Below are 247,548 nucleotides of genomic sequence, written 5' to 3'. Positions count from 1 at the left end.
TCACAGAAAAGACCCTTCACATCAACAAGTTGGAATTCAAGGCCGTCATTCTAGCCATTCAACATGCGGGTGGCAGAACTCCAGTCATCCCATCTACTGATTCAATCGGACAACTCAACAGTATTATGGTACATCAACCATCAAGGCTCGACAGAGTCAGAAGCTCTGCTTCAGTGGACGTTTCAGTTCTACCATCTAATCGATTCTCTCCACATTGTTGCCAGAGCACAACACATTCCCAGGGCGTGGAATGTCATTTCCGATGATTTCTTCATCCCAAATGTCATTTCCAACGCTCTGTCTCATCCTGAATGGCCGTCACCAACAGAGTGGAAGTTAATGCCCCTGATATTCCAGTCGATGGTCTACCCGGCATCTCGACCAGACGTAGATCTGTTCGCCACACAGTACAGCCATCAGCTCCCAGGGTTTGTGTCCCCGATTCCGGATCCTCAAGCCTGGGACCATGATGCGTTAGCCATATCATGGAAGGAACCGAACGCTTATGCGTTTCCTACCCCGACTCTTCTTCCCAAGATAATTCAGAAGTTACTTACAACCAGCAAGATTCGTCTGCTTTTGGTGGGGCTTTTTTGCTAGCAAGAAGTTGGTTTGTCAACCAGGAACAGCTAGCAGAACTGAATCCAGTACTGTTACCCGCCTGCAACGACTTACTTCGTCATGTAGACGTGTACCAGGGATCATCACATCGTTTACAAAATTCTTTGATAGCCAAGGGTTACTCTCACAGGGAAGCTACAGCTATAACTTCTGCCCACAGGACTTCAACTCATTCAGTGTATGACGATAAATGGAAGAAATTTGAGCATTACTGTGGTATTAGGAGAATAAATTCTCCAACCACTGCGTCAGGTTGTGGTGGAATTTCTACATCATTTACTGACTACAAAAAAAACTTTTTGGCTGCCATTAATTTGGTTCTTCCTACAACTACTGGAACCAAGGTGTCTACTACTTCCTACCTCAAGTAGCTGCTTCTTTCGTTCAGGCTTGCTGACCAGACTATAAACTTCAGACCTCCTGCATGGGATTTGTCACTCATCCTCCGTCACTTGTAGTGGCTCATAGTCACAAGACACCATGATAAGGAGTTTGAACAGGTAACATTCAAAACTTTCTTTCTAGTAGCATTTGCCTTGTCAGAGCTCTTCGGATGTTCTTAACTGCCTCCCAAGAGCACTGTCGTCTTCATAAGAGACTATTCAGGTTTCACATACTTTTCTTATCATTTTGGATACATGCTATCATACTGGGGGCATATGCCTTTGCTGGTCTGCCACCCCCGGCAGCTTCCAATCCTCAAGAGACCCGTGTGTTTGCTTCTACTATGGGTTTACACCGCAACCGTTCCTTCACGGCCATTATCGAGGGTTGCTTTTGGTGCTCAGATACATTGCCTTCTTCCCATTATCTGAGAGACTTGTTGGTCCCTGACGTCCAAGGTCTCCACCAGTTTTGACACCTTGTTTTGGCCCAGCAGTTGTCATAGGCCCGTCAACGCAGATGAGTACAGAATGCATTATACTTTTGCACTCATGTACATACTGAATAAAATTCTGAAATTTACTTCTGAGTTTTGTTCTTGATTCTTATGGCATTAGAACTCTTCACCCAATTATATTGGGTGATTGCTATAGGTGTCTATATGGATCTACATTTTTGCGATATAGAAGAATTCGACAATCTTGCATGCTGACCTCTACTCCATGGAGCAATCTCATTGGTGTAGCGAGTCCTGTCCGAATTCCTTTGTGGATTTCGTAGCATCTTAGCTCCTTAGTACCTTAGCACACTGTTGTGGTCTTACTGTGGTAAGTAGTGGAAGCCATGTGGTGTTGTTTTGCTAATGAACGTTTCCTTTTCCTTTCCTTTTCCCCTCTTCTTGATGGGGTCTGTGGTGTTGTCTCGAAGCAGGTGCGGGGCACGATTATTAGTCGTAAGAATTTAATTACGCCTAGTTGTGTCCTCTTGCATATGCAAGGTATGCGGCTGAACAACACATTGCTCAGGAGCACCCACTCCTTGGGAGTCATGGTGCCTAGTAAGCCAAGGGATTCAGGAGAATCCATCTCTGGTAACTATGATAGTCGGATCCAGCCTCTCTTGTTCCTTTGTGTCTAAGGTTGTCGTAAGCCAATACAGTGTATACTGCCATTGTTTTGAGACACAGGGTAATCTGCGACCCGCCATCCAACCATGGGATAAGTGCAAATCGTGAGATAGAATAAGTTTAAAAATTTGGAAATTTTAACTATGAATTGTATATTTATATTCATATCCTATCTTACGCGATGTATGCCCACCCAGCCTCCCCACTCCTTTGATTAAGTTAGTGGTTCCAAGAAGAGAATGATCGCTCTGACATAGTCACTTGGGTAGACAGCTTAGCATGGGATTATGGACCTGTTATATATGGAGAGCAGTCTGTGGGACAAGGGCGTATGGACAAGAGAGGTCTACATGGAAAGTTCTAATTCGTTCCTTTCAGCATCGAAGCAAGATGTAGAAGTGCAAATCGTGAGATAGGATAAGTATATAAATATACAATTTATAGTTAAAATTTCCAATTCTCATATATCCTTCAACAGTGCTATTCCAAACTGGTGATGAAAACTTGAAAATATTAAAGGAACACGTTATCTTTCCTGTGTTCCTTTAATTGTTTCTCCCAGTATAGTTTTATTGACCTTTGTATCATTTTGGTAGACCTAATACCTAGTCAAGCAAAAACATGGTGCTATGAGATGTGAGTGAGGTAGCGCCACTTCTAGCAGTATTTCAGTTACATCACATGTCATCTTAATGTGGGAGGATCATTGGTTCAAATACCAGTGCACTTTCATTATGTATTAACGGCAAAATGTAACACTTTTTTTACAGTAATTTGGTCTATTTCCCATGATGCAATAAAAAAACCTTCTTATCCCTTAATGATAACTGCCTGAAATGGATAATTGAAACTTTCGAGGCAAACAGATCCCAAATAGTTAACACTTACCATAAGGAATATAAACGATTGCTCAGTACTTTAAAAAACTGTCATACACTGTGTTGTCAGTGTTTGTTGAATTGGCCTCAATCACAAGTTACATTAGAGGACATTCGTAAGTTACATTAGAGGACATTTGTAAAGAGCGTTCCAAGGGACATAATTCTGTGTAGTTCGCTTGAAATAAATCTTGGTGTCGGTAGAGGGTGCGAGAGACTATTTAATGTAATGTTGCATAATTCACTTCAACCTTTTTGATTAATGTCATGCAGTAGTATCAATGCATATTTCTTGGAATAAATTACATGGTTTGGGGCTGATAGTATTATTGAGAGAAATGCAATATTGGTGCCTAGACCCATGTAGCTTCTGAATTCTCACCTCCATTGAACAGGTTGCTGTGATATAACTTGAATTTTGTACCATTAAAGTTTGTGTCAGTAAGATATTGTTTGAAAGTACAAGTTGTTCACAGGTCACGAGGAGGACATGTACCCTTGACGTTTGTTTATGTTCCCCTCACCCTTGAGGGTACATCAGCCCATGGGCCCCAATGGGACCATTGAACAATATTTATGTCATTGAACACCTCAATGTTTTTTTAATTGTTTGAAGCAGGGATACAAATATGTTTGTATTTTTTTCCATCGATTTGAATATGCAAAACATTTCTGTCCATCATTCACGATTCAATGTTATTCAAGATGAAGAATTACTACCGTGAAGTACCAAGTGAGTTCGCCATTCCAGTTGCTTAAAAGCAGGGTGCATTGAAAAGAATAGAAGTGCACTCAGCCAATCAGAAAGCATTATTTATGTGTGAGGGAAGATAGTGTGTGAATCCCACTTCTGTGATGTTGGTGATTTTGGTACATTGGTAAAAGCTGCATTACCAACTCACTCACTCACTCACTCAGGTAGTAGATAACAAGGTTAATCTTAATTGATTACATGCCAGGTAAGGAATGATTTAGGAATTCAAGATATCTCAGGGTTTGTCTGTTTTCAGAGGTCTGTATTTTAGAAATATATCTTCATGTATATTTTTGGATTTCTTTCAGAGTGAAATGTTTATTTAGAAATTTAAATGCTTCTTTTCAACTAAAATGTTTAACTCATTCGAAACAAAAGATGAAGTCTGTTTTTCTTTGAGGTTTCATGTCCTTTTACATTTATTACTTTACATAAAACCACAGGATGTCTGTACTTCATTACACCACTGTAATGACTGACCCAGTTTGATGGCTGAAATATTGCCCATAGAATGCTCACCATCTTTTAGCTAATTTCTCATGCATCCTAAGGGGTGGGGTAGCCCAGTGATTAACGGGTTGGCTCATCACACCAGAGACCTGGGTTCAGATCCCCACACGTGTATAGTGTGTAAAACACATTTATAGTGCCTTCCTCTCGGATGTTGCTGGAATATTGCCAAAAGCGGCACAAAACTAAACTCACTCATATATTTGCATATGTGGATTCTGGTGAGTGAGTTTTTTCCTACTTTGATTTTGCGGTTGTTTTGCTACCTATATGAACCCTAGCTAGATTTGCAGCACCCCAGTGATGATAGTTGATGAGCATAGCAAAGAGTAAAAATAGCGAACAGTCTTGCCTGCTTGTAAATACTTCAGATGATGTGGAAGTTATCACCATGTTAGATGGATTGTGGATTTAGGATGAAAACTGGCCATATCATTGCTGAAATATTGCTGAGTGTGACATTAAACAGTGACTAACAAAATGTTAGATTTTTTTAACAAGATAGCAAATGTTAGCTGGGTCTGCATGAAACCACATTTATTGTTGGAGAGACAGCTACCATGATTTATCTTACAAATATGATTCTATCTGCCACTGTTACAAATATTGATAGAAAAAAATTATACTGTGTTGTGTGACTTTAACACAACTTGCAAGCTTTTTGCGGGGCACTGTGGAATAATACTCCAGCATAGAAAACTTTACTTGAAACCTTCATGGCAGGATATGAGACAATGATTGTCCTCTGGGAAATCCACAGACAACCTGTTTCCATCATGGCAGGGCATAAGGCAATTATTGTCCTGCGCAGAAATCCACAGTCACCCTGTTTCTGTCATAGCAGGGTATGAGACAATTATTGTCCAAGTAGGAAATCCTCAGACAACCTGTTTCCACCATGGCAGGGTATAAAACAATTATTGTCCTGCTCAGAAATCCACAGGCAACCTGTTTCCGTCATGGCAGGATATGAGACACTTATTGTCCTCCTAAGAAATCGACAGACAACCTGTTTCCGTCATGGCATCATTTAAGACAATTATTGTCCTCGTAGGAAATCCACAGACAACCTGTTTCCATCATGGCTGGGTATAATTATAAGACAATCATTGTCCTGCTCAGAAATCCACAGGCAGTTTTTCATGGGTGAAGAGAAATGAGCTTTGTCTGCAAAATGTAACCTTTGTTATCACAGAATCATTGAGTCTGCTTAATTTTTGAAAATCTAACTGAACATCTGAGGTGAGCTCTGAAGTTTTGCACTGATATTTATTTACAGGGTGATACTCTAACTTGTAGAGATGACTCTTTTACAGCTGTATCAATCATGACTGATGGTTTAGTATTGATTTCATTGTAATTGTTGCAATATTCAGTATTTGAACAAATGATGTTAAGTGCTATTTGCATGATTGTTACAAAGGCATTTTCTACTTGACTATGGAAATAAATAGTTTTAGTTTTTGTGTTTTTGTTACCAGGCATTGGATAAGGAAGTATGTGAATATTTTTCTTTTATTTTTCAAGCAGTTTGGAAAAATGATTGCTTTTGAAAAAACTGATCTCTGGCACCAGGGATGTGGAGTCAGCACCTTTCATGTCATTGATGAGAGAAGGCTGTGACATGTCACTCATGTTGGCATAATTGAGTGGTCTAGTAAACAGTTTGTCTGCCCAGAGATGTTCAGTCCCAGGCTGCATCATACCAAATGACGTTACCAGATGTTACTTGTTGTTGCTGCATCTGGCACTCAGGACTGCTTGAAGTCAGCTTGAACACAGTAAACTGTGAGGGGCTATCCTTGTAGAATGAGTGAGTGTGTGAATATAGTTTTACACTGCTTTTAGCAGTATAATGGCAGGGGACACCAGAAATGGGCTTCACACATTGTTTCCATGTGAGGAATCGAACCCAGGTCTTCAGCATGACGAGTGAATGCTTTAATGGGGTGAATGCCACCCCACTCCCCCCCCCAATGATATCTTGGTGGATATCTTCATGTACTCATGGATGCAGACACACTGGCATAGGTGCTTACAAAAGAAACATAAGACCGTGAATGACATTCACAACATGGTCATCTGTTCCTGGTGATGCTGAGGGAGACAACTCTTCACAAGAAAATGTTAGTAAAACCTCTGTGCCCTTGTTGATGCATGAGCATGTGGCATCTTATACAACTTTGGATCAGTTGGGTTTTGGGGTATTTTCTTACTTGAACCACCATTTGGTCTTGAAAGTATGTGTTTTGGTTTGGGTTTTTTTGTGTGTTTGGGTTTTTTTTGTTGTTGTTGTTTTGGGGGTTTTGGGGTTTTTTTGTTTGTTTTAATACAGATGGCACAGGTTGCCCAGCAAGCTAAGGCACTGCAATTTGATGTGCAGAGATGTATCCCACAGATTCCATCAGAAACTTCTGACCGCTGCTTAGGATCATAGTTCCTCCAAGCTTTAGGTTTCTCTGTAACATATAAGCATTCACCAACTCACCAAGATGGTAAATGTCACAATTCTGCACCCCTAGCCATTCTTTTGGACAAAATAATTAAGTGAGTAATTTGTTTTTTCCACCATTCTAAGCAATGTTTGACCACAATGACGGATTCCAAGAATGGGGATGCACATACTGATGTGTAGAATCAAGCCTGGATCGCTGAACTCTTTAACCACAAGACTACCACATGCAATTCCACCCCACCCCTACCCCTTAAGCTAACATATGAGAGGTCCTGTTTAACTCCAACCCAAACATAATTTTATCATTCACTTACTTTTTATATATATAGGCTCCCCAGTATTATTGAACTCATTATGTTCTATTACACGAGTCATTTCATCTTTTTGATGGAGAATCAAATTATTTGATGTCTCAAGGAGTAGATGGGCGTGTAATACACACGGTCACCAACACGCTCGTCTCAGGCTAGGCAAGCAAGTGTCTATTTTCGGATCGCATGGTCCCGGGTGACTTACGTAACATGTACAAGGATTTACACTGGACGGAATGCGTACAACTCGCATGTTAGTTTGGATTGCCTCGCCCACACACACTTAGCGCCTGAAACTGTTCGTAGTGACTAGTAACGCTTACACAATTTAGAATCAGTGAACAGATGAGCATGGAAGGGACTTTAATTTCGGACTAATGACTATTTGAACGTGACGACACTGACACGACTGACATATCCGACATTTCGTTGAGCGTCGCATTGACACTATAATTTCGGATCCTTTTTCATCTTTGCTCGGTCTGGTAGAGCGTTAGTTTGCATGGTCGTATGTACGTTGAATATTACACTACATGCCGTTAAGCTCAAAGCACGCCATTCTCAGCCACACTGTGCGCGTAGAGGCGAAGCTGACGTGCACGATACAAACTGAGCCAGCCAGATGTTGTATTTTCGGATCCTGCATCCATTGTCAGATTCGATGGTTTAGTGGACATGCCACGCAGCGATTTATGTTTAATTCGGATTTTCTTATGGTATCCGAATCAAAAGCCGGTAAGGCACACACAGCGTCGCAGGGTAACTACGATCCGAAATTAAAAATTTTGACACTCTGAAAGCACTAAGATCCGATCGATGACAACTTTCCACCCGTCATGCTGATGGATCCGATCTTAAGGGTATGTCGTGTTCCGTTTCAAAAAACGTTTCAAACCGATCAATGAGGCCTTGAGTTTTCTTTGGAAATTGCTCTTAAACAGTACGTTTTATTAGGGAGAATATATGTGACGCTACGTACTAAATAAATACTACGTAGGTACGGCAAACAAACTTTTTTGTTTTGTGTTAAACTGTTTGTGTCGCTTCCTTGCTTTCAAATTGATTTCTTACACACATGTACCTTTTCTTTGAAATAGTTACATCAACGGGATTCGTACATGTCCACTGTGAGGCTATCTATAACTTCATCTTGGTTTGTCTACTAGTTTTTCATAGTTTCTTTATTTTTAGTTGCGAAGTAACCCACTGCATTCACAAACTATATTTGAAAAATTCATCATTACATATAATAATCTTCGATTTGTTTTTACATACAATGATGGAAAAAATAATTCGGAGAATTATGGAAATACGTTTATATAAGGTATTAGCCTATTCAAAATATTCTGACAAAGTTCATTTACTCGAGAAAATATTAAAAAGGATACCTGCAGTATGTTTGTAGTCAGAAACAACCGATCGCAGTAAACGAAATTGTCACATGACCGCGCTGACGAGAGACATGTCGTTTAAATGACAGGAAAGTTTGACAACATGTATTTAAAGTGTGAAAACGCGATTTTGGCTGCTTTTAAAATTTTAACAATACGTGCTTTCTAACTTTAATAAGATTGCTTACGACACAATTTCTCGACAACAGTTTTACAACTCTGAAACTGGTGTTGGTGGCAAGTTGTTGGAACGTTCACACTCTCAAACGTGTTGTCTCTTGCCGTGTGCTCCTCTGACGTATCCATTTTCACCAAATTCGATGACGTCATGTCGACGTCAGCATGCTTGCGAGTCCTCCTGTGACGTCATAATCAGGACCCCTTCAGTACGTGGTGATCAAGTATCACGGAGCCATGGCGGAAGAAGAAGAGGATCAGTCGAAGCCGGAATCGGCGATTATGAAGACAATTCGCCTTCTCCGGTTCAGTGCTATGAAGGCTCCTGCAACCCCCGAAGCCACTAAGAGCGCCAAGATCCCAACCACCCCTTCTGCCCAACTAGAAGAGGAGCTCTACTACTCTCCCGAACTTCCCCTGCCTCCTCCAAAACGTGGGTAAAATATGATCCTAATTGCGCTAATGTCAATCATAAACAGGCGGATGGTAGGGTAGCCTAGCTTTCAGAGAATTCGCTCGTTCAGGCCGAAGACTCGTGTTCTATTCGCCACCTGGACTCAAATATGTGAAGTCCTTTTGTGGTTTCCCTGCCACGATACTGCTTGAACATTGCTAAACGTGGAATAAACGTAAACTCATTCACTCACTCATAAAGCGGCAAATTCTCTTAAATTACGTCCTTTAAACTCTTAAAACTGGCCGAAAAAGGTTTCCTTTGACTTTTCAGTGACGTTCGTATTTCATATAGACTGTACATTCATTTGGGAATGACTTCTAAAAAGACAATTCAAGTAGAAAGAACTATTGCAATAAATAATAAGTGCTGTACGCAATTTGGATCCAATGATAGGTGCAAACTAAGTCAGCACGCCTAAACACTCGATGCCGTTTGTCGCCTCTTACAAGCGGTAAGTGGTTAGTTAATCACACACTGAGGAGGTCGTACTTGATGTACAGCGGGTATAGAGCCCAGTGGTTAAAGCATTCAATCGTCATACCGAAAACGGGGTTCGATTCCCCGCATGGGTGCAATGTGTGATGTCCATTTCTGGTATTCCCCGCCGTGATATTGCTGGAATATTGCTAATAGCGGCCTAACTCCCATCTCACCCACTCACTCACTCACTAACTCACTCACTCACTCACTCACTCACTCACTCTGAGGTTCCTGGAAATTGTGACGTCTTCTGATAATTATTTCTAATAGTGGCACTGATCGAAATGGTTGTTGTGGTCGCAGTAGTTGGAGATTCATTTTTTGACTGTGGTGTCATGAAACAGAGACGCTTCTGTGATCCTAGCGAGAGAAGGTATTAGATGTCATTCCACGTGTAGGCCTGTCTTTCATTGACAAACAAGTTATATGTTTTGTATTATTGTGTGATTTCAGCCACTCGGACGCCGATGGGGGACTACATCGTGCCACAGGGGGGCAAACCGCTCACAAGTCTTGGTAATACACTTGAAAAGATTGTATGTGTAAGATAATCGGGTGTAAGATAATCGAGTGTAAGATAATCGGGTGTAAGATAATCGGGTGCATTCATTTCCTATGAGCCTGCTACAGGTTATATTTGCGAAGTTACTGAGACTGCGTCATATAGATGGGTTGAGATGATGAAAATGATGAAAATGATGAATTGTCAATGTACGAAATAACCGCTGGTTCGCTGGCCCGTGGCTGATAAAAATCCAGTCGGGCCAGAAAATCTCCACAACTAGTGAATTTTTAGGGTGCCGTTTTGTAAATAATATCACTCTCTCCGACTTGTCAAGTTATAATACACTTTTAAGCCATGCTGCATTCTGGTCCGATAAAAATGTTCATCGTATTATCATTTTGATAATGACTTATTTGAGCATGAAAATATTCAGACATGTGTTTTCATGTTTGTCTCTGATGGTGCACATGTATTTTACCTCTTTGTAACGTGGATTATTTTGTGAGCTAATAGCATTCAGACATATCTAGCCCAACTGACTTTTCGTACACTGAATATCATTATCATTATTTATATGATTCATTGTTGCGGTGTTACTGATACAGCATCATATAGATGGGTTAAGATACTGACGTACCACTGTCGACGATGATGACGATGACGACGACGACGATGATGATGATGATGATGATGGTGTTTGTGATGATTGTGATGCAAATGTGATCACAAATAGGTTCAGAGTCTATTTTTGAAAAATGGATGATCGTGGCAGTCAGGCTGATAAGGCTCATTTTAAGGGCTCTTGTCTGGACAGCTAATGGGATCATCATCATCATCATCATCATCATCATCATCATCATCATCACCACCACCACCACCTCCTCCACCACCATCACCACCATCACCACCACCAGCATCGTCATTACTTGGGGCGTTACCATAATATTTCCTGGAGGTGATGATAACATTCAGTGATCACCGAGATGAATGTAAATAGTCAGTCACAATACTAAGAAAGTATTTTGTTGTGTTGCTTCAGGGGACCTGTCTACAGACAGAGAATATAGACATGACGTAGTAAATTATGCCTATACAGTAACATAAAATGTCAATTTGGATGTGCCAAATGTTTTGTCCAGTCTCCTTTTGTAAATATTACATATATGCATATTTCAATGGATAACCATATTCTATTGTGTATACAGTGTAAAATGATGACGACGGGCATGCAGCTCATGTCTTTACTAAATAAAGAATCGAATCGAATCGAAATGGACATTGCTTGAGAGTGCCTTTGCACAGGCCCTCGTGTCATTGCGAGGATTAAAGATTTTTTTTAAAACATAAAAAATTTGAGATGACCATCAACTTGAAACGCTTCACAGTACAATATGTCTACACTAGATATACATGTATTGTACTGTGAAGCGTTTCAAGTCGGGGATCATCTCAAGATTTTCTTTAATCGTCGCAATGACACTAGGGCCTGTGTGCCTTTGTTCCTGCTACAGGTGACCACGTGCCCGGGCCAGCGGACTACATGCCGAAGATCGACCTAACCAGGAAGTCGGCGCCTCAGTACTCACTGGTGGGAAAGACCAGGAGAGATCCACGTAAATATGTTATACCTTCCGACACTAATACGAAAAATAACAATCCACAAAAATAAAACCAATAATTACGCAAATATAAGTGATTGATTTCTTATTATATATTGGTCTCATTAGTAATATTTGATTATAAATCAGAGCTATCGGAATACTAAATGCTTTGTCTGTAGGCGTGTCTTTCATTATCATACATCACATATCATTATGTATATTGCTATTCGCGTGGGCTCGAATCTCAGACGGCGCTCTAACCAACAAAAGTGCGAGAATTTGTACTTTACTGAGAAAGTGTAATCCCAAATATATAATAATGATCGTGCATTTTTTCATTCAATGCAACAATTCCAAGATTTCATCACATTAAATAGTTTCAGCTTTTAAAAGTGTGTTTTATTATCATTTATTTCAAATTTCGTTTAGTTGTTTAAGTGTACCAGACGGCCTCTGGCCCGTGGCTAGTATAAATACAATCGGATCAGTAAATCTCCACACAAGTCCACTATCACTGGCCCAACTCGCTAGTGAATTTTGATAGGATATTTTTTAATAAGTATCAGTCTCTTCGACTTGTTAAGTCATTATACACTTTTGAAATCATGGAAAGTTATGGCCTGATACATGATGGTGTTTTATCTTTTTGTAATTTTAATAATTTAGCAGAATTTATATCATAACAACATAATTGCGAGGGTCATGTGAGCAGCAGGTATACGACATGTACACGGTGCGTCAGTGTGATACGTTGTCAATAATTTAAACGTCTACATCCTCCCAGCCAACCTGCATCCTGGTCCAGCTGATTACACGTGTGGAAGGAACCTTATCTGGAATCAAAGGACTGTCACCCTCAAGAGCAGAGTTGGCAGAAGTTACTTCGAACAGAAAGGTGAGGTACCATTATAAACAGCAGACTTATTACAGGGTCACAGCTAACTGCGTTAAAAGAGTGTTGTATCAATACTTTGATCTTTGATGTACCAAAAATAATCTTTGAGGAGACTAGGGGTCTGTGTTGACATTTATGGTGTCATCGTGCCCCATTTGGGCGTGGGAACTTTGCAAGCCACTTCGCGACACGACTGGCCACTGGTATAAGTAAGTTATTTACTCCGAAATGAGCAATCTGACAGCTTTATTCATTCGAAACACCACATCCTTGAACGTTTGCTTTGATTGTCGACCGTTCGGTTGCAAGATGAAACAAACCCGTTAAAGAAAAATCAAAAACCGGACGTGGGATCGTCATTAACGGAAACGAGAAGCTCTAGACTTCCACTTGAAGTGTGACAGGTGGGAAACACGACTAACAGCTGGAGGGGCGCATGCGCAGTAAATGTGGTACTTAGATCTGGGTCATTCTTGAATGAATGAATGAATGAACGAACGAACGAACGAACGAAATAACGAACGAACGAAAATGAATGAATGAAGTACAAGCTATAGTGACAGTCTGTCTATAAAACAGTCTTGTGCAGGCAAAACAGTGGTTGAGACAAGGAGCATACCCAAGCCATCAACTCCGACCACCTGATCGTCTTTAGTCAGTTCTTGGGGGCGGCGAGGTAGCCAAGTAGTTAAAGTGTTCGCTCGTCACACTGACGGTACGATTCACCTCACATGTACAATGCCTGAAGCCCATTTCTGGTGTCCCCCGCCGAGATATTGTTGAGATATTGATAAAAGCGGCGCAAAACTAAACTCTTTTACTAGTCGGTTCCTGCAAAAGTTACGGGGTGCCTGTGAGACTGGAAACGTGGTCACTCGAGAACATTACGGACTTGACGTCATGAGTGAGTGAGTTTGGTTTTACGCCGCCTTTAGCAATATTCCAGCAATATCACGGCGAGGGACACCAGAAATGGACTTCACACATTGTACTCATGTGAGGAATCGAATCCGGTCTTCAGCGTGACGAACAGAAGCATTACCCACTAGGCTACCTCATCACAAAAATATACGTATTCCATCTCACTGTGCTGTCTCTGAAGTTTGTTTGTGTCATACACAGATCCTGGAGTGTCCGACATTGGGCCCGCCATGTACGACACGGAGAAACCCCTAGGAAGCTGCGGGCCCTGTTTCAGCATGGCTTCCAAACACACCTACATCGACGTCATGGCCGGGCCCCCCAACGGCCTCGTGCAGCCGGTAGACACGCACGGTAAGCTTTCTCTGTCTCACATTCTATTTTCCCTTAGCTCTTAACGTACTGTTATGGTCCATAATGAATCAAGTCGAGATTTTCCAGAGATTCTGAATCTCCCATGTAAAGAAAGTTCCTTTCCAAATGTATCAAAACTATATTTTCAGAGACTAATTTGTCGTGGTAAGTCACGCAGAGATACCTATAAACAAAGTTTCGGTTGGTTGGATGTTGTTCAATGCCGCGCTCAACAATATTCCAGCTATAAGGCGGCGGTCTTGTAAATGTTCGAGTCGGAATCAGACAATGCAATGGTCAACAGCATGAGCATCGATCTACGCTACAATGACATGTGTCAACCAAGTCAGCGAGCCTGACCACCCGATCCCGTTAGTCGCTTCATACGACAAGCATGTGTTACTGAAGACCAGTTCTAACCCAGAATTTCATGGGTAAAGAAAGGTTCGGCATAGCGCAGGAATTTGTAGAATTACTATTATGTCACATAATAACGTTTGATACAGAAATGCTCTTCACGGAATTCAGAGTGCCAATTTGCTTTTGATTCCTAACATTGAAACTGTTCGAGCTTGACCTTCAGGGTTTGAGTCGCCCGGCCCCGACTTCCGGCCTAACTCAGGTTACTGGGGAAGAGGCCCCAAAAAGTCCTTTGGGACCAAGCGGAAAGTCGTTTTCCAGGAAAATCCAGGTTTGTGTGTCTTTTCGAACATTCCCACTTGTGTAATTGTGTTTCATTGCCTACTGAAGCCACATAAAAGTCATGACCTATGGGCTGTCTGTTGTCAAGGAATTCTGTCAGTAACATATCTGAGGGGTGAGTGAGTATACTTTTACGCCGCCTACAGCAGGATCACGGGATAAATGGACGTCACACATTGTACCAATAAGGGGAATCGAACCCGAACCTGTACTGAACAACAAAAGAAACGCAAAAGTAAGCGTTAGTGTGTATGTCTTCTGTTTGTGAACAAAAGTTGCGTTTCTTTTGCTGTTCAGTATATGCACGTTGAAATACGTATTGGATATAAGTTGTGATTATTGACAGATTTATAATTATAAGTGAAATTCTTTATAACGCTACATAATTGTTATGACGTGTCCAGCAAACACGTTGTGCATTGAATGTAGCACAGCAGTGGGGTGAACTAAAGCACGTACGTTTTTAACGCTTAATGAGGATAGTGAGTGAGTTTAGTTTTACACCACACTCAGCAATATTCCAGCTATATGGGGGCGGTGTGTGAATAATCGAGTCTGGACCAGACAATCCAGTGACCAACAACATGAGCATCGATCTGCGCAATTGGGAACCGTTGACATGTGTCAACCAAGTCAGCGAGCCTGACCACCCGATCTTGTTAGTCGCCTCTTACAACAAGCATAGTCGCTTTTCATGGCAAGCATGGGTTGCTGAAGGCCTATTCTACCCCGGGACTTTCACGGATCTTAATGAGGATAGACCTTAGAATGGGCTTTATAGTGTTTATTGTCACGACGAAGCCCCAGTACGATTTCCAGATGAGTATAATGCGTGAAGCATATTTTGTACTGCCCATACCGGGATTTGTCGGACATGTTGATAAGAGCAACGTAAAAAATCTCTCTCAGAGCCCACTCGCACACACACTGCATTGATTGTGTTAGGATTGTAAGACACACGTACGAATTATTGGAACACGACCGCAGACAAAATATACTATAGGACCAGCTGGTCAATAAAAGTTATGGAGGCGATAGGATAGCCTTGTGGTGAGAGAGTTCACTCGTCATGCTGAAGGCCGGGTTCGGCGCCCCACATGGGTCAATGTGTGAGGTGCATTTCGGATTTTCCAAGCCATGTTTTGCTGGAATACTGCTAAAAGCGGCATAAAACCGTACTTACTCACTCACATTGAGTACGAGTTCAGCAATAATACATATCGAGTACATTTTCTCCTTGGCAACTTCTACCCGTCCGATCATACCAGTCGTAGCTGCGCCTATTATTTTGGACCAGCGGTTCTACATCTGGAGTACTGCCCGCGGCAATCTGTAATTTGTCAACCAGCAGATTAACACAGTTCTCGTTATCCTGTCAGCCCCCATCCCATCTATAATGAAGCTAACACGTATACTTTTGCCATGTGTTGCTCCACGCCTCTGTGCATGATGTATTTCTTCACTCAGACCAGCAACATGTGCATTACGGGAATCGTGTATCCATCGTCAGGCGATATAACTTTGGTGCCACAATATCTCCATCCACCTTTACCAATTACACACATGTACAGTCACATATGCTAAAACGAACCTGGTTAATGGTGATAGGGTGTCCATAATCTTGACGCCCAGGATATGGTAGAAATCATTTATTTATCCACGTCCACGTTATCTCCTCCTCGGTGAGTGAATTTATGCGTGTTTTAGCTGATATAGGTGCATCTATATTGCAGTTACGACTGCCTCGTATTAAACAGTACGGGGTTACTGAAGATGGATAAGTGGCAAGTGTTGTATGGGTTGGTTTAGAGCTGCTGTCAACAGTAAATTTCGGGTAATGTGAAGTAGACTTGGGTTAACTTCTATAATTACACGAGTGAGTGAGTGAGTTTTACGCAGCACTCAGTAATATTCCAGCTATATGGCGGTGGTCTGTAAATAATCGAGTCTGGACCAGACAATCCAGTGATCAACAGCATGAGCATCGATCTGCGCAATCGGGAACCGATGACATTTGCCAACCAAGTCAGTGAGCCTGACCACCCGATCCCGTTTGTCGCCTCTTACGACAAGCATAGTCACCTTTTATGGCAAGCATGGGTTCACGAGTCTACACACCGATGCCCATATGTGGGTGAGTGAGTATGGTTTTACGCCGCATTTAGCAATATTCCAGCAACGTCACGGCGGGTAACACCTTCACCCCTTACGCGTGTGTGGGGAATCAAACACGGGCCTTCGGCGTGACGAGCGAACCCTTTAACCACTTGACTGAACATCCGCCCCAGTCCCAATATGAATAATTTGTTGTACTAGTCTGAGTATTTGCAATTTTAACGGTAATCCATCGACTTTAGACAAGACAAAACAGTGACTGACATCATGAGTATGGGTGTACGTAGTTGTGATACGATGACACGTGTCAACCAAATCAGTGTGCCTGACCGTGCCATCCTGTCAGTAGCTTTTTACGACAAGCACGGGCAGCTAACCCGGATCTTCACAATACGGGGCGTCAGGCTGGGAAACAACAAGTACCATGAGTTTACGGCTTATGGAACGACGCGACCATTGATTGTACAACGAACTTTCGCTCTCCTGGTAGAGAAAGATTTTATACAATAGAACTGTATTTGATTAAACTACAGTGACCAACATGCAATCCTGGAAATACATGTACAATGACAACTATTAGGGAACCCTCGCGTATCATAATGATACCTGCTGGGTGCTGTTCGAGTTGAGAAGGGATGAACAAATTGGGGTGATATTACAAATAGACACAGATCGTTGAAATTTATCATTTCCGATCACCAGCAGATGTGTTGGATTCAAACTCATGCAGATATTGTCATCAAAGGAACACAACTCTGCAAGGTACATGTTGACGCCGGAGACCAGCAACCACGAGCGGCGGACTTCGTCCCAATGTCCGCGACGATCTCATGACGTAATCATTTCCAATAGCTGTTTCGTGATTCCATATTGGGATAATCTTTTATGAATTTTATAGATCATTTAATCACTTTGATTTATTGAAGTGATTAAAGGACCAAATTAAAACGATAGCATTCGCGTAAGTCTTCAACAGTGTTTTCTGTCACGATATATCTTTGTCCAGAAAACACATCTTTATTTTGTTGTGGTGTTTTGTTAGTGTTTAAATTAATTAATTCGTTCATTCATTCATCTATTCTATTATGTAATTCAATATTTATTTTCTGTGGAGGGGCAAACGTTTTGTTCCTTTTAGGGGTAGGTTTTTTAAGTTGTTTGAGATTGTGTTCATAGAACACATTATTCTTTTGCCAATAATTTCGGAATGTCACTGTGGTCATTTTGTGTTGCAGGTCCCGGGGACTATGACATCCCCGACCCCAACAAGGGCCCTTCCTACTCACTGGCCAAGCGGCTGTCCAATTCGGATGAGACAACCAGGCGTAAGTGCAATCACTACACTACTGGTCCAAACTAAGTCCCCTCAGTCGCGACCGAAACGCGTAAGATTCGCGATCTTGAACACGTTTGTTATGGTTTAGTACTCGAACAAGGAAATCTAACCTTCCCACACAGGCGTAGCCAGCTGTTCCCACAGATTGTGTCGAATACATTATTTCACTCTCGACACTCCCCGAAACTCCTTCTGTACCTTTGTTGAACCTGAACTTTAATTCAAAATGTTTCTTGTTTTTAACGAAAAAGGAAATTGTCTGAGAATATGCTTGCAAAGAATATTTCAGGATGTTGAGAAAATATTGTCATATTTTAGGTTATATAAAATCACATTTTCGCTCATAATTTAAGTCGTGGTTATCAAGGCATACATACATCTACCCCCTTGCACCACATACCAAACTCACCCCGCCCCGACCCTAACATTTGAAATGGTCGGTACCATCAGTATGATTTAGTTTGGCTTCTTAACCCTTCTTTAAATGCATTATTAGATGCAACATTAAAACAGTTTCACTGCAAAACAAATAAAGGCAGCTGCATTTCAAAGTCGATCGTTTTGTGCGTGAATGTAGTTTTAGACCGCTTTAAGCCATATTACAGCGGGGGACACCAGAAATGGGCTTTATGTATCCATGGGGATTAGAAACCGAGCCTTCGACGCGACAAGCGAACGCTGTAGGCGCTAGGCTACCCCACCCCGATGAAGTAGTTCATAGCAATCATATTTATAAACTGTGCCAATCTCAGCAAAATTCACCTACCTCTCTGACGGCGATGGTGCATCTCCTAGCTGCAAGTCTCTAACTCATTGACACAGTGTAACAGGTTGTTATTAAGTCTAAAGACCATGTGTGGATACCGTCCCGTCTTAAACAGTGATCACGATGAGAGCCAAAGACGCTGCACCTACCTCGGCCACCGAAACAGGCATATGGAATCAGGGCTGAGCAGCGCTGACGATCTAATTGCTGATTAAAGGTGCGCGCCTGGCGCGACAACAACAGATAAACAACCACAAACACGCAAGCATGTCGCCTAGAATATTTCCTGTGCATGCTAAAATTACTAGAATCGGGAAAAAACGTGTGAATTAATCAATACCTGATCTGCTTAACAGCAATGTAAGTGCATGCAGAATAGCTCCAAATATTTGAATGAGGTATGGGCGTTATCTAATCCTGCTGTGGAATATGGGTGAATGGTTTAGCTTGGTGATAATTCCTGGAAACGTTCACGTAATGGTCGGTGCGTGTGCTGATTTAACATCCCCGTCATAGTAACAGGGAGTATTGAGTTTTCAAAAAACATGCCCATTATCAGTATCAGGTTTCTTCCTGTTTGTTAGAATCATGTATATCATTATACATTCCCCGACAAGTGTGGACGTCATTCAACCACAGATGTGACATATATAACCAGTGGTTTATCATCTGATGATTAAAAAAGGTTTAATGCCGCACCCAGCTATATTCCAGCTATATGGTGAGTAAATATGGTTTCACGACGACTTTATCGATATCACAGCAGTATCAAGACAGGGGGCACCAGAGATGGGCTTCACACTTTGTGCGGAATCGATCCCGCGTCTTCACTATGACGAGCGAACGCTGTAACCACCAGGCTACCCCACCGCCGCCTTGTTAAGAAGGAAACATATTACAGTTGTGCGATTTCATTCGTTAGGTTACCATACAAACTGTCAATCTGAGACGTTGACTTTAACGACTTAGATACAGTCCACGGAATGACCCATGCTGTTTCAGCTTTGTTGGCCACATGGCCCAGAAGGAAATAGCAAAACATCTCTCATTTCTTTTCCCACATTGAAAACGCGTGGGTGGCACATCAAACACCCGGGTAAAACCAGTCGTTTTAACCGTGGGGACAAGGGTAGACAAATTACAGTTCGTCAAAGAGAGTCTGACTGCTTTTGAAGGCCAATGTCTCCATGAAGGTCAAAACCGACGGCAGTTGAGCGTGAGGACACTGAAAGAAGCGTTCGTATCATATGAGAGTGAGTTGGGTTTTTCGCGGCTGTTAGCAATATTCCAGCAAAATGACGGCGGGAGACACCAGACATGGGTTTCACACACTGTACCAATGATGGGAATCGATCCCGGGTCTTCAGCGTGACGTGCGAACGCTTTAAAATTAGGCTATCCCACCGCCCACGTATATTTGAACTACGCACACTCACATCCCCATTCGCTACGTCCTCATTGACGCTATAATAAACGCAGTTTTCTGTATCGGAAATATGAAATCATTTGAAAACAACGATTCCTCGTGACTGAACACCGTAAGTGATGGAGTTGTACAACAACATGGATAAAAACTGATTCGCTAAATTTTCTCAAACGTGATTTACCGATGCACTGAACTGCATTGGGCATGATATATATTCCATCAAAATGTCCCTATTTCTCCCTCTGCAGACTTCACGCATGCAGGCTGTTCACTCTGGGACTCCTCATGGACGTTGGGGTAGCCTAATGGATAAAATGTCCATTCGTCACGCTTCGATTCCCAATGGGTATATTGTGTGAAGCCCATTTCTGATATAACCCTCCGTGATAGTGCTGGGATATTGCTAAAAGCGGCGTAAAACTATACTCACTCACTCACTCTCCGCCGAGATCACGGGGGATACCAAGGACGTTCTGCCCAACTACGACCTCAACAGAACCAGTACTGACCATTTTAACAGCTGATTGAAGCTTGTTGAATCAGCTTCAACCAATAGCTATAAACATGTCGAATTTCACATTTTCGATGCCTGCTTTAATTGATCTTCACTAACCAATGTTTGTTGTAAGATCCGACGAATGGGATAATCCCTGGATTGTCTGGTCCAGACTAGATTACTTACAGGCCGCTGATATTTAACTGGAATACTGCCGAGTGTGGCATAAAACTAAATTCACTCACATACGACCTTAAGTGCTTACGAAATAGCGACAAATTCGGACTAAGATATGATCGAGATACAATCCTGTTGTTCAACGAGGGTGAGTGGTCGGGGTAATAGCTTCAGAAAATGAGGTCTAATTAGTCATTGTATTGTGTTGACTTTAAATCAGTCGATTATCCCGCGTGTTTGATGAACGCTATATGTAAAACCGTTTCCGGAGTAGAATTTCACTGTCGGCAAAACTTCGGCGGGTATCTAATAAAACTTAATTACCGTGTCGACGTGTATTGGGTACAGAGTTAATGAACTGTATTTGCTTATGTTAAAAATCAACATATTTGGAAAATACATTTAAACCACACAAAATGAAACAAACACGTTATCGATTTTCTGGACAATTACTAAAATCTGTTTGGTGTTTAGTTCTAATGCGAGCTTGCAGTATATATATTTTGAAAGGAACTCCGTCTAAACATTTGGCTATATTTTTATACAGAGAAGTTGCGAATGTGAATGAGCACAATGTTAGCCGCGTCATGTAGGTTTAGTTCAACGTGAGTAAACTAGGGAACAATGCATGAGGAATTCCATTCATTTTTGGCAGACAAATATTTATCGAATGGAATGCTAAAAGGCCCAATAGGATGAAAACTCGGGTTTAATTGACACAGATGTGTTTTGTAATGAAAAAAACTTAGAACGTAATGACTATTGACAGGAGCATGTGAAAACGCGGGTGGCATACTGCTAGACACATATTAGATGATCCTGTGCTCTAACCGCATTTGTGACAAGAGAGGCGGTACAACGAATTGGGCGAGTACACTCGGCTGCTACAGGTAGCTTGACGATTATGCACGTGCAATACATGCTAACCGTCACATGAAATCAACACCGCATATTCCTTCGAATGATAAGACTGCAATTTCAGGCATAAGATACTGATATTCCACGCTAACCTTTAGTTAAGACGAAGACAAATAGATGATTGGGGCATTGACAAGCATTTTAGATATTCAACAATTTTGTTTAAAAAAACCCTGGAAAATGTCATTTGCTTCGTGAAATGGATCGGTGGTCCTAAACATATTTGCTCAGTATATTGTGTTGATTCAATTCGTTGGGATTGTACCTGTTCCCAAATTGAGTGTGCTATAACAATTCATGCGTGAAACGCACGGGGAAAATGAACTTCTCGATATTTATCAGACAACCTGTCTCCCTCTTGTTTCAAGTGGATCGTTCTGTGGAGCGTTCCCAAGTATGCAAATTGGGGTCATTTGTCAGGTCGTGGATCATCTTATATGTGTTTACCAGTAATTGTTGTTATATTGCGAGCACTATTCAAGCAGCAATGTATAATTTGTGACTGGCATGAAACCTAGTGGTTGATAACATGAACAGCAGCCGTCCTAAACTTTCCGTGCATGACACACTGCCAACCACGTTACCTGTCAGGGTCCAGCTTCACAGAGCCACCTCAGCTCTAACGATCCTAACTCTTATACCTGTACATGTACTTAGCGCTAAACTTGCCTCATTGAACATCACTTAACAGTGTACTTTATCTGCTTATCATGATCAAGTACCCTTCCGCAAACCGTTCAAAATTAACGTTGAGGTGTTCGGTAAGGCAAATACTGGTTCGGGGAACATTAAAACATCGACCATCAACCCATTCAACACTCGTGACCAGTGAACAAATGTACAGTGTACAACCATGTGTAATTGTGCACTGTCACTGCGAGCTACCAGTTCCAGTGGGTTATCATTCCATGAATGTCGAGGATAGTTGAGCAGTACATGTTTTGTTACAGGCAAGAAGAAGAAGGATCCGGCACCAAATACATACGACGTCGGCAGCACCATCGGCAAAGCGGTTGCAATCTCCATCACCGGCAGAAGGAAAGAACACCCAAAAAGTAAGCCATGCTGATAAACAGATGACATTTTATAACAATGCCAAAAACAGGAGAGAGAGAGAGAAAGAGAGAGAGAGAGAGAGAGAGAGAGAGAGAGTATGAAATATCACCATATCACCAAAAACGTCCGCTGATAACGGACATCCTTACAACGACCTGATAAATGAGGTTCTTGTGGGGGATTTAGAAATTGGTATTCAAGTAAAAGGCAAATGAATTGAAAGGATGGATGACAACTTCTTTATTGTATGTTACAACGTTTCTGGACCATTCCTTGCCACTTCGTCTGGTAATTTGTGACAAAGAATAATTTGCAATCCATAACATTTGACTTTTACTTGAACTGATAGATAATACGAACTGTTTCTTTGGTCCCGTTCACTCGATGTGTAAATACGTCGAACATCGTATAACGGACAACGGTTCTCACAAATTAACCTTTGAGTTTGTTAGCACGGCATTAACTGTAATAACTAGAGGACGGTACAATCTATCGGTGCACTTAAAACTAAACTGATAAATATCAGGAGTAATTTGTGCTGTGCTGATATTGAGGTGCATTTAAAACACAATCCTAGCTCACCACGCATTACTAAGAGATTAAAACCCTTCACATCCTTCACGTCTAGGCATCCAAAAGGCCGGGCCATCAGCCAACGCCTACACCCTCAAGACGTCGTTTGACCCGAGCTTCAAGGCCGCTACAATGGCCTACCGCTGGTTTGACGTCAGTGGTAAGTCTGGCATCGGATTTCGAAATCTTCATTTGTATGGAAAGCCGCCCTTTATACAATGAGCTAGGACTGCACCAGGGCGACCCTAGCCATCACCCTTTCTTTCCATATAATTAACGTGTTTCATCATCTCCATTATTTCCGCTATAAGATACTAATATCTTTATGCGGTACTACAGTCATGCCCCGTTTGTCCGACCACTTGTGTTTTTATTGAAATTGTCCGGATAAGCGAATTTTCGGATATCTGAACCACAGGCCATACGTACAAAGAAACGAACATAGTAGGCATCAGACATAATCCTAATTGATTAGACATAAACAAATATCAGTGCATACATAAAATGTCTCATACCTGTTCATGCAGTTATGCTCGCTTGAAGAAATCAATCGTAGACTTTTGCGCTGGTTGTGTAGAAAAGCGACAGGACATTCGTCGGATACACGGGGCATGGCTGTATATATTTATAATTATACATTTTAAACCCCGGTAAAACGTAATTCTACCTTTCTGCACGTGTAGTATGTGTGCGCGTGTGTGCATGCGTGTATCTGAGTGCGTACCTGTGACAGGTCAGATATAAAATTAGCATTTTAGGCTACCGGCCCATATCTTTGTCAAACTGTACGCAATATGACACTTATTTTGGCCCTCTCTTTGCAGCGCGATTCCTGTAGATATTAAAACCTGTTTAAATCGAGTTTTTTGTCATTATTTAGGCGACTTGAAGCTAGTTTTTAGGGCCTGAGAACAAAATCCCAACCCTGAAGTTACCATTAACGGAAGTCATCATAAAAGGGAGAAATTAAACAAACGTTTGAAGTGCATGAGGACTCGTTCATGACAAAAACATAACCTCGTATAGACCGATATTCGTGAAGCTGAACAGTATTAATGAGAGCGGATTCAATAAAACTGAATGAGTAAAGCTTAATGCCGCTTTATAGCAATATTCCGGGAATATCACGGCGTGGGACACCAGAAATGGGCTTCACACACTGTACCCATATGGGCATCGAACCCGGACCTTTGGCGCGATGAACGAACGCTTTATGAAGAAGGCTCAAGAAGGCGGTTTCTATCAGCATTTTCTACGCGCCTGTTAATTTCGTCCAAAGCAGTATATGTAATTCGGACTCCAACGCTCAGATACCATGCCCTGAATTAACTGAAATACTGCGCAAAGGGGGCACTGCACGCCTCTAACTACAGGGAAAAGATGGTTGTCTTTTTAGGATGTGTGTACGTGGGCAACGAAAACGTAAAATCCATAGCATCTGGTGACTGATCGGCGTCTATCCACGCCCTGTTTCCACATTTCCTGATAAAATATTGAACATTGATGCCTGTTACGTTAATATGTCCCATCGATCTCTCATAAAAGAGATAGCCAAAACGCTTGAGATCAATTCAGTCAAAAGTTCACATGTCTGAAGTGGTAAACAGATGCCATGGTAGACACAGAGATAAGACTCCTCTGAGGTCAGGTAACCTGTTGCTTCGTTACATGTCGCTGCTGCGTCGTGACGAACAATGTATTTCCCTGATCTCCAGACAATTACTTTTGTTCCCAAAACAGATGTATTTCAATTGTATTTTGGTAAAACCTTAGAATAGTGTTTTTGGGGGGTTTTTTTTCTCTTTTTTTTCTTTTTTTCTTTTTTTTTCTTTTTGCTGTTAATAATGATATTGGGTTTTTTTATAATAAAAAACTTTACTTTACTAATGCTATACTTATAACGTATAATATATAATAATTATCTACTTGCATCACAAGCGCAGTTTCGATTTATTTGTTGTCAACGCCGCGCTTTGTTGTTAACGTCAACTATATAGAATGACCATCATCCGCCCGTGCATATACTTGTCGCTTGGCGACTAACGGAATCGGGTGGTCAGTCTCGCTGACTTGTTTGACACGTGTCATCGTATCCCTGTTTCATAGATCGATGTCATGATCACAAGATTGTATTGTCCAGGCTCGAGTATTTACTGACCACCAACATATAGCTGGAAATATGCATCGCTAACGTGACCACACAAACACGCAGACACTGTTTTCCGGTGATTCGTACAAATAATTTTCGCTGTTATATGCCTTTCACGCCGAATGACGACACCTGCTCCCGACAATTTATGTTGACAATTTATATTTACCAAACACAAGTTGAAACATAGTTACAACAAGATTCAACAAACACTGAATCTTTGACGCCAGTATAATTTACCCGGTGAAGGTCACGTTACAGCTGGTGGTGACAATCGACATTGACCCCACAAGTGTCACAGTGAGTCAGATATATCATGTTAAAAACGACTGGCCTCACAGCGCACTACAAACATGTCAGTTCTTCAACAGATGGTCTGTTATCAGAATGTTGTTTTAAAATTGATCGGATAAGGACGATTTGATTCATATCTAGTCCAGTGTTATCACCTAGGAAGCTGCCACTCACTATCGCGGCGTCACTACTGACACATTCGACACACCTGGCGTTCATTGGGGGCCTAAGATAGCAGCTCTAAAAACTGCTGATGCTATCCTAAATGATATATGTCTGAAGATACCAAAATAAAATAACACGCCTCACACCTCTGTCGTATTTGCAATACGAAATCATCAAGGTGACGCAAAGGGAAAGTGCTCGGTGATGACTGTTCTTGAGACGGCGTTTAATCAGGGGTGGTAATAACCCATTACCCGGCGTCCCAGTCCAGTGTTTTCTTCTGTCGAGCATGCAAATTTCTATATCAAGTTATGCCTGCGTCCACTTGACTTCCCAATGATATGCTGTTTATTTTTTTTTTTAAAAAAACCCAAGAAAATCGGCCTGTATCGTAGAAACATCATCAGGGAAAGTGATTTTACATGTGCCACTATACCTGAGTACACAAGCAATTTTAAAGTATTTTCCACCCCTTGTATATACACACATGCATGGTGATTTTACTATAAAACAATCCGACACTGCTTGCTATGCAGACCCTAAACTGATCCAAGACAAACTGTATGATCTAAACATTATACAACGTGTACTAACATGTCCTTTCAGCTCCCAGGGAGCCCGGCCCTACCGACTATAACGTGCATCATGTGACCCTGAAGAGCCCAGAATTCACCTGTAGACGGCGCTGCAAGGCATCGTATCCAGACTCGCTGAACTACGTCACGAAATGTAAGTTACTTGCAACAAGGGTCGGTTCCTTCAGGACACCCATCACTCCTGGTTTTCAATATTCAGAACAATAACAGTTGTCACGGATGCCCCGGGCCATGGTGCTATTGGAACGATGACTAATAGCACGTTCTGCCTCTGCAAGGGTTGTTGGCACAATTCTAGCTCACATAAATACAAATTATCCAGACTAGTTGCCCTAAACATAGTAATGATTTACTGAAAAGCGGAAGCAAGTATTTGGCGAGAGAAGTAATACACATGATGCCTCGTCTGAATACATGGTGAATTATGGCATGCTGCAAACACGATAACAACTGACTCTTAAATATGGAGGACTGGGCATGTGTTATAGGAGAGTGGGTGAGTGAGTTTAGTTTTACGCCACTTTGGACAATATTCCAGCACTGTCACGGCGGGGACACCAAAAATGGACTTCACGTATCATACCCATGAGGAGAATCAAACACGGGACTTCAGCATGACGAGCGAACACTTACATCACGAACTACGCCACCTCCCCCTGGCCTTAAGTTAAGGTCTCTGAAGAAACTGTGTTGTATTTGGATGAAATTTATAATGATTTTCCATTAAGTAACATTATCGAAAGCGGATTGTAATTATTCACAATTTGTGTGAATCAACAAATTATTGAGGAAACAATTAAGTCTTTAAATAAATTGATGAATGCAGTTATTGTTTAATTATCACGCCTATCATGATTCCCAGATATGACAAAGGGATTTATTTGTTTTGTTGAAAACGCTGTCAGTCTAAGTTGATTGATGATGTCAGATGTCCTGATCGATACACGTATTTCTCCCTCTCGTAGGAAACATAAAGCATATTTGTATGGTAATCTTAAACGCGCTCACACAGTGGAACATACCCCATTCTGTAAACACTGACGGAGTGATCACATACGATTGGCTGAAAACAATGTCGACTGGACGCAGTTTAATTGCACCAATAGTGAATGTATCTGGACACTGCCCATCCCCGTTACTCAGGGGTTTATTTTTGCATCTGATCCTTGTTTTTCATAACAGGTGGAGAGGGCAGTGATACATCTTGTCTCATTTGTCCATACTTTACGAAACATTCAAGAAGGTGCTGGTTTTGCTGTTGTTTCACACCACACTCAGAAATATTCCAGCTATATGGCGGCGTCTGTAAATAATCAATTGTGGACCAGACAACCCAGTGGCCAACAGCATGAACATCGGTCTACGCAATGTGGTGTTCGGTTTGTCTTGAAATTACACGAATACTAGAGTCACAGAGTATGAGAACTTGCCCAATGTGTAGACAACCCACCTCCATTAGTAAGACTTACCCTGTCATCTCCGAAATGATCTAATTCAGCACTTTGATATATTGTGAGAAAAATTCGAGGTAGAACAGTGCAATTATTATAGCAGTTATAGCAGTAATTATATTGTCGATATTGGCTTCTGTACAAATTTAAAATTGCTTAGTTTAGGTTTAAACGGACTAATCACAACCTTGAATCTCTACATTTGGCACTGGAATTTATATTCGAAATAACACAACGGTGATCAAATATTGAGCGGTTAAAAGAGGATCCACGTCGTGTTCGAGAATATTGCAGTCATGAGACGAAGTATGTGAACGTTGTGATGTTTTTTTCGATTTGTGATGGTTTTATAGTGCTAGCACACTGATATCCCATAACATATTACACGGAACGAAGACGCAGATCGGCTTAGAAGTAGCAGTCTGTGTTATATCCTCTTATGTCGACACCAGGCAAGGCAACAACAAATACCATCTAACGTTTTGGCTCTAAGGCTGCCAGAGCATCGCGCCACAATCATTCTAACGCTATCTTTCACTATACCCTGTAGATGTAGATCTATCTAATGCATGTAAATATTTTCAGAGTTATTAAATGATTACAAATAAAACTATAATATGTTGTCACATAACGAAATGTAACCACTGCCGTACTTGTCGAAAAGGTTTGGTTGTAAGAGGGATGGCGAAAATATCAATCTTAGTCGGTAACAGCTGTTTTGGGTTTGTTTGTTTTTTCATTTTTTCAAAGAAATGAAAATTGATGCGAAAAAACATAATCCGCCTAACGTCAACCGGAAGGCACAGATGGTCACGCGTTGTCTCGCGAGATCGATCCCTTTAAATGCTGTTTGATCTTTCGTAGGATTAACCATGACGTTATGCAGATTCCAGTTGTTTAAACAAATCTTATCCTCCTCAAGATTACTCTCCAGAGATCAGCTTGTGTGGATAAATCGGTAACATCATTGGACACGCAGTAAAGGATTGTCCAACGTGATTTGTAATTTCTTCCTTCTTGTGTCGGCGCAGTTATTTACGTAGTGAACTTGATTGGTTTGTCCTAGATTTAACAAGGATGTGATTCAGTTGGGTACTTCCTGGAAAATATTTTTAACACGACATAAATCGTTTAAACGTTACAAAATTGTGAGTAGTTGGCAGTTTCATGTTCGTGTGACCAATAGGTATTTAACGTTGAAAGGAAAGGGAGGTAATGCAGGTTGTAGATGCACACACACTACTCTAGGATGAAATCCACGAGCAAGGGTATTGTACGTGTACTTTCAATTATCGTAAGTTGGGTCAGCAGATCCTGACACGACTATGGGATGCAATTATGTACAGCGAGTTATTGCTCCCAAGACCATTGGACCTCTGGTATTTGAAATCTGTTCACCTACAATTAAAACCATTCGACTAATTATCACGTTCCTTTCCACAAAAGTATGGTAGCGTTTAGGTGATCGTAACTCTATCCGTTACTTTAATATTACGATTGTCAAGACGTTACGATCGCTCTTTGGGCACGAGGACTCGAGAACTGGGCTTAGATTGTTAGCGCTAACTGAACTGCGACATAGTCGTAAGTGCCATACATTAACACTAACTTACGACTATCTTAGCCCTAAGATAGCCATAAGTCAATGTTAATATATGGCATGTACGACTATCTTAGCGCTGAGAGCTTCGAAAATAAAGGCCCATTTTCTCAAAGCGGTCGTAACATTACGACGGTCGTAAGTCTTTGCGATAGCACAGGAGTCACGATAGTCGTAACGGTACGATCGCTTCATGCAACGGACCCTAGGGAGGTTAATCAGAGGTTTCTACAAATCCCGGGCCCCGTTTCACAAAGCAATCGTAAAGCTACGACCCTCTGAAGTACCACTATGTAACTTAGACTTACGACAGTATTAGTGAGGCCTTTGCTTAAGAGTAATCTAAATGCACAATGTCACACATTTTCTGCAATATTTTGGCGCATATTATAAATATCGGCGCACCCCACTCACTTTACCTCCATACTGATGCAATAAAAGACATTACATTTTAATTTAACATTGTAGTCTAAATACATAATTTCTTGTGGGACTAAATCATTTGCTTGCTTCTCCATGGGCCAAGTGTTTATGGTTAATATTTCTGTCATGTCATGTCATGTCATGTCATGTCATATATCTCCTCATCTACTCGTGACTTAACTTGGTACACATATCAAGCATGATCCCTAGATGTGCCTTTTGGGGATTACATCCAGATATGAATATTCTTTTTTGCGTTTTTCATGTAAACATGACTTAGGCTGTGACTATGACTGATGATGACGAGGATGTCATGTTGTCCGTAGCAGATCTTCCAAACTATACATGCTAGCGTCATCAAACTTGGTACAAGTGTAAAGCATGATTCCTAGATGTGCCTATTGTGTATTAGACCCAGATATGAATTTTAGTTTTGGCGGTTTCCATGGTAAACAATACTTAGGCTGTGGCATTGAGCATGTGATCCTGTCCAGTGGAGATCTCCCAAACCTTAGCTTTGTACATATGTTCGCCATGTTCACCATGATCCCTAGATGTGCCATTTAAGGGTTACACCAGTGCGTGAATTTTATGTTTTGTTGTTTCCAAGACAAGTTTGACTTTCACTGAATTGGTGTTTGTGCTCATTTCCAACGTCCTCTACTTCTTCACCAAATTTGGAAAATAGATAGGTCTGGCAGTATAATGGTGCCTTTTGGTAGGTTTGGATATCTGAATAAAACATTGTTTGCGTTTCCATGCCAATAAGTTCAACCTCGAGTGAATTAGCCGAACTGTATAACTTGACAATACTCTCCTCCTCGCTTATGCCATGCTGTAATCAAGACTAATAGGCATATTCATGATGAGTATTTTGCCGTTGATGAGTTTGTCTTCTTGCTTATTTTGATAGCAGTGTGTTGAGAAATAGTGCCTTTAACATGATTCTAACATGGTGACCCGTGTAAACGTAGGACCATAATGCCAGCTTTGGCTTCGATAAGCAGTAAAGCCTCTTGAATAAAGCTGGTTTTCCCATATCCTGTTCACCCGATATGGAACCCGTCTCGGTCTCTGTGAAAGTATATCCGGACACACAGATCCATCCTGGTCGGTCTTAGGATGACGTGCTGTGGCATTAATATCGCCATTTACTCTCAGTCGTATAATTCTTGTTTATTAATGTCACAAATGATACCAGCTCGTGTTCCATGGCGCTTTTCACCTGCTGCACTCCCGGATGACGGCAAAGGTACATAACTCTTGATCAGGAGTGAGTGATTATGGTTTTACGCCACTTTTAGCACTATTCCAGCTATACCATGGGGACCAGAAATGGGCTTCACACATTGTACCCATGTGGGGTATCGAACCCGGGTCTTCGAAGTGACCCCTAGGCTACCCCCACCGTCTCCCTGGTCACGAATGTGTGTAAGGTGTCCTTAATCAGGACCCAAATTCAGGACATGAAATCATCAAATACAGAACGTCAGTTTCCGAAAATACGGGGTTCTGACAATCCTCAGAAAGCAATTCTGTCTTGTGTAAGGGAAAACTTTTTTGTGAAAATTATCAGAAAGGGTCTCCGAAAATCAGAGGTGACACCAAGTGTTTGCAACTAAAACAATAGTAACATAATAGTTTGATGTAGACTTGATGAGGTCTTTTGTAAATAACACCTTAGTTTGAAAATGTAGCCAAGTAGCCAAGTCTGTGTAGTAGGTCAATTTTGCGAACTTCTTACGAGGCAATGTGAGAGCATATGGTGGCAGAAATGGCAACAAAGACGCCCCTTCCTCTCCCACACCCACCACTGCCACCGGCATCAACAACTGCGACAACCACGTCACTGCCGTGTGTCGTTCTGTTCGATGCGTGGTGGGATAGTCTGGTGGTTAAAGCGTTCACTCGTCACGCCTGTGTCCCCGGTTCGATTCCGGACATGGGTACAATGTGTGAGGCCCATTTCCGGTGTCCCCCGCCGTGATAATGATGGACTATCGCTAAAAGCGACCTGGAACAAAATCACAAACTCATTCTGTCACCCTTCGTTTGACAGATGTAAACACACGTTAACTGACTGAGTCCAAGTTTCCACTGACTAATGTTAAGGCCTATTAACTGACTGACGTCCTACTTTCATTGAACAATGTTAGCACATGCTGAGTAACATCACGCCTGCATTCACTAGTGTTAGCACGCGTTCACAAACTGACGTCATACTTCCGTTCACTAATGTTAGCACGCGTTCACTGACCGACGTCACACTTCCGTTCACTAATGTTAGCACGCGTTCACAAACTGACGTCATACTTCCGTTCACTAATGTCAGCACGCGTTCACAAACTGACGTCATACTTCCGTTCACTAATGTTAGCACGCGTTCACAAACTGACGTCATACTTCCGTTCACTAGTGTTAGCACGCGTTCACAAACTGACGTCATACTTCCGTTCACTAATGTCAGCACGCGTTCACAAACTGACGTCATACTTCCGTTCACTAATGTCAGCACGCGTTCACTGACCGACGTCACACTTCCGTTCACTAATGTTAGCACGCGTTCACAAACTGACGTCATACTTCCGTTCACTAATGTTAGCACGCGTTCACTGACCGACGTCATACTTCCGTTCACTAATGTTAGCACGCGTTCACAAACTGACGTCATACTTCCGTTCACTAGTGTTAGCACGCGTTCACAAACTGACGTCATACTTCCGTTCACTAATGTTAGCACGCGTTCACAAACTGACGTCATACTTCCGTTCACTAATGTCAGCACGCGTTTACTGACCGACGTCACACTTCCGTTCACTAATGTTAGCACGCGTTCACAAACTGACGTCATACTTCCGTTCACTAATGTTAGCACGCGTTCACTGACCGACGTCATACTTCCGTTCACTAATGTTAGCACGCGTTCACAAACTGACGTCATACTTCCGTTCACTAATGTTAGCACGCGTTCACAAACTGACGTCATACTTCCGTTCACTAATGTTAGCACGCGTTCACTGACCGACGTCATACTTCCGTTCACTAATGTTAGCACGCGTTCACAAACTGACGTCATACTTCCGTTCACTAATGTTAGCACGCGTTCACTGACCGACGTCATACTTCCGTTCACTAATGTTAGCACGCGTTCACAAACTGACGTCATACTTCCGTTCACTAATGTTAGCACGCGTTCACAAACTGACGTCATACTTCCGTTCACTAATGTTAGCACGCGTTCACTGACCGACGTCATACTTCCGTTCACTAATGTTAGCACGCGTTCACAAACTGACGTCATACTTCCGTTCACTAATGTTAGCACGCGTTCACTGACCGACGTCATACTTCCGTTCACTAATGTTAGCACGCGTTCACAAACTGACGTCATACTTCCGTTCACTAATGTTAGCACGCGTTCACAAACTGACGTCATACTTCCGTTCACTAATGTTAGCACGCGTTCACTGACCGACGTCATACTTCCATTCACTAATGTTAGCACGCGTTCACTGACCGACGTCATACTTCCGTTCACTAGTGTTAGCACGCGTTCACTGACCGACGTCATACTTCCATTCACTAATGTTAGCACGCGTTCACTGACCGACGTCATACTTCCGTTCACTAGTGTTAGCACGCGTTCACTGACCGACGTCATACTTCCATTCACTAATGTTAGCACGCGTTCACTGACCGACGTCATACTTCCGTTCACTAATGTTAGCACGCGTTCACTGACTGGCATCATACTTCCACTTGGCAGTGCGAGCGCGTGTTAATTATAATAATATTTTATCTTCAACTGTGCATTTCATCATTTAAACTCCCTATATGTGTATTTTACTTTTTTCAAAATGTATAATTATAATAATATGTGAAATGTTATTTCTCCTTACATAGTTATCGTACACTAATTCTGTAAAATATAGTCTCTCATAACCCGTTAGGATGGCATTTGTACATTTACCTTTATAATATACAATATGCTGCATTTGAACTCTTGCTGTACAAATGGTAAACGATATTGTACTGTATTATATTGTATTGCAATGTATTGTATTGTATTGTTCACCATCTGACGTCATGATTCCACTAACGGAAGGTAGGCGCATGTGAACTGCTTGACGTCATAGTTCGATTGACCACAGTTTCCCATACCCACTAAACCCCTTGAGAGTTGCCCGATGGTGCTGTCGTTACAGCTGAATAGCGTTATTGATTGAGACCATCAAGAATACACACATTGTAATGAAAATAACAAACAAGGCATTTATAGCACATAGTGCTAGGGAAAATATACTACCCATTGTCTATCTGATTACGTTAAAAATAATATAGAAACTTGAATTTTGCTTCTAAAGTTTATGTTCAACGTGATATCTTGAAATTTCTTGTCGGCTGAACATGCATAACATGGTATAGGCATTCAAAAGAAGAGAAAGAAAACCACTTGTTTGTTCAAAGATTTGATTTAGCGTAATAATCCATAACGATACAGCGTCCCCTGGCGGTCATTACGGTCGGGACATAGGTTTTCTGACGTCACGTTTTCGGCAGTGTTTATCCCCACTATATCGAGGCGGGCTACATCACACGGATATTTTGACTACACGGATTATGGCTTGTGTTTAAAGATAAAGTACTCTTTATTGACGTGTTTTACAATATTTCATTTGATAACCGAGGCGTCAAGAGATGTTCTAGACTAACAACTATAGTGTCTGAAATGAACATACTTTACAAACAAGATAACAGCACCAGTTCACAATAAAAAAGATAAAATATTATGAAAAGGTGACCTGAGACTTTCTCAATTTTCAGAGAGCCTGAAGCTGTGGAAATTTAGACTTGCGACATATTCTGTACTTGACTTTCTTGGATATGTTTGTTTCAGGGTCTGTATCATGACAGATTAGGGGTGTTCGTCCGAAAACACCCAACAAGCGGGCGTGTATCATAGTCTAAATATAAGTTGTCTATTTCGGGTTTGGCCTAACACTTGTTACATCGTGCCGAACCTAATTAACCCTCCTTGCCAGAAATGCCAGTAATCTCAGTTGACCCAGGTCGCACAAATTTCAATACTAACGCACCGTCGACAGAGAGGAAGGACACGGGATTTCCTGATAGAACTCTTTATTAAGCAATATATTTTCGTTATTTTAAGTGTCCGCTATAAACAGAAACAGCTGAATGGACATGTTCTAAATCCACAAAAGAGCTCCTGAATCTTTGGTCATATGACGTGAATTAGACGCTGTAATTGTGGCCTCAAACCCTGACACACTTGAAGTGCGGCTATCGTAATACGGATTGTGTAACACCGCAGTCAGTAAATCTCGCGTGGTATCGCGGAAACACGCCCGCCACGTTAAGACGGGATCGGCTCCCGTTTTATCAGAGCTGTTGAGGTGTCGTATAATTCAATAGCGCAACATGCTGTGGACTCAGCTCGTAATCTGTAATAACCGAAAACATAAATTGCAGAGATACAGAAACATGGAAAAAAAATGTTAGTAAAAATGCGCACAAATGCTATGGAGGAAAAGTCAAACGGTGCGTAAAGATTCCATTGTAGCAAGGAAACAGTAAATGTCAAGACCAGCACTGAGAATTTAAGTCGCAATGACATTTGTGTTCAAAACTCTATTTATCCCTTGTCATATATGGCCATTAACGGGTGATTGTAAGTGGTTTTCTGTGGGTGGTCTACAGGTATTGCACTGGGGCTCTCTTAGCTTAAAGAGTTTACATCGTCGCATTATTTAAGCTTGTAATTACACGATAAACAAAACATGAAAAAGGGGAATGGTTGGAGGGTTCTTGTTTTGTTTAAGAAATGTGAATGACAGGATAAATCATACAATGTATCATTAGACATGATTTAAGTGAAAGGTTGCCTGAACTTTAATTACACACAAAGGCATTAGCACAACGTTTACGTCATCAGATGCATGTTAATGTACATGTGTGCGATATGCAGTCAATAGAAAAGTATTCTATTGTGAGGTTAGTGAGTTTTTTAGTTTTTAGCACTAGCTGTCTTATCAAACGTGCCGCGAGCAAACACTTGGTGTTTGGACAGTGTGCACTATGAAATATTTATTTATTCCACAAATATCACACGGGGTTCATCAGAAATGGGCTTCATACATTGTACCCACGTAGGGAATCGAACTCAGGTCTCCGGCGTGACGAGCAAACGCTTTAACCACAAGACTACCCTAGCATTTGTAATGAGGTTAGACAGTAAGTAATGATTTTGCACATTTTTGATAACTTTGGAAGATGGACAACGCTGCACTACAATCTCCTTCCTTCACCCCATGAGCTCTTATTCATCCGCATGTCTAGATTCTGTTCTCATTTTACTGAGAAGTATACTTTTCAGACCACCTTTTAAGAGTTCTTTGAAAGCAAACTGAAAAAAAATCAAATGTCTCAGGTTTGCAGCCTACGATTGCAGAACATGTTCGATGGCATGAACGAATTGTTTGACTCATGTTAAAGTATCCTGTCTCTGACCTGAAAAATGTCATCCAACTTTGCAGGCTGACACCATGGAAACGGGAACTCACGAATACACGTTATATTCCAGTTCATCAAAGGATAGACTATTATTAGTGTAGCTGAAGGTACATCTACCAGTCAGTTAAGAAATAGTTTGCTTCGCGTCTATATATTGATGACTTGGGAAGATGCCGTGGAAAAAGCCGAAATGAGAAACGTAAACAGAACGTATCTGTTTGGTGTGTTTGCAACGCCGAACTCCAGCTAGATGGCAGCGGTCTGTAAATAATCGATTCTGTACCAGACAATCCAGACCAACATCATGAGCATCGATCTACACAACTGGGATACGATGACATGTGTCAACCAAGTCAGCGAGTATGACCACCCAGCCCTGTTAGCCGCGTCTTTCAACAATCATGGGTTGCTGAAGACCACTTCTATTCCAGATCGTCACGGGCAAAGGATAGTGTAGCATATGGAAGACTCCGTGTTTCTTAAGAATACCTTCATTCGTCTTAATTATAGATGACTTGGGGAGAATCGGAAATTACAAACATAATAACAGCTTATCACTAACTGTCATGGTCATATTTTTGCAGCATCCCCGACGGCGAGCCCCGGACCTGGAAAGTACAACGTGCGCAAGGAGATCCGAAACAACGACGACCCTGCTTTCTCGATGGGGTCAAGAACACATGTCAAGAAAGGTAACTCTGCAAGGCTCTAAAATGTCTGCTTGTTTGTTGTTTAACACCGCAATAATAGAGACTGGACCAGACAATCCAGTGATCAACAACATGAGCATCGATCTAAGCAACTGGCATACGATGACATATATCAACCACGTTAGCGGGCCTGACCACCCGATCCTGTTGTAGCTGCCTCTTACGACAAACCAGTTCTGACACGGACCTTCACAAGCGACTTATGTACAATGAAATTCAGTGTCAGGTGCTACTTATGCGGTTTAATCTTGGTTATGCATAATATCTATAAAATTCAACGATAACGTTGTAGCGGAACTGATGGGGTCGTAGTCGTGACGGGAATTCTAAATCCATACATACAAGTACCCTGTCACAATCATTATACAGAAACATAATCTAGGACAAGCCTATTTCGCAGTGTACCGTATCTACTGCATACGTGTCGACAAGGTCCCTTCAGCAGTTACTGTAGCTTGTGATTGTTTGCCTGTTACTTCTTCATTGATGTTGTTTGATGTTTCCGCACCTGCGTGGTTTAACATCGATGTCAGGACACAATGCTTCCACGTTGTTATATCAAAATGCTTTAGAACTTCTCAAAGCTTGTTGACTTAAATGGGCATCTGTGACGTCATACGTAAGTGAAAACTGAGCACGCCCTCGTTATGTCTACCGCAGGCCACATGTCCGTTTTGTGAGAATCCGTCGGACGCAAAATCACGAGGTAAATTGTTAAATCGACAAGTAACCAACTGAATGACATTCCTTCCTATACATAATGTATGGCCATATTATTATCCCTATGCCCTAGTCCCCCATGCAATGCTAAGCTCTAAATGAAGCGAGTCTAGATTTCCTATGAAGCTCTGGTTCCTCTTGGGCTACTTTCCAAATTATTTGGTTTTATTTGTTACAATCTAGCCCATACACTGAATGAATACTTATCGCTCATACCAAAGTCGGAAATGTAACGAAAACGGCCGAATAGGTTCGGACAGTCACGAACATTAACACTTACGAATGAATCCATGGATACACTTCAAGCATGAAAGCAAGCATGTCACCGAGTCCATTACTTTCAACATTAGAACAAATGTCACTTAAAAAGTTATATGTGTCGACAATATTGCCTAAACAACAAACAGGTTATTGTAATCGACTGGTGCACAAATCAACCCATGGTCTATAATGAATTCAAACTTTTCATACCTACGTATGAACATATACTTACGTCAACCACAGATTCGAACCCTGTACTGACGCATTAGTGTACGGTTGTATTACGCAGAAAAAGAGCCAGTGCTACAAAAACCCGCACTTATTGCCCCGCGGTTCCTAACGAATTTAACCTGTCTATGTTTAAGAATCCAAATTTACCTACACGTTCAGGTCACAAACTCTTGAGAAATACCATGTGACCCCTCCCTTAGACTTTTAGTATAACCAGGTCGGCCTGCCCAGAGATTCCACCGTTCCCAGAACGGTTAACGCAGGAGGGGCGAAATTGGTTCGTTCATTTCACCAACTGAACTACCGGTTCCATTGATTACTGCTGCTCCACTTGTCTCATATAATCACAGTGCCAATGCATTGAAAGCAGGTTTGTCGTGGAACGCTGGGAGTTTTCATTGAATTCCACCCACGTGGCCTAGGTCATGTTGATAATATATACTTGATGACCCTTCATTGCTCTGTTGGTGCTCTTTGTGCGTGCGTGTTTAGATATGGTTCTAGTATACTTTAGTGTGTGGTTTGAGAAATAGTTCAATAAGTCAACCAGGCGCAGATAGGTGAGATGATGGGAAATACGATCATGAATTTCATTAGCTCGGTTGGGTGGGATGAGACACTGGCAAAACGGTTCAAATGAGCGCTTGTTCAGGTGACCACATGTCTCCGCGGACCAACTGTCACTCATGGTGCTTTGGTCTGCCTCAAAGTCCCTGAACCACTGTCCCTACTGCCCAGCCCTCCCTGCAATGCTAAAGCCCTAAATGAAACAGTCTAGGTTTCCCCAGGTTCTGAATTTCCCATCGCACTAGTACTGGGGCTTGTTTTCAATAGCGGGCGGTGGGGTAGCCTCGTGGTTTAAAGCGTTCGCTCGTCACGCCGAAGACCCGGGCCGGGTTATTTTCCCCACGTGGGTAGAATGAAGGGTCGAGAAGGTTCTGCATGGTCTGACCGGGAAGAACCTGTGAAGGCCCGGGTAAGATCACTGGACTGCCTGGTCCACACGATTATTTACAGAACGCCGCCATATAGCTGGAATATTGCTGAGTGCGGCGCAAAACTAGATTCACTCACTGACCTTGACCGAGCAGCGTCTCTCGGAAATATTTTTTCTGTTTTAATAGTTTTTTATTGCAATGTGTATCAATAGAAAACACACAATTTGACGTAATGACGTAATAGTTAATATGAAAAGCTTTAATGTCACTTTGATCGACACAGTGTAGAACAATGAGTATTGTCTGTCCTCTATGTGTGGCCTGTGACTATAGAATACAACCCGTACGGTTTATTATATGGTGCATTATACACGGGTTATCTAGCAGTGCATTATATGCTAGTTATGATCGGTACATATCATACGGGTTATCATACGGTACATGACGCACGGGTTAATCACTTGCTGCAAGGTTATCTAGGAGTGCGCTATATATGTAGTGTATCACACAGATTATATCAAATGGGTTACCCAAGGGTTCATGGTTTATACGGTTCGTGGATTACAGATTATCACATGGTCCATGATATCCGAGTTACCATCTACTGCATGATATCAAGACAGATAACCGAGTACCATCTCCTAAGATAATCACAGTTAAAAGTTAAAAGGAGACAAATGCCTATTATCAATGTTACGTTGAGTTTAACCAGAACCCATTTAATGTCCATAACGGCACTATTGTTGACGTCATACTTGATACCGCTTTCTCTCGTTGCTATAGGAACAATTTTTACAGCCATCTAACATTTTGTAGAAGTAAATGCTGAAGGTTTTCTCCACCTTTGCTTGACCTTGATGTAATTGTTGACTATTATCAGCGCACCGATCGACCACAACAACAATAAACATACAATCCATTATTGAGTGCAAGCAGGTATTTAAGAAACAGTGTGGGTGTGGCTTATAAAGCGTTCGTTTGATAACTGATTGAAATAAGTTGTGAAACAGAGGTAAAGAGGACATTTCTTGATCAGTAGGAGACATTTAGATGGGTGGATAATTAAAATGGAGAAGCGGACACATTTAAATGTGTATTAATCTCCCAAACGTCCCATTTTAAGTCTTTGTTCCCCAGTGATTCATTCTTAGATCAAAATAATTGATCATCTGGCGTTGCTAAAGTGCAGCTTTAAAGTACAAGAATTTAGTCTGAACAAGCCTTGGAATTCTCAGCCATGTTTCACGAACGGTTGAAACAAAAAGTAAATCAGTCCATGAGATTCCAAACGAGAATCAATTCTGACATAGTGCGCGTATCCCGATCGATATCATTTATCGATCTATCGACTGACGTAAAGCATCTAAAAGCTCGTGCGTTACTCTTAACCTTTACACGGCGTAATATATTATGTGTGGATGATATATGTGATTAAATATTACGAATATAGAGTCAGTATATTGTTATAAAGTTTCACACTTTTAACGCCAATCAAGATGTCAATACATTACATTTCCATGTGTCAATATCATCGTCATCACTCTTCCCAGATGGTTGCACAAAATGAAAGACGACATTAAGCTCGCGACAGTGTATCGTAAACCATTCTGAGGTTTTAACCGGAAACACAACCGTTCCGTGACGTCATTTCCATTCGTGCACTCAGAAAGATGTCGATATTAATTATATGTCTGGTAGTGCAACATGAAAGCGTACAGCCAGCCGACATTGCTTCCAGCACGTCGGATGACGTTAAATTAATAACGCTATATTTTCTCTCATTTGCCCTTCCGCTTGTCAAATATTTGCTTACGTTTATTCAACCTTTCCAATAATTGTTTTGTGCAATTAGTTATACGGACGATGCTGTGAAATAACAATGTGAAAGCTCAGACTAAACTATATCATCAAACCTAAGCAGTTCTAACGGCGGTATTTCTCTTTACTAATGTGTCAACCGTTGTATTAAATGATAATGGACTCTAACGACTTGTCCCAACAAAGGACACATAACTATATCAACTGTATTCCAATTGCTGTGTTAATGGCGCAGTTTCGATTCATCATTGATATATCACACGAACTCACGTTCACGAAGCGCAGTTCTATTGCCATTTTTTATCATTTGTTTTAATTGATGAATGCTACTGAGTTGAGATTGTGTCTGACGTCGCGTGTTGAGGATTATTGTACCTATATGGCGACGTGCACGCACGTGTGTGAGCGTGAATGTAGAGCAGTGTGTACAGTCACATTCAAAATAAAGTACTCCCTCGATCGATGTCCGACATGGTTGAGCTCTACGAACGTCTCCTGATCTAGACCATCACAAGATTTGTTTAGTGCCCCATGTTTGATAGTTTGGATATTTATTTTGATCAGTAGTGTACCAGTTATGCGTCTGTAACCACCTTGATTCTTATCGAAGAACTCTTTTCAATAATCAGGCCTTATTGCCACGAAATATATATCGCCTTAAGTCTTCACACATAGTGCTCGAAAAATCTCGAAGTCTTCGGGAACTACAGAACAGTGCTATATTTCGGTACAAGCAGAGTTTCAAGTACCAATAGCACCGTGCAAGAGTCAAGAAGGGTGCCCCTTGACGCGGAAAACCTGCGTATATGATGTAGTGTAAAGTGAAAATAGGCAAAAATGCCATATATAATAAATGTAACTAAATTGGTTTTCTGATTTCGAACAGATTAGAAAGTATTCCACACTTTAGAATTCAGATTTGGAGGCATGTACGTGAAAAAAGACATTATTAGTTGAAAAACTATTTATCTTTGCAAATTTAGATGTTGACACAAAAAAAATTGAAGAGTCAACTTGACCCCCAAATATAAATGTCAAGGGAGACCCGGGCCTAGAAGAGATCTTACAATTGACTCCAACTCAAATGAACTCAAACGCAAATAAGGGAACAAAAGAAAGTACAAGGTTTGTTCAGAAGTTATGTATGAGTGAAATTCCGGAAATAAATATAGGAACACTTGTACTTTCATACGGTCCCTCATTTGCTTGAATGGTAACAAGACTATACTGATTGAATTTCAGTTCTACGAAATTAATCAGTGATCTTAATTACGCATTTATATTTTACTTTGCAGATAAATATTACTCCTTATTTCACTCGACGTTAGTTTATAACGAAGGGAATTCTGCCTTAGCAGGCTGTTCACGGGTGGTTGCACTTTACAACCATTTTGTTTATTTGTTTGATTGTCTGTTTGACTCAGCTATATTCAAACCAAATTCAAATATGTATGTAATCGAATGTGGACCACACAATCCAGTGACTTGCATCATGAGGATAGATCTACGCATCTCACTAAGTGAGTTTGTTGTTACGCCGCTTTCAGCAATATTCCAGCAACATCACGGCGGGGGACACCAGAAATGGGCTTCACATATTGTACCCATGTGGAAGTTGGAATCAGGGTCTTCGGCGTGACGAGAGAACGTTTTAACGACAGGGCTTCCCCACCGCCCTTTCTGTGCAACCGCACCGCCCCTTCTTCGCTACTGGGCTACGATGACATGTGTCAAACATGTCACTGAGCCTGACTAATCACCTCTTACGACAAGTAGGGGTTATTGGAGACCAGTTCTAAGACGGATCTCTGTGAACATCAAACTTGGAACAGACTTATCGGTTACAGACAGAAATGGTACCATGATGTGGCTATTAAATGCTCCGCAAGTAAAACTAGCACAGTGCTGTGCAGAATATTTATTACCTTGCGCGAACCCAGTGTCATGGAAACGTTAAGAATGAGCTAAATCTGCCGACAGCTTTTCATTAATGGCACAGCCAAATGTGCAACAGGTTTTAATGTACTATTTATCTACTTCCGGTTCCGGTGCCATCACCCAGACGTTGTCACTTGAACTCGAGCATGAATATCAAGGCAAGGGTTACACGTGTGTTGCTCACGACAACGTGGGAGACAACATCCTCCGTGGAAGGCAGCTTCGTAACAGCAGCTACAAGATTAACCAATTACCTTCATCGGAAGCTTCATTGTCGAGAACTGTAGGAACCTTCTTTTCGCTTAATGCGTAGAAGCGTTTTGAATATACCCGGTCGGGGCTGGTTACCTGTTTATCGATTCTCATAATGATAATATCTATCTCAACACACCTTGCTTGTTCTCCAATCAGATTATCATGGAAATGTGATGAACTTACAAAGACTCGAATCGGGCTGATACTGTAAAAGTGATGGGCCCAAATCAGGCGTTACTGGTATGGAGGTTACATTGTAGTAAATGTCAAGCGCTTTTTAAGTATCGAACAAAATGTACATAGCATAGCTTATTGAACTCAAAGGTGTTAATAAAAGACTGCCATGTGAAAGATAATTAAGGAACATTATTAATATTTACCGTTATGTTGAAGGGGGTCCATTGGGCCCACAACACAAATAATTACTCGACAATAGAGTTTCTGCAAGTTTAGATTGATTACTGAATGTCGTTATGGCAACATTTAAACTGATTTAAACTGACCCGATCTTCCAACTATTTATCATAGCAGTGTGTAAGTAGTCCAGCCTCGGTCTGGAAAACCTGTTAGTGAGTAATACAGTTATATTATAAGTTGCTCAGTTGTCAGGAGGACAACGTGGGCCTAACTTCGGGCTCAGGGAACATTAAAAACATCCAAGGTACATCAACCCATAAGTTAATTTTGAATTGTTTGGAGCATGGGTATAAACCATTTGTACCATCACTAGATTTTGCAGACAAGAAAAACAGATTTTTCATCTCCCTTCCATGGATTTGCATTAATTTTGCAAATCATCGGTAATTTCAGTACATCATAGTGATTCAGTGTTATTCAAAATGAAGCATTGGATTGAATGAGTTCGGCTCTTCAGGCGAGGTACATAGAAACGTTACTCGCTCGCAAGCGGGGTACGTTGAAAATATTAGAAGAGCGCTCAGCCAATCAGAAACCAACATTTATGTGTGAGGTAAAATAACACAATGTGTCGGCTTGATCTTTGAGGACAGTTCTAAGCGACTAAGTGACGTAGGCCTCAGTCGTTTACCACTTTGATGAAACCACGCTCAGAAGTTTGGTGCTGACAGAAACGAGAAACGGGACTCGAACTCACAATCAAGGCAAATTGCGACATGTGTACTTGGAGATATCGAGGATGGACTATCACAATCAATACAGTCTGACTGATTTATTCCATTGCACTACGTCTTATAAAAGTCGACTATGCTTGCCGTAAGAGGCAACCAACGGGATCGGGTGGTCAGGCTCGCTGACATGGTTAACACATGTCATCGGTTCCCAACTGCGCAGATCGATGCTCATGTTGTTGATCACTGGATTGTCTGGTCAGGACACGAATATTTATAGACCGCCGCCATATAGCTGGAATATTGTTGAGTGCGGCGTAAAAATAAGCTCAACAACATGAGCATCGATCTGCGCAGTTGGGAACCGATGACATGTGTCAACCAAGTCATCGAGCCTGACCACCCGATCCCGTTAGTTGCCTCTTACGACAAGCAGAGTCGCACAAGTCTATACAGCTGATATCAAAAGCGAGTGTTGATATATCACGACTGAGTTCTTAACACGTTGACGTCAAACATGCAATCCTGATACAGGTGCTCACGTCCTGCTAATGACGATCTCTTTGATGTCCAAGAGATATCAGCTTCCTTAAGCTTGTCACAACAAATGGCCGTGTATGTTGTAATCAATAAGCCATACACTACCCTTTCATCCTGTATGGCATAATCAACATGGAGCTATTCTTAATTGTCATCTGCATGAAATAGGGCAGTTGTTCGTTATATTTGGCGTAGGAGTGCACCCAAGTCATTGATTAACGTAAGTGCTTTCTTCCTTTAGTCAGTAATACCCAAATAATCGTGTTGCATTTCTTTAAGTGAGTAGGTGAGCGAAGTGAGTGAGTGAGTAAGTGAGTTTAGTTTTACGTCGCACTCAGCTATATTCCAGCCATATGGCGGCGGTCTGTAAATAGTCTAGTCTGGATCAGACAATCCAGTGATCAACAACATGAACATCAATCTGCGCAATTGGGAACCGATGACATGTGTCAACCAAGTCAGGGAGCCTGACCACCCGATGCCGTTAGTCGCCTCTTACGACAAGCATAGTCGCCTTTTATGGCAAACATGGGTTGCTGAAGGCCTATTCTACTCCGGACCTTCACGGGTCCATGGGTTGCTGAAGGCCTGTTCTACCCCGGGACCTTCACGGGTCCATGGGTTGCTGAAGGTTTATTCTACCCCGGGATCTTCACGGGTCAATGCATCATGCAACGTGAAGTCGATGATGTCATCCTATCGTAAGAGTGTACAATGTATACTGATGCTCATTGTGTCAATCACTGGATTGTCTGGTCCGAACTCGGTTAGCTAAAGTATGTTGTCATACAGACTCAATATATATGCAGCTATACAACAACATGTACTCCATGCAAAATCCACACATGTATCCGAACCAACGCGTAACTGTCTTGTCCATTTATCCATGAAGCCGTTGAACAAAACTGCCTAAGCGGTACGACAGTCGCGAGTCAAAGTTATCGTATGAAGTCATCATAATCTTAGCTGTTGCTGTAAAACGGCACCCTTGTTGAGGGGAATGACGCGACCGAACCACTAACCTCAGGGTCTCCGGACAAATATATTGTCCACTATACCACAGCGATCGTTAATTGTTACGGTAGATTCCAATAACTTGATAAGGACACATTTACTACATAACGTTTATGTCATCTTTGTCCGCACACCCGTACATTCTAGCTACACAACGACTGTGTGATTGTCAGACCGTGTATATTAAATTCATACAAGCTGATCTATCAGTCAACATGCTTACTGCTTTTATGTGATGTCAAAACACCATGTTTGGGTGCCGAACACTTCTAAACACCGCAAGGTGGCGCTGTAGCGATTGTTCCTACCAGCTGGTAGCAGCTGGTCGTAGCAAACAACTCGGTGTTGCCGCGTTCACAGGTCACATTTCAGCTATAGACTGTTCTATCAATCAGGCTGGAAAGCAGGCCACGTGACAGACAGGATAATTGGTTACCCACATTTCAGACAATCAACTGACAGACCACTTCGTTATATCCTTCGAGGTTTGAAAAATAGTTACTGTATAAAAATTAATTTCGAATACTTTTGAATATGAAACAGTATTCCTGAAATCTGTTATTCCTGTCTTGAACCTTCATTTGTCGAACGTAAGGTTGTCTCGAAGGTAAAACTAGGTCCCTGCGTGCAGGAATCTGCTGTTGTGTCGAAAATCGGATATCTCGAAGTAAGTCCTTTCGACTTTGACACAGCGATCTTTGACTATATTTTCATTTAGCTCACATCACTCCCCATTGCAATATACAATCAATATACGTCAATTTGGCACGTGTTCAAATGGGAATTCCAGTTTGTGACGTCGCACAGTAACGTCCCTAACCACAGTAACCTCCCCTAGGTCCTCCACAATCCTCTTATCGTAGTTTAGAATTCCAGATTCGCCCTGATCACATGTCAAGGTTTTTCAACATCATGCCTATTCTTGTGGAAGTTTGATATTCTTCCCACGTCGGTGATATAGTTGTAATGCTGTTGAAAGCGGGATCATATCAAATAGGCACAAAGAGCATTCATCTGATATCTATTTCATTAATCACCGTACCTTAGTTGCATATGTCAGGAGAGTATTAAATTACACATCTGGCGGCCAGATAACGTCAGATTCACTTGCACCAGTCTGGGATTCGACCCAACGTATGACTGTAATTCACACTTCATCTACGAAACAGAATGTTATTGTATGTTGTTATTAGGCTTTGGGAATGGGGTCTTTGGTCTGCTTTTCTTCACTACCTCTCCTCTTGGTGACCGGCCCCCAACTGTGATACAAGTACCGTGTGACATATTTTACTTTCCTCGGGAGCTATCTATTGATTCATGCATGACATTAAGCCTTGACTTTCAAACATGTGGATATCTGATGTAAACCAGAAGCTCAAAACCGTTTCAGAGGTACGATCAGAAGCACACAACCCCATTAGCCTTCCCTTCATTAGCCATTAATATCTTCCCACAAAAAATTGTAATTCGTTTACAAGACCATGGCCATGTTTTAGTCGTTATTTAACAACGTTCATCATAATAAATCGCTAAAACTTCATGAAAAGTCTCAATAAACTATTTATTAAAAAGGTACGTAAATTGGATGTTTCAATTCAAAGAAGATAGAAACTTGGTGTGAACCCCAGCCAGAAACATGAGGTGTAATCAAAGAGATCTTGGTCTGACAAGGTAAAACAAGTGTCTCGGATTTTTGTTAGGAAACATTAAATGTCTATATCGTCACGGCACAGTTCACTTATAAATACCGTAGGTGATGATGGTTTACTCAACTTTATGGGGTATTAGCTCGAACGTTACAGCGTAAGAAGCGCATGGTGACTCAATGACCTGCGTGCTTTTCTAATTAGAGTGATTAAAACCATGAGCGATAACACCCACTGACGAAGAGAAACGTGGATGTTTATATTCATGTTAACAAACTAGCCTCTTAATTAAGACCCACAGATTACAGGCGTTCCTATTGCGCATCCAGAACATTTTTCTAGGAGAGGCGGCTGTTTTACATCTTCCTCACGTCAACGCGAAAGCACCGTCTATGCGGCAGTCGCGATTCTTCGCCCAGAACGACGATTGCGTTCAGGTATAATGCACAGCTCTCATGTGTCGAGTCAACGCCTTTGATATTTTCCTTTACCACTGTTGAAAACGACTTAAATTGTTTCCGCCGTCGGAACAGATTTAATTTCTATCTTTAGTGGTGATTACAACAGCAAGGGGGTTTATGGGGAACACATGAAAGGGGTCGTGTCTTCATTCGAGTGGTTACATGAAAGTTGAGTGGCATTTTTATAAATGATGCACAAGAACGCTTATCAGATCAATTCTTCACAAAAGGAAAGAGGATCGGGGTGTAGGGATGGGGACGGGTCAGGGAGATCTCAACCTCTAAATTTCCCTGCCATCATCGGATTCTGTGCTTTGGGGATAATATGTTTGTTAGAACGATTCTACACGTATCAGGTGTAAGTTTGTGAAATAAACGCGTACAGAACAGTATGCTATACCGAAAAAGATGGAAATTGACATCAGAATGACCCCTGTTGCTCTATTAAAACTGTACTTTTATGTGTTATTTCATAAAGTGCCATTTAAAAATTCTGAACAAGCCACGCTATCGGGGGTATTCAATAAGCCCGTGTTGAATCAATGTTATTCACGTCTCTCAATAAAATGGTTCAAACATCGGTGAAGTGAGGTTATGTGAGAGTCCCTCTAACAGATTCAAGAGTTTGAAATAATAATACACACGTTTTCTTACAAAAATGTTTCTGTGGGGCTCTAGATCTTGCAGCATATAGAAGTTGGTATTTAGTATGAGACAAAATATTTTTGGAGGTTAAATTCTTCTGTTTCACTGTTTTCAAAAACTTGCATACAAGCAACCAGATCGATCGTTGAAACAGTTTAGTAACTTGCTACACAAACAAATCGCTTAAACATGACAGTGTACTCTTCACATTTTAAACCCGGAGTGGCGTGTTTCAATCGAACACCGCTGTACCATCAGATACAGGTCTAATCTAACACAGGGTATGATACATTCATTAAGTTTTTAACTTACCTTGACTTTATTCCAGGTGGCGGTCCCGCTCCGAATGAGTACAAGGTGGAGAAATTCCCGAAGCCTGGAGCCGAGCGAGCCCCTGCGTTCACTATGGGCCGGAGATTCGAGTCCCCAGACAGTAAGAGATTATCCTCTCAGAAATTGTATGTGCTGACAGCACACCTGAAGCTTATACACATCCACGGTGATCGATCTCTGTAAATTCACTGACTGGTTTATCCATCGACAAAATCAACACGCTGTTAATTCTCGGTAAAGGATGGCAGATGGCAGAACCAATTAGGCTTGCGTTGCTTTTCAACCACTCTGTCCTGTAGCACCGGCCAATCAAAGCTGTCCATGCAAATTGACCGGAATTGGGAGAAGCGGGTAATTTCGTAATAGTGGTCATTATCAGAGCAGAGAGTGGTTTGCTTTCAGGGAATATGGAAGCTGATAACGGGATAGGAAAGAGAGGTTGCTTCCTTGAGTCATCTTCAGGTCGTCGAGGCTCAAAGTGATATTGTCAGATTGGACCTGAAGCTGCTGACAATATGACAAACAGGTGGAGATTTGGGGTATTATTGTGTGGGGGCATTTGTGTGACGCTTAATGGAATCGATGTAAGCTTGATATCGATGTATCTGGAAGGTCATATGAGATGATGTCTTGGAGCGCAGGTTCCACCTCTGGGAGGCTGGTGTTACTGCTGGGTGCTTCTGTGGGGGAGTTTGTGTCGTTGTATTGACGTCTTGAAGTATGGGATGAAAGTGAGGATGACTGTTGGTTTGGCGTGATATCGATGAGCTGGTCACGTTGATCTGAGTGTTCAGTAAAATTGACTAATTCGAAACAACGAGGATGACTGGTCTGAAAAAAAAAACGGAACTGACTAGTAGGAAACGCCAGGAAGGACGTTTGAAACATCTTGGCTGACTTGTGGGAAACGTCATATTTATCTAGTTAGATACAGAGTAATAGAGTAATCTGAAACACAGGGATTGACCAGTAAGATAAACAGTGGTTGGCAAGTCTGAAACACTTGATTTTCTAGTCTGAAGCACAGGGATTGACCAGTAAGATAAACAAAGGTTGGCAAGTCTGAAACACTTGATTTTCTAGTCTGAAGCACAGGGATTGACCAGTAAGATAAACAGTGGTTGGCAAGTCTGAAACACTTGATTTTCTAGTCTGGTTGGCAAGTCTGAAACACTTGATTTTCTAGTCTGAAACACAGGGATTTCCCTGTCAGATAAACAGTGGTTGGCAAGTCTGAAACACTTGATTTTCTAGTCTGAAACACAGGGATTGACCAGTAAGATAAACAAAGGTTGGCAAGTCTGAAACACTTGATTTTCTAGTCTGAAGCACAGGGATTGACCAGTAAGATAAACAGTGGTTGGCAAGTCTGAAACACTTGATTTTCTAGTCTGAAACACAGGGATTTCCCTGTCAGATAAACAGTGGTTGGCAAGTCTGAAACACTTGATTTTCTAGTCTGAAACACAGGGATTGACCAGTAAGATAACCAAAGGTTGGCAAGTCTGAAACACTTGATTTTCTAGTCTGAAGCACAGGGATTGACCAGTAAGATAAACAGTGGTTGGCAAGTCTGAAACACTTGATTTTCTAGTCTGAAACACAGGGATTTCCCTGTCAGATAAACAGTGGTTGGCAAGTCTGAAACACTTGATTTTCTAGTCTGAAACACAGGGATTGACCAGTAAGATAACCAAAGGTTGGCAAGTCTGAAACACTTGATTTTCTAGTCTGGTTGGCAAGTCTGAAACACTTGATTTTCTAGTCTGAAGCACAGGGATTGACCAGTAAGATAAACAGTGGTTGGCAAGTCTGAAACACTTGATTTTCTAGTCTGGTTGGCAAGTCTGAAACACTTGATTTTCTAGTCTGAAACACAGGTATTTCCCTGTCAGATAAACAGTGGTTGGCAAGTCTGAAACACTTGGTTTTCTAGTCTGAAACACAGGGTTGACCAGTAAGATAAACAGTGGCTGGCAAGTCTGAAACACTTGATTTTCTAGTCTGAAACACAGGGATTTCCCTGTCAGATAAACAGTGGCTGATAAGTCTGAAACACTTGATTTTCTAGTCTGAAGCACTGAGATTGCCCTGTCAGATAAACAGTGGCTGGTAAGTCTGAAACACTTGATTTTCTAGTCTGAAACACAGGGATTTCCCTGTCAGATAAACAGTGGCTGGTAAGTCTGAAACACTTGATTTTCTAGTCTGAAACACAGGGTTGACCAGTAAGATAAACAGTGGCTGGTAAGTCTGAAACACTTGATTTTCTAGTCTGAAACACTGAGATTGCCCTGTGAGAAATATAGTAGGTCTACAATACCTTGCATACATTACTCAGTTAGCTAAACGAACTGGCTTGCGTATGATTCGTCATAGCGCCCGAATTCTACAACAGCATTAGCTAATTGTAGGCGATGCCTATATGCTAGTATACATATACTTTTACACCGTAGCCACTGTCCGGGGTGTACTCTAAGAGTCACAAGACATGCTTGTTCTAAACGACTATAGTTAGCATTTCTGTACAAACATTATGATTATTCTTAGTCACTGTGACTTACTTTTGAAACATCATAATTGATTGTTCTGAAAGGAGATTGGCAATTCTAAACCGCCGCGTCTTACTTTTGAAACATCATAATTGATTGTTCTGAAAGAAGATTGACTATTCTGAACCGCCGTGACTTACTTATGAAACATAATAATTGGTTGTTCTGATACAAGACACAATTCTGTGTTTCCCTTCTCAGCAGCGGGGTAGCGCGATGGATAATGCCTTCGTTCAGCACGTGGAAACCCAGGTTCAATTTCCCACATGGGTACAACGTGCGGAGCCAATTTCTGGTGGAATGCTGCAAAAAAGCGGCGTAAAACCATATCCATTCACTCGAAGCAAGATTATTGTTGTGTCGTGTTGTCACGCGATCCCAGTGTGCCCCTCAGAGCTGTGACATTGTTGATCGTTTGACCTTAGTTATGGCCAGATGCCAGTCCGATCGATGCTATTATTGTTAGGGCTGCATTGTATTACCGGTATACCGGTATATCGCAATACGCTTTTCAAACGATACATATTGGCATATTATTTCATAGAACCGGTATATTGGGTAAAGAAGAGATAAAGCTTTTTCGTGGTCACTTTTATCTCATGAATTAAAAATTTATTAACAACAATTTTTTCCTTCGTTATTCAATGACAAAGCAGCATACTGTAACACTACAAATTGTATTTTAAAGAAAATAGAATTCCAGACTAGCTTAATTTTGAGATTGCTGTTATTAGAACCAAAACATATATGTCTAGAGACTAATCTAGAAAATTGGATCGACATTACATTTACAGGCACTTACTGTCGAACACTTAAGTTCTCAATATATCGAAATACGTATCCCGATACGGTTCCATGAATCGCAATATATTGCAATACAGCTTATTCGCCAATACACAGCGTTTTCAGCGGGAACTCCACCCATGACGTAAATATCACCTAATCTTATTCCAAAGAAGTACTAACAAGAATACCAGAGATTCCAGCCTCACAAAAGGAACCCATTGGCTGACCCCCTAGCCAAGTAAATGCTAGCAATCCGTCCACCCACAGACTTGACGGGCTAGCTTTCATCGAACTGACGAACAGTCAACTTCAAAAGCATACCTCGAGGCGAAACACAATCTGAAGACGTTCTAGACAATCTTGGGAATATTTCAAGACTGTATCAGACAGACTCTTACCGGTTCATTCATCCTATGACTGTACCAGAGACCATATAATAGATCTATTATATGGTCTCTGATTGTACGTAGCAAACCCACTTGATTGAGTATAGGTGTACGACGCTGTTAGCAATATCGCATTTGGGGACCCCAGAAATGGGCTTCACGTGGTGTACGAATGATGGGAATCAAACCCGGGACTTTGGCGTTAAGAACCAAAGTTTTGACTACCTGGCAACCCAAACATCCCTAGAAACTACTTCTGAGGAGACGGTTAGATCTACCATAAGCTACACTATCCTTTTATCCGTGAAGATAAGGGTTAGAATAGGTCTCCAGCAAACCACTCGTGTAAGAGGCGACGAACGGGATCCGGTGATCAGGCTCACTGACACAAGTCATCGTATCCCAGCTGCGCGATCCATGCTACTGATATTGGTCACTGGTCCAGACTCGATTATTTACAGACCGCGCCTTATAGCTGGAATATTGCAGCGTTAAAAAAACGAAAAAACCAGAAAAGGCCTGGGAATGCCCTGGCATGAATAAACGCAGAGGCGTCGATTCTGATCACCTAGATCTTTATCTTGAACATAATGGGTTTTTTCAAAAAATGGGGATAAATGGAATTTGACCGTTCAAGAATATTCTAGCATCGACCGATCCTCGTGAACGAAACGAAGGAATGTATATCCAAACTGAAGAAAAAACGAGAATGAGAGCTGAATCTGAATTCAGGGTTCGACATAAACGGTGTCCTCGTGGCAAACACATGCATACTTCCGACACTGCCATCTTGTCAGTACAAACGAAGGCTGCGTAGTCATTTATCAGGCTCCCTTCCGGTTAAGGGAGATGAGCATGTAGGTGTAGGCTACCCTTGTACTACTCTGTCATTTTTCAAAGAGCCATAAGGCATAGACTTCCCAATACTGGCAATCATCAAAGACCGAACAAAAGTAAAGAGACGTGTTATTCGCAAATTATCACAAACAGGCGGTGCATTGGCATTTTTCATTTTCACTGCCGGCCAAGGAAGAAATACATGTTAGAGTACTCGAAAGGCCATAAGGCATGTATTCTCAATACTCCCAATCCATCACCGACCGAACGAAAGAGAAGATGCGTGTTATTCACGGATTGTTCAAGTCACCCTTATCCCGTTGCAGTTAACACATTAACATAAAAGAGATGGATCTACAAAAAGTAGATTACATTTCACATTGTGTACATGCGACGCACCTACGCGACGGCATGTCGACATTTTATCCTTCCAGCGTCAACGATATCGATTTGACAATAGCATCTGTCAATTTTTCCGTAATCCGCAAATGTATTGGCAAGCGACGTGCACAATTGGTATCAAGGACGATATCTGTATTCTGCAATCTTTAGGCTATACAGGAGACTTCAATTATTATTTTATGCTATAAATAGCCACAACGATCTTATAATGTGAAGCAAATGCTGTATTTATGCTTGAGTGGGGTAGTTACTATAGTTTTCTGGCATCAATTAACCATTTATATACCAGATAAATATAAGATGAATATGAGATCAATATATGTGTTATGGTGTGTATATGGTGTCTGCCTAGCCTTGTTTGTTGAAGAAAGTACCTGCGTTCAGAAGACGACTTGGAAAGTAGCTCTGATGGACGTGCGATGGTCTACGGGCGTCTGTGAATAAAATTAATGGGGATTTCTTTACTAAGCTGCCGCGTGGTTATAGAAGCGTATTGCCGGCTTCTATACAGATCCGGGATGAGATGGACCAACGCCAACGACAGGACTGGAACCAGCCATCATCGTTAGCTTATTTGGCTGGACAGCTGGATCAACTTCCCCAGTCTGTTTTAATCACTCGTGTCTTTCATGCGTCGCCGTTGCACCGCCTGCAGGGCCTCTCACACCCGATATTGACATTGCTAATTGATTTGTAGCACCACCACATTTTCAGAGCGTTACGTTCCCAGACCAGGTAAGATTTTATCAACGAAATTGTCATGATGATGATGATGATAAGGTAGTATCAATCATCGATAATCGTTGACTCAGACACAAGTGATCGGGTCATATTGTTCAGATTCTCATTAACCAAGAGATGTTCATGTTTACAAGGTGTAGCTGACTGACAGCTTTAACCAAAAGTGAACGCAACTCAGTTATATACCGTATTTTAAGAAACATATCAAATATCATATGACAGATATTTACTTCAGGTGAAACATCGTTTTTTTCTGTATGATGGTTTCAGGGTACAATCGTCACTTGATGTGACGTGATCTCTAGTGACCTTTAACTTTTACGGTAGTATATAAGATTATCAAATTATATGTTCAGATAAAATTCCTTCTGTCACACTACGGCAGCTCTGCAGCAGTGTGCAAACGAAAACAATATGCCCCAGAGTCATGGAAACAGACACATGTAGATCTGTCACTCCGTAAACGCTTTACGATGAAACGGCGCCGTATGTATACTAACACTGGCTTGAGACGTACGTGTTGCACAGAGCCTGAACATGAACGAATGGTCGTCCGACAGTACGACAACAAACAAGCATTTCGTATCTCGAACTCCGTTTGTTTTCAGAACGTGGTAAACGATAAACATGCCGGTAATCAAGTTCCTCATAGGTTTATCCTTGGTACCACAACGGCCACGCATATCGAACACTCTTCACACCAGACAAGCTAACCACTCATACAATGTCTGACATTTTGCGAAGCTCGTAGTTAGGAAATTCTGTTGCGGGTGCGAATATGCTCGTACAAACACATTATGCATGCTCCATTAACAGATACCTCTTGAATGCAAACACTATGTAACGTTTGGTATATTTAGCCAAGACGGGATTTAGGTCAAGAAAATATACCGACAAAAAAACAACACGGAATGTGGCCGACCAAAAAATATTGTGAATCCGTGGAACCGACCGGAAACAGGTGCAAACGCGTGCAAACATCAAGCCATTCTGTTGACATCATCTTGCCGGAGCAAGGAACAGTATAAGACCGGTTTCTTGCTAATCTTGGCTGGCTTTGGTTGTACGTGTGAGTTTATGCATAATCCAGTAAAAATCGCTATATGAAATCCGGTTTGTAAACAAACATTTATCCCACTATTTCTGTGGTAAAGCAGGACTTGCAAAACGTGCACCGTAAAGTAGAGTCAAGATATGTCACAATTTTGTTCATGCCATAAGTCACGTTAAACAAGCGAGCTGCTCTTCATGAGGTAGCACCGTTTTCATAACAACACTGATTCCGATTACCAACTAGATTGTCTTGACTATAGTGAAGCCGTTTTGTTTGTGCAAATTCATGTGATCTTACTGATCAAAAGAAAGAACGATAATTTGTAATAGCCACTGGTGGTGCTCTGATTAGCCCACGTAAATCCGTCCTACTTGGGGAAGGATGGCAGGTGAACTTATAATGCCATTTAACCCCCTTGAAAATGGCTGACGTCGTTCGTTCGTACGTTTTGCAGTGAGCCAATGGGTGAGTTTTGTCTTACGCCGTGTTTATGCAACATTCCATCTATATCCTGGCGGGGAACACAATACATGGGCTTCACACGTTGTAACCAGGTAGGGAATCGAACCCAGGCCTTCCCCTTCCCCGCAATGAGCTGTTCGTTGGTTTAGACATGGGTTCATAGATTCTGCCATGACTACAACCTCACAGCAAACAAGGATAAGTTGAGAACACCGACCTGACAACTAACCCTATTTGGTTATATTCACTTTTAGCTTGGTAACAATGTAAGAATCTACATCGAAACGTCGCTCAGCGTAGTAAACAGGAAGCTAAATCCATAAAGTTGTAGGTTTCATTTTAACGGTTGGTGGTTTATTTTGAAACCTTGCCTATCATCTGAATCTAACTGCCTTGCAACTCAATCGTCTCGTTGTACAACTGAATGCGTTTGAACGGCCTTCCCAAGAAGTGAATGTGTAGCCTGACGTCCGTGGAGCTCCATATTTCAGTGTCAGGTTGATGTGGGGTGTTGGTGACATCAGGCGAGCAATGTTCGTGTCTGTGTTCGTGCATGTTGCTCCTATAATAGCATTTATGTGTTCGGCATCATTACATACCATTAAACAGGGATTATTATGTGAAACTACCATATATTGTTTACATAATCCCGAAAATTATGTTGTAAATTGCTGGTTCGTTAATTTGTGAATTCCCTGTAAAACTGATATACATCCATCAAGCACAAGCCGCCTTTCAGTACTACAGTCGATCCATGTTTTATGATACTGATACTGCTTCAGCAAAGGCTGTCTCGTCCACCGAAGTCTGACGAAAATTCACGTGCATTAAATGTGACAATACAAGGAGATGCAATGTGTCAGCTGACCCCTTGCTCGTGACACCCATGTTTGTCTGTGGAACATAACAGGGACACAAGAAAAATATTCTAGTAAAAATAATGCGCACAAGGAAAGCAGAGCTGGAATACAACACAGCAAAGGCGAAATGGTATAGGCGCTTCATACGCTGACATATCGGACCACAACAAAATGTCAAAAGAGCATGAACAATATCCGCAACGATGACGTCAGAAGTTCAAGTAAGGGGTCACACGACGAATTCATAATGTCATGAAAGGGTATGACCACCATGAGCTGTTGTCGCGATGACGTTGTTTCAGAATTGGTCGTATGGTACGGCGTCGTGGTCGAATCCAAAACTGGCGTAACTGACCATTCCTGACAGTTTTGGGATGGATACGGCGCATTCCTGGGATGGTGTAGGATGTGGGCACTGCCGCCTGGAACCTGTGTCTGAGATGAGTCACCCCAATCCATCTATCCTGTTTTGGCGTCGTTACGTTCACGCAGAACGTGGGCGGTCAGCGACGCCTGACCAACACAGATATCGTGTTGAGATGGCATTGTGCTGCCACCTATAGTGTTGGCTCATTCCTGCTCGAACCATTCCAATGTATTCATGACGTTGAGCAGATGTCAGTCTTGGCATGATCTTCATGTGACCAGTGATCAAGCTTTCCACAGTGACAGCAATTTGTTCCATATGTTGTGTGCAGCTGCACGGGCTGCACTTGCAGTAACACAGTGCAAGTCCACAGGCCACCATCAATGACCTCACGTCGCCTGGCACATGCATGAGCGTTTGGTTGTTTCAAATATTTGCTGTGTTTACACCTTTATTTATGTGTAAAGACACTGTGCGTATGTTCATATTTTCGGTGCGCAGTTTCTTTATATGGCTAGTATATTTTGCAAGTGCTCGACTCGTGTTAATCAAAGTTGAGTTCTTCATAAACATTAGCCCCAGTATTTAGTCTAAATTACGCTCCCAAATGAGAGATCAAGGCGTCTTGATGGGCAGTATATTTCTGTACACGTTAGCTATTACCTTCAAAAAATGAAGTTTTCACCTCTAAGCATAATAACCGAGAGTATTATATTTCATCCACTAAGTACAAACACCCAACAACCATTGGCAACCACAGATGAAGGTGATGTCACAGTCTTTTTCATCACAGAGCTTCAGACCTTTTATACCATTATCTAGAGCTTGAAAGGAGATAGTAAGTCCTTCGTAGGAGATATTAAGTACTACACAGGCGATAGTATGTTCTACGTAGAAGATAGTAAGCCCTACGAAGGAGATGCTAAGTCCTGCTGAGGAGATACTAAGAAGTAAGTCCTGCGCAGGAGATAATACGTCCTACATTTTTTTGTGTCACTATCTCCTACCTAGGACATACTGTCTTCTATGTAGGAGATATTAAGCCGTAGGACCCGGGTTCGATTCTCCACATGTGTAAAATGTGATGACCACTGCTCTTATATCATCCCTCGTGGAGTTGCTGAAATGTTGCAAAAAGTGGCGTAAAACTATAATAAATCACTGATTCACTCTCGCTGTCAGGGTATCTTGTGCAAGAGTGAGAGAGTTGAGTTTTACGCCGCACACAGCAATATTCCAGCTATATGGCGGCGGTCTGTAAATATTCGAGTCTGGACCAGACAATCCAGTGATCAACAACATGAGCATCGATCTGCGCAGTTGGGAACGGGTGACATGTGTCAACCAAGCCAGCGAGCCTGACCACCCGATCCCATTAGTCGCCTTGCATACGACATGCATAGTCGCCTTTTATGGCAAGCATGAGTTGCTGAAGGTCTGTTCTACCCCGGGACCTTAACGGGTCTGTTGTGTAAGAGGAGAATCATTGATAATTGTTATATTCGCCCTGATAGAGCTGTGGCGTTAAATAACGTTCACTCACTCACAGAACATGGACCGTCTTCTGCTCGGCTGCAGTGGACGTAGATCAGACTAAAGTTGCTCGGTTAGGGGACCCAGTATGGCAGAGAGCGAGAGAGATTGGTTTTACGCCGCACTTTGTCCAAAGCATACCTCCGAAGCTATTCATGATAGCTAACCAAAAACAAAAAAAGAAAAAAATACAAACTTGGTACACATAACAAACATGATCTATAGATGTGCCTTTTGGGGATTAGACGCAGCTAGGAATTTTACTTTTCCTGTTTCCAGGGACACATGGCTTCGGTTGTGATGACGAGGATGCCATCTTGTCCGGAGCAGATCTTGCTAACAATACATGCTAGCTTGATGACATGATGACCAAATGTGCCTTTTGGGGGTTAGACCCAGATATGAATTATATTTTTTTTTTCGCGGTTTCCATGTAAACCTGACTTAGGTTGTGACTATGAGGATTCCCTCTTGTCCGAAGCTGATCTCGCAAACTTAAGTTGCATCAAACTTGGTACACATGTTCGCCATGATCCATAGATGTTCCTTTAAGGGGTTCACTAGTGTGTGAATTTTATTTTTCATGGTTTCCATGACATTTAATGACTGAAATTGGTGGTTGTGCAGATCTTTAAAACCGGTCTCTATTTCTACGCCAAACCTTTCAGACAGATAGGTCAGGTGGTGTGCTGATGCTTTTTGGTCGTTTTTTGATTTCTGAATAAAATATGTTTCGCGTTTTTCCATGGCAACAAATTTGACTTCGACTGAATTTGGCGGTAGTGTTCTTTTCCGGAGCAGAACTGTAAAATCTTACAATACTCCTCTTCCACTCTGCCATATGCACACCAAAACATTTGACATACTGTAAGCATAATTAGTTGACGTATACATTGCGGGGAATATTGATGACTTTGTCTTCTTGTTAAACATGGAATGAATTGCATCTGCTTCAGAATATTCAAGTACGGTCGAAAAACGATATGAAAATGTCATTAGTCCACATGCTGAAGAAAACAGTGCCTTATCACACCTTGAGCGTGTTACCAGGTAAAAAGGTTAAGTCACCAACATATCTCAAAAAAGCAAAAAAAATCACCTCAAATCATGGGATAATAATCTCATGTTTAAATAACACTACTGTGTCACATCCATATGGCATGCCTCATGCTGACAGCATTGCGAAAGCACAACAAAAAATATCATAAATCATACCGTGATAGATTAAGATGGAGGACACATGCGAGCATGTTTCACACGTCGTGTAAATATCGTGATCAATTATTCCACCCTGGTGATGACTGGCGATTTGTGACGTCACAAACGCCGTCACGGCACGGCGACACTATACATCATAATCTTCGCGTCTGGTGCAATAACCCATGAATTATATCGATGTTGTATCAACACAAATCGTCTCGTTTGTTTAACGTAGCGTGGCCCGTTTGTTTGACGTCCGCCTAACAGTTGTGGAAGCGTGAATACTGAATCTGGGATGGGATGATTTGCCTCTGACACAGATTTTCTCAAGTTGTCTTTTTTTTTTTTTTTTTTTTTTCGTTTTCTTTCTTTTTATTTATGATGATTTGAATGTAGAAGTGCATGAACGCAATGCGGTTCATGGTGAGAATAGACACAAAATGAGTGAAGGTTTATACCTCTTTTAGCAATATTCCAGCAATATCATGGTGAGGGACACCAGGCATGGGATTAACACGTTGTACCCATGTTGTTAAGTTTTCAGCTTAAGAAGCAAATGCTTTAACCACTTGGCTACCGCACCAACCTGGGCAATAGACAGCCAATATTTTTTTATAATATATTTTTTTTAAATTTTTTGTTGTTTTTTTACGTTTTGTGATATTTTCTATTTAAAAAAAATTGTAAGTAGCGACTAAATGGATTTGGTGGTCACACTCAGTAGTTTGATTTATGTCACTGTGTCCCAGTTGTGTGACACGATGATGCTCATGTCAATCACTGGATTGTCTCGTTAGGTACAGATCGCCATCGAGCAGCTGAAATAGTACAGTTGTGCAAATTAACATTACCTTGCTCAAAGCTAACACAAGTTTTACTTTACATTCAAAAAAGAACGCGTAAATGTAAGCTTGTAAAAGGCGCCACCTTACTGACACATCATCGTGTATCGGATACATATATGTGAATCACAACACTAGCGGATTTACCTGGTAGCCATCATAGCTATGGCCTCGATCTTTTAAGTTCCGTCTTCTTGTAGCTGGGGTATTGCCGAGTGCGGGGTGAGCCAGTACACAAAAAACTGCAGCGAAGAAGTGCACACGTGCGGTAGTCAACTTAATCCAGTTTCCAACCAATACGTTGATTGGTTCACAGAAGAGCACTGAATATCACTCGAGCACCAGGGGCCAGGGGTGGTCAGATCTACGTGCATACTGCACAGCTTCATGTGTCACAGGAGAAATGTAGCTGACAGTTTATTTTGCTCTCTGTTATCTGTGTAATTATTGTGAATGCTTCTTGGCAAAGGCTGTGTTTTGAGGTGTAGAGTTGCGTCTCTTGCACATCCGAATCCCATGACTAGTTTGTCGTATCCTGCTCGTAAGGGTAATCCTGGTTCGTGTGGGTTCAGCATCAGCCTGTAGAATGGTAGTTCAGGGGATCGATCTCCGGGTCCGAATTGGTAGGCAAACCGTGTATGAGTTGGGATATTCACCACACCCGGACCTACAAGACCTTGACCCACCACACCCTGACCTACCAGACCTTGAACCACCACGCCCTGACCTACCAGACCTTGAACCACCACGCCCTGACCTACCAGACCTTGAACCACCACACCATTACCTTCCAGACCTTGAACCACCACACCCTGACCTACCAGACTTTGACCCACCACACCATTACCTTCCAGACCTTGAACCACCACACCATTACCTTCCAGACCTTGAACCACCACACCCTGACCTACCAGACCTTGACCCACCACTCCATTACCTTCCAGACCTTAAACCACCACACCCTGATCTACCAGACTTTGACCCAACACACCATTACCTTCCAGAGATTGCGTCATGGTAAAGCTGGTACACCATCAAGTGGACACATTAAGTTCCCATACTTTGAACTGATTTTTTTCAATATATATCTTGATGAATTAGATATATCTTAAATCAAACTGATGATATATCGAAGTGGTTTCAAAGATATTGAATATGCGTATTTGTAGTTAAATTCATAATCTACCGAGTGAATTAATGATTTGATAAAGATTATTGATGATGTCTTGAAAAGAATTCTGATATCCTAAAATGGATTAAGACAACACTGTAGGGTCTAAAGATATATATGTATTTATATTGTTAGGATCGAAACTGCCTTGAATTTAAATATAGATAAAAACTACATGGAAGTAAAGATATTACTGTTCTCAGAAATGCGTTTGTGGACATGTATAACTTATGTAAGGTAACTTTGAATTAATTTATAATATGATAATGTACAAGAAATATTATCTTGACATCTCAGTAACATTTTAAGATATCAGTATGTTTAAATAACAAAAACTACTTGACGATATCTTCAGTTATTTTAAAGTTCATTAAACATCACTGACGCCTTTAATTGCATTTCCCTTAAACAACTGACGACATCAGTAATTTCATATTGAATGTGTAAGTGGCTTGCAATAAATCCGTGTGTCACGTATTCCAGGCAGGGTGAGTCCTGGGCCAGCTGCCTACAACCTCCAGACAAGCATGGCCGCAGGGCCACGCTACACCATGTCCAAGAGGCTCCGGAAATACATCACAGGTAAGCGAGTGAGTGAGTGAATATGATTTTACGCCGCTTCTAGCAATATTACAGTAATATCAAGGTGGGGATACCAGAAATGGGCTTCACACGTTGTGTCTATGTTGGGAATCGAACCCAGGTCTTCGGTGTGATGAGCGAGCTCTTTACCACCGACCCACATCGGGGTTGTAGTGAGGGGTGGAGAGTCGGTTTGGAGCAGGGGTTGGAGAAGATCTACAGTACTGCAAAAACATTATAAATCACGTGACAGATAACGATGGTGGACACATCATGCATGTGTGCCTCAGCATGAATTCTCATTCACTAACGACTGGGTCTTTTTGACACAGATGTCGTGACGACAGGGCGATAGCATGTATCATTATTTATGTCATTATTTTTGTATATGGAGTCATTTTAACAGATCCGGGTTAGAGTTGATCTTCACTTGCCTATGCTTGTCGTAAGAGGTGACTGAAGGGGTCAGGTGGTCAGACTTGCTGACTTGACTGGCGCTGTTGTGTTATTTTATCCCAGTTACGATACGACGACACGTGCAAACCTCTTACGACAAGCATGGATTACTGAAGATCAGTGCTTACCCGGATCTTCACGGACTCATCAGGTGGAACTCAAAAGTCGGTAAAGATTTACGCCGCTTTTAGCAATATTCCAGTAATATCACGGCTGGAGTCACCGGAAATGAGCTTCACTCATTATACCCAGATGGGAACTCGAACACGAGTCTTCAGTGCAGCCAGCGAACGCTTTAGGCTACTCCACTTCCCCCTCACTGGGTGAAACTTTAGAAGCGATCCATCTCAACGTAAGCTTTTAGGTCGTACTCATAATCCATATGTTTCGTCGCTTACAGTCATGTACGACGGAATACAGGAATGTTAAGAATTTAGTATTATATTTCACCAGTAAATAAACGTAAACAAATGGCTACGTGATACGTCAGATGGGACTAAAACAGCAACATGACTGACAAGTTACGTCATCACCATGACACATGATACTTTCCAGCAAGTGCACAACCCGGAAGTAAAGTGGATGTATTTTATGCCTCCTCTGCCACTCTGGCAACTGATGCCAACGCTGGATGTCTCGGAACTGCTTTCTTTGACGCATTGCTATCTATTTCAATTAGTGAGAGACGCGTAACAGTGACATCTTATTTGCATCATGCGATCTGTCTGAAACTTGAGTTTTGTTCTCGTGTTATTCCGGGGGAAGTCGTGACTATCTCGTGGCTAAATTCACGAATTGGTTCCGTTTCAGCGAAACATCCATGGCCAAAGAAAATTTCAATTATGAAAACTATTTTTTGCGAAATGATGTACGTGTAATATAAGTATTTACGCATATATCATATGCATTGAAGATGCTATTAATTTAAAACACATCTGACTTACTTTGATGTAATGTATAATTGAACACAATTAACTGTACCTTTGGTATATTTTAGGTACAACGGGACTCTAAATTCAAAAACTATTTCGCAGGGATTCTTTGACCGAAAAAACCTGAAGTCATACACCCATCCTGATTGGTTGGTCGTATTTTGTCAAGTATCGTTCATCGATGGGGGAGAGTCTTCTTTCAGTTTACGGAAAAATCAATTATTGTTTCATTACAATTACATTACACACATGAACACAAAATATCACGTCTTTAAAGAGGATAGGTTGGTTACTATATGAGACATGGCTGGTTTGGTGAAAATGTTCGCCTCCAGCAGAAAACATTGTTTATTTGGTCACCCTCCCGTTCACCTGCTCCAGGACGTGAGTGAGTGATCAGATCAGATTCATGTATCATAACACCCACATCCAAGTATCGCCATGCAGTTACCATACAAACACAAAATAACTAAAATCGATTGCTATAATTTCAAATCAAAATGTTCATGGTATTTCTGTCGAAAAGAACCGTCACATTGTTTCAAGACTGTGTGATGTCATCGCAACCCATCCTATGAACCAGTCATGTTTTAACTGACCCTCCCTGGTTCTCCCCCGTCGACGACAACAACGACATCGGCGATGTCCATGATGTACACCCTCCCTGCCACCCTACCACACCATCAATGGTATCAAACCTTTGCACCAATGAACCCTGTCGAGGAAGCTGTGTACTCAACATATTTAACTCCAGCACACTGACCAGTACCCCAGGGACACCAAGAATTACCACTGACAATGTCCCAGTGATATATTTGTTTATCAACCAGAGCACTAAACGGTTACCATGGTCGCAGGTCGTTTGTGAAACCACCTCGTGAAGTAATTCAATTCTAATCGCGATTTACAACACGGATGACACGATCCTGTGTGATAATGGTCTCCCAGCTGAACTGATGTCACGTTACCGATGAGAGTGTAGGACTTCCCTATCATGAATAATATACTATAGGAGATAAAACTAGTTGTGTTTATTTAAGCAATACTACAGGGTAATGGGCGGAAGGTTCGTGTGTGTGCATAAGCCTGTAATATCAGATGTTTAATTGTCTCGCGGAAAGTATTATCGGGAAAACTATTCACGGACATGATTATGGGGCATTGATGAGAGCCTAAAAACCTGAAAATAAGCATTGTAAGTGAGAAGCTAGTCAACGTTAAATATATCATAACTGACTGAACACGTCGGGGACTTGCATTTGAATTAAGTAACGAAACGCATCAGATGTATTTAGGCCCTTTTGAGTAGCAGCGGCCATATTGGATGATGGTATTTGATATTTCCCTACGGAGTGTTCTGTCATCTTGATTGAGATAATCATCACGCAGCTGGATTTTAAGACAAACAAAAGATATTCAGGGTTAGACATTCTGCAGTTCTTGTCAGTATGTCATAATTTGAATTCGTGACCCGGTCTCAATAATGCTTTTGTCAGTGGCTTTGTTAGGCGAGAAATTCTGCCTGTCGTGTTAAATGATTCACGGTAGATGGGAAATAGACACAGATTAGTGTTGGAGATTCGCACTGGCAGAAGCACTGTCCATCGGAAACCCTATAGCCACACACGAGTGTTAATAACAGATACAAATATGGGCAATAACCTGAACTCAAGTCAAAAATTAAAAGTGATTAAAACAATACTTCTTTAATGGCTACGACGGTATTGAAAAATGACCCAATATTTTCATGACACATTATTTTCATGGCACAATACTAAACGCAACACGAGACTACAACATGCAGGACTCATGACACAACATTTTTATGACAATGTTTTCATGACATTATGCTAGACTCAACACCAGGCCACGACGTACTGGAGACATGACACTATGTTTTCATGATACAATATTAAAACAGCACAATAACCACTTCACATTGAGAACACTGGCATTATAGATATTGGGAAATTCGAACATTATGGAAAATGACTTGTTTTATTTCGCGAGTGCGACATCTCCATACAGATTCTTGATTCTAAATGATAACGGTACAAGAATCTGCTTGGAGACGTCTCACTCACGAAATAAAACTTCTTATCCATATAGTTTGTCAATTTTTGAACATAGCATGATTTAAGGGGCATTGTCATAACCAGTTCCGACTTTATTAATAAAACCAACCTCAAACAGTTACATTGCTATCTTGGCTCTGATTTCCAGGAGTCAGCAATCCTGCCCCTAACGCCTACAAGCCACCCAGCGCTCAGACCAACAAGGGCTTGACGACCAGACTTGGAGTAAAGCTGAAAAGCAGAGCAAGTCCGTTTGTCTACTCGGGCTTCCAAACCAACAAGATACTGGACACCATGGCATAATCCACCCGCCCACGGCCTGTTTGTGATTGACTGTACTCTATATGTCCTTCATTCAACCTCCCACGGACAACTCTTTGATCCCATTAGTCTGTCTTTGCTCATTAGGAAAACAGGAATCTACACTAGGTTTTTGTAATTGTGAATTATAGATTTTTTAAGTGAATTGGTTAGTCTGTTTGAAAGTAATGTGAATGGTGTCCGCGTGGTTTTGAATTTGATTTAAGTGTAAAGGTGTAGTGTTCCCCTGTACAGTGAGTTAGTAAGGTATTCTTTTGATGTAGGTTATTAAAAAAGTATTTCCCATTAACGAGTTGACTTGATGTTGATATTGGAGGTGAGGTTATACAGACAGGTCATCTGGGACTGTTAGTGCTACGTGTCGTGTTCGACCGGCGTCAAAGTGGATTTCATCGACAGTACCGAGTATTAGATTTGAGTGGGATGAAGTTTATAGATTGTTTCACGTTAGTTAATGCCCTAATCACAAGAATGGATAAAAGGACACGGTCTGGACAAAGCCGTGATTAGGTCACAGCGGATACTGACATTGCTCCCAAAAGCGAATTGTCACACAGATCTGAGATCTATGAGCTACTGTCTTAACTTGACGGGCACCTGTTCACCTAGTGGTGGCTAATTTTCCGTAGGTTGCGGATCCTGGCGTTGCTAAACCGAACGACAGCGACTCACACAGATATCTATGGGCCGGCCATATATGAATATGACTTTACGCCGCTTTTAGCAATATGCCATCAACATCACGGCTGGGGACACCCGACATGGGCCTCATTCATTCTACCCATGCGGTGAAATAAACCCAGGTCTTCGGCGTCAAGAAAGAGCGTGTGGTTGAGCTTAACAACACAGCCAGCAAAGGAAAAGACTTTAGCGGTGCTTTCTCTACTCCGTTGTCAGTTTGGCTGTGGAAGTGTATTTGGAGACATCACAAATGACGAGAGAACGTGTCGGGTCATTTTGAATGACAATCTGAATACCGCCTTGACGACGTCACTCCATATCACGTGTTAATTGCAGTGTTTGTGCATTTGTGCAGGGATGTCCATCCGAGTTACAATGAGTTGCTTTGACGTTTAATGTCACTCAGCGTTGTGTCCCAGATGAAAAAATATACCCCAGAGTCATGGACACAGATAAATCTAGATCTGTCACCCCGTAAACTCAACGACGAAAGGCGTCGGCGATAATGTATACTAAAGATGACCTGAGACGTATCTGCGTGAACGAATGGTCGTCCGACAGTACGACAACAAACAAGCATTTCGTATCTCAAACTCCGTTAGTTTTCAAAACGTGGTAAACGACAAACATGGCCGTATTCAGGTTCCTTGTAGGTTTATCCTTGGTACCACAACGGCCACACAGAACATCGAACACTCTTCACCCCTGACAAGCTGACCACCCATCATCCCATGTCTGGTATTTAGCGAAGCTCGTAGTCGAGAAATTCTGTTGCGGCTGCGAATATGCTCGTACAAACACATTATGCATGCTCCATTAACAGATAACTCTTGAATGCAAACACTATGTAACGTTTGGTATATTTAGCCAAGACGGGATTTAAGTCAACAAAATATACCGAAAAATAGCTAAATCCGTGGAACCGAGTGGAAACCAGTGCATACGCGTGCAAACATCAAGCCATTCGTGTTGACATCATCTTGTCGGAGCAAGGAACAGTAAAAGGCTCGTTTCTGCCCTTCACAAACTTTGGCTCGATTTTCTGAATTTTGGTTGGACGAAAGAGTTTATGCGTGATCCAATCAAAATCGCGATATGAAATCGAGATCTGGTTGTAAACAACACGGCGACTCTTGCAAAACGTGTGTACCGTAACATGTTGTCAAGAGAGCGATAAGTCTTCGCATGTTTTAGGTTAAGTTCCTCTTGTGACTTGATACTCTTCATGAGGTAGCACCACAACAACATTGATTCAGATTAACAATTAGGTTGTCTTGACTTGGTGCTGCCATTTTGTTTGATGCAAAATCATGTGATATCAGAGGCGAATCTGATGAAAAGAAGGAACAACAACCCGTAATAGCCACTGGTGGTGCTGTGATTGCCTGCTTCGGCAAGGGTGGTAACTGGACTTGTATTGTCAGTTAATTCCCTTGAAAATGACTGGCCTGGCACTGTACGTGAATGAGTTTAGTTTTACGCCGATTTAAGCAAGATGAGATTCACACATTCCCCGAGTGGGGAATCGAACCCAGGTTTTTGGCGCGACGATCGAATTTTTTGATCCACTATACCCCCAACCACCCTGTTATCCAGTCAGCTGCGTCTTTAATCTGCAATGAGTTACACGTAGCTTCTGCAGTGGGTTGCTCGTTGCTTTGATTCTGACATTGGTTGGACTTAAATTCTGATTTGCTTGTTGGTTGCACACGGCTTCTACCATGATTGGCTCTATGGTTTTGACATAGGTCGCAGGAAGATTCTGACATACGTTGCACATAAGCTGCTCGTAGGTTTTGCCATGTGTTACAGGTAAAGTCTGCCATGACTGTCATGTAGGTTCTGACATGAGTTGTACGAAGCTTCTTCTATGACTACCGGGACTGCCTCCGTAGTCGGCCTGAAGAACAGAAGGTCGCGGGTTTGATCCCCGGACGCGTCATACCAAAAGACGAAACAGTATGTGGTACAATCTGTTTGACGAGTAAGTGTCCCCAAGAATTGCTAAATATATATATATATATATATATATATATATATATATATAAAAGATCGTTAATAAATATTCCAAGGCAAGATGTTCATGAATAATCTATACCCAAACACCTTTTCACCTATCAGAAGTTGTCATGCATCACAGAAAAGATTAAGAAACTATCATCATTATAACCATGATTGCTGACAGTTAGCGCGAAGGGGCGCACGACAGCAACGGGAATAGACAGGTGCACAAGGGCTTGTATTGCTGAAACTAAAACGTCCTGGGTCCAACAAGCCTACACTGATATTCATACCCATATAAAGATGGAAAGGGATGTAACGCACACAAAGTTGTCAAACACCCCACTCTCGATAATGGACGAATTCTGGGTGGGAAATTTTGCAATACACAGCTGTAAGTCGGAGCGACTGTAGTGCACGTGCTGCACGAAAGTCACGTCTTTGTGATCAATACACAGAGAGTGAGTGAGTTTAGTTTTACACCGCACTCGGCAATATTCCAGCTGTATCGCGGGTATGTATATAGAGAGATGCAACGTGACAGTTGACCTTTTGATCGTGACACCCATGACTGTATCTTGAACATACCAGAGACATGCGAAATATATTTTTGTAACTGCTTAACTGTATTTGGCTTGCTAATCAAATTGTTTAATTGCTTATAAAACATAGCCCAAGTCAGTATCTAGTCCTACTTACGCGTCCCAAAATGACTGGAGATCAAGGCGTCTTGATGGGCAGTATATTTCTGTACACGTTAGCTGTTACCTTCCCAAAATGAAGTCTTCACCTCTAAGCATAATAACCGAGCCTGTTGTATTATAACAAACACCCAGAAACAATTGGCAACCACAGATTTGTTACGGAGGTGATATCACAGTCTATTTTATCACAGAACTCAGACATTTTTTGTGATAAAAGTCCCTTCCTCAATTTTAAAGACATCTTTTCGAAGACCTGAACACAACCCCCTATTTACTCACAGCACCTCAAAGACGAGTTTACTTTATGTCAAGCTGAAAATGTATGGCATCTTCTTTTAGCTCCTTAGACAAATCTGGTTGGATTTTTAACACATACAAATGGTCAGCTGACAGATTATTTTGTTACCTGCGCACACGAGATGTAAAAAAAGATCATCAGTGTAAAACCACTGTACACCACTACTCACTTCACGAACTTGATGACTGACTTTGTTTAACACGAGTTTCTATTCTGAGTATTCTGATTACAACCCAACCATTATGACTCTTGACTGACTCTTGAAACATCACAACTGACTCGCGGTTTTGAAACAAGATTGATTTGAAGACTTGATTGTTGTTGAAAGACTATGACTGACCGTGACTGACTCTTGAAACATCACAACTGACTCACGGTTTTGAAACAAGATTGATTTGAAGACTTGATTGTTGTTGAAAGACTATGACTGACCGTGACTGACTCTTGAAACATCACAACTGACTCACGGTTTTGAAACAAGATTGATTTGAAGACTTGATTGTTGTTGAAAGACTATGACTGACCGTGACTGACTCTTGAAACATCACAACTGACTCACGGTTTTGAAACAAGATTGATTTGAAGACTTGATTGTTGTTGAAAGACTATGACTGACCGTGACTGACTCTTGAAACATCACAACTGACTCACGGTTTTGAAACAAGATTGATTTGAAGACTTGATTGTTGTTGAAAGACTATGACTGACCGTGACTGACTCTTGAAACATCACAACTGACTCACGGTTTTGAAACAAGATTGATTTGAAGACTTGATTGTTGTTGAAAGACTATGACTGACCGTGACTGACTCTTGAAACATCACAACTGACTCACGGTTTTGAAACAAGATTGATTTGAAGACTTGATTGTTGTTGAAAGACTATGACTGACCGTGACTGACTCTTGAAACATCACAACTGACTCACGGTTTTGAAACAAGATTGATTTGAAGACTTGATTGTTGTTGAAAGTCTGTGACTGGCCGTGACTGACTCTTGAAACATCACAACTGGCTCACGGTTTTGAAACAAGATTAGCTTGAAAGACTTGATATTTGTTGAAAGACTATGAGTCTTCTGACAACCCAACCATTATGATATTCTCGAATGACCGTGACTGAGTCTTGAACCATCATTAGTGATTGGATTTTTTAAACAAGACCGACTCTCCTCTGTCACCGTGACTTACTTTTGAAACATTATAACTGACTGTTTGGAATCAAGATTAAGTATTCTGAAACGTTCTTTTGACTTCTCGGCGTTTGATTAGCTCAGTAGTTATTTATGCTTCCGCTCCTCACGACGAGGTCCGATATCCCACATGCGTAAATTGTGACGCCCATTTCTCGTGTCCTCCGCTGTGAAATTGTTGCTACACTGAGGCGAAAACCTATATTCAGGTGACAGTCAGGGTATGCAACTTTGTTGTGAGACATCGTGAAAATTCCCATTCGTCCTTGATATTGCTATGGCATTAAACAGGAAACACATGAGACCATGTTCGGCTGAAGAGGACGTATATCAGAGAAACTATTTGCTCAGTTACAGAACACCAAACATGAAAGAGGTAGATGCCTGAGAATAGACAGGACATGTATAGAATTGAATTTACAGAACGTTGGACTTGCTTACGAGATGTTTCTACACGAGTGAATGTATTTAACATGGAATGAATTGGAAATGCTTCAGACTAAAACCTACTGTCGAAAAACGATATGAAAATGTCATTGGTCCACATGCTTAAGAAAACCGTGCCCTATCACACCTTGAGCGTGTTACCAGGTAGAGTCATGTCGCCGGTGCAGCTGACAAAATGCAAAAAATATCACCTCAAATCAATAGGGTAACAATTTCATGTCTAAATAACACTGTTGTGTCACATCCATATGGCAGACCGACTGTTGACAGTACTGCGAAAACACAACAAAAATGTCATAAATCATACCGTGATAGATTAAGATGGAGGACACATACGAGCGTGTTTCGCACGTCGTGTAAATATCATGATCAATTATTTCACCCTGGTGATGACAGGTGATTTGTGACGTCACAAACAAACGTCGTCACGGCACGGCGACACTATACATCATAATCTCCGCGTCTTGTGCAATAATGAATTATATCGATGTTATATCAACACAAATCGTTTGTTTAACGTCGCGTGGTTCGTCTGTCTGATAGTTGTAAATAGCCTGATGGTATAACGTGTATGTGGTAGGGGTGGTGGGGCAGTTGGGTGGATCCAGGGATGGGAGTACGAGGGGGTGTCTACCGGGAAGTGGGGTCGATTGATAATGGGAGACAGAGATCATATGCTTCATCAGAAACCGACCAGCTAGAGACAGATTGGTGCCGCATAGGCGGATCCAAACAGGGGTGCACGGGTGCGGACCACCTTTTGGTCATGAAAGTTTATTAACTGACCATTTAAACTCTAAAACGGTTGAAAACGATGTGAGCACCACCACCCCAACCCTTCTTTCTGAACTGCTCACCCCTCCTTTCTAAGAAAACTGTATACGGAGGGAAAACTCTAAGAAGAAAGCGAGGTGTGTGTTTGGGGTGGGTGGGTGCGTGCGTGGCGTGGCTTGTTGGAGCGAAATTATTGAACCCAGAGTTACTTCCGCTTCCGCCACCTGCGTGCACATCTCCTGGATACACGACTGACGGGGTAGGCTCCAATAAAAAAAATTTCTTTTTTCTCTTTTTTTTAAGGTTTTGCGTTTCCTGAGTAAACATTTGATAATTGTAAAAATATATTCAGCGGGGTATATTCGTCTCCAAGGTTTATCCACATCTAGAGGAGGTGGGATAGCCCTATGGTTAAAGCGCAATATTCCACCAGAAATGGACTTCACACATGTGGGAATCGAACCTGGTCTTTAAAAGCTTTAACCACAAGGCCACCCTTGCCGATACTAAAGCGCGTTAAAGTATTCCCATTCTATTGTTCTTTGACCTTCAAATATACCATGGCTTCATAACAAGAGGCCATTTATCGCAACACGCACCTTTCCACAACCAACAAGCAACTGTCCTTGAATCTCATTTATGACCTACAGGTGTTCTACTGTGCTGCCCATCACCCGAGCACCAGGGACCAGGGGTGGTCATATCTACGTGCACCCTGCACAGTTTCACGTGTTACAAAAGAAATGTAGCTGACATTTTATTTAGTTTTCAATTATCTCTGTAATCACTGTGAATGCTTATTAGCAACGGCACATGCTGCCGTGCGTCCCTTGCATGTCAGAAACCTGAGAATAGTTCACGCAGTTACACGCAAAAGGGACACACGTGCGCAATATAAGTTCATTCACCTTCATCCGTGCCAGTGGGTGTCATCTATATAGTAGACATTTAGAGCCTATAAAGATTGCGTTATGGAATAACTGGTATACCGTGAAAGTGGCCACATCCAGTTCCCACACGTGTTTCGAAAGTACTGATACTTGAAATTGTTTTAAAGATATCCTGATGGAATTAGAGACAACTTGAATTGAACTGAAAAATAACTGAAGTGATTTTAAGGTACTGACAATGTATAATAAGAGCTATTTGTAATTACATACACAATCTACGGCGTGAATTTACGATATGATGAAGAATCTTCCTGATATCTTGAAAAGAATTCTGATGTCTTAAAATGGATTAATGACATCAATATAAGATTTAAAGATATGTACATATTAATATATAATATGGGCTTCACATATTATGGCAACTTAGGCAAAGGAACCTAGGTCGAAGGAACGCCGCCTCCAGCAATAATCCAGCAATGAAAGCAGGCGACACCCAGAAATGTGTTTCCCACATTGTACCCATGCGGGGAATTGAACCCAGGTCTTCTTCTTTGCAAACCAACTCTTTGATGCGCCGAGGTGGAGCAGTGATTGGACATGCACAGTGTCCTGGTCACGACTGTTCTATCTGCTGAATTGCAAAACCATTTTAAATATCGCCATGATAAAAGAAGATGACGGACTAATCATGGAGTATGCCTCAATATAAACAATCATTCTCAGATGACGAGGCTGGGTTTTTTTACGTCACAGATGACGTCACGACAGGGTGACACCATATGTCATCATGCATGCCGTTTTTGTTGTATGTACAGCAGAGTCATTTGAATAGGACGATATCAGTTATTTTGGTCTGGTTTGGACAAGAAAGGAGAGAGATTAGTGTCGAGGTTGCTCGGACTCGTATGCCGTTGGCGTTACATTTAAACGTGACACACACCGTCCGAAAATGAATTCTGTGCTGACAAATTAAACCTTATCTCGAAGAGTCAGAAAGAACTGTGTGTATGGCGGGTGACAGGGCGTAGTCGATTTGAGGAATTTAATGCTTGTTGGACTTGCGGTGGTGAATGTATAGTGTTTGTGACAATCTTGCTGTACCTCTAATGCCCCTCTCTAGGTGAGTACGTGAGTGAGTATGGTTTTACGCCGCTTTTAGCAATATTCCATAAATATCACGGTTGGGGACACCGGAAAGGGACTTCACGCATTGACCCATTGGGGGAATCGAACCCGGGTCATTAACGCAAACCAGTGAACGCTTTAACCAGCAGGCTAATCCACCAACCCCATCTCGAGGTGAAAGATGTCGACTTCAGAAGCGATCCATCTCAACGTTGGCCTTTAGGTCGTACATATTCGATATGAAAAAGAAACGTCACCAAAATACAAATCACTGTAAATTGTCAAAATAATTATCAGTCAAGTTTGTAAATAGCTAAAACCACATCCCTCGAACACAACATGTCTATTCCCAGTGAACGTTTGCATTTGTATTTCGCATTTTGTGAAAAAAAATTACACGAATAAGATGGAACCTATGCATAAAGTCGCCCTTATCAAATTAGGGTATAAGAACTAACCAGGTTTATTCTCTCACGTCATGTTAATTGATTGACAACGAGGAGCATGCCTGGTTTAACAGCAGAGAAGTGGGTGGGGGCGATCGCTATGTTACAGATGGAAAATACAAAAATGCTTGTGGCTCTGCAAATCCACCATCGGAAGATTTGTCACACGTCTACGACAGAATGTCAGTACTGCAGACAGGCCCGGTATTTACGACTGTTTCACTTGAGTGACCGATACGTCACTGTGACGTCATCAAGCGCCAACAGCATGGGACATCCAGTCAGCAGACAGACTGTGACCAGACGACTCCGCATTCATCTCTGTGCCGATCGATCTTTGAAGGGTATGACGTTGACGTGCCAACATGGACGTGCCAGAATGACATGAACCAGGACTGTGCAATACTGGCAGCAGCGAAATTGGTGAAAAGTGAACTTTGATGACGAAAGCAAGTTCCATCTCTTTAAGATCTAACCCCAGTTGAGCACCTTCGGCAATAACTGGGACGTCATATTCGGAAACGCCAAAATCACGCTTTGGCAGCTGATCTGCTAAAAGAATGGCTTCGGATCCCTAATTAAGATGTCAGAAGACTCACCTACTCAGTTCGACGCCGGGTTCGGGTCTGCATCACAGCTAGAGGTGGTCATACCCGGTATTGGACAATATGTACTGATCACAAAGTTGTAAAATCTCCCAATCGATTCTGCATTGGTGATCGAATAATGCACCATAGTGTCATTCATATTAGATCACGAGCTGAGTCGTTATTCTTCTTGTTATCTTTTAATTCCTGTTGCTGAATGATTGGGGATTTTTTAGCAATAAAACGTTTCATTTTACCATATTTAGCTTCAGTTTTGTTTTAGACCAGAAAGATGTTTGAAGGCGCTTCTTTTGGACGCTAGTTTATGGTCAACATTAGGAATTTAGTATTATGTTTCACCAGTAAATATACGCGCAAAGAGACGGCGAGGTGAAACGTCAAATTGGACTAAAACAGCTACATGAGTGACAAGTTACGTGTTTACCATGACACATGCTAGTTGCAACACGTGCATACCCCGGAAGTAAAGTGGGTGTTTTTATGCCTCCTGTGCAACTCTGGCAACTGATGCCAGCGTTGGATGTCTCGGAACTGCTTTCTTTGACGCATATGCTGTCTATTTCAGTTAGTGGGAGACGTGCAACAGTAACGTCTTATTTGCATCATGCGTGTTGTCTGAAACATGAGGTTTGTTCTCGTGTTATTCCGGGGCAAGTCGTGACTATCTCGTGGCTATTTCCGTCATAGCACCAACATCCTCGGCTAAAGACATTTTCAATTCTGAAGACAACTTTTGCGAAATGATTCACGTATAATATTCGAATATGTCATGTGCATTGCAAATGCTATAAATTTAAAACACATCAGACATAGTGTATAATTGGACGCAGTCTGAACCTTCGGTACATCAGAAAATCAAAAACTCTTTCTCAGGGATTCTTTTACGGAAATACCTAGCGTCACAAGCAGAACATGACTGGTTTGTCGTATTTTGTCAGACATCTTTAATCGATAGGGGCCGAACCTTCTTCCAGGATGCGGAAACATAAATTATTGTTTTGTTAAAATTGGCGCTCACACATGAATTCTAGTATATAACAGTCCGCCCTGAAAGGTTATTGGTTGGTTACAATATGAGACATGGCTGTTTCGGTGACCGTGTTCGCCTCCAGTAGAAAGCTGATCACCCTTCCTTTCCCTGGTCCAGTGAGAGAGCGATAAAGATTTTACGCCGCTTTTAGAAATATTCCAGCTGTATCACGACAGGGGACCCCAGAGACACACCATGTGTGGAATCGAACACGGGTCTCACTGGTCTAGATTCGATTATCTACACCCCAATACGTTAAGCTGAAAAAAAAAACACAAAATATTTGAGAAAATTTGCGGAAAGCAGATTTGAACGAATTTATCAAATTCTTTTCACACAGAACATGTTATGGAGCTTATCCCACGAAGCCTCCGGTAGCTGAAAACATTCATAACCAATGACGCCCAAAGGTCTAATCTCACGATTGTTTTCATCAGTGCGCACGCATCTGATCCGAGGTATCACAGGCTTGTCGTATCATACGCCCACACCCACATGTCGCCATACAGTTTCCCTAGAGACGTTAAGTAACCAAAATCGATTGTTATAAATTGAAATCAAACACACAAATTGTTCATGGTATTTCAATCGTAAGTAACTGTTCCATGTTTTCACGACTCTCCCATGAATGTGTGATGTCATCACAACCTATCCTCTGAACCAGTCATGTTTTTTACTGACTCTCCCTGGTTCTCCCCCGTCGACAACAGAGACATCCATGATGTACACCCTCCCTGCCACCATACCACACCATCAGTGGCATCAATCCTTTTTACTAATAACTGCTGTCGAGGACACCAAGAATTACCACTAACATTTTCCTAAAGATATATTTGCTTTTCACCAGAGCACTAAACGGTTACCATGGTCGCGGGTCGTTTATGAAACCACCTCGTGAAGTAATTCAATTCTAATCGCGATTTACAACACAGATGACACGATCCTGTGTGATAATGGTCTCCCAACTGAACTGATGTCACGTTACAGATGAGAGTGTAGGACTTCCCTATCATGAATAATATACTATAGGAGATAAAACTAGTTGTGTTTATTTAAGCGATACTACAGGGTAATGGGCAGAAGGTCTGTGTGTGTGCATAAGCCTGTAATATCAGATGTTTAATTGTCTCGCGGAAAGTATTATCGGGAAAACTATTCACGGACATGATTATGGGGCATTGATGAGAGCCTAAAAACCTGAAAATAGGCATTGTAAGTGAGAAGCTAGTCAACGTTAAATATATCATGACTGAATGAACACGTCGGGGACTTACATTTGAATTAAGTAACGAAACGCATCAGATGTATTTAGGCCCTTTTGAGTAGTAGCGGCCATATTGGATGACGGTATTTGATATTTCCCAACGAAGTGTGCTGACATCTTGATGATAATAATAATATGTGCATTTATATTGTGCCAAACTCTGCTGACGAGGCGAGATGAATGCTCATAGCGCTAACAGTCAAAGCAGGTATACCCCGGAAAACCCAAGCTGCCTGTTAGGCGCTAGAAGGTTATTGTCACACGACTTATTCCACCGGATACCCATTTTCTGCTGGGTGAACAGAGGCAATTTTGAACAAACTTACTTCACTAATGTGAGACCACATGTGTCATGTGCTTCGTTGTGGGGCAGGACTGATGTCCTAGAAAGTCTCAAGAGTTAAGCTGCAGGTCACCCATCCGAGCACTGTCCGCGTCCATCGTTGCTTAACTTCACCTGATTGTCTTCGTTGAGATAACCATCAAGCAGCTAGGTTTTAAGACAAACAAAAGACATACAGGCTTAGACATTCTTCAGTTCTTGTCAATATTTCTTCATTTGAATTCGTGACCTGGTCACCATAATGACTTTTTCGGTGACTTTGCTAGGCGGGAAATTCTGCCTCGTGGCTTATGTGGTAACTGACAGTCGATCAGAAATAGACACAATTTAATTTTTAGTGTTGGAGATTAGCTATGGCAGCAGCACTGTAAGCAGGACACCGTGCCGCCACGCCCGAGTGTTAAAGACAGAAGCAAATATAGAACATACACCTGAACTTAAAGTAAAATTAAAAGTGATTAATTAAGACGGTGATGTTTTTTGTTGTTCTGTAATAATTTAATTAACAATGGTCACATGGAATTATTCTGAGTTCGACATGATCTAATCTATATGTTTGATTCATTATAACAACATGCTGGGGGTGGCGCAGTGCAGTGATTAAAGCGTTCGAACACCCAGGTTCGATTCCCCATATCAGTACAATGTGTCAAGCTCACATCCGGTGTCCCTCGCCGTGATATTGCAGGAATATTGCTAAAAGCGGCGTCAAACCATACCAAGTCACACACTGTAAATTGTTTTGGCTGCTGTTTTGTTGGTAATCCATGCATATACATGTCACCACTCGCCAATATATACGCCGTGAAGTTGACCTATGTCGTTATATGAACTCGCCTATTATTTAGTGAATCATTTAGTGCATGAAAGCAAGGGACAATGTAAGGGACATTGCATTCCTCCGATGGATCGTCCCTGCATAAACTATAGCAATGGTACATGTAAGATATGTAAGTTAGTCTTCCAAAATAACAAAAGATTATTAGTATACCGGAAAGGCGAAACATGGATGAGTTTGTACAATGTCATTGCAACACAATGGTTGTTTTTAGGAACATCACTCATGTCGCTCTTAGCACAACTCTAGAACATCATAATGGAAACATTGCCCAATCTAGGTCCAACATCATTGACCATTATCCCCCCGACACTTACGCCTACATGCCCCCTAGCGCTCAGACCAACAAGGGCTTGACGACCAGACTTGGAGTAAAGCTGAAAAGCAGAGCAAGTCCGTTTGTCTACTCGGGCTTCCAAACCAAGATACTGGACACCGTGGCATAATCCATCCGCCCACTGCCTGTTTGTGATTGACTGTACACTACATGTCCTTCATTCAACCTCCCGCGGACAACTCTTTGATCCCATTGCTCTATCTTTACTCATTAGGATAATAGGATTCTGAATTGATTAATATGTTTGAAAGTACTGTGATTGGTGTAAACGTGTAGTCTTCACCTGTACAGTGGGTTAGTAAGGTATTGTTTTGATATAGGTTATTAAATAAGTATTTCCTATTAATGAGTTGACTTGATGTTGTCATTGGAAGTGAAGTTATACAGACAGGTCATCTGGGACGGTTAATGCAACGTGTCGTGTTCGACCGGCGTTGAACTGGATTCCACCGACAGTACCAAGTGTCAGATTTGACTGGAAAGAAAGGAGGTAGATTAGTTAATGCCCTGTGCACGAATATGGACAAAAGGAGATGATCCGGATAAATCTGGAATTAGGTCAAGGGATAGTGGCGCTTTTTTCTAAAGGACACAACTTTCCACTCGAGTCGTCACAAATACCATGCAATGTGATCTATGGACCATCCATTGTCTTGAGTGGGCGGGCACCTGTTCACCTCATGAGCAGAAAAGTGATGGCCGAGTTTCCGTTGGCTGCTGATCATGACATAGATAAAGCACATAACTCCCCACAGAAAGTGGTCACAGATATGATCCAACGTGGTCTAGGAGTCGACCACTGTCTTGACTGGGCGGGCACCTGTACACTCATGGAGCAGACACGTGATGGATGATTTAACGTGCTGCGATGGAACCTCCGCAAACAGAGAGTTCACAGTTTCAAAGTGTTGAACGAAACCAGATAGAGGAGCTCCGGGCGTTTGTGAAGTCTTAAATGATAGAGTCCGGATCTTCACGGTACGTCTTTTGCCGCAACCTGCAAACCAGCTGTAGAATCTGATCATTCAACATCGTCCCGTATACCAAGACTTTCTTATCAGTATGCAAAATTCGTGGCCTTGACTGAGACAGCGTGGGGTTTGGGTCAAACCCTTCCTTGACAAGCGTTGTTACCTGAGTATCACGGCATGTGGGTGAGTGTGGGTTTTGTGCCGCTTTTCATAAATATTCCAGCTTTATCATCGCGGGAAACACCAGAAATGGCCTTAACACATTGTATCCATGTAGCGAATCGAACTCGGGTCTGTGATGTAACGTGCGAGCACTTTAAACACTCGGCTTCCCCACCGCACCTATCACATGTCAGCTGGATGTGGGAACGTCCGAAGTGATGTAGGTCTTCACCACCTCGGTAAAACATCAGCTAACAGGTATGGTTCTGATAATACTGGAATCATGATCAAGATAAGCCTTGGAGTCGAACCCACCTCACTGACCGTGAATTGCCGCGCCTTAACATGGTCACCCGTGGTCCTGTACTGCATGGTTATGAGTGAGTGGGTTTGTCCTGATACTTCAGTAGCATTCTGGCATGTCCACTGAAGTGCCCTTATGTGATACCCGCTGACATGATTGACAGGCCAAAGATCAGCATCCACAACCAACCAAGGGTCAAATCTCCAGACTGGTTTCCCTGGTAATACGCAAGAAGTGCAGTGAAATACCTTAGTGTTTTCGGTTCGGCAAAACCGAAAAATAATGAATTAAGAAAGCATTGTCAAACGACTTTTACTTTGAACGGCCGTCCTTTCGACAAAAAGTTCATAGATGTCTTTATACAATGGAAATACTACTACCTCATACTATATCATGTGCAGTCTTATATTGACGATTTCCATTTAACGAAACATGGTTTCTAAATATGAAGGTAATATTGCTGAAATTCCAAATCCCAACGGCAGTGTTACTGAAATTCATTGCACGGTGCATTCAATATTGTTCAAGGCTCTACGGTCGTGTTTTAACGAGATAACTCGTGAAAAGTGATACTGAGGCTTGGAGGGTGGGGTAGTCTTTTGATTAAAGCGCTCGCTCGTCATTCCGAAGATCTGAGTTCGATTCACCGGATGGGTTCAAGATGCAGAGCCCATCTGTGGCGTCCTCGGTGGTGATATGTGATGGAGTATTTCCAAATGCGGCGTGAAACTAAACTCACTCACTGCAATCATTCCCTTTATCAAACACCGGTCCATTTGTGTCTCGGATAATACAATTATAGCATTGCCAAACCTCCTGCTACAATTACAGCATCACCAAACCCACTGATACATGGTTGACGAGATTACTGTACGACTAGACTAGATCATGTAAGTAACTAGATCATGACAAGAGTACGCAGTGCACTGGAATAAAGTTAATGATCGTATGACCCTTTTTTGTTTACCAAGTCGTTATGGTAGAGGTTGTTTTCATCAGCCTCACAGAGCATTCATCTGTTCGACAAGCATTACATGTGTAGATGACGTCATCATCAGGTAACCCCATAAGCTCTTGTCAATGTACAGTTAACATACTGTATTTTCACTGCTGGTGAAATATCACCAGAACATTGTCACCAAGTAACTCTACAATTTCATCATGGGTATATATCATACAGCTTGACAATGTGAGTCTATTTTCCTTTTTATTTTGTTGGAGAATACTTGAAAATTGCAATGACTGTTTTAAGAAAGCGTTATCAAAAACGTGTAGCCCAGTTTCAAAGCCAATATCGTTTCAAAGGAAAAAATATCGCCGTTTGGAACAGATGCATCCATTGGTTGGCTTATTTAACGCAGTACTCTGTCATATTCCAGCTATATGGCCATCTGGGCTGGATAGTCCTGTGTTTGACATCATGGGCATCTGTCTACATAACTAGCATATGATGACATACATCGCCCCGTGTGACACCTCCAATCACAGGATCTTCTTGGGTGTCAAGCTTTATGGCCATACGATGACATACATCGACCCGTGTGGCACTCCTACCAAAAGATCTCCGTGGGTGTCAAGCTTTATGGCCATCTGGGCTGGACAGTCCAGTGTTTGACATCATGGGCATCTGTCTTCGCAACTAGCTTACGGTGACATACATCGACCCGTGTAGCGCTCCTACCACAAGATCTCCGTGGGTGTCAAGCTTTATGGCCATCTGGGCTGGACAGTCCAGTGTTTGACATCATGGGCATCTGTCTACGCAACTAGCATACGATGACATACATCGACCAGTGTGGCACTCCTACCACAAGATCTCCGTGGGTGTCAAGCTTTATGGCCATCTGGGCTGGACAGTCCAGTGTTTGACATCATGGGCATCTATCTACGCAACTAGCATACGATGACATACATCGACCAGTGTGGTACTCCTACCACAAGATCTCCGTGGGTGTCAAGCTTTCATTCGGCTCACACACTCGAGTGGATGTAATATATAAACTAAGAACTGAGTGATAATTGGACCGAGAGAAAATAGAAAAGCAAAACAGCAGCAGACAAAAAGTAATAATTACATGTGACTGCAGAGCTGAAACTTAACCCATAGAAATAACACCAGGTTGTTTGAACAGACGCATTATCAAGCGAGCTTGCTCAATATTTATTATACAGTGCCATTAGATACAGATCGGTGATTTCATGGGACTTTCGGGTAAATACAACTGTACATTGAGAAATATATTAAATCTCGCCGTCTCCAAGAACATGGACGTACGAGCGAGCTATCGTCGCCCAACTCTACTTGTACAAGTACAATTCAAACACCGTTGTCTCGAAGAAAAGGTGTGGTACTTCGTAAGCTTTCTTAAATCATTACTTTTCGTTTGTGTCGAACTATGGTTAACTCAAGGTTAAGTCTCACTTCGACACAATAATGTTTCATTGTACGATCACTCGAAGTAATAGTGACTGAGTGTGTTTATTTTTCGTCGCTAATAGGAAAATTCCAGCAATATCATGTCGAGGGACACCTTACATAGACACGCATTGTACTCATGTGGGGAATCAAACCCAGGTCTTCGTTTAGACCAGCGAACGCTTTGACCACTAGGCTAACCCACCGCCCCTATTCAGGGAATTCAAGTGAATAAATAATTCAGCAGTGCGATAAACTGACACCAAGCCTCTTGACCCGAAAACAATGTCCCATGTCTATTGATACCACCAACCGCCTCGACTAACGACTTGTCTCTGAAATGAACATAATACTGAAAAAGAGTTCATAGTAAAAAAAATCTAATAAAATGAAATGGAGAACTGAGACTTCTTTCATTTCCAAAAGCTAAGGAAATCTAGTCTTGCCACATTTTCTAGACTTGCGTGGGCCTTTTTGGATATATTTGCTTCAGGGTATATACGACAGACTACCATTGACCCTGCCCTACATGAGACGCGCCCACCACATCAAGTGCATCGACAGGTCTCTCTGGTTTCTGATAACTGAAAATTTAAGCCATCAAACGCGTGATAAAAAGTTACACAGTTGTCACAAGGGACATTGCCATGCTTACGGATTACACCTTTTGTTCCTTGTTAACGGAAGCTGAGAGGGGGAATGTGATCTATTAACTCTTAAAATCACTCTCCACTGTGACATTTCCCTGTTAATGGATCACACGAATGATCTTCAAAATGCGGATATGGGGGATTATAGACAATTCAACACCGACATGGCTGTGCCCACGTTGTTCAATCGACACGAGACGTGTTCTACGGTAACACGACACCGCAGCACCTTGGAGAGTCACGTTCATGAGGGGAACACAGCGCTGATGTTACACATGGGTTTTAATACTGAGCAAACCCTGCTGAACTTTTCTCGTCATTTTGTGTTCGTGTACAATGAGCGATGTGACAATACAAGTCATTTACGTACCCGAGCAATGCCATACTGTTGTCCCACAGTCCAGAATGCAGGACAGAATGGTTAAAGCCATTACATAGCACAATTGAAACAATAAATAAATAAAACAAAAAAAATGATCCAAAAGAATCTAGAAGACATGGTCATGTCGCATTTGCTGGGCGCAACATTGAATCCCACACCTAGAGACCATATAATCTATTAACCTGACCTCCCGGTCTCGTTTGTCGCCTCTCATATACAAGCGTAATTATAAGTTACTATAGATCAGTGCTAACTCGGATGTTCACGGGTTCTCCAAACTTGAAGATTGCAACATCAACAGAAACTAAATGCACACATCAACGACAAAACACAACTGTACGTATTTAAACAACTTTTTATTCAAAGACCGTATTTGATCATTAATATACCCTTCAAGTTCCAGTTTTCATATGGTAACAGGAGGGCTTGGACAGACATGAAACTCAATCCATACAAAATATCAACGCTGCAGTGATTTTTGTAATCTCATGGCGGATGTGGTACACTCGTCTCTGACACTTTTGTGTTGTAGCAGACAGAAGAAAGCCGTGACCATGGGAATAATACACATGAAGACACGGCAAGGAAGAGTTCTTGCTGCAGATGAAAACAGATCACTGTGGCCTTGTTTTTAACAGTCAAAGTTAACTAGTCCTTGTGCTGATGTTCTTTCAGATGACAAACTACGCTGTAGTGTCAAGTTGTCTAAACTGTACAATGTAAGGAAGTTATACTGTGGATTTACATGTAAACATGCAAATGAAAATGACACCTACAAAGCCCCAAATGCTTCATTCAAGTAAATGACAGAAAATTATTGTAAATAACAATAGGAAATTAATGACCTTATCAAAGAAATGCATAATACAGACTGAAAGGTGCAACTGCAAAAATGAGTCAGTCATAACAAAGACAAAAACAGGAGCATCGTACAGCAGTTATCAGACAATCTGGTCCAGTCATTTGAATGAAGCATTGAGGAGGCTTGAGGTAAACGTTGTTGCTTGCCACAACTGTTACTAGGAGCCCCCTCCTCCCCCACTCCATTAAACTACAAGCATACACAACCCGATACTCAAAACCCCACTCCCACATCACAACAGGGACAAAACTGGAGGGAGGAGGGTGTGTGGCAGGGTCATGTTCTTGCCCCAGTGTGTTCTATACTAAACACTGACATTTCAAACAGTCATGTAAGCACACTCAGGTCTATCCTACTGGTCCATAGAGTATAGTCCGTCTTATTTTTGTTATTTTCCCTATTCTGTTTGTTAGTTTTTTGTGAAAGTTATTTTTGTTATTTATTTTTCAAAAAATAACTTTAAATCAAATAAAGTTCAGAAAATAGACCATTTATATTGTATTATTTTTCAAGTTCAAAATGTTATATTTTTTTCATCAAGTAAATCTTACATCTTAAAAAACAGTGAAACACTTGATACACTTACTCTAGTGAAGCATGCATGATCAATATGAAATGAACCATTGAAATTCAGCATCAGGTAACACCACCAGAGGAAGAATAAATCAAATTCATGTTAACTTATACCTGTACTTTTCACAATATTTTGGGAGTCTCCTACATCCTGCATCCTCAGTTCCATTTTAGGTCAACATCCTTAAAACATAAGGCAAAGTAACTGGTCATTACTGATTGAGATATTTTAAATTGAAAGCAAAAAGAATACCATTTAACAGATTTACTTTTCCTCAAACATTGTAACTCAAACATTATAGCATTACCAATATGGAGTGTTTCCAATGATGGTATAAGAATAAACTTGGATACAGGCAGTGTAAAACTGAGGGTTGGTGGGCAATGGTTAAGAAGAGATGAATATGAGCATTTAACATGAACAGACAAAAACCAGTATCAGGAACATATGTAAAAGAAAATTCAGAAAGAATGGTACCATGAGTACTCTCCTAACAACAAAACAAGGACTTCTTCCCCAAATGATTATGTGACAGTCCAAACAATACAACTTCATAATTTGAAACACTGAGGTCCAAACTCAATAAATAGCTGAACACCAGAAATTATATGTCAACAACTAGGTTCTTTCGAAAAAGTAAAGAAAAGACAGTAATTACATGTATTTGTCGATAGTTCCCCAAACTTAAAACAAGAGTACTCACAGTCAGACTGAAAATGTAATGACAGTGAGAGACTTAGCCTACCACTGTCAGTAAAATAAGGTTGGGGGTGGTTTATGGATATGTAGCTATGAATACAGATGTGTGATTCATTCACTGAAGAAAATGGTGATATTTCACACCAAGATGTAAACAGGTTGAATCATATTTGGATAAATGAAAAAAAAATTAAAAAAGGATTTAAGATGTTTCTTTCAGATCAATGTAGTAAATCATTTCTTTTGCTTGTCTGTACAGAAACAAAGATATATTGGTACAAAAACAAAGCATGAGAATATACATTAAGAAACCAATTAAATAACGTTTTCCACATGTCCATGGTCCTTTTTAATGATAATGGTAGTCACTGCATTTCGTGATGCCCTTCTACCATTGTCTACATATTTACAAATGTTACATGTTTAGGTCTAAATATACATCTCCAATCAGAGCTACGCCTACACTTAAATATCTTTCCGTGTCATACAAATAGTCGTTCAAGTAAGAAACAAATATACACCTATATACACTGTTTGTATTTCTGTACATACTGTTCTGGCACCCATGGTATGTTGTATATTCAAATATAAGTATACTGTATATGAGAAATATGCAGTAATTGTAACTACTAACTTTCTGGACATTGTGGACCTGATTTCCACACCATTTTTTCAAATTTCCATGTTTTTTTTCAATGTGCAATCTATAACTTTATCATTTAAACTCTTCATATTCAAAGCCAACAGTTAATACAGGGCACAGGATATAGAATTTAAAAGAAACAATTTTCTTAAATTCAACAAATTCATATACATGATTCACATATTTAAAGTTTTTATCCTACAAATCAGTGTGAAAATCAGGCCTCAACACCATTATGCAGCACTTTCAAAAGGAAAACAAAGCATAACAATTTATAAGCACTCTATGTCAGGACTAACTATCAACAGCATGAAGTATCTACATGACTTCCCTTGGTCTTCATGACACAGTATTCTCCTGAGATAGACCAGCCCTGGCAGGGACTACACTGATGATGCCCTACACAAGCTGCTGTCTGTCTAGATCATGCTCCATCCAGCAGTCCTCTGCCCTCCATCACGGGTGATGACAACAAAGAGGCTAATTCTTGCCCTTCGATGACAAGTGGCCCAATTCTACTTGTTGTTCATAGGAATCAATTGCAACTTATGACATCTGAAGATGTGGATGGTGTATGAATAAGGCAGGATTGCTGATTTGGACCCAGATTTGGACCCTTCTATCAGCTTTAAGGGCCAACCATTGATCTTAGTAGCAGTAGCAAAGACGTGATTCTAGACAATAACCATTTGGTAATTCTTTCATTACATTTCCAGTAAGTTTCCAAAACAAGCAAAAAGAAAAAAACAAAACATTTTTTTAGTTGACCATTTGTTGGAAGAAAAGGGAAACTATTTTTCAGACCAATAAATATTTTTGGGGAAAAGGTTTTGTCTATAAAATGGTTGGTCCCTTCAGCCAAAGGACTGCTGCAGCAACAAGAATCTGTTAGACAATGTCTAGACACTGTACTGTCCTTTATGAATCACTAGAACCAGACACACCAACAGGTGGAGCTTGTGGCATCAATCATATTATCAACTTTCACACCATACCACAAAACTGTGCATGTGTCAATATATACACAATGAGGCGTGATGACAGATCATGTGACAAGCATGCATACAGATGCGCAAGTGTTGGGTGGCTGCAGTTTGGGAAGAGATGGGAAGATGGGCTACTGCTGGATACCATCCAGCTGCTGTATCTAATGGACAGGACAGGACAGTGTCTACAGGTTTGAAGGTCAATAGAGAGACATAGAAATGGTGCTTCTGTAACAAGCTGGACTTAATCTAATCATACAAAATTTAATTTAAGCTTTCAAAAAAAGTATGTTCTGATTCCTATGATGTGTTGAATCCAAAAGCAGCTAATGTGCGTCTTTGAATTGTGTCCTGTAGAAGTCTATCGGTGAAGGCTGACATCTGTGAAGGAGACCATGTTCCATGTCTGTCTCTTCAGATGTATGGTCTCCACAACACAGTCAACAACCTTGTAGAAAACCAGTGTTCATGAGGGTGGTTGCAGATGAGAGAGAGCCATGCAGAAGATCTGTACAAGTATCACAATGGCTTCGGTTCTGATAGACACTGACACTGACCGAGACGTCCAGCTATCACGTCACCACCTCAATCCCCAGCTGTGGAGAACCACCCAAGAGGAGTCCAACACCTCCTCCTCCTTCAGGTGAGGCCGTTCCTCACACCACCCTCTGCCACCATGACCGTCCTGTGCGTGGTGGCCCCACCCTACCTTGTAGACGGTGGGGCTGGTGGTTGGGTGTCTGCCTGAGTGGGAGAGAGCACCAGATGATGTTCACAGGTAAGTAGCTAGGATGTGGTATGTATGTATTATGATGTGGTGGCGGTGAGCTCAGCCAGTGTAGGGTAGAGCGCCACAAGGAAGGCAAACAGGAGCATGAGAAGAGGTATACTGGAACAGAAGGACAGCTGCAAACAAAGAAAACACCAACATTTATAAGTCTGGAATATCATAGAATATGTAGGATAATCTTCTAATGACTTCTTTCATGGATATTTTAGCATGACTTTCAGATGCTAATCAAAACAATACAACATAATTTCTTCTCCAAACAAAATGACGTTCCTGGAATAAACAAAGTATGGCCATGATGGGATTTCAGAATGATTTCTTTCATTTTCCATCAGTGTAACAGTCAGAGAGTTAGATCAAATAATAATTTTCAAGAAGATATTGAAGCTGTTCTGTGGGTCACTGACCACTTTGCTCTTGTCCGCTAGTTGTCGATAGTCTTCTAGCACGCCATCCATCTCTTTCTTGAGATGGTCGATCTCAGCCACATACTCGTCACACTTGGTCCTCAACTGGTGCAAATCATCCATACATTTTACTCTCTGGATATTGAAACAAACATTCAAAATGCTCACTTGTTTGAAACATGTCATTTAACATTTACATATGTTCAGTGCAAAATTTTAATGTCAAAATTATGTATGGAAGTCATGAGATCCTTGTCAAAACTCAAATTTAAGAGTTAAAGATCAATGAGGGTCCTTGTTTTGTTCCAGATTATACAGGAAGTAAACCATTTATCAAATAAGTTACACAGAGAAAGGATTCAAACATTCAAACAATAAAAGCAAATCAGAAATTTCTGCAAAATGGCATCAATGTGAACAAGTGATTAAAATCACAACATCTTAGTCAATGCAAATTTCAAATTGGATCAAACAAAACAAAATATGTTCCACTTGTGCATGCAGATCACATAAACTGAGGTCACACTAAAACTACATCTGCTGAATAAAAAAAGTACTGACATACTTGTTAATGAACAACTTTGTAATTGTTACTGATGATAAGATGAGAAAGGAATGCATGACACACACACTGTAATGGGACAGATGAAATCACCATGCTGTGAATAACTAACATGCTCCACTCAACGCTGGTTATTACTTCCAAATAAACATCTTGCTCTTTAGATGATTCCACTAATAATTCATGAGCTCTTCTTTGTAATGTCTAGTTTGGGAAAGTCATATGAATGACAACTTCACATGAGAGACCCGCACAATTTACTAAATTACAAAAAGAACAAAACACTCATTGAAAATGTATTTTCCTAAACAAATCTTGTATGGAAGAGATAATTACTTTGATGATTAAAGAACAATTACATATAACAATTTAAAAATTCAGTTTTGTTTCTAGACAATAGATTAAGGTTCCTGGGGGCCAATCAAAACAAGTATTAGAGGTACAGAAGCTCACCTTTATTTAATGGGACTCATGACATGGATATGACATTGATATCAAGTTCTCTGAACTTTTTTCACCTTTTGAGACAAACTGTAGTATAAAACAGAGAGTCTGAGAAATGGGTGTGTTTAAGTATTCCTGACAATTTTCAAGTGTTTTTATATTGAAATGGGAAACTTAAGTAATTTATACAAAACTGATTTCTGTCACTGCTGGCTATTTTGACATTTCAAAAATTTAAAATCTCATTTTGATTACTTGAGACCATTAGTTCTGCAGAAAAAAAGATAGTAGACACAAAGGCTCATCTTCAATAAAATATGTTGGATCAATACCCACTTTGAAACTGGGAACATGTAGATTTTTAAGGAGTGGACTTAATAAGAACAACTTTTCATTCTGTGCTAATGTATGAGTATAAAAGTGAAAGATTAAGATCTGTTTTGTAATCTTGTTTCAAACTGTCAAATGCAACATATACAAACATTTGAAAATTTATGTTCCTAATTTGGGTCAATCCTTCAAACTTACAAAGATATATTTCAAAATCATAACTTGAATTTTTACGAATTGATAAATTTTCACGAAACGTTTACCTGACCTAGTGAGTGATTAGGTTTGACTTAATGCTTTTTCCAACATTTTTTCAACCAAAAAGTTGCCTTAAATATCTGAAACACACAACATACACAAAGATATTTCAAATCATTTGAAAAGATTTCTACAATACACATCTAATATTCATCAAAAAATAAAAAACAAAAAGATAATTCTATCAACATCCAAACACCAAACAAAAGACATTCCCAAACTAAACATAAACTATGTCAGATTCCAAAGTAAACAGAAAAGTGCCAAACGTCAGCCAAATAAAACTTTTCAACCAAAGAAAGCTGCTGCTGAAGCTGCCAGCAAACACGACTGATTGCATGGTGAAATACCTGGGTCCCATTTACATGAGGCGTGCATGTAGTGGCGGAGCTGCCTGCTGCTGCTGTTGTCAGACCAGGCCTCACCTCCTGTTTGCTCTGTTCTGCATCTTTCTGAGCATCAGTCAAGTTGAGTCTGTAGGCAGACTCACTCGACTCCAATTTCTCCTTCAGTGCTTCCAGATTCTTGTAGGATTCTTGAAGTTTATTGTACTCTGAGGAGAGTTGGAGATTTTCTCGCCGAGACCTGATCAAGAGAGAATATATTGTAACCTCATATAAAGCGTCAAAGACAGAAACTGAAACTTGGATCTTCTAACTGGCCAAAATATAACCCAGAGATCAGGAAAGGCATTTTGCACATTAGAATGAAAAATGGCCCCTTAACATTTTGAAGTTTACAGTGGCTCATTCCAAATTCCAAAAATGGCTAGTAATCCTGAAAACGGTCCATTCTCAATCCCAATCCCTAATAACATCTTGCACAACATACCCATCCACACCAAAATAAGCAGAAGATTAAAGTCCAATTCTTTATATCATCAAACAGAACATACAGAATACCATTCTTAACTAAAAACATTTCCAAGATCAACAGCTTCTGTGGATTAGAACATCAATACAGATTTACAGAGAAGAATGTGATTAATATTTTGAAGTTGCGAAAAGGAGGAAAACAGAAATATCTGAATCATTTATTTTCTAGCAGTAAAGATGAAATCCTTTTTTTGCACTAGTTTTATTCACATGAGTCGGTACATTCAATTATTACGACACAGAGATTGTACATTATACAAGGTTGTACATGTTGAAGAATCATGACACCTCAGCCCATGCTGCCAGCAATAGTATCCATTTGCTCACATTCATTTGGGTGGTTGTTCATTCTATAATCATTCCTGTCTTGGAAGTTAAACACTCTAACAACACCCCCAATGTACCATTACTGCAACATAAACCCCATGGCTAAATAAACAATCAAGAATCTCAAATACCAAAAATTACAGGAGTGACGGCAATCTTTAGCTGCTCTTAGCAATATTCCTGCAATTTCATGACAGGGAACCATAGAAATGGGCTTAACACATTGTACCCATGTGGGGTATCAAATCTGGGTCTTCAACATGATGAGTGAACACATTAATCACAAGGCTACACCACCGCATCAAAAGACTATTGGCAATAAAAACCAGAGGTGACACTTACATTTTCATCTCAGCCTCTATTGCTTGTATCCTCTTCCTCAGGTTGGCACACTCTTCCTTCAACGCCATGAATTCTGCTGGAGATAAGACGAAATTACTCACACTGGCATCTCCAGGAGGTATCATGGCATGGCCGATGGTGCTGGATGTGCAATGATCTAAACGCAAGACTACTTTCAGAGAATGAACATCTTACAATGACATCATAGCAGTGCTATGTAATGAATAATGTGGATGATGTCGAATAACAAGATTCCATTCCAGGAAGGAAGAACAATGCTTTCCAAAACACTGACAACCAACTTGACATTGGCAAATACAACACAAGACTGGGCCAATAGAAGGGAGACAGCATTACCTCTCGTGCGAGCGGACTGACGACTGGAAAATGAATCGCTGCGGGTATTTTTGGATCCATGAGAATCTCGTTTGTCTTTTTTCTCCGTCTCTAACTCCTCCTGGAGGTGCTTAAGCTTGTCTAGAGTGAGACAGGATACAAATACAAATAGTCTTAGAAAGTCTTGCACTAAGTCAATGGAGTAACCTCAAAGTCTAGTACCCATGCTGTTAGCCGACATGCTATTTTAAGGCTGGCCATGCGCTCTCCAAACTGACCCTATTACAATAGGATTTCATTCTCTTTAAATCTATTCAACACTCTAAACCCTTTTCATGCTAACTTCATTCCTAGACCCTAATCTTAACCTTATCAATTACGATAGTAACCTGAATGAAGACAGACTGAATAGACATCCTTGCTTCACCCCCTCATTTGCCTGTACAACCCATGCATATGTTTCAGCTACAGAAAAGATGCATCAACAGACAGAAGAACCACTTGCAGAGGACAAACTTTGCCATCCTCAGATACCCAGGCTTCAAGAATCTCCATCAAAAGAGGATAACAGTATACTATACTTTGACTCAATTTGATATAGTGATCAAAATGTCTTTTACACAACCTTGAGTAATGATCTTTCAGGCAACATGTAATGGCTTCATAATTGTTGAGGGGTAAACTAATGTGATGGCTTGAATGCATAAACAAGCAGCGTGTAGAATTGTAATTATTTATATATTTGCATGAGTCATTCCAGCTACAAAACAGGGCATCACATCGATGTGGAATGAAAGCCTTAGTGACGCAGCTGTTAGAAAATCACCAGCTTGCTGAAACCCGGGAGTACTGGAATTGTGTTGGCACATCTTAAAACATTATGAGGGCAAATCTGGAATTCAAACCCACAATCATTCCCTGCACAGCCAACTAAACCAATAATCCTGGGGGTCACCTGAACCCTGATTTGTAACAGTATGATTGGGCAGTCTTATTTTTATTTCAAACATAAACAATATTACTGAATTCAGGCCTTTTTCAAACTGGGGGCTCTTAAAACCAAAATAAATTGATATCAATAATACCTTGAGTCCATTTCAAACAAACACATCTCACATTTAATTTACAACCATAAATTCATGCATGGAGGGGTGAAACAATTTATTATATCAATGTGGCAAGGTAGTAATATATCCATCATGTATATTAACAGAGACTTATGGAGTATTTCTGAGAGATCGAAACCACCTGGGTAACTGAGAAGGTCTGTAGAACCAGCTGCCAGACCCAAACAGTCAGGCATCAGAAACAACCAGAGCTTGGGGTCAGACATCATGCAGGTATAGACAGGAGGGAGACAAACTCACATCCAATGTTAATGAAACAAAAACTCTGCATGGAATGGCATGAAATGAACTGATGAACAATGACGATGGAAGCATGCATTCTGATTACACATCTGTCTAAACTGATTTCTGCGGCCTTTATAATGTCCTGTTTGCTAATAGTTACGCCATGCATGATAATATGAATGTCGTATTTTGATGCACATGCTTGTTACAATGTATACTTAATTGTTATTGATACATTGTGTGATTACGAAAATTGTGATTTTTCCTTCAATAAACTGACAATATTACTTTGGTGCAAACAAAATTCCTGAGGATGAAAATACATGAAAAAAGATTTATGACAAAAAAGGTTCAACAGTACATGAATCATGAGACAAAATGATCTTATAAAAATTCTGACACTTCTATCAAATATGTGGGAATTTTTAGTAAAAATATTAATTAAACTTAACCTGATTCAAACTATTTGCAACTCTCTCGTTTCTGTGGTGTGTTTGCTTTTAACAGTAAAAACATCTCACCTGAACACATCCCAACATATAATGGTGTGTATATGCAGTAGTGGGTTGCATTTCAGGTGAGATGTTTTCACTGTTCTTGGGGAATATAACACAAATGTTTCCACTGTATCTTGGGTTGAGGGAGAGAGAAGAAAATAGTAGTCAGGACAAAGAATACCTGACACAGTTTACAAAGAACTGAGCAAGACTAATCACGTCAACAACATAGCTATAGGAAAGGCTTACACAACAGTAGCAAAGAATGTTCAATTTAGCTCTTCATTCCCATTATGACTACTCCCACTTTGACTACCCATCCAATACACAACCTATGGTGGGTCCACCATTGACAGTTTAATGAAATTATGGTACTTTAAAATGACTTACACATATTTCTATTTTGTACAAGCAGCAAATACACAGTTTTTCTTATGTTTTGAAAGTTCCAAAATGTGAAAAGGTAGTGAATAACGTCTTCGGTATAATGACATGAACACTTCGATGTTATGTTGATAATATTTGTCTGCAGTTAGATCAATACAGCCATGCTTGAGGTATCCATGGATGACTTGACAAAATCTAGTCCAAATATTTAAAGCAAAGTAATTGTGAACTTCTATTGAGCTTACCATTGTTTGAAATGATTCAGGAAAATAGCATAAACAGCTCCATTGGGCAGTAAATTCCATGACATAATCACTGTCGGAAAAGTGACTGAATATTCCTCTGCGTCCTACAGCTTATAATTTGATTCAAAGTTGATGATTATGTCCAATGTTCAAAACAACCAACCTGTACTATAGGTTTACTAAGTTTTATTCTGAATATGGGAGTTATTTCTTCCAATCAGTTATGGCTTCTAATCATAATAGGAACGCCCTGGGATTCTCTCTTATAGGTTTATTTCAAAGAGTAGACAAACTGGACATAATCAACTATATGGTGCAGTACATTACTGAGGGTAGGGGTGCCCCATTAAATGTTTATGTTCATTAGTAGATAATTAAATTTTTATTGTGTTCATTAAAATTCTGGCAATCTGATTGGTTAACTGGGAACATTTCTTCTGAGTTCATTTCCCAATGAATCTGAAAAAAATAAGCTACGCCCACTGAACCGGACTACTTTCGGACCTGAGGAATGTCAGGGAATACCTTTACACAGCAGGGGAATTCCCTTGTACTCGGGTACCTTATGAACTTTGAGTAAACATTGAAGTGATACATTATGGTTAACATAAACAAACAACTCAAAATTATCCATGAACGTTAATAACATTGCATCGCCTGGACAAGAGCAAGCGCACGTTGGAACATCAGTTCATGGCATCGCAATCCCAGTCACATCACACCCTCTTTCCACTTGCGCAAATACTACAATCTCAGTTCCATTAACTTCATATCACTGGGCTTAATTTCCAATTCTCACTTTTCAAGCTGTATCTTTCAGTTCGCAGGTAGTAATTCAAACGTTTGAACTTGAAACTTTGCCGATACCGGGACGCGTCACGTCGAGTTGTTCCACTCTGATTCGCCGACCGATGTTAGCTTGGTTGATTGACAGCTGTATTCGGGTGCTCTATGCTGATAGGCTAATGGTTTGGTAGGCGTGTCATTTTATGTAAATGAGTCACCTGATTCATGTCACGCCATTACCGAATTCTTACACCTAAAATGTTAATCGGTGGTAACAGAGATATATGTTTCGATGAATTTGATTATGTTTAAAGAACATATTGTTGAAAGGGTATAGTATTTGTTGCTGAATTTAATTATAAGGATTGACTGTGTATTTCTTTCATTGCATTGAAGTATGAATTTAAAAACCAATGTGCAAAATTTTGTGAGAATCCACTACATGGATTCATAGTTTGCACATTGGTTTTTAGTTTCATACTTCAATGCAACAAAAGAAATACACAGTCAATCCTTAATCAAACTGGGAGAACTCATACGGTAAGGAGTCATAATGGGAAGATATCAATTTAGCCAACATGAAAATGTAAACACCAGTCATAATCATGATCCGCTGGGTTTGGTTGTTTATGGTCGCACTCACCAATGTTCCAGCTATATAATGGCGGTCTCTAAAATATCGAGTCTGGACCATTCAATTCAGAGATCAAGATATGAGCATCATACTATGTAACTAGGAACCGATGACATGTGTCAACCAAGTCTGCAAGTCTGACTACCCAATCCCCTTAGTCACCTCTCACATTAACCTGGATGTTCATGGGTCTGATCCTCATCCTGATTCAGTAATCAAAGTAGCCAGTCTATCTCAGCTGATCTCTGCATTAGTATGTATGATCAGCTAATAGTGAATGTGTAGCAAAGCTAATAAACACAATGACACAACCAAGTATGTGTCAATCACTTCCAGTTTAACAGATCAATATAGATTATAGACATTGATTATCATTAACTAAAAATAATCGGAGATATATATTGAGAAAAAATGCTACAAAAGTCTGAAAGAAATTAATATATGTCAGATCAATGGCAGAGTGAATGCTTACGCATCGATTAGCAACAAAACAGCATCCTGAACATAATTTAAATGCACACCATGAAAAAAATCCCATTTTTGTGTATAATGTGAATAAATTAAAACTATTTTGTCACATAATGTTTCCCATTGATAACATTTCCAGTTATCAAACTTTTTAGCCAGTCCTACAAACCACAGGTGATGAGCATTGCAAAGGAACTTTCCATTCCAAAAGACGTAATAGTTTAGCCCCAAAGTCTTACTTCACCATCTAATGAAAACAGACGTAGCTTGTAACTGTTTGGCACAAACCAGTTTTGTGTGAATTACCTCACAACACTATATAAGAAGTTCCATTAAATGTCATAAGTTACTTTACTTGTTCTTGTAACACATTGCTAGACCTTTTATGAGTGATTCCAATGTTATATAAGGTACAAGGCATTACTGATTTCCTCGTTCTTCAGACTATTATCACAGATAACATGAACATTTTGTTTCCTTAACTTCAACTTTTCAGAAATTAAATGAATTTCTTTAATGAACACTTGAACATAAACAAAGATTTTAAAGGATTTTAACTAGAAGTCTGTCGGAAAATTGCCAAAGGAAAACCTACAAAAATGGTGGTGAAGGCATTTACAACCTTGGTGAAGTCCAAGGATCAACCTTGGATCCTATCCCATGGGATCAAACAGGCTACTGATGTGAGTGAGTGAGTTGAGTTTATCACTGCTTTTCGCAATATTCCAGCAATATGGCAGGGACACCAAAATTGGGCTTCAGATATTGTACCAATGTGGGAAACAGAAAACCAGGTCTGCAGCATAATGACCCAAAACTTTAACCACTAGGCTACCCACTCTTGTACAGACATGAATTTGTGAAACCAACTGCAGACTCCATAACACAAACAAATACATGTACCATAGTCCGCAAACAGTGAAAACCATGTCTCCTACAAAATTATTAACATGTGACAGCTTACTTCGGAGTTGTTCAGCCTCGTTGTGACTTTGTTTGGCGTTTTGTTGAGCTTCCTGTAGCTGCCCTGGAACAGCAGAAACAACATCAAGATAAACCAGGGCCAGACAGTGGTCATCCTTGAGACAATCAAACAGAGCATGAAGACAGTGAGAAATATAGCTCTAAGCTTCTATATATATCTGCAGTACATGAACTAATGTGTTGATACAATGGAAGCATCCAGGTAATACTAATCCTAGGAGGATTTGCCTATTTTCGTAGTTGTAACAATGTCACTCTTTTCTAACATGACAAATAACTTACACATAAAAATTGCAAAATCCTGTAAATGATAGTGAGTTTAGTTTAATGCCGCATTCAGCATATTCCAGCTAAATGGTGGCGGTCTATCAGTAATTGAGTCTACACCACACAATCCAGGGATCAATACCATGAGCATTGATTTATGCCATTGGGATACAATGTCGCCTCTTAAGACAAGCATCGGTTACTGAAGATCAAATCAAACCCAGGATCTTCACAGGTCTGTAAATGTTAGAAAAATAATATTCTGGTTCCAATGGATTGACACACAGCTTCCTTTACAATCGAACACAGACATTTTTACATTTTTCAACATTTTGTACATTTGCCCAAAAGAGAATAAAAGCTTTCTACAGAGATCTAACTACGAGATATGTCAACTAAGACAGAGTATTCCACTAATCTAACACAGAAGAAATACAGCTAAATGGAGCCAAGTTGCTTCCAAAACCTCACCATTAGTGAATCAGTATAAACACAAAGGAAAACTGTGCATGTAAAGATGGTCCAAAATCAACAAATTTTATTTTCAGAAAGTGTTTCAGGAGAGTGAAGAGAGTAGTCCACATACTTTTTGCAGTGTGAAGACCAGTCTTAGTCTCCTTATGGCTACTTCTCTCACTTTCAAGATTTTCTGTCAAACAAAAATTGGGGAATCAGTGAAAGAAAGGCACTGGATTCCGTTTTCATAGGTGTTATATTTCAGTCATGCACATTCTAGTTCCTCAACCAAGAAAGCTAGGCCCCAGCACCCTTAGATAGAGGTATATTGACAGGTGGCTACATTCTGACCAAGTCAGGCTAGTGACAGAAGTATCTAGATCTAACTAGAATGTTCAGTATGTGGCTCTGTGAGAGGTGACAGATATATCCATGTCTAACCTGAATGTTCAGGGTCTGGCTGAGTGAAGAAGCTAGTGCCAGATGTATGCAGATCTAACTTATTTTTGGGGGGGTCTGGCTGAGTCAGAAGCTAGTGACAGATGCATGTACGCTTACCTAGAATGTTCAGGGTCTGACCGAGTGAGAACCTTGTGACAGACGTATACAGATCTAACCAGAATGTTTGGGGTCTGACAGAGTCAGAAGCTAGTGATAGATGTATACAGATCTAACTGGAATGTTCGGAGTACTGCTGAGTGAGAAGCTAGTGATAGATATATGCAGATCTAACTAGAGTGTTTATACAGCTACGACCTATGATGAGCAGAACTGAGAGGCTTCCCTCTGGCCTGTAGTGCATTGATAGGCTTACACTTGTAGCATGTACAATCTCACATTGACTGATTGTCTGAGGTTCTACTGAACTGAACACTAAGAGGTCACATCAGATCATTCTCAACTCATATGTTGATGCATGTCTGTCAATTAGTTAGAACTGTATATACCATTATGCAGCACAAATATTTCAGAAGGTACCCTGAGATAGTAACTGTTTTCAAATTTTCTCACTGATTTTCATCAAAATTTCAGTGAGTCAACTGTCCTTTTTATCATGATAAATACAGTATAGAGAGTCATCACCATTCCTTTCTGGCCTGACTTATACAATGCTGAAAATAGACCTTCAACCCAGTACCAGTGCTCCCATATGATTCCAACAAACAGCATCATTACTAGTAATCAGCACTATTGCTTAGAACCGTCTCTATGTGAACAGGGTTTCCCACTTCCCAATACATACTCAGCTTAACATCTTTCCAACGGACAGTCTTCTGATCTGATCCTATATATCAAGGTAAACTCCAATCACAAACATGCCAGTTACTTGACCGCATATCCTTTCGAAAAGATACTTTAAATGGTAGCTGACTGAGGGAATTACTGTTTTGGTGCTAATTGAAATACTGAGCTGGTGGCATCACTTCTTTAATGAGGTTGTGACTGAGTGATGGCTATTTATCATAACAGAATGGAGTTGACAGATAAACTAGCTATGTGGGTCTGTGTGCTTCATAACCCATGTGTGTAAGCCTCCCAATAACCTTGCCCTCCATCATTGTGATTAAACTCCAGAAACAAACATTCCCCATATTCTGCCTTGCAACAATGTACTTGGTTCCACTATTAATTATTTACAAGCTGATTCTCATAACTGTTAGTACAAAGCGAAAGTACAGCATCGAGGAGACTTTGCCAGCGTACATACACGTCTCTGTTGAAAACAAATGTCATTGACAACTCACGCTTCAGATTATCAGCCTCCACATGATTTGATCGAGTGAGTTCTTGCTCGTCCAACAGGCGATCTGTTAGGCGCCATTGCCAGGTCATAGGTCATAGCATGCATCAACATGCAAGGGGAGGTAATTGGGGAGAGAAGAGGTGAAAAGAACAAGGTGCAGTTAGAAGGTGAAGGCCGGTAACATGAGATGTCTTTAATACATGGGAACTGTAGCAGTTATAGACATGTAGTCTACAAAAATATTAGCGAACAAGGTTAATTTAATGATCATGAGTTAGTTGGTATGAAGGCAATGAAACCATTCCTTGAACATCGACAAACTTTACATATTTGTAATGAAATTTTGTATCGTAATTGTAATTACTGCAATCATTTCAAAATGGTACTGAAGACAAAATGATGACCAGGAATTGTTATTTACAAGTTAAACAGTCTAATACAGAACAATTAGACCCAACATCCTGTTGATTTCATGAGATGACATGATTACAACTGTATTATATGATGATCAACATTCATTACATTGTATTTCAGTCATAAGTTGATATATGTAGTATGAAATGAGAAACTGAGCAATCGGAGAAAAAGTTTTCACTATGCACCTCAGACTGATGCAGTAATAGTCTCATTGAATGAAGTAAGTACTGACCCCTTAGATCTAATATTTGTTGTTTGACGTCTTTAGTTGCTGTTTCGGCTTTTCGCAATTGGTCTGAAAATGAAGACAGCATTTACACGGTTGCCAATACACATGGCAGTAATGAATGGCAGTATTGAATGTACAGAAACTCAGGTGCTATTGGTGATGATAAAGACAGAAGGAAAGGGAACATCTACAATACATTTGCTGTTATAATGTCAGTGTAACATCATGGCAATGTCTTGGACCTGCTTATCTTTCTTACAAACATGATCGTCTAAAATGGACTGAGCATACCTTGTGTTCCACATTTCTTAAACTTGGGTACTGAATTTCAAAAGAAACGCTGGATGGATCAGTTTACAACCAAATGTCTTTGGTTTTGTGAAATTACGGAGTCAAATGACTGGACACATTACTTCAAGAAACAAACCTGGGTTCCTGCATAGAAAGGAAACAAACTGAGTAGTGGACTACCTTACATAAAATCTGAGACATACATGACTTCTAACTGGGAGTCAGCAATGTGAGGATGCGGCGGAGGAGGTTGTGGAGATGCCACAGCACACAGGACGGAGGAGGGGGGCTACAGGGTATGTCAGCACTCACACGCTATGATGTCTATGTATTAAACTATTCATTTCAGTATTTCCATGTTGCTACGGTAAGGTGAGGATATATCACTGTAAGATTCAAACTCTCATTCCCAAAGTTTTCCTGATGTACTGAATGAATAGATAATGGACTAAGGGCCTGAAGAGTTGACTCTTGGCTGCATCACCCATCAACATCATCCACGCCCACCCTGAAATGAGTTTCAGTGGTCCACACTAAAGACATCAACTTATCTACCCAGGAACTATTTATGTTGACGTACATGCGCTGGGTCATACATGTAAGGACATTTCAGTTGTGAAGGAACATGCATGCTGAATCACGAAACACAGATTCCTTAAAGATCTTTATACAATGCCCTTCCAGGAAAGTCGATACATAACAAGCCCAACCATGAAGGTTAATACACAACAAGGACCAATTCTGAAGGTCAATACACAAAAAAGACCTACTCTGAAGGTCTTTACAAAACAAGGATCTATGCTCAAGGTCAACACACAAGAAGGTCCTACACTGAAGGTCAATACATAAAAAAAGACCTATTCTGAAGCTCTTTCCACAAAAAGGACCTATTCTGAAGGTCTGGACAAAACATGACCTTCTCCTCTTGAAGGATATCTGCAGATGACAAGGCCCTCGTGTCTATGTAATTACACACACAAAGACCTAGTGTCTAAGTATATACACAACAAGGCCCTACCCTGAAGATCTGTCACTGTGTCTTGGCTATCCTTGGCTTGTCTCTGTGCCTCCAACAACTGGCCCCGCACTGCTAGTGTCTCATCACTGTTTTTCTTTGCCCTTGCCTTGCTGAGCTCAAGCTCATCTGAACATGTAAGTAAAACAAATTTAGGTAAAATCTTCTACAATTTGTCATGATTGGAAGCACTTGTCATATAAAGAGTACTTTTGAAAATAAAATGGCAATAGTGTAAATGATGAGACAGTCTGGTTCTAAAAGTACTTGCAAAACTTAAAAATTCTGACATAAATAAAGACAATTTTTCATTCAAAATATTTCGCAAAACATTTTAGGATATTTACAGACCTAGTACAATGGTACAATTTAAACACTAATCAAACCAGACCTGTGAGTCTTGGAGTGACCCACCCTGTGGCCACCAATTGATAAGTGACTGTAAAAATGTTTTCAGCATGCTCTTACCTCGTGTTTTCCTGAGCTCCAGCTCTGCCCTTCTCTGTGCCTCCCGAGCTTCTTCCAAAAGCGCTGTAAACAGAGAGATCCATCAACACATGACGACCAATCAGACGCAGTGTTTTATTCACTTTGCAAAATAGTTTCAAACATGAACTGTCCACTGTTGAAAGAATCACATCTCAAGGCTAGATATCCACCTTCCTTCAATCTGACTGTGATGATATAGCACCTTAATGACACAATATGTATCATTCAAACCATATCACAATACATGTACATGATCAATTTTGTAGATAGCATGGCCAAATATATGTCACAATTGTGCTTATATTTAGTTTTCAAGCCCAACCATATCACTGTTGTCCTTCATAATCGAAACTGTCAACTCTCTAAGCCAAAGATACTGAATTAGTTAAAGTACTAAAGGGAGGTAACTATACCAGCTGTTTCGACAGACTCTTTATGCATCGAAACAGACCTGTGCTACAGCATCATAGTATGTTTTTACATTGATTTTAGCAATGATCCATCAATATCACATCAGACAATACCAGAAATGAGCTTCAGATATACAAAAATACGGGGAATAGAACAGCATGATGAGCAAATGCTTTAACCACTAGGATACCCAACAGCCCCTTGTACAGCATGATGGATACTCCAAAAATCAGCCATCTGTCCAATTTGTTAATTCCTGTTATTGTTAAATCGAAACTGGGTTCACCCACCTTTCCAGTCATCGTCATCCGAGAGGTCACTCACACTCGATGATAGAGATGAAGAAGAGAGATGGTTGTGAACACCATTGATGGTGGTTTCGTCATCCTCATCAACATTACTAGCATGCGCTAACAATGTCGTCTCGGCTTTCTCTGACTGGGGGATCTTGTACACGGAGAGTTCAGACTCAAGCTGCTCAATTTGAGCTGAAATAAACATATCAATGAGCAATTACTTCAAAACTAAAATGGTGTTGGCAAGTGAATAATATTTAATGTTAATATACATTGAAGACATATTTGGTATTCTTAAATTTCTCACAGTTCCATGAAACACAATGCTATGATCAGAACACAATGGCACCAAATCAGTCAGTCCATTTTTAGCTGACATTACATAGTGAGAGACTGAGAAACATTCCAGCTTATGGCAGTGGTCTGTAAATAATCAAGTCTGGTTCAGACCATCCAGTGACCAAACGCATGAGCATCAATATATGCAATTGGATGCAATGACATGCATCAACCAAGTCAGCGAGCCTAACCCCTTGCTCCCATTAGTCGCCTCTTACGACAAACATGGGCTAGGAAAGACCACTTCACAGGTTTACTACTCAGGAATGAGTGAGGGGGCATGGTTTTACATGTTTAGCATTATCTCAGGTATATCATAACGGGTGACTCCAGAAATGGGTTTCACACACTGTACTCATGTGAGGAATCAATCCCAGGTCTTCAACATGACGCTGTAACCACTACACTACCCCATAACTCAATTACTAAGGAATAAGTTCCATCCAATAACTCCCATGGAGAGGGTGATCTTCAGTAGTACAGGAGCCAAATAACACTGTCACAAAGTACTGGCAATCTAGACCAGTATGGGGAACCGATTGTACAGACAGTTAAATTCTTGCCACATCTTGGGATAATTCTACAAGTAGCACAACTATCTCATATTAATTAAAATTTCTATTTCCATTTTAGTAGATATCAAACCATTTTGGCTGAGTGTGACTTGGTCTATGATTGCGTTGAACAGTTTTCATTGATGTCACAGTGTTTCTACTTGATCCGAGAACAAAGTGGTTATCATACTGACAGATCAAGGATTAGAAGCCACGACAAACAGATTCTGGGATCAAAGGGGCATAACTCTGGACAGTAAATATGACAATTCTTTCGTTGATCACCAACCAGCGATCCACCATCTCCACAATCAGCATAACCCAATCCTGATTTCAGTCGCTGGCTCAGTTTAATCTGGGTTGTGGAACACACACCTTCAAACAAATTCGGCTTTAAATTTATCAACAATATGGACAGGTAATTAAATGTCTTACCCTCAAGCGACTGTATCAGACTGTTGCTACTGTCACACTGTTGACGAGATTCTTTAAGTTGCACTGAAACAAACAGATTATTCATAATAGTATGACTACAAAGGAATAGTTGTGCTGAAGCCAGCTTACCAAGATGAAAATATAACACCTAGATGTGTTCAATAGAATTGTTTGTGTTTTCACAATGCACACAAAAAAGTGAACCAAGTTTTTATACTGATTCAAACTTAATATGCTATTCTATGTCTGTCCACACTGGGTGAAACAAAGATTTGCTTTGGAAAAACTATATTAAAGGAACTAAACCCAGGTCTTCAGATAACCCACAGCTTCCAATGTTGATCTTACATCCATGTATTTAATTCAAAGGACTGTATCACAATCATGTACATAAGCAATGCTGCACCCATGTATTTCACAGGATTGTTTATATTGCAACAATGTATATTAGCAATGTTGCACCTTGATTTGAATGACTGCATTGCAACTATGTGAATGAACATTATCATTTATGTAATGTTTGTACTGAAACAATGTAAATGAACACTGTTACTTTCATGTCCTTTATAGGACTGTTGTATGTCAACAAATCATACCTACAAAACTATGTTAAAGTATTTCACAGGATTGTAACGCAACAATGTGCATGAATAGTATCATACTGAATACATTTCACTGAGTTGTTATCAATGCAATGCTGTGAAATACATGGACATTTTACCATTTTATAAAAAAGTGATAATATCTCCAGGTTATATGCTTATAATTTTCACTTCATTTTCATTTTTAAATCTGTTTGAACACCTTAATTTTTAATATTACCATAGAATGCTTAAAAAAATTAAACCTGGTCTTAAATATTGAAGCAGCTGACGTTTGCAATGCAAGGAGGCAAGATGAGAGCATGGATGGGATTTTGATAGTGTTAAGCTGGCAAGCAGTGATTATATGTACGTAAAAGACAATGCAGCTAAACTGAAAAGTATAAGATAGATGATAATGACAATAGAGACATCTACTCCAACTTACCACCATTGTTTGGACAAAGATTGTGAAATGAATGGGAATATTTTATTTCATTAGAAGGAAAAAGGTTTTATGTAAAAAACTAGAAATACATCATCTGGAATGTTATTCATGTTTAAAGATTGCACATAACAATTATAGCCTGTAATACACATCTTTTTTAAAAGATACATACATACATATTGTATATATAAAGCATAAAGCATATACATAGATGTTATAACAAATCTATATGTCTGACAGCAGATATAACAATGGACATAAATATCCAAAGCTTGTCAAGCACAATTTATGGAACATGAAAAAGTGAGCCATATTATATCATACAGAATGTCAAGAAAACATGAGCTTGTGCTGATTATAAATGAACTTGACTTCGTATTCTGTGTACTAATACTGAGTCTGAACAATATTTTTCAAAATCATTACATGTCAGTTTCACATGGGAGCAAATCCCACAGTTATGAGTCAGTTGGGCTTTACGCCACTTTTAGCAATATTCCAATATCATGGAAGGGGGACAGGGCCCTGGGTCTTCGGTGTGAAAAGCATATGCTTTAACCACAAGGCTACCCCACCGCCACCCCCCAACAGTAATGAAGGTCTCAGATGTGGTAAAACATGTACAAGTATTGTCTTGACAAATCTTGTCAGATAATCTTAAGTGTGTAGTACACACAGTTATAAACCCAAGGGAACAAACTTGCACAAATGACTGACATGCAGAGACAACTGGTTACCCATCCTTTGCCAAATTTTGGCTTGACAACTAGAGCAATAAAATTTGTTCCACATAACACTGTCTGCTGTGTTTCAGCAGAAATATGATTTTCATATGGACAAATAAATCCATATAATTTCTGCAGGTATGGCTGATAGTGAAAGTGAACTGATCCACACAACACTGAGTGTGAGTGTCTGAGTGATCGTGTGAGTGAGTAAGTTTGTGCTCTTCATCACATTCAACACCAAGCCAGTGGTGACGCTCAGCTGGGAAGGTCACACAATTTAAGCTGTCCAGTTAATCAGCACCTCGCCAGCTGTGTACAAGGTCTCAATCCACCCAGCAAATGCTTCTACTTTTGTTACCCCCCTACCATAGTGAGGGAGTGAGTATGTTTAGTTTTACGCCACACTCAGCAATATTCCAGCTATATAGTGGCGGTCTGTAAATAATCAACACTGGACAATCCAGAGATTAACATCATCACCATCTAAGCATTTAAGATATGATGACATGTGTCAACCAAGTCAGTGAGCTTGACCACCCGATCCTGATAGTTGCCTCTTACGAAAAGTATAGTCATCTTCTATCTTATATGGCAAGTATGGGTTGCTGAAGTGCTATTCTACCCCAGACCTTTATGGGTCCCCCATACCACAACACTGTTAATATCTATCAGTTTGTTTAACATAGACCTGACCTATTCCGTCATCATGTTTTTTGTTTGTCTAACGCCACACTAAGCAATATTTCAGTTACATAGCAGCTGTCTGAAAATAATCAACACTGGACAATCCAGAGATTAACATCATCACCATCTAAGCATTTAAGATATGATGACATGTGTCAACCACGTCAGGGAGTTGGACCACCTGATCCCTAGTCACTTCTCATGACGAGTGCGGGTTAATGAATCCCAATTCCGTGCATGGGTTACTGAAGCCCATTTATGAGCATGGGTTACTGAATCCCAATTCCATGCACTGGCTACTAAATCCTGATTCAGAGTATGGGCTACTGAATCCCAATTTCGAGCATGGGTTACTGAATCCCAATTCCGAGCATGGGTTACTGAATCCCAATTCCGAGCATGGGTTACTGAATCCCAATTCCATGCACTGGCTACTAAATCCTGATTCAGAGTATGGGCTACTGAATCCCAATTTCGAGCATGGGTTACTGAATCCCAATTCCGAGCATGGGTTACTGAATCCCAATTCCGAGCATGGGTTACTGAATCCCAATTCCATGCACTGGCTACTAAATCCTGATTCAGAGTATGGGCTACTGAATCCCAATTTCGAGCATGGGTTACTGAATCCCAATTTCGAGCATGGGTTACTGAATCCCAATTCCAAGCATGGGTTACTGAATCCCATTTATGAGCATGGGTTACTGAATCCCAATTCCATGCACTGGCTACTAAATCCTGATTCAGAGTATGGGCTACTGAATCCCAATTTCGAGCATGGGTTACTGAATCCCAATTCCGAGCATGGGTTACTGAATCCTGATACTGAGAATGGGTTACTGAATCCCAATTCCGGGTGTGAGTTACTGAATCCCAATTCCAACACAGGTGTTCACAGCGAATCATGATACAAATATCAATATCACATCTCAATATGTCATATAATGAAGTCCCTCCTTCACATTAACACTTCATAAGCAGATTATTATGCATGACAAGCAGGTTACAAAATAAATATTATCAGATACTGTATCATGTTGCAAGTACATCTAAATTGCAGGTACACTGTTTCATGAGCAGAATATTTCAGTTATGAAAAATAACTACATCTTCCTGCTTTACTTACTCTTCCAGTATGTTACACATCCATTACATCAAATATTGTCAAACAAAACTTGAAACATAAGCATGCAAGTGGAGGAGAATGTGCCCAGATGTGCAACATGACCTGTTCCTCCTGAGCAGCACGACAACAGTTAGCTGTGCCCAGTAGACTCTATCACATATGAAACTCCATTCATGCAAAGCAGCTGTTAACAGTGACGGCAACAGAAAATGGCGACACTTACGTTTCAAATCTGCCAAGGCATTTTCCATCATTTGGTTCATATGTGTATCAGACAGCTTTAGTTTTTCTGCACAAAAATTGGATGAGAGAAGGATACCATGTGAAAAACATGAGTGTGATTGGGTGGGCGATAACAAACAGCACTCGTCTTGCAGATCTCACAAGGTGCACAGCCCACTAATACAAAAGATGTCTCAACACAAGGCTATATAACTCAACAGGGAGACACAACACGCAAACTCAAAACAGAATATCACGTGAAATATGCTTCCTATGAATGTCTTTGAAAGCTATGAAGTTTACCAAGTTACTCTGTAACTGTCACAGCGCTGTTTGTTTGCTTATTATGTGATAAAGGATATATCACCTCATTGGTGAATATATATGACCGTCCATCATTACATGGATCAACCCTACAAGCATGTTGGTTATAATGGAAGTGCTGTTTGGTTATATGTGAAAAAGAATTAAGGCATCTATTACCGCAGTTCATGAAAAGATAAGAAGCAAACAGAAGATAAAACGCACACAAACTTCAGAAGAATACCCCACTGTACACCACGTGCACCTTGTCTATTTGATACAGAAGCACTTGTTCTTGATAAAGTTGGAACTGTACAATAAAGTTAGATTCAAACCAATGACTCTGCTTTTAGCACATTGTAATGGATGGGGTAGGATTACGTTACTCCTATTCTTTTGAAAAAGTCAAGATTTAAGATTTCTCAACTTTTTATCATCACAGCATTTACTGTTCATATTCAATACTTTAGTAATGTTTAAGGCCTTACTATCCTTATCAAGTCCCATTAACTGCAGCTATATTGCCAGGGATATTTGCTTCTGAAGCTGTAGAGACACTGTAGACCTGTGATTTAATGGCAAGTCTTCAGTACAACTAACACTGGCCACAGACCTGCAGTCAGGAGTGCATAACAATGTCATTGCCTTGCTACAGTTCAGTAGTGCAAGTGCATCAGAGTGAAAACGAAGACAGCCTTCAGTGCCAGGGCTTGTAACTTTTGTCTAACAGGCTTACAGTATTTATGATATTTCAAGGCCTTAACTTGTGTCCATCAGGCTTGTTGTATTATGATATTTCAAGGTCTTAACTTGTGTCAGGCTTGTTGTATTATGGTATTTCAAGGCCTTAACTTGTGTCCATCAGGCTTGTTGTATTACAGTATTTCAAGGCCTTAACTTGTGTCCATCAGGCTTGTTGTATTATGATATTTCAAGGCCTTAACTTGTGTCCATCAGGCTTGTTGTATTATGATATTTCAACACCTTGAATTGTGTCTTAAAGGCTTGTTGTATTATGATATTTCAACGCTTTGACTTGTGTCCATCAGGCTTGGTGTATTATGGTATTTCAAGGCCTTAACTTGTGTCCATCAGTCTTGTTGTATTATGGTATTTCTAGGCCTTAACTTGTGTCTGAAAGGCTTGTTGTATTATGATATTTCAACGCTTTGACTTGTGTCCATCAGGCTTGGTGTATTATGGTATTTCAAGGCCTTAACTTGTGTCCATCAGTCTTGTTGTATTATGGTATTTCTAGGCCTTAACTTGTGTCTGAAAGGCTTGTTGTATTATGATACTTCAACGCCTTGACTTGTGTCTTAAAGGCTTGTTGTGTTATGATATTTCAACGCCTTGACTTGTGTCTAACAGGCTTACGGTGTTATGGTATTTCAAGGTCAAGGTATTATGATATATTCAGTGACGAGTCGTCCTAGCTGGGACAGGTGAGGTATACCTAGGTGTGGCCTACATGGTGTACAGTGGGTGCATCTCTGGGACATCACAAGACAAATGGGTACAAGACTAACCACTCTTACCTTCAAGGGAGGCTATTTTAGCCAGGTATTGCTTTGAATCCAACTTGGCCATCTCCAGTTCCTCTGTGTGTGCAAAAAAACAACAGGTTGAATTATTCATACAAATCAGAGGACAATACTTATTCTAGCTCACATTTTTGCTCTCAATATGCTGATCGATAAGGGCAGACCTATCTGTCTTGAAATGTTTGTAGCCCGAAGAAGTTCTTAAGCCCATTTTTAACATGTTGGCTACCAGCAAAGTTAAAAATTCTAAGGGGTACAAACATTTTGAGCCAAGTAATTGATCAACAATTGTAAAGAAGAACTGTACAATGCTCATGTGAAGTGTGAGTGGCTTTAGTTTTATGCCACACCCAGCAATATTCCAGCTATATGGCAGTGGTCTGTAAATAATCAAGTCTGGACCAGATATTCCAGTGGTCAACAGCATGAGCATCGATTAATGCAATTAAGATACGATGACATGTAGTCTCTTAAGACAAGCATGGGTTACTGAAGGTCAATATTCTAACCCCGATCTTCCTCGGTCTCATGCGGGCAATATCAGGACACAACATTGTACAAATGAAAAAGGCAATGATTATCACTGTGATAAAGATGACAGAGGATACCTCCTGTTGTGAATTTATTCTTTATGTCACAGTTTTAAGAGTCATGAAGCGGCATCATGTCATGTCTTGATTTAAGAAACCTATCAATAAGAAACATTCTATAGATTAATCTGACGTAATTGCTGATGCAAGCATGATCGATCAGTTGACCAGTTATTCGACCAACTAACTAATACCCAAACTTTACAATTTGGTCCCCAGGTTTACTGGGTTCATAGTGATCATCAGTTTGATTGAGTTGAAAAAAGTGTAACTCCTGAAGTCCTGAAACAGGGTTTATGATGCGTTCAGGATTGTTTTTTGATTAACGAATCACATTAGTCCTCTTAAAACATATCTGTTATGATCAAACTTGGTGAACACCAACATTTTGATACATTAGAGCTACTATTGTGATAGACCGTCAGACCATCAGGGTGTTACACTTACTTGCTAACTGTTCAACTTTATCGCTGCTTTCTTTTAACTTGACATCATTCTCTTCAAGCTGGGCTGTAAACACACAATTCAGAGTCAAAATGAAGAGGTGTTCAGTAAGACAGACACATACTTAAAACAATAACTGCAACTTAAAATACATCACACCATTTATCAAACAAGACGCAATCAGGAATGTTTGTTTATTGTTTGTTGTTTAATGTTGCACTCAGCAATATTTCATCTATACATTGGCAGTCTGGAAGTAATCAAAACTGGACTTGAATCCAGTGATCAATAGCATAAGCATCAATCTACAGAGTTGGGATACAATGACACGTGTCAAGTACATGTGTCATGAATGATTTACTTCTCATACTTTTCATAATTAATGTATGTTTTGTTGGGAGCCTGGAATATTTTACATGGATATCCTACATAAATCCATTTTCTAAACTAAAAGTCTTTTAAAACAGCACAGAGACTGATTTGCAGAACATAGCCATCACTTTGCTCACGTCCCCACCCTCACACAACTGCAAGTATTCACCCCAGCGAATTGAGAATGACGTTCATGGCACACTGATCCGAATACTGGGATAATACTATTGTACTGCCAAGAACATTCACTGATATGCTCGTCCATTACATTTTAATTTATAAAACTCATATTCAAGTAGCTGATGATCACCTATTGTTGACATTATCACAGAATTTACCAAGGGCCATGCTCGTCATCTAACAGTAACGCAATTATCAGTTGAGAAAAATCAGCATTAAACGTGTGTGTTCTCACCTTTGTATTTCTCCAACTGTTGCTGTGTTTCCCGTAGTTTCTCCGGAAGATTTTCAGGGCCACTGTCATCCTTGGGACTGAGTGGGATAATATGAGCTTGTGGGGAACCTACAACACAGTTCTCACAGGTTATTGCCCAAATGTCTCATGTCACAGATTGTGCGTAATCAGTATCTCAAGGGAAAATGTCTGCAACTCACTCAAAATACCGGATTCTTATCGCAAATACCCCATCCTTGATTTTGGCTAAAATTTTATTGACCCATCACACATTATGAAACAAACAGGTAAGGGAGATAACTGTCATTACTTACAAATTAAAGACTTTCCTGTAATAAATAGAAATAAAGGCATCCCTTCCCTTCCACAAAACATTTTTCATTTAAGGCTGGATGTCAGTGACTATTTCAACTTTGAACCTCTCAAAAACTCAAATCAAAATCAGTGGTACGATATAAACTCAACAATATGTCTTTCAGCATCAAAAGATTTAGTTTCAAACTCATATGGATGAGTATTTACATATTTTACATTAAATAACATGAGTGTGATATTACTTTGCGCACACAAATGCATTCTTCAAAATTAGACAGTTTAAACTAACTAAACAATAATCGCCTAAAAGAAGCTAACCAGCTTCACCTTTAAGTAACTGTCATCTGATGTTGACATGATGGCAGCTGATAATGTTATGATGGTCTGCAAAACTTAGTGATGCAATTTCAAAGTGCAGAATCACGCATTAGTCTGTAATTATCCCCACAATCCTAAAACGGGTTCAAGGCATGTCAAACAATATTACAATAAGTTACCTCCCCTTATTCAATGACAAACCAGCTTGTATCAATAATCACTGATGAGAAAGTGATAACAATAAAAAGTTTTTCAAACCTCTGTAAAAGCTTTCACTACCACCTCTCCATTTGTTCATAAAAAACAAATATCACCATGGCAACAAAACAACTTTGAAGCTTACCTATAGAGTCTAATTCTGCAACAATCTTTTCATGATCATCTTCGTTGATTTCTTTGATTGATTCAAATTTAGCTGCAACACAAAGAAAATTGAAATAGCTGTGAGCAAATCACAGAAATGGGACCTTTTCAAACAAAACCAGTCACTGTCAGCAATAGGGTTTATCATTCAAAGACAAAAGTCAAGACTAAATATATGCCAACCTTTCATGGCTGCCAACTGCTCCTTAGCAAAGTCATTATCAGCTTGTAGGGATTCCACCTGTCAACAACACAGCATTACCATAAGTACATATCACATAGAAATTATTTCAAGAGTTAAAAGAAATTTAATTCTTCCAATGGCAAGTTTGATTATTTGTTGCAAGGCAAGATGTACCACTGGTGATGAAAGCATACGAGACATTTTCAGTGTTGCAAATTTATATTTCTATTAATATAGTGAATAATTAATCCATAAACTAATCTTGATGTACTTAATATGGCCATAAGATGAGCAAAGGGAATAATTTTTTGTAAAATATTATATGAATGAATGGCCATGACCAAACCATGGAAATCTAAAAGTTCGACCTCAAAGTTATTCTACTGCCAATTTTATAAACTGTGTAGCAAGTGAGACTTATTCGATGTCTTTTGAACTGTTTGTCAAACCCCAGCATGCCACCTACACACTGACTGAGGCTTGTCACAGAATATAACACCATAACCATCAGTACAAGTTATTAATGGGGGTATGAGGATTTTATCAGCAGCAAGGTTAAAGGAATAATCCCTGTATGGTCAACTGCAAATACAGGGTACATATGTGAGACATGAGAGAGCGAGTTAGGTTTTACGCCACTTATAGCAATATTCCAACAATATCCCAGCAGGAGACATCAGAAATGGGTTTCACACATTGTGTTCATGCAGGCTACAAAAGGAAAAGAACACTTTAACCACCCGGCTACCCACTGCTACATAACCTTGCCCCAGCAGTATGTGGGCACTGACCTTGGCAGACAGTATGCTCTCCTGTGTCATCATCTCCTCTATCTTGGCTGTCAGTTCCTGCTTCTCCTGCTCCGACCTTTCACACTCCTCTTTGTGCTTCTCTTCAGCATCCTGCAACACAACCACAACTGTTTAAATGGATGAATAAGTTCAAACACTGTGGTCATAAGATTGAGCATATGAGAGTACAACAGAAACTACATGTCATTTGGTTTGCTGAAAAGGGCTTTAACCCTGGCAATATCAGTCACAGACTGTGATTTTAGCTCTGCCAAAGTGTTTGCCCGAAGACCTGTTTAATTGAGTGATCAAGCACAAAACGTATCATAACTCAAAAAGTTTGATTTAGCCTTACAATGTAACACGCTATATTTGGGATTACACTTTCTCAGTGAAGACAGATTTCAGCACTTTCGTTGGGTTCAGGGCTTGGGATAGAGAACTTTGACAATGGGTCATTTTCAGGATCATTAGAGATTTTCTGAAGTTCGAATGGGCCACTGCCATTATACCAATAGTAAACTTCAAAATTTTAATGGGCCATTTCATTCTTATGTGCAAAATGGCTCATGGTCCCTGCCTGTCTCAATCCCTGTCTAAGGCTGATTTCGATCTGAAATTCACTCTCACATGATGTACCTTATCGCAGTCATCTGATCCACTCAGCTACCATTGTTTCCATGGTACTAAGAAAGTTTAATCTAAAACATTATATGTGTTACATTTTGAACATTCTCTAAATTGCACTGGGGATTCAAGACTTAGCAATCGTAAATGATCGTAACTGTCACTCATTAAGATTGCTGTAAAACAGCCTGAGATGTAATGTGACTTTGTGAGACGGGACCCTGGTGTTTGTGACTGACCTTGAGTTTGTCCTGCAGCTCCTGGACTTCCTTGAGCTGGTCCTGATACTTCTCCGCAAGCTGCTTCAGCTCATCCTGGGACTTCTCACACATGTCCTTCAGATGGCTGCATTCTGACTCAGTGTTGCCCAGAGAGCGCTGGAACATCACGGCAAACATGTGACACCATTACATTTATGTGCAACTACCTCCGTGACATCTATCACTGAATTAGATACACTTAATGGTGGGGCAACAGTGCCTTTTACATCCATGAAGACCCAGGATTGGATTGGCCTTCAACCACCGATACTTGTTGTTAGAGGCGACTAATGGGTTCAGGTTTTCTGACATGCTGACCTGGTTAACACACGTATCATGTATCCTGACTGCGTGATCACGCTGTTCGTCATTGGCTCAATTACATATATTCCGATGCTTTATAGATGGAATATTGCTGAGTGCAGAGTAAACAACAAACATTTTTATAAATTCGGCTTATGTCTGCCAACGAGACTTCTGTATGCAAATACTGACAAGCAGATTTGTTTTTAGCTAAGTTGATACATCCATACTTTAAACATGAACTGATACATGGGCAGATATGTATGGCATCATTAGGTGTGATGGATGCTGAACTGTGCTGTATCATACCTCCAAGTCGGACAACTTGGTCACAGCCTCTAATTTTTCTTGTAAAACCCGTCTCAGTGATTCCTGAAAAGGGAAAGGAAGTTTCTTTATTGACACTCACCATCAAAGATAAACTGGACACAATTTTGTAACAATTATATGACAATGGTTATCTCAACTTTCAACAAACCACTGTGACAATATCATAATGACAAGATATTCAGCAAGAATAATGCCTTTCATGTTAGCAGAAAACAGTTTCCCTTACCTTAGCAGTAGTTTCATAATTGAGTTTTTCCTCCTGCAGAGCGTCCAGCTCTTGCCTGAGGGTGTCCTCTGAGTGATTCTGGAGACAAAGAAAATATGAAAGTACATCATATCTTCAACCAGACTCATTAAACAAATAAATACAAATGAGGAGATCATCACATTCTCGTCAAAGATGTTCAGCTAGATATGTAAGTTGTCTGATAACATCCAAATCATGACAATAGTTGCCATTATCGAAACAATCACTATCAACACAACAATCACTATCATCCTAAGTCATCAGAATGATAATCATCAATATCATTATGATAATCACTTTAATCATAATCACTACTATCACTATATTTTCATCACTACCATTAAAATATCACAATCACCTACATCATCAGTAACACATACTCATCACTAATATCAAAACAACTATCAGCACTGCTATCACAATAATCCAATTCGTCCATTCAATGGGGTGTAAAAATACTTTTTCACACCAAGCATATTGTTATTTAACATCTAAGCATGTGCAGAGAAAACAGGCTTGTGTGCTGAAGCTTTTTTAATTTTTTTTTTTTACTTTTTCTTAATCACACCGCCCAAGCAGTACTGCACATCAGTCTGACTTACTTTTGAGTATGTGTGAAGCTGCGTTTCCAGAACTTCTAACCTGGATAAAAGTTTATCTTCGTCTATGAGAGCCTGAAAAACAAAAATATAACTTTAATATCTTTAAAAGAAATATCTCCCAAACCATGTTCTGATTGTAGTGTTATCAGTGTTACAAAAGCACAACATGACAGTGTATGTGTAAATGATATGACAAGACATAATACATGTCTCTCCACATGTACAACAATTGTCAGGTAGATGTAGGCCAGTAGGGGTGACAGGTCAAACCAGCAGACATTCATTCCCGCAGGTATGTACATTGTGTAGATAACAGATATGATTTCACTTTAGTTACTACAAATCTGGAACAAACAGACTACTTGTGGGCAACGAAGTTTCAATATGGCACCATTCTTTAGTTCACATTGATGAATTGACATGTGACCACTAAGATACAGATGGGGGATCAAACCCGGATGCTCAGCATTTCAAGCAAACGTTCAAACCACCAGGCTACCTCACCGTCCTAGATCTCATTAGTGGCTGAAGACACACACTGTCAAGCTCACGGAACTTTCCTTAATTAGGCATTGGGACAGAGAACTTTGACAATGGGCCATTTTCAGGATTATTAGCCATTTTGGGAACTTAAAAAGGGACACTGCCCTCGTATCAATAGTAAACTTCAAAATTTTAATGGGCCATTTTCTATTCTAATGTGCAAAATGGCCTATAGCCCTTGCCTTTCCCAATCTCAGCTTACTGTCAACTAAGTGTGGGAAATAATACTTGTTAACCAGTATATTGCAATTCAAGCTTCACAATACGATATTCTGCGGTACAACTTTCATGAAGCAGTTCAGCCGAGCAGCAATATCCGTGATCATGATCAGAAGTTTTCGAGGTGTAGTCAAAAACACTAATAACATTTGCATTTCCTTTATATCATTATAAACACACTGGTTGGAAAGATTTACCACAGGTAAGTGAAAGAATAGGCTGTTCTTCAACATTTTTCAGATTAACATACATCAGATATTCCTGCAAAATTAAGGTATGCATGGAATCTGTCGCTGGTTTTCATCACCATGTTCTAACTTCAGGCCCACATATGTGACTAAAAAACAATGGCAATGATACTAAACGATAAGTTGAGGTGATAGACTGCAATTAGTCGAGCTAAAATACATGTGAAAACTTTGTACAGTGTAACCTTGATAAGCCTCTTACCTGCCAACCACTCTCGGAAGAATCCTGCGTACTGGCAACAAGCTGTTGGAGGGTTGACAGTTTTTGTTCCAACATCTTTTCCCTATGCAGGGCTTCCTGTAACAAAAGAACAAAATGAGCAATTTAAGTTTAATACCATAGTCATCAATGTTTCAGCAGAACCACATCCCACAAAGTAGTCTAGCCTGACAAACACATCCAACGAAAGTAGTCTAGCCTGACAACCACCTCCAACGAAAGTAGTCTAGCCTGACAACCACCTCCAACAAAGTAGTCTAGCGTGACAACCACATCCAACAAAGTAGTCTAGTGTGACAACCACATCCAACAAAGTAGTCTAGTGTGACAAATCACATCCAATGAATTTTGTCAAGCCTGACACCTACATCCAACAAAGTAGTCTAGCCTGACAACCACATCCAATGATATTTTGTCAAGCCTGACACCTACATCCAACAAAGTAGTCTAGCCTGACACCTACATCCAACAAAGTAGTCTAGCCTGACAACCACATCCAATGATATTTTGTCAAGCCTGACACCTACATCCAACAAAGTAGTCTAGCCTGACAACCACATCCAACAAAGTAGTCTAGCCTGACAACCACATCCAATGATATTTTGTCAAGCCTGACACCTACATCCAACAAAGTAGTCTAGCCTGACAACCACATCCAACAAAGTAGTCTAGCCTGACAACCACATCCAACAAAGTAGTCTAGCCTGACAACCACATCCAACAAAGTAGTCTAGCCTGACAACCACATCCAACAAAGTAGTCTAGCCTGACAACCACATCCAACAAAGTAGTCTAGCCTGACAACCACATCCAACAAAGTAGTCTAGCCTGACAACCACATCCAACAAAGTAGTCTAGCCTGACAACCACATCCAACAAAGTAGTCTAGCCTGACAACCACATCCAACAAAGTAGTCTAGCATGACAACCACATCCAACAAAGTAGTCTAGCATGACAAATCACATCCAATGAATTTTGTCAAGCCTGACAACCACATCCAACAAAGTAGTCTAGCCTGACAACCACATCCAACAAAGTAGTCTAGCCTGACAACCACATCCAATGATATTTTGTCAAGCCTGACACCTACATCCAACAAAGTAGTCTAGCCTGACAACCACATCCAACAAAGTAGTCTAGCCTGACAACCACATCCAATGATATTTTGTCAAGCCTGACAACCACATCCAACAAAGTAGTCTAGCATGACAACCACATCCAACAAAGTAGTCTAGCCTGACAACCACATCCAACAAAGTAGTCTAGCATGACAAATCACATCCAATGAATTTTGTCAAGCCTGACACCTACATCCAACACAGTTGCCAAGCCTGACAACCACATCCAACAAAGTAGTCTAGCATGACAACCACATCCAACAAAGTAGTCTAGCATGACAAATCACATCCAATGAATTTTGTCAAGCCTGACAACCACATCCAACACAGTTGCCAAGCCTGACAACCACATCCAACAAAGGCATCTTGCCTGACAACCACATCCAATGAATTTTGTCAAGCTTGCCCACATTCAACAGTAGCCATGCCTGACAACCACATCCATAAAGCCATAAAGTCATAAAGCCAGCCAAAAGGATTACCAGATACCAACCCGAAATCATCACAACAATGTTTTACAAAACTCTTCCTTCAGCAAAACATCTGCCTGTCTTCACACCCTCTTGGGGAGGTGAGTCTGGGCCGGGCCTTTAATGTAGGGCAGGAGACTATGAGGCACCAGACTGGCCTATAGTCCACAGCTGGGAAATATGCAGGGCAATTTAATGCCCTCCACGATCTCTGTGGTTACATAAATAACCATAATTTGCATTTACAGAATGTGTTGATTACAACAACCACCAGCAGCTACCACTTTCTGTGGGTTTAATGCATGACAAGTTGGTGCTTAACAAGTGGGATGAGGTCAAAGAAAGAGATGGATTTACCATCTTTCAACAATATTCCTCTTCAAGCATGGAGAGTCTGCTGAGAGGGTGAGGAAATCGCAGAATGATGAAGGTTTTAGATGTTTACCAGTTTGATGAAACTGACCAGAGACAAACTATAAACATTATCGATGGTTAACAAGAATTCATACAATCATAACAATCTTCCAGGTCCAAGGGACACAACTCCACACTGCAAACTGTGGCCACTTGAACTCTGAGCTGGTCTGAGAAACTTGTTGCAGCCTACTTTGATGAAAGCACTGTTTTCAAGTTCACCCTTTATCCGAAACTGTACCATCTTGGTTCTGACAGTTCTAAACATCACAGCCTTTGTTGATCAGTGTGAGACAACGGTCTCAGATACTCCCATCTCAATTCACATTAATCCATCTACTGTGCCTTACTGTAACTTGATTACTGAGTGAATGTTAGTTTGTGCCAGTCAACACTATAAGAGTTATATCACAGTGGCCTGTAAACAATCAAGTCTTGACCAGACACACAAGGTGAGGTGGAGGAGAAATGTGAAGGAGAAATGTTTGGACCCAAAAACATCTTCCAGCGAGCAAACAATAGTTATGACAAGGACCCTCAGACAGCTATATGGAACTAAATCCGGCACAAGATGAGATGGAGGTGAAATGGGGTTTAACATCATACCGGTAAACTGAGCCTCAGTACTTTTCGCTATACTCCACTGCTGAGTCTAACAAAACCTTATGGGAGGTCGAGTCATGTAACCTTTGAGACTGACCAATCAGAACACGAAAGTGAACGTTCGCACATACCTTATGAACTTTTACCTCAAAAAGATTTGTATCCGAACAATTCCAAATGTTATTTTCCATACGATCGCTACCGGGTAATGCACACGCTACAATAGTGTCAACAGTGATTACACAGTCGCTGAAAATAGCATGTTTGTCAGTATTCAAGGATGTCAGCTTGTGGAAATATTAGCTAATGGTAATCATGTCATCAGAAAGCCCTATGCACATATACTTCAGGTGAAATACCTATGTTTTATGCAGATTTTCGTCTATTGTGTGATCAGTGTTGATGACTAGCAAATTTTTAAGTCCCGACAAATCGTATACAGTAGCCACAGTCTGATTGGTTAAATCCTTTATGCCTTCTTGCATTTGATTGGATAGTCATAGGCCGCTCAAAGGTTACCTGACACGACCTGCTACTAGGTTTTGTTAGACTCAGAAGTGAAGTGAGACTAAGAAAAGTACTGAGACTAAGTTTACTTAGAAAGAACATTGAACTGGAGAATATTTCGCTCAAATGATGACATGCTTGCATTTGTGTGTGTGTGGCTGCTTGTACTAGCCCAGACTTAAGCTGATTTTATAGTGCTAACTCACTGAGACACCATGCTGCAGTTCAGCGATAGCACCCCACTCAGACACATTATACTGATTCCGAGCCGACAAGTCTGTGTACCCATTAATGACGAGTACCAGGCATGGATCAACAAATACCATATTTTGATGTCTTTTGGGTATAGCGCAGTAGGGGATGAAAGCCCTGACCTTCAGCTCTCTGGGCGGATACTCACAACCACTACTCGAGGAGGCAGTCTCAAAGAAACAAGAAACTGAATGAGCAACGATCCATGCCATCCAGATGCCTGTTCTTTTCTGAAATTATTTTCTAATGTTTGGACTCAAAACTATCTTCCAGCTAACATTCAATAGTTATGACAATGACCCACAGAAAGCTATATGAAAGTAGTCTGGCAGACATAACTGTACTCAAGACATCAAAACCAGTTGACTCTATGGAGCTGTACCCCATGACAGGGTGATGCGGTACAGAAGCAGCTACGGCTATGGCAGCATGAGTGATTCATAAGAGCAGGGCTAGCATTGTTGTCATCAAGTGGATTGTCAACAGGCTCTGTGACAGGTCTACAAGTAATTGGCAATAACTGTACCCATCAGTGGGACACACTACAAATGAGCAATTTGTTAGCAGGCCCTTATGGCTTATACCGTAGTTCACAGTTGGTTGTCAGCAACTGCTGATTTTCACAGGTGAAATACCATTTCAGACATATGTGAATGCACCATAGTAGTTCAGAATGAACTCAAATTCATGGAGTGAGTGAGTGAGTGAGTGAGTGAGTGAGTGAGTGAGTGAGTGAGTGAGTGAGTGAGTGAGTGAGTGAGTGAGTGAGTGAGTGAGTGAGTGAGTGAGTGAGTTGATATTCTAGCAATACCACAATGGGGACACCAGAAATGGGCTTCACACATTGTACCCATGTAGGAAATCGAACCAGGTCTTCAGAGTGACTAGCGAATACCTTAACCACTAGGCTACCCCACTGCCCAAGAGGATAAGCACATATGTAAATACCACAGAACAAGCCCATGTACATCAGTCAAGTGGAATTAAGTGTCAATCATGTGAAAAAGGGAATAGTGTGGGCTTCCTACATTGTATCTGTCATTCTGGAGAGTCAAACAAACACTGAACAGCAAGACAAGGTGCACTGACTGACCTGCAAGTACTGTGCCAGCTGATAGAGGTCCTGGGACTGGATGGTAATGCCTGGTGGACAGGGGGCGTTCAGGAACGGACTGCAACAGAAGGAACAGCTGAAACATCTTCCAGAACAAAATAACTTTAACTGCAACAAAATCCAGAATGTTTTATTAGCAGTTTTACCCCGCACTCGGCAATGTTGACACCAAGTTCAGCAATATTGCATCTATATCACTGTAAATAAATGAGTCTGGACCAGACAATCCAGTGATCAACATCATGAGCATTGATCGACCCAACTTGTATATGATGATGTGTCAACCAAGTTTCAGGTTCTCCATCCTAAATAACTTACCAATGGTTTCAAAATAATATCAGCATCAGTTTGCTTTGAAACATAACCCATCACACAATGACTTGAAACATTTACAAAAATCTCCCATTTTAGTTTTCATCCTCAGAAGCAATGTTTCAGATGACAAGAGTCAGACTGTTGCCCACCAAGTTTACATCCTCAGTACAGATCTTTCCAACCCATTAAGGGAAATGTGTCAGATCTATGGTAATAAGATCTCCTTTGGTAAGTTATATAAAGATACTAGGCTTGGCATCAAAGCAAGCTTGGTTGTTAATATGCACTAAACATCAACAGGTGTTTGCTTGATCAGTGGCATGTTTGGAAGCCATGATTCATGACACTCTTCATCATGCGTAATCATGTTTATCACACACTACTTTATCTTAATATTCATGGTTACCACTTCCCAACACACCTTAAAACACTGAACGTTTCATAAACAATTTCTCAACACAGCTTAAAACACTGAACATTTCACAAACAATGTCACAGCTAAAATGCTGAGACTTGATTTTTAGGATAACATTCTTAATAAGTACGCCAGAGTTCAGATTTGGACCTTGTAGACACAAAATATTAGAGCATCCTAAGTGCCTTGTCTTTTTTTTCAGCCATGATTTATATATTGTAAATTAATATGATGCCTGTGTGTTATTGGAGTCATTGAAAATTACTATCCATCATAAAGATTTATCGACAAAGAGTGAGTAAGTGAGTTACATACTTCTCATAGCAATATTTCATCAATATCATGGCAAGGGACACCAGAAATGGGCTTCACACAATGTACCCATATGGGGAATCAAACCTTGGTCCTCGGAGTAACAGGCAAGCACTCTAATCACATGGTTACCCCACCACATCTCTCACACAGAAACTTATTTCATGGTGTGAATCAAGTTTTCTTAGACAACTGAGCATTGTTGCTCTTGAGAATGGTAAGTTGTGCTATACAGCATTCATATAACTGATATAACACATATAACACATATAACATCATATATATATTCATATAACATCATATATATATTCATATAACACAGTTAACACATTACTGGCTTGGAATATAGACGTGATAAGGCATGGACAAATATAATGTTCTGAAAAAAAAACCCTTCTCCATCCTATCTCAAGCATCAAAGAACATTAAGCTATTATAAATTGCTATCTTCAAAGTCCTTGAACACAAGTGTGGACTGTTAACAATGTCTCTGGTACCTATTGACATTGATATGCTATCTTTAAAATGTCAAGTATGAAGACACTCATCCAATACAAAACATCCTTAGACAAACTTGGCCAAGATAATTGTCATCAATAGATGAAGACTGTCCCATTAAACTGATACAATCTACAAACAGAAAAAACATTCTGTATGCATACTGGCTTTATAATCTGTAGTAACATCAAGCCTTTTGAAGATCACTTGAGCTTGTTCATCAACATACAATCAACATAGAGGAACAACCTATAGAATCCGAGGTTGACGTCTACTCTCCCAAAATGATTACATCAAAATTTACCTTATCTCACACAGGAATGTCGCTTTCTGATTGGCTAAGCACTATTCTATTATTTTCGATGTAACCTGCTTACAGGCGATGTATTATTTTCAATGTACACCACTGGGAATTCCGAACTCTTCTGGTGCTTCATGGTAGTAATTTTTTACCTCGAATAACATTGAATCACGCATCAAGCATGGAAATTACCGATGCTTTGCGACTGAAAATCGATGGAAGGGAGAAAACTCTAAATCTGTTTACCTTGTGTCGTCTGTAAAATTGCGATTCGCCTCACATTCAGCAGAAGTGCTTCAAACAGTTCAAAATTAAAATTCAGGTGTTCTGTAAGAACATAAACAAACCTCGAGGATACATGAGCCCATGGCCCCCTCACGACCACTTTAACTTATAACACACTTCTCTCACTGCTGAATACCAAAATGAAATGAGTTTGGACGGTAATTTTCACACTTATAATCTGTTTGCAGCGAAAAGCAACAATGAATTCCACTGTGAACTAAAACGTATATAGAATAAAGTGAAATTTTGCTGCAACTTCTCATGATCTTGCCTTGCCAACTGAACATTAAAATTTCAGAATTTTATCAACTCAAGGTGAAAGTTTAACAAATTATCACAGTTTCAAATCGCTATTACTGGTTTGTATTACAAGGGGGTATGCACATTAAATGAAACACCTAGAACAAGTAGGGCTAGTCTAAGTTAATGCATATCGGGTACCACACATGCTTTTGTTTCCCTGTTCCAACTACTATGCTTACCCCCTTGTAGTACAAACCAATAATGGCGTTTTGAATAATGATCGTTTGTTAAACAACTTTTATCATAAGTTGAATAAAATTCTGAAATTTAAATGTTCAAGTGGCAAGGTAAAATCATGGGCTTTCACAATCTTAATTTCACTTCATTCGATTTGCTTTTTACTTCAAAGTGGACTTTATCAGTACGTTTTCACTGCTAACAGACTATAAACAGATAGAGGATTTCAAACCATACACATTTTGAGTACTTGGTTCCCGCAGAGGCCAAAAGAAAAAACACATTTCATCAAGAAAATGTTTGGCATCTTTGTTTTCACGATAACCTGACACATGACATTAACCTCTGTGGAAACATTCAGTGTACTTTCACAAAGCATTCTAAGCTCTTAGACTTGGAACTACCATACTTTCACAACAGTTGTCCTCTTAAGGTTGCCTTGTACAATGGAACCCTGGTCAAACAAAATAAAGGTATGGTCATGTAACAGATCATTTAGCCTTGATTCAGTTGTTCTCTGCAGTTTCTTTCAGTCATCTCTATCCACTCAGAAACTGTAACATACAAGGCTTCATCAAGTGAAAATGACTATGTCTACAATTTTGCTGCTTCTATTACATGATGGGAAAAATAGCCTGGCTTTGCAAATGCTTCACAACAATGAGGTTTTGTTGGCAACAAAAACTTCAGTCTCCTCCAGTCATCACCAAACAGACACAACACGGTCATCCAGTAGACTGCCCAATAATGAAAACATCCCACACTTGCTGCATCTTCTACAAGATGGAACAGTAGCCCATCCCTGAACTTCACAAGGTCCATCTGTTTAATCTTTACCAATATTTCCCCAGATTCTAACCTGTTTGAAGTTACTTAGGATTAACACCAGCTCTGAGGTGTTGTATGAAAAAGTAAAAGGGAAATTAGTGGGGCTGACAAGCTGTCTGTAGAGGTTTACTCAGTGAAAGGGGAACCTGGCGAGACAATAGAGACACATCACTTGAGGTTAAAAAAGAGTTACCTGAACAGGTGCTCTCAACTAATGAAACGTCCCACAAAACTGCTACAACAACAGATGATGGAAACAGTAGGCAATCCCTGAGCTTCTCAACCTACAAGTCCATCTGCTCATTCCTCACTGTTTACTCCACTCCTGTTTGACACGAACAGTTACCTTGACAGGTGTTCAAATTCAAAATGATAGTTTTGGTGAATCCAACACAGGATGCCTAGCCAAGTTTCACAATTATAATATCTCAATGTAATGTTGCATCTTCACATAATGGAAACAGTACCCTGAGTTTCACAATACTGAGATTTATCCGTATATGCATCACCGCATAACAGTTCCTGGACAGGTGCTCCCTCAGGACTGGTGCATGTACACATGACAGAAACAGTACCCTGACTCTACAACACAAAGATCCCTCTATATATCCAAACTGTTGATCCCAACTCTTCCTCCCAATAGCCACAGTTACCTGTATCCTGCCCTCCAGCAATCCTTCACATAATAAAGTCAATTTCTTGTCTACTGTGGTCTCCTGCCGGGAGGATGTCCTCCATACAGGTAAAAGTGAATGAGATTCTGTTACCTTCCTCAACCTATAGTTTATTCATGCAAGCCCTAACCCCTTGCCACACAGTGCAGTCATTGTCCTCCCTGTTTACAGCATGACCTTGATTTAATCACCATGACATCATTTGAAAATTACACATGGGGATAACAATAAAACTGACTTTCAAATGTTTTTAACTTCGCTCATCCATATTCTATTTTTGACTGGTTTTAACATCAAACAGTAAACATTTGGTGAACATGTTGCAAAGTGGCAAAAAGTGATTAACAAAAACTTAAATGAATCCTGTTTGACCCTCAAGACAGAAAACATTTTGTTACAAATGTTTGTCTAGAAAAAGAAAATGATTAAAAAGTCATGTGTTTTGACAATGAAAAAACTGCAGCCTTATCAAACATTCAGCCATGTGCTCAGTCAACAATAATGATCAGAATTACAGTCTAGCAGTATATCATATAGAATAACATACAGAACATGTAGAATTCACTGAATAAACACATTTCTGTTAGTAACAAATAAAACTATCAAAACTGAAAAGAGCCTCAGTGAGATGGGAGATTCAGAACGTGAGAAAATCATTTCAGCTTCATTTAGAGCTTAAGGATTGCAGTGAGGGCTAGGTAGTTGGAAAAATAATGAGGTTCAGGGACCATGAGATGTACTTCGCCATGTCAGCATCAAGTCTTCATTCTGCATCCTTCAGCTATCACATCCAGCTGAGACATTTACAAACACTGTAATGAGTTGGCTTGAAAGTAGTTCTGCCCATATCTCTCCAGCTTAGAGCTGAAGAACCATGATAGATACCACCAGTGTCTACTCAACAACAGAATCATATCTAGAGGGCCAAGGCCACTATGTATGTCCCTTGCACTATTCTGACCATCCACACAGGGCAACTTTCAGTGAGTTGTGTCAAACACAGCTTTGAACAGTATCTCAGCTGTTACATCACAGCATGTTAGCTTCTTGTGAAAGGAAAGGGAATGAGTCCATGTTGCTGACAAACCAAGAAACATTAAGTGATCCTTAAAATTAGTATGAGTATATTGCGTTTTACACTGCGTGTAAAAAAATTAATCATCTCAGTATTGTATTACAGCAAGGAAACGGCTTCAACATTATACCCATGTGAAGAATTGAACCCAGGCCTTCAGTATGGCATGAGATAACCACTGAGCTACTCCACTGCTCCTATCAGTTAGAACCAATGACGTTGCACATCCAAGAGATAGAACTGTGCACAGTGTATTGCATAGACCCGTGAAGGTCCCGGGGTAGAATAGGCCTTCAGCAACCCATACTTGCCGTATAAGGCGACTCAGCTTGTCGTAAGAGGCACCTAACGGGATCGGATGGTCAGACTCGCTGACTTGGTTGACAACATGTCATCGGTTCCCAATTGCGCAGATTAATGCTCATGTTGTTGATCACTGGATTGTTTGGTCCAGACTCGATTATTTGCAGACCTCCGCCATATAGCTGGAATATTGCTGAGTGCAGCGTAAAACTACACTCACTCACTCACTCACTCACTCACTCACTCACTCACTCACTCAGGCAACTGCACTATTCAGGTCCTGGAATAAGTAGTAATCAATTCTGTTGATAATGCTGATAAAATGAACTACTACAGTCATCTGAAACTTGCAACAAAGAACCATACAACCATCCCTATATGTCCCCACAGTAATACAGCAGCATTTGTGCCTCTTCACCTTAATTGGCAACTCTTTTGTTTGTTTCTTACAAGTAATCACATTTGATGGCATTTGGTCACTTTCAACCTCAGTGAGTATCTTTCAACCCAACTAACTGGAACTTGACTCAACATTTTCAATAGATTTTAGCCTTGTATCATCACCCCAAACTTACCCCATCCAGGTAAGATGTTCTCACACTGACCATGCTGTCTATCAACCCCACTCAGGCTATATGAGGCCTGTATTCTATGTTACTCCAACCCATGCCATGGCTGTAGATTCCCCTGGATAAGTATGTATCTAACCCGAAGCAGTTCCCTAAAGAGCATAACAATTCTAGAACATAACACAGACTAAAACTTGTGTTGCTGACAGTCCCTACTCTAGCGAAAGCTTTGGGTTCCCTATGATGATTCAGATCCACTCTCTCCTTGATCCACTGACTGAAGACCCACATTCTACCTAAGCCATCACATCTATATCCATATGTTTACATTAAAAGTGAGACTGGCCCACTGAACACACTTCCTGTATGGGAGAAACATATGTAAATACTGCCCCCGCCCTGACCCTCACACGTGGGCCTTGGAATCTGGGCACTAGCCTTAGTAACAGTAATGATGCCATAGTTTCCCCTCATATTGTTTCATGAGAGCTACACCATTTGTCTGAATCTGGTGTAAACAAACCTGAATAATGGGCACATAAACCCTCTCTGCATTGTTTTACAACGATGGTATGTACGCCTGACAGTGATAAACTGCAAGTATAATTATCATGATTAGTTCATCTTGGCAGTCTGCCAAGTTCAAAGTCAATGGTACCAAATACACACAAAACAACAGCAAAACTTCTCAATCACAAAATCGCAGAAAGATTTGACTTTCCCCTGTCTAAATCTTGCCAAGGTTGACTCCGAGTTTATTAATCCCTTGGGCTAATAGTAAAATATGCATATGCAGTGCACCTGACAAGATGTCAGCTGAGCACACAGTCCTCACAGCAAAACATTACCAAGAATCTGTGAGGAGTCCTGTTTTACAAGTTTCCCTCACAAGACTCCTCGGAAATTTAAAATACCTAAGCCTACCTTATAAAACAAAGCCTGTTCATTTCAAAGAGCTCAACGTAACCAAGTGTGGATTTTCACCAAACAAATTTCAGTCCCCACATTGAAACCTCAGATATGTTACAAAGACGACACAGATAACCCTAATCATGACAATGGCAGGGTAATTCAACCCATCCAACAAGGTATCACTCGGCCAGTTACATGACACAGCATATGTAGGTTCTAATCAATCTAGAAGAACGCGCCTACCTGAGGACTTCTTGAACAAGGCTAGTGAACTCTATCGAGAGCCACATGTTGAGCCACTGGCCATATGGCTGGGATCAGAGGAGACTGAAGTTGGTGGAACAGGACAACTGTGTCAGGTGAAGCGTGTTCTGATTGTGTGCTGTTAAAACACCTGGTCAGAGAGACCTGCCGGCAGTTACTTTCCGCTATCTTATCTGGGCCATAAATGCTCCACCGTCACGCCCATACTTCCTACTGTAAGGCCCCTATAGATTTAACAGGTAATAGGTTGTCAATCAGAGGTTTTAATGTATGTGAGGTACCAATGTCTCTTTAACAGGTAATAGATTTTGGCAGGAAGAGGTTTTTATATATGTGAGATACTCATTTAGGTTTTACAGGATACAGGTGGATCAGACATCTCAACATGCACTCTTCACTGTGGATACGGATCGTTTACCTGCTCTCATGTTATGAAGTAATGAAACAAAAGAAAAGTTTATAGAAAAGTCATATTTGACATATTACACTTTGGATCATGCCTTAGAGTCAAGAAAACAAAGGGAAACTATGTTTTCTCTTAAAGAAACATGAAATGCATGTACAACCGTGCTAAAGAAATGTGTGGCAGCAAGTGGATTTACACCTCTTAGCATATGACACCATGCCTACTGAGTAACAAAGGAAGGCTGGGAGTTATTAGAAACACTGTGATTGAAGGAGCATCTTTAGCAATCATTTCAAAGTAGAACAACTTTTCTGTGAATGCTCCCAACTAGTTAGTTATCATACCACAACAATATCATACAAATTCCAACAAAACAGATTTTTCCCCTTTCAAAGAAAAAACTTTTCACTCCATACTCTTATCATGCTCCTGGCATAAAAAGCATACTGATCATATCACAACAATCCAGCTCGTCAGTGACAAATAACACGTCAACTTATCACTTCTATCCAATGATTGTAAAAGTAAACCTCCACATGATGTAAGCAGATCTACCTATCGTCTATATGGGCCGCCCTCAGTGCTCCCAACAGGCAGCCCATGCTGTCAGGCACGACTACACAAGCTCGAGGTCACACGATGTCCACAGATAGGAGATCACCATCCCGGTGGACGGGTGGTCTGATGTGACGATTACGTGGTCAGCAGCATACACTAACTGTACTCCAAGTCTCATGTCCGTCCTTCAATGTTCTGGTTACAGTGCATTAATTACTGCTAATGACTGGTCTGTGATTGGTGCACTTGACAAGTGCTATCAGACTGTGTTTTCTATATGCGCTTGATACCAGCATATGTCATGGAGCTCTCCACTTAACCAATTATGACTAACTTCGGGACAGAATTTCAGCCACAAGATTCCTGGATGATACATTGAGTATGATAAACTGAATTTAGTCATCATAGACATAAACTGGAAACAACAATCTCAAAATTTGATCAAATGTCAAGGTTCACATCACAATGTTAAGCAATACACAAAGTGTTCAGAATCATGATAGGGAAGGTATCGCTGTCATAACCCAAGTTCGACTCACATCTTATCTATGAAACCGGCTTATCTACAGTCATATGGAGTACATGTTTAAACACTAAGAAGGCCCCAAAACCAAAGGCAGGGATACAAACGAACCTGAAAGTCTACCGGCCTCATGGGGAAAAAAACCTGCAAAAAATGGTTGTACCCAAGGATACCTTAAACATGAAAAAATAAACTGGCTCAGCCTTGACCCTATTTTTATCCTTGATAAGAGAAGACATCAAGGACCAACAGAACCCACTACTCAGTTGATTTACTATTAGACTGGAGCTTCCTGGTATCACAACCAATAATTTGATGGGGCTTCTCTGAAAGAAATAACTTGAGTGAGCAAGGGCTTTAATCTGAAAAATATCTGCTGTATTAAACGCACAGACCTAAAGTGCTCAACTTCTCCAAGATGTAAGGCTTGCAAACACTTTGTATCAATGCAATGATCTAATGGGATAAAATGACACATATCAACCAAATCAGAGGGGTAGCCACCCGATATTGTTGGTAGCCTTTTACAACATGCAGTGGTTACTGAAGATCAATTCTAACTAATTCTAACAGTCTTGAAGAGATATACTGTCATCCTGAAACCTTTTGTTTTGGAAATAAATTTGTTCTTTATCACTCCAGCATTAGTCATAGCTAGATAACGCAGTTAGTAACAATTTACTGTCTAATAATAAACACATCCAGAACACAGACACAATGGCCTATGTGTATATTGTGCAAGAAATAACTATTTTCCAACCTGAACTCAGCACTCAAGTGTATAAAAACATAACAGAGAGAAGTGACATTTATGAGACATGCCAAAATGGGCGTTTAATCTTGTAGACATTTAGCCATGATTTAGTAGTCACATGTACAAATTGAGCTACAAAGCCAAGCAGTGTGTTTCTGGTTGATTTCAATTTCTACCGACTGTTCCATATGCAGGCAATGTAGGCCAGTGTAATAAATTGGTGTAATCAGGTGACTAGCTCATACTGCCATGTAAACATATGGATGTATGTAGCTGGAACACATCGTTATGTACAATTTACTTGTTCGCTGTTTGATGCAATATTTCAACTATATGATGGTAGACTGTCCATAACAATCTGGACGAGAAAATCCTGTGATCACCAGCATGAGCACCAAACTATGCAATAGGGATACAATCACATGTGTTGACCAAGTCAGCCAGTGTGACCACCCAAGCCTCCTCTATCAATACATTTGCATCTTGTCAATGAATGTAAGTGATTATGGTTCTACACTGCTATCAACAGTATTACAGCAATATCATGGCAGGACAGCAACAATGGTAGTGTTAGAACCTTGAAGTAACCTTGGTAACCTTGAAGTTAGTCCTGTCGTTCAGGAATCCCGGAAGCCATTTGATTTTAAGATTCAACTGTTATGACAAGAAAAGATGGACTGGTATATATAATTTCCAGCACTCACAGGATCTCTTACAAATTTATCAATGTGAAGATTCAAACCTAGTCCTTAAGGCTACCAAGCAAACACAAGGCTCACCCCACCTCCCTTATGATGATGATGAAGCTGATGCATTTTCTATGTTTTAGAAGTTTTTTTAATGAAAAACTCCTTTTTTAAAGCCTTGAGAAGCCTGGCAGTAGTAATTCATAACTCTAAATGCTGAGGAAGTTGTTGATACACCATTCAGATGGCAGAGTAATATTTCAGTGTGTAAGCTGGAACATTCGTTTCCATTTTTAATGTAGATGCCATACACAGCTGTCAAAGGAAATAAAATCAGCAGCCTTGAAAAATTGACTGACATAATTTTTGACAAAATTACTAATACAAGATCAACTCTGTATATCATCTGTTCCAAAATCAAATCGTGTAAAACCGAAAATATTCCGCAAGAAGGTACTATTTCAAAAAAAAAAAACGAATCAAGTTTGATGTATCAGCAACTTATCTTTCAGACATCTGATAAACACACCAAAATTTGAATGAGAGATTACAAGTTCTGTACAAAAGCCCTCAAAGATCTGACAATCATGTCACTTTCCTGCAAATACACAATGCCATTTAAAAAGTGTTCCAATGTAACATGCGGCACTTATTTCTGATTGCAATTTCTTAGTAAAGGACAGACGGCAGTACATTTGTTGGGTTGAGTCCCACCTAGGATTCAAACCCACATACAGACAGTCAGGCACCTAATTGCCAACAAAGTAAGTCAGCTGTCAAATGCATTTAATTAAGTCAGACAACTGGTAGTCTGGACCTCGGATGCTGGAAACTGCTGTGGTTGACTGGGTTAGACGTGTGACCTCACTTCCACTTGACCAACCATCCCTTAAACCTGAGACAAGACAAAACATGACACTAAGTGGTGTACTTACGCTGGCTTGGCCTCCCTTCCATCTGGATGGTAGAGTACAATGGTGGCCACGATACAACCATGGGTAACTGAAACGAGAAAACAAACACTGACGCACATGACTCTGGTAGCAAGTCCAGTATTACTGTTCTCCTATCTCGTCCAACAGGTCCTACTACAGGATGCAGCTTTTTCCAGGCTTAATTACAACTCACAAGCATTTTCAATAAAATAAAGGCAACATTCTCATCAGAGGGAAAGTATAAAAATGGACATATTAAAGATCAACACAAAACGATCCGGACATTTTTAGTAGAAAACTTAGAATTAAGGTATGTCCACCCATTCTTTCAAAAGCGGCTGAAGCTTAAATACTGACTGAACAGACAGACTGTTGACAGCAGTAACATATACTCACAGAAACAAATAAGGGAACCCATGAAAATACAAGTGTTCCAGAATTTCACAGTGCATTACAAACCTTGTGAAGAAACCTAGAAAATAATACAGGAACACTTGCACTTTCCTATGTTCCCTTATTTGTTTCCATGAGTATAATTCATTCAGTATCCATGCGAAAATAGCATCATCCAAACCTACTCTGCCATACAAAAGCTATCCTTAAAACCATATCACTGCGCACCATGAGCATGCATGAGTGGGTGGACACTGGTGTGTAACAAATATCCACTGTTATTATTATTTTTATCACTATTAAACACTGGTAAAATTGCTTCCATCAACCAACCGTTTAACTGTAGAACAAACTACAAAATGCACATTAATCATAGCAATAGCAACCTTGCTTCCTCTAATGCCCATTAACCTGCTACCTACATGTGACTACTATTTCAGCAACGTACAGCCTATGACACTTGCCATGAATACAATACCTGTAAAACCAACATACTAACCCAAGTGATATATTCCTTCAGAAAAACACACAACACTAAAACACTGCCACTCTTCAGACAAACTCAGAAAGCTAGATTCCTCTGAAAATTTTGCCATCCAAACAGATGTCTCTCGGAGGAAACCAGAGTGCGCATCCTAAGGCTGTATGTCTATATGCAGTTTATTCAGTGTATGAAAGGGGAGGTGTGACCTAGATAGAGGAAACTAGTTCTTGTAGACCACTATGTTTGAAAAGCACCACATCCTACGAGTATAATGAGTGAAATTGATTAAAATTAAAGCCTTGCAAGTTAAACTATAACTGAAATAGTCTGCTATATTAAAATAGTCAGTGTCCACATACACAGCTAGACGAAACACAAACATGACATTGAAGACCTGCACTGTACAAAACCACCTGAGGTTAGAGAAGATTTGGCAAAGCTAGTAACATGTGAAACTTTTCTGTTACACAGCAGTGTTCTATAAACATCCAGTTCGGACCGGACAATCCAGTGTTAAACAACATGATCATCTGTCTCTGCACAATCATAACTATGTCAAAGCATGAATGCCATAATGATGTCATGCACTGATAGCTTCAGACATGACAAAGGCACACAGTGGAAACATAAGAATCAAACTCCTGATCCATTTATATGAAAAGGTACAAAGAGAATGAAAGATTCAGCACTATTTGCCCTGATATCTTGAGAATACAAGCCAAATTATGACTCTTAGCATCATTTTCAGTAGATTGTGGTGTTGACTATGCCTCAAGATTTGGGATAATACTGTCATCTAACATTCAAAGGGCTATCTTACAACTATTTGTTACACTTTGAACATTATTTTAAGCGTTTGAGCCAATATACTTTTCCTGCTTGAACAGTATTTCATCCATATCAGAGTGTCATCTTCATGAAAGAAAACATAGAGGGATACCATGCAGTGACAATCATCACTTCAGTGAGCAAAGTTCCAAAAGTAATATACTCTTTATTAAGGGAATTCAGCATCAAGAATACTGAATAACAATGCTAGTATTTGAACCAAAAGCATTTTCTACAGATGTAAACAAATCATAAACATTGAATCCAACAAATTGTTACTATGTTTACAAGGTTAATGAAATCAATTTATTACAAAAACAGAACACAAATTTATTATACTTTTGTCTCTTTTACTAACACACACAGGAACAACAGGTAAACAAACAGCTGGGTTTTCCAACCAGGACAACTGATGTCACAGTCCCTGCCAAGCAGGAGTTACATTAAAATGTTAAAGTTACTTCCCTTTGACCAGTCCTGACCATCTATTTGCCATGTTGGCACCCAGGAAAGGAAGCTCCCATAATATCACACGAACTGCCTCACACATTACCCAGCATCTATATCATGATTATCTGGATATCATCATTTAGTTACTAGCTGATGATGGTTCTTGTCATTTACAACTGTTATGAAGTACTGCTATGAACATTATCCAGCTCTATCCAGCTCTACCACAGGATGTCATCTCAGACAAAAGCCTCAAGTAATAGACTCCTTCCACTTTAAAAAAACACTCAAGCCAAGGAACAGCATTAACAATGCTGACAAATCTGGATCTCAACTAAGGAAAATTTGGGATTCAAACTCATATCACAGGGATGCAACTTGCAATTTGATGTAAATTTGCACAAAGAGAGAAAGTTTAATTATAACACATCAACATTCAGTACAAATGTATACATACTTTTCTCTCCTCTCCGGTTGTTTTCCATGACCTCGACCCCGAACTGTATGAGATCTCCGGAGAAGATTTCCCTGGCGGGTGACTCTTCCCCTCCCTTACACAGTCTCTGGTTGTTGATGAATGTGCCATTGCTGCTCTTAGTGTCTTGTAAATAGAACTGAAACACAACACACACTTGTCATAGCACAGCACCTTACAATTAAACAGATACATCAGTGATTTAATGTTTAATACACCAGTCAGCAATCAATATCAGGGAGTGAATGCATACAGATGTATGCCGCTTTTAGCAATATTCCAGCAATATCATGACAGGGGACACCAGGAATGGTTTTCAAAACCAGCCAAACACAACACACACCAATCTTATTACAGCCCCTTACAACTAAACACAGGCATCAATGATAGACTTGAGAATGAATGTTGTTTTAAAGACCAGGGGCCCGTTTCACGAAACTTTCATAAGCCTAAGATCCCATAATTTTTTTTATAGCCACTGTTCCTCCTATACTGAAAAACAGGAGCCACGGATGCTACGAGAAAAGTTACGAGATCTTAGGCTTACCAGAGTTTTGTGAAACGGGACCTTGTCAGCAATATTTTTGCAATATTTGCAGCTTGAAAATAAACAAGTTTTTTTTTTCTCTGTTCATGTTGTCAACCACTGGTATATTTGATTAAGACTAAAACATCATGGGCTTTCCAAGTGCAGTGTAAACACATACTTAACCAGTCTCAAAACAATAATCAGATCAGATGTTGTCAAGTCACTGTGATGATGAATATTTTTATCATTTCCTGCTTTCATATGTGATCCTTAAAGAAATAATAATAACTCACTTTCAATTTCAGTTTCTCTTTACTATTAGTTCATGTAACTGATGTTGTCAACAGTTTTTAAAGATTAAAAGGTTAGGTTCACAGAGTACACTTGCTGGTAAACATCATGTAGGCTCTAAACACTATGTTCATTCGGAACTAGAATATATTGCTTCCTGTCAATACCTAATTTTTTTCAAAAACAACATGTTTTCAGTTCCTCAATACAAAATAAACCAATACTAAAAATCACTTGGTCTACGGGATTGCAGGCAAGAACATGTCCCATTGATCTGTTGGATGCCAACAAGGGTGGCTACATTGACTGTTTCTTTTTTGTTGGTTGTGTATGTTAGTGTCTGGACATAAATGGAGAGCTTTGTTGCTCAGAATATCAATCACTGATTGCCTAGCCCTGGCTCTATCAATGATATGTAGTCATAATACATCTGAAATATTGACACATCACTACCACAAATTCCACATCTTGTATATTTTGGTTTGATTCGTAAACTTAGCGTGATATGTTTAGTCCATACATTAACACTAACAGAGATTCAAAATGATAAAATCTGAACAGCCATGTTTGAGATTGTGGACTCAAAAGTTTCTAGCACTGACTGTTTTGGAACATGGGAACAACAAACTACTCTATAGTAGAACAAAGATTTGATTTAATGATACTGAGACCTCTTCAATGACAATGTCACACTTCATCACTGTGTTTGATTTTAAACTAACTAAAGAGTATTTCAGCATCACACTGATTTCTTTCAGTTGAGCTGTAAAAATATTTTGATCTCCAAGTCATTTCTCAAGATTTCTTATTACATATTTCACATAGTATACTAGTCCAATAGTGTTGTTTTAACACTTTTAGTGTTAAAGAAATCACTGTCACCAATATTCCATGACTGAAAATTTAATAGGGAATAAAACCACGTTCCAGTGTCTGACAAGCAAGCACAGGACCACCCTTGCATTCCTTAACACATACAGAGCAGGTCCATATCCTTTTTATTCCATCATCATCAATGTACTCAAATAAACATTCAGTGCCTTAAAATATTTAATGTTGACAGGCAGATTTGAGATTCAGAATTTGTGGACAATTTAAATATTCTTAGCTGTGAAAAGTGTTTCACTGGCATTCTTATTGTTTGATCAGCATTCCAGAAATTGGTGAGTCAGTTATGCAGCATTACAGAGTTAATGGATGACAGCTTGTTTTTACATAGAGCTACGTTTCGATGTAGATTCTCACACTAATTATCAAGCTAAAAGTAATTCATTGACAACCAAGTGATGAGAACTACATATACATAGTGAGTGCGTGAGTGAGTGAGTGAGTGAGTGAGTGAGTGAGTGAGTGAGTGAGTTAATATTTAACGTCACATCAGCAATATTTCAGCCATATCGTGACGGAACATAACACTGAAAAGGAATACATGTGTATTATAAAAACCTATCAACATAGGACAGTAAAACAACTAGAATATCACAGAAAAGAATGTAAAACTATACCTAAAACAATTCATCTATACAGGACAATACAATATAAAAATGGGCTATAGATTGCTAACAACCGAAGGTAGATCACCATACAAGGGACCATGGGGACTTACAGTACTTTTGCTACCTGCATGGACCCTAGCTGGATTTACATCATCTCCTCAGTCGTCGGCAATTTGGGAAATCTAGCCATACAATAAAAAGACCCTTATTCTACAATTAAAAACCTGGAAATATAGAAGTTACTTTGAATGTTTGTGGACTTACATACCATCTCAGGAGGACAATAGTTTTACAGTACTTCAACCCCCACTGAAGGTACAGCCACTAACAATTCTAGTTACAAATCTAAACTACCAATTATTAAAAATCTATTTACAGAACCATAGCGCTCACAATTCAACCATGAAATCGATTTCCTTTAAAAAACCAATGATTAAATTAGAACAAACATATACATAGAATGATATGACCAACAGCAGATAAACATTAACAACAGCATGTAACTGAATACACCTTTGAAAGTAAGGGCTGGGCAGAAATGAAGACAATATGTCTCAGGGACTGTGAGAGAGACAATCCATACACATGGGCTGTGAATACACCTTTGAAAGTAAGGGCTGGGCAGAAATGAAGACAACATGTCTCAGGGACTGTGAGAGAGACAATCCATACACATGGGCTGATATCCTAGATAACGATCCCAGTCTTCCAAAACTTTACATTTTAACAAAAATCCATCTTTAGCATACTTTTGGTGTATTATGTCAGGAGACACTGATTTTATATTATGAGTCTGCTGCAGTGTTAGTGCACAACAGTTGATTCCACATGAACAAACACAAGACTGTGCTATTATATGAGTTTCATCAACTATCTGGCCTTAATAATGTAAGCTAGGAGTTATGTCAGTGAGGCAAACAAAAGCAGAGAAGTATTTGCCATTCCTACAACAGATCAATATTCGGGTGTACAAAGCACTGGCCATTTGAGCAGTGTATTTAATATGATCATGCACAGAGCCCGCTACAATTATCAGCATCTTGTGAATTGGCACAGAGCCCAGTGATGTATAACAAACTATTACAGATCAGTAAGCCACTCGGATAATAATCCCACATAACCACGATCATTAATAAAGCACATTCCTCCAGAGGAAGTGGTTGTATCTCTGAGAATGATTACCCAGGCGTCTGACATGTTGATGAAACGAGCTGCCGGTTTGTTGATGGTGTTGTTTGAAGGAAGGACATGCATGATGATGTTATTATAACGCATCAGAAGCACCAGCCTTTACACTCCATCATCTGCAGTAATTAGGTCACGACTATATAGTCGGTGCAGTTGGTGCTGTTTGGGAAACTCTTCATTCAGTCTCAGAGGAATTCATTGTGTATTATGCATGAGCAGGTATGCGTTCACTCAGAATTACATACTAGAACTGATCTTCAATGGAGTGTACACTCAAATATATCTTAGCAGGACAGGTGGTATGTTCATATTAGAGAGAGGTGACAGGTGATTCCTTTTCACCTGATTCCTTTTCACCATTCCCAATTCAGTCAAATAATTGGTTTTTAGATTAATTTATTCATTTATTTTAATTCAGTTTTGATTAATGCTTTTTCTCAGACACATGCTCATCTAGAGGACATGATATAATTTCTGTTATGTCAAAGCAGTGAAAAATCTACTTAAAATTACTGTTTTGATCAATAGTCACTGACATCTTTTTAAAAGTGAAGGAGTTTAGCTATACGCAACACTCAGCAACATTACCTCTATATGGCAGCGGTCTACACATAATCAAATCTGGACAAGACAATCCAGTGATCAACAGCATGCAACATCGATCTGTGCAAGCTAGATACAATGATCTGTGTCAACCAAGTCAGCGAGTCTGACCTCCCGACCCCATTAGTCGCCACTTACAACAAGTATGGGTTACTGAAGATCAATTCTAATAAAAAATTTCATGGGTCCATTTTTTCAGTAAGTCAAAGAAGAAGCAGAACCAAAGCAAACCAAACCATAAGCCTTTCCTCGTTGCTATCACATGTAGGTAGGTGGGTGGGCTTTTAAACTGCTCTAAGTAATATTCCAGCAATATCATGGTGGGGGATAACAGAAACAGGCTTTACATAATGTACCATATATTTCAGGAATTGAATCTGGGCCTGGAAAGCTGTGACAAGCAAACACTTTTACCATTACGATATCCACCAAACACCAATAATGAATATTGAATGTTGACATATAACACCACTTCCCAACACGTAGGCATCCAGTTTACCAATAACCTGTCAACATCATACAGCACTCAACATGGCTTGTAATGTTAACAAATTTCCCTCATCCATTTACATGTCTTTCATGTTATTTCCTGTGACATTTCATTTCCTCTCAAGAGGTGGACAGTACATGGAACTCACTCAAGTACCAGGTACATATATAATTACTGATAAGTACCAAATAAACATGTTTCATTACAATATGAACTTTTAGTCCTGTACAGTATGTCTCAACTCCAATAAGACTGCTCTCTCTTCACAGATTTCTGAGAATTCATTGAGGGTGTGAGGAAGTCATTGTGGAAATTCTTGAACAAATCACATGTTAAATTTCTTTTAGCTTTTAGTACTGTAATTCCAGCAATATCATTGCAAGGAACACCTGAAACAGGCTTCACACATAATTCCAATGTAAGGAATCAAACCCGGATTGGCAAACACTTTAACCATTACGCTACCCCACTGTCCTGAAAGAGTCATCATCAGGAACCTGCTTGAGGTAATCTATTCCGGTTTGAAGATATCCTTCAGTGAGTTGAATGGCCATGGTACAGACTCACAAACTATAATGTATTCATAATGTATAAAGACAAAATAACTTCATGCAAGCGATCACAGAAAAACTCACTTGTCAACACAATTAATCTTTAATAACAATGGCTCTGATGCACCCTATTCTAAAAGAATGATACAAATCTGCACATTAACCTAACACCACTGTAGCCTGCTAATACTCAGGAATCAAGCAGGCTTTGATATTCACACTAGGCCACACGTTTGAAACTACCAAACTGAGCTGAGGACAAGCAGCAAATCAATGACCTAACTGACAAGCAACATTTGAGGGTTCGGAAAAATAATAATATAAAATAATTCTTAACAAGTTATCAGTCGTTCAAACTTTTGGTTAAGAATATATTCTACCAGAAAATAACAACAACAGAAGGCTACCATCACCAGATTAAATTATTCATGTCCACAGTTCAAGGATGCTGAAACCATGTTTGTGTCCATTAGCTCCTGATATTAGCTTCATCAATTATCATCGCATTAGACTTAACACAGACCAAATGGATGTCTAGGGATCAAAGGTACTAGATAACTATGACACAACAGCAGAGAAGAAACATTTCTGTCAGCAAACTGGTCAGATTTTCATTGGATATTTAGCAGGGTATTTGACAAACATGAATCAGGAAATATTAAAAGTATTGAGAGATTTAACATCTGCAACAACTAGCTACAATTCTGAGAACTACTATTTTGGTTCAATGGTTAAATGGCTAACTTAAGTGTGCTGGAGGTCAGGTGCCTGACTCAGAATTTGGGTTCAAATCCCATATGTTGGACCCAAAAAAGTAACAGAATCTGCGCTTTGAGAGAAAGTGTCATACACGTTTCTACTAGTCCTGCTGACTGGTTTTAAACAGTACAATTTCCAGAAGACAAGGATTCACCCAGACTTCAGTTCAATTCAATTTTCAATACCGGATCCAAAATTATTAATCATTTTTTATTTTATTCATCTTCCAAGTGAAAACATTACATTTCATTTAACTCTCAGTCAGCTCTTTTTAGTGTGAAATCCATCGTCATCTTGTTGATGTCTGCTTACAACAGTTCTCAGTGGATAGTTAGCCCAGTGTCACCCAACCACGTTTTGTCTTATTTCAGCGCTTGAAACTGCTAGAGTTGGAGTCAAAGTTAAGTTCTGGCTGTGTGGAAATGATTTAAACAGGTATTCAAATACTCAAGTGAAATATAGATAATGGTCACTGAAAGTCGAAAGTAAGTTGTCAGATTCGCTTTTCAATGAATCGAACCGAAATTGGCGAATCATTGCGGCTCTACAAAGAATCTATACTTCCAGGAATCGTTGATTGTCTAAGAGTTTTAGAATAAGAGAATAAGTTGATTTCTAAGACAATTTCAGTTTCTAATTGACTGTCATCCAGGATATCCAAAAGATTTGTTACAAAGTTGGTTATGATAGTGATACAGACAAACGCCCTGTCAAAGAGTGATAAATTCATAAAATGTCAAGATGACATTTCTTTCCATCAAAATCCTTCAAACCAATCTTAACTGTGCAAACAAACATCTTCCTGGTATCAACTCAAAGATATCATCCTTGATAAATCTTCACATAAATACATCATTCCAATCTAAAAACAAATAGAAAACCAGCAAAGTTATGAAACTGTCAAAAACTTATGAGAGGCAAAGTCAATCACGTACAACATAATTTTTCATCTCACTTCATCTGACCCTGTCCAGCTTTAATTGCAAATATTCAGGCTACATACGCTAACATGCATGAGAAACAAGATGAAATACACCTCGTGATGAGATCCCAACAGACTGGTGAGGTTTTCACTAGCCAACAACATATCCTATTTCCAGAAGTGTTGCCTCAGGTAAACCAACATGAGCACCAGTAGCCATGGTTACGTCAACACTGGAAGCCTTGTGTTTCACAATCTCAGTGGATCAACAGGAATAAAAGTTGTTGCTTTTTAGCTGATCATTTTTGTTGTACGGCTTCTCAAACACTTCAAGGGCAGATATATGTCCTCTTCAGCTGCCAAATAATGTAACTCTCTAACTTACTAAGCGACCTCCCAGTGAAAACTGTTTCCATGTTTAAGGGATCCTTTCTTATATACTCATGGCAATAAATAAGGGAACAACTGAATGTTGAAGTGTTGCTTAAGTCTTTTCAAGGTTTCTCAACAAGCTTTGAATTGTACTGTGGGTGAAATTCTGTAAATAAATAAAGGAACACTTGTATTTCGATGTGTTCTAACACATAAAGGGATTGCGTGAGCATGGTTTTGTGCATCTTTCAGCAATATTTGGGCAATATCACGTCGGGAACACCAGAAATGGTCTTCACATGTTGTACTTATATGAGGAACTGAACTTGGGTCCTTGACATGACTGGTGAATGATTTAACCATTAGGCTACCCACCATGCTAGCCTTGCTCGATGGTTTTACAGAATGCAAAGCCTATGGGTATACAGTAGTTATATCCGACAATAATCTAAGGACACCAGCCTGCAAATTCATATTTTTTAGAAATTATCAGTGTAACTTTTAATTATTACCTTAGAGACTTGTGCAAGTCTACCACTACCTATCAAACATATATTACACAATCATATGATAAATCACAAAAAACAATGAAGTACATGAAGTCATATCATACCATAACTTACTTTCTATCATGACATCATTTTCAGCATAGATTTGTGAGTGAATGCTAGTGAGTACATTAAAAAATAAAAGATAAAAATTCATATTTTATTGGTTATATGTGTGATATTATTCAGGAATCACTAAACATAGCCTCATGTTCATAAAATTGACAGTTTCTACATTGCTGAGTTTGAACTGTAATCATGCACACATCATCACTGAAATACAGGTAAATATTTTCAAAGATTGTAAACAGTAGTTTATTGCACATGTAATGCTTTACTGTATAACAAACAGCTAACATATGTTGTTTTTCTCTTAAATAACAAGTAATCAACTGTTTACTGCGCAATAAATAACAAAGGATGAAAATCACTGGCTTAAAAGATATCATCATTTACTGTTTCACTACACTCAATACAAGAATCATAGAATATTCTTAGATTGTATAATGTTCCCCTGAATTACACATACATTATATCCACTTATCTGAAATTGTCTAAAGTCAGTGGCTTGGAAGCATCAGTAGACTTTTCATCCTGAATAACATTTTGTAAGATGAATAGGACAATATTGACATTCAGAAGAATTCCATGAGACGAAGGAGTCGCCAGCTATGCCCATGGCTTTTGCCCTAGCTCTAGGGCAGGTAATAATGAAGGATGGTGGATGGGGTCTTCACAGGAGAACAAATACATGAAGACCACAATGTCAGGAGTCCCTCACACCAACCTAAGCTTTGAGGTAGTTCTGGAGGTACTGATTCAATAAGAGGTCAATACTTCAATCTGGTCATGCTTGGCGGTCAGAATGGTGACTGATCGATCATTCTTGCGTGCTCAATGTTTTGGAACATGGAAATATTGGGTGTATATCATTCTTATTTCATTCTCATTTCAGTATGACAGGTGACAGCAATGATGAGGCTGATGATGTGTCTTAAGAAGTGAGAGAGAGAGTCTGGTTTTACTCAGAGAGAGAGAGAGGAGAGAAAGCGGGAGGAAGAGAGAGGGAGGAAGGAACGGGCTACTGAGCAACTGTGTTCCTGTTCTATCATGAAAGAGGGGGAATCCACAAATCATCTTATACTGCATAAATGTCAGGCATCAACCATGCATGACAACAGAAAGCTTTAATCCCAATCTTCTACACCAGTCCTTCCTAAACAAAGAAGATACTGCAACCTGCCTATATCTCAGTAAACTGGGCTTTGTCTCTTTGTCAGCTGAACTCACTAGAATAGGTCAGATAGCATGTTTATCCTTCACCTTTAGATGACGAGACAAGGGCATTCACATCCGGGTTTCAAGCCACATACCTTTAATCACCATGCAACTGATCTACCCATTACACCATGGAGTGTGTCATTAACGTCAAGGTATATTCATTCAACACTACCTGAAAACAGATCACAAACTTGGAGCTCAATCCACTGGCCTAAAGAGGCACCTACCATTTTTGGTAGTGCTCTGTAATTGAGCAATTCAAAAGGAAAACAAAACTGACTATCCATAAATGACAGACAATTCCAATAATCAAAATTATCATGCTGATCCAGATCCATAATAAACCAGCCATAGATTTATATTCCCTAAGACTGAGTGAGTGAGTGAGTGAGTGAGTGAGTGAGTGAGTGAGTGAGTGAGTGAGTGAGTGAGTTTAGTTTTACGCTGCACAGAAGAGATAGGTGAGTCAATCAGAAGGAGTGGAGATTGAGAAAACTAACATACAATGCTAGTTTGCCCTCAGCTTAAACATCACTTAGAGAGGAAAATGTGTCATGGTTTGCTGCCCATATCTGATCTACACCTAGACGTTCATCATTAACTGAATGATTGATATACACCATTAATTTTGAAAGAGCTGGGAATTCCAGAAGGTCAAAATTTGGAAAGAGCTGGCAATTCCAGAAGGTCAAAGCTTAATTTATCTTAAAGTAGAATAAAATCATGTCAATGTTATCACTTGTATGTGAAAACATAAACTTGAAGCATTATTTCAACATCTTCAAAAATATGGGGTCATATATTTCACAGTACATGATGAATTCAATTATATTGTTCTCTCCCCTTATTATTAAAGGAGAAAATCAAATTACAGAGTAAGTCCTTCTAAACTCGTCAAGACAAGATCTGTAGACAGACTGGCTGACTGAGTTTAGTTTTATGCCACTTTTAGCTATATTCCAGTAATATTACAGCAAGGGACACCAGAAATGGGTTTCACACATTGTGCCCAAGTGGGGAATCGAACCCGGGTCATAGGCATGATCAGCAAGGTTATAACCACTAGGCTACCCAATCACCCCACTTGTGGACAGAGAGAGAGAGACTGCAGTGTCCAAATACATGGGGTCTCCACATGTTCGATTTGAATTAAGGACCTGAAACTGTGAGTCATTAAGTTTTATACAGTATATACAATTACAGACAGTTAAATCTTGGAGATATAAATAAAATGGTATCACAATTAAAGTACAACACTGTCCTTCAAACAAATCAAAGACAGAAATGTACAGATAATAAACCTTTCTTGTTCTTCAACTAAATGATCAGCCCACACAACAGACTACTGCCAAGAGTCTACAGAGGGTAAATGAGGATATCAATGCTCATCCCATCTCAAGAGGGCCACACACTGAGTACTAGCATCTCTCAGACAAGAAATGGTCCCCTTCTCCTTATCCCAGTCCACGTGAACTAAAACCAATCAGTCCCCATCACTATGGATTAATTGACACGGCCTCAAGGGATGTGTTTCTATCAATATCCCAACCACTGAAATCTTGACAAAATCCTTCTTCAGATCACTCACACTATCATCCATTCTGCTAACAAGCTTGTCAAATGTTGTTCCAAACACAGTTTAAATGTAACATTTGTCAAACAAAAACGTCTGACTTTTCTCATTAAAGACTTGGATAACAAGAAATCTAAACAGTGTGATCGATAAACAAGCTCTGACACATCAGAAAAGCAGGCATTCCTCTTTTCCCGCCTTCAATTAAACATAAACTTAATGGTATGTTATTAGAGGATTGGAATCAAAGAAAATGAAGCCACACTTGAAGACATGGCAAGATTTCCCTTCTTGGATAAATATTTTCAAAACACCCTAGCTTCTTGGAAAAAATGACCCACTTGGATACATGTCAGTATTACACCTCCCTGAAAGCCAATACCACAGAACCCTTTCTTCATGGAAACTGAGGCCACACTTGGATGCATGTCAGTATTACACCTCCCTGAAAGCCAATACCACAGAACCCTTTCTTCATGGAAACTGAGGCCACACTTGGATACATGTCAGTATTACACCTCCCTGAAAGCCAATACCACAGAACCCTTTCTTCATGGAAACTGAGGCCACACTTGGATACATGTCAGTATTACACCTCCCTGAGAGCCAATACCACAGAACCCTTTCTTCATGGAAACTGAGGCCACACTTGGATACATGTCAGTATTACACCTCCCTGAAAGCCAATACCACAGAACCCTTTCTTTATGGAAACTGAGGCCACACTTGGATACATGTCAGTATTACACCTCCCTGAAAGCCAATACCACAGAACCCTTTCTTTATGGAAACTGAGGCAACGCTTGGATGCATGTCAGTATTACACCTCCCTGAAAGCTAATACCACAGAACCCTTTCTTCATGGAAACTGAGGCCACACTTGGATGCATGAGCATGTTTTTTTTTCCATGCACAATCTCTCGTCATCACTGAGAATTCATTTGCATGCATGAAAAAAATGGAAATTCTGTATTTATTTCATGTTTTATAATCCTCAGATAACTAATACACCTTACTGAAAAAAGAGAAAATTAGTAGGGTATTTTGACTACATTTCAGATTTATAATGAGTTTAATTTGATACATGAAAAGCATGGCAACAACCTCTTGATTTCAGGATACTTAACAGTCAAGATTATCAAGAAAATGAAACTCAGCACAATCATACATTTGATCATCAGACTGACCCTGGTTCTCACATACACTACACAAAATATAACTACTCTAAAACTTTCTGCAATTTTTCTATCAACATTTTACAAATCTTAACATAGCCTACATTAAAAAAACTGTACAATCACATACAAGTGCCCTCATCAGAATATGTGCCTCTTGAATATGGACACTTTCAGAGTGACTGAGGTGGGTATTACACGATTTTTAGCAATATTCAAGCAATATCATGGCAGGGGACACCAGAAATGTGCATCACACATTGCATTAGGAAAATTTATAAGCAAGACTGACAACTAGAAAACAGTTTCTTCAACACAAACCAACAACAAAGTTTACAACAAGTGACAAAGTTAAAGAGATACTTTAAGCTTCTAAGCCCAGCATTACAGGCTTATGTTCCCAGTGTGGTCGTAGATTGTAGGTACCCATCAGTACTAATGGGAGAATGTACAGCGGCAGTGCTAGAATACACACAGCAGGTATTGGTTCTGTCAGTGAGTCAGCTGACTGGCATGTGGAGCATGACCACATCACTAGGTTTGCTCACTGTTCACACAAACATACAGTCTACATACTCAGTCCGATATAAGCCCATGGACTGTTCTTCAAAGATGACATGCATACTGAACAAATACTGGGTGCCCTTGTGCATATGTAAGCCAGTGAAGAAACACAGAGAAATAATTGGTGTTTCAGAAGACCAGAGCCCTGAAGAGCAACCAAGTGACCCTGCATTCCTGAGCTAAGCAAACATTTTGACCCTTGCTTTCTGATACCTGGCCCCTTCTTTCCCAGTTGCTTGGTCACATGACCCTTGAGTCAATGTTGACCTCTAAGCACACATTTTATAAAACAACCATCCCCATTCAGTCCATAGATTTCTACTAAGCACTACTTGTCTATACATATTCCCTTTTCAGCTCCTGAAGACTATACTCATTCCCTTTTCAGCTCTTTTAGAGTATACTCATCTCCCTTTTCAGCTCCTGAAGACTATACTCATTCCCTTTTCAGCTCTTAACAGCCTATACTCATCCCCTTTTCAGCTCCTAACAGCCTATACTCATCCTCTCCACAGCTCCAGCTGCCTACATTCATTCCCCTTTTTAACTCCCATAGACTATACTCATCCCTTTTTCAGCTACTGTTGACTATACTCATCCCCTTTTCAGCTTTCAGCAGTCTGTACCCATCCCCTTTTTCAGCTCCTGTAGACTATATTCATCCCCTTTTTAGCTCCCGTAGACTATATTCATCCCCTTTTTCAGCTCCTGAAGACTATACTCATTCCCTTTTCAGCTCTTTTAGAGTATACTCATCTCCCTTTTCAGCTCCTGAAGACTATACTCATTCCCTTTTCAGCTCTTAACAGCCTATACTCATCCCCTTTTCAGCTCCTAACAGCCTATACTCATCCTCTCCACAGCTCCAGCTGCCTACATTCATTCCCCTTTTTAGCTCCCATAGACTATACTCATCCCTTTTTCAGCTACTGTTGACTATACTCATCCCCTTTTCAGCTTTCAGCAGTCTGTACCCATCCCCTTTTTCAGCTCCTGTAGACTATATTCATCCCCTTTTTAGCTCCCGTAGACTATATTCATCCCCTTTTTCAGCTCCTGTAGACTATATTCATCCCCTTTTTCAGCTCTTTTAGACTATACTCATCTCCTTTTTCAGCTCCCGTAGACTATATTCATCCCCTTTTTCAGCTCCTGTAGACTATATTCATCCCCTTTTTCAGCTCCTGTAGACTGTATTCATCCCCTTTTTCAGCTCCTGTAGACTATATTCATCCCCTTTTTCAGCTCTTTTAGACTATATTCATCCCCTTTTTCAGCTCCTGTAGACCATATTCATCCCCTTTTTCAGCTCTTTTAGAGTATACTCATCTCCTTTTTCAGCTCCATCAGCCTGTATACATCCCCTTCTCAGCTCTGTCACACACATCTGAACACCTAATTTTCAAACGTGTCTGAGGCTCTGAGAACACAGGAATTAGCACATAAACAATGTATTCAGGAAGCACACCACAATTTCCAAGCCTCTTCAGATTAAAGTAAAGCTATGAATACTCCACACTAGAGCACAGGATTTAGAACATAAACAATGTTTACCCTTCTTGAAACATAAAGCTATTACTGAGCCTTTAACTAGGAACATAAACAACGACATAAGGCCATTTGTATACTTGTATCACTTTCACAGAGATGAGATTCTTCCCTTTACACCAAATCCTATCAACACTGTTCAAGAATCTATGATGGAGCTGTATCCTGTTGTAGTCTGGATTTGAAACCTTACTCAGCATAGATGTTACCATGGTGACTTATGTCCTAGTAGTCTGAAGTGCCTCACTGGTATCACTGTGATGTAACTGAAATACTGATCTGATCCTCAGCTTGCTCACTTCCACTTCCTTCAATCATTCCTTTTAGAATTAGAATCTTCAGCAACCCATGCTTGCCACAGAAGGTGACAATACTTGTTCTAAGAGGCAACTAATGGACTCAGGTGGTCAAGCTTGCTGATATGTCATCAGTTCCCACTTGTGCAGATTGATGCTCATGCTGTTGATCACTGGACTGTGTGGTAGAGACTTGATTATAGCTGGAAATTTGCTGAGTAAAACTTAACTCACTGCCTCTTTCTCTTCTTCCTCCACTCATTTCTACCCTCCATCGCTCATTTCCTCAATTCTTGCTTTACTCCCACCCTCTTTCATTCACTTCCATCATCCTTCACTCCCATCTTCCCTGAATCACTCACTGGAGTCACTCATTCCACCCTCTGTCACTCACTCCACCCTCCGTCACTCCACCCTCAGTCACTCACTCCGCCCTCAGTCACTCATTCCGCCCTCCATCACTCACTCCACCCTCATTCACTCACTCTACCCTCCATCACTCACTCCACCCTCCATCACTCACTCCACCCTCTCCACCCTCCATCACTCACTCCACCCTCAGTCACTCACTCCACCCTCCATCAATCACTCCACCCTCCATCACTCACTCCACCCTCCGTCACTCACTCCACCCTCCATCACTCAGCCCCACCCTCCATCACTCATTCCACCCTCCGTCACTCAGCCCCACCCTCTGTCACTCAGCCCCACACTCCATCACTCACTCCACCCTCCATCACTCACTTCACCCTCCATCACTCACTCCATCTTGATTTCAAACATATTAATCTGGACATGTTCTCAAGGAAGCCCAGTTTCTGACATTCCCTATCTGAACAGCAAAAGAAATGCAACTGGGTTTTTTTCGGGGTTTTTTTTTGTGAAACTTGTGTTTCTTTAGCTGTTCAGTATGCTTCATGACACTTCCAGGCAGTACACAACTCAAAACAACAAACTATGTCACCTTCTTCCATTACAAAGTGCTTCAGTGCAATGTTGACAGATGGTGAAAGCAGATAGTGACAGTGTACAATACATCCACAGACACACTCCACTAGACACCTAACATCCAGCTAACTGACTCACAGCTCGCCTACCATGCACAGTACCTGTCCATGTGTAGGATAACATCATTAATTACTCATACAGGCTAGGATACACAGGTGATTATTTTTGTGATATTCACACATGCTTTTCAGTGATTCTCAACGTTGATAGGTCAGCTAAGCAGGGAAGAAATATTATTGGTTGAAGGGAGCTACTTTTTTTCATGATCCAAGTTCATTGACAAATTTAACCCTTTCACTGATAAGAACATGCTGTGCCCACACAATCCAAGATTTTAAAAAAAACGCCATGAAGGTTACATAATGTGAATACTCGTTTTATTAGACATTATTACTTTGCAATAAAATAATGTTTTAAATAGTAGTTTTTCTTTTTAAAATAAATAACCTTAAAAAAACACAAAAACAATCGTGTCCACTGGCAATGTGAACATTATTTCAACTCAGGCATGTATCCCATAATCACTAGTACCTCAATGATTATTCTCTAAATATATCACACTCCAGTGACAGCTATATATTTCAGTAACAAACCTGTGGACAAGGTATGCCTTGAGCTTCATCTTGCACATATACACAATGGAAGACATATTGAGTTATAGGTAGTTCAAGCTGACTACACTACTGGGTATAGGATTCAAGGTCTAAGACTGCATGAAGGAATGGACAACAGAAACATCACACCAGCATGTCATTTGTGATTCTGTCTAGATCACTGACACCATTAGTCAAGGGACAATGTCACATCTGAATAGCAAGATTCTGAATAAGAATTCCACTATCAATATTGACCTAAGGATAAAAGCATTTGCTTGTCCCACTGAAGGTAGCAGTTTGATTTACTTCCTGCATACAATTTTCATTATTATCCAGTGTAATATATCTCCATTCTATTATAAAAACCACCTTGCTGTTGCCATAGCTATGCAATGACCTAATTGGCATGATGCCAATTCTGTTAGCCAATCAAATCACATTCCTGAGCAGGATAAAGTTTGTGTGAAGAAGGTAACAAGAGAGTTGACGGTGGTGACATCAGAAACAAAACAAAGTCTGGGGATGTATGGGTCCACAGTATTTCATATAACAGAATGCAGCTATAACTCACTGGGTAATCAATCCATTATTGCTGTTCCCATGCAGGTGCTTGAATATTTGTAATGAGTCAAATGGAGTCCAGCATTTCAATGTGTTCAGTCAGATCACTGTATATTATTTGTTAGTCTGTTGTTAAAATGCAAGATTCAGCATTTTTCAGCTGTAAAACAGTGGTCTGTATATAAACATGTCTAGACCAACCGATCAAGTGACTGACATCATGAGCATCAATCTACATGATTGAGATAATATCCACACACAAAATCAGCAAGCCTGAGCACCTAATAATACCATAAAACACTTTAACCACAAAGCTACCCAACCATCCTGATTAATCCCCGGGTTGCTTGTCGTAAGGGGCAACGAAATGGATCAGGTGGTCAGACTCACTTACTTATGTACTCCAAATATGTAGATTGATGCTGTTGCTGTTGACTGATTTGATTATTTACATACTGTCACCATACAGCCGGAATATTGCTGAATACAGCATTCAACACCAATACAACAATCCCTTAGCCCATATCACCCATCCCTTATGATACTGTTGTGAATTGGTATGAGACCCCTGGATCAAGCTCACGCTTCTGAAGTCTGCACCACATTTCTACGAACTGAAAAAAATCTTAGCTTATTAGATCAAAACCTGAAGACTTCATCCCCCTTTACACTAAATTCTAAAACCATTGGAAACTCTGACATTGATTGAAATTTCAACTTGCTCACTGCAACTCTGAAATGTCAAGCATCAAACATGTGGCCAAGATCCCACGCCCTTCATGACATGACCTCAAAACACATTCCCTATTGAAACACAAGGACATAAACTGGCTTTCAATCACTTCAAAATACTGACACCAGACCTTTCTGCATCATGCATGGTCTTGGAAAATCAATGCATAAATCTCAAAAAACACAACATGCTGTCATTTTCTCAAACTTCTCCACATTACAAAACAACAAATAGTTTATAGGATAGCAAACTCTCGATACAACACAAGAATTCCAAAGTTTAATCTATTTTCAAACATACTCTACAAACATATTTTAACAAGCTCTATCTGAATCATTAATCAAGGACACAGGGCCCTAATTATCTCAGGTAAAAAGAACACTTAACAAGGCCTCTCAACCAAACATCAGCCCACAAAGTTTGCCGGCATGTGCATGGCACTGTTATTTTAAAATCACACAACAAATGTTGACTCAACTGCACTGAGGATGGAAGACAACAAAATCTGCCAAACAGCTCAGGTAATCGGAACTGAGGAAAGCATCAAGGTAAACTCACTGTGTGCTCTTCCTCCTAAACTAAAATCAACTTCAACAAAGGAACAATACATTTTAGCAGAATCATCAAGGATTCAATAAAATAACGAAAGGAATTTGACAAAATTCTTATCCAATTCTTTTTAACAGATCCTTCAGCAAGCTTGGCGCTGTTCATGCCGCACAACCGGTGAGGAGTTAGCACAGCAAACAAGTCATAAGCCCTCCATCACAGATGCAAACGCATCACCATACTGCGTGACAGGCGTACCTCACCTCTCAACTATTTACATCACTTGCGTTAGTCAATGCACGCAAATAACACACCTCCGTCCTAATTCCTTTTCGTCAAAAGCTCAGCTGTGGTGCTGCTCACCTATCTGAGCTGCAAGGGTGTAAATGTTGATAAATTCCGAACAATTATCAACATTCTTATGTTGCATAAACCCACAAAATCATTTTATAGATATGTTTTGTGTTTTCTAAGACAAATTTACCAGCATGAACAGAAAGTAAACCTAACTGCACATATCTGTGCTTTCAGTTCAAATCTCCTTTTATTCAATAAACCGCACTTGCAGAAACGAAAGCCAATAAAAGAAAATAGATTTTTGCTTCAGGTTTATGAGCACATTTGTATGACATTTCTAGATTTCAAACATCTATTAATATGTGCCTATTATCTAACAGTCAACAGTGGTGTGGCTTGGGATGGTTTGGTTGTTGTTTAATGCAGCCATCTGTAACAGACAATTCAGTGATCAACATCATGAGCACTGATTTACACAATTGGGATATGATCACATGTCAACTAAGTTAGAGTATATGCCAAAGCAATCCTGCTAGTCCTCTCTCAGGAGAACCATTGGTTGCTGAAGAACTATTCTAACCCAAAGACACACAAATTTCCAGGACCAGTCACACAAATAGTTGACTAGATGAACACCAGCAATGGCTCTTGAGCACAGTAAGATAAATATACACATATCACATCTATCATATGACTACTATATTTCAAATACTTCTCATCACATTAACTGGAAATGGGTACCTATTCAGCTCATCATTCCCCCATAAGAGTAGAGAACCATTGTCATTTCTGCTTCACTGCAGAAGAAAATCCACCATTCCCAGTAAGACTTGACGTAGATAACATAAACATAAACAGAACATAAGACCTCGGTTTACTGATAATGTGTGGACGCTGAAGTCTAAAAGCAGGAAGTCTTGCATCCATTTAAGCAGTCTTGGAACAATACAATAACTGATTGCCCGTTCATAGAGGTTGCAATTGATTTGAGCATTAACACAACTCACATCAAAATTCAGACTAGATGAAGTGTTTCTGCAGCAACAACCTGACAAACGGAAGATACAGCTTCTATCCCTTAATATTTCAAGAAATAAATCGAAGCCTGTGACACATTCACAGTTGTCCATCTGACGGTAAATTCAAAGTGAAGCTAGTCAATTCAGCTAAAAAACTGATTTCCTATTGAAAATGTGTATTCAAGTTGTATCTGAAAGTTTTCCAGCTTTGCTCTTGAAACATCTCTGGGACATACAGAACCTGTTTCAGTATCTATTCTCTTCTTTACTTTAACATAAGATAAACGTGCATACCGGTACATCTAAATGCATACTTCTAAACAAGCTTATTCCCCAGTGTATAGTCTATCAAATGTTTTTTCAGACATACTGCTGATACAAGACAAACAGGAAACAAAGCATCTGTCTATTCATCAGCCAAAGTATTATGACTGCCAGATCAAGACTTCACACGTATAAAGACCATTAGTCTTTGGAAAGTATTATCAAACTTAGTAATTACAATGTTTTCCCTACAAAATAGTATTCATTAGGAATAAGAATTGTCTTTCATGCAAGCCTACTTTACTGTATAAGGGAATAAAAACTTCTAATGTTATTCTGACAATAATCAGACACTAAAAAATCTTTTTAAACTGTATAAATACAATGTCTGAATGACCTGCTCTATTTATCATACATCATTTACTTTCAGTCACGTTTGTCTGGTGAAACACATTAACACGTCAGGTAACACCTTTACGGCATATGATGAATGTAAGTCAATAGTCCAGTGAGTATGGAGATTTAAACGTATTTCATAATGGCAAAGGTAGAGCAATGGATATTATCTACAGTTCGTTTGAGTCTGAAATGGACCGATGGATTGCAAATTTTATCACTGTACAAAATTGCCACATAAATATGAATAGTATACATGTTTATCATTTCTGTGGTTTCACCCCGCCGCAAGAGATAACAACTTTGTGTTTTCAATGATGATAGTTTCTTAAACAACTTTTTTGGTGGAATCCTGAAAATATTCAAATATCAGAAAGCTATTGGGTATTAGTATCTGATAAACATGTGTACTATTCATATTTATGAGGCAATTTTGTACTATGATAGTATTTGCAATCCATCGGTCCGTTTCTGACCCAAATGGACTGTAAATGATGCAATCATTAGTAAGTGAGTACAGTTTTATGCCCAGGTAGTCGGTGTGATAAGCGAACACTTCAACCACTACGCTACCCTACCAACAACCAATATAATCATGATGATCCTCAACAATGAATTATAGTTTTTGTCTGCTTTAATTCTGAGAAACAAAACCTGTTTGAAAGATTTACTGGAAGTTAGTGGGCAGAAAAGATATTGAAAACTGAAAGAAAACATAAACATTTACATGGCAAACAAATATCTGAACTTTTTATTGCAGAGTTATCTCAAACATTCTCCTCTGTCATAATCAATGGTGGGGAGGAAGTACAGCAACAAGCAGGTGAAAGTTTCCACTTCCAGGTGTACAGTGGCTCTAGCCACAGAACTGAGACAGGTGAGTCAGACAAGAGAAAGTTTGGCCACCACCAGTCTGGAGTAACATATTCCTTATGTGAGGCAGCATCAACAGCACCTACAACCACCCCCTCCCACAGCAAGAATGAAGGTGAAAGTTGAGGCATCAAAACTGGTTGGTATCTGCTCGTATCCCACAACACACCAGATGCCTCCGGTATTACACAGTCACAGAGTGTACAGATATACACCATTGGAAAACTACAAGCTTATATCTACCACTCAGCTGTCTTTGGTACTCGTGTGCAAAGCAGTGTTTTGAATTAAGCTTGAAAGTCAATGGCTCCTTAGGATAATTCGTCAGTTGATAGGAAAAGGTTAGTTTGGGTGTTGCACCACTTTTAGCAATATTCCAGCAATATCACAGCAGGGGACACCAAAGAATAGCTTAACACATTTTACCCATGTGGGGAATCAAACCCAGCTCTTTGATATGATGAGTGAATGCTTTGACCACTAGACTACCCAACAGTCCCCTAAAAATGTTGTGAGGTGGGGTAGGCTAGAGTGGCTGAGCTGGGTGTGTGTTTAAATCCACTTTGTTTGATTGTCCAGTTATATCACAATGTGGAGATTAAGAGCTAATCATAATCTAACATTCATGTAAATAAGATAAGATCTGTCAATAACACCATCACACAGCTGTAATACATATGTAACATAATTCATTTTACTGACAGCAAATGTGTTTAAAGTTATTAACAGTAAGTTAAGTCAATAATACTGTCAGCACAAAGTGCTGTATGATCCATATTTCTTGATGCACGGTAAGTAACATAATCTGCTAATACTCCCAGCAGTGCATAACATAATCTGCCTGCCTACTATGTGCAACATAATCCATTAATACTGTTAGCTGCATTTACTGCTAGCACACCCTGTGCAGCAGAAACTGCAGGGTGAGACAATACAGTCTTACTACAGTACTGTACATATTGTGGTACAAGACCTTAGGTTCAGTTTTTGAAACATGATTATAATGCAGAAAATGACAACAAGAGCAAAACTATACATTGTTTAATAACAAAACAAAAAAGAAATAACCATAACCTTTGTTATTCTGAATGAACAAAACTGTCATTTTATGACTAGATAGAAATGGCGGTTCTAAAACTGAATTTTTGGACTGCTTAAAGGTATACTGAACTGAAAGTAAAATGTTGTATACCGTTTCACCCCTAACAACCAGCACACTGGTTCCATGTAATCTGTAATCACTGTCTGTACACTGTGACATAATCTGTTTATACACCCAGAACATAGTGTATTACATAATCTGTAATCACTGTCTGTACACTGTAACATAATCTGTTTATACACCCAGAACATAGTGTATTACATAATCTCACTGTCTGTACACTGTAACATAACCTGTTTATACAGCCAGAACATAATGTATTATATAATCTGTAATCACAGTCCGTACACTGTAACATAATCTGTTTATACACCCAGAACATAGTGCATTATATAATCTGTAATCACTGTCTGTACACTGTAACATAATCTGTTTATACACCCAGAACATAGTGTATTATATAATCTCACTGTCTGTACACTGTAACATAACCTGTTTATACAGCCAGAACATAATGTATTATATAATCTGTAATCACAGTCCGTACACTGTATCATAATCTGTTTATACACCCAGAACATAGTGTATTATATAATCTGTAATCACTGTCTGTACACTGTAACATAATCTGTTTATACAGCCAGAACATAGTGTATTATATAATCTGTAATTACTGCAAGCACATACAGCCTACACTTGGTGTACAATATAATCTGCAATCAGATTCAACTAACCTTTAGTCTCTGAAAATATACAACTGCAAGAAAAACTCCATTTGTTTACATGAGGCCCCAGTAAGGACAGAAAACCTGAGGAAATCTAGACTTACGTCCCTTAGTGCTTTTGCAAATCAGACAGTGTGGGCCGAAAGTAGTCTGTCATATTGACCCTGAAGCAAATATATTCCAAGAAAACTCATGCAAGTCTAGAAAATGTGGCAAATCTAGACTTCCAGAGTATCTGGACTCCTCATTATATTTCATTTTTTTTTACTATGATTTTTACTTCTGTAAAATATGTTCATTTCTGAGACCAGCTGCTAGTCTAGGCTGAAGGGAAAATATTACAGTCAAGGACTGTGGGACAAACTATCACTTCCCAGTTCAGGTTTTCTCCAGGCTCGTCATGACACCCAATCTCATTCTTACCTAAGCATATCACTTTCACCTACATACTAGCACCTCCTCCAAATAAATCACCCACAGTGACGTTACATCAAACGAGTGCCTCTGTATTTATACCCAAGCCAATATGGCCTGCAGTAGTCATGTGTCACCATGTGACTGACAGCCCTTCCACTAGCCTGAAACTATCACACCACTATACATATCATCATCTATATAATTTGGACAAAAGGAGCTTACAAAAATATCAATCTCAGCATGGAAAATGGAACATGGAATCAAACCTTCAATGTTACAAGCAACCACTAGGCTACCCTACTGTCACCCATTTGACAATAAAGAAGATTTAAAAACAAAATTGTGTAATTCCTTGAAAAAAGGTTTAATGTTTCAAACTGGAGTACCCTATTTAAAATTAAGCCTTTCTATGCAGCACTTCAATCTGTTATTTACGAAACTTGAAATAATGCCACCATATAAAAAAACAGACCACATCAGACAGGCCCAGAGTACCACTCTCAGTCCTGACAAGGGGAACATCAAGACGTATAACCAAACAACTCAATAATCTTAGCATTATCTAACCAATAGACATGTTTTTCCTTCCACAGACAACTGCTACTTTCCATTTCTGATGTAAGTGAAGGAGGCTTGTCTGCCCACAACAGAACAGAGGAACTTAGATTAATGCTTAGTCCCTGAAAATGTATAATTCTGATAGTACGACAAACTTACATTGAAATGTAAAAGGAGACTCACTGAGCTGGAGGAATCTAGACTTGCTTCATTCACGGCTTTAGCACTGCAGAAAGGTGTGGAAGGATAATTAATGTGGTTCAGGGACTGTGAGACAGACAAGGGGTTATGTTGGAAAGGGCCATCAGGACTGAAAAAATAAACCAGTTTAGACAGCATGCTGGACTGTAGAGCCAACACTGTTACCTATGACTACAACTGAACCAGTTTTGACACTCTTACATACATTGTTGTATCATGAGGTTCTCTCAAGTACTGCACACACTGACTCAAGTGACTAATTACATGTACTTTCAATGCAGGATTAATTGGTGACAATACACATCCGGATGACCCCTTGCCACACGCTGGATTAGACATCCCCGATAACTGGAAAAACATACATTCGAAAGGCTCACTTCATGCCGAGATCTGAAGAGTTACATAGAATCGGCCTCACGCAGACTAACCCTTAGACTCTGAATATATTTAATTTTGATAGCAACAAATAATCCCATTTAAAATGAAAAGGAGACCCAGTGAGACAGGAAATTCAGAATCCTGAAGAAATGTAGACTTGTTTCATTAGGGCATAAGCACTGCATGGAGGGCAGCTTGGCAGTACTGAAAATAATATGGTTCAGGGACTGTGGGACAGACTAGGAGGTAGATGTGCTGGAAAGGGTCTGGCAGGCAGGCAGCTGTTATCAGCATGCTCGGTATCAGTTCACAGTGCCAGTCTGGTAGACAGACAGGTAAGTAGGTAGGTAGGTAGGCGAGGAGGCCGCCCATTTCAGCAGTGATGTGTGGAGGATGGCATATCTGCGTCTCACTGTCATCATTTGTTCAGTAATAGTGAATTTGAGCTTCTGCTGCCTTTTAGTAAATCAGAACCAGGCAAAACTTAAAAGTGTGGCTAATCAGAGACCCTTTATACACAGGGTTCCACCTACAGAAAGAGTTAATATGAACCTGAAAGGTGACAAGTGCTCCGCATAAGATGCATACATGATATTGATCAGCAGAAAAGATCACTGACAGGTTATTCCTACCTGCACAATTTGCCAGACCATTTTAGGGAGTGAACTATTGTTGTTTTGTGCAGCAGTAAATAAATACTGGCTATATCACAAGTGCTTGTAATACTCAGATCTGAATAATGCACACCTGTGCATACTGCAAGAACTAAAAAAACAACTTCAGGCAATGACTTCAAAGAATCAATTCTGTCACATGATGTGAGCACCTTGAACCATTTCTGGCACAGAATCTACAGAATTCCCAACACAGAATACAGAATACAGAACACTGAATACCCACTTTTGAGTGAGTGAGAGTTGGTTTTCGCCACTTTTAGCCACAATTCAGCTCTATTATAGTGTTGAACACATACAAGGGCTACAGAGGTGATACCCACATGAGGAATCAAACCCAGGTATTCGGCAAGAAAAGTAGACACTTCAAAAAGGCCACCACCTGCCACAGACAGATGAAACTGATGTAACACCAGGAAGGTCATCTGGATCTGGACAGTCTGTGTAATTGGGAACAGCACCAAAAAGCCAAAAGCTATGGGGCAGGCTTGGGGATAAACACATGGCCAATAAAATGCCTAGGACAACCTTTTAGTGTGATGCATACAATAGGTTCCACTCTGTCAGAAATATAGAGCAAGCACATGAGTCAAAGGAAGCTCAGAAGTGTTTTGGCCCTTGGCTGGGGTTTGAGGTTAAAATGATTTAAGTATTCATATACACTCCATAGATGCCATTGATGCTTTAGCACTTACAAGAACAGAGCACAATTTAGTCATGTTCCAGGTTTATGGAAGTGGGTGAGTGAGTCTGGGTTGCTTTCTCACTGAAAAATATTTCTACATAAACTGTATGGATGATGGGGTAGCCCAGAGTTTAAACTGTTGGCTCATCTGGCCAAAGACCCAGGTTCAATTCCCCATGTTTACAAAATGTGATATCCATTTTCGGTGTCCCTTGCCTTGACAATGCTGGAACAGTGCTACAAGAAACATAAAACCCAACCCACACTTGTACATCTGTGTCTTGATAATGGTCAAGTCTAAACCTGCCACATAATCAGAGACTGACAACATTAGCAACTGTCAGTGTCTCAATCACCCTCTGGCTATAATGACAAGCACTGGACACAGGAACTTCCCCCAACCTATGACATTATAAGGGATACAGGTGTCCATATACCGACTACCTATGCTGCTAACTCCATACAGCGATTATAACATGTTTGTGGAAGGAATACCAACTAACTTTTTGAGAATAAAGGGAAATAACCCCATTTGACAAAGCTCTCGTAAGCCTAACATTTCATAACCTTTCTCATAGCAGTCATACTTCCTATACCATAACACTGACATACGACAGTTGTAGTGCTGTGATAGCTTTGTGAAATGGAGTCATGGTAAATCAGACATGGAGAGATCATGATGTTTATGTCACGCATTGAAGAAATTTTCACAACTCTTTCAAACACACCTATTGCCATGACTACTTCAAGCATCATAAAGTGTTCATGAATGATATCGTGATACAAAGCTCCAAACCCGAAAAAATACTCTCACAACATTTTGTCTTTTGACACATGTATGTGCAGACTACAGTCAGTTCACTTTACAAGACCTACTAACATTTACTAGTTTTACTGGACTACATTCTGTACAAGGGCCAACAGTCACAGATAGCTTCTACCTCCAGCAAGAGGACCTCCTTCTGTGCTATGATACCTGAAACCAGCACTATGATGGATGGATGGATCTACCAGATTTTCTCCCCATCAAACAACAGAGAGGCCGATATATACCGACCACAAGATCTATTTAGACATTTATTCCACACCTGTCCACTAATCTGCCTGCTCATCGGCTATTTGCCACCTCTCTGTTTCTGCTTGATTCAGATACCTTCCACAGCAAAATCCTCTCACCAAGACATCTTTCATTCCACACCTCTCTACCAATCTACCTGCCGTACTTCACTGTCTAAAAGGCTCATAGGCATTTGTTAGCTCTGTCTGTCTCTCAATACCCATCTTTAGATCAGATACCTCCCACACCAATCCTCTCAATAGACTCTGCTCATGACACACACATAAGCTTTGTCAGGATATCTGATCATCCCAGAATACTAAATCCAGAAATAAACTCAAACTGGAAACATTTGATGCAGCAACTAGAAGTCTGTAAGCTGGATCTGGAGCCAGAATTGCATTTCAAGCTACTGTGGCATCCCATGTATCCTTTGAACCTTTCCAGTGTTGAATTAGTGATATATTACCTGACAGTTAGACAGAAAACTAATAACTCCATACATTAAGACAATCATTCTACTTTTGACATGGTTCCCAAATCAACTGAAGTAATGTGTCCATGTCCTTGCAGAGTGAGTGAGTTTCATTAATTTTAGTAATGTTTCAGACACATCAAGAATAAAGTTGTAGAGAAATGATGCATATCCAGATAACATGGATGTGATACAATTCATATCTACACAGTGTAATTTTATTTTATTATTTAATTAGTTCATGTTATCTCCCTATCTACAGGTAAATCAGAATCCTGAATAATTAGAGTGTAATCTCACACAGTGAAGAGGGGACTTTGTGTTCAGAGAAACATACAAGGTTAAGGCGCTACGAAGATTCCACCATCTACTGACAAGAAGAAAGAATCTGCATAAACTGGTTCTTGAACAGACTGGAATTTTTCGCACGCTTCAACATCAACAAAACAGGTGTGATACAGGATGTAGCTGTCATATCAACAGGACAAAGAAGAAACTCTCACAAGATATGAGGAACATGTAAAGCAAAGTGCACATATATCTATGGATGCATTTCTGCACTTTCATCCATCTCATTAATTAGTCACCATACAGTAAACAAAACTCTCCCATCCTAGGACTATTCTTGGAACCAGGACCCAGTCCTGACTCATACAGTTGTAACTCAACACTACAATTATACAGCTTAGATTACAATGAAGAATTACACAGCTTACATGACAAGGCCCTAAATGAGGCAGGTCCAAATATCCTCAGGTTCTAGATGCCCCATCTCACTGGGGCTCTTTTTCGATTTGAATGGACTTGTTTGTTACTATCAAAATTACTTAAATTCAGAAACTAGGCATCAGGCTAGGGATGATCATATAGCTTACATTACAATGCTGTATGGGTCAATGATATACCAGTCAGTTACTTCCTAGATTCTTCATGCAAATGTAAACACAGCAGGCTTGGTATTTTCCTCATGGCCTCTGCAACAGCCTACTGTGGGCCAGATTAATATGTAGAACAGGCAGACTGTTTATCTGTTTATCTGGCAATAGCACTGAAACAGAAGCAGGGAGGGGGAAGGGGGTGGGGGATGTGTGATTGTGGGGGTTGGGAATGAGTCATTAGGGAGAATTGCACACAGCGGTTGTAGCCAAATGAAACTAGGGCCAGGTCTTGTCCATTAATTTAGATATTATGAAACTCTTTGTTTCTCTCGTCTATTGATCTCTTATCCTTGCAGGAAACTGACTAGAAATAACTTCAGTGTCATCTACTCAGGTTTTCATGTGTTGCTGCTTTAACACCTCAAGGACGTTTCCCCAGAAAGTAGATGCACTGAAATGTGGTGTAAAACTTCCGAATAATCAAACAAAACTGACCCAAGAGGCTAAAATATGTTTTTTCGCTACATTTTAGCAATATTTTAGCAACATCAGGTGGGGGACACCAGTAATGAGCTTCACTAATTGTACCCATGTATGGTATCAAACCCCTTGGCATGATGAACGAACAGATTAATAGCTAGGCAACCCCACTGCCCTGCTGATACTAGTAGTGGATCAAGTAGGTCCTAATCACAATCTATACAAAAAATCTTTTAGACTAGTCATTGGAATTTGGCATCAAAAATAATTTTTGGTCCAATTTCATCTTATTGAACTTATGTAGATTAAAGCCCAATATGTCGACCAGTGAATTTTCTGACTTTGATTGTTCGACTTGAATATTTACAGGCCACCATCTGGATAACTGAGGAGCATGATGTCAAGCAATAAATAAGCAAACAAAACAGAGGCATTTAATGTTATGATTATGACTGTTATAATGTATAAGCTGAATTTATCATTTGTCATAATAAAAATATCATGAAAATCCGAGCAGAAGATTTCACAATATGTTCAGAAATATACTACTCAAAAAGTTAAAGAACAAAGATTTTTTCCCAGATGACTGTTGTGTGGCCATGTCATTGCCATGACAGATGAACTTTTGGTGTAAAAATATTGAGTGTTCTTTTATTTCTGTTGTTAAGCATTCATTGTCCTAAAGCCTCAAAAACCTTGACTGGGGTCTGCCAGAACAAGACAAGATTGGAAAAGCATGTCTGACAGACATTCAGTTTAAACATAAGAATGCTGTATATCGTAAAACACCTTCGGAAGTTGGGAGTTCAGTTCAGTCAATTTGTGTAAAATTTCTTCATTTCAGAGACTGGATAAGTAGATGGTAATCTATGTACAGCTGTGTGGTTCAGGGACTGAGAGACAGTCTCTAGATCAGACTGAACATGTTGTAAGAAAGCCATAATGGATGTCAAACAAGTTAAACTGAAATCACAGTGGGGGCTTCTGTTTAATTGTTGTTGCTGACCCTAACCATGAGTCACTCACTGGCTATACTCACGGCATCATAATCACATCCACTGTAGACATTCTCACATTTCTGCAAATGTAGTTGAAGAGGAATAATTTTGTTTGTTTTTTATGCCACACAAACAATATTCTAGCTATATGGCAGCAGTTTGTTAACAATCAGGTCTACACCTGACATTCCAGTGATCGACAGCATGAGTATCAATCTATGCAATTTTTATATGATGACATGTGTCAACCAAATCAGACAGCCTGACCACCCGATCCCATTAATCGACTTACAACAACCATGGGTGACTGAAGATCAATTCTAACACTGACGTTCACAGGTCTCCTGTTATGACAGCCATATGAGGATGTTTCAACTGATCTACTATGTTCATTCTGTTAGGTAACCTGGAGCTACTGTTCCCAAAGTTGGTAAAATCAAATCAAATCTATCAAATCTATCAAATCCATCAATCCACAAAATGAAAACTGTAACTTAGGAATCAGTGAATTGATTTCAGTCCTTAGGGCGTGGCACTGTCAGAGATCAATCATCAAAGTTTTACAGGAGGCAAATCATAAATCACTACACAGTGAAAGAGAAAGGAGGTACGGTTTTCTGCCGCTTTGAGCAATACTCCAACATCATCACAGCAAAGGTACACCAGAAACTGGCGGTGCACATTGTACCCACGTAGGAAATCGAACCAAGGTCTTTAGCATAACAAAGTGACACTTTAACCCATTTGGCCACCCCACTTCCTGCTTTATACAGTATCCTGGAGTAATATAAATTCGCAGACATCTATTTTCACTGACATATCACTTCCAGATTTATGCAGTCACTACACATAACAGTGGGACATAAGGTTTCATATTTGTAAACAAGAAGTCGTCATCTTTTTCCTGCTGTCACAATTTGGAAATCACAAACTTCAAAGTAGAGCTTTTAAACGAAAGTTTTTAAGATTTTTACTTTTCTGTACTAATGCAAAAACATCAAGAATAAAAGAAACCCTTAAAAATAGTTTTCATTCATGACATCACCGACATGCCAGTTGTCTGTACTGGTAAATGATAATGCTAAAACATCATGATACCAGAAGGTAGGGTGTTGTCCGGGAAAAATAACCCCGGAAGCCCATTTCAGACTCAATCCTTACACCTTTAAAACAAATTTTCATGAAAGTCACTAAGTAAAAGCAATTAATATGACTTTTTATGATCAAATCAAATGGTTTTAATTCATGAATTACAAACATATGCTTGTGTATATTCAGAAAAGTTTCCAAAAGGAATGTAGAATATTATTTAAATTTTCAATCAAGATTACTGGAACTTTGACTTGTTTAAATGCGTCTTTTTGATGAAAAAAGGCAAAAGTAGACAAATTTGGAATATTTCCTGACAAAAACCTTCTTTTCAGCATTGTGAGAGATGAACTTTTTAACATTACATCAGGATCAGCCATCTGCTTAAACTATTCACCGTACTGTTTGTCCGGGTTTTAGCTATCACAAATATTGATGTTGTTGCGCGCAATTGACCTTGATACTGTCGTTTGAGTGACGGCTTCGACCTGCTACATCAGAGATGTGTCAAATGCTGAAACATACGTTTTAAAAACATTTTATATTGATGAAGGTTTGTAGAATTGTTGATTTTCATGTGCCTTGTTAATTCCGCATACCATGCCAAGACGTGTTAGGTGCGCGAATATTGATTACGTGAGGTTAACACCTTCATGGTTTAAACTAGTGGTCTATGAGGTTGGCCTCCCAAAATAAATTTCATTCCCAATCTTTCAGTCGTGCTAAATATTTCAATCACAAGGAAGTCATTATTTGCAATATATTTATAAATACTTTCAAAAGATTTCAATCAGTTAGAAACTTTCTAAGGCTATAATACAGCACAATGTCATCATACTTGAAAAGCTTATCAAATCAACTCCTGAAGTTGTATTCTAAATGTAAACTACTTGTACAAGGCCAAATTAAGAAAAGTTCAGACAAATAAAATCCACTACAAACTATTATAACACTCCTGAAGATGGAGCTCAGAAATATGTCTGGGACGGTACATTCAAAAACATTTAAGTCTATTATTAAAGATAAGAAGAGCAAAAATGTTGTGTGATTACAATGAAGTAAAATGCTGTTTCCATAACAAACATTACGTAAAGAATATAATTGCATATTTCATATATGAAAGTGCATAAGTTATTCTTTTATTTAATGAAATTTACAAGTCATTCTTGTCCTTATCTGGCCACTATATTCAATATTACCTCTTAGCACAATATGCATGGTATTGCCATATAACAAATAAACTGACGCTCACAAAAACTTGTTAAGGTTAAGGTTATCTGTTTTATTGCTGTGCTAACTACTCTAGTTAAAATGAGCCAACCTCACTAAGAAAAACATCACTCTCGTTCAGTAGCTGACAGCTACTTCTGGAAAAGTCAACACAAAATTTGACCTCACAATAATGGCTTGCATGGTTGCATGTTAATTCTTAATACTCGCACATTTCAAAAGAAAACGCTGAATATTATTACTTGACAATTTCACAGGTGAAAGATAAAATACAGGGTTCAACAGTAGCCTATCTCGCATTTCCTGAACCACAATATTTCCCCTTCAGATCAGCTCTATCAGCAATGCAGAATCAACTTAAAGCAAGTCTAGGTATCCTCAGAGTCAGCTTCTGTATCACTGGGGCTCCCTTCAATTATATGGCAATTATGGGGGTTTTTTTTAATCCTAATTATATATTTTCAGAAACTAAGCATAACTTTAAGGTTCTACAGAAACCTATTACCAAGGTAACCACCACTTCCACCAACCACTTGATCACAGAGATAGGGTGCTGAGTTGCCAATTATCAATACAGCATTGCACTATGAACACACCATTCACAGACATACAGTCAAGCACAAGCAGAAACTTAAGAGTAACAATAAAAGGTACTGGCTATCAATAGCAATATGGAAACTCTGAAGCATCACAAGCAGGCAAATAAGCCAGGAGAAGGCATAATCTCTGTGCATGAATGAATCCAAAAATATTCCATTATAAATCAGTGCAAAAATTGTGTGGGATATTGTGGTTAGTATGTACAGTACATGTTGGCTATAAAATCCAACAACCCAGAATTACAATACCCCTAACAGGGTATTATATCCTGTCATGGATCCTGAGTTCTTCGTATTGCCTCGAACTGCTTCGATATTGACAACCTACTTATTTATGACTAAACTACTGCATACATTTACATGTTGCTGAGTGTCGCACTCAGCTCTTGGGTTTGTAAGTGGGGTTGGCGAACCACTTACGTTAAACATCGTCAGTCTACAAACAAGTAAATAATCCAGATCTGGCTATCCAGACATTTCCGTTAAGAGCAGGGTTTGAAACATAGATGTCCACATGTCTGAAATGAGTAAATTGATGGATTGGTTTGTTGGATAGATGTTTAATATCTTACGCAGCATTATTCCAGATATATTTGACAGGTCTCTAAATAACTGAGTCTTGACCATACAATCCAGTGATCAAGGGCATGAGCATCAATCTAGCCATGGGATACAATGGTGTCAACCAAGACAATGAACCTGACCTCCAAATCCTGTTAATTCTTATGACAACTTCGGACAAGCATGGGTTGTGTAAGACTAATTCCAACCCAGATCTTCACAGGAGGTGTCTTTTCAAACACCCACACATTGTGAACAGAACATCTGAATCTTTTCTGTCATACATCCATTAAAAGAACGAACATACATCTTATAGTGATCTCAGCAAGATATTGCAAAAATTGATGAAAAACAAGAAATGAGAGAGTCAATAAAATATCTGAGTGATAATGATTTTGAAAAATATTTTTAGAAGTACACACACTTTCACAAAAAATCACCTTGCACCCCATGTAATCATACTCATATAAGAGAGAGGCATCATGTTTACATTCTGTCTAGACCCGTGAAGGTCCCTGGGTACAATAGGCCTTCAGCAACCCATGCTTGCCATAAAAGGCGACTATGCATGTCATATGCAAGGCGACTAATGGGATCAGGTGGTCAGGCTCACTGACTTGGTTGACACATGTCATCGGGTTCCAATTGCGCAGGGCGATGCTCATGCTGTTGATCACTGGGTGGGTGGTCCAGACTCAGTTATTTACAGACCGCTGCCATATAGCTGGAATATTTCTGAGTGTGGCGTAAAACTAAATTATTACACTACCTCACATTTTGTCTAATTCCTTTAGCAAGAGTGAATAGTTAGGAGATAAACATACTGTGTTGGGAAATCAGAGGTACATAACGAAATTAAAATAGCTCTAAATTTGATTTAAAACTGAACGCGTAGTGCGAGGTTTTACATACAAAATTTAGAGCTATTATAATGTTGTTATATACCTCTGATTTTCCAACACAATACATCTATCTCCATTCTACCATTGCCGTGTTATTCAGATTTTAAACAAATACTTAATGCGTTGGAAAATTAGAGGTATATAACGTGATTATATACCTCTGGATGACATTGATTCACCAATCACAATCCAAGATTTACTGAAATCATGGTACAATACTGTTTAATCTTGATAACACACTTATGGTAGAAAGGAGACAAAAATATGTCACAACACTGGACAGTGGTATATAATGAAATCACAATAGCTCTAAATGTGATCTAAAACCAAACATGTAGCAAAAACAGAACACTAAAAATTATTGCATGGCTGAATTCAAGACACTGAAGGTAAATAAATTTGAACTCCTTATCATATTCATCAATCTCATGATTATATCAGGTAATCATGGGTAAACACCTGGTTGTTACTTACAACATAATTCTTATATACATAACTCAACAGAAAAATCCTTTAATCCCAGTTTTATCACGCAAACATATTACACACATCTCAGAACAATACCTATTTTGTCCTGGCACATCATGGGAGAATATTGACGTCATACACCACATGCAGGAAGTAAAATTGATGAAGGAGTTATATCTGAAGTGACAGTTAGGTAATACTTCTGTATATGGCATTATCACATAGCAAAAACTGTTACAGAGTCCTAATGAACAGAGGCTGGTCCTAAAATAATGTTTTCTGGTCAAATTAGACCTTTGTTGAAAGTAATATTGCTCAGCAGTGGAAGGACTCGGGTGGGGCTGATTCTTTGTATTCACTTCATAAAAATAATGATTTAGGTATGAATCCCCAAGTTTCGTATTTATCATTAGCTGCTTTAAAAAGTCTCAGACTTAGAGTGATTAAGTTTAGTTTAATGCAATATTCAAGCAACATCATGAAGAGAACATCAGAAATGGGTGCAACACATTGAACTCTTTACCACCATGAATACTTGAACACATTAACCACTAGGCTACAAAGACACCTTTTACACTCAATAATAGTGACATGATGAGAAAAAATATCTTTCCATCCTACATGTTTTAGATATATGGATGAGCAGCTTCTGTATTTACAATTGCCATGCAAAATGTTGGAGTAAATTTGAACACTATCAAGTACAGGTGATCTACAGTATCTACAACTCATACACAGTGTTTGTTCTGACGCACAGAAAAAAACAAAAAAACTGCGTATTTGACTCACAACTTACCTCAAATGTGCAGTGAATTTGAAAGCTTGCTACTGGATCCTAAGTGCAGATAATGTAAGCTTGTAATCTGCCTTTGTTTAGAACTACTTGTTTGCCAGTTAACTGTTCAGTGCTGATTAAATATCATTACTAAACAATCACAGTTGAATGTCTTGATTAAATCTCGTACCAAAGTTGATGCCCAAAAAAATGTCCATGACTCCCTCTCAAAACACCAGGGAGTTATGATGACTCCTAAGTTTTCATGTCTGGGGCAAACAATGTATATGCCTCTCAAAAATGTATATTTTTTTCATACTGTCTAAAACTTGACAGTAGAGTCAAAACCAACTGATGCTCTTACAAATAACAATACTCCTAATTAATACAGAACCTAGCATTCATCTTAACCATTCAAGGGTGATCACCATATTTACAGCAAGTCCACAGAAGCAAAAACAGGTTTTGACATGTTGATTCTTCAGCCCCTGGCAAATTATCCAGTAAACAATAAACTTCTACGCACACTAACAACTATTTCCAGCAATGCATGTCCTGATTTGAGCAGTAACAAGATTAACACACCACGGATTACTGGGTTCTAATCAAGCCTAAATCAACAGCAATAACTGACACTAACATACTCAAGATAATCAGAGCAACAGAAGATTAACTAATTCTAACCTAACTGCTGTTATCTTCAAACGTCAAACTCCACCTGCATGCCTGCCCCTGGCAGCCCAGATCAGACAAGTGTACGTCTTCAGGGTTAATACAAGTGCGAAGTATCTTGATGATTAAACCCACAAACTGATTAAAGGCTATACCTGGTCATGGATCATTAACCTGGAATATTCATGAACTCTCCACATACCACTAATATTCAACGAGTAGTACACACTCATCACCATCAAACAACACAGTTTATTGAAGGATCTATGACATCCACTTGTTGATAGAATCAGTCAAATTAGAACAATAGAAGTACCACACTAAGAACTACTTCTGTTTCATGCGGTAGTTTTCTCAAAGCGAAAATGCATCACATATTTATGGACCTCCCTGGTAGTTCTTCTTGTAAAGTAATGAGTAAGTGGTAGCATGGTGAATCATTTTCATTCAAAAATTCACAGTAAAATCACGTAAAGCTAGGCTGGATCGCTTGTCCCACAATAAACAGCAGTTGTAAAAATATTTTTGGTTGTGAAAAAGGACATTTTTTTATCAAAAGAACACCTATTCAGCAGACATTTTAGTGAAAAGTATTTTCATAATTTACATTCAAGCACATCAAATTAATAACTACATGTTTTCATTCATACTGTATTACTGTTATTATTTTATCATCTTTATAAGTCTGTGCTATGTTGTTGTACTCTTGCTTGAGCACAGCACATGAATCCATACAAAACTGTCGCATCATATGTAATAAAGAAGTTGTTATCCATAAAGAAGCTTACTTTCTTAATTCAAAATATTCTACACATATTCTTGCATAACACCAGCTGTCACATTGTGTTATCTCCACATCTTGCTATTTACTAGAGCTGTGACGATATATCGTAGTGTCGATAATCTTGATACTTTATCCAACGATAAATATATTGATATTGTTTCCATATCGTGATACATAACGTTGACCTAAAAATTGTTAAATGTCACTACAAAACATTGTTACCTGATATCAAAATACACATTTGTAAAGAAAATAACTGTGTATCGAATTGTATCGTATTGTTCCAAGATATCATGATACGTATCATATTGTGAATTTTCTGTATTGTCACACCTCTACCATTTACTATACAGAAAATAAATCTAAACAAGTTATATAAACGACCCTGGTTTACAGAGTCATTTGTCTTAAAGGTTACAAATTTTATATAAAGTGATGAAGATCATATACCATAGTTACTCTGTCATAAGCACCTCATGACATTCACCTTAAAAGCATTTCATTGGTCGGATGGAGAGAGATTCTGTAATGTCAATTGTTATGTTTCAGTGCCATTTAGTATCAGTTTACTAAATTTGTGGCATATAAGTTGATATAAGGGTCAGTATTGGAAGGTAAACAGTAGGGGTAAAATGGTATGCTCTTACTGTGGTATAGTATGTCTTGAGGTACAAAGCCAAAGGTTTGGTGTATGAGATATGATCATAATGTAGAACACTGACAAGAGCCAAACCTTACATAGTTTGATAAATGGAGAAAAGTAACAAAAATCTTCATTATTTTGGATGAACAAACCTGTCATTTTTTAACTAGATAAAAGCACAAAACCCAAAAATAACAAATTTTGGGATTGCATTATGGCATACCAAACTGAACTCAAAATACCATGGATCTGCTAATACTGCGACATACCGTTTCAACTGCTTTACCCTAGTCAACTGCTTTAACAAGTTACAGCAGGTATTGACATACATCAGGTGAGGAATCTGTCACCCCATCATGTCAATGTGTGAATGGCACTTCCAGCATCACCAGCTGATGACACCACACAAGAGAGAAGAAATCAATCCATGTGATGGTAAGTCAAGGCACTGTGATGGAGACATCCAAGAGCCACTGTAAGATACAGGAAGCAGGTGTTGCTTTGTCACCTTGAACCGTTATCACCACTTGCTAAGGAATACACTTACTTGGAGAGAGAGAGAGTGTGTGTGTGTGTGTTGGGGGTGGGGGGTGGGGGGAGGGAGAGTAAGTGGGAGTGATTGAGGAGAGAGTGAGTGACAGAGAGAGTTGCTTAACGCCACATCAGCAATGTGAATCATCATTGTCTCTTGAAAGCTTAAAAAAATCCATGAACAATACTGTTTATGGATCAAACAACCACAGTATGCCCATAACTAATGGCTTCTCCCACAAAACCTGACAGGAAGTTCTCCTCATCCTATTTACACATTGCTGTTTCAAAAGCCTCACTCTGTGAAAATAGCAATGCATATTTCCTACCGACCCCATAGAAACCTACTTCTAGGAATATGACCAGACCCTTGCAGTCAACTCCATTAAATGCCAAACTATACACAAATTCATGCTACTTTATTACCTTCTTATGAAGATCTTTTAACAAATCCCACAGGTCGATACCAGTCTTTCCTTGCATCAGTCCCTTAACACATCAAACATTCAGGGAGGAAAAGAAACCAGCAAAATCTCCAGAAGTATTTGACAGTTACAGCAAGCCATTCTTCCAAGCACAATATACATGTTATATCACTAGACATGTAAATATCAACGTATCAGAATACTCATGGTAATTCATCTAAATGAAATACTTCTTATTATTGATCAAAAGGAGTATAAAGGCTCTCAACTTGAAGCCAATTGATCTTTTTCAAAGGACAGACACAAAAGAACATATTATTATCCCATATAAGAATCTAAAATTCAAAAAAAGGCATTTTGCATGGTTATGTGAACTTTTTACAGAAGGCATGAAAGATGCAATATCAACAGTTATATAATCAAATATATTTTATGTATACTGTTTGGATCAATTCATTCTCCGTTTGAGTCATGGTGAAATGTGTGTACTACTTTCCTATTCCCTCAGACAACAGGACATGACAAAAAACGTTTTGCAATTTCAACAGGTTTCTATAAGTATCAAAATACACTAGCATTTCCCAAGACCATTAACATCAAAAAAGCTCCCTGATTCCTTCAGCATATCATGACTTTGACAAAACTAAAAAATGTGAAGTCATACATAAACAGTGAGGTGTTGAAACCTTAGTTCACATGAAGAATCCTGTCACCTCCTACCTTGACCACTGGTTACAGACTAATGGAACTTTAGAAGAACTTATGGTATATGCCCAAAACCAGTCCAAAATAAGTAGACAGTGATGGTCAAGATGAATGTAACTCAAGGCTTCAGCACATGTCATTAGTGAGTAACTGAAAATCAATTACTGATAATGTGTGAGAATTGTTCAGACTGTAGGAGGTGTTTAAGTCCTGGATCTGGGCTATGGTCTGTATGCAACTAAAAATATATGAAACTTAATCTGATGTTTGAATGGCACCATTTTGAATTTCTAATTCAAATTAAAGACCCAAAGAAATTAATTTAGTTTTAAACCGCTTTAAGCAATATTCCAGAAATATTATGGCATAGGACACCACAGTGAGATTTTACGTCATTTTTAGCAATATTCCAGCAATATCCCTACAGGGAACACCAGCAATGGGTTTCACACAATGTACCCATGAAGGGTATCCCACCACTAGGTTAGTATAGGTAATTAACAAACCAAACACTAGTAAAGGGAAAATTTTGTGCATTCTATCACACTGCATCCAGACACTCTATCCAAAATACATCCATTCCATTATAAAAATAGTTTCAACATGACAGGCACAATGGGACTTTCACTAGGATATCAGACACCACAGACAACAGGGTGTATCCAATAAAATGTTATTATATATGTTAGTTGCAAATGTTTTTGTTAGTTGCTCAACTATGTACATGGCAATATTCCATTCATATGAAAGGAGCTTCTGACCGTAAAGCCTGAATGATTGAGAAAGACACTTATGGTTATCGCTGCAATAGTTAGCTTTGACTGATCGGGTATCAAATGTGACACCTTAGTTTCAACTGTCGATAACCATTATCAATATCACTATTTCAGTTTGTTACTTGATTAAATATTACAATTATTTCCACACAAAAAACCAGAATGTAATTTTGACTCCAACTCGAACAGTTTCCAGTGTTGAAATAAGGTGAAACATAGTTGTTTTGGTGCTGGGTTAATTATCCAATGAGAAATGTTAGCAGACATCACCAAGATGATGATGCACTTCACGCTAAAAATATGACTCTGCGAGTTAAATGAAATCTGATATTTTTACTTGCAAGAAGAATTGAAAAGGATCGAATGAAGGGTACAATACAAAAAATGAAATTGAACTGAGGTTTGGGTGAATCGATGCAGCCCTTCTTGGGGTGTTATTCTGAGCCCCTTAGTCATTATAATACACTATCAGTTGTGACACAATGGACACTATCTTTTAGTCACCTCTTTCAAATAGGATATGTCATGGGGACACAATCTAACTAATATTTCCTACTGTGGAGGCGTTAGTAGTTTGTGTATAAACAAAAATAGATGGAGTGAATTTGGGTTAGATCACTCATATTGTGTTGTTCATGCTTCTGTGCGAGCCACTGTTGACTAATCCAGAATTAGCTGTTTTCAATGATCTACCCAACTGCGATACCATGCCACATTTCGACACGGATATTCCAAACACTGAACACTACTTCCTTGCTGTGAGGTCCCTTGTTTTATTCCAACATGTCAAGTGAGTTAGTCGGGTTTCCTGCCACATCTAGCAATATTCCAAAAATATCACAACAGGGGACATTCACACATTGTACCTATGTGGGGAATCAAACCAGGAGATCATGTCATCAATCCTCCTTCACACATAGGGGTATCTCTATCCATTGGACATAATAAACAAACCTAATTGTACATGGAGATAAAGTCTCACCTTTCCATTTTCATAAAACAGCAATGCATGATGTCTGGAAAGTACTTTACAATCAAATATTCCATTATTGGCAGCAGGTCGAGCCCGGGCCACTGAACGGCCTATCTTGACGGCTTCATGCAAAGATATGTGCCTTTCCTGGAATGGGTGCGAATTTGGTCGACAAGAAAGTATGGCCAAGGCCGACATGGTTGGTCGTAACTTGTCCTCCCCTTCCACCTGGAGAAGAACAGTACTGAAGATACTTCAAGAAGCACATAAAGAAGCCTGTATCATGCAATATAACAACATTCTGGGAACTGAACATAAACATGTCTTGGAGGTAAACTGGTCATTCTTGGCACTGAAATGCCGGAAGCCACTAGTGGTGCAGTGATACGGTTTGAGTAATCAGTAATCAAAGTCGACACATTAATTTCGATTTTTGATAACCATTATCACTATTATGATTTGATATTTGAATACCTATTTAATCATTTCCACACAGCCAGAATGTAATTTTTAGCCCAACTTGAGCAGTTTCGAGAACTGAAATAAGGCAAAAAACACTATTAGCTGATGCCAGGCTAATCATCCATTGAGAACAGTTGTTTGTAGACATCGTCATAATGACAATGCATTTCACAGTAACAAAGCTGACTCTGACTGTTAAATGAAATCTGATGTTTTTACTTCCATGAAGAATCTAATTGAAAATTATCGAATCGAGAGTTCAATATCAAAAATTTAATCAGGGTTTGGATGAATCATTGCAGGACTAGCAACCACCATGTGGATTAAGATTTAGTGATCTTTCAGCATTATACATATATTTCAAATATTAGAAACCTTGTCTTGATTTCCGAAATGATTCATTCAGTCCACTTGAACAGAGATGAACTTATTATCAGTTATATCAAAAATATAGTGAATGAAATGTAATCTATGTAGTCAGTCTTCATAAAGGATTTCATCATTAGATAGTCACTTGGTTATGATTGTCAATGCAACTTACACCTGTTGCTTTCATGTATTGGTAGAAAAGGGAAAAGGAGTCTGTAAACAAGGAAAACAGGCATGTCCCCACCTATATACATGGAAAATCAAGTGAAATAGCTTCAGAATGTACCCATAAAATGCATCTAAAGATATGTGCTGTTGTTGGTCCTAAACAATTAATACGTCATCTTAATGAACCTCAACTAATTATAAAAAAATGCAATAAAAATGTATTGTACATACAATCCAGTCGGCATGAATAATTCATTTTTCACACTTTTATTATATCATGTCAGGTCATGAGAAACAAAGATTCCCATCTCAAGAACTGTTCCCATGTCATACTGTTGAAGACATGAAACTTCAAATGAAATTCAAAGCAGCATAGCAAAATAATAACAATATATCTTCCCTAGAGAGGATGAATCGGCTGTCTTAGGCTATGCAGCTCACGGATGTTTCTCACTCAGAGATCAGATGTGAATACATATTAACCCTCAGTGAGTTAATTAACAAGTGATATAAGTTTTTCTTTTAATAAGTCAATTGAACAGTGTCATTGCCAATATCAAAATGGCAATTTTGACTGATCTAACAACAGGAAAACACTTTCAACCAGTTGACAGTGCAACAGTTTTTGTGAATGAATTTTACACTGATATGATTTGTATGACTCTGGTAGTTGAGTATTAACTGATCCAGTGACATACATCACAGGTTGAATTTGCAGAGAATACTTGTATAATATATATATGTTCAAACAGTACAAGTAAGCAAGATGGTAATGTATCTTAGTGCCTGAGGTCAAAAAGCATACAGCACAATCAAAAAGCCCAACATTCAAATAAGACATGTCACTATTAGAGACAAGTGTTCCCGAAGTAAACAGACATCTTGGCACCTGACATCTTAAATCACATTGGGTGGGTTTCGGGAAAACATATACAATATTATTAGTTCAATATTCGATATACAAAATCTGCACGTCTGCATTCGACCATGTCAAAATTTCTTCCAATTCATAGCGTATCATTCACGACCTAAGAACGTCCCTTCGTCATTCTGTTCCTTTGCAACACTGTACGTACAAACAACAGTAAATTTCAATCATTTCAGCAATGTTCGACATTTGGCGACATATTGATCTAAGAACTGTCAAATATTACGGTTTACCTTTCTGGAAGCAAGTTCATTTCAAGATTAATCGGTCAAAACAAAGACTCGTGTATCAGCCAGTTTCACAACCTGTGCAGAGTGTACCTTACAAAAGTAACTCCAGTATACCTGAGTACCGTGTCAACCAGTTACACAAGTAGACGAACTATATAAACAGAGAAAGCGTGCATACCATTCTTCCCTACATCTTGCACTTCTTTTAGGAGACGGCCATGTTGAAAATTGCTAAACATAATCTCTGACCCGGAATTTTATAACTTTCTCATTCTTCGCACGACAGCACTTTCAGCTGACACAAATTCGATAGGAAAGTAGGTAAACACACTGAATAGGACCAATTCTGCCTATTTCTTAGTAATATATGATTTGTTTTGATAATTTTGCCAGCTAAAGGTGAAGGCCACATGTATATTTCATTATAGATTTTTCCTCGCGACTATTCACACTGCACTAACACGCTTCGCGGGCGTCAGTTGAACTATCATTTGATGCCCATTGGAATTGTCAATTCACCCCATTAATATGACAGACAGACAGGCAGGAAGGAAAGAACTGGTCCATAAAACACACAAATAAAAGTTTATATCTTTAAATATTAATATTTCTCAGTACTGGAATTGTTTTTAAGAGTGATTTGGGGAGATTTCATGATGATTATTTCAGTTGATTATTATCAATTTTAGATGTGAAAGTAACATAGATATAAAAGAACTATATAGCCTAATGTGTGACACAGCATGTTTTACCCTCATACATTTTGATTGTGTTTGTACTGACCCTGAGTGTTTGATTCAAACACAATCAATTGACCTCAATCATCAAGTGTCAGTTATAGCAGTTATAATACTAAATGTAGAAGCACACAAACTTAAAAAACCTCCTCCTCCTCCTCCTCCTCCTCCCACTGCCACTAGCACTAGCACTAGCACTAGCACTAGCACTAGCACTGCCACTGCCACTGCCACTGCCACTGCCACTGCCACTGCCACTGCCACTGCCACTGCTACATGGTTAAAGCGCTCGCTCATCGTACCTAAGGTCCGGGTTCAATTACCCTCATGGGTGCAGTGTGTAAAGTGTGAAGCCCATTTCCGGTGTCCCCACTAAAAACGGTGTAAAATTTCACTCACTCACTCAGTCAATCCTCCTGATGAAAATCAATGTTGTTTATTTTCCTTGATGTCTTTTAAGAAAAGTCTTTAGAAATGAAATCCCATGACTCTACACTCACCAATAGTTCATCATACTGACCTGAAACAAACACAGCCAAGAAAGCGCTTTCAAATTTAGATTTCCACTGTTTCTTAAAATTAAAATAATATCCCATGGCTCCTTTTCAAGTTTGATATGTTTTACATAGACTGGTTCTACTGTAATAAACTCGTATGTTTGTTACAGAGACAAGCAGTTAGTCTAACTTGCCAACAGCCCAAGCCAGAGCGAACAGAAAAAAGAGTGATATGGTTCAGAGTTTTTCGTTAAACGTTTCCATTCCAAGGTTTTGGGAAACAGTTTTGGTGTCATCTCTCAAAGCAAATTTTATTTCAACAGTCATAGTCAATCGAACAGTGCATTGTATTTCTTTCCTTTTCTAAAACTTTATGCACCAACAGTAAGCACAAAGGTTTGTCTTCATCTATGAAAGAAATATCCGTGTGTTGAAAACATTGGTCTATGTTGAAAATTCCCAAAAAGAGCAAATAACCCCAAACGCATGCACATACTACTAACACACACACGCACGCACACATTTCTTTTAGGAGCATGTGTTGTAGAAATGTGGCATATATTTTATGCTTTGTATCAACATTCCTATTATATTTTCTGGAGATCAGTAGTATGGCTGTACCATCATTTGAAAGCAGCATCTCCCAAAGAAATTTTCAAGACCTACAGGGTTATCCTAACACCAGAGACCACTATTATATGGTCTCTGCTAACACAGATTTGCACAGGTAAAAAATTTATTCACAAGAGCATAAATGGACCCAGAACCAAAGCTTTTGAAACATGCGTTTGCTTATATCTGCTATCTTTTTGTATGGATACAAATATAGCGTTGTGCAAAAGTAAATCTCACGCGAATCTATGCATGAGTTTAAACAATCCACCAGACGATCGATCATGCGTAGAAATTAAATCGTTTGTTTTCAGGAAAACAGAGTGTAACTTAATAGAGGCCTTCCACAATGGAGGAGGTAGAAGGTGTTCTCTCCTCTCGGCAGGAAGATAAGGGTGTAAAATCGCCAACGATGTTACCCTGGGATCGCTTCTCCAACTGGTTGCATTGTGCCTGCGTGGTTACTTTTGACCTGGAACTTGGACAGGCGATGGAGGTGTGTTTAACTGAGTATTGCTTTAGTGTAAACACGCACCTGCTGATTCGGTGACAGTGGCAGTTTGGGAATATGACACCTGACAGTTAAACCTGTCACAACAAAACGTCCATAGTAATTCAGTATAGAGTGTGATATGTTGTTCTGTGGAAATGTCCTCAACAGAGTGTACACTGTCCGGAATTAAAATATGTATGGAATATAACTGTTTGACAGCATTAAATGACATGTGCTGAAAGATTTGTTATCGTTAGAACAGGGGAATTAAAAGCACAATTATAAATCAGAGTATATTAGCATTTCTTTAAAGTATGCTTGTCATTATGGGAGCCAAGTAATTTGGTTATTTTGTGTGTGAGTAGATGAGGTAGTTTTGTGAGCTGAGCAATAAATCACATGTGACCTGAAGGGTTAGGTTCGGTTCCCCTGATGGTACAACATGTGATGGCAATTACTGATGTTCATGTCATGTTGTTAAATGCTTCGTTGTGTCATTGTACTGAAACAGAAGGATTTTGTTTCTCATTTTATCAACCACTGGTTTGTATGGTCCAGGCAAGACATCATGATATAGGTTAGCTCATAACAACATTTAATCTAAATTTATTGACAGCATGGAATAATGAACAGGCAGTGAACAGGTGAAGGCTTTAAGTCATAATTCTGTTTATAAGGCACAGGCATTTCAGATAATTTTTCATCATGACAGTGATAAACATTTCGTGATTTCTTTTTATGTTATCTTTTTTTGTGATCAATGATCATGTTGTCCTAAACAGTGAAGAAGTTCTTTGCTATAAATGTTTGATGTTTCAATGTTCTTAGTGTTAAAAACCACATTTTGTCAAGTTGTGCAGAGTAGTTTTCCCTTGCTGTGAAGGATAATCTGATTCCTATGTTAGACAAGGTTTTTACTGAAGTGTATTGATGCTTCAGGTGATTAAACACAGAAAGAGGTGCAGCCTATTATTATCTTAAGTGATGCTTAGTTTGTTTATTATTTGACATAATATCAACTTGTTTCAGTGTTTGACCTGACACAAAAAATCTATGTATTTTATGCACAAATGATCAGTGAATTCAGAGGCTTGCACCATTGTTACTTCCAGGGGCATAGTTCAGATAATCTAAACCTGTAATTTGCTTTTGCTTATGACTACTTGGTTTAATGTTTGCACATTAACTGCTCAGTGTTGATGAAATACCTGACCTGCCCAACCTAGGTTTTTTTCCTTGTTAAACAATCACAGTTGATGTCTTGATGAAAGTTCCAAACTGAAGCTGACTCCCAAAAACATGTTCATAACTCCCTCTCATGACATCAGGGACTCAAGATAGCTCCTAAATTTTTATGCTTTAGGCAAATACTGTTCTGTAACATTTCTGACAATGACAGATGGTCAAATTATCAAAATATGGCTCTTGCAACTGCAGTTCTACTCATCATCCTGGAAGATTTTGTAACGTATTTATGGGGGAAAAAAACAATGATCTGCTTATGTACGTACAGTACCTTACATTCCAAGTTAAATTGATTTAGAAATGTGTGAAAAATAACAGAAACTTTTTCTTGCCTCAGGGTAATTCACTTGATGAAGAGACAAAGAAAAGCCCAGAATTGACATGTTTACAAGAAAGACGTTGACATCCATAAGATTCCATCGTATACTTGAACACCCAACTTCTATGTGCCTGTCAACACCCTCAAGAGTACTTTGTGTGGATAAAAAACCTACTGAAACGTATTCACAGGATACCTATCCTATTCAGGCCTCATGATATCATTATACAAATAATGTATTCAAATGAAGTTTATTTGTTTTCTGACCAGTGGATCCATCAGCCTTTTAGTTATCATTTTCCACTCCCTGGGACTATACGGCCAAAGCTATGTAGCTGTCGATTGGGTACCCAAACAGACAAGGAAAGAAAAACACAATCAAACAAAGAGGCATCATAATCATGTACATTGTATCATAACATCCAATTGTCTAAACAAGACTGTTCTGACCTTGTACAAACTGCACCTCCATAAGGTTTTGTTAGTAATACTTCCTCCTCTTGATTTCAGCTCATCTATCCCAGCCACATCAAGCTCACAGAGAAAGAGGTAAGAAGAAAATTGAGTTTACTCAACCATCAATAAACTGTTTCAAATAAATCTCTATAAAATTTTATATGCATTTTCCCCTTTGAATGGTGACTGGGCTGCATATGTTATTTATCCCTGTGAATGTCAAGGATTCTGATGGTTTGCAAGAACCTATAATGGTCATAAAAGATAACTGAAGGTGGATGCTATTTCATCTTGCCCAGCACGATGGATGAGTGCTTAGGACGTCTTTCACTAGTTTCATCATATATCAGTTGGGTTAAACAGACATTCACCCGGAAGTCTCTGTATATAATTTCATCTTTTTTGGTGTTGGCAATCCTTCAAGCCTATTCAAGATTTATAGATTTGAGAAGTCTTTGGAAAGGAATATGATGCAAACAAAGGGTTCATGAGTTAACTAACATGAAACCTCTTAGTTCTGCATGGTGTACTTTGGTAATCTGTGACTCTTAGCGGTAAGAGATTGTTTTACAGTACAGTCGTGGATAATAACAAATTATTAAGTCAGCACAACTATAAACATTTGAATAATTTGACGAAAACTGTAATTCTATGAAAATTTAAGTCCTCAGAAAACTGACAGAGAAAATTAGGTATGAAAGGGTTTCCATGCACGTTCAGGTTTGCTTGCTTATCTTGGAACGGTTTGGTTAGGGAAGGCAGTACTTTACAGACACACATGCTGTATCGAGTGAGGGACTCAATCAATATCTTCAACGGACTTACACAGTATGCTTCTGTTTTATGTGTCTACTTTCTAGCTGGGGAATTTGCAGGTCAGCATGTGGCAGAATGTTTTAAACAACACAGTTTTCAATCATTGTTATGTATACCACGTGGCAGGTGTATTCATGTTGTTTATGTTGAAGATTGATTCCAAACTGCAGTTTGTTATGACTGAATTGATCATTGAAACATACTATTTATTAACTATCAATGCAGAACAACAAAATCCTTTCATAACTGTTGTTTTTTTATGAACTCAGATTAACATTACTTTATGTCAATTCCCAGAAATTTTGAAAATGACTCCCGAATATGAATAATGTGAGTCACCACGACTCTATTGTTTAAAAGTCTGTGCAAAACCCTAATCAAGCTGTTCCATTTAAGCATGAGGAGGTTTACTCTGGCAAATATTTTGTGAAATAATTTGATTTATTTATTTTATGGTCTTAATTGGATTATTTTGTTGATTGTGTGTTAAGAATATTATTTACGTAAATGACACCAGGTTGTAATGTTTATGTATTACATGCATGGAATATTACTTGATGATCTTGTAAAGGAAAAGGGAGGTAACACTAGTCTGTTATACAGACAAGGAGGCTCTAGACATTAACACTTCTTTGCACATTAGCACTCACCACCTCCACACTTGGCTTTGTCATGACAATATGTTGTTTTCTTTGTACATTCTCTGTCTTGTGGAAACATGTTTTATCTAAATATGTTCTCTCTGTGCACTAACTCAGTAGGGGCCTGATAAAAGATCAAGACCTAGCGCTGAAACATTGTATAAAGAACAAGAAGAAGTTGTTATCCACAAAATGTGTCATGTGTTCAGATACTGTAATGTTTGAAGTTCCATAAAACACATCTTCAGCACTGCAACGTACTGCAGTTTTTTTAGGCTGATATGGAACAGATTATCTTGGCTTCTTTCTGCTGCATATGAAGGACAATTTGATGGATGATCTGCAGCCTCTTTTGTGTAATATGTAACAAGTTCCTTGTTTCACAACCTAACAAAAACAGCTTTGCTCTTTAGCTTGGGTCATTATCCTGATAGTAATAATTTAGATTTACTTTATTTCCCTAATTTAATATGATATACTCGCTTTAATGGTTCCTTGTGTTGTTAGGAGAGACCTGTATCAGTTGTGATTGTAATTTGATATAATGTATCCCTAATTATCAGATTTTGCATAATCATTTTAATCATTGGTAGCAAATACAGGGTATTGTTTTCACCAAAAGCTCATGAGATTCAGGTCATCATTTATAAAAACTAGGTCAGATGTTATTGATTACCAGGCTATTTGTGTGTGTTTAATGGCATAAGTAGCAATCTGTCTTTTGACCTGTCAGAGATCAGTCACGTATGTCACAGCTTGTGCAATACACATAACCTAGTTACAATAGAATACACACTGTATCAGCAGGTTTAAAATAAATAAATAAATAAATAAATAAATAAATAAATAAATAAATAAATAAATAAATAAATAAATAAATAAATAAATAAATAGATAAATAAATAAATAAATAAATAAATAAATAAATAAATAAATAAATAAATAAATATTTTCATTGTCTTGATAGAAACACTTTCAAATTACAGTTCCAAGAACATTCAAATTAAATGAGGGCATTTATTTGGGGCAGAAAACATTCCTAACTAAGAAAATAAAACCAGAATGTCAACACGTGCAAAAACAACTTGGTGACATATGATAACAATGGTTTTCTGAATGATCATGTTGACAAGTATGTACAATTTCAACCAGGTTTTTCATATGTAAATCAGGACATGAATGTGAACATGAAATGAATGAGAAAATGATATTCATAAGTACTTCAATTAATGAAGTGACACATTTTTGTGTTATTCAGCAGTGCTGTTAAAACCTAGTTCCATAACCCTTACTAAATCTACTGTCTTGGACTTAGTTTTAAAAGTTCCAAGATAAGTCTACTCTTATTGGTTTGAGGACACCCACAAGAGCAGGGGTTGGCACATCAGTTTTCTGTCTACTTGATCATAGTATATGAGGAGATGGGTAAAGGTAATATGACTTCATATCAACTGTTTACTAGCAACCAATCATTCTGTAGTAATTAGGTCAAAGGTCACGGTAAGAGGGCAGTGTCAGAAGGACATTGTTCTTAAATTTGGCAGAATATAGACACCATGACCTTTTAACAGTGAGCATCAGCAGGGTCACAAGAAGGACCTTGACATGTGGATACTGTGGGTAGTATGTCTGTGTAGCGGGAATCTTATGTGACATTGCTTCAAAATGTTGAGTAGATGCTGAATTTGACTGTGACATCAAGCAACATTTTCGTATCCTCTTGAAAGTTTTTTACTGAGCTCAGTGCTTTATGTAATTTTTAGTTATTGTTTATGGGGTGATGGGTGGGGGGTATTTGTGATTCTTTTTTTGATATCAGGGATGGAAATAAGTCTTGAATTGCTAATGTACCCCGTTACAGTGGCACTTGTGAAATCACTTGCCCTGATAAGTTTTCCACTATACTAGTCGATTTTCTTGTTGATGAACAACATACTTAACAATGGAACGTCCACTGGACACCGGTACAGCATGATATACAAATTAGCTTGCCCGACAGAAAAAAACCCACTAGACTGAGACGTCAGGCAATGTGTTATTTCCACCCAAGCATATCATGCTATTCAACTCTGTCACAGGTAGATTCAATTACATATAAGCATGGTCATAAAATGAGAATAGGTCACAATTATATTAGATACCTGAACATATTGATTAATTATTTTTTGCTGAATAACAAATGCATGAACTTCATACATGCAGTGATGACTGTGTGGTATTTTGGGGGACTGATCCAATCATTGTTTGTATTTTTCAGAAAATGAACATCTGTTACTTGTCATTTCCTGATTCAAACTCAGGTATGTATATGAACTCAGACTGATAGTACATTGTAATGTCACCTTCCACATTTTCTCACCCTTCTGTTTGAAATGTCTCATATACTACTCCGTATTAACTATTCTCTGTCAGTTCACTTAGCTGGGTGGTCAGGTTACAGTGGGGTTGTCTGTCTCACAGTCCCGGAAACATTATTTCACCTACTGCCAAGCCCTCTGCAGTGCCTTAAATGAAGCAGGCTTAGATTTGCCAAGGTTCTGAATCTCTGGTCTCCTTCAGGTTCCTTTTCAGATTATTTCAGTCTGTTGGTGACTGTCAAAATTATATATATTCAGAGACTAAGCATTAGTCTATTGGTGGGGTAGCCCAGTGGTTGAAGCATCTGAATGTCACACTGTTTTCTCAGGTTTGATTCCCCACTTGGCCTAGAGGAAACCATGAAACTAAACTCACTGTTCATTACTGTTGTGCATCATGATACCTTTGAATCATCAGTCAGTATATATTTTGATATATATCATAGCACAAGGTTTCTGGGATGTCAGCTGCAGTATTCAATGTGGCATATGAACATGGAGAGTTCAAACCCTTGATAAATCCCAGCATGTATGTACTGCTGACTATTTCATACACCACAGTCACACTTATAGTTATATACACTATATGGACAACATTTGAACAAACCAGGGCCGGTGATATGCATGTGAAGGTGGGTGTGGTTGCATGAAGGGAAAAGGCAATGAATGGGAAGGCTTTTATCTGATATCGTAAGTACACAGGCATATTCCATCTCTGGGGCTGCTTTCACAAAGCAAACTTTACTAAGGTTAATCTTAACTCTTGTTCTTTAACACAGCACTAAGGTTACTTTAGTGACTTACAGTCACCATAGTGCTTTGTGACAGGAGGCCCAGGACATGCAGCTTAGATCTTCAAATTCTACACCATGAATTGACACCTTAAATATTCACCAAAATGATATGTCAGTCCATGTCTGGTAACATTATGAAAGACAGAAAAGTACGCCTTTTAAGCAGGGAACATATCATTTAGATTACATTTTCCAAAGGAAGAAATTATTTCAATGAAAGCTTTTCCTTGGAGAATAAATCCTCGTTACAGTATCACCTGTTAAAATAAGGGGAGTGTGGTATTCTGAAAGTAGATTTCAATTTTGAGACCATTTGGATGTGAATGTTATCGTTTTTGGTATACAAACTGGGGAAGAATTCATGCCAAGCAGCCTGTGTTTGTTAATTGGAATCTGGAGTGGTGGGGTAACCTAATGGTTAAAGTGTTAGCTCATGACTCAGGGTTTTCCATGACCTGCAAATGTGTTTCCAGTACACACAATCGTAGTGAATGGACGCAGAAAAAAATTCACTTCGTTGAACAATATTATTCACTGTACCTGTACATCTATGACTTGACTAAGTGTTTGGTTGTTTCATTCAGAGCAGTTACATTCATTATTTCATCCACCAGTCCACATTATCAATGATTCATTCCAAGCTCTAAGAAAATTCGTAACACGTGCAGTTCATACACTGTTATTTCGCAGGACCCTCATATTGCCTGCAAGGACCCCCAAAACTAAAAATTAGGAGCGCTGAGGACCCCCATGGTTGTGAGTCGAGGCTTGATACCTGATGTATCAATCAGTTCGGCTATATGGCCTGTTTTCCAATTATCAAGTCAAAACCAGACGATCCAGTCCATATTGACCTAGTTAGGAATCAATCAGGATATGGAGAAGAAAAGTGTTAGCTGTGGTTGGTCTTGTCACCTGCAGGACCCAGTTGCTTGGAGTATTGATAAGATACATCCAACAGACACTGTTTGGAAATCCATATTTACACAAACGGTACAGGTTATATGGATTTATATGGATCAGGCGGCTGGTCTTTATTGGCCATATGACCACACCCATCTGTCAAGTACAGTAGTGTCATGGTAACAAAATTGCTGTAGCAATGGTTTGTCAAACAAAGAGTCTGGATGATATGGCCACTGTGGTATAACCAGTTATTGTGTTGTAGGGTGAGTGAGTGAGTTAAGGTTTACACTGCTTTTAGCACTGTTCCAGCAGTATCACAGTGGGAGACACTAGGAATGGGCTCCACACACTGTACCATGTGTGGAATCAAACCCAGATCTTTATCGTGAGAAGCAAATGCTTAACTACTACATGTAAGTTGAATGTGTGTCGTCAACACTGTTCAGTATTGCTCACAATATCAGTCTTTCGTTTATCTGGTCCACGTTTGATCAGTAAAAATGATATTTTAATCTTGGACTATTGTTGTGTTAAAATGAAACAACAAAACAGATTGCCAATCACACATATTAATGAATACACAAAGCCATTCGGTATGTTGGCAGTGAGTGATATGTGCTACACACATTTTTGCTTGAATTCACTCATCTGTCTGTCTGTCACTCAGTCTTAGATATCCTCTAAAAGTAAAAAGACTACAGAACTGATAAAGCTTTGGTCTTAAAACAATAAACAATTTGTTATTCACACCAGTGATTAAAGTGAGCTACAGAACGTTGCGACTCCATTTTTAACACAGGATATGGCTGTGTCACAGTGCTGACTGGACTATATTGAACAGGCTGTGGAGCTATTCATTCGGAGTGAAAATTAATATGTGTGAAATTACTGATCGTTTGTGAAACTGTAGGAAATGTATAAATCATGGATATGGAACATGCCTATATCCATCAGAGTACAAGTATATATGAAACTGATACTGATCATGCATTGAGATGGCACCAATTCTAATGTTGTGTTAATCTAAAATTAGTATACCATAGTAGTGAGTGAGCAAGGTTTTACGCCAAGTTGTAGCAAAATTCCAGCAATATGGCTTGGAACACCAAAATGGGCTTCACATTGTACCAATGTGGGGAATTGAATCTGTGTCCTCTTAATAACGCACGGACGCTTTAACCACTAGTTCACTCCACTGCCCCCAGTCCCATAATTATGCATAACTATGACTGATTCTGTTCTATCAATTACTAATGACCTTGTTTTTCATTTAAACTTGATAAAACCATTTACAAATGACCATTTTTGAGACCCACAAGTGTCCTGACTTTCAAGATGTGTACATCGTAATACATAATGGGGTCAAATTTGCTCCACAAAGCACTAACTACATAGAAATATTACAAAATCTTCAAAATAAGTTTTACCACATGTTTTATACACCAAGCGTCAGCTAGAATTAACAAATTGATTTGTAAATAATGATTTTCATGATATCTGTATTACATGGTCCCTTGCTTTCATTGTGACACAAGATATATTGGAAATGAACAATCAACACTACATCTATCATGACTCCTACCAGATGAAGTTTAACTCACGGGACGTTATGAGTTTTGTGTCGCTCAGAACTGATCAAACATTCACTCCCACTAAATAGCTTTGTAGACATGGTAAACATTGATAATTGAGTTTTTCAACCTCACTGTCAACTTTTCCATCAATAGATTGATAAATCTTGTTTTGCGTTACGGAGTCTTTACTCCTGATGGTAATTACTGGTAGCTATTAATCATTAACAAATATCTACAGGATTAATTATTGATTCGTTATGCACTTACTGCTCAAATTAAATCCCGGAACACAAAATGCCAGCGACAGCAAGAATGTAGTGCAAGAATTATTTGGTTCAGGCTAGGTCACCTCATTTGTTTTTTATTGTGTTGGTCAGTATGCCTGACTGCAGAGAAAGATTAATTACCAAATTAGGTTTTTAAATAAAATTTTGAAAATAGTTACAGTGTTAGAAAATGTGGGATATTTATTAAGAAGAATGTGGACCGTCGGGTTTGAGTGGTCAGACATACTGACTTGGTTGATACATGTCAATGTATCCAAATTGCATAGATGGATGCTTATGCTGGTGATCACTGGATTGTCTGGTCCAGGCTCGATTATTGAGACAGCTGCTATATGGCTGGAATATTGCTGAGTGCAGTCTAAAACTGAACTCGCTGCTGAATGAACTGTCTGCTCACCTGAGTCAGTTTGTCTTACGTTGTTATCCTGATGGGGAGTAAAATTTCAGGTCCTGTTCTTGTCATAAGTTAGTCAGGTACACTTCAGGTTCATTTCTAAGAATGTTGTGTCTTTCCGTTTCTTTTGCCAAACATGAGTATCATATAAAAAGTGTGAAAACAGTTATCATTTGAAAGTGAAACACAAGTGAAAGTTCAAAGCAAATTTCTTATTTTTAAAGCAACCCCTTTGTTTATTCTGTTACTGTTTTTGGTTTCTTAACCCCAAACATGACTAGGAAATAGAATGTGTGAAAACCTATCACTTCATATCTGGAAGAAGTTAAGGTGCATATTGAGTCTGCTGAAAGTTGTCATTTTTCCTTTTTTTTCATTTTGGGGGGGGATTCTGTGTTAGAAGTGGATGACATGCTTTGACAGAGGGAATTTGCTGCTCACTATGATCATCACAGCTATTTTTTAAAAACTTATAAAAAAATTATGTAGACTTGTTTATGCAGATAAATTATTGTTCAGAATATCACCTATCTGTGACAGATAATCAGTTAGCCCAGTGGTTAAAGTGTTCGTTCATCATGCTGTAGACCCAGTTTTGATTGCCCATATGGTTACAATGTGTGAAGCCCATTTCTGGTGTGCTGGCCATTATGTTGCTGAAACTGAAAGCGGTATAAAACCATGCTCACTCTCTCAGATAATTAGTTGATACACCTTTACACTGCATGGAACCGTTTCTAACCGGTCTGAAACTGATATCAGTGTGAAATTCTTATGACTGATATGATTACTGCATACCGAAGTTGTTGAAGATAGATTTAATGAGCAGTGTGAAAACTGCCTGAATCGTGTCAGTGAAACTATTTGCTAAACCTCAAGTGATGTGTGCATGTGTATAGTATTGATCCTTGTACAACAGGAGAGGTGAATGTTTAACAGCTGATGTTACAACATCGTGTTATAGATCAGTCCTGGTCTGTCAGGTGATGTTGACATAGGGAAGTGGTGTAAGGATGGCTTCATTGTACCTACTTCTGAAATAATGTGTGGATGTCAAGTGACTTTTGTTGTCATGGTATTCAAACTATTCAACTCTGTCGTCACAAGGTGTTGTTCAGCTCTTGGTTGTTGTATATGGTTGTTAAAGGTCACATGCAACCAAAAAATCAAACATTATTAAAACACATTTATCACTTATTCATGACATATAATATACATTGCTGTTTAAAAAAAACGAATAAACAAAATTATAAGCGTACAATCGCGATTCAAAAGTGCAATATTTTGTACTTGGGCTTACTTCCCTCGAAACAAAGCCTGCGGGAGACCGAACCCAGTCATACCGGGTGGATATGCACTCAAGTGTAACGACGGTTTCCGATTGGCTGTTTCATTTGCTGATATGCTGAGGGTTCATTGTGTGTACAGAAAGATGATCTGTTTGATGGGCATTTTAGAAGTATAGCCAGTAACAAGAAAGTAAGATTCTGTATGGATAACAACTTCTTTTTGTGTACTTGATGCGTCGTTTCAGTGTGGATTCATATACTGTTGTCAAACAAAATCATATACACTAAAAGAAGTCGTTATCCATGAAGAATGTACAGAGAGATGTTGGGTTTGGAAAATACATGTTCTCTGAATTTGCGCTCGATCCAATTAAAAATCATGTCAGTAGAGATGGTCAACTACTGCGTGGCTGGAATCTGTCATTCGTCCAAGTGCAAAGCAGGACTTGAAACTGACAAGAGTTTCCACCAGTTTCCGTCACATCCAGTCATCCGAAAAAAATGAATGTAGTATGTTTGCAACCCACAGACATAAAAACATGTCATGTGTATCACACGTGCCTAATTACATAATGTGGCAGATGCGCGACTCGGGTGTACGAGTCATAAATCAACTTATTTTCTTTATGTCGTATAGTCTGATAGATGTTAAGTTCAAATTGCACGTGGTCAATGATTGAAGCTGTGTATTGCATATTGTCTTTAGCAGACAGGCAGGCAGACATTTAGGTGTGAATAAACCAGACACTGAGCTTTCTCTGTGACAAAGACTGCTTACCACAATCAACAAGTTGTCTTTACGTAACGAGAAAATTATTTAATAGTTTGTGTACACAACCAAGATTAGACTACTGCTCACAACCTCAGACGCTGGGCATGTCTACTGTTTCGAGCTCCGCGAACCTATTCACTGCGCATGCGTCACCGGCGCAGCGCAGCACAGCTGTTGAAACCAGTTTTCCCCCCAGCGCTGGGGGGAATTTAGTGAAACGTTTGAACTCCGATTTCGCGGGCTTTTTTTTCATCGCGTTTTTTTCAACTTTATAGGTTGAATTGGCATTTTTTATTTGTTTCGGTAAATGCATACCGAAAGGTACCAGAATCCGCAAAGTTGTGTTTTACGTTGCATGTGACCTTTAAGATATGTAGCACCATCCAACTGTCCTTCTGCCCATCTGTTTGTCCATCCATCTATCCAGCTACCCACCAATTGATCGTCCTTCCACTTTTTCTCCCATCCGTTCATCCACCAATCTGCCCATCCACTGATCCATTCATGTATCCATTCATCTATCCATCCACCTACCCACCCTTCAATCATCCATCCACCCATCCATCAGTCTATCCACCCTTCAATCCATTCACCCATCCATCAGTCTGTCCATCCACCCATCCAGTCATCTGTCCACCATCTATCAGTCTGTAAACCCACCCATCCATTCACCTATCTAATCATCTATCCACCCGTCAATCCATCCAGTCATCTGTCCATCAGTCATCAGTCTGTCAACCCTTCAATCTATCCACCCATCCATCAGTCTGTCCATCCACCCATCCAGTCATCTGTCCACCATCTATCAGTCTGTAAACCCACCCATCCATTCACCCATCTAATCATCTATCCATCTTTCAATCCATCCACTCATCTGTCCATCCATCTATCCACCTGCCCACCCATCTAGCCACCTGGCCTCCCATCCAACCATCTGTCCATCATCCATCTATTCACCCATAGATCAGTCTGTCCATCCATCCATCCACCTGCCCAACCATCTGTTCATCATCCATCCACTTTCCCATAGATCAGTCAGTCTGTCCATCCATCCATCCATCCTTCCGTCCATCCATCCATCCATCCATCCATCCACCATACTATAATATACAGCATCTTTACAATGGGCAAGTGGCCTTCAAGTACAAACATGCGCCTATACATGTTTACATGTTTCAAGGGCAAGCGCAACATTCTTCAGCTATCAGGGGTTTGGTTTCATTTTACATCAAGACCAGGATGTGGTGTCATGATAAAGTCATCAGGAAATTTGAAACAGAAAGAGAACACTGGCGAATTTGGATGACATGATCTTGTTGCTCAGACACTGTGAAGGTCAATATGTTTTATGTAGGACGTTCCATGTGACTATAGACATGTAATGTGTTCTAAATTTTATGTCACTCATTTAGAAAAAAGTTTCCTCAGAAACTAGCTGAAATATGTTTGTTTTATCTGAACGGAAATTCCATTTGAGCAATAAATTTTGTCTTGCTTATGGGATTAATGATTTCCCTGAGTTTTTATTTGCAACATTGATTCAAAATATGTAACCAGTCAAGTATCCTTTGCTGTGGCAAAATGTTGCAGACATCTACATATAATGGAACCTCACTCACTCTTGTCTCTAGCTGTAAGGTGGACTTATGCAGAGATCCAGGCATCTTTATGAGCATTGTTAAGATTCCTCTGCCAGTCATCAGTCTAAGTCCTAAGAGGTGGAAAGGGTGACCGAGTTTTTTTATTGTCGATTGGGTATGATTGTATACTAATGGTGTGTGCCAGAACTCATAGTATCAATCACCAATTTATCTGTTACAGACTAGATTGTAGTGATGTTTCTGAACATCACATTTGCCAACAAGATTTCTTTAAAGAAAGCAAGATTTGCACCCTTCAACACTCTCATGGTCTGTTGCTGCTGCAGCTATGTTCCTGTATCACTGATACAGCTCAACATATGTGATCAGTCAATTCTTTGTTGTTCACTGTGTCTCTCATTAGCACCTAGGCTGCTGCCCAGAGCTATGATACTATTGACACACATGGCCTTTTTGTTTCATGTTCCTGTGTTTTCCTGCAGGCTGTATGGGTGACACACAGTTTCACTTCCGCATCCGACAGTGCCCAGGCCGACGGCAGATGATCCAGGCACATAGTCAATACAACAGAGACTGTCCTGTCTCGCTTCAGGTAACCACATACAAAAATGCAGATAAATGACTGAACTGTTCAAATGATGATGCAAGCACAAAATTTTGCATAGTCATCACCTTTAAATTTTAATCTGTATAATCCAAGATGGCTGCCAGATGCATTAACTACAAAATTTCCAGATGGCTGCCAAAACATATAGGCCACCAGAAAGCAAAGTTGGCTGCCAATTCCCTTTTCAAAATTCACTTGTTTTGCCTTCTAAGGACTAAGTTTTCAGAATTCAATTATTTTTGGTGACAGGATAAGATTCATTGTATGATTTAAAGGTCACATGCAACCAAAAAATCAAACATAATTAAAACACAATTATCACTTATTCATGACATAATATATACATTGCTGCTAGTCAAAAAACAAATAAAATTATAAGCATACAATCGCGATTCAAAAGTGCACTATTTTGTACTTCGGCTTACTTCCCAAAGAAGCAATGCCATCGGGAGGCCGAATTCAGTCATAGCTGGTGGGTGTGCAATTCAAGTGTATCAACGGTTTCTGATTGGCTGGTTCATTTGCTGATACGCTGAGGGCTCATTCTGTGTACAGAAAGATGATCTGTTTGAAGGGCATTTTAGTAGTTTGGCGCATCACAAGAAAGTAAGATTCTTTTGGGATAACAACTTCCTTAATTGTACTAGATGCGTCGTTTCAGTATGGATTCATAAACTGTTGTCAAACAAAATCATATACATTATAGAAAAAGTTGTTATGCGTAAAGTATTCCAGCTATATGGCGGCGGCCTGTAAATAATCAAGTCTGGACCAGGCAATCCAGGGATCAACAACATCAGCATCGATCTGCGCAGTGGGGAACCAGTGACCTGTGTCAGCGAGTCTGACCACCCGATCCAGTTAGTCACCTCTTATGACAAGCATAGTCACCTTTTCTGGCAAGCATGGCTTACTGAAGGCCTAGTCTACCCTGGGACCTTCACGGGTCTGTTATCTGTAAAGAATGTATATAGTGATGTTGGGTTTTGTAACTACATGTTCCCTGAATCATCTCAGTACAGATGGTGAGCTACTGCGTGGCTGGAAACTGTCATTCATCCAAGTACAAAGCAGGACTTGAAACTGACAAGAGTTTGCACCAGTTTCCATCAGATCCAGTCATCTGAGAAAAATGAATGTAGTTTGCTGGCAACCCACAGACATGAAAACATGTCATGTGTACAAGTATCACACCTGCCTAATTATATAATGTGGCAGAGAAAGGACTTGGGTGCATGAGTCATAAATCAATATACTTTGTTTATGACATATAGCCTGATAGGTGTTAAGTACAAATTGCATATGGTCAATGATTGCAGGTCTGTATTGCATATAATCTTTAGCAGACTGGCAGGCAGACATATAGGTGTCAATAAACCAGACATTGAGCTTTGTCTGTGACAGAGACTGCTTACCAGTATCAACAAGTTTTTTGACGTAATGAGTAGATTATTTATTTGTTTGTGTACACAACCAAGACAAGCCTACTGCTCACGACCTCATTCTCTGGGCATGCATACTGTTTCAAGCTCCTTGAACTTATTCACTGCGCATGCGTTATGGGCACTTGTGAAGATCCGGGGTAGAATAGGTCTTCAGCAACCCATGCTTGCCACAAAAGGCTACTATGCTTTTCATAAGAGGCAGCTAATGGGATTGCGTGGTCAGACTCGCTGACTTGGTTGACACAGGTCATTGGTCCCCAATTACACAGATAGATGCTTATGCTGTTGATTACTGGATTGTCTCATCCTGACTCAATTATTTAATATTGCTGAGCGTGGCATGAAACTAATCTTACTCACTCACTCATAACGTTGACATGAAGGAAAATATATTTGTGCTCAACAGGAATATTCCTCTTCATATAAAACAACTTGATTTTCCTTTCACACATTTTTTTAAATATTACATACACAAAAGCAGTCAATATTCCATTGCTGTTGTATCAAAGCAGTATTCCGCCAGTTTAGATTTTATGTGATGTCCATACAAGAAATATTTAAAAATGTAAAGGCTGACTCATTCAGTGGCAGCATGGCAATTTAGTACAGATGTTAACATTGATTTGCCCTGTGATAACATGTGACAGTTTAGCTGTGTCATCAAAATATGAATACTGAGCAAATTGACAGGCAAATCCTTAACTCTTGTCAGGGCAGACCAAATTAATTATTTTTCTACAGAATATTGTGTGAAAAGTTCAGGAGGAGTGCCCAAAGGAAATGTATTGGGGGGCTGAAGATTAATTTCTTGGACAGATTTAGGAAACATATTAATAAAAAAAATGTTTTATGGCACAATAGCTCCAAATGTCTTCAGTAGTACATGGTGATTTTTCTGTTTTGGTTGTGCGTGGAATATTTAATAATAAAACTGTGATAAATGAAAGCAAAAACAAATGATAAAAAGCACATAGAATCAGTCATACATTGTTTCCATTTTATGTTGTTTAGACCTGTAAACCAACCAAACAAAGTGATTGTTTAGGGCTTACTGGTTCAGCAGGTGTATTAAATTGAGCCTCTGAGAAATGTTCCTATTGGTTTCAATAACAAAACTAAACAGGTTTGTTATTCAGGATTCTCAAGCAGATAGATTATGTATTCTAGGTGTGTTGTACAGGACTGTCAAGCAGGTAGATGAATTCTAGGTGTCTAACACAGTACTGTCAAACAGGAAGATGAATTTAGGTGCGTTGCACAGGACTGTCAAACAGGTAGATGCATTCTTGGTGTGTTGTACAGGACTGTCAAGCAAGTAGGTACCGTGTATGTCTTCTGTTACAGTCGGACAGTGCTCACTACTACGGCTTCGTCTACTTCCGTCAGACAAAGGACAAGACCATTAGACGAGGATACTTCCAGAAGGTAAGAGAACATGGTGGTAGATAAACTTCCAAGTTTTGGGTTCCATTTATTTTATTTTTACCCTGACAGCATCATTAGAATTTGCTGATTCAAGGCTCTGTTAGGTACCATCTTCTACCATACCATTTTCAAAATCCTTGAGTTGTGTCTGGTTTTGTCTTTCAGTCGGTGGTTCTCATCAGTCGTCTGCCGTTTGTGTCTCTGTTCAGTCAGCTTGTTGGCATTGTCGCTCCTGAGTATTTTGAAAATGGTGAACCCAGTCTAGAAGCAGGTCTGTGGATCATTTGATTTTTTAACTTTTTCTTTAATTTTCTGAAGACTTCAAGGAATATAGGACTGTTTAGATGAGATTTTATAAATAAATTTAATTGCTTGTTTTTAAGGTATCCTACAAGACTTCATTAGTTTTAAGTCAGGGTTTTTCCTGTTAGAAATCCTTTTTCTACAATTTTAACAAGGACAGATTATTGATTCAAGCTTTTTTCCTAAAATGAACATAAACACAGCATCAATGGATAAATTTACTGTTCTTCTTGCATTTCAATCTTTTTTAGTCATACATGCTTTCAATATCTATGTATTTGATAATTACAGAAGTCAAAACTTGAACATGTACAAAAGAAAAATGGCTTCTTGTCATTTATTAGAATTTGTCTGACATTTGTGCATAGTTTCAACAAATTTAAAATTTGTCAATTTTAGAGAACCAAAACGAGCTCTTAATCTCTATCCTATTTGCACCATGGTGTTTACAAATGTTTCAGCTTGTCATGACATTGACCAATGGCCGATGCCGCTGCCAGGCGACACACTGAACCTCCCCATCATGGGTACAGTAATACAGGTATGTCAGTGTCGGTCCTCTTCCTCATCCTGTGCCAGGCCAGTTGGAGCTGGGCCATCCCTCTGTAGACCAATGCCTGCAATATCAGTGACTCTGTACCTGACCAACATCTGTAGTTGTTGGTTGCTAGGCCTCAGTTTGTTACATAACCTAGACACCAGCAAGATACATCTCTTCTGCTGAAGCATTTCTTAATTTGACATTTCGAAACTCACCATGCAAGAGTAAATCCCTGCTTTGAAAACAGGTATTTTAGTATTTGTGACATATCAACCACTGAAGTTACGCTTGAGCCATCAAAACTTAATACTACTGTAATGAAGAAATGCTTGAACCAGCATGATTTAATAATATTGTTAGAGCAGAGAAATTAGTCTTGAACCAGAAGGTGTTAATTTTGCTTAAGCAGTGAAATTATGTTTGACTGAGAAACATTGGCTCTTAATAATACTGTTGCAGTTTAATTATTCTTCAGACAAAATCATTGGAATCTTTCTGATTTTCCTGCCTTAGGCTTTATATATTGTGCCATGGACAAGTGCTGGTAATCACCCAGTGATGGTACTCTTCGTTAACTTGCTCTTGAGGACTGTAATTCTGATCCAATTCTCAGTGCTTCAAGTGGGAAGTGAATAAGATTCAGAAACTGAACTCATAGTAAAGTCTTTCGTCTCATTCAAGCAGGACCAGTTACAAAGTGTGAGATCTTGTGAAATAAGGTATACTCTAGTCCAGTGGACCAGTCGTATGAGAACTGTATTTCTGAGACTGACAAGACTCAGTATTTAGTATGTCAGGTACAGTGTACTGTGGTATAGTGATGCTGGTCTTCTAAATGAGACTCAGACTGCTTCAATCCTGTGGGCTTTGATGCACTTCTTATTGTGACGTTCTGAATTCTACCTTTCTGTTGTTGACTGGAAATGAAAGTTGTAGATAAATTTCCTTGGTATTAATGTTATTTTTTTTCAAATCAATTGATTCTGAATTTTATTTTGAGTAAGGATTACATTAATTCATGCATGTTGAACCTTTCTTTTATTTGTCTCTTGCTGGTCTTAAACTGTGAAAGTCTGTTTAATGTCTAAGTGCTATGGTCAGTTCACATACATCTATGTATATCTTTTCTCGGAAAGACAAAACGTACGTTGATGACCATTGCTTTCTCATCAAATTATGCATATACTTCTCAAAGAAAGTTTAAGATTAAAGAACACCTCATTTTAACTAAATTCAGGATCTTCTCCTTTGACAGTCATAAGTCTGTTATATTGGGGTATTTTTTCTATTTAACCTAGTAAATTCTGTCCCAATGTTTGCAAATGACTTAATAAATTTGTCATGACAGATTACCTGTTGTCACAAAATGATAACTTGAGTGTGAGTGACACCTGTTGATAGAGGGTTAAATGAACAACTGATGGATATTTACTGAATAGACAACAGCACTTGGTTTGATAGATAAATGGACTGTATCCCTGGCAACCAGAATATATTATGACCAGCATGAGACATTTTGCAACAGCATTACAATGGTGGATCTTAACTAAACTGTAGAAGATTGTGCTGAAGTATCACAATTTCTTTAGAAATTCTTAAGAAATATGTTTTTCTCATGGAATGATGTGTTCACTGCAAAATGTACATTTTGTCCTTTTACAATCACCTGCATCCACCAAGGTGGAATTAAAGTACCAATAATACTTACCTGTAAAATACCACAGAATCAGAAAACGCTTTGCGCAAGCCATGCTTATCAAAATGCTTTTACCTCCACTGTAGTTTATGTAGACCTCCGCTTTAGTCTGTGTCGACATCTGGTCAAGTCTGTTGACCTCCACAATAGCCTATGTCAACCTCCACTGTAGTCCAGGTAGATCCCTCACTGTAGTTAATGCTAACATCAACATCTACTGTAGTCTACATTGACTCAGCTGTGTTTTTTTCCACCTCTGCTCTAGTCTGTCGACCTCCACTATAGTCTGTCAACCTGCGCCGTAGAGTTAGTTGATCCCCATTGTTGTGCTGTTGCAGTTTGGGTTGTTTTGTATTTGTTTTGAGTTGCCGTGTTTATGTTTCCCTGTCTAGGTTAGAGTTCCTTGTTGCACTGACAAAGTGATAGGGCAGCCCCAGCCACGCATCCCCATCCCGGTGAGTCCACTGTGCAGGGGAGATAACTCCTCTCACAGAGTTGTATGCCCTTGCTGTTCCTTGAATAGCTGTAAAGTCATGGTTGCTGGCTGAATTAGTGAATGCATCTGTAAGGAATCAATTTCGTCTTTAATTTTTCTTTTCTTTCATTCACTATTATGATTTTTCAGCATGTCCAGTGAATAAATTACAACGTTTCACTGCATGTGAATGACATTTCCTATGACTAACTGCAAAAGCTGTGAATAAGTGAGATACTCCCTCTAACAGCAAATGCTAACAGTGAGAAGACTGTATTTTCATATCAATAATGTTAAACAATTAATCCTATTAATGATATTTCTGATTATTGATCCTCCTAGCCAGCCCTAGTTTCTATAGTTTCATACTTGTGCTCAAACAGGATGGAAAGAAATAACTTTGTTCCTGCGTCTCAAAATTTGACCCAACTCTCGAGTACCTTTTCCAACAATAACATGCACACAAATGACATATTTTCTGGATGTTTCCTGAGTGAAAATACTTCCAAATACAATAATCTATCTCTGTAACCACTTTTGTTAGGGAGCTGATGTGTGTTACCTCCGCTGGATGATTCTTTGAGTCAGTCTGACCACAGTCTGTTCCGTAATATAGCAGTCTAAATAAACCTTATGTTTATTTTCAGTAGACTGTAGCAGCAACTAACTCAGGTTCCAGTAGACTAGTGAGGAATGCTTGTTGCTCTATATTATTATGTCATTGGGCAATGTCTATTGGATTGAGTGTTAACTAGCCATGCTGAAGACCAGGGATCGATTCCTTACATGGGTACAATGTGTGAAGCCCATTTCTGGTGTCCCCCATGTGATCTTGCTGGGATATTGCTGAAAGCACACTCAGTATGACCCTTGCTCTTTGGATAAGTGTATTCAAATTTCTTTCTTATCTTAATCCGATACCAGACACTTTGTTTTAACATACACAGGTAATGAACAATGATAATTTTTCGTTAGTGACATTGAGGTAATGACTTGATTTTTAGATGGATAATATCACCTGTAGTTGATTGCCTATTGTTTGACAGAAGCAAAACATATTGGAATTTGTTTGATGCATATTGAAGTCAATACTAATGGATTGCCATCATGTAGATGGATTATTGATGTGGGCAGCATTGCACAACAAACAAACAAACAAACTGTACCAGGTCATAAAAACCCATGACATTCTGGATTAAGTTAAAGTAGTCTAGTGGATAAAGTTTCAGCTCATCATGCCAAAAACTCAAGTCTGATTCCCTACATAGGTATTCAGAGAATCTAAAGTGTCTACTGATATCAAATATATCAACATGAGTTCACATGAAGTAACAAATATTCATGGCTTGTCAAGGATATTTTTACCTTTATCAACGAGTGTTGATATAATTGATATCAGTAGACATGCAGGTGAGATTATACATATCATCCAAAATCATTCTTCATTATTTCAGTGAAAAATGTACATCTCTGAACACAGCACTGCCATTAGACTTGCAGTGCAGCAATGTCAAGGATCAAGTTCATGACATCATAGCATTGTCAGGGCATTGTGCAAAATCTACTGTCCAAACAATATCTCCTAGGAGGTATCATCTGATCTCACACATGCAATACCTCCTGTAGAGCACAGTTTTGGGTGATAAAATATGTTAAGCCCATTTCTGGTGTTCCTAGCCATGATATTGCAGGAATACTGCTTGATGCGGCGTAAAACCAAATACAGTCACCCTCTGTACAACACTAATATTTCTATTTGGGTACTGCAGCTGAGGGCATTAGGTAGTCAGAATAAATTATTTGGTTGACTGCATGTCATTGTATCCTAATGGTGTGGATCGTAGCTCATAATATCAGCCACTAGTTTGTCAGGTCAAGACTTGATTATTTACAAACCTGTCATGTAGGTAGAATATTACTGAAAGTCTTTTAAAACAACAATATAAAACCATTTAGTTGGATGGAGCACAATTGTTTTACGCTGTAACTTTAGCATTGTCATTTTGACATTTTATTACAACTTAGGATATTGCTGATTTGACATAATATTCGAACTCACTCGACCTGAATTCAAACTCATTGGGTAGAAACGTTAACTGAGTTCAGTCATTTGCTTACTACTTTACAAATATTTATCGTATACTGTTTTCTGATTTTCACTGATTTTTGAATAATGTGTGTAGGTGACTTCATATTGATTTTATATTTTTGCTATTTCAGCATGATATTCCAGCGCACACAATCCTACCTTCATTACATGAAGTTGATATATACAGGTATGAAACATCAATTTTAATCAATTTGTTGAGAATCTGTTGTCAGTTTCATGCCTTTTCACATTTATCATGACTTAATGAATTTCCACTTTCCAACGTTTTGTTGACATGATTACATTTTGTTATTGCAGTGCATTTCAGTCTATTCTACCTCATATTCAACTGCTGTGGGAGCTTGTACTTGTGGGAGAGGTGAGGTGACATGGCTTCTTTACTATCAGCCTTTATGTTTTGAATTCACCAATATTTGTTTTCACATTGATTTCTTCTCTTAGATTGGAAATCCTCTTTCACTGTGTAGTGAAAGGCATCAACAGTGAAAGCATTGAAAATTGGCGGCTTTTTTCTTCACATGTCCAAAATTTGCTTTCTTTTGGACTTGAATTTCAGCACAAATTGGCAACTAGTGATTGCACAGGCACATCAGTTAATGTGATAGAGGGTTGGACCATTGTTGTCCTTTAAATAAGGCAATAGAATATTGTTTTTGGAATTTGTTTGAAATTTACGATTTTCCAATTCTAATTTGTCAATGACAATGTGTATTCATTGGGAAATATTTACCTATTGAAACTTTACAGATAAACATTGTATATTGTACATTGTATACTGTACATTGTATATTGTACATTGTATATTGTACATTGTATATTGTATACCAGTCAAAGCCATTAAGGACCACATTATTCTATCATGTCATGATTGGTTAGCTGTAGTAATATGAAAGAATGGAGTGTGACATAATTTTAGTCATGACAGATAAACTACACTTACAGTAAAGAATTAAGTGTGATGTGTAAGTACATAGTTTGCATCTGTGTACCTGACAAATAATTGAAAAAATAATATGCAGAAATGAAAAAGAACATGTTTGCTGAAAGAGAAAAATGTATAAGCATGTTTGTGAGAGCTTTAACTTACAGCAATTGTTCTGTTTCAGCCCGTTGTCGTGATGGCCGCCTCTCCCTCCATCACCAGCAACTGTGTTCAAGCTTTAATCAAGTGAGTGTCAGCCCTGTGATTTGGGTTTCCTGGTAAAACACTGATATTCTTGTATCACAGCTCTCCCATGAGTTAAAATTAATTTGATTAAACAAGATCTGGTATCCCATTTGTGTAGATCAATGCTCCTGCAGTTATTCACCCGATTATCTGGTCCAGACTCAATCATGTCTGCTGTAATTTGGCTGGACGGGTTGGCTGGACTATTTCTGAGTGCTGCATTAAACAAAAGACAACTAACCTGCATAACGCTTAATCAGGGATAGGTAACGTGTCTTAGGAGTTAGAGAGTATTTCATTATTACATTGTTCACAGGTTCACCAGCTCTACTTTTCTCAACTGAGGGAAGCATTTTTTAGAGATTCACTTCTCATGCCTGTTCATTTATGATGGCTGTTAAATTGTAGTGACGTAGGTGAAGCCTCACTTTGAGGCCAATAACATTTGCTTTATAAGTGTGTATATTTACATAATTATTCCTGTTGTTGAATGGTTCTCTAATATTTGGCTTTCACATTTGTAATTCTGCTCATGTACTTTTGTAATCAAATTATTGCCTTGACTTTAACCACTTTATTTCTTTATTTGAAGTTTTATAATCATAGAGTCTTTAAATAATAATAAACATAATCTAAAATGAAATGCCTTAAACCCAAGAAATTAGGTTCACTCCCAAAACGCCGACCGCACAAAATGCCGACCTCCTGTAACCCAGACAAATTAATGAGGTGTGACTGTAAGAACAGCCCTGTCTCACCCACTGATAAATGAACCCGCCCATTTAGTCTTGTTAGTATGTGTTTTTACATGGAACAGCATTAGGTTTGATCAAAGTACTCACATTAATTGACTTTTGCTACTCAGAGCGTACATTGTATATACATTATCTTCTCCCTGTTTAGTGCATGTATGTGTTTGCACACGAAACAGCATTATGTTTGATCAAAGAACTCCTAGTAATAATGTATGTATCTTCTCCCTGTTTTGATCAAAGAGTCATTTATTCAGATAATGAAAACAATGTTTTGTTGACAATTTGATTTTAAAACATAGTTAGTAGGATTATTTTTTCGCAAACTATATAAGATAGAGGACATAGGTTTTCAACAACCACAGAGATGGCTAGTCTTCAGAGAGTAGAGTACGTGAAGTCGCAGAAGGGTGCCCCTCAGGTATTTCTTCAAGGTCACACTTACACAAAGAATAAAGTCAGAGGTGAGTTTGTTCACCGGCGTTGTACTGTGAGCAAGTGCAAAGGAAAGTGCACAACAGCTGGCGACTTCATCGTGAATGTTTCTGGTGAACATCCGAGGACCAATAACAACCTAGAAGGTTTCCACAGCAGACTAAGCAAGCAGCTCCCCCACCACCACCGCAACGTCTACAGATTTGTGGAAATCATCCAGAAGGTCGAGATCAACGAAAGAGCCAAACTCCAGCAGATCAATCTTGGTGCCGCTCCCCCTCCTAGGAAAAGGGTCTACCGAGAAGTTGACAACAGGCTCTTCCGTCTTCAAGCATCCCTCCATGTTGGGACCAAGACATCAATGGAGTTCCTCGATGCTGTGGGGCATCTGCTCAAACTTGGTTGACAAACCCTTGTGACATCATTCTGCCATCACTGAAGTATTGAAGTCTAGTGACATGAACTGTGACATTCGTGTGACAAGTAGTGCCATAGTTGAACTCTGACAATTTCATTTCACGTGTCTTTATATAGTGCTGATATAATATATTTGATGAGTTATGAAACAATGAATACGTCTCTGCTATAGCATGTATAAAGTGCCTACCTAAATATCAAATGAAATTTCCAGTTGTTGATGTCCTTATGCGGTGCTTATATTTACAATATGTTTGATAACTTATGAAAAAATAAACACTTTTTAAAGTCTTTTGTCTTCGTGTTTTGAGAGTAGGATTAGTTGGACTAGTTCATTATTTAATGAAGGTTACAGAGTAACAAACTAGAATGCAATGAACCATAACATTTGTTGTTTTAACACGTCAGTGTTTTGGGAGGTCGGCGTTTTGGGAGGACACCAGAAATTATGTGTAATATCAGACTACCAGCCTCATTGGCATGTCTTTCCGAGATAGCTGTGTGAAACACTGTATATTGTCTACAGTTTGATAGCCCCCCTGCGGTACTGCTCGGACTTCCGGCCATACTTCACAATACACGACAGTGAGTTCAAGGAGTACACCACGAAAGTTCAGGCTCCGTGAGTTACCTTAGTTTTTTTTTACATGTGTAGAGCTTGTTTCAGGTGTTTAGACCAGACCAATTATATTTCTTGTTTTAAGGATTTGCCAGACATATTTTTTCAAGAATCTGAAAAACAATTAAAATTATTTTTTCCTCCTCAAAAAACAAATGCCTAATGTTTTAGTGGCCAAAGATGTAAATTTACCAGAGACAATTTTCTACATTGTTTTATGCCCCATGTACACTTCATAAATTGCTGACCCATGAAGATCCAGGATAGAACAGGTCTCAGCAACCCATGCTTGGTACAAGAGGTGACTATACTTGTGGTAAGAGGCAACTAACGGGATCAGGTGGTCAGGCTGACTGACTTGGTTGACATGTCATCCATTCCCAATTGCACAGATCGATGCTCATGTTGTTGATCACTAGATTGTCTGGTCCAGGCTGGATTAATTTACAGACCACCACCATACAGCTGGAATATTGCTGAGTGCACTCACTCACTCCCTCATAAATTGCCAAAAGTAAAATGCTTCGATCATTTAAAAGGAATCTTATGTTGATTGGTGATTTTATTTTTAGTTTTTTATCCCTCCTGCCTTTAGCTTTTCTGAGGGCAAAAATCTGTAAAACCAGAAATAATTGGTCTGGTCTTATGTCGTAATATCATGACTGTACTTCACCCCTTTTTCACAACATGGAGCTAAGGATAGAACTACTAATAAAGTCAGCCACAAGGAGCTCTGGGATTTACAAAACACTTCTATTGCTGAAAAATGCGAGAAATACTTTGAAGCCCAGTATTTGTAGATATTTGCTAAAATTCATAAAGAAATATTTTCTTTGTTTTTCATGAAAGCTATTTCCCCCATAAATTTTCAGCTAAAGATGTCAGTAGTCACTTATGAGCTATCCCTCTATGAAATGGCAAACAACAGGGCATATTCACTAACTCACTGTAATACTAACTTGTGGGAAATACCTAAGCTGGATCCTGTTCTACTGTAACATGGTGTGTGACAACTTCTCTTGCTCTCTCCATGCCTCTCCTGCTTTATTCCAGCCCCTCGGTCATCCTGGGAGTGACCAACCCTTTCTTTGCCAAGACACTGCAGCACTGGCCCCATATCATCAGGATTGGGGAGATGGGTGGGATAGGTAAGACTGATGTCAGCAGGTGCTTGTACCTGGCCACATGTCATAATCAGGGAGATAGGTGGGATAGGTAAGACTGATGTCAGCAGGTGCTTGTACCTGGGTACATATCAAGATCAGGGAGATGGGTGGGATAGGTAAGACTGATGTCAGCAGTTGCTTGTACCTGGGTACATATCAAGATCAGGGAGATGGTGGGATAGGTAAGACTGATGTCAGCAGGTGCTTGTACCTGGGTACATATCAAGATCAGGGAGATGGGTGGGATAGGTAAGACTGATGTCAGCAGGTGCTTGTACTGGCCACATATCAAGGTCCGGGAGATGGGTGGGACAGGTAAGACTGATGTCAGCAGGTGCTGGTACTGGCCACATATCAAGGTCAGGGAGATGGGTGGGACAGGTAAGACTGATGTCAGCAGGTGCTTGTACTGGCCACATATCAAGGTCAGGGAGATGGGTGGGAAGGTAAGACTGATGTCAGCAGGTGCTTGTACTGGCCACATATCAAGGTCAGGGAGATGGGGGGGATAGGTAAGACTGATGTCAGCAGGTGCTTGTACTGGCCACATATCAAGGTCAGGGAGATGGGGGGGGGATAGGTAAGACTGATGTCAGCAGGTGCTTTTACTGATGCGAAAGATATTTTAATTCTCCATCAGTGTATATACTGTGTATTATCAAGGCAAGTTTGAGATGGTTTGGTGACAGACTAACTCACTTACTTTAGTGTGGTGTCCACAAATGGGTTCAGCCTTTCACATTTAATCAAATGAGGCACAACTTAAGTACTGTCTCACATTGGGTTTTATCATACACGTTTTCAGTAAAACTTCACTGCCTTTCATAACTATTTGAAGGATCCATAACTATTTGAAGGATCCAAAGTACATCCATATTATAGTACATTACATAATGTGGAACACATTCCAAGTAAAATCTTATTTACCAAGGACATAACAAAACTGCAATTTCATGCACTGTGACCAGTCAAAACTATACTGAACATCATTGAAAACGCACCAGGGGTGGTGCGTTTTCAATGATGTTCAGTATATATAGTAACATTGAAGGTGGAAATGGACAAACTTTGAAAATGGAAACATCTACATGTACGGGAAACTTCTTGCAATCAAAAATTACAAGACAGAGAGTTAGATTCCGATACCGATACATGAGTTTCATAAATATGGTGTTACACGGGACATACTTTAGTATTTTGTTTATTACTCACCCAACACTAGCAAAATAATATCAAGCAAAGTACTTCTTTCCTAAAACTTAGGCAAGTGTGATGACACTCTGCTTTACGGTAGTCAATCAAGGTCTAATACTACTGTGACAGAGGTATTGTCATTGTGATGCCATAACTTTGACGTCAGACTTACGGCATCATGCGATGGTATTAACATTGTGTAATAACTTTGTAAAATTATTTAGCATTGATATCTTCAATGGGTGAGTAATAAAAGAAATTCTGACATGTCTGGAGATCTTTGATGGAAGATGACTCTGTGGTTTCAGGCAGCTCTCCAAAGCCTTTCAACAAATTAAAGAAAGCAAGTGCCCTGAAGACCTTGGACTCCAAACCAGGTGAGCTACATTGCCTCAGTTGGTAGCCCTCACATTTAACAATGGAAGCTAGATCATTTATTGATGTGACTGTAATGGCCCTGTGAAGATCATTTACTGATGTGACTGTCATGGCCTACCTTATATTGATACATACCACGATAACCTGAGTCACAGACCTGTGAAGATCCAGATTGGAAATGGCCTTTAGTACTCAGTGCTTGTTATAAAGAGGCAACAAACAGGAGCAGGGGATCAGGCTCACTGACTTGACTGTCAGATATGCAGATATATCACTGGATTGTCTGGCCCAGACTTGATTATTCATAATCACCTGACCACCTCCATTTAGCTGGAATATTGCCAGATGTGGCTTTAAACAACAAACCAACCAAACTACTTGAGCCACAGCATATGTGATTCTTACATGACACATTCTTTCTCTTGTTTCATAACAAAAGATATTCACTTTCATTAAACTTATCATGTAATGACATTTACCATTTTGTTCTGTGCACATAAAGTAATGTTTGTATTACAAGACATCATGTTTAGGGTTTAGGAATTGCACACCCACTTCCTTTTCTAAAATGAAATTTTGGCCAAGTACATTAAATTAAATTATTGCTGTGTAATGATGTTCAACACTCCTTTGTGTTTGCAGGTGTGTACACACGTTACAAAGCCTTTTTGAGCAAAGACAAGACAATTCTTAAGAGACTCTTAAAGGTACGTGGTTACAGTTGAAAAGTGCATTTTGAAACTAACTTTATTCTTTCAGCAATTATAATCTGTTTTCAGAAGCTAGAGTGTGAAGTGAGTTGCTTCCCTTTGACATGCCCCAAACCTTGGATCATGGGTTCAGATACCTTTCAACACTACTATGAATTCTGCCCGGAAGTTGTAAATCTAGGACATGCATGCCATTAAGCATCTCTCCCATATTAAGCTGATACATATATAACTGAAATCTGGTTCAAGGTAGTGTTAACCAGACTCGCTTGTCAGTTGATCTGTTTAGATTATTTGTTATGCATGTTGCAGGGACAGATGCATCGACCTGTAGAGGCCCAGAACGCTATCCTCCGCCGCCATTATCTAGAGCTTACACAAAGCTTCATGATCCCCTTGGTAAGTCGTAGAAGAGTCATGTTATATATGTCTCCCAAACTGGGCCAGGAGCTGCCATTAGGTGTACATCATCTTTTGTCCTTCAAGTGTGGTGGAAATGGCACCATGAAATGCTTCTATATGCTGTAAACATTTAAAGAAACTTCTTCACTACAAAGAAATACTGGAATACTTCTATGTACTATAAAACATTTAAAGAAACTTTGTCTTCACCTCATCAAAGAATTATCCCTTAAATATTCATAATCCCCATCTTTGTAGTTCTAGATGATGTTTTTCACTCTTTGGACAGTTTTCCCCTTAACAACTATCGACTATCATTATGTCTTATTCTGAATGAAGTTCAGGGCATAATTATTCCATGGAGATTGTGAATTAAAATTGATCAAAATGATCCACTGACTTCGTTGGTCTTGTTTGATAATGGTTTTATTCAATGGCATGTGTTAAAGATCATGAATTCAAGTACTGGGTTATCAGGTCCAATGTCTGTCGAATGTATTGGGCTTCATCAAGCTGGACTGTTCCAGACTTGACTATACCAGTGGTAACATAGAAGGTGCAGTGCTGTGTTGAGTTATGGTTATCAAACAAACAACTTCGAGGTGTCAAGCAGTTACAGAATGATTCATTTGTGTTTGATTGTGTTTCCAGGAACGTTACATGGCAAGTCTCATGCCCCTACAGAGAAATATCTCGCCTCACAAGGTAGGGAAATATATCTAAACACAAATCAAACTTCATGGAAAGAAGTTCAAGAGCATGAACATGTTGAAAATATGTCTCAGTTTCTTAGCAGTGATTGCTTTTTGTTATCTTATTTGTTTCTGAAAGTTGAAGGCATCAGTGAAGAAATTTCCTGCAGTACCATAGTCTTGTGTTGTCCCCATGAATACAATCAGTACCTTGGCCAATGTACTGTTCTCTTCTTGGGGGTGATGGGGCAGCCTAGTGGTTAAAGCATTTACTCATCATGCTGAACACCAAGGTTCAATTCCTCATATGGGCACAATGTTTGAAGCACATTCCTAGTGTCCCCTGCCATGATGTTTTGCTGGAATATTTCTGAAAGCAGCATAAAACCAAAAGTCACCCACTACAATACTGTTCTCCTTCACAGGCGCCACCTCATCTACGACCTTTTGACCCTGATGAGTTCCTTCGGACAGTGGAGACCTCGGGGCCACAACTGACGTCAGGCACGAAGGGCGACTGGGAGGGGCTGTATAGGTAGGGGAGACAACTCTTCTTGCCAACTAACCATAATAGTGATTGTATAGAATAAGTGAATGTGGATGACAACTTCTTTAATACTGGAACATGACGTTTCGATACAGGTTCTTGTTTCGTTTTCAAAGTGTAAATGATACAGGGAGAGAACAGGCGATATATATACATAAACTAATTAACAAGTGATGATAAAGACAAAGGGTTAACAATGGATACAAGGATAACATGGAAGCCAGTAGTGCACAGAACCTAGTATGAATACAAGTTAACAATGTGATGATAACTAAGTAAGCCAGTGAGGTACACAGAGTTGGTTTGTACAGTAGGCTAGAGTGGTTTGAGGAGCTCATCGTAAGCCATGGGGATGGGGTAACCTTGGTCTCTGTTAATCAGGGGTCGTTATCGTTTGATGTTGATAGCTTCAGTTATTTTCCGTTTGGTAAAGTCTGATTGGCTCTTTGAGAGGATGGTGTAGTCAGTCCAGTTGATTAGGTGATCGGGATTGGGCCGCTATGTGATCTGAAACTGCTGATTTCTGGTCCGATTTGATGGTTGATTTCTGATGTTCCTTGATTCTGGTGTCGACAGGACTGGATGTTTCTCCTATGTATGAGTGCCCACAATTGCAGTCAATTTTGTAGATTACATCCTTGGGGTTGGGTTTTATGGCTTGCGGGTGTTTTCTTCCATTGGCCTGTAGGAGGTTGTTGATGGTGACAGAGGTAGTAAAGGTGGTGTCTATTCCTGCTTGTTGCTTAAGAAGTCTGCTGATATGGTGGGAGGGTTTGACGATGTATGGGATGGAAATCTTTATTGGAGCCGATTCAGGTAGGGAGGGTTTGGTAGCAGGTGGCAATAAAGTTGCTACAACTGTCCTGTTCACTAACTGGGGTGGGTAATCATTAAGGTTGACAAAAACATCTCTCAAACAACCCACTCTGTGTACCTCACTGGCTTACTTAGTTATCATCACATTGTTAACTTGTATTCATACTAGGCTCTGTGCACTACTGGCTTCCATGTTATCCTTGTATCCATTGTTAACTCTTTGTCTTTATCATCACTTGTTAATTAGTTTTTGTATATATATCGCCTGTTCTCTCCCTGTATCATTTACACTTTGAAAACGATACAAGAACCTGTGTCGAAACGTCGTGTTCCAGTATTAAAGAAGTTGTCATCCATATACACAAATTCTATTTACTTCCAACTTCAAAATATGCCTCTCAAGCAAGTCATAATAATGATTGGAAGCCTATTCCTGGAACTACAGAGGCTACATATTATTCTCTATGTTCTGAGATGGTAAAATGTGTAGACTAACATCACCGCCATGAACAATTAACAGTTATAAACAATCAACATTATCAAAAAAATGCTTAACATCATCACAGCTCCAACCATTTAACATCATAATAGGCACAAACACTTAACCTCATCACAATGCTCACTCACTTGCTCACTCACTCATTTATATGATGCTCCATTCCAGACGGTACTTCCGATCACCCAACTTTGAGGGCTGGTATTTTGAGAGGCAGCAGGAGGTCAACAAGAAGCTACAGATTCTGCACATGGATGTGCTGTGTAGTGCGGTCAGTAATTCCTGTCAGTATTTCCTGCGCTACCCAGCCTAGTGGCTAAAATATTTATTTGTCATGCACAGGATGCAGGTTTAATTCCCAACATGGGTACAATGCGTAAAGCCCCATGTGTACTGGCAAACAAGGATAAGTTGCACCAGTGCAGAGAATGTGTGTACGAGAAGTAGGCGCTGCGCGGGAATGAGCAAATCTATTTGGTTAGTGTAAGGGAGGGCATATGTAGATTTGTACACTTGCAATGCATGACAATGAAATTGATTCTGCTGCACACACCATGCTCTTAATGTGGTCAGTGTAGCAAGTCGTTAATATTCGGATATATAGATATATATATTTTGTGAGAATAAAATATGTCAAAGTTAGGCAAGCATGGTCAGGTATAACATTCTCAGACCAGAGCAGTGACATATAATGTTATTAACCTAGGACCCCTTCGTTCACAATGTTAAGTGCCAGTGGTAGCACTGATACATGCTAATACTGGTCAGTTCTCACGATGGCACTCAACTTAGATTTGTTTGCCAGTACATTTTGACATCTGACCCAGAGCTGACAGAGAGAAATCTGTAAATGAGGTTATGATCTGTAGGTCGGTGTAGCACCTCATGTTCCTGTGTTTGATGTCTATCTCTGTGTGTTCAGAATCTGGTAGACTGGGTCGCTGACAAGGAAGAAGTGGAGGTGGTGGATCTCATAATCCGCCTCCGAGAAAAGATGGTAGGTGTCAGTGGTATAGAAAACATGATTGTGATTAGAAGATTAAACTCTGGGCGAAACCCAGAACCATGTGTATGATGGGGATTGAACAAAGACTGTGACAGACAGAAATCTGTGAACTGAAATAGTGCCATTGGATAGAGATAATAAGAGGATGCATGGCCATTTGTGCCTTTATGAAAAAAACCCACAAAATCTGGCCTTTGTGCAAATCTTTGCCCTTACAGTAAGGTAGCCAAGTGGTTTTGTTGTCATGCCAAAGACCAGGTTGATTCCCCACTTATGTTCAATGAGCGAAGCCCATTTGTGCGGTTCCCAGCAATGATGTGGCTGGAATATTGCCAAAAGTAGCGTAAAACTGACCTCAATCACTCTTATTAAGCGTTCATGTTGTGAATGGTTGGAATAACGTTCAAATTTCTTCTAATTACACTCAAACAAGTTTCTCGTTCATATGCCTGTTCTCATGTTTCTATGATTCAGAACTCTGTGTACATTATCATCCACAATCTGTCAGTCTTTCACAGTAACTGAATCTTCTATTGTTCTCTTGTAGAAATTTGCAGGAAACAATCAGCTAATTGTGGCAAAGGACAGTATACAGAAACTCCAATCTCATCTAGATGCCATCATTACTTCTCTCCCAGAAGATCTGCAGGTTGTTCTCAAGACATGACCTTCACCTTCACATTAGGTCAAGGTCATAATGGGTGTGCCATGCAGGCTACATCGACCTCTGTGAGGTCAGAGTTCACCTCTAGGCATCACGGAGCAGAAGCGAAACCTCAGCTATGGATGTGTGACAAAGTGTGACAACACAACATCTGCAATGATTTAAGCGCCCAAACACCATCAAACCAACAGAAAGAAGGTTGTGTCCAAGAGTGCTACTCATTAGCTGGGGCTTTATATCATTCCCAGAGTCAGAATCATTTCCATTTTGCCTTCATTGTTTGTGCCTCTGTCATATAAAGTCACCGGTAGTCTAGCCTAATGACACGAGGTGTTTCAGAGTCTTGTCAATGGTTATAGGGCAAACTGTATACTTAATAGTAGAACTAGTATACGTGAAGTGGAGCATAGAACTGCTCCGTGTAATTCAAAGTGGTCAACTCTACATACAGCATTTGAAGAAAAACAAGCATAATGGCCAAGGTGAAGTTTGTACCCAAAGAAGTGATCGATAAATGTGCAATACAGTTTTTCCAGTGTGCATTTCCAAGAAACAGAATCAGTAGCTTGGGGAACGATATCTGTACTGCTGTGTCAAAGCAAATATGACGTTGCACGCAGAGCTGGCATAATCCAGTGCAGTCAGGAATCTATTCAGCTACAATGATGGGCATAGTGGAGGAATACCGGTACCTCCTTTCAAGGTGTATAATAAAGTTGGTTTCTGTTATGATTATGCGTTCTTTTTAACTTTTAATTGTGTGAAATGATGTTTGGTTTTAGTTTAAATCCCATGATTTTTATTCAGTGAAGATGATGACTGAAACTTTGAAAGGGAAGATGTTTTTAAAAGTTTTTAAAAGACTATTTTACAGGTGATTGATATTATTAGTACAAGAAAGTAATGAAATCTTTATTGATGAAATCGGTTTCGAAAAAAACTGTAACCTAATGTCTTGCTGAAAGATATTCTGAATATCACTTTCAGAATTTAGCAGGATTTTTAAAGGGTATTTATTGGCCTGTCACAATTAGATCAGGGTTTATGCTTACAGGAACAAAATAAGATCTGAATTTCTCAGAATGATTCAGGTATGCATTTTAATGGAATAATTAAGGAATAAGTTCCTCAGAGAGAATGTGACAATAAATATCGGCATCATGATCATTGTCTCATTTCCATTGTTAAAGTGTGAGTGATAAATGCTGATACACTGGTTCTAGTATTACATTCAAGTTTTCCATGTGATATGAAGTGTACATTAGTGTCACTATACCTTATGTATTTAGTACTTACATGGTGTCATATTTGGATGCTCTGCAGTCTCTCATGTCCCAGTCAAGCAGATTTTGAAACAGTTGTCTCCCTTCCATCGGCAGGAATTTGCTCGGTTTGAATTAGTTCTAAAAGCATAAAGCTTGGCTTTAAGAGTGCATTTCCATTCATGTTTCTAGTAGAATTAAAAAAAAACACACAGTGTATGACAGTCAAGGTGATTTGTATTTTCAGTTTATCACATTTTGATGTCAAGAGGCCTTTGCATAAACATTTCTCTGAACCTTGAGGTTCACTGGTGCTTGAGAGGCTAACAGGTACTTGAAAGAGAACAATTATCAGTTACTGGAAGGCTAACGTGTGCTTGAAAGAGGCTTATTTAAAGGATGCCTATAAGGCTAACAGGTGTTTGAAAGAGTATAATTATCAGCTTCTTGAAAGGCTAACTGGTGCTTGAAAGAGACGTTTTTAAGGATGCTTGTGAGGCTTAGTGGAGTCTAAATGCTAATAAAGGCAATGGATGCTTGAAACGCTAACACTTGCTTGAGAGACTGTAGAGCTCTATTTTCTCCACATCTTTGTGCTCTTGAGTTACCATGGTTACATCACACATCCCCACACAACTTAATTCTTCAGGAATCTCACTGGATAGTTTGCAGATATTTTTGAAGAATCCTTTTGTATCATTTCCGACAATGATTTTGAATTTCATGGACTTGAATGAATGAATTGCAACATCACTTTTGTATTTGTACAACCAGAGCATTTGGTGTGTGCAGTACAGAGTTTATTGGAGATACACAGACAGTCAAGAGGCACTTCAAACTGTAGTCACCATTTTTGTTAATTTTGTAGTGTTGACACATCCCTTTCATCTGAAGTTGAGCTTTTTTGGTTGATTTTTTAATTTAATCATGACTATCTGTTTTGAGTGGATTAGTCCACCCACCGACTGACATGGAGAGCAAAATTCTAATATGAGTCTTTGGGGCAAGAGCAGTGTTTGTTTTTCTTTCATGGATGAGCATTTTTCATATTTAAGAAATTTCAAAAGTGACTTATCATAATATTGTGTTAGCTTGTAAGGACTAGAATGCTTGTTTTGAACAGCTGTGGTATGTGCATTAAATGCAAAATGTTAGGACTATATGTTTTCGTAATTTTATAGAATCACTTAATATAGTCATGCTCGACAGCTTTTTGAGTATATTAATGAGATAACTAAATAAACTTGGATGATGGTTTTATTTTTCAAATTTGCCCCAGGATCTTCACATATCTGTTGACCAGTTGACTCTGTGAATGAGGAAATTGTGTCGACTTACCCAGCATGTGCTGTTTTCCAAGGTCAAATCAACCTATAACAGTTTTGTAATTACCCAAGAATCCTGACCATTCCGTTGACTGGGATCTTCTTCTGGCATGCTTTTATGGAAATGTGTTGTACATTGTTCTACGAGTCAGCATTGTAAGAGTGTGCAACAGACACATGCTCCTTCTGGGGAAGGTTTTCAGGACAGGAGAGTTTGATGCATTTTTCTTCAATAAGTTGGTATGTCATGTAATCTCAGTCAAACAGATATTTGGTAGAAGTTGCTATGTTGAAAAGTATTATCAGGGTAAGAGTTTCATGTGACCAAAAAGTAGACATTTTCATTTTGATTGGGATGATGGCATTATGGTATTATGAGAGAGATGGACTAAAGTGCCTATTGCCGTAGATAATGGGATATATTTAAGTTTGTATTATTTAGTGAAACACAAATTTGGAAACTGCAGTTGATCAGAGGTTGAAACTTTTCAAAAAGTGGCTAAAATATGTAATTGAACTGTTTTTAGAAGGTAAAGTAATTTTCTTTTTACGGCAAATGGTTGTTCATGAATGAAATGATTCATGGAAAAAATTGTTGTTGGCTAACAAATCATGTCTTCATGAATATGATTTATTGCACATGAAGATAAGAACGCATCTCCTAAGAGATCATGCCCGATGACCTTTTTTCAATCAGCAATTCAGGATTCATTTTAAATGTCTTAGCAGATGAAAGAAGCCTTCAAACCAGCAAGTCAGATATTTGTCTTCAAAATGAATTGACATTTAGATAAGCACATACATTAATTTGTATTTACCTGAAGACAAAATTTGCTAAGTTGGCCTGCATCTTACAGTTGTCATTTGTCAGAAATGTTGAAGGCAATAGGCACTTCAGCCATCTGGACAAGGAAACATTCATCTTGTATATTTATTGTTCTGTGCAATTTTCAGTATTTTATTATCTTAGTCATTTTATCACCATTTTTTTTGTCATATCCATAGTGAATGTATGTTTACAGTGAGAGCCTGTGACTGGAAGATTTAGAGAAGTTTTCCTTCTTATGAAAGTATTTAGGGTTTTAATTATGTTTTTAGTTCATGGCTAGGAAAACAGTGAGAGCCTTTAATGAAAGGTGTGCTTAGTATTCATTAGATACGCTTGTGAAAAAAATTGTAAATAAATTTAGAAATAATGTCTATTAACTGCAATGACCAGATATATATTTTTTCTTTTGCATCTCTTATTGGCTGTAGTACATTTGTTTTTGCTGTGTTGTAAAGTTACCTGTTCATGTTTCCTTGCAATGTCGTTGTTTGCAATACCATATATTTACTGTTATCCATCACTTCATTACATACACCCCAGAACTATTGCCAAAAAGATGTGCATTAGATTAGAGTTGACATTTTCAGATTTTAAGTCCCCCAAAATGATTGAAGACAAATTTGAAGAGCGACAACATTTGTTTTAAACTTTTGTTTCTAAATACTTTTTGTGTGGAAAAAATCTTGACAATGAATTTTTTTAAGAGAAGTGTTTAGATATAGTACAAATGAATTTGAATTTTTAAAATTTTTGTAATTTCACATCACAATTCAGAGTTAATACAGTAATGAAGTAGTACAAGAAGGTTGCCTTTAGTGGTGATGATGGCTTGCCAAACTGCCTGTATTGTACAGACACTCAAGTGCATATATTGTGTCACTAAGTTTTACTTCTAAGCTTTAAAGATTTTCGTGATATATATTTTTTATACAATGTGTTTTGACATTTGCTTGCCCTCTTCTGAGCCAATCATGTTTTTAGTCATTCTTAGTGTAAAGTTACAATGAATCTTTTATAGATATTAAACCATTTCCGGAAGCACACTTTTATCATTTGACATAAAGTAGATTTGATGATTCTGCATGACAAAACATTATTTTACCATGTCAGTGTTAAAATTTCAATATTCATATATTCATGGAATTATAACATTTTAGTACGGACATCAAAGATGTGTTCAGACTTGAGTTTGACACAGTTGTGGTCAACTGCAGTTTGGATTATCAACAAAACCAGTGACAGTCTTGATCCATGAAGGTAAGGGGTGATGGGGTAGCCCAGTGGTTAAAGCATTCGCTAATCAAGCTGAAGACCTGGTTTTGATTCCCCACATGAGTACAAAGTGTGAAAGCCCATTTCTGGCGTCCCCTGCTGTGATATTGCTGGAATATTGCTAAAAGCATCATAAAACTATGCCCACTCACTCACGCAGTAAGGAATTTTTTCCCTGTTGATGTTTGAATGTTTGTCAGGGCTAAACGCTTGTTTCTGATCTTATTAAAGTAGTAAATATCTAAGGTTTGATCTCTAATATGATTGTCTCAGTATGTATATAGCGATATACACATATTAATGTCACTTTGAGAGATATTTCTTGACTTAATATTTCAGGGCAGCTTCTGAAGTAAAAGTAATGTTGCAAGTTCATTGTGGCTGTTACTATCTTGAAACCCTAATTAGGATTCATTTTGCGATATTTAACTGACATTGACAAACTGTTGGGTGGAGAGTGTTAAGCATTTTGTTTTGTATTGATGCAGATAAAGCATTGTATTTGACATAGTTGTATGGAAACTCACAGTAAATTGTTTCCCCCCTTTTGGTCTTCAAGGACAGCTAACTGGGATCATGTATCATGAAATCAGGCTATATGACACAACCATAGCACAACTTACAATCACAGTTAACACCGCTCAGGACGGGGTATATTCAACATGGACTGCCAGATTTTCAAATTCACCCACACGACAATTGGTTAAAATATAGACTTGCCTATGTGAATATATTTTGTTGGCAGGTAAGTTTTGGTCAGGTGAAGTTTTACATCTAACCAGTCGTGTCGTGTGGTCTGGCTGAAATTTTGGGGAGTTTCATACCCTGCTTATTGCCGCACTCATCATGTGGTTGACAGTGAATAAATGGGTCTCTGGTTTCAGTATTGTAATTGGTGATCATAAATTTCTGATACTGATTTAAATCCTTAGTATTTCATGCAGTCCTAGTAGCGTCACACTTTCAGGTGCTGGGTGCCATTCCAACAAGAGATCTTGGTGCTGTGTTGATTGAAGCTCCCTGACTTGCACAGACTTGGAGCAATCTGGCACTAAGTTCACTTTGTAAGGGCACCCCATATGTTTATTATACACTTGGCTCAAATACTTAATAGGTAGGTAGGAAGGAGTCTGTAGTTCATTAGATTTTGATAGTTTAGTATAGAAGACATGCCCTCGGGTACGGTACGGTATGCACAGGGTAACAGGTGCCAATACTTGTAGAGAGTTTTGAAAAAATTAGTTTTAGTTTACAGGGTGATAAAGCCTTGTCCAAGCCATCAGCACAAGCACATGCTCTCTATTCAACTTTGTATTGCAAAGAATTTTCATATTTTTCTAATAAAAAGTGACATATTCATGTTGTTTTCAGTCAGTGTAAATTTTTGTGGTAAATTGATAGTTGAAACTTATCGTTATAGGAGTTTTTTCATGACATTTTTACTGAATATTTGTTTTTTAGGAAAAGGTATGATTATGATTATTCGTAGATGTCTTAATGTCTTATCACTCTAGTTCTGTTGTCACAGAAATGTATTTTTCAAGGTACTCTTCACTAAAGTCCGTGAAAGAAACACCTTATCCTTTTCAGGGTTAGCCTAGTAGTTAAAGTTTTCGCTCGTAACATGTAAACCCTAGGTTTGCACCCCAGTATTACAAAAGAGCGTTGAGTCAATTTCTGGTGTCACTCGTTCTGGTATTGCTACAATACGGCTTAAAGTGGCATAATACCATACCCAGTCGCTCACTCTGAAATAATGGGTGATGTGGGTCCAAAATGTTTGTCTTGATCTGCTCGCTTAAAAATTAATCTGTCAACAGAATCCCTATCTGTCTTGGAATGCTATTAATTTCTTGATCACAAATTGTATACAAAGTTGCAGTCATCTGGGCCCTGAGACCTGTTCTTCAAGTGATCTAAGGGCCAGCTTGTGTTAACTATGTTAAAGAAAGGCATCTTGATCACCTTGGCTCTGAGAACACTGTGCAGAACAAGCCCCAGGACCACAAAGTGTATGCAATGCTAGGCAGTTCTTTATCAATATAAGTGACAAGGTGTAACGCATTAATAGTTCTGTAATAGGCAGTAATGAAAACACCTAATGTTAAGGACAAGTGGGAATGCCATAGTTTAGACACCTCACAGTCCACACCAAAAATTTTGTTTTATGAATTATAAGTTTGCCCGAAGCTTGTAGCATACTCTAGAAACTTTGCTTTGGCAATCAAGTTTGTCATAATAGAGAGACATATTCATGTGGAATATGAGCTGCTCTCCATGGATAATATTTATGTCATGTGTTGGTATATTTTAACTTAAGGAGTGAATGGAGTGTGAGAATGGTTTCAGTATGAAAAATAAACATTTTATTAAACGGTATCCTTGTTTCTGTTTGTTGGGAATATTTTGGTTTTTGTAAATATATATATATATATGTAAAAAGTGCCACTTTTTAAGTTGGCACATGGACCCAATGGAGTACAGGCGTGTGTAAGACACGTGATGCCTAGTATAGTGTGGCTTCTTTCACCAGTGGGAATTATGGGCATGTGCAGGAAGAAGTGACTGAAGATGATGGCCAGAAACGGGAAGACGTGAGTGCCAGGAAGTTGACCCTGGCGAAGAGGAAGCCGATTTCACTGATCCTGAGCAGGCTTACCATACAAACGGTGAACAAATCATCAAAACTGAACTCATATCTACCAAAACAGAACAAAAATCATCAGAAACTGTCACAATATCCTCTAAAACCGAAACAAACCTCCCTGCAACGGAAACTAATCGTTTGAAATGGAAACAAACCTCGCGAAACAGCTAAAGCCGAGGACGGTCACCGAGCGCACAAAACGGCAGTCAGTGTGAGTGGCCCTGCAGACGAATGCCTGCAGCACGGAGACTATCTTGCAAGTAGGATGCAGAATATGGCGCAAAGATTTCATACCTGTCTCGCTGCAGCTGGCCAAAAGAGAGGTCGTCTGATGTTGCCCACATCACAGTTCAGTCATCAGTCCAGCAGCTTCGGGGCCCAGCAAATTGCCGATTCCAGTCCACCTGTTCCATGCATAGACCAGATGTGGATGCATAATTTTGATGCCTTCTCTATAGCAGCAGCATGCACAGCAGATGCACAACCAGCCACGCCTCTCTCATCTCGAATCAGTGACCTGGATCAATACGTTACAAGACCAGAAAGTGCTCAAAAGAGACTCAATCTCTGAACGAAGATCCAAGTCTGGGTCGAATGCTTTCCGGAAACGAGGATCATTCTTTTTTTATCTAAGGACCGACTCTTGAAAGAGGGCCTTGTCCACCTTCTTCCACACATTTTTTTCTTTTCTTTCGGACTGTGGTTTTGGATATTTCGGAAACGATATTTTAGATTATAAAGGAGAGTGTTCTGTAACAAGATGGACGCTAATTAGATTCTAAAGCAGAGTGTTCTTGCTACCTTTCGGACGTCATGTCAACTAGTGATTACTTGCACTGAAACAAATGCAAACTTCTGGCGACTTTAATTTTGCAATTTTGGGCCTTTCGGACATTTTTAAACCATTCGAACAATTTGTGGCAGACTTGCAAGCTTTCCGGACCGTAAAAGCATACTTCTGCCACTTTGGATTTTTTTTCATCTATTTTGTCTTTTGTTCGTTACATCATTCACGACTACAAGGTCAAAGCAGTCATCTGCAAGGACTGCAGAATTATGTCTCATATTCATATGGTCATCTAGTGACCAACCCTGTACTCTGTATTGTTCCAGTCCATATGGCGGCAGACTTCATACAATCACGTCTGGACCAGAGAATCCAGTGATCAACATCATGAGCATTGTGAATAATGAATACTGGTTACAGACGTGGCGTTGATAGGACAAGGTCAAAACCAGGGTGAATTCAAGATTGGAACCCACGGCACACTTGATCCTCTTACGGGTAAACTATGCAACTGCAAAACTAGGAAACATGTCTTGGTTCTTAGTACTGTAGTGCTACAATTTGAGCAGTTGGTCCTATGTCCTATGTACATCTGCTGTCCTAGGTGTCCTCTGTTACTTAAACTCAAACTTTGACACTACATATAAACAACCTTCTGTCCCTAGTTAGTGTGTAGGGATTATCTTCAGGTTTATAGTCATTGATACCCTGTCAGGACGGTTGATACTCATACAGCGCTGATACTTCTTGATGTTGTAGTCTGTCTTGAATTTGCCTTGTATGTGAGTACACGTGCATGCTCTGCATCAGTAGGTCAAAAGGCAGCCCGTGAATACTGGAGTCTGGGTCCGTGAAACCATTGGTTGACTGTCTGAGCAGCGCCCCGTGATGTCCGTAAGACTCATTAAAGTCATATATCTCGAGGGTCAGTGATTTCAGTGAAATGGATTTGATCAGAGGTTTTTTTTATCTTTTCCTTATTTTCACCGGTAGATGATAAGCAGCCCAAGAGAGTCACTCCACTGATAAATATGGAGTCTGGTGTAAACATCTAGTAGAGAAATGTGTCTGATAAAATTTCCATATGGAGGGCAACTTTCGTGTGTTTATATTAAACACAGTTCATGCTCTGGTATGAGTTATCACTTGTATGAGTGAGTGAATGGGATCTAAACTGGTTCTGACAGTGTGTCCGTTTGTCAGTATCGTGAAGGAGGAAATCTTCGGGTGATGCCGTTACTTAGTGGCACTGTTTGGTTGAACCAAGAATCAACCCTTCTTACAAATATATCTATGTGTAACCATTGCGATACAAGGTCTCCGTTTCTGGTCGGTATGTAAGATCATTATGCTGAACGAAAATTGACATCGAGAGCCAAACCTTACATTGTTTCATAACATGAATGGAAACCGTAACCATAATCTTTGTTATTTAGAATGAACAAAACTGCCATTATATGAGTAGATAAAAATGACGGTACTAAAACCGAAATGCCAGATTTTGTGATTACTTTACGGTATAAAGAACCGATTGCAAAATGGCGCATTTCTACTATCACTGTGGTATACCCTTTCACCCCTAATGGCTACTTAGCGTTCTCTGGAACATTTTCCAAACTCTTTCATTCTCCATCACCGATTCGTTTTCAGATTTCAAAGATGCAAACCTAGGCGTCCAATGAAACTACGGAACGTTTTCAGCTTTACTGGTATTAAACTGTTTTGTATCGATGGAACAGTGGGAAATGGGTCGAGAATATGTAACACAGAATGGAGACACAAGATAATTGTAGCTGCCCTGGACGTTTGTGCTGAATCCGCCCTTAGTTCTCCCTTGCCTATTTTAAATATGGCACCTGAAGCGCCTGTAAAATTCATTAAACCGGTTGTTTCACCGTTTCGAGGATTATTTATTGAAAACCATTTCAAACAAGTCACGGGACATACAGGGCTATGACAAGGGACACAATCGTTTGATATTTTGGTAAATTATCCTAAACTGACACAGAATGTTTCGGAGGGAGAACGACCAAAAAAATCCCCATCGGCTTAAGTCTGTTCACGTCAAAATTAAGTCTAGTTACCTAGTGAAGGAATAAATAGACATGCATCTTAATGTTTATCTGTTTATCGACACTTGACATGGAGTTCCAGATTGTTGCCAGATAAGCATAAAACTCTGAAACAGATAATTCCAGAAAAGACAAGTCGCTCTTTTGTGCAGAGCGATCATTAGTGCCAAGTTAGCACTGCGACGGGGCGTGGAACGTCACATGATGCTATGATCATCTCGCGAGAATTATGACGTCGCTATGACGACAGTTTCACGATTGATACCGCCATTTTGTCGCTATCATACATTGCCGTCACAGTCAGTTTTCTGCACAGTTTGCCTCACAGTTCGCTCATCTCCAGATACTATCTCCATGACGTCGTACATCCAAGGTAGTTTGATATTTCTGTAATAGTTTTTGTTGCACTGTTTCTTTCTTTCATGACTTACTGATTTCATTCAGCTTGAAGTAAGGAAATCCTGCCGGCTATTGTCAAAAATAGTCCATTGCTAACGTCCACATTAACTTCAGCCTTTCAATTGGTCGGTTTGTTCAAAATAAATGGATCAAAACGACACAATTTCATGAGTTAATAACAGAAACGTGCCACTTGCCAGTCATGTCACTATCTAAAGTCCTATTCGATTATACAAAAACGAGTTGTTTATGGAAAACCAACGCATGCATTCGAAACCTAAAACTGGGTTCCAAAACTTCGAAACCATCTCCGAGGCAGGTTTGGCAGTTTCGGTTTCACGTTTTCTCACAACAAACATGGCAGAAACGCTGCTTGTAAGATCACTGAATGGAATCCTTTTCTGTGAATGGAGTCTTGTGGATCGTATTTAGCATTTAATTGTGAATTTAAGTGCATAATTGCCTGAAAGCTGTACACAAAATTTGGTTCTGTATTTTCAAAGAGGTTTTTGGTTACATCATGAAACTTTTTTGAAACCGTGGAATCAGAAACACCAAATTGGCAATGTACACATGTTATGAGAAGTACCAATGTATTTGAAGCTGAATGGCGAAACCATCCAATCGTTTATAAATTAAAAATTAATTTCACTTTGAAACCATGTATCGATAATCCGAAACTAGACAGAGAATAAAAGGAGAAACCAACTTCAGAAACCAAAACCAGTTGGGCAATAATGGAACAGAACCAAAGGCTGATAATGTTTTCAGATGTGAGTGGTCCAGTGGTCGATGATTGTCTTCTTTTACTTTTCCTTTACCTTTCCTAGTTTTGGATTCTTTTTTTCAATCCCTTTAAAACCCATTTTCAAATATTTGGAATTAAAGGAGAGAAACATGTTCCACCCGAAAAGTCGGGGGTCCACAAATATAAAATATATGAGCAGTTTATGCTCACAATTGATGAATTGTTCAGGCTCAACTGTACTGAGCTAAAATGAACTAACCCACTACCACTACATCCCCACTGTTTATTCATGCTTACACTGTGTAGTAACATGGAAAGGTCCAATAATTAAGGAAGAGATTTCCCCCCACTGACTGTTTCCTCCTGAGTGATTGTTGAGATTTTACCTGAGTCCAGACCTGGATTAGTTTTCATGCCGTCTCCTCCTCTTGTTGAGAATGTAATCGTACACCAGGGAATTTCCACCACACAATGGATGTGGGCTCAAGCCCCATGTATCTGGACAGTGGTCTTTGTCCTGATGTTTTTACCAGTGCTTTTCTGAACTGGATGACAAAAATCAATGAACATCACAAATATGAATATGTTATGTTTCACAGAATGTTATTTTAACATTGTATATTAGGGCGTCCTTTGATAATTCTGTGTTTCTCAGCGCCTAATTAAAAAAAAGCACACACACATCAAGATTATCAACCCTCGAAAAAAAATAGTCATAACGAAGTCGCCCAAATGAACTAGTAATACCATAAAATGATTTATTTATTAACCCAAAGGAAATTTTGACTACGTTTTCTAGTCTTTAGAACATTTTAACGAGTACCTGCCAGAGATTGAAAGTCACAATACTATTCCAATCCTGTCGAAATGGAACACATACAAATAGAAAGAACAAAGTTCCGTTCACAATGGTATTATGTTTAACCCACATAGCCTGTACAAAACAAATATTTTCGGAAGACACTGAAGTGTCAGTATTCATGATGATTTTGTTGATGATTGTTTCTACACATTATTATAGATAACAATTATTAAAGTGCTGTCTTTCATAATTAGACTTCAAAATGTAAAGCCTTGTCTCATGTAACACTATATGTGAATAAACACTTCAGGCTTGAGGAGGAGACTGTAGTGTTACATCCCTTTTCAAGTGGCGACTCGTGGCTATTTTAATCCCATACGTGGAAATTTACATTGGTTTCTACTGTATGTATATACGGAATACTGAAGTAAATCTAAGCATAGAGAAAATTATGCCATAAAGAAAGGTATGACAGGTCTGCCTTACAGCACTATTTATACCAGGAGATTGTCAACCACAGTGAGCGGATCATGCACAGTTCTATTATGAATAATTCACGCCATATTTAAAGCATGGGACAAATATCACCACATTACTCTTGAACACGACAACAGGACATTTATTGTACCTTTCCCTCGCCTTGCAGATGCTATATGTAATCACAAAGACTCTGCCACAAATCCTAAAGTTTCTGTCGAAAAAAATCACACAGAGTCCAAAAGTCCACTCTCATTGTAACCAAGTTTCCTGTCAGTGATACACGATATTGTATACTTGACAGCCATGTATGCACGTGAAAAACTCTAGCTCCTAGCATTGTCGGATCGTAAGTAATAGCAGTGACTTCTGGTAATAGTGAATGGCAATCTTGTCGCACAGGCAACCTGTAGCGCAAATGGGGGTGCGCAGCATAGAGAATGTGACAAGTCTGCATACATGCGCGCGAAGCGAGCAAAGGTTGGCAACGTATTTTCCACGCTTCGGATCGAAAAGTATTTTTCATCTCAAAATAAAATATCGCCACCATCAAAGATACACTCCCATTTCCTCACATGGCTGTGCTCTCACAATTCCTTCCTCATGTTTACTAATTACTCACGTGAAATATGTTTTATGCATCATTTTAAGCGCCACTCGTTCCAGATCGTTCTTCGCCGCCATTACTCCTGCCAGCTTCCGGTTGAACGGAGCGACGGAACACGATTAAGCAGAAATTGAAAAGAAATACCAAATTGCCTAATTTTATCATGAACCTGTTGGGGTTTATTTGTCTTATCTGTCGTCGCTATTGTTAGAATTTTCGTAACATTTATTCTGCATTAAAACACTTCTGGCGTAATGGACGAATGAAGCAGGGAAGGTAACTGTAGGTATTCCACGTGGAATAATACCCCCTGTTCCTTCACTCCTTTGAACCGGAAGCTGGAAGGGGGAATGGAGGCGAAGAACGGTCTGATCTACCACGAGTTGCGCTTAAAATGTTGAATAAAAAATATTTCACGTGTGTAATTGTTCAACGTGGGGTTGGAAATGTGAGAACACAACCAAGTGAAGAAATAGGTGTATACTTTTGATGGTGGCTATATTTTATTTCGACAGAGCCGTGAAGGTCCCGGGGTAGAATAGACCTTCAGCAACACATGCTTGTCATAAAAGGCGATTATGCTTGTCGTAAGAGGCAACTAACGGGATCGGGATGGTGTTTTTCAGGCACGCTGACTTGGTTGACACGTGTCATCGGTTCCCAACTGCACAGATCGATGCTCATGTTGTTGATCACTGGATTGTGTGGTCCAGACATGATTATTTACAGACCGCCGCCATATAGCTGGAATATTGCTGAGTGCGGCGTAAAACTAAACTCACTCACTCATTTAGTTTGACATGAAAAATATTTTTCGAACTGAAGCGAGGAAAGTACGTTGCCAACCTTTGCTCGCTTCGCTCGCACATAAGAAGACTGGTCATTTTCTCTATGCTGCGCAACCCGTTTGCGCTACAGTTTGCCTGTGCTTGTCGTGACAAGGAGTAAAGATGCAAGAGTTGCGTCAGGCTGAAGATTCGTTTTCGTTTTTCAATGAAATTAAATACATTTTAAGCTCATTTTTCTTGTGGTGAGGCATCTTTTTCAATGGGCGGCGCAAAGTTTAAAAATAAAAATATATTTGTTATTGTATTCGCGGAAGGTATTTTTACTGGCATCGGGAGATGAGAAACACACTACGGACGCATTATGTAAGCACTTGTAATCTAAAACTCCCAGAGGGGTAATGGCATTCTAGGTTAAGATGATTTTAGATGTAGTTTAGGCTTGATACAGTCAGATTCAGTTTGTCATATTGTTGATATATAACAATCATTTCTTTTCCCACCGACAGCTCTTGACCTCGTGATCAGGTTCCCTTTGAACTTTGACATCTGGGCTCCTCCTCGCCAAGTGGGTGTCTTAGGGAATCAGTTATTTTATAGATTGTAGACCTGCAACTGCTTGCCATGTGTTTCATGAGCATATGGGGGTAACTATTTTATCCTTTACAGACATAACTCAATACCAGTAAACATATGGTTTACCATTAGTTTGAACTATACATGTGCAGTTATGGCAAAAAAAACCCTAACATTCTCTCAACATTATGAATATGACCTTGTCAATCCCATACGAACAGCTGCTACTCTTTCTCCACTTCCACCATCTGTCACTCTCTTCATATCTATCTCTCTATTCCTGTCAGCGTCCTACTGGGAGATACATGACCATCCTCGAGCCACTGTCTGAACCGCCTATCCCTTTCACCTCCCTCCATTCCCCACACTCTACCCCCGTCCTCCCTGATGCCCCTCACTTCGTCGATATCAACCTCGGTGATCACGACACCCCAACCCCGTCCCCAGTTCGAGACTTCCTGTCGCGTGAGTCTGGATTCTTGAGGAGAGTATTCCGTGTCAAGATGGACACATAAACGTTTGGATTCTTTGGGAAAAATTCTCCGTCAAGATATGGAATACACAACAACATCAGAAAGTGGTCAAGATAGACACTAAGAGTGATATCTTGCTAACCTTTAGATTCTCGGGGAAACTGTATTTTATGTATGAGAGTGTATTTTATGTCAAGATGGACGCTTAGAGTGGCATCTTGCAACCTCTGACTCTGTCATATAATAATTCATTACACTGAGTCATAGATATACAACGTTTAATGACTCTTTCGCATATTTTGAACTTTCGGACAGTTTATACTTTCCGGATCTTTTGGACTGTGGTTTTGGATATTTGACGTACAAGCGTCTAACACGTTTGAAAACGTGTATTTTATTCTCAAACATTTTGGCTTTTTCGGACGTAACATCATTTCAACTTATACTGATACTTATTATTAACGATTACATTCATCTTGAATTTCAAACTGTTTTCTTTTGTTTCTTACATAATGCAGAATAGATCTTCAGTTACTTGTCAGACATCTTGTGCAACATGTGTAAAGATATCCGAATAATGATGTTTATTCCTTCTTTTTAAGTTGATTTAGCTTCGCCACAACAGATATGTGTGTATTCTATAGTCATTTTGGTGTTAAGGCAACATAACCCATTGACATGCAGCAAACACACATACAATCGCCGTCACGCAACTCTATAATTATGCACAGTCTCAAGAGATTGTACTCAGTTTCCCTACTCGTTATCATTTTTGAGCTTATATAACCCGAATTCAATCCCGGATTACTTCTAAGCTAGTTCTGTAAAACATGTACATGTAATATGATAGAAAAGCAATGTTTGTAGACCATCTCAAGAGAGCGTAATTATGTCGTATGACAGCCAGTCTGAGCCTGACACCACTTTGATTGCACTTTCCAACAGCCATGTCCGGTGTCCACGAAATGTAAGGGTTAAGTGTACCATTTCGGTGCAGGCCATATACCTACAAACATTCCTTGGCAACTAACGCTACAAACATTAGCCGTGTGCGTGCGTGTGTGCTTGCGTGCGTGCGTGCGTGCGTGCGTGGATGTTATATCCAGGGTATTCGGTCCCTTGGACGTGCATGCGTGTTCAGAGTACGGTTTGATCGGTGTAACTGGAACTCAGACTATTGTACCATTCTTTAATATTAATGGTACTGTTCTGCAGCAACTTTCTGGTTGTCTCAAACCTACCTGTAAATATTCGAGTCTGAACCACAGACACCAACGTTTGACTGTACCAGCAGCGACCCATGACGTCAGAGAAGGCATGCCCTGCAGTTCCCAAGTGGGTTTTGTCAGAAGTCTCAAGTTTTATTTCTATACTATTCCATTTTGACGAAGTTGGTCCAAGGAAATGAGACCAGCTTCATCAAAGCCTCCATATATATTTACTTTCAATTTACTCTCGTGCGCCACATCATTCACGTGTGAGTTCCATCTACATTGCACGATAATTCTGCCTTGTGTTAAAAGGAAGGTTCAATGAGTAAAGTCATTATATAGCATGTAATGTTTACAGTCTTTCTTCATGCGTGACGGTGATTCATAAACACACGCGTATGTTAAGTCAGAATGGTATAACAGACTGCTTTTCTCTTTCTTCTCTTTTTTTTTCTTTTCATATTGTCCACCTCTGTCCACAGGTTCAAGCTATTTCCAGATCGCCGAGCAGCCATCAACAGAAAGAGTCGCCTCAGATGATGTGTATCACGCCATTATAACATAAAACAGAGAAATATTTTAATAAAATCATTCTGTGAATCTGAACTTGAGTTTGTTTCTATACAGCTCAGTTCTGATACTTTGTTTGTCTATTGTGTAACGCCAGACTCGGCAATATCCCAGCTACGTGGCAGTGATCTGTAAATATTCGACAAGACAATCCAGTGATTGCAAAACAACATGAAATTCGATTTCCTCAATTGGTTGATGCATGTCCTTGTATTCAAAGTCAGCCTGATCACCCGATCCCATGAGTTGCCTCTTACCACATGTGTCGGTTTACAGAAGATCAATTCTAATTCGGATCTTCACGGGTGCTCCGTTCGAAACTGATGGGGTTGTAAGGGAAAAAACATAAATGTTTTATCAAGGTGTATTCTGTCAGTGGTCAAGACGTATATAATTGAGATTTCATACTTTGATGCCATCTTGTTCCGTTGCAATCCCGCATGGTTTATTCTTTGGTACTACTTTCACTTGCACGAGTGAGTGAATTGGATTTAAGTGTGTCCGGAAGTCGGCGTTATATCATGCAGTACATGACATTCAGTATTTCGGTGCCGACTTCAAACGGTGATAAGTTTCCCAAACAGTAACAAGCACCATATAAATGATCAATTCTGAACGTCTATAGACAATGAGAACGCAAAAACAATGAGAAAGACCCTTTGATGAGTGTGTAATTATGCAAGTCTTGTTTTATGTATCATTTTTCACTGACATGGCAATTTGTTTCCATGAATAATTAACGAAATATTCTCTGCTGATCTTCAGAATAATGATCCTAAATATCCAGATGGATTTTTGTCAATTTTAAAATTTCAATCTAACACTCCTTCACAAGAAATGCCTTGGTTCAGTTTAGTTAACAAATGAAGATGTCCTGTCGGGAATTCATGCTTCAAATAGTACATTTTAGATTGTGGCGAAATTGTTGAGCCATACACGTTTTTCCGAGGGAGAGAGTTCAAGTTATGGCCGCTTTGAACAATGCTTCTTTGTATCATGCAAGGCGCGGAAGGACAGGCTTCTAGGTGATACTCTACTAGACGTTTAGGATGAAACATACGGGTATTGTATACACAAGGATATTGTGCTGAAAATAAATTTAGTCAGGGCGATCCGATGTTCGAACAGTGAGTGAGTTTAGCTTTACGACACAGTCAGCAATATTCCAGCTATATGGCTCCGGGCTGTAAATAATCGAGTCTGGACCAGACAATCTAGTGATCAACAGCATTAGCATCGATTTTCTGCTTTGGGATTCGATGACGTGTTCAACCAAGTCAGCGAGTCTGACCATCCGATCCCGTTTTGGCAAAGCATGGGTTAGATGTAGGGGGTGTTGAAGCATGTGAATGAGCTGTGGGTGCTATCCACTCCCAGTGATACCCCAGATACCGCAGAAAGGCAGTTGCAGTGTCAGGTGAGGTCCTCACGTGGTCATATTGCCCAGATTTGTGATCCGTGAAAGGGCAAGTAAAGAGAATTCTATTGACAATTACGATCACATCGTCCCAAATAAGGTGTCATCATTCATTAAAAAACGTTTTATTCTCTATTTGAATGCGCCGATACATTAAAAACACATATGGTTATAAATTATTTGACAACATAACATTATGATTGTGAGACGGACAAGAAGATTGAAACGTGTGTCCGACGTGACGTTGCTGCCGGACTGGTTGAAACCATCTGAAATATTTCCCACACTTTCATGCCAATTTAAACCCTCAAAACTGGATTGGCTGTAGTAAGTGGGCATTTAGCAATATTCTCGCTATTTCACGGCTGGAAACACCATAAGTTGACTCGACACATTGTACCCGTGTGGAGAATAGAACCCGGGTTTTCAGCGTGGTGAACGGACGTTTTAACAATTAGACTAACAAACCGCCCATGTGACTAACAGCATATTTCTAGAGGCATGGTGGGTGAGCTGTCTAAGGCGCCGCGCTAGTAAACGAAAGGTGCTTGGATCGATCCCCAATTGTGACCGGGTGTAGAACCCTCTGAGTTAACATTACCTGAAGGCTCTTTCGGTGTTGTCGCAACCCCTGGTGTGCGGTACACAATCTTTATGCACTTAAAAGAACCCACTCATCCAATGGAAGGTGACTAGATGATGACCACGTGCAGACGCCTAGTTGCGGGAATCGTGGACAAAATATTGCGACTATGTGTAACAGTCCACCCAGCTAAAAATGGGTACATTGTGAGGATGAGGTTGGGTGATAACTCGATGCGCCTAACAGGCAGCATGAGTTAAATACTCCCCAGGGAGTTGAGTAAGTTAAAAGAATGTCATGAAAGGACATCCGTTGATCATGGGAACACTCCAGCGCCTTGATAAGTGTGACATATAAATGCCATGCAATAATAATAATTTAAAGTCTGCTTGCTAAGATGTCGGCAATTGCTCAACGAATGACACATCAGTCATCAGCCCAGGAGTATAGGCAAATGAAAGTTCTTCTACACACCTGCAGACTCCGTAGCCTGTGTGATGGCGACGGCCCCTGAACTGCCTGAATTATCCCTGTAGCTGTTGAACATCACAGCCACGTCATCAGGCAATGGAGTCCAGTCCGTGTCTATTTCACACATGACGCTGAAGAAAGTGACTTTATCCAGGGCATGGTGTTGAATGTTGGGATCGTCAGTTTTCAGAGAACGATGTACACTGCGCGGCTCTTGTCGGGAAGTTTTTTTTAAATGATCATGCTCCCTGGCTTCAAACTGAAATAGAACATTACTTAATTACAGTTTATAGCTACATTACATAACAATGAAAGAATATTTTGGGTTATACATTTGTTCAGTCGATACGAGTAACATGACTGTCTTAACGTCATTTGTCATACACCTGAAACCCAAGCTAACACCACCACTTATCTTGTAATTAATCCTAATTACATTATTTAAACCAATTAAGATGCAATATTAAAATGTTTGATAGGTTAAGTTTGCTGTATGTAGAAAAGACCAATACAAAGAGATATGTTTGGGATAACAACATGGTAAATTCAGATTTCTATGATGGAGTTCCAATGGGATCCAACTTACACTTTACAAAGGAAGTGTATTTCTCACTATTGGATTTTCTATAGTCTGTCTCACAGTCCCTGAACCACATTATTTTCCCTTCAGACAAGCCCTCTCTGCAATGCTAAAGCCTTGAATGTAGCAAGTCTTGATTTCCTCAGGTCCTGAATCCCTTATCTCCTTGGGGGTCCTGGGGGTCCTTTTCGATTACTATAGCTTGGTCATAGACTAAACATTAGCTTTTCAACACATGACAACTTCCTAAGGGGCGTTTTCTTCATTTTCGTCTATGTGGAGGCATACTGTTTTAGACTTACCGTCATTTCACCGGGTAAACCCTCGTGAGCAAGGGTATCTTTATCTGGAACCAGTGTCTTTTGAGTTGGATCCATCACAGGCTCGGATGGAAGCTGCGTTGACATTGGTACATGCTGTGGACACATGTTACTGTTTCCACTGTGAGAACTAACCTGCTCATTGGACGGAGTTACATCTGAACACCCATCTCCATCTTGTGGCTGACCTCCTCCTTGTCTCTCTGAAGGGGATGGTAACACAACTGGTTGGGGAAGTATTCTTCTGAATTTTATAGACGACCCTTCGCGTGGCAGTTGTGGTATCCCTTTTGTCTTAATATGCGAATCACCATTGTGCTGTCGTAGGTTTTCTTTCACCGGAAGTACCATAGACACGGCCGTTGGGCTGAATGTATATACATTATAAACCATCAGCGGACTTGAGACCTGTTTGTCTACAAATGTAGGTGCTTCGACTGATATCTGGTTAGAAACTGTGTCCACTTTGGCTTTACCTAGCAGCCCAGTGAAATTGACATCTGACGCACTACCTTTGCAAGTATTTTCCGATCTTCCGTAGAGGCTGATAGACACGGAGGACAAACTGTCAACTTCCGGTTTTCTAATGTCAGTTGTATGAGCCTGTGTGTAGCAGGGATGTGAAGGTAGTCCATTTTGTTCACATTGTTCAAAGCATCTCCCAGCGTTTATGATGCTCTGCTTTGGTAGTAAAGTACGCAGCTTTCTGTTACCGGTACTTTGTTTCGCCGCCGTCGTTTCCATGACAGGTGATTGTGTGACTGCATCTCCAATTTCCGATGACTGTATCAGATGAGCAAACGAAGATGTAGTTGGTTTTGCCCGTCGTCTGATTCTCGCCCTTTTGTTTGTAAACCACATCTGTAAAGTAGAACAAATTAGTACAATTTCCCATGTGTCGTAGGCCTGATAGAGGCGTAAAACTCTCACTCATTACGGATATAATTCTTTTCCAATCCTACCCTAACAGAGGCTTCGTGCACACCAAACTCCTGAGCAAGGGCGTCTTTGTAGGCAAGGTCGATGTAGCCGTCATGCTTATGGAAGATTTCCCCAAGTTTGTACCGCTGGGCCTTCGTCAAGCGACGTCGATGTCGTCTCGGTTGTAGGTACTCCATTGTTGTTGCCTTTGTTGAGGATTGCATTTCGTCCTGGAAATTGGAACAGTTTTCATGACAAAGAGCGACGACACAATTCAAATGACTAGCTGACAGACCAGAGAAGCTAAAATTATGAAATGTCTCCAAGTTTTAGTCTTTCAAACGCGTGATCAGTGAGCCTTAATCACATCAGTCAAACTAATTAATATTAATTCGGTACGAAATATCCATTACAATAGGGCAATTCTTACATGGAAACTTTCGCTCGTCACGGTGGAGACCCAGGTTCGATTCCCAACATGGGGACAATTTGTGAAGCCTCTTTCTGCTGTTGCCCACTCTGATATTGCTAGAAAATTGCTGAAAGTGGTTTTGAAAGGTGTGAAATTATTAAGGGAAGTCATTTTCCAGATAAACGAATCGTCAAGTCAAACCACTGATTACTCAACAGTCTCGTTTCCTGGGGTTACGTCCTATTGCGCAACTTAGAGCATTAACCACTCCAGACTTATTAGACAACATGACCTGGACACATATATATTAATCAGTATGATCTGGTACATCTAAACACTTGTGTATTGCAACAGTACGTTCCTTCTAATACTTGTAAACACGTCGTACAGCGTGTTCTGTCTTACAGCGAGCTCTGACAAACGGACACCTAGAAATCGTGGAAATTTCAAAACGAGGCTCTGCCGCTAGAAACGTTTGGCATTCTGGGAGCGAACAGATATTATATCAATCTCACTGGGCGTTACAGAACTACACTAAATAAGTGCAAAAAAGCACATAACAGGTGTAACCAGTGAATCAGATACTTTATGAATCATTTGCCAACCTCATCAAACAGGAACAGTTAGCGACGTCACGCTGCCTACACCTATAAAAATACGGTGTTAATATATTAAACTTTAAAATTAAAATTCATTTGTAAACATCATTTTCTTATGAAAGAAAAAAATGGAATTCAGTGTAACCGGAGTTCTGTGTAATGTCTATTTTCACTTTCACACGAGAAAATTCGGATCGGCTGAAAAGTAGGTCTTTGTTTGAAAAGGCTAATGAGTTGTTTCGGTATGGATAAGTAATATTGTCCCTTTACTCAAACGTTCCCCAAACTTGTTACAGATGGGATTGAGCTTTCTCTGTTAACAGTTCGTAAAGTTAAGACTGAGGAATTCCTCACTATATGAACATACAGACTAAGATGTGCATCTATTCAAACGTAATTTTCAACAATACCAATACTAGAACATGTTAATTTGGGGAATATCCGTTCTCATCCCTACTAAATGTATAAAAGAATCTGTCAGTTTTTATCACAGAACGTCATCAGATCAGATGCCTCAAAACCTTGTGTCAGTTGAGTTGAAATAGGGTTTTACGTCGTCCTTCAGAATATTTCGCTCATATGACGACATGCATGCATGTGTTATGTGTGGCTGTTTGTAGCAGCCCACACTTAAGCTGGTTTCATAGTGCCCCATGCCACATTTAAGCATGAATACCCCTCTCAGACACGCTATACTGAACTGGAGCCTAACAGTCCGCGTTGTACCCAATAATACCGAGCACCAGCGACCATCAAGTACCGATTTTAATGTAACATGGTGTGACGAGGTCGGGGATCGAACGTTCCGCTCGTCGGGGGCAATCTCTGGCCACTATACCACGGGGGCGGTCTAGAAACTTACGTCTGGACAGAGATGACTCATCAGACTGACAATAGTTGACGCCAAGTCAGCTCTTTAAACACTCTTTGTCCTGTCCCTTCCGTCCCGTGAAAAAATATATTCCTTCATCCATTAGTAGTGTCAGCGACAAATCCATTAGAATTTTTTGTGAAGAAAATATGCTTGACAACGGTGTAAATTGTGATTTCGAACTCCGTGGAACCGCTCGGTATGGTTCAATAATCTTGACTCTAGTATACATCTAAGTATGACTTCTAACTGCTCGTGAAGGTACAGGCTAGTGGCATGCATCAGCTCTTCGAATATACTGCTTATCACACCCTGTAGATATGCAATACTTGCCTGTTTAAATGTACATATTGTGGGGATGTGCAGTTATGGACATTAAGAGATACATTAGAATATATAAAAATAAATTTGTTGAGAGAATAACGAAACATGCAACTTTAGGACTTTCTGGATAACGACTTGTTGTGAATTGCTTTCGTAATCTAAGAAGTTACATCGAAACGCCCCTCTGCAATAAACACGCAGTTGTTATCCATATAGTTGTATGCTTCATTACTGACTCACCAACTTCTAGAATGTCTATAAAACAATTGGTTGGAGTAGGTGCTAAGGAGGAAGTTTCAATGTTATCGGTTGTGTATTACTTAATGTTAGTCCTTAGTATTATATTGTCATAAATCATTTAAAATACCTGTAAGGTGCCTTGCCTATAGAGATATAGACTTGTAACACAGTGTCCAGGAAGTGCTGACAGGTGGGAGTGACGATGAACGCTCTGGTCTCTCTTTACACCGTATAGCGTGATTAAAGTGCTTGGCTTATGTTTTGACTGTTGTGTAAACTGATCGGTCAGCATGCACGCGCTGTCAACAGGTTTGACTTGACAGTAAGAGTGAGCAAACACACTAAACTACATGTGATTAACATATTGTAACTAACAATACGGTGACATCACTTAATTTGCACCTGGCGTTATCTGCTTCGTCTTAATATAATTCGGCTCGGGGTAGAATAGGCCTTCAGCAACCCATACTTGCCATAAAAGGCGACCATGCTTGTCGTAAACGGCGACTAACGGGATCGTGTGGTCAGGCTCGCTGACTTGTTTGCAGCCTGTCATCGGTTCCCAATTGCACAGATCGATGCTCATGCTGTTGATCAGTGGATTGTGTGGTCCAGACTGGATTATTTACAGACCGCGTAAACCTAGCCTCACCCACTCACAATTTGTACAGCTAGAATTAAATACAGCATATTGTATATTAAAAAGGTAAAAGTATAAATGTCACCCCAATGGGTTATGAGAGGCTATATTTTACAGAATTAGTGTACACGTACCTTATAACTATGTATACTGAGATAGCATGCTGCTTATTATCATATACAGTAAGCACAATATAAAAATATAAATATTAGGAGTTTAAATGATGAAATACGCAGTTTGAAATCAAATGTCAAGCTATAATTAGATAAGGAATGTTGAATTCCTAGCATTGTGGAGTAACTAATGCGTTCTCAAGAGATTAAACCACGACATACTGTGGAAAAACATGACGGTGTATTAGGCACTTGTGTTGTAAACCGTCATCACCATAAAAACCAAGTAGATTGAATTGTCAGTTACAACTACAGATAACGTCGATTATCAAGCGGTGTTGCGTTTGTCACGTAATTATTTATATGATGTATAAAGGCTATGCAGAGCTTGTATACTGCGCTAACATTAGCCTTAAGGGCTTGCTCTCCAGTTTTGGCTTCTATTTTGCAATAGATTGAAACGTCAGTTACGATCATAGGTAGCGTCGATTATCAAGCGGTATAATATAGTATGTAAGCGATTTGCACATACGCACCCACCCGTAGCACGTCGACAGGTCATTAATAACATGAGGGGTAGTCATGTGGTTAAAGCGGTCGTCACACAGAAGACCAAGGTTCGCCTCCCTAAATGGGCAGTGTGTCAAGCTGGTATTGTTGGAATCTTGCTAAGACAATACTCATGCACTGACCCTCTCACTCATTAATAACCCTGGTGGAGGGGTAGCCTTGTGGTTAAAGCGGTTCGACTGCCCACATGCATACAATGTGTCAAGCCCATTCTTGGTGTTCCCTCCCCTGATATTGCTGTAATGTTGCTAAAAGCGGCGTAAATCCACCCTCACTCAGCCTCTCACTTATTAATAACGTCACCGGGGAAGCAACTTTTCTGATTTGTTTGGTGGATTTCTTGAGCTTACACGTCGCACTCGGCAATGCTGCATATATATGACGACGGTCAACTAGGGAAAATGTCAAGTCTGGACCAGACAATTCAGTGACTGACATCACGAGCATATACCAGCGCAATAGGAAGGACAAGCGTCAAACCAGTAAGCAAGCCTGACTACCTGGACAGTATGTTTAAAGCAATTACTGAGGACCCGGTTTTGATTCCCACATGGCAGTAATATGTGAAACCAATTTTCGCATTCGTCACCACTCGCACCTTTCCGTAAACTCGCTATTCGGCTTCTCCACAAGTTGGTCATTTCTGGTGTGCACCGCCGTTATCCTTTTTCATCACCTCATAGCGAAATAAATGTACATTGCCAGACTCTGTGATAATAATGTGGGGCTGTCTGAAACTAATTTTCTCACACTTGGATGCTCATAATAGTATGGCTTCAGATATTTCGTTGGTAGAGTCGTATAAACATGACAGATTAGAAGGAAATGTAGTTCATCCTCAACATTCTCATATTACATAACTGGCAGATTCTGTTTTCACTTTGTATACCTGTCTAAACCACTAAGGTGAGTTATGGCCGTTGTTCTTTGAAGTGTTTTATAAGCATAACTAATTAACTGACCTAGAGCAGTTATTTCGGTTTAAAACAGTTGTACTTAGTTTGATAATCATCGTGGTGCCTGAAACATTCCACGTATATTAAATATGAATGTCCCCGTGACGTAAGCCGTTTAATGACCCTCACTACGGCAGCTCGCACCCGGAATATAGTGTTAGACTTCGGACGGACGAATTGGAATATCTTAAGAACCGCTGACTAGATCCTTTTCATATTTGGTACCTAGCTTCATCACAGGTCCCAGTCAGGTTCGGTGTTCTTGACCTTCAAAGCAAAGCTTTACCCAGGGAAGGCGCAGTTCCCAGTCGATTTTGGTTACCTTCAAGGTCACAGCGACACTTTGAAGACAGTATGTTAACCAGCGAGCTGTCTCAAGATCCATTCAATGGACATTCTTCAAATTTGACACCAAGCTTTATCTAGGAAAGGTGTAAGGTCCAGTCGATTTTGGTGACCTTCACTTATTTTTCAAGGTCACACAGACACTTTGAAGATTTTAGCATGTTTACCTGAATTGACAGCAAGATATCTCAAGAACGGGTCACTTTATTTTCTTCATAGACTTACAAGACTTCCCATGAATGTGTGTCAGTATGCAATGTTTTTTACACATTTGATACACTATGACATTCATGTCAATGTCAAAGTCAGTCTTGAAAATATCTGTGTTTGAACAACCAAAGAGCAAGATATCAAGAAAAATTGACTGACAATGCTTGTTTAAATCAACTCTGCTCTGTTCTACGAATATATTATGAACATTTTGTAATGTAATGCTTCCGACAGAAGTAATGCTTCCGACCAAGACTGGCAATACATTGAACCTGTATTTCATTATATAACGGACCTATGATAGCAGGTACACAGAATAATTATGCAACACATTGTCATTTTCATGTTTTTATTCGTCTACAAATTACAACAGTAGGTTAAATACATCGATTAAAATCCCCTGAGAAACCACTGTCTTCTGTAAAGTTGTCAAGCAGATGATTCAGAAAGATCGTCTCTAGAAGATTAACACAACCCAAATCATGTTAATAAAACCGTTTCATTTTGGATCTACACAAGCATTAAAACACACTGTATAGTATAATGCATCATGGTTGTGTGGCGGCCTAAATGTCTCAAAACCTCTCAAATACTTACACGACAAATGAAACCATCATATCTGGATTGACAGTAGTGAGTGAATATGGTTTTGAGCCGCATTTGCAACATTACACGCGGTTGACACCATATTGTACCCATTGTACCCATATGGAGAATCGAACCCGGGTCTCTGGCGTGAAGAAGGGACGCTCAGACCATTTCCTGAGGGGTGTTATAAAGTGTCTCTAAACGAGATGTATGAAATTTCTCAACCATTCACACACCAATCATCAACACAGACGTATAGGCAAATAAACGTTTTTCTCCATAACTGCAGGCTCCGTAGCCTCTGTGATATCGACACCCCCTGAACAGTCTGAATTATCCCTGTAGCTGTTGAACATCACAGCCACATCATCAGGCAGTGGAGTCCAGTTCGTGTCTAACTCACACATGGCGCTGAAGAAAGCGTCTTTATCCAGGACATGGTGTTGAATGCCGGTAGTGTCCACAGAACGGCTCGGCTCTTGTCGGGAGGAGTTGTTTAAATGCTCGTGCTCCTTGGGTTCAAACTGAAACAGCAGTTACAATTTATAGTTTCATTATATCACAATAAAACTAGAGTTAGTCATACATGTAACCCAGACTATCAACGTCACTTTTGTAACGAATGTTAATGATATCATTTAAACCCATTAAGATGCAATATCAAAACTCTTGTGCATGATCTGTCTAAAAAATGCCAGTTGTAACTGTTATGTTTGGGATTACACTTTTATAGTAAATTAAGATTTCTAGGATGAAGTTCCACTGGTGTTCCAAAGTACACTTTACAAAGAAAGTATATTCCTCACTAAAACATAGGCGTACAATGTACATGTTAAGTTTAATGCTTTAATACTTACCGTGATTTCACCGGTAAAACCCTCTTGAACTCGGGTATCTTCATCTGGAACAACAGACATGGGTGGAAGCTGCGTTGACATTGGCACGTGGGGTAGACACATACTACTGTTTCCGCTGTGAAATAGCTGCTCATTGGGCGAAGGTACATTTGAACATCCATCGTCATCTTGTGGCTGACCTCCACCTTGTCTTTCTGAACGGGGTGGTGACAGGACTGGTTTGGGAAGAATTTTCCTGACTTTTCTAGAAGGTCTTACGTGTAGGAAATGTGTTGTCCCTGTTTTCTTGACATGCGAGTCATCACAATGCTCTCGTGGGTTTTCTTTCACCGGAAGTACCCTCGGCACAGCCGTTGGGCTGAATTTCTGTACATTATAAACCATCAGCGGACTTGAAGCGTGTTTGTCGACAATTCCAGGTGCTTCGACTGATATCTGGTGAGAAACTGTGTCCAGTTTGGGTTTACCTTGCACTCCACTGACGTCTGACGCACTAAATTTGCAAGTATTTTCCGATGTCTCGTCGAGACTAACGGCCACAGAAGACAGACTGTCAACTTCCGGTTTTCTAATGTCAGTTGTATGAGACCGTGTGTAGCAGGGATTTGAATTCAGTCCATTTTGTTGACGCTCTACCTTTTTACTGAGTTCAAAGCATCTTCCAGTGTTTATGATGCTCTGCGATGGTTGTAGGTTGCTCAGGTCGAACAGCTTTCTGTAATTTCTACTTTCTTTCTCTATCGTTGTTTCCATGGCAGGTGATTGTGCAACTGCAGTTCTTATTTCTGATGACTGTATCGGATGAGCAAACAAAGATGAGGTTGGTTTTATTTGCCGTTTAGCTCTCGCCCTTCTGTTCTGAAACCATATCTGTAAAGTGCAACAAATGACTAAAATTTCCCATGTATCGTAAGCAAGCTGAACATCTGTCAGATTCTTTGATTTAGGTAAGAAAGCGGCATCAGCTAGTCTGGCTTGCCTACATGGTTGATGCTTGTCGTCGTATCCAAACTGTGTAGAGCGATGATCATGATGTGATTCACCACATTACAAGGGCCATATTTGATTATTTACAGACCACTTTCAAAAAGGATGGAGGATCTTTCACAAAAAAACAAACATGACGAGTTCAGTTACAAATTATAAAAGGTTGATCACTTGTAGTGCTCCGACCAACAGAGAACTGTATAATTTTCACATCCTAACTCCGGAAGGTGAAGCACATCCCTTTTCAGAGTTGCCTCTCTTCGTCACGCCGGGATCATGCTATTCTGCTATTTTGTCATTGATCAAACAGAGGCACATCCTTATTACATCCCTACCGAAACTCCGTACAAACGACGTTTAGCACTCGTCACTCACGTTTTGCAAACACTAGTTGTTTCAGTGGCATACAATCAATACGGGTGTGCGGTACTGTTGTGGTTAAGGCACTCCGTCGCCATGCAGAAACATGGGTACAGCGTGGGGAACCCATTTCTGGTGTCCGCCGTCGTGATAGTGGAGTATTGCTGGAAGAGGCGTAAAATTCACTCAATACGGGTGTAATTAATATCTATCTTACCCTGACATGGACTTCGTTCATATCTAACTCCTGAGCAAGGTCGTCTTTGGCGAATTTCCCGATGTAGCCGTCATTTTCCTTGAACGCTGCCTCCAGTTTGTTCAACTGCGCCTTCGTGAAGCTATGTCTCCGTCGTCCCGAGTTTGTGTTTCTTATTGTTGTCGTTGTTGAGGTTGGCATGTTGTACTGAAATTGGAACAGTTGTCCTGAAATATAGCGACGATGCTCAATTCGACCGTTTCGCTAAAACACCTTAATAATTGACAGACCACAAAAGAGTGAGTGAGTGAGCTGAGTTTTACGCCGCATTCAGCAATATTCCAGCTATATGGCGGCAGTCTGTAAATAATCGAGTCTGGACCAAACAATCCAATGATCAACAACATGAGCATCGATCTGCGCAATTGATAACCGATAACATGTGTCAACCAAGTCAGCGAGTGGCCTGATCCCGTCAGTCGCCTCTTGCGACAAGCATGGTCGCCTTTTATGACAAGCACGGGTTGCTTAAAACCTATTCTATCCCGGAATCTTCACGGGTCTGTTAAATGTTAAAAGTTTTAGTCTTTCAAACACTGGTACAATCACATCCGTCAAACAAATTACAATTCGTTGAATTCGTTATGAAATGTCATACATATACATGTAATACTGAGCCCATGTCATCCTTAAATATTACATATAGACTCCTATAGTGGTTAAAGCATTTGCTCGTCAGGATTGAGAAATAGGTTCGATTCCCATCAATCTGTCGAGTACGCCTCCCACAAGGTTAAATTATGTGAAAACCATTCCGGTTGTTCTCTGCCGTGATGTTTCTGGAATGTTGCTTATGGCGGTGTAAAACTTCCTCACTCACTCGGTGTATGTGGACAGACAACCCCCTTAAACTGTTTCGAGTGAAACGGTATGTGACATTCCAGATGAACGAATCGTTGATAAGTAGTATTGTCTCTTTGCACAAATGTTCATCAGATTTGTTAATCAAAGTTTTCTGTATAAACTAAAGAGGTTCTGTTGTATATATGTCGTCAAATTTCGCTCTGTATGAACATGCAGTCTAAGATATGCATCTGTTCAAACATAATTTCAGCAATACCCACACATGTTAATTAGCTGGAATATTGCTAAGTGCGGCGTAAAACTCAACTCAACTTACAGCATGATAATTCGGGGACTACTGAATATATGCACGAATCTTTCTGATCGTGGGCGCATAAGGTCTTCAGATGACATACTTCAAGAAACCTATGTGAGAGATGTCGCAATGCAAGACTGAAAATGTCATGATTAGTCAGCTCTTCAACTTAGGAACGGTTTGACATGTATACCCGTGTGTTTTAAATTGCAAGTTATGTCGGAATGTAGAAATGTGTGTATAACAACTGTTCTGCGGTGGCTGTTTTCTATAATGGACTTGTTTGGGGGCGTGAACTTGGAAAAATGCAGCCAGTGCGATGTAAACTCACTCATATCTACAGTATGTGAAATATACTCCTCACAAAAAGTAACGTAACATAACATTTCAGCGTCATTACATTTTCATTTATTTAAATTGCTAATCATGGAATGATCAAATAGAAAGGTGAAATATATGTACACACGATTAATAAAATGAAGTGGTGTTGAGCAATAATAGACTTTCAAATCACTAAAATCACACATCCGTCATGCAAAATGCGCTACATTGATGAAGCAAACTGTTAACGTTTAGGTTCACGTTTTGGACAGTGAAGCAGTGTTGAGTAAGATGTATGACCATTAGTGATCGAAATAACGGCCTGCCCGAGTGCCCGTGGCCGGTAAATTTTGAGTGGGACTGTCTGGAAATTCTCTCCACCAGCCCGATGATCTGGCTGAAATTTTTAAGGTTGACCTACTTTCAGTTCGCTATCAGGACGATCATTCCATTTTAATTGTCACGCTATATTTTGATTTAAGACAGGTCAATGAAAGCTACGAGTATATTCCATAATTATACAACTCTTCAGCCAGTGACGATAGCAACAGGACACTAAAACTGGTTGGCTTAGTAAGCTACGCTATGATTGGATTGTAGTCACATGGTTCAATAAGAACCAATCAAAGAGGGGGTGACTTACTCGTTTGTACTTGTTACAAAATGGCGCCTTTTTTGTAAGTTATTGCAAAAAAAAGTAATTAAAAAGGTGGGCAGGCAACTTTCAAGATGGACAGGCAACATTTTAGGGCCACCAGCCTGGCTGTCAGGTTGAGCTGGAAAATTATTTCAATCACTGATGACCATCATTAGCACGAATGCTTCTAAAGGTGTGGGGAAATGTCATGTGGTGAATTGTCCTGATGGGGAAATGTCATGTGGCGAATTGTCCTGGTGGGGAAATATCCTACACTCGTCCCAAGCATGGAAACTGGGAATAAAATTCTAGGTCATCTTGCAGGCCAGGCCATGTATGTGATGGTGATCCAAACAACGACCATTAACAATTCTTTCTCTGACATTACCATCCATGGACGGGTACTATCATCCATTAAAAAAAAGAAGTTAAGACCCGCTTGTTATACCAAGGAAAGATGACAGTAGATTTTAACCTGTCAGTCTGCATGTATGAAATGTGGAGCGCATTCATGCCACACATTTTGCATGTTGTTTCTGAGGGTGGCTGTGTTCGGGTGATGTTGTCAACGTTGTCAGATAAATGAAACAGTAAGTAAGGTTATGTATTCTTTCAGTAACATGCCGGCAAAATCGCTGTCGAGATCGGTAAAGACATTTGAAAGACAACTGAAAATACTTGTTGCTTATTTTCTTTGTTAAGTCAAGTACAAATGTACATACATTTCTGCCGACAGTGTATGAAACGGCGTCCTGCCCGGCGGCCCGCTGCTTGCTAGTTACATGGCGGGCTAACAACTTTATGTATGTTTAGCCAGCCCCGTTGGTCCATTTTCCACGGGTATATATTTTACCATGTCTCTGACTATGTGTGATATTTTGAAAATAGTTTACAATTGTAGTAGCTGGACGACGTCGCTATGTATACTTCAAGATCAATTAAACCATAACTTCCACAGATCAGCCTACCCGTTTATCTATCACTACACGTGATTAGTCAAATTTGTTTTTGAATAAATTTACCTCACTATAAGTTATTCTTTGGTAAGAGTATGTTAACACCTTACCTCAGTTTCCTGTTTTTAATACAGGGCTGGTTATATGTTCACAGGTCCAGCAACATTTTTCAGTTATCAGCCCGGTGGGCTCCCTGTTGTTTAGGAGTTTCATACTCATGGCTACCAACCACTAGAATTGTTGAAG

General features: G+C 39.6%; 4 protein-coding genes across 19 annotated transcripts; 2 read left to right on the top strand and 2 right to left on the bottom strand.

Moving 5' to 3' along the window:
- Window positions 1-8,844: 8,844 nt before the first annotated feature.
- LOC137297031 (uncharacterized) lies at window positions 8,845-66,865 on the top strand. Its single transcript, XM_067828981.1, has 14 exons — window positions 8,845-9,040; window positions 9,998-10,060; window positions 11,561-11,662; window positions 12,435-12,545; window positions 13,668-13,820; window positions 14,404-14,517; window positions 17,873-17,962; window positions 22,707-22,811; window positions 23,441-23,545; window positions 26,600-26,722; window positions 37,179-37,286; window positions 49,188-49,292; window positions 62,869-62,967; window positions 66,579-66,865. Exons 1-14 carry the CDS (start codon window positions 8,845-8,847, stop codon window positions 66,731-66,733), a joined length of 1,629 nt encoding a protein of 542 aa, XP_067685082.1. The 3' UTR covers window positions 66,734-66,865.
- An 18,085-nt stretch (window positions 66,866-84,950) lies between these two features.
- LOC137297128 (sarcolemmal membrane-associated protein-like) lies at window positions 84,951-179,374 on the bottom strand. 15 transcript variants are annotated; one of them, XM_067829126.1, is made up of 29 exons: window positions 179,152-179,374; window positions 176,826-177,044; window positions 136,556-136,712; window positions 133,944-134,010; window positions 122,830-122,908; window positions 118,354-118,449; window positions 117,142-117,213; window positions 116,519-116,596; window positions 116,272-116,334; window positions 115,639-115,776; window positions 114,773-114,883; window positions 113,981-114,038; window positions 113,778-113,849; window positions 112,802-112,909; window positions 112,018-112,080; window positions 110,975-111,037; window positions 109,135-109,200; window positions 105,345-105,407; window positions 104,011-104,208; window positions 103,289-103,351; window positions 102,824-102,949; window positions 101,518-101,580; window positions 100,870-100,932; window positions 98,382-98,444; window positions 93,070-93,189; window positions 92,713-92,788; window positions 91,594-91,753; window positions 89,575-89,709; window positions 84,951-89,283 (listed from the first exon to the last, which is right to left on the bottom strand). In XM_067829126.1, exons 1-29 carry the CDS (start codon window positions 179,152-179,154, stop codon window positions 89,185-89,187), a joined length of 2,742 nt encoding a protein of 913 aa, XP_067685227.1. In that variant the 5' UTR covers window positions 179,155-179,374; the 3' UTR covers window positions 84,951-89,184. The 15 variants fall into 15 exon arrangements, with proteins under 15 accessions (XP_067685227.1, XP_067685231.1, XP_067685226.1 ...); XM_067829130.1 differs by having other exon boundaries at window positions 89,575-89,679; window positions 92,713-92,785; XM_067829125.1 differs by lacking the exon at window positions 100,870-100,932 and adding an exon at window positions 99,255-99,317.
- Window positions 179,375-181,144: 1,770 nt separating this feature from the next.
- Window positions 181,145-215,556, top strand: LOC137296277 (protein DENND6A-like). Of its 2 annotated transcripts, XM_067828031.1 has the most exons (21): window positions 181,147-181,315; window positions 183,387-183,425; window positions 187,047-187,089; window positions 195,246-195,355; window positions 198,160-198,240; window positions 198,406-198,511; window positions 199,005-199,084; window positions 201,173-201,235; window positions 203,476-203,531; window positions 203,663-203,723; window positions 204,472-204,533; window positions 206,664-206,759; window positions 207,810-207,904; window positions 209,425-209,493; window positions 210,137-210,201; window positions 210,517-210,603; window positions 211,258-211,311; window positions 211,724-211,833; window positions 213,326-213,428; window positions 214,080-214,154; window positions 214,711-215,556. In XM_067828031.1, the coding sequence occupies exons 1-21, from the start codon at window positions 181,169-181,171 to the stop codon at window positions 214,828-214,830; spliced, it is 1,722 nt and encodes a 573-aa protein (XP_067684132.1). In that variant the 5' UTR covers window positions 181,147-181,168; the 3' UTR covers window positions 214,831-215,556. The 2 variants fall into 2 exon arrangements, with proteins under 2 accessions (XP_067684133.1, XP_067684132.1); XM_067828032.1 differs by lacking the exon at window positions 201,173-201,235 and having other exon boundaries at window positions 181,145-181,315.
- Window positions 215,557-241,587: 26,031 nt separating this feature from the next.
- LOC137297261 (uncharacterized) lies at window positions 241,588-244,430 on the bottom strand. Its single transcript, XM_067829275.1, has 3 exons — window positions 244,251-244,430; window positions 242,687-243,556; window positions 241,588-242,353 (listed from the first exon to the last, which is right to left on the bottom strand). Exons 1-3 carry the CDS (start codon window positions 244,428-244,430, stop codon window positions 242,072-242,074), a joined length of 1,332 nt encoding a protein of 443 aa, XP_067685376.1. The 3' UTR covers window positions 241,588-242,071.
- Between the last annotated feature and the right edge of the window lie 3,118 nt (window positions 244,431-247,548).

Source organism: Haliotis asinina, chromosome 9, assembly GCF_037392515.1.
Source record: "Haliotis asinina isolate JCU_RB_2024 chromosome 9, JCU_Hal_asi_v2, whole genome shotgun sequence".
Lineage (NCBI taxonomy): Eukaryota > Metazoa > Mollusca > Gastropoda > Lepetellida > Haliotidae > Haliotis > Haliotis asinina.
Note: the sequence above shows the minus strand (reverse complement) of the source record. Positions and strands in the feature narration are given on the sequence as shown.

Coding starts and splice junctions, on each gene's coding strand:
- LOC137296277 (XM_067828031.1), top strand. CDS start 181,169: ATGGAGGAGGTAGAAGGTGTTCTCTCCTCTCGGCAGGAAGATAAGGGT. Junction 201,236..203,475: donor AGCCACGCATCCCCATCCCG/GTGAGTCCACTG, acceptor TTGCTATTTCAG/CATGATATTCCAGCGCACAC. Junction 203,724..204,471: donor AGCTTGTACTTGTGGGAGAG/GTGAGGTGACAT, acceptor GTTCTGTTTCAG/CCCGTTGTCGTGATGGCCGC.
- LOC137297031 (XM_067828981.1), top strand. CDS start 8,845: ATGGCGGAAGAAGAAGAGGATCAGTCGAAGCCGGAATCGGCGATTATG. Junction 14,518..17,872: donor CCAGGAAAATCCAGGTTTGT/GTGTCTTTTCGA, acceptor TTTGTGTTGCAG/GTCCCGGGGACTATGACATC. Junction 37,287..49,187: donor AAGAACACATGTCAAGAAAG/GTAACTCTGCAA, acceptor ACTTTATTCCAG/GTGGCGGTCCCGCTCCGAAT.
- LOC137297261 (XM_067829275.1), bottom strand. CDS start 244,430: ATGCCAACCTCAACAACGACAACAATAAGAAACACAAACTCGGGACGA. Junction 243,557..244,250: donor TGAACGAAGTCCATGTCAGG/GTAAGATAGATA, acceptor TGCACTTTACAG/ATATGGTTTCAGAACAGAAG. Junction 242,354..242,686: donor GTTTTACCGGTGAAATCACG/GTAAGTATTAAA, acceptor CTGCTGTTTCAG/TTTGAACCCAAGGAGCACGA.
- LOC137297128 (XM_067829126.1), bottom strand. Junction 98,445..100,869: donor GGAGGCTGATAATCTGAAGC/GTGAGTTGTCAA, acceptor CTGCTGTTCCAG/GGCAGCTACAGGAAGCTCAA. Junction 91,754..92,712: donor ATAGAGGCTGAGATGAAAAT/GTAAGTGTCACC, acceptor TCTCTTGATCAG/GTCTCGGCGAGAAAATCTCC.